This window comes from Moschus berezovskii, chromosome 21, assembly GCF_049115385.1.
Source record: "Moschus berezovskii isolate FMDL1 chromosome 21, NW_MosBer_1.0, whole genome shotgun sequence".
Classification (NCBI taxonomy): domain Eukaryota; kingdom Metazoa; phylum Chordata; class Mammalia; order Artiodactyla; family Moschidae; genus Moschus; species Moschus berezovskii.
The window spans coordinates 9,765,133-10,008,925 of NC_142480.1; the positions used below are offsets into that span (position 1 = coordinate 9,765,133).

General features: G+C 49.0%; 3 protein-coding genes and 1 non-coding gene across 9 annotated transcripts in view; 2 read left to right on the forward strand and 2 right to left on the reverse strand.

Moving 5' to 3' along the window:
• Positions 1-3,890, reverse strand: part of LOC148774488 (T-cell leukemia/lymphoma protein 1B-like) — a 5,163-nt gene extending 1,273 nt beyond the window's left edge. Inside the window, exon 1 of the mRNA XM_088829784.1 lies at positions 3,729-3,890. Within this exon, the coding sequence (XP_088685910.1) occupies positions 3,729-3,890 (162 nt within the window). The remainder of the gene's footprint in view (positions 1-3,728) is intronic.
• A 97,985-nt stretch (positions 3,891-101,875) lies between these two features.
• On the reverse strand, positions 101,876-111,940 carry GLRX5 (glutaredoxin 5). The gene is made up of 2 exons (XM_055418478.2): positions 111,570-111,940; positions 101,876-102,988 (listed from the first exon to the last, which is right to left on the reverse strand). The coding sequence occupies exons 1-2, from the start codon at positions 111,865-111,867 to the stop codon at positions 102,810-102,812; spliced, it is 477 nt and encodes a 158-aa protein (XP_055274453.2). The 5' UTR covers positions 111,868-111,940; the 3' UTR covers positions 101,876-102,809.
• A 1,168-nt stretch (positions 111,941-113,108) lies between these two features.
• LOC129550806 (small Cajal body-specific RNA 13) lies at positions 113,109-113,383 on the forward strand. Its single transcript, XR_008684935.1, has one exon.
• A 17,169-nt stretch (positions 113,384-130,552) lies between these two features.
• SYNE3 (spectrin repeat containing nuclear envelope family member 3) lies at positions 130,553-243,090 on the forward strand. Of its 6 annotated transcripts, none has more exons than XM_088829871.1 (19): positions 130,600-130,676; positions 163,658-163,844; positions 175,352-175,509; positions 182,273-182,445; positions 183,720-184,029; positions 191,547-191,708; positions 193,866-194,213; positions 197,012-197,148; positions 198,954-199,128; positions 204,074-204,256; positions 205,366-205,509; positions 206,372-206,506; positions 208,330-208,491; positions 208,649-208,821; positions 209,257-209,389; positions 211,473-211,634; positions 216,071-216,220; positions 217,473-217,511; positions 241,849-243,090. In XM_088829871.1, exons 2-19 carry the CDS (start codon positions 163,751-163,753, stop codon positions 241,909-241,911), a joined length of 2,901 nt encoding a protein of 966 aa, XP_088685997.1. In that variant the 5' UTR covers positions 130,600-130,676; positions 163,658-163,750; the 3' UTR covers positions 241,912-243,090. The 6 variants fall into 6 exon arrangements, with proteins under 6 accessions (XP_055274450.2, XP_088685997.1, XP_055274451.2 ...); XM_055418476.2 differs by lacking the exon at positions 241,849-243,090 and adding an exon at positions 232,150-237,376; XM_055418474.2 differs by lacking the exon at positions 241,849-243,090 and adding an exon at positions 222,350-223,246.
• The last annotated feature ends 703 nt before the right edge of the window (positions 243,091-243,793 follow it).

The following is a 243,793-nucleotide window of genomic DNA, read 5'->3' on the forward strand; positions in this document are numbered from 1 at the left end:
CCTGGATCCTCTGGCCCAGCTGGGGCGGGGGCACTGCACGCAGCAGAGGTGGAATGGTCATGCTTTTGGAGTCCCACACCCAGAGTCTTGGCACCATCAGTTGGGGGTTTTTCCTGGACCTGAGAGAACTAGTTCTTTCCAGGCCTCCTCTCTGGTACCACCCTCCCACAGACCTGCACCCCACCTTACCCCCGTGCCCCCTGAAAAGTTAGTTTCTGTTTCCAGCCCATTAGAAACGTTTAGGCCTACATAGAGGACACTCTTAGCTGTCTGTCTTGGCCACTTCCAGAGTTTTACAAATTCTCTTTTTAAAAACAAGATATCCATAGAGTTCAGGACCTGGGAGTGAAGGATTTTCCCAAAAAAATATTTTGCAGATTTGATCATGGCCATCATTACTTTTTGTGAACATCACACACACAACGAAAATTTGGTCAATGCAGGAAAGTATAGAAATATGTGGGAAAGTCATCAGTCAAATGTCACCAAAGCTCCATGTATGATGCAACTATTAATAAATGTAAAGGTTATTTTACAGAGTTTCCTATCAAAGTATTTGTCTTCTTTTCTTTGTGATGAACACTTCTCTGAGTTAAGAATCTAACCCTTTATCAGTCATACAATTTGCAAGTGATTTTCCTTAGTCTGTTGTCCTACGATTTTTATGGGATGGGTTTTGCAAGAGGGGTATTTTGAACTATGCAGCAAAATCTCTTTCTCTTTGGATTCTGGCTTTAGCTCAGGTGCCAGCCAAGCATGGACCCAATCTGGCCCACCACCTGCTTTTGTAAATAAAGCTTTATTGCAAATAAAAGTGTCTACCTTTGTGTGTTGCCTTTGGCTGTGTTTGTACTGTGAGGGCAGAGTTGAGTAGTTGCTCTGAAGTCTTTATTGTATGAAAGCTGAAAATTTTTACTATTAGACCCTGCCGGGAGCCAGCAAGGGAAATCCTACCTGTGGCAAAGGTCAATTGGGGAAGAGGCCTGACAGGCAAAGGCTAATCAGGACTCGAGGAACCCCCTGGACTTACTCGAGCGTCTACCCCAAAGAAAACTGGAGTCTGACTGCCTTACTATCTTACGCCTCTTACCAAGTCCTCTAATACTTACAGGGGCTTCCCCTCAACCACCTTTCTCTGAAAACATTAATTCAGAGCTGTAGTTTAAAAGTTCTCGTCGGCTTAATAGGAGTGTTCCAATCCAAGCCCCTCTGATAGCTTTCTAACTTGCCTGACAAGTTTGTCCGGGCTCTTACAACTACGAATGTGACTGTTTACAGCCTCCCAGCCATGCAAGGACAGAAAGCCTAATATTCTAAAATACAGGAATTTGTTGAAGAAGTTAAAATCATCAGAATAGTACTAAAAAAGATTTCATTGTTGAATCAATGCTTGCTGCAAAGTTTCCATATTTTCTATCTATTGTATCCTTGGAAATATATTAATCACATATAGAGAAAATAAGTAGTAGCCTTTGATTTAACCACATCAGATCTTAAGTTAATAAATTCTTTTCTTGTAGCTCACTATACCCTTGCCTTATAGGAATGTAACCCTGTCATGTGTCTTTGGAGAATAGCGCCTGACTTTAGGAAAATCACCTTGAAAGAATATAAGCGTTTTTCTAGCTGACTAACCTTTGTTAGGAGAGAGGGCCATAAACTGTTAGCAGGCCTCCTGGCCAGAAGATGATGTAAACCACCTAAAACTTTTGTATATCATGAGCCATACAAAAATAAGCCCTAATCCTGATAAGGGTCAAGATTGCTGACCCCGCGTGATTTTGACGTGACTCTATACCTCCCTTTCTCTATTTTTTATGTGCACAACTTAGGGTATAAAAGCAGCACTGGAAAATAAAGTTTTGGGCCTTGCTCACTGAAGCTCGGTCTCCCCGTGTCGTTTTTTCTCCTTTTCTCTATTCTCCTTTTTCTGGTTGAGATCCTTGAAGCGCTGGGCCCTCTGTGTTTACTTATCTGCCTGGGCTTCTAAGAACCACTCGAGGGGGTGCCCTGGTGGGGTGCCTCCAGTGATTCGAGAGGGCGCCTACGGCCTATGTAAACAGAGCAGACCCCGTGCTGGGGTTTTATTGGTTTCCTGTGTAAACCAAGGAATCATCAGCCCCTGTCTCTCTCTCTCTTTCTCTCGCTGAAGCCGACACTGTTCATCCCGAGGATACCCTGGGGCCATATCGAGGCAGGTCCCTGATAAGACCCTTCACAAAAAGTTTGCTGATCCTTGCGTTACATCATGCTCAGAAAGCCATTTCCCATCCTAAGACTGCATATGAAAACCCGGTCTACTATTAAGAAATAATCATTTTAAAAATTGAAAACAATGCTCACTCTCCAGTTCCCTTCCCCCGCTCAAGGGTAAATTATTTGAAGAATCCATTGTTTTCCCACTGAACACTTTTGTATGCTTTTTAAAAACGTACTAAACTATTTTGTCCAAAATTTTCTGCATGCTTTATTGGGTGGAGGTATGGGAAAGACTTTCAATGTTCTCTACCAAAAATTTTCTGGATAACCTATTTGAAGATTGTTAGGAAATGTGCTGTGGTTAGGACGTCCCTGATAGCTCAGTCAGTAAAGAATCTGCCTGCAATGCAGGAGACCTGGATTCGAACCCTGGGTTGGGAAGATCCCCTGGAGAAGGAAGTGGCAAACAATACTCCAGTATTGTTGCCGGGAAAATCCCAGGGACAGAGGAGCCTAGTAGGTTACAGTCCATGGGATCACACGAGTCAGACGCGACTTAGTGACTAAAATAACAGCAAATTGCTTATTTAACACCTGGCTAAATATTTGCCATGTTTATCGTTGTTCAGTTGCTAAGTCGTGTCCAACTCTTTGTGACCCCATGGACTGTAGCAAGCCAGGCTCCTCTAATCTCCACTATCTCCCAGAGTTTGCACAAATTCATGTCCACGGAGTCGGTGATGCTATCTAACCATCTCATCCTTTGCCACCACCTTCTCCTTTTGCCTTCAATCCTCACCAGTATCAGGGTATTACCCTGAAGAATTTATATTTCATCTCTGAAAGGTGGGCTGTAATCCCAGCCCCTAGTTTAGCAGTTTCCAATTTGATTACCCTTATCACCTGGGGAGCTTTTCAAACATCTTCTACTCCACCCAAGGCTCCTGAGTCAATTTCCAAGGTGGGGTTCTAGGACACACTGTCCCTCAGATGCCCTGCAAGCCGTTCAGCTGGTGACCTGTCACAGTGATTCACTTGTCTCGTGGTAGATTATTCCCATTTTGCAGTTTAGGAGTGTGAAGCCAAGGTAAATTTTACACTCATGGCCCACCCACTGCCTCTAGGTTGCAATGCTTTTGCTTGTGCTAGTCCTGTCTCCTTTCTGATCCTGGAAAACTCCTATGCATCCTGCAGGGCCCATCTGAATAGCCACCCTATCAATGAAGCCTTTTCAACATGCACTAGGGGCCAGACTAGGCCCTGAGCTCGCTGGCCCTCTCCTTCTCTCTCTCTCAGCCACCCCACGGAGGATCACATCACCTCTGTCAACAAGCTCTGTCTGTGCCACTCCAGGCAGGGGCTTCTGGGGCCAGGATCAGAACACTCAGGTCGAGTTTTCTGGCGCCAGCGAGAATTCCAGCCTCTCACCTCTATTCTGGGCCTTACTGCAGAATGTGCAGGCCCTGGTGAGCTGAAGTCGCGCGACACCACCGCCCTTCCACCGGCTCTCCTTCGGCCCCAGGACTCACTGTGCTCTCAGGGGCCCCGCGGCCCCGAGCTCGGTGGGAGGGATTGATCTGCAGAGCCACAGCCACCCAGATCCTCCCCTTCTCATCCTTGTAGACGCCAGGCCTCTGGAACCACAGGCAGCAAGGGGGCGATCCGACCGGCGGAGAAGCTTCGGCTTCCATCGCAGGGCTGAGCCTGGGGCGCGCCTCGAGGCACACGTGGAGACTGCCTGGTGCTCAGCCTCCTTAAGTAGATGGGCGTCCGCGTGGGGCGGGGCCAGCTGTCCTGGGGGCGGGGCCGCTGACCCTCCGCAGGGTCCGCAGGGCCCAGTGAGCCCCAGGTTTGAGGACAGGAGAGGAAGATAAGCGGCGGAGCCAGAAGGAGAGGAGCTGCCTGCCTCTGGGTTCCGCCACCTGGAGGGCTAAAGAGCCTGAGTCTCAGGAACTGGGCCCACCCGCCTAAAGGGGCAAGGATTGGAGTCAGGAGACGCAAGGGCCTGGACAGGTAAGAGACTCCCCAGGTACGGGGCCGGGCTTCCCAAGTGGCTCAGTGGTCAGGAATTCATCTGCCAATGCAGGAGATGCGAGAGACAAGGGTTTGATCCCCGGGTTGGGAAGATCCCTTGGAGAAGTGCTGGGAGCCAGGGAGGGAAATCCTACCCGTGGCAAAGGTCAATTGGGGAAGAGGCCTGACGGGCAAAGGCTAATCAGGACTCGAGGAACCCCCTGGACTTACCTGAGCATCTACCCCAAAGAAAACCGGAGTCTGACTGCTTTACTATCTTACGCCTCTTACCAAGTCCTCTAATACTTACGGGGGCTTCCCCCCAACCACCTTTCTCTGAAAACATTAATTCAGAGCTGTAGTTTAAAAGTTCTCCTCGGCTTAATAGGAGTGTTCCAATCCAAGCCCCTCTGATAGCTTTCTAACTTGCCTGACAAGTTTGTCCGGGCTCTTACAACTACGAATGTGACTGTTTATAGCCTCCCAGCCATGCAAGGACAGAAAGCCTAATATTCTAAAATACAGAAATCTGTTGAAGAAGTTAAAATCATTAGAATAGTACTAAAAAAGATTTCATTGTTGAATCAATGCTTGCTGCAAAGTTTCCTCTATCTATTGTATCCTTGGAAATATATTAATCACATATAGAGAATATAAGTAGTAGCCTTTGATTTAACCACATCAGATCTTAAGTTAATAAATTCCTTTCTTGTAGCTCACTACACCTGTGCCTTATAGGAATGTAACTTTGTTATGTGTCTAGCACCTGACTTTAGGAAAGTCACCTTAAAAGAATATAAGCCTTTTACTTGCTAACTAACCTATTGTTAGGAGAGAGGGCCATAAACTGTTAGCAGGCCCCCTGGCCAGAAGATGATGTAAACCACCTAAAACTTTTATCACAAGACACACAAAAATAAGCCCTGATCCTGATAAGGGTCAAGACTGCTGACCCGAACGTGATTTTGGCGAGACTCTATACCTCCCTTTCTCTGTTTCTTATGTGCACAACTTAGGGTATAAAAGCAACACTGGAAAATAAAGTTCTGGGCCTTGCTCACTGAAGCTTGGTCTCCCCGTGTCGTTCTTTCTCTTTTTCCGTCCTTTTCTCTATTCTCCTTTTTCTGGTTGAGATCCTTGGAGCGCTGGGCCCTCTGCGTTTACTTATCTGCCTGGGCTTCTAAGACCCACTCGAGGGGGTGCCCTGGTGGGGTACCTCCAATGATTCGAGAGGGCACCTGCGGCCTACGTAAACAGAGCAAACCCCGTGCTGGGGTTTTATTGGTTTCCAGCGTAAACCAAGGAATCATCAGCCCCTGTCTCTCTCTCTCTCTTTCTCTCTCTCTCTCGCTGACGCTGACGCCGTTCATCCCGAGGATACCCTGGGCCATATCGAGGCTGGTCCCCGATAGAGAAGGAAGTGGCAACTCACCCCATGGACAGAGGAGCCTGGTGGGCTACACGAATTCCACTTCTCAGCTGGAGACCGCCATCCCTACCTGACAGACGTGGAAACAGGCTTGAGAGGTTTAGTGGCAGACAGAGGAGGAAGATGAGCCCAGCTTTCCTGACTTTGACACCCATGCTGTTTGTCGCTTGCCTTGGCCAAGTCTTGCAGCTACGTGACAGAGGCAGAATGGGGGCTGGGGAGATTCAGAGTGGCTGCTGATGAAACGGTGGGGGGCTCCAGGTGGAGGCTCGGAACACCTCCCCATGGTGGGCCAGAGGTAAGGAGAGGAGGCTCCCGTGAGGAAAAAGAAAGAAAAATTTCTGATAGTGTAGCCGCTGAAAATGAACAGAGCTCTTCACTGATCACCCCTCTCCTGTCATGTGCCCCATCCCAGGTCCCTTGAACCTGCACGGAAGGAAGAGCACTGGCAGGTGATGAGAACGGAAATTTGGATCCTTGTCCTTCAGCTGACTTTTGTCCATATCATGTTTGAGGTCCGGCAATGTTTCCTGGCCAGGTGTCCGTCGTGGTGCCTGCAATTGGAAGGATTCACTGTCTGGGGTGGGTGTCACCAAAGTCTTGGCAAGCACTTGGATCTCTCCAGAACGGCTCCTGGCAGAGCCTGCGAGTGAAGTCAAGCCTGAGCTGGAGGAGTCCAGCAGAGGGCGCCCTTCACAAGCCTTAAGTCGGAGTGTCCTAGTGTTGGGGCAGTCAGCCTAGGGGGGTGATTCTAGACCACAAGAGGGCACTGAGCAGGACTTGGAAGGCTGGGTCTTGGTCACCAAGATCTCTGCATGTTTTGCTTGTCTCCTCCCACATACTGAGCCCAAACTGGCCAAGGAAGGCCGGACACTGGGAGCCTAGAAATAGGATAACATAGATGGGGCTGTTCAGCAGCATGAATAAAGTCTTGGAGAGGGGACATTTAGCATGTATTTGGAGATCAGAGAATAATGAGGATTAGTCAGTGCTGAGGAGGCAGGCTCATAAGATGCAGATAAGAATACGGTAGTGGTATGTGTGGGTAGGTGGATGCTGAGGCTGCCTTGTAAGAATAAAGTGCCAGTCCAGCCAGTTGATTTTTATCAAGTTGATGAGGAGCAGTGACAGTGTTTGGGAAAGGGAATGGCATAAGTAAACACGTGATCTATGTTTTGAACTAATGATAAAACAAAAAGATGACTCAGTCATCGGTGACTACCAGAAGTGGACTAAATGGAGATGGTTCAGGTAGGATTACAATCAAGAACATCCAGATTCCAGCTCTGCTTATTTCAAACTATCAACAGAATGAATTGGCAGGATGATAAAATCGACCCAGCCATGGAACTGAAGAAAAGTTTTGTCTGTCCCAAGTCACTGAAGATATATACTACTTTTTTTTTCTAAAGGCTTTATTATTTCACTTTTTATATTTAGATGTAATTTATTTTGTGTACAGTGTGAAGAAGAGATCTAGATTCTTTTTTCCATGTTTATATCAAATTAATACCATTTATTAAAATGACTATCCTTTCTCTCCCACACTGTATTATCACTTCTGTCATGAATCTGGAACATATATATATGTAGATATATAGGTCTGTTTCTGGACTTTCTTTTCTCTTCCGTTAGTCTTTTTTTTAATCCTTGTGTGGGTAACACATTGTTAATTACTATAGCTTTAAAACAAGTATTTATATCGTGGAGTATAAATCTTCTAGCTTTATTCTCCTTCTAGATTGCCTAACTATTGTGGTAGTTAATTTTATGTCAGCTTAAATGTTGTTTGGTGGTAAGAGTAATATTTAAATTGGTGAGCTCTGAGTTAAGCAGCTTGCTCTCCATAATGTGGGTAGGCCTCATCCAATCAGTTGAAGGCCTGAATAATAGGAAAAGACTGGCCTCCCCAGGCAAGAAGGAGTTCTCCAGCAGATTGCCTTTGGACCTTATCTACATAATTAAGTTCTTCCGACTATCTACATTGTGTACCTTCAGTTCTCCTGGGTCTTCAGCCTGCCAGCCCACACTGCAGATCGTGGACTTGTCGATCTCCACAGTAACTCAATTCTTTGTAATAAATCTCTTTCTGTATAGGGGCTTCCCTGGTGGCTCAAAATGGTAAAGAATCTGCCTGCAATGCAGGAGACCTGGGTTCAGGTATATATGCACACACACCGGCTCCTATTTCTCTGTGGAATCCTGACTAATTCAGATATTCTCTAACATTTGTGATTCTGTATGAATTTTGGAATTGGTCTATTAACTACCACCTCTTTTCTCCAGAAAGCCTGCTAGGATTCTGAATTGGATTGTGTTGTATCTGTATGTCTGTTTGAAGAGAATTATCATCTCTACCGTATTGTACATTACAATCTCAGAACTGGGTATGTCCCTCCCCCTCCACATCTTAGTTTGTCTTTAATTTTTCTGTTTTCATTAAATTTGTTCTTATCTGATTCTACTTTGCCTGCATGCTTAGTTGAAGAGGAAAATTTAAAAACTTGCACCTGGCTGGAAATAACCTCATGCTCCTTCTGCTTCTGCAACTCAGCTAGCTCCTTGCAAAGTCATGTAAGTTACATAGTTTCCCAAAACAGGAACTTGCAACAATTCTAGGAGCTGAAACTTACCTCACTCACCCTTGTCAATTACCCAGTCCCTGTTCAGTTCAGTTGAGTTCAGTTCTGCTTAACCATGTTTGTCTGCCTAGAGGTCACCATCTCCCCTGCTTTGTCCTAACACTGTTGGGAGTCTGCCAAACCCCTAGTTTAAACTAGCCTATTAACAGCTCTGCCCACTAAAGGCTGGTGTCATGAACTGTCAATAAAAATTCTTTTTTTAATGTAACCTCTTTGTTTGAGGTTCAGAGCTGTAAGTGTTAACTCTTCTGGGCCCGCAGGCATAATAAACCTGAGTTCTCTGACTCTCGGATTGTGGCGCTTGCTTTCTCGAGGGACCAACTTCTGCAACATAGTCACTCAGTCATGTCCCACTCCTTGATAACCTTCCAACTGTAGCCTGCCAGACTCCTCTGTCTGTGGGATTTTTCCATGCAAGAATACTGGAGTGGGTTACCATTTCTTCCTCCAGGGGATCTTCCCGACCCAGAGATTGAACCCAAGTCTAATGTGTCTCCTGCATTGCAGGCAGATTCTTTACCCACTGAACCAAGGGGGAAGCCCGATGCTACTTCAAGTAGTATTATTTTAAACGCTATTATATTCGTTTGATGTTGGTATAACAAAAAAGCAACTGATTTTAGTATCTTGTTGCTATATCCAAACATTCACTTCTGTTGGGGAGTTCTAAGCCATCGTACCTTCAGTGACTCCTCTCGTTCTCTCCCCTCCTGTGACCCCATTCTGCTGGCCCTTTTGAACTGTGTGCCATAACTTCTGTGCCCTGCTCCGCTTTATTTGAGGTTTAAAAAATATTCTTTCCTCTCTGAGCTTCAATTTTGGTGTCTCCTATTGGCTTATTTTACAATTCATTAGTCCTTCGTTTGCAGTGTCTAATCAGCTCTTTAAGCCAATAAGCTGATCTCTTAACTGCAAATACTATATTTTTCAGGTCTAGATTGTCCGTTTGATGCTTTTCGGTAGATTCGAGACTTCTCTGATGATCTCTACCTATTGAACCATTTTGTCCATCATTTTTTCTGTATCTGTATGCCTGCTTAGTTGCTCAGTCATGTCCCATTCTTTGCAAGCCCATGGACTGTACCACCAGTCTCCTCTGTCCATGAGATTTTCCAGGCGAGAATACTGGAACGGGTTACCATTTCTTCCTCCAGGGGATCTTCCTGACCCAGGGATCAAAACTGCATCTCCTGCACCAGAAGGCAGATTCCTTTCCCGCTCAGCCACCGGGGAAGCCCATGCTTAGATATGCTACTCAGTTATTTTAAAGGACTTTTCTTATAATTCTGGGTTATTGGTGGGTCTGCTCCTATTGTCTGCTTTTTCTCTTGGTTTTCGGTTACATGATATTTTTTTTTCCTTTGGGAGTCATTTTTAAAGGAATACCAAATTTTGGGTGTGAATCCCTGAAAAGTTCTAGATAGTCCTCCCCCAGAGAGAGTTAACTCCTTCCTCTGCTGGGCAGAGTGCGATATTGAACAGGGCAATCCTGGTAAGAACAGAATTGAGTCAAGGTCCAGAAACAGTTGCAGGGAGAATCAGTCTATCTCCCCCCAGTTCACCATTTTCCTGTGGTGTAGCTCTCAGTCAAGAGCCTGGCAGGGCTTTGTCTTCAGCACAAAGAGACAGCAGGAGATTCTTTTCTGCCTTTTGAGGCTTTGGCTTTGCTTTATAGCATCCTGCTCTGAGCTGCCTGTATTCATAAAAAAAAAAAAAAACCTTGGCAAGAAGGCACTGGTCTTGTGTTTGCAGTCCCTTAAGTCTCCACTTTGGTCCAAACGCGTGAGGTTCAGCCAGTGTCCTCGGGAAGAATACATCCACAGATGCCTGATGGGTGATGTCAGTTCGCTCCTCTCTCCAGCGCTGTCAGATTCTCCTCAGGAACTTCAACTCCTCGTGCGTCTTTGTCTTCTCAAGAGATTCCACAGAGACTTCCGTGGTGGTCTAGTGGTTAAAACTCTGCCTTGGAATGCAGGGAACGTGAGATCCACCTCTGGCCAAGGAGCTAAGATCCCAAATGCCACAAGCCAACTAAGTCAGATCACCACAGTTGCTGAGCCCACGTGCTCTAGAGCCCCTCAGTTTCAGAAGGGATATTGTGATCCAGAAGAGACAGATATTAGGGTTTGAGAGAACTTGGGCTTCCTCTTGAAATTTTTATTGATTGATTTGGCTGCTTCGAGTCTTATTATTAGGGTTTGGGAGAACTTGGACTTGTCTTGAGTTTTTTACTGAGTGATTTGGCTGCATCGTCTTCGTTGAGGCACGTGGGATCTTTGTTGCATCACGCGGGATCTTTCTTTGTGTCACGCAGGCTCTCTAGTTGTGGCACTCAGGCTACAGAGCACAAGGACTCAGTGGTTGGGGTCCTATGGGCTTAGTTGCCCTGAAGCACGTGGGATCTTAATTTCTGCACCTGGGATGGAGCCCACGTCTGCTGCCTTGCAAGGCAGATTCTTGCATTGGACCACCAGGCAAGTTCCCCCCTCTTGACTTTTGTATGACACGGCACCTAGGAACTTTGGCCTTTGCAAGGAGAGGTTCCCCAGTGGACTGTCCTTCCAGCCCATCACCTACCTGCCCATCTACCTCATAAGCATCTGTTTCTTAAATCTCCTCTTAGATATATTCTACCCCTGCCACAGGTGGGCCAATCCTCCCATGGCCCTCTCCCCCGCCCTTCTGAGTGTCCTTTTGGTCTGGACCCTTGTCCAGAACAGGATGCAGGCTTCAGCCACGGGGGTGCTGCCAAGTGGGCATTGGTGCTGCCCTGTCTTACAAGCCTGGTAAAGGGGGAAGGTGCAGTCAGTCTGATGGGCTCCAATCTGATGACCCAGGGTGAGACTGGCCTCTCTGATTGGAGTTTCCTCATCTGCAATGACCAGGAACTGCCAGTTTTTTTAGTAACAGATGAATGAAGTTGGCCCTTCTCCCAAGGGCAGACATTTCCCCCCAAAGGACAGGATGGTCTAAAGCCCAAGTGAGGAAACAAAGGGTGAGAACCCATCTCTTATTCGTCCCTGTGGTCCAGCATCAAGTGCAGTGCTGGGAGCACAGGAGGGACACAGCAAATACGTGTCGGAACGAAAAGTTCTTTAGTCAAATTGTTTCCTGGTTGAAAACAACCCCAGCCAAATCCTACACGAACCCAGAGGTGTGTTGGATTAGAGCTTGTACAGACACTTCCTGCCAAGGCCTCGTGGAAAATGCACTCAGAAATAAGTGTTCACAGCACAGCAGAGGCCCTGGGTATTGAGAGTTTGCAGTGAAAGAAGAGAGTCAGGATAAACAAAGCCCCGTGCAGCACAGATGGCCCCCGGGTCTCTGTAATTATCGTGTTTTATCCCAAGGTCCACTTTGTGACTGGCCTAGTTAGGTCAGCATCATTGCAGGTGGGTCATTCAAGCTGATTAGTGGATGCAGCCACCCCTGTGTGCCCAGGGCTTTTCCTGATTGTGGCTCGGCACTTCCAAGAGCATGCGCAGGGCTCTACCTACATCATCCCTCCGCAGCCCTTCCTTCTGGCTCTTTCGGCCTTGGTTTTAAATGGTTCTTCTTTTAATCCATCAGAGTGACCCAGAAGGCAGCAATTGGCTTGTAAGTGGGTCATTCCCTGAAGCCCGGTGGTGGCCTTGTTATGATGAAGAAATTGGGTCTTTGCAAAGAGCAAGCATCCAACCAAAGGCTGGGATGAAGGGAAGGGGTTACCATGTCCTGAGCTCCCCACGGACCCTGTGCTGTATGGTCTCTTCTCATTCTAGAGATGAGGAACCGAGGTTCAGAAAGCAACCATCACTTGGACAAGATTTCTAAGCTGGTGAGCAGAAGAGCTGGAGTCTGAACCCCAGGGGGCCTCATGCCAAAGTCCCCAGGTGTCTTTCATGACCATGGGAACATGGTAGGCACTCTGCAAACCCTGTTCATCGATCTACAGAAACAAAGCTGGCATTCACCAGCTGGGCTCATGTGTCCTGGGAACTTAGCAAACCTCTGAAGTTACATCACCAAATACTCATCACTCCTATCATTCAAGTAGGGCATCTAGGGCTCAGCTCCAAGCTTCTCGGTCTTAACAAAGAGCATCATCTTATTTAAACTTGGATCCTATAGACTCCAAGTTGTCTAGGAGACATTTTGGGGATGAAATGCACAAGGGTAATGGATGGAGTGCCAGATAGTTAAGGCCACGGTCATGGGTGTTTGAAGATCTCACGTCCCAGGGATGCCAGCCAATACCTGGCTTTCAGGAGAGAAAGAGATTAAGCCATCTCTCTCCCTCCCTTGTGTTCATACAAATATCATGAGGTCCCTTCCACCCCTTAAAGTTTCAAGCCACCTCACTGCCATGTTTCTGGGTTGAAGGTCAGCAAAGCAGACGGGTTAAAAACACCTTCTGGAGCCAAATTATCTGTTCAAATCCCAACTCCACTATTTACTAGTTGTGTGAACTACAGCAAGTCACTGGCCTGGCAAATGAGGGGAATGAGATACAGCCCGCTTGGTGGAGTTATGAGGATGAAATGGGCTCCTGTGTGCTGAATCCTGAGGGCAGTAAGAGCTTTAGGTATTGGCTATGAATTCGGGCACTGTGCTAGCTCTCCAATACTCCCTGTGAAGCCAGATTTCTCAGAAGAGGCTAGAGCCACCATTCTTCAAGCTTTACACCTCTCACAGAGCACCTGTCATGTTTATGCCAATCCTCTTCCCACCACGGCCCCAGCATCGCTCTCTTAAGGGTCCCAGTGGCCAGCCTCCTAATGGTCATGGGCAATGAGCAGACATTATCAGCCCACAGCATCCGGACATCTCTGCATCATTTCATGCCTCTGACGCTCCCAGCTTCTAACAGCCTGGCTTTCCCTTTGGTTCAACAGCTTGATACTGGTTCTTGTCACCTCTTGACATAAGAAGGTTTGAAATGGTAGGTAGAATTAAAACTAATGATCGTTCGTCTCCTCAAAGCCTTCCCCGTAAGCTTCTGACAATGGTGTGCATTCCACCACCACCGCCACCCCCACAACGTTCATCTTTCTCGCCAAAGAATATGAGTGTGTTGATGAAAGGGGAGCTGGCTAATTGAGGCTTCATCAAACAAACAGAGCAAAAAATGTGGTCACTTAATCATTGTCCATCTTCATTCCCTAAACTGGATTCCCTCGCATCCAGGAAATAGGTGACTGATGCAGGGAGAAGGAAATGGCAACCCACTCCAGTGTTCTTGCCTGGAGAATCCCAGGGAAGGGGGAGCCTGGTGGGCTTCCATCTATGGGGGTCACACAGAGTCGGACACGACTGAAGTGACTTAGCAGCAGCAGGGACCTGCTATAGGAGGTGGGTAGGCACAGGGATAAAGCAGAAGCAACAAGAAATTCTCCAAAGGACACTGATACATACAGTGCAACATGCAGCCAAGCCCACTTGCCAGGACCCACTGGGTCCGTGATCCATTGTCAGCCGTTTCCCAGCACCTAGAGCCATTCCTCCCCATGCAACTTCAGCCCTACATCAGCTCTGAGTCCAATTCTATCCTGAAGGGGAATATGAAAAGGAGGCCTAATCCAGTACCTCTGAGAATTCAGCGTGTCCAGGCTGTCTGCTGGCCATAGTGGTGTCAGAAACTAGGGTGTGTACCCTGCCCCACACCCAGTCCCTCCATCAGAGAAGATCTGCCTTAATATTAATATTGACAGTTCAGGGGGCACTTTCCACCCCCAGTCCTAGACACACACACACACACACACACACATACACCCTACACACACACACACACACACCCTACACACACACACACACACCCTACACACACACACACACATACACACACACCCTACACACACACACACACACACCCTACACACACACACACACACACACCTTCCACCCCTAGTCCTAGACACACACACACCCGTTTTGCCCTGGGCCCCACTGCCTGATAACAATCTCAGTGATGGAGGGATAAGATAACTATGCACTACATCTTGGTTGATAACTGAACTCTTATTGCTGATGGCCTCAGGCCTGCTTCAGAGAAGTTGTGAAGAAGCGAGTAAAGAGCACATGTTTTGGAAGAAGACACCCAGGCTTGGGTTTGCCTTCTGAAACTTGCTAGATTTAGGATGGCAAATGTGCTGCTTGACCTCTTGGAACCTCGTTTCCTCATTTTGCAAGGGTTAGCAATGACATGTGGACACCTGTGCGGTCATGTCTGGTCGTGCTTGTTCTTAATGAGTGGTGGTGTGGAAGCATAATATTAGAATCTCCCCTGCCCATGCTGCTTTGAGAAGGGCAGTAAATCAGAAACAGATATGTTCCTTTAGAAGAAGAAATAACTGTAGTACAAAGAAACTAGGAAGCCATCACTTGGATCTTTGCATATCCAGTGCAAGAAAAGTTGTCTTGGCTCTGAAATATCTGTGGGACATTCTGGGTTGCAAAGCTTGTTAGCTGAGCTATTTGGACTAAACTCCAAGGTCTCCGTTCAGATTGCATTTTACAACACTCGAATTTTCTTGTGGGTGTTCACTCTATTTTGAGTTTCCTGACACGAAAGGTCCAGGAATGTTAGTGATTTCTCCACTGTGTAGAGGGTATGTCTTTATCGCTTTTAAAAATGTAAATCATATGATATCCCTTATATGTGGAATACTAAAAAATGATACAAATGAACTTACAAAACAGAAAGACTCAGACATTGAAAACAAAGGGGAAAGGTGGGAGGAGGGATAAACTAGTAGGAGTTTGGGATTAACATATATACATTTCATTTAAGTAAAGTAGATAATCAACAAGGACCTATTGTATAGCACAGGGAACTCTACTCAATTCTCTGCAGAAAATGAATTGAAAAAGAATAGATATATGTATGCATACAATTGAATCACTTTGCTATATACACTTGAAACAAACACTGCATTGTAAATCAACTATGCATGCATGCTCAGTTGCTCAGTTATGTCTGACTCTTTGCTACCCCATGGACCAGAGCTCACCAGGCTCCTCTGTCCATAGAATTTTCCAGGCAAGAGTACTGCCGTTTCCTTCTCCAGGGGATCTTCCTGACCCAGGGATCGGATCCGTGTCTCTAGCATCTCCTATACTCAGGCAGATTCTTTACCGCTGCGCCACCTGCGAAGCTAAATCATGTTCTGCTGCTGCTGCTGCTGCTAAGTTGCTTCAGTCGTGTCTGACTCTCTGCGACCCCATAGACGGCAGCCCACCAGGCTCCCCCGTCCCTAAATCACATTCTACATGTATAAAATAAAAATGTTTTAAATGAAAATGAAAATATTCATCAGTACCCTGCACTCGGTGTGGACTGGAAGCTTTGTGAAGCATGTTTTACATTACGGCCCACAGCCTGTGAAACGTGCAAGTGTAGGAGACAACCGAGAGTGTGTCCATGAAATCACTTACGAAGTGAACACTCAGGAGTTTTTCTGTGTTGTCTTGTTTTTCAGGTCTTTCCTCTTGTGCCTCTTGCTGGGTCCTGCGTAACCCATCCCTGTGAATAAGTCGACAGAGCATCCCCCTGTGCGGATTCTCCCTGACTCACGGATTTGTAACCAGCTTTTATGGATACAAAGTGCTTTGGACTATCTCAGAACCTACCACACAACCCAGAACACAGTGGTACTGATTGTCATTGTTACTGTCCTTGTGGAATCCCTGGGTGCTGACTGTTCTCGGACAGCCGTAATCACCTGCTCAGGTGTCAACTTACCTCTTTGCTGGCCTCCTTCCCTCAGTCTTCTGTTGCCTGCCTTCCAGGAATTCATTCAACAAAGATTTATGGGCACCCTGCGTCATGCCATACACGGCCCCGGTACTGCAGGTTCAGGGCTGGACGAGACACACGCGCCTCTCCGCTCCATCACTGTCTGTCCCAGCGTGGGTAGCAGATGATACACTGACACAGTTATGGATGGTGGCAGGTGTTCTGGGGAAAATAAAGCACCGTCATGGTGGAGTGTGGTTGAGGGAGGGGCTCTATGTCTGACCACGTGGTCCAGGAAGCCCTCTCTGCAGAACTCCGTGAACCTGGGGGAGCGTCTTCCGGGAGTGTCTTCCAAGGAGGTGGGCAGTCAAGGTGAAGATGCCAAAGTGTCAGTCACTGAGTTGTGGCTGATTCTTTGAGACCCCATGGACTACTGCCCACCAGGCTCCTCTGTCCATGGGATTCTCCAGGCAAGAATACTGGAGCGGGTTGCCATTCCCTTTTCCAGGAGGATCTTCCTGACCCAGAGATTGAACTTGGGCGTCCTGCGTTGCAAGCAGATTCTTTACTGTCTTAGTCATCTCTGAGCCACAAGGAGATGCCAGGGGCAGGACGAGACTGAGATGTTTGAGGACCAGAAAGGCTGAATTTAGGACGGGAAGGGTGAGCTCAAATGAGATTAGGAGGTGGGATGGGTGGCAGGTTATACAAAGTCCCAGAGGCCAAGGTTCATTCCCAAGACCACGAGAAACCAAGGAGAAGAATGGGTCGGCTGCGGGTAGGGTTGGTCTGGAGAAGGAAATGGAGTACTCCAGTACTCTTGCCTGGAGAGTCCCTTGACAGAGGAGCCTGGTGGGCTACAGTCCATGGGGTTGCAGAGTTGGCCATGACTGGGCAACTGACACACACACACACACAAACGAAGGTCAGTCTGGCTGCCGTGTGGGGAATGGACTGTACAATTCAAGAGTAGGACCCAGAGACCACTTGGGAGGCGGTTGCAGGGCTCCCGGTGAGGGACACATGACCTTAGCTAGAAAGAGGGGCTGGATTCCGGTCACATTTTAGAGGCTGAAGTGATGAGATGGGCTGGTGGATTGCGGAGGACAGGTAGGGAAGCCAACCAACACGTGCTTGACCAGCCTTCCTGGCCTCCTCCCACACCACTGGGCTCAGTTTCCATCTGTGTTCTAGAAACTTCCAGGCTCCAATTCTCCCATTCCGGACAATTCAGAGCCCTCTCTCCCGTCTACTGCCCCTCAGAGCGCCAACTTCTCTTCTGAACGACTCCAAGAAGAAGGAGAAGGACGTGGGAAAGAGTACGTGCCTAGATTCTGTAACAGCGGCTGCTCCCGGCCCAGCGTGACCGTGCCTGGGAGGTAAATCCGTGGTCTCTCTGGGTAGTGCAGGAAACAATTACTCATGCAGATGAAAACCTTTTGTTCCTCTCCTTGACAGCTAGCAGCTCAAGGAGCCTTTACTATGTCACTCCTCAGCTGAGATAGAAGCTAATATTTTCCATCTGGAGTCTCTGGGATAATATAAGGCAGCTCCTGGTTTAATAATGAGCTTCCAATGTTTGTCTCCGCTGCAAGTTGCTAGGCGGAAGGGAGGAGGGAGGCTCAGAACAGCAAGAGAGATTCCAGAAAAGTACACCTGAGAACTGCAGGGGGAAAGGTATTTCAAAGTCAGAGGAAATCAAACACGGCACTAGTCTGGTTCGAGAGATGGCAGAGGGGCTCCCGGGAGACAGGATCAGCAGAGAGCCGCTGGGCAGGACAGGACCCAGAATGGGCAGCCAGGGTCCTGAGTTCCAGGTTTTGACCTCGTAAATCCGTGGGTTCATTTGCTTATTCAGCAAGTGTTTATTGAAGTTCAAGTCCTGTGTAGATTCCGCATTAGGCACCAGATGATGGAGGTGGAGGGGAGGGATTGACAAATAAATAGAAAAATTCCAGTGCAGGATGATAAGCATTATGATTGAAGAGAGCAACACAGATTTGGGTGCTGATGGCCAGAGCCCAAAGGAAAGAGCATCTTAGTGGGGCCTTAGGGGACCAAGAATAAAGGGGGTGGAATTCCACGCAGAGGGAACACCGTGTCCTAAGGCAGGATGACAAGGCTCAGGAAATCGTTAGGATCACAGTGTAGCTGAAGTATGGGTTGAACAGTGTTGCTTTTGTTGTTTAGTCACGAAGTCATGTCCGACTCAAACCTTTGTGACCCCAAGGACTGTAAGCCCGCCAGGCTCCTCTGTTCATGAAATTCTCCAGGCAAGAATTCTGGAGTGGGTTGCCATCCCACGTACTCCAGGGGATCTTCCCAACCCAGGGATCAAACCTGTGTCTCCTGCATTGCCGGCAGTTCCTTTACCACTGAGCCACCAGGGAAGCCCTACCCTAATTCACAAGGGAAACCTCCCATCACCTGAGAGGTGGGCAAACCACCTAAGCCACCCCTCCAGCCTGATTCCTAGACACACCCCTGCCCTCACCCCATGTAAGGAACAAGCTCGCCCACTCCCCCCACCCAGAGAGTCAGAAAGCGAAACTTGTTTGTTCTCACTCCCTCCTGCTGTAGCAAGGGCCCCAACAAAGCCCTGCCTGAATTTGTCATCTGGCTTCTGATCTTGATGAGAGAGGCCAGGAGTCCTGGTTAGTAACAGTTACAGCCTACTTGGGAGAAACATTATAGGTGGGATAACATTAAGCTCCAGAAGCAGTCTATAAGATTCTTTGAACATAGAAAGTATTTCATTTAATCTTATATTCATATGTATTTTTATTTCATTTTATTTAAAAATTTTTAAAATTTTTAAAATAGATTCTTAGTTATGTTTAAAGACGTTCATTCAACTCTGTTCTCTGTGATTGTATGTCACAATTATCTTTTAGATTCTTATACATACTATGTCTCCACGTTTTTTAAAAAGATGTATCTGCTTGTATTAACAGGGAAAGTATTAAACAGTCAAGGTTTTATGACCTCAAAAGACTCTCCAAATGAGCGGGTCGAGTAGAGGAGTGTCCTGGGCTCCCAAAAGGATCTCTGGTGTCTGGAATGAGGTAGGAGGTTCTGGGTGAGCCCCAACAGGACGAGAGGCGGTGACTGGCCTTGACCGGTAACCCTGAGCACAATACCCAGTGGGTGCCTCTCCAGGGGGGCCCATGGGTTCCTGAGTGTGAGTGAGACCCTCACCCCAGACCCAGCTCAGGGTCCCCGGGCTGCAGACCACTCACCTCACAGGTCTCAGCTAATCACTCTCCCTTCCCTGCCCTCAGGTCTCATCCCAGAACCAGCAGGGCCGTGTTGACAAGGGAGCAGACAGCTGTACTCCTGCCTGTCAAAACAGGGCCTGGGGCCCACAGACAGCAATGGAAGTGGCTGGATCTGGAGCCAGGAGACTCCACTTAGGAGCTGGCTTAGCTTGGCCTGTACCCTTGACTTCTCAGTCTCCTTCTCTGTAAATCCGAAGACAGAGATCTGTCTCGATCACTGTGTATCCCCGGTGTGGAGCCAGCATCGATTATGAGCCTTGTCATAAATGAGACGCTGAGTGTGACTAACAATCAAGCTAATAATGCTATGCGCATGTTATTATAGATCGTGTAGTCATGTTACACCCTGTAATAATGTAATACGTTCCATTTATCCAGCGTTTCTTATATGCCAGACCCTAAACTAAATGTTTTCTATGCAATATCTCATTGTATCGTCATCAAACCCAAGGGGAAGTGGCATTGCCCACTCAGCAACTGAGAAAAGCAAGTCTACAACTGCCCGAGTAGACTGGCCTCAGCCCAGCCAAGCTGGACCTCCCAGCAGCCCATGGGGTTCTGCACCTGGAAGGTTCTGAGCAAATGCTTGAGATTAGCTGTGATCGCTGTTCCTCTCTGGGACTGCCGTGCACATGGGTTGGGCACGTGGTGGGTGTCTGGCTAGTCAGGGAATGAATTAATGATGCCGGGCAGACAGAGGGCCAGAGCATCACACCTTGAGTCTGGAGGTCTGCCCTGATTCCCAAGGACGTCGATCAAGCCACTCCCCTGTCTGGGCCTGAACCATGGAGATGTTCAATCGCTCAGTCGTGTCCAGCTCTCTTTCACCCCATGGACTGCAGCATGCTGGGCTTCCCTGTCCTTCACAGATAGAGAGGGGACAGAGGATAAAAGTCTTTGGAGAATTCTCAGAGCACTGATCAAAGATTAGGAGTGATTGATCAGAGAGAGAGTGGCTCGAGTACAGGCAGAACCAGACTGGATTCCTGTTCTGCCATTCTGCAGCTGTGTGACCTTAGGTGAATCACTCAGCCTCTCTGAGCCTCAGTCCTGTTCGGTTTCCTAGTGTGGACAACAGGAATGGCAGTAACGCCTCCCTCACAGGGTTGCTGTTAACAGTAACAATGGAGGTGAAGTGCCTCGGTTTGCTGTGCTGTGGTAAGAGGGGCGGGCAGGGTGTTAGCTCTGCTTTCCTATATCCTGTTGGCCCCGTGCCTGGGAGGCGATGCTCAGTGACGAACCTGAAAAGCTGGACTGGATCTACCCACCCCTATGGCCGACAGAGGTCCATCTAGTCAAAGCTTTGGTTTTTCCGTAGTCGTGTATGGATGTGAGAGTTGGACTATAAAGAAACCTGAGCACCAAAGAATTGATGCTTTTGAACTGTGGTGTTGGAGAAGACTCTTGAGAGTCCCTTGGGCTGCAAGGAGATCAAACCAGTCAATCCTAAAGGAAATCAGTCCTGAAAATTCATTGGAAGGACTGATGCTGAAGCTGAAGCACTAATCCGTTGGCCACCTGATGTGAAGAACTGACTCATTTGAAAAGACCCTGATGCTGGGAAAGATTGAAGGCAGGAGGAGAAGGGGATGACAGAGGATGAGATGGTTGGATGGCATCACCAAGTCTATGGGCATGAGTTTAAGCAAGCTCCAGGAGTTGGTGATGCACAGGGAAGCCTGGCATGCTGCAGTCCATGGGGTCGCAGAGAGTCAGTCACGGCTGAGCGACTAAACTGAATATATCACGTCAGCTGCGAGGCGCTCTTCCTGTGCCCACCCTAAAGGGTGGGTTAATTGGCTGAATGATGGCCCCCAAAGATGTCCATGTCTTAATCCCTGGGATCCAGGGATATGCTATTTTACATGTTAGGAGAGACTTTGCTGATGTAATTAAATGAGGGATCCCAAGATGGGAGATTATCCTGCATGGTCTGGGGGAGCCCAACACACTTGTTACTGACCAGGGTTCCTGGCATCCTTAGTCAATAGAAATTAATCAGGCCAGACAAGAAATTCAGGCAAGGGGCCCATACTGCCGCAGCAGCAGGGGGTGAGAACAAACAACAGGTTTCCTTGCTTGCCCACTCCCTGAAGAGGTTGTTGCTTGTATGGGATAAGAGGAGGGGTGTTTTTAGGGGGTCACACTGGAGGGGGCTTAGGTCATCTCCCCCTGCTTAGGTAGTGTTGAGTGCTGGGGGAATGCGGGGTACCCTGCTTTTGCTCCCAAACCCCTGCTTTTGCTCTGGGCTCTTCAAAAGTAGCAGCAGGAGTTTTTTTTGTTTTTTGGGTTTTTTTTGGTTTCTTTGTACCTTTTGTCCAGAATTTGCCCCTGTTGGGCTTGAATGCAGTTATTTTTAGTCCCATACAGTTTCTTTGTATTTTGTTGCTCAAGGAGAGGTGAGACTAGGAGCAGGCACTGCAGCAAAGGGTCCCAGGTCTCAGCCTGAGAGGGAGGTGCGAAGACTGCAATCAGAGAAGGAGACCTGATGATAGAACCAAGTGTTTGGAGTGTTGGAAGGAAGGGGCTATGACCCAAGGAAGTCAGCAGCCTCTCAAAGCTGGAGAAGGCAGGAAGGATTCTCCCTAAAGCCTCCAGAAGGGAAGACCTTGCTTACATCTTGATTTTAGCCCCATAAGACTCATTTTAGACTTCTGACTCCAAGAACTGTAAGTGAACAGATTTGTGGTTTTAAAGCACTAAATTTGTGGTGATTTGTTACAATGACAATAAGAAACTAACAGTATTAATTCAAAGATGGGGGACCATGCCCTGGGATGCAGCCAAGGGTGCTGCATGAGGTCCAAAGGGCAAGGCCTGATATGTCCCCCCATAGCTCCCCTGCCTGTGGCTCGTGTTGGTGCTAGCTGGTAATGGGGGGCCCTAATTAATGAACAATTGGACAGCATCAGACAGGGAAGAGAGAAGGAGATACTAACATTCCCATTTTACACATTGGGAAAACTGAGCCCCTAGAGTTGCATAAGACAGATAGTCGATGGCAGAGATGCACCTAGAACCAGGATTCCGAAATGCTGGTCCTTGATTGTCTCCATCATCCATCCTCCACCAGTCAACCTGAAGGATGAGTCAGTGCTACCCTGGAGAGTGGAGCAGAAAGAGAGGCAGGTACTTTATACGTAATGACTTAGATGCTCCCAACCCTACAGGACTTTTCATGATTCCCGTTTTACAGTGAGGACGCTGAAGCACAGAGAGGTTAAGTTCAGTTCAGTTCAGTCGCTCAGTCGTGTCCGACTCTCCGCGACCCCATGAAGCTTCCCAAAGACACTCGGCCAACAGGGCAGACTGCATCAATGACCTCAGTCAATGGCTTGCCTGAACCCACTCTTTACCTGTAACTCTGCAGTCCCCTTCCAATCCCACATACCCTGCTTTGGCCAAAGAGCTATGATGCAAACAGAGGCTTGAAAGCAAGTGTACAACTCTGCCCTCTTAATGATTGGGCTCACTAACCCTTGCAGCCCTGCCGTCACCACAGAAATATACTCCAGCTAACCAGTTGGAGGGATGGGAGAAGCATGTGCAAGGAGAGCCAGTTCATCCAATCAGACCATTCTAGACCAGCAAGCCAACCTCCACCCCACCCCCCTGCACCCAGTCAGCCTGCCAGCTGACCCTGGACACATGCAAAGCCCAGCCAAGGTCAGCCAAGCCTGACCCAGATTGGCAGAACCATACAACTGGCCTGAAGACTTGTGAGCCACAATAAATGGTAGTTGTTTTAGGCCACTACATTTTAGGGTCACTTGTTGCATAGCAATAGCTAACTGATACAACCAATAGGTACCAGAGTGGTGGATTTGGAAAACAGAGTAGTTCAGCTTGGGAGGAATTTTTAATACATATAGGAAAGAAGCATCAACTGAGCCAACAGTTTAAGAGGAGGGTAGGAGTGAGGGCTGGTGCTGTGGGGACCATTTTGCTACCATGAGAGAAGTCATACTAGGACGCAGCTGATGCTGGGAGGAGGGGAACCAGAGGATTGATGGTTTACATTTACCTACTTGTTCCCTCCTTTGGTGCTGGCGCATGGCACATAGCTGTGATAGCCATCTCACAGAGACCAAGAAAGGGAAAAGTGTGTTAGAGCGACATCAGCTCAGTGCTGGGACAACGAGACAGTGCCAGAAGCTTCTATTCAGTGATAAAAACAAGTCCTTGTTTCAGGCACAGATTTTCTGTTATCTGTAGCTTTAAGTTCTCCTGTCTGAAACACGATGGCTGCTTGCTCCTTGCAGCTCCCTGATTTCTGCAAGCCCAGGCCAGGCACCCAAAGGTTCATGGTCAGTCACCATACTAGATATCTCTGCCTAGTTGACTCCTGAATTTAGTCAAAACCTCGTGTGATGCTCAGCCCAAATGTGAGACAGACGTTCTGATTCAATTTTCTGTTTTGCTCAACTGAACTTTTATGAAAAACTCTAGATCTATTGTGTCTTTAGAAATACCCGACGTCGGGCTTCCCTGGTGGTCCAGTGGTTAAGAATCTGCCTTGCAATGTAGGGGACACAGGTTTGATCCCTGGTCTGGGAAGATCCCACATATCTTGGGACGACTAAGCTCGTGTGTCACAACTACTGAACCTGTCCTCTGGAACCCACAAGCCACAACTCCTGAGCCCACGTGCCGCAGCTACTGAAACCTGCGTGCCCTAGAGCCCATGCTCTGCAACAAGAGAAGCCGCCGCAATGAGAAACCCCTGCACCACAGCTACAGAGTAGCCAGCCCCCACTTGCCGCAACTAGAGAAAGCCCACGTGCAGCAATGAAGACCCAGCGCAACCAAAATAATTAATTTTAAAAAAACAATGTCTCTTCCCCAGAATAGCACAGACTAACAAGGAACTGGTACAGCTCCAAACTGCCATCCGTTGAAGATGCAAAGTCCAAAAAGAACGTGGTGAGGAAGTAAAACTACTGGCCAGAAAACCTGCCGCTGCCGCCCTCCTCTCTGCAGCTCCACACACACACTCCAGACCTCCCAAAGTGAACAGACAGAATGAAAATGGGCAGCCCAGATGCTGAAAGAGCTTTGAAGCAGGAGCCAAGGCTGCTCGGATGTCCCTTGACTGTGTGACCTTGGACATGGCAATCATCTCTCCGGATTTCAGGTTTTTTCTCTCTGTAAAGGGCCTTCTCACTAAACCCCCTCCCCACTCTGCTTTTCTGGGTCTAAGAGAGTCTTTCTTCTCCGTCTGCAGCTACAAACATGGTCAGGGGAGTCTGGCGGGGGTGGGAATGTGTTTATAGAGATTAAGCTGTCGTGAGTTTTAATTCCAGCTCTGGTGCCTAAATGCCAAGATGCTGTTGGATAAATCCTTCACCAGCCTCATTTTGGTCATTTATATCAGGAGAATAACAATACTTCTTTATTTTTATCATTAGAGCAAAGGCCTAGGAGATAGAGACACTTAGCGGACGTTCCATGGATGGTAAATATTCTGCTAGGTTATTATTTTGATGGTTGCTGTCTTTCCTGTTAAATGGCCTGAATGGCAGTCAGATGGGCATTTACCTAGAGGATGGGCAGGTGGAGCCTGCAAGCTCGTGAGACTGAAGTAACTAGAATGGAAACAGAAAATTAGATGCCCCATCTGCCATGACTCATTCTTGGCTGGGAATGATACAGACCTCGGTTGGGAGCATCATTAGAAACTTGGAAGAGACGTGGGATGATCGGCACGGGTCGCTGAGTGACCTCCCTACGCTGGCCTCCACCTTGTTATACAGAAAAGGAGAGTCAGCCTCACCAGGAGCCGAAGCTCTAAGATCATATACACCTGTAAGAGTCGAATCTCCCAGTCTACTTGCCGAGAGGGACAAAAAGCTTTCCAGTAACACTGAAGGGCTTGTTGTAATAACCCTGAGGCCTGGTGACTGATAACCAGAGATAGGAACATTGGCTGTCGAAAACCCACTTGTTAGAAAGTTGGTGGTAGGAAAAGACGTTTGTCCACTTTAAGTGGAAAATTGTATTTGTTGTAGGCAGTTGATTCTGTTCCACCTGCTTGGTGGTTATTAATTCACCAGGAGCCCCACGTTCAGCTCTAATCAACCCAGCCTGTGACAAAGGAGCCTGCGGAACACGGCAAAAGGCATTTTTCTTGGTATGAGTATTTGTTTTGCAAATAAGAATAAAGTGGCTTTAAACAAGTATAGAATAATGATTTGTTTCAACCTCAGTAAAGCCCCAGAGAAGCAGCAAACAGAAGTTTTCGAGTCTCGCGGCCGTGGCCACTGGGACCTCTCATAGCGGGACACGGAGGAAGTGCTAAGCCCTGAGGCGTCTCCTCTCTCCTTCTGACACCAGGGATGACTTTGACTGAGTGTGGATTTGTGCTGTGTCAACTTGGGTAAGGGCTTCCCAGGTGGTGCTAGTGGTAAAGGCCCTGCATGCCAATGCAGAAGACCATAAGAGACACGAGTTTGATCCCTGGGTTGGGAAAATCCCCTGGAGGAGGGCATGGCCACCCACTCCAGTATTCTTGCCAGGGAAATTCCATGGACAGAGGAGCCTGGCGGGCTATGGTCCATAAAGAATCAGACACAATTTAGCAGCCACCCACATGCACGCATAATTTAGCTAAGCTGCAAACACGTTTTCCAGAATTTCCTTTCCTGTGTAGTTCCAGGTTAGCATTGCCCCAAGAGACATTAATCGTGAGATTTGCAAGGTTGCTGTGTGGGCTGGTTGGGGCTGTAGCGGCCCCCACTAGTTGCTGCTGTACTGGCTCTAGGTGTGGGCTTGGAACAACTTGTCTGGGCAGCCTGACCCAATCGGTCAGTCCTCACGTGTACCAGCAGCTTCCACATGCCTTCCTTGGCCACTGGCTAGTGTCCAGCTGGCTTTTAGACTTAAAAATCTGGGACCGTAGCCACTGTCTTATTTATTGTCTGTGTTGGTTGCTCTTATCAATCATATAGTCATTTATTTACTTAACAAACATCGCGGCATCTACTCAGGAGGCACACAAACCCTGCTGTGAGATCTGGGGGTGAAAGAAGGCTAGGTCAGGTCCTTGGCCTTGCCCTCCAGTAGCCTGGTATCTGGCGGGTCATTCAGCACAGGGACAGCCGCTCCAGTATCAAACACAGGACAGAGTCAAGAGGGGCTGAGGCTTGCTGACTGAGGTTGTACTTTTACTCAGTGGTTCCAGCTTGGACCCCAGGGCTGAAGTGGGTGGCTGAATGATAGCCCAGAGATATCCATGATCTAGTCTCCAGGACCTGTGAGCCTAACCTTTGCCTCATGACAAAATGAACCCTGTAGATGTGATTAAGTTAGAGATCTTGGGATGGTAAGATGACCCTGGATTATCCGTTATTGCTCAGTCGCTTAGTTGTGTCCAACTCTTTGCTACCCCATGGACTGCAGCACACCAGGCTTCCCTGTCCTTCATCATCTCCCAGAGCTTGCTCAAGCTCATGTCCATTGAGTCGGTGATGCCATCCAACCATCTCACCCTCTGTTGTCCCCTTCTCCTCCTGCCTTCAGTCTTTCCCAGCATCAGGGTCCTTTCCGAGTCAGTTCTTCACATCAGGTGGCCAAAGTATTGGAGCTTCAGCTTCAGTATCAGTCCTTCCAAGGAATATTCAGGACTGATTTCCTTCAGGATTGACTGGTTTGATCACCTTGCAGTCCAAGGGACTCTCAAGAGTCTTCTTCAGCACCACAGTTCAAAAGCATCCAATCTTTGGTGCTCACCTTTCTTTATGGTATCCGGGTGGTTCTATACGCCATTGTAAGTGTCGTTATGAAACCGTGTCCAAGCCCCTATGTCCTCGTCTTTTGAAGTAAAATGCTGCTTTACGAGATAGTGATTGGGAAATGTGAAAATATAGAAACAAAGAATGGCTGTTGAGCTAAGGAACTGGCAACAATTTAGACTATAATTCTATTGCATTACAGAATCACCTAGCTTCCAGTTTCCTGAAAGATATTGATAAAGGCCCCACACACATTCCTAAGTTGTTTTAATAGGAAGCCAGCGCCACCCCCACCTCCAGATGAAAACTGCTGACCACAAGAACATAGACTCTAGCCTGGGTGAAACTAGAAGCCTGATGATGCCTGAAACTTCACCTTGATGCCAACCAATCCAAGAACTGTCCACAAGCTGATCACGCCCTGCTCCTTGAACACCATAAAACTCACTACCCACTCCGGGGTGGGTCACAGGGTCTTTCGGGCATTAACCCACTGTGGCTCCCTTTGCCTGGCAAAGCAATAAAGGCTCAGTTCAGTTCAGTTCAGTCGCTCAGTCGTGTCCGACTCTCCGCGACCCCATGAATCACAGCACGCCAGGCCTCCCTGTCCATCACCAACTCCCGGAGTTCACTCAAACTCACGTCCACAGAGTCGGTGATGCCATCCAGCCATCTCATTCTCCGTCGTCCCCTTCTCCTCCCGCCCTCAACCTTTCCCAGCATCAGAGTCTTTTCCAGTGAGTCAACTCGCCGCATGAGGTGGCCAAAGTATTGCAGTTTCAGCTTTAGCATCAGTCCCTCCAATGAACATCCAGGATTGATCTCCTTCAGAATGGACTGGTTGGATCTCCTTGCAGTATAAGGGACTCTCAAGAGTCTTCTCCAACACCACAGTTCAAAAGCATCAATTCTTCAGCGATCAGCTTTCTTCACAGTCCAACTCTCACATCCATACATGACCACGGGAAAAACCATTGCCTTGACTAGGCGGTCCTTGGTTGGCAAAGTAATGTCTCTGCTTTTTAATATACTATCAAGGTTGGTCATAACTTTCCTTCCAAGGAGTAAGCGTCTTTTAATTTCATGGCTGCAGTCAGCTTCTGCAGTGATTTTGGAGCCCAAAAAAATAAAGTCTGACACTGTTTCCACTGTTTTTCCATCTATTTCCCATGAAGTGATGGGACCAGATGCCATGATCTTAGTTTTCTGAATGTTGAGCTTCAAGCCAAACTTTTCACTCTCCTCTTTCACTTTCATCAAGAGGCTTTTGAGTTCCTCTTCACTTTCTGCCATAAGGGTAGTCATCTGCATATCTGAGGTTATTGATATTTCTCCCAGCAATCTTGATTCCAGCTTGTGCTTCTTCCAGCCCAGCGTTCCTCATGATGTACTCTGCATATAAGTTAAATAAGCAAGGTGACAATATACAACCTTGACGTACACCTTTTCCTATTTGGAACCAGTCTGTTGTTCCATGTCCAGTTCTAACTGTTGCTTCCTGACCTGCATACAGGTTTCTCAAGAGGCAGGTCTACTGTTTACTATTTCACCCAAAAACTGTCTCAGTGTTTCTATTCGGCACCAGTGAACAGGGGCCGAGTATCAGCAACATTTATAAGAAGGGGACCTGACTAGGGGAGATGGAAGCAGAGGGAGATTTGAAGATGTTGCGCTGCTGGCCTTGAAGATGGAGGAAGCCACCGTGAGCCACAGATCAGGACTCTGGAAGCTGCAAAGGGGAAAGAAATGGACTTTTCTCAAGAGCCTCCAGAGAGAACATGATCCTGCCTCAGTTTAAGGCCAGGGAAATCCATTTTCCACTTCTGACATCCGGACCAAAGAAAGTAAACGTGCATTGTTGAAGACACTGGTACCTGTAGTTTGTTACAGCAGCCATAGGAAACTCACAGCTGGTTGGGGAGCAGACTTTTTTCAAAATCTGTGGTGGGGAGCAGGCTCAGGCAAGGGACTTCCTTCCTCCTGCACATTTGCTGAAAGAGAACACTAGGCAAGACTTTGGCAGGAGTGTCCCTGGTGGTTCAGTGGGTAAGAATCCACCTGCCAATGCATGCGGTCTTCCCTGGTCTGGGAAGACTCCACATGCCGCAGAACAACTAAATTCACATTTTGCAACTCCTTAGGCCCGTGCCCCTAGAGCCCGTGCTCTGCCACAAGAGAAGCCACTGCAATGAGAAGCCTTTGCAGAGTAGCCTCCGCTTGCTGCAGCTAGAGAAAGCCCCCACACAGCAACAAAGACCCAGCACAATCAGAATAAATGAATAAACAATTTTAAAGACTTGACGTTTGCAAAAGGCGAGCCTTTAGATGTGGAAGAGTTAAATGACTTATTAAACACCCAGAGTCGAGGATTTTCTGCATTGAGTTAAAAATGTTGCCGCAAAACCTTTTAATGACGCAGAGAAATGGCGAGGATGTCATGTCAAATAAACAGAATGAAAGAGTTTTAGAAGTGTATGTAGCTTTACTGGGTTTAAAAACTAGAGGAGTGGGTGGCTGAAAGGACACAAGGAGAAACGTTTCAGGATGTCCCAGATGACTGTCTCCAGGTGGGGTCTCCCGCGATCGGTGTTTTTTCACAGGAGGACTTGGGGCTGTGTGACAGCTGCTGTCGAATGAGCGAGCAGCCAAGGGACGATTTGATCTGTCAGCAGATAAGGAGCTCCCAGGTAAACCCGAGGCCGCCCAGCTGCTCAGCGGACCTTCAAGGGTGGATGGAGGCGAGGAGCATGGAGGCAGATTGCAAGCTGTCAGACTGCAAACTGCCGTCTTGCTCTCCAACCTATATCTACCGTCATGTCTCCAGACTCCCTTTCTGTTCTGTAGGTCTCTGAGTTATTTGGAGACACATACCTGGGCAGCACCAGGCTCATGTTTGTGCGTGCTGTTTCTTATTCCGATGCTTTCCCTTCGTCACTGCACTGCCTGCGGGGCCCAGAGGCTTGGCCCATCTATTCCCATTTCCAGACCTTGCCTGGAGGTCTTCCGGCCGGGGCCCCAGGAGGAAGATGACTCTCACCTCCGAAAGAGCTGCTCCTCATTCTCCGGGTTGCTCAGGCGTGAAGAAACCCAGGACTGGAGGAAGACGGGGCATCGCCTGTGAACCCAGGTGCTGCTATGTCCGCCCTGTGAGGAGCTGGGCTGACTGCTGACGTGGATGCTGCTGCGGTGGTCAGACCCGGAGCTCGTCTGACGGGTGGAGAGGAGACAGGCCGGCTGGAGGCAGCAGGCTCAGAGCAAGCAGAAACGGAGGAGCTGGGCTCCTCCTGGCTCTGGGGTGATGGGAATCGAGCCGAGAAGGGCTTTCCATTCCATCAGACCTGAGGCTGGGCAGCTGGAGCAGTGGAGCTGTCTTTGGCACTGAAAATGAACAGTGTGGAAGGCTGGGGAAGAAGGAGGCTGTGAGTCTGCCCATCAGGTACCTGGGCAGAAGTAGACGCGTTCTATTTTTACCTAGAAGTGCCATGCTCCATTACACTCTTCTAAAGCTGATCTCATTTTAACAAGGCAAGGAAGCCTCGACCAGGGCAGCCCTGAGAGAAGAGCTCTGTTTGTAGGGTGTATGTATGTGTGTGCATGTATGTGCGTGTGAGTGTGTGCATTATGTGAGTGCACCTGTGTGCACGTGTGTGCATGTTTGCGCGTGTGCACGTGCATGGGTGAGTGTGCAGTTTATTGTGTGCATGTGTTTGTGTGTGCCTGCGTGTGCATGCATGCCTGTGTCCATGTGCATGAGTATGTGTGCACATGTGTGCATATGTGTGCATGCATGTGTGAGCACCCACCCACAGGGGCCTTTCAGAGGAACCAGGAAACGCTACCACAGCAGCTGCTAACGCCTGCAGCCTGGCTGGATCAGAGGTATTCTCCAGCCAGTGGTTTCTCACCCACACACAAAACAAGAACAGGATGCTCAAAACAAGAACAGGATGCTCAAAACTAGGGAATGAGGAAGAATTCCTGGATTGAGAACACACATACATGATAACCAGAATGAAATAGTCCTCAACCAGGAGCTGAGGAAAATAGAATGAAAAAACCCAGCATTAGAAAATAGGAGGAAAGAAGTAATTACGGGATCAAGCCAGTCCAACCTCTGGTTTGAATGTGTTCTAAAGAGAAAAGAAAACGAAAGCAAATATTTGTTTAACCAAATATCTTGGCATCTGCAGCCCAGTCAGGCTGACACATAAAATCAGCCATCACAGGGTCCGGAGAGAAAAGGAGAGTAGAAGCCGCTTCTGCCCTCAGAGTGATTTTCTCTGCTGCTCCCCTCTCACCGATTTTCATCTGGCTTGCCTCAAGAGCTTCTAGAATCTTCTCCTACACACGTCCTCACTCTGCTCTGTTATAAACATGGCTGCTGCCTGGTCAGCCTTGGTAAGTGGAGGACTGGTCACTTTGACTCCCTGATGAGACTTTTCAACTTGAATAATGACCAGATTCCTAGGCCCTGGGACCCCTTGTTTTTGGGCTTCTCCCCCAGGCTTTCTCTTGTACTCCTTTAAGTATCTGTACCCCATTCCGTGGGGCAAAGCAAGATAGGAAAATATTCATTCCCAAACCCTTTTGTGGTCTGGTTTCTCTGTGTACACTGTACTACCACTCTGCAAAAGCTTGAAAGAGTACGAACCATGAGCCAGTAGGTCACGAGAAATGGAAGGATTAACTGTTGGCCAGGATGCGTTCTTTAATACCCAGCAGGATGAGCCTGTTGAGCTGGTGAGAGATGACCAGGAAAACCAGGGGTCAGGGTAGAGGCTGATGGGCGAAGGCAAGTCCTCATAGCATCCTCAGCGTGCCGAGTGCAGGGCTCACTACGGCCCTGAATGGTACAGACTTACAGGCTACCTTTCCCACTAGACTGTGAGGGTCTGGGGACCTTTCACTAAATGTCTTTCATTTATGCTCCATCAGAAACCAGCCCAGAGTGAATATCTGCTAAATAAATGAATGAAGTTTGAATGATGTCTCCAGACTTCAGCTTTGGCACACCTGCCCTAATAATGCCTGCCTAACCTTTCCCTTCTGCTGCCAGTTTGTGGTGCCCATGTGGAGATGTCTGGTGCTCAGTTTGCAACATCTCTTCCATCCCAAGTCTGATTTTTTTTTTTTCCAGTTTTTATGGGTTATACTTTTTTTTCTCCTAAAAATTACATCTAGCTACATATAGAGATAAATGACGCTAGGCAAAAACCTGAGGTGACTATTAAGGTGCTCCCATTTTCTTCCTACTCATCATTAAGGTGATGTGAAGGAAGAAAGTCTTAAAATCTCAGCTTTTGTTCCAAGGTCAAGAGCATCGAGAGTCAATAAGAGGCTCTGACCAGCTCCCTCAGGTGGGATAAAGGAGCAGGAGTTTGCCTCTTTAGGCTGAGCTGGGCTCCTCGAAAGTTTTAAAACACATGTGAATCACACATGAACATTTCCATTTACTAGGATTAAAAACCACTCCCTGGAGGTGGGTAAAGGTGCGGATTTCCCTGGTTGGGTGTGTGGGTCCTGTGTGTGTCACGCGCTTTTCCCTTTATGGTTAATGTGGTGTGTGTGTGTGTGTGTGCCCCCATTGCTGGATGGTGTGTGTGTGTGTGTGTGTGCGCCCCATTGCTGGATGGTGTGTGTGTGTGTGTGTGTGTGTGTGTGCCATAGCAATCCACCTGGTAGTGTTCTCTGCATGTCCAGGTGACCAGTCAGCACGTGGAGAAAGCCTTGGGCTTGACCTAAGCTATGTGGCCTTGAAGACATGACTTCAGCCCTCTGAGATGTTTCTTCACCTGAAAAAAGAGATCTTCACACCTGCCTTGACAGGGTTGATGGGATGGTTCAGTGAATTCAACTGCTGGTGCTTGGACCAGGAAATTGGCCCTGTTATTATTATAGCTAACCAGGAAATGGACAGGCAACTTTCAAGTAAAGGCGTAGAGTGTAGCCAGTCTTTTCCTTTCCAAATGAGCAAGTAGGTTTGTCTTTCCCAGCAAGGCAACACTGGTTTCACAAGCTAATCAGAATATCCAGCAGAGAATCATGGGTAAATGAACACCAAACTAGAGAACTGAGTTATTACTCTTACCCACTAACCCCTTGTCCACGGGCAGATCTGGTTCAACCCAGTCTGAACATTAATGCCACAGCCTTCATGTTGATGCCTGAGTGTCCCAGTGACTCTGCAGACACCCAGCAGTTTTTACTGCTTGTCCCCACAACTATGGCTAATTCATCATTCATTGCCAGCCACTCATTCTTCTGCTTTCTTGCCCTGCATCTCATGACCCCTTGGCCATGGCAGGCCTCCCACCTGGGGACCCTCAGCAGTCAGTGCAGACAATGAAAGGAGGCTTTAGTTTGTAAAATGTCATGGTAGGTGTCTGTGGCAGCTTGGATTGCTGATATATTACTATGTTATGTTATGCTATGCTATGTTATGTTATTATATGTTATGTTATGTAAGATCACAGTCTGGTGACTTATAAACGAGACAAATTTACTTCTCACAGTCTTGGAGGCTGGAGATCAGAGATCAGGAGCCAATATGCTTGTGGTCCTGTGAGGGTCCTCTTCTGGATGTGAGTGGTTGTTTTTTTCTATGTCCTCATGCAATAGAAAGAAAGATAGAAAGCTCTCACGTGTCTTTTTATAAGGACACTAATTCCCTTCACGAGGGCCCCACCCTCATGACTTACTCACCTCCCAAAGGCCTTACACCATTGGCTTCGGGGTTAGTGTTTCAACCTTTTGAATGGGGGAGCACAGACATTCAGTTCACAATAAGATCTGCTCAGTAAATGTTGGAGGGCTTCCCTGGTGGTCCAGTGGTTAAGAATCCACCTGCCAGTGCAGGAGACATGGGTTCAATCCCTGGTCTGGGAAGACTGCACCTGCTGTGGAACACCTAAGCCCAGACATCACAATGGCTGAACCCGAGTGCTGCAACTAGTGAAGCCCATGTGCCTAGAGTCTGTGTTCCACAACGAGGAGCCTGCTCACCACAGCTGGAGAAAGCCTGCGTGCAGCAGCGCAGACCCAGCACAGCCAAAATTAATTAATTAATTACATTAACAAATTTTAATCATTTTTTTTTTAATGCTGGGCAAGAAACTAAGCCTGCTGGTGGTGAGCTCCAGGGCCCATCACCTTTGGAAGAGCCTGACAGTTCATCTCCCAAGAGGCCTCCCTGGTCAGGGTTTCACAGTCTGGAATCTAAGTCTTGATTGCTCCATAACTCGAATTTTCCAGTTCTCAATAGACTTGCGTTCAGATGGTCCATAGGAGTAAAGAGACCAGAAGGGCAGTTGGTGAATTTATTTAGACACCAGAATAGCCCCATCTAAAGGACCTCCTCTCCCCCTACAATCAGACCGCAAGGAAACCAACCAGAGGTAGCTTCGCTGGTAAAAGGCTGAGTCTGAGGACCAGGACTTGGACCGGACAGGTCTGCACGGCTGTGTCCTTACCACGTGCTACATGCCTCACGCAAGTCCATCAGACGCGAGCCTGGGGTCTGTCCACCACAGCCACCCGGTGCCCATTTCTTGTGTTCCTGAGGGGAGGGGGGCTCTCACCTGACCTGAGACAGGTCTCAAAACCCCACCCAGCCTGGAGGCTTCGTCAGAATCGCCTCCAGGAGGCGGACGCTCATCTTCTCAGCTCTTCAGGTCCTAATTTTCAGGGCTTGGTCCAAGCCGGCTACCCCCAGCCCACCCAAAAATAAATAAATTAATAATAGTAGTACAAATTAAAAATGAAAGAAAAATCCCTCAGGAATATCCAGATATGCTCAATCTGGTTTTGCTCTTCTGTTTGCAACTGACAAGAGGCCCAACCCACATGGTCACATACAAACATGAAAATACATCTATTTGCATAACTGAAAGCCCAGGGGTGGATTCAGCTTCAGGCCCAGCTCATTCAGGGCTCAATTCATGTTGCCAGGACTCAGGTTCTTTCCTTGCATCACTCTGCCTTCACTGTGTCAGCTGCTTTCTCTGGTTTCCTTCTCAGAAGCTCTGCTTTCATGATGGCAAGGTGGCTGCTGCAGTCACATCACCTCTTGTTCATAAAGGGAGGGGGGACAACACAAGTCTGGGACGGGTGCCCGTTGGCTCTGCAGGCAGAACTGGGCCTCTTGCTCACCCCTGAGCCCATCACTGCATCAGAGGGGGAACTAATGCCTACTTCGCCAGGCCTGGGTCACATGCACCCAGGAATAGGGTGAAGTCTCTCCCACTAGAACTGAGTTGTGGGATCCTTCAAAGAGATTCAGGGCTTTAACTGAGAATAGGGTACATGGAAGCTGAAGGGCTCCAAACCACAAATGCACACTATCTGTATGCACTTCTGTGTTTTTCCACACTCCATTCCCCACATCTGGGTGCCTACCCGCCATCCCAACCCCATCCTTCTCTTACACTCCTACTCATACTTCAAAACCCAGATCCTGCCTCCAGTCCACAGCCTTCCCCATCACCAATATCCACACGTGCCCCTCCTCTGCACTCTGAAACCATGTTCCTTCCATAATGCTCACAGGGCATCCAGCACAGGCTGTCTGGTCAAGGTCATTGTTCTTTGGGATGTGTGAATTTTCTCTCTAACACAGTTCCCAGGGCTGGGGATAATAAACTTTTTGGGTAAATGAACAGATAGTAAATATATGGGGCTTTGTGGGTCATGCAGTCTCTATAGCAACTACTCAACTCTGCCATTAAGAGCACAAAAGCAACTAGGGATGAGATGTAAATGAACAGGCATGGATGTGTTTCAATAAAACTTTATTTAGAAGAATAGGCAGAGGGCCGAATTACCTGGGGGCTGTAGTTAGTTGATCCTTGCTCTAGAGCCTTAAGGACTAGACCTTGCCTTATTTGTTTTTGAATTTCCCACTTGGTCAGCACCGTGCTTGGTATATAATGATCAACAGCCATTGAGGAGGATTGGACAATGCTGTGATTCTATGATTTTGCTTTCTTTCTCTTAAAAGAAAAAAAACAAAGAACTGTGAGGAGTAACTACACTCAAAAAGGAGTGTTTGTTCCTGATCCACATGGAGAATGAGATTCAGCGTGCCCTAGGAAATTCTCTTCTGCAGTTCAGAAGTCGTGAACACCCGAGCAGTTGCTAGAAATGACTCCTCCCCCTGGCGCACCAATCATAAACAAACACCGATGCATGTATGAATGTGCATGTGTTTTGTGGGTGCGTGTGTACATGTGAACGCCTGTGTATGGTGTACATGTCTATGCATGTGTACCCGCATTGCAAAAGCCAGCCCTCTAATCTGGCTGAGTCCACGTGTTCCCTGCAGCTGCTGCCAAGGCCATCCGTCTTGTGCGTTTCTGCTGAATCTCCCTGGGCAAGAGGGCCTGAGCCTGGCCAGTCTGTATCTCTATGCTGGGCGTCTCTCTGCCTTCTGTCTGCATGGCCACACGCTAAAGAAATCACTGAGAAAAACTGTCCTTAGCAGGATCTTGCCCTGTTTGTCCTAAAATGTCACCTTGTCTTGAGTTGGAAATGGTGGGAGGGAGCAGTGGATAGAGAACAGGGTTGGTCCCCAGAAACTCCTTTTGTGTCAGTGGAGGGGCCAGAAAGCACCCAGGCTCTGTCCCTTAGTAACGGTGGGATTGTGAACAATACGAGTTGCTTCCCTGAGTCTTAATCACACGTCCGAAAGTTGGGAATAACACCCGAATCTCAGGACTGTTGTGAGCATGGAAGACGATGCATATGGATTTCCTGGGACCCAATGGGCTCTCAGAAATGGTAGCCAGCATTAATATTAGTAATACTGTTTATTATTCAGCATTAATAGCAGTAATGCCATTCACTATTTTTATACGTTATCTAAAATGCTTCATGCTTTTCAGTCTTGTCCATGTGGTCATGTTCTCCTGGAGTCCTTCCACCTGGCCCCAACCCAGGGCCCGCTAGTTTCCTTGCCAAAGGGACAAAGCCTTCCCTAACTGTCCTTCATAAACACTAACTCTTTCACACAATCTGCTTGAATCTCTGAGTCATACTGAGGGGGCAGCCTCCTCCTCTTCTGAGAAACCTTGTGATTCATCCTGGTTTCAGATTCCTGCTCTGCCCCTTGCTAGCTGGATACCTAAGATGAGACTTAGCCTCTCCGAACCTCTGATGCCTCATCTGCAAAGTGCTGAACACTTAACTCTACGGAATCACTGTTGAGTTAACATGATTATGCGCAGTACCTTGGAGATGCCAAAAATAAAGACTCATGTTCCGATCTTGTGGGCATCTGTTACACATACTATATGAATTTGGTTTTCACAACTAATACTAATCCTTCTCCGAACCAATGCTTTTTTCCTTTCTAAGAAGCCACCAACAGCACAGAGGACGAATTTCCATTTTCAACTCCCAGGGGCTTGTACAGCTGTCTATACCTTCATGGTTCCATGCTGCTTTCTTCCCTATCCTGTTCGCATTGCCATCATGGCTGCTCAGGTCAGAAGCTCCATCAGAGCAGGGATTAGATTTTTGCCACAGTTGCTTAGACTGTCCTGCAAGTGTTCATTGAGAGACTATGGTTTTTAGATCTGAATGCAAAAACTAGGATCAAGGTCTTCTTTACCTGAATTGGAGTGGAACTTTGCACTTAATTAAAAAAAAAAAAACCCAGGCTCACAAGCCATTAGGAAGACATGAGCAAATGTTCATCCCCCTTTAGCATCCTTGGCTGAGGAGAAATGGGTCACAAGTGTCCCCTGCAGAGAAGGGTGGCGGGTGTCATCCTCGCGGATGCCCAGAGAAGCCCATCTCTCTTCCACTGATCACTGCTTTCAGTGATACAGAAATGTTCACTGGGCACCCAGTGTCTGCAAGGGTCTTTTCTACATGTTGATGAGACCCCAGGGATTGCAGGTGAGGTGGACAAGTCAACAGACAATGTGGCATTTGTTTGGGGGCATCTGGCTACCCCAGGGCCTGCCCTTCTGTGAGGCTGGCTCTTCTCAAGAGTGACCTGAACATGCTCTCCTAATACCGACTATGCTTCTTCAAAGACCACTTTGTACCTAAATCCAAACACATCCCATAAGAAAGTGACATCAGCCTGGTCTACATTTTGTGCCAAGTGGCCTCCATGAATTTAAAGGAAGGTCTGAACCAAGAGGAAGTCTCACTAGAGACTGGAAGATCTTTGGGGGGCCAAGGTCCCCAGATGGATTCTACTCAGGTCGGCTGGCACCTGTTGGTTTTCTTTCGCATCCAGGCTTGGCCTTTGTACTGAGCAAGTCTTATACAAGAGCCTGAGACTCTGGTGCTGAAAGGGCAGCTCCATCAGCATTCCCAGAGCTGAAAACAGAACGAAGCTAGAAAACTGTGTGTGTCCCAGGCAAACGGGAAGAGATAGAGAGGATCTGGGGCAGCAGGAACTTAGGCATCGTGAGACCCCTGACCCTGCCTCAACATGGGAGGTTTCCACACATTGTTCTGTGAGTCCTGGGGTCTATTTGCCTACCAGTTAGTACCAGGAATCTCAGCTCCATAAAGGCAGCTCTGACACCCACAAAATACCCACATAGTATTTTGCTTTTCACACATACTATAACAGCTCTTTTTAATCAGCATTGTTTTGTTCTCTAAAAAGCCTCTGGATGGCACAGAAAAATTAAAGATCTTCCCAGAGAATGTGGCTTATAAAAGTACTAAAAAAACCCACCAAGGAATGGCTGAAGCCACAAGTGTGTGTGCTCAGAAGCTCAGTCCTGTCCCACTCTTTGCAGCCCCATGGGCTGTAGCCCACCAAGGTCTCAAAAACTGTGGCTGCCATTGCTGATGGGGTCTCTCAAAGCAGGTGCTGTCCACATTCATCTTTCAGATGGAGATGCTGAGTCCCATTCTGCAAGGTTGAGGAGTCAAGGTAACAGTGCATGGTGATGGGGAACCCTTCACCAGCTGCTCCATTCCTGGGGAACCTCTTGCCCCTGGGAGGAGAGTCCAGCTAGGTGACCTTGGATCAGTTACCTACCCGGCTGTGACCTTGAATGTTACACTGGGGTGTGACGGCTGGATCTGAAGATAACGAGGAGCTGGAGAATTTCAGCAGCGGATGATAATCAGGTTTGCATTGTTTAAAGTTCTCTCCAGGGGCTTTCTGCAGAGCAAAAAAGACCACATCAATGGAAAGAACTCTTGCTTTTGGAGTCAAACAGACGTTGGTCTCTTCTCAGCGAGATGACCTTGACCATGTCCTTCAAATTAAGTATCTTAAAATGCAGATCTGATTCAGCAGGTCTGCAGCAGGGCCTGGTCTTTTGCATCTCTCACAAATGTTGCATTTCCTCCCTGGCGAAGCTCCTGCAACAAGACTCACTTCCTGGGCACCTGCAGGTCACGGATGGATGACGCCCTGTCTTCTCGGGGCCACAGACCAGGCTGAGCCAAGAGGGTTGAGTACCTCCGAGCCTCAGTTTCCTCCTCTGTAAATGGGTGTCTGGTGGCCTCTGCAGCTCAGTCAGTGCTCAGCCCTCCCTGGGCCCAGCTCGCTGCCTCCCCATCATCGCCTCATCCCAGGATGATGAACGGCTATTCTAGGCTCAGCGTGGCTGCTTCATTTCCGCTCCTCCCTCCCCCCTCGTTCATAATTGGTGTACTCTGGAAGCTTGCTTGGCACTGGGCTTGCCTTTCAAATGCCCTAGAATTCTTCTTTTGGCTTCTTTCTCTTTTCTATTTAAATTTAAAATCTACAGTGCTTGCCCGGGGCTCCTACCATCTCAGTGCCATTAGGAGATTAAAATTTTGTAGCACCTGCTTCTCTGCTGCTCCAGGGTCCCCCTTTCCACATCAAGGGAAGCATAAGACCCACGCCACCTGCCACCTAGTGACCACATCCTCCTTCCAAGATGGGGAATGACCCATAGGAATGGGTATTCTCATGATCGGGGCTTATGTTTGCAATGTTGGAGAAGGGAATGGCAACACACTCCAGTATTCTTGCCTAGGAAATCCCATGGACAGGAGTCTGGCAGGCTATATGTAGTCCATGGGGTCGAAAAGTGTCAGACACAACTTAGCGACTAAACAGCAATAACATGTTTGCAGTGCAACATACCTGGTTGGCTTCCCAGCCCTGCAGGGGTGCCTGGCAGAATTCCAGTGAGATATGGTGGGTGGAAGGCTCTGTGCAAGGCGAGGAGCCTGGAAGTGTTGAGATCTGGGAGCTAGTCCTGGCTCTGCAACTCAGTCTCCCTCCCTCCGTGATCCTAGGTGAGGTGGGGTCCTCCCAGGCCATCTCTAAGAAAGATGTGGGACTAAACATTCTCGAGAGCCCTTCCGGCCCCCGCATCCTCCATGGTCTACTGTTTATAAGTGATGGGATACAGTTTCCTGACTATCCATCCAGGGCTCTTGCCATCTACGTGTATATGGCATCATATGTCCATCCAGGAAACACAAATCATATACATGACAAACACGGAGGAACCTCCTTCCATCTTGGAAAAGAACAGACTCACTCAACCCACACTTTTCCCCAGAGGGGGCCCCATTTCTTTGTTCCTCTTGATTGCAAAACTCCTTGACAGGGTTCTTGGAATGATTCTAAAACACAACTGTCAATTCTTGACACTCCTCCCATGGAGAAGGTTTATGTCCCTCCCCTGTGAAATCGGGTGGACTTCTGTGAGTATTTTGACCAAGTGAGCAAAGGTGACATGTTACGTGTCCCCAGGGCGGCCACGCTGTGAGGAAGCCCGAGTTAGGGCTCCACGCCAGGGTCCGTCCACCACTCTGTGACCATCACGGTGCCAAGAGTCCATTTTCAGTCTTCTTCCCACCTGATCTGTCCACAGCATCTGACCCCACTGGTCACCCCAACCTCGAAGCACTTTAAGCATCAGACCCACACTCTCCTGCTTGTTCTTATCCCTTCTGAGTGGCTTCCTCCCCGTCTCCATTGCTCATTTCTTCCTCGTTTCCCTTCCTGCTCACATCAGAGTGCCCTGAGACACAGGCTTTGAGCTTTCTCCATCCACACTGGCATCTCTGGCAATATCATCAGGCTCAAGGCTTTTACTGCCATCACTGCGCTCAGTACTCCACCCTGGACCCTCCTCTTGACTCTGGACACTTAAATCCACCCTCGACCCCACGTCTCCACTGGAACGTCTAACGGGCATCACGTCTACCCTGAGCTTCTGCTCGACCCTGCACCGGACCAGCTCTGCTCACATCTTCCCAATCATAGCTGTTCAAGATAAAGAACCAGGAGTCAGCCTGAATGCCTCTCCTTCCATTACACCCCACCCAAGTTCACCACCAAGTTTTAGGAGCTCTGCCTTCAGAGTAGACCCAGAGCCCACCTCCTCCTCAACTCTCTCTCTACCGCCAGCCAACCTCTGCCACCTGGATGTGGCTGTGGGCTCACCTATTAACTGTTCTCCCCAGGTTTGAGTCTGTCCCCCTTCCATTTAATCTCTTCCCAAAAGCCAGAGTGAACCTTCTAAAACCAAAGTCATATCCTGCCATTTCTCCGCTCAAAACTCATGGCCTCCCATCTCACTCAGAATTCAGACTAAAAGCCAAAATCGTTGCAATGGCCTGTAGGGACCTACGTGATCCACTCCCACCCTTCCCGGTCTTAACTCAATTGCCCTACTTTTTCCTCTGCCCCCTCTGCTTGATCCACTATGGCTTCCAGGCAAACCCTCACACTCGGCAGCGTGTTTCCACCTCAGGGCCTTTGCACCTGCTGCCTCCTCAGCCTGGGACTCTCTTCCCCTCGACAGCTGCACTGATCTTGCTGTCTCCTCCCTCACTCGCTCACCTCTTCTATAATGCTTGCCCTGACCACCCTTATTGAAAATATACCTGTGTCCTGCACAGCACCACTGGGCCCTCCCTTGTTCCTGTTTATTTATCTCTCTCTCTAACACTTACCAGGTTCTGGCATCCTTAACGCTTAATTTGCTTGCTGTTTGCCTCCCTCCATACAGTTTAAGTTCCATGGTGACAGGATTCTAGATTTTGTTCATTGCTGTTTCCCCAGCACCTAGAATAGTGTCCAGCACATAGAAAGTGAAAGTGAAAATGAAAGTAGCTCAGTCGTGTCCGACTCTTTGTGACCCCATGGACTATACAGTCCCTGGAATTCTCCAGGCCAGAATACAGGAGTGGGTAGCCGTTCCCTTCTCCAGGGGATCTTCCCAACCCAGAAGGCACTCAATAAATGTTTGAATGAATGAATTATTTGATTGTGCCTCCAAACTGCAACCAGGAGGCTGACATGCCCAACACATATCCTCACCCCCGCCTGTCTATAATACAATGCTTGCGCACTCCCCCATCATCCTGAGGATAAAACTCAACCTCTTTGCATCTATTTTCAGAAATGTGTGAAATTATCACTTTGTATAGCAGGGAAAATTGTGACCCAGGGAGATGGTTCACGTCACTCTGACCCTCAGTTTCCTCACCTGCAAAACGGGGTTAATATTCCTGCCTGGTGGAATTCACTTGAAGTGCAAATAACCAGTAGAAGCACTGGGCCTTGAAAGTGATGTTCTCAATAGGCAGTTCATTTTATTACTGATGGTCACCCTCATAGTTGGTTGGCCCCAGGGCGAGCCCCTGCAAGAGGTATTATTATCATATAAATGAGAGAAGTGGCCCCAAATTGCCCTCTCAAGGCAGGGAGGAGGGGAGCAGGGACCAGTCCCCTCGCTGCCCCTCCAGGCCCTCCCTGCAGACTCTGAGCAGTGACTCCTCGCACTTCTCTCCCTTCCACCCTCAGGACACACCCTTGGCAGCGCTGCATCAAGCACTCACAGGCTTATGTGTTCATTTCTTTTTCTTTTAAAAAAAATTTTAAGTGGACCATTTTTAAAGTCTTTATTGAATTTGTTACAATATTGCTTCTGTTTTAGATTATTTCTTTTTGGCCAGAGGCATGTGGGATCTTATCTCCCCAACCAGGGATAAACCCGTACCCCCAACCCTGAAAGGCAATGACGTCTCAACCACTGGACTGCCAGGGAAATCTCTGTTATCTTTTTCTAATTCAAAGTCAAAGACATCCTCTGAGCATCTAGTAAGTACCAGACCCTGGGCCAGGTAGAAGCTTCATGTTCATAATCCTTGATGGCATCTACAGCTCTGTTTTTGGCACCAGTGGACCACATGTCTGATTCGTCAATGCTGGGATTTCAAGCCTGCAGGAACCTAGGGAAGCAAACACTCTCGTCATCTCCATTTTACAAACTGCTCTTCAGAAGCTGAACAGTCATTCCACAGCATCGTCTAATGTCCAGTTCATGTCCAAGTTTTCGCAAATGAAAGACCAAGAAGATTGATTGAAACTTCCACTTCATTTCAGCCAAGATAATCTGTCAGCATTTCATTTCCAGTGTTGTCCCCAAAACTTCGCCATTCATTGAATCAATACGCTGATGTCTTTTTTTCCTTCTGTCCCCTCTGCAATGTAGTGGGGGACACAAACAGGAAATGGGTGAGCCAGCAACCAGACATGGCCTCAGTGATGGAGGTCGACCTCGGGTGCTTCAGGAGCATGGAGGAGAGAGACCCAGTGCAGTCCAGGGTAGGCAAGGAAGGATATGAAGGGAACAGAGAGATGAGCTAGAGCCTAAAGGATGAGAAGAAATGCTACAGAAGAGAGGCCAGGCGGAGGAACTCCCTGGTGGTCCAGTGGTTAAGAATTCGCCTATCATTGAGGAGGACACAGGTTCGATCCCTGATCCGGGAAGATCACACACGCCAGTGCACGGCAACTACTGAGCCCGCGCTCCAAAATGAGAGCGTAGCCCCTCCTCGCCACAGCTAGAGAAAACCCGTGCACAGCAAGAGACCCAGTGCAGCCAAAAGTTAATCAACTGATTCATTTAAAAGGGGGCAGAGGGGCATCCCAGGCAAGAGGATCAGCAGCGATAAGTATGAGCAGCGATAAGCAGATGGGACACATCAGTGAGATATGTAGAGAAACTCAAGCCGCTTAGTGTTGCTGAAGCCTGACGTGCAAGGCAGGGAGGAGTGAGAAATAGGGCTGCAGAGGTAGGAAAGAGACAGCACCCTCCCTACACACGCGCGCACACACACACACAGAACTTAGTCTGCTGATAATTTAAGATGCCAGGAGCCACGCCCTCTTGTCCTGTGCCATTTCTTCCCAAGCCTTCCCCTGCCGATCCTAGCATGCCCTGCACCTCTCCCCCCTGCTTCACAAAGCTGCCGCTGTCACCCCCAGCCCCACACCCTACACATGCCCCCACCTGGGCCCTCCAGAGCTGAATGGGTCTCCAGCATCCCGCTCAGTGCCTCCCACTGAACATCTCCAGCCGTAGAAGATCAAAGTAGTCAGAAGTCAGAGCATCTCCTGGCCTTGGGTGAGGGTGGATGTGGAATATACAACCCGGAGGCTCAGGGAGAAGCCACAGCTTTGGGTGGAGAGCAGAGCAACTCATACCAGGAGAGAACGGGGACCCCAAGGACACAAGAAGGGACATCTCTGTGCCCACTCTGATCCCCTCGCCTGGCAGCTGAGTGGTCCTTAGACTTGGTCTGCTTCAGAACAACTTTTGTGCTCACTGGCTGGTATAATGAAAGGAATAGACTCTCCACGAGGACCCTGTTTCTACATTTTTCTGTATCTTCATTCAATCATTATATATATATCTTTTTTTTTTTTTTTTTACTGAGCATGTACAATGGATTAAACTCTGTTCCAGGTGATGGCAATGGCAAGCCACTCCAGTACTCTTGCCTAGAAAATCCCACGGATGGAGGAGCCTGGTGGGCTGCAGTCCGCTGTGTCGCTAAGGGTCGGACATGACTGAGCGACTTCACTTTCACACATTGAAGAAGGAAATGGCAACCCACTCCAGTGTTCTTGCCTGGAGAATCCCAGGGACGGGGGAGCCTGGTGGGCTTCCGTCTATGGGGCCACACAGAATCGGACACGACTGAAGTGACTTAGCAGCAACCAGGTGCTGGAGACACAGTAGTGAACAAAACAGACAACCTCTTGGCTTCATGGAGATGCATTCTCGTAGGATAAGCACACAAGCAACACAGACAGAGATAAAATACCCAGTGTGTCAGATGGTGACAGGTGATATGAAGACAAAGAAAGGGCAGGAAGGCAGTGGCTGCACTTGCAGACCAGTGCTCAGGGAGGCCTCACTAAGAAGGGTTTGCTGGAGCAAAGACCTACAGGAGCAGAGGGAGCTAGCCACGCAGACACAGAGGGGAAAGCATTCCAGGCAGAGGGAGCCACACGTGCAAAGGCCCTGAGGCAGTAGTCTCTTGACTAGTTGGAGGAATATCAGGAGGCTGGCCTGGGCAGGGAGGAGGAGGGCAGGAGGAGACGGTGTAGGGGTGGGGATGGGGCCAAGGCCTTGTGGGTCATAGAGCACTCTAGCCTTTTCTCTGACTTTCACTGGAAGTGGCTGGAAGCTCTTGAGAAGAGCTGGGATGTGGTCCGGCTTGAATTTAAGAAGCTCACTGGCTGCCGTGTGAGGTGTGGAAGGCCAGGGTCAAGAGGGATGCTGAGAATCCACTGGGGCTCTTGGAATAATCCAGGTGAGGTGGGGGTGGCTTGGCCCCAGGTGGGAGCTGTGGTGGAGTGAGGAGGGGTCAGACTCACAAATGAGCATGTATGGCTTGTATAGGTCTTCTCCCAGGGCAGCCCAGGGATGGGCTGAGAACAGGACCTCTGGAGTCCAGCCGCCCTGGGTTTGAATCCTGGTCCCTCTTGACAAGCTGCTTATCTTTGGAGGAGTTGACTTCATCCTCCTGAGATCCCTTGTTTCCTTACTGGAAAGATGCTAAGGACTGAACTGTGTCCCCAAACTCGTGTGTTGCAGCCCTGACCCCAGTGTGACTGCATTTGGCAACAGGGCCTATAACAAGGTGATAACATAATGGTTAAGTGAGGTCCCGGGGTGGGGCTCTAATCCGATGGGACTGATATCCTTAGAAGAGGAGGAAGAGACGCCAGAGATCTCCCTCCTTCTCCACGCTCACAGAGAAGACGGGCCGGGGAGGACACAGTGAGAAGGAGCCATCCCGAGCCGGGAGACGAGGCATCACCAGACACCAAACCTGAGGTCATCCGACCTTGGACTTGCAGCTCCAAAGCTGTGAAAAGATACATTTCTGTTGTTTAGGCCATCCATCTGTGTTGTTCTGTTATGACCGCCCGAGCAGACTGAAGCACCGGGGTCACCCCGCCTCTGCCCCTTCCCCCCAGGGCTGATGCTGAGCTTCAAGATGCCCGTCAGCCCTGGAGCACAGTCTCAGGAAGAGCTCAGTAACAGACTGTGGTTCTTCTTCATTTTCCATATTGTTTTACCAAGATGCACAGGTACAGAGACTGTGACAGCTGTTTCCACTGCAGTATCCTGAAAAGCCCCTTCTCATCTTTCTCATTAGCAAAATTATTTATTTGGCTATGACGGGTCTTGGTTGTGGCATGCAGGATCTTTAGTTGCAGCATGTGGGATCTAGTTCCCTTACCAGGGATCAAACCCAGGGCCCCTGTATTGGGAGCACGAAGCCTTAGCCACTGGACCACCAGGGAAGTCCCTCATTTTTCAAATTAAAAAAAAAAAAGTTGATGTAGTTGAATACTCTCAAGGCTATGCTGCATTTGATCCCATTCATCTATTCAATTTCTTTCCTTCACACACACCAGAAAGTCACAGGGCAACAAGACCAGAAATCAGGGAATGTTTTTTTTTGGTGGTGGGGGAAGTGGGGAGCTCCTATCTGCTTCAAATCAAACCTGAGGCTCTTTTGGGAACTCAGGACACCCTGACCCTGCCATTTTGATCCAGTGTCTGTGTTGGCTTTTGGTTGTGACCTAAGAGGTGGCATGTCTCACGTTTATCCAAAGGAGCTTCGGAGGGAAAATTCTAGGAATCATGACTTTATAGGTCAAGATTATTTGGCCATGAATTCCACTGAGCTAATTCAAGCCCATTAACAATTTTCCATGTGGTATGGACTGTGTCCAATTTTCCCCATTTTCCATCAGTAGTATTAGGAAGTGTTTCTGTAGGAATCCGCCTGTGCTTAGAGTGGTTGCATCACACGGCTGCAGGGAGCGTGGATGCAAATCGGCCCCAGGACAGGTACAAGCATGGCCGCAGGGCCCTAGATGGCTTGCCTCTGTGGTTGTGCAACAAACCTTAGATCTTGGTCACCTGTCTGGCCCCTCATGGCTTCTGCTGACTTGGATTTCTTCAGGAGACAGTTTTTTTCCCAAGTTCAGCTGGGACCTTGCTGCACAGTGAAGTCAAAGCAGTAGGATCATGACATCCTTGGGGTCCAAAATGGTAGGGTTGAAACAGCAAGGTTGTGCCCCCAACCCGCCTTCCACTTCTGGCACCTTAAGCTCCCTTGCATCTTGTGGCTCCCCCATATCCTTGACTTTCCTGTGACCCCACTCCATAAAAGATGCTTCACCCCCATCACAGACCTCTGCCCACATCCTCCTGATTTCCACCTCAACCTGACTTCCTGGGCGCTGTCGACAACATCACAACAGCTTCCTCATCACCCCCACCCCCAAGATGGAAAGGAAGGGGGCCTTCTCCCAGCAACAGCCCACCTTGTCCTGGCTTCCCTTCTCTTTCCCTCGCCTCTAGGGGTTCCATCAAGCACTCACAATGCGGAGGCTAGCTCACGTGCCCCACACACAGGGAGGGCACTGGGGGCAGGCTCTGCCCTGGGGACTCTACCAGCTCCCCCGGCTCTAGGCTGCCACAGTGAGTCCAGCACCAGCAACCCACCGCCTTCACCTCGACCTTATGCTACGCCCTTGCGTCTCCCTGGCCCTGCCTCAGTCTGAGCCCCACAAGGCTGCCAGAGGAGATCTTTATAAACCCAAATCCTACCCAGCTCTCCCCCTGATGACCCCAGGAGAGAAAGGCCACCTCCTTGCTCTGTCTGCCAGCTCCTTCACCATCTGGCCCCACTCACCGCCCCACCGGCCCCTGGCCCCTCTCCTGCACACTACGCTCCAGACTTTGCAGAGCACTTGCCCACATTCACCCTTCCCTGCTTCTTCAGGCGCCACACCTTGACACAGGCTAGCCCCACACCTGTGTCCCTTCTCCGCTTTGCTTTTCCAAACCAGGCACACGGGTACCTCTGCCACTGTGGGATCACTGCGCATCCCCATCCCTCCTCGCCTCCTGTAGCAGGTGCCCACATCCTCCTCCTGGACCAGATACTCAGCCCCCGGCAGCTGGGAGTATTGGATGCTGATGGTTCGGGGCTGGGTCCACTCCCCAGTGGCAGCCTGACCAAGGTCAATGTGGGCAGTGGGATCGACATCAGAGAGTGAGGGAGGGGGTTCAAAGGCCCAGCCCCTTGCCCTGACTCAGGACCGCTCCTCCTCTCTCTGGCCCCTCCTGCTTCCCTCCCACCCCCAACATACCTCCCACCTGCAACCTCCCATAGCAAGGAACCACCTATGCTATCCCCCTCCCCAAGGCAGAGGTGGGCTTTGTGCTAACACTGACCCTTGGATCTAATCTCCCCACCAGACCACCATCTTCTAGCCGTGTTTATTCCTTCAGCCTACGACACTTACCAAGGAACCCAGACTCGTGTGTCCTTCTGTGTCCTTCATTCACGCGTTATTCATCCCTCAAGTCTTTAATGAGCCTGCACTGCACGGTAAGTGTCAGAAATGCACAAACAGACACGGGGCGTCTCTACCTGTTCCTCACTGCTGCTATAACGGCTATCACCAACTGATTGGTTTACAATAGCACAAACCCTTTAGCTCTGAGGCTAGAAGTCCAACACGAGTCTCCAGGGCTTAAGATCATGGTGTCTGCAGGGCTGCACCCCTCCCAGAGGGCCTACTCCTTGCTTGCCAGGATGTCTCGCATCATGTCTAGCGTCTGCCCACCTGCCCGGCTCACCACCCCTTTCTCTGCCTTCTGAGCCAGCGGCTGAAGGCTGCGTCCTCGCAGGCCATGACTCTGCCCTGCTTCTGCTTTCACGTCTCCTTCTCCGTTTCTGGTTGTTCAGTGGCTCAGTCGAGTCCCACTCTGTGACCCCATGGACCGCAGCACGCCAGGCTCCCCTGTCCTTCACCATCTCCCAGAGTTTACTGAAACTCATGTCTATTGAGTCAGTGATGCCATCCAACACCTCATCCTCTGTTGCCCCCTTCTCCTCCTGCCCTCAATCTTTCCCAGCATCCAGGTCTTTTCCAATGAGTCGGCTCTTCACATCAAGTATTCTTAGTTTCTTGATTACTCTGACTCTAACTCTGCCCCTCTTCCACTTTTAAGACATTTTTAATTACATTGGGACCACCCAAATAATCCAGGATATTCCATTTAAAACTAAACTGATTAGCAGCCTTAATTTCATTTTCAATTTTAATTCCCCTTTGCCCTGTAACCTAGCATATTCACAGACTGTGAGGATTAAGACATGGACATTTGGGGTGAGCAGTGTATGGCTTTGATGACCCTACCTTCCTTGCTTAGCCAGGAGCCTGGGACACAGTAGATATTCAATAATATTTGTTGACTTGAAAAAAAATGCACAGTGTGAAAGTTAAGAGTTAAGTTTGTGGGGGGTGTGTGTGCAAAATGAGGACTACAGTCCAGGAAACAGCACCTCAGATAGCTCTGAAGAACTGTTTCAAAGAGGCGGGGAGGTGGGTGGGGAGGAGATCAATGTATATGTGATTTTGGTGAAGGGGGAATTCACGCAATCAAGCACATATTTTCCCAGAAGGTTTCTGCTAGTCTCATGAAACTTTCTGCTCTTCACAAGAAACAGTCATCACCACGCAGGATTTCAGTGCTTTTCTAGATATGAGGAGATACAAGAATTGGGCTCATAAAAACAGCTTCTGAAAATATCTAAAGATTGTCTTGCCAGTTTCCCCCCCGAGCATAGCGTACCTCATTTCTGTTCTCCACCCTGAACTCCCTTCAGGTGGTGTTGAAGGTCAGCAGCTGCAGCAGCACAGGACTTAATCCTGGTAGAGACAGATGGCCAGTGCCCATGGCAAGTGTCAATTTGACAACGTTAAATGAAAGGGAGTATGCAGGGAAGCCCCTGATCTTTCTGTCCCAAGAATTGCTACCTTCTGTCCTCTTCCAGTTCCATCCTTGTGTTTCACCCTCTCCCCTGGCCCTTCTCATGGTGTCCCTGACTCCTCTGTCCGGCCTCAGTCCAAGGAAATCCTTTTCACTTTTTCTCAACAGTGAATCCAACACAGCTGCCTTGTCTTCTGTCCTTTCTCTTCCCTGGCTTCATTAGCTGGAGTAGACTCTTGAGAGTCCCTTGGACAGCAAGGAGATCAAACCAGTCCATCCTAAAGAAAATCAACCCTGAATGTTCATCGGAAGGACTGATGCTGAAGCTGAAGCTCCAGCAGTTTGGCCACCGGATGTGAAGAGCTGACTTATTGGAAAAGACCCTGATGCTGGGAAAGACTGAGGGCAGGAGGAGAAGCAGGCGGCAGAGGATGAGACGGTTAGATGGCATCACCAACTCAATGGACACGAATTTGAGCAAACTCTGGGAGATGGTGAAGGACAGAGGAGCCTGGTGTGCTGCAGTCCACGGGGCTGCAAAGAGTCAGACACGACTGAGTGACTCAACAGCAGCAACAGCAGCGCCCCTCCCCCACTGCGTGGAGCTTTCTGTTCCAAACGGCGCTGGCATCTTCTGCCCCCAGTCCTCAGGTCCTCTGCCATCCAAGCCCTCTTTTCCTGGGTCTGCCTCTGTCTTCTCATCTTGGCCCTTCCCCTGAGGCCTGAATGGCACCCGTATCTGGCCACACACTGTACATTTTCAATAAGCAATCACCCTTATTGGCAGTGCTACATATTTAAAAAGCACTTAAGATGGCATATTTATTTTTTCATGCAGACAAATCTATGCACACACCCTCATTCCCCTTCTGACATATCTCTCTGAAATTTACAGTCACCTTTTTTTGGAAGAAGGAATTATTTTTTCATAATGACATTCAATATTCTAAACATTTCCACTCCCGGTAATGTATTAACATCTTAAGTTGTCAAGCCTCAAAGGAAAACAAAAAATCATTTTAATCACCTTGAGAAGCTGTGTCTGGGGAGTTATCGATGAGAACTCCCACATAACAAAGCTCCACAGCCGATGTTTCTTCTTCACCTATTAAAATGTACTTTCATGCCCCTCCACACCTCTGAGAGTTTACACACAGCTGTGTGTGTGACACACTGGCCTTATTGCTTGGAAGGTGAATGGTCTACATGGTTATCTGTGGTTCTTTCTTTAACTAGTTAATTTTTGGTTTCGCTGTGTCTTCATTGCTATGTGCGGGCTATCATCATTGTGGTACACAGGCTCTAGAGTGCTGGCTCAGTGGTCATGGCACACGGGCTCACTTGTTCCGAGGCATGCGGAATCTTCCCAGACCAGGATCGGACCCAGATCTCCTGCACTGGTTGGCAGATTCTTTATCACGGAGCCATTAGGGAAACCCTGAGCTCCACCTTTTGAAGGCAGAAGCATCAAAGAATGTGTGGACTCTTTTCACACTGAAAGTAAAAGTCGCTCAGTCGTGTCCGACTCTTTGTGACCCCATGGACTACACAGTCCATGGAATTCTCCAGGCCAGAATACTGGAGTGGGAAGCCTTTTTCTTTTCCAGGAGATCTTCCCAAGCCAGGGATTGAACCCAGATCTCCAGCATTGCAGGTGGATTCTTTACCAGCACAAGCCAGGGATTGAACCCAGATCTCCAGCATTGCAGGCGGATTCTTTACCAGCTGAACCACAAGGGAAGCCCCAAATCTAAAATCACACCAGTTTCAGAAGTAGGCTTGAAATTTTTGAACCCTCCAGTCACTGACTCCAAATTCTACTGTCTTTCCATTTCACAGAATTGCAGGGCTGGTCCTAAGAGCCAGATACCCTGGTCTTGCCACATTGCCAGTGGTACTGAACCCAGGTTCCCAGGGGGAGGTCATGGAGAGCTAAGAGTGATTTTCAATGCTTTAAAATTCCCGAAGGAACACTGCACACCCTGCCAAATGAAGCTCCATTAGCTCTTGCATGAAATGACATCAACCCAGTTTGCTTACACTATGAGCAGAAACTCTGGCTGAAAGTTATGAATATCTTTTAATAAAACATGGAAGACCTGATGCTATTAGATCAGCTCCGTCTGACAGACAACCTCTTTTCAAAATGTGGCCTCTGAGGGCAGAAACAAATGGCATCTTGTGGGGGGGATAGAGCTTGAGGATGGTCGCTCTGCATCAGCCTTCTTATTTCACCAAAGCGGATACTGAGGTTCAGAGAGTGCAGGGGCCTCACCCGGTCACCCTGAGAGTTAAATAAAGCCAGGATTGGACCAGAGCATCTTCAGTCCTGAGTCAGTGCCCACAGCCCTCAAGGGGAAGGTTTTCCTTCAATAGAGAGAGACAAGCAGGAAAGTGACCAAAGAATTTTCCACTCATCCCCCGGGGCAGCTTTTCGGCCATCGTTCAGGTGGGATGCTGATAAGAAGAGGCCGCTGATGTGTTTCCATGGGAATCAATGGGAGGGAGGTGGCGCTGAGTCTTAAGTGGGAGATCCGGGTCTGCTTTCCAAACAGATCCTGGAATAATAGCCCCACAGGCAAGACCTGACCCTGGCTGTGAGTTTCTTCTCTACCTTGGACAGTTCCTGCAAGAGGAGGATACAGGTGAAATGAGGCTTTGGGTTCCTAGAATAATTCCCAGGACCTACCCTGTGCCTGCCCCCAGCCAGGCTCAGACCTGTGTGTAAAGACCCAGCAAGAATCGCATCTCTGTAGACACTGGGGACCTTCCCTCCCTTTCCTCACTCAAACCTCCTCTCCATCTCAGCACAAGACCCATCATTCACCCAGCTGCTGGAGCCCAAAGCCCAGGCCCGCCCTCTTTCTCATCCCACACAGCTAACTAAACTCTGCTGAATATTATTGTATAAACTGGGTGTGCCAATCGCTCAGTCGTGTCCAACTCTTGAGACCCCCATGGACTGTAGCCCTCCAGACTCCCCTGTCCATGGGATTTTCCAGGCAAGAATACCGAAGTGGGTTGCCATTTCCTCCTCCAGGGCGTCTTCCCAACCCTGGAATAAAAATCTGCATCTCCTGAATTGGCAGGTGAATTCTTTACCACTGAACTGAACTGAACTGAAGCCACCTGGGAAGTCCCAGTATCTAAATAAGGTCTAAATAAGGTCTAAAGTATAGTGAATAGTGATGTATCGGTGTTGGTTCTTAGTTCTGACAAAGGTACTGTGTTAATGTAAAATGTTAACAGTAGGGGAATCTGGGTAAAGAGTATATGGACTCTGTACTTTCTTTGCAACTTCCCTGTAAACGTAAAATTATTCTGAACTTAACGGTTTATTTTAAAATTTAAGAATGAATGTTTAAGCAAAATGTAGTGTGTATATATGAGAGAGAGAGAAATATTCTCCGGCTTTATAAAGGAAGGAAATTCTAATGTATGCTGCAACGTGGATGGAACTGGAGGAATTACGCTAAGTGGAATGAGTCAGTCGCGCAAAGGTAAATGTTATTCATAGGGACAGAAAGGAGCACTGTGATTTCCAGGGGCTGAGGGGAGGAGGGGACGGCAGGTCAGCGTTTATTGGGTACAGAGCTTCTGTTTGAAAAGCTGAGAAAGTTCTGAGGGCAGATGGTGGTGGCGATGGGGGCACAGCAGTGTGAGTGTGTATAAGGCCACTGACCTGGACATTTAAAAACAGGTAAGTGGTACATTTTATGGTGTTTGTAGTTTACCATGACTTTTTAGAAGTTTAAGAAAGACATTGGGAAGCTGCATTCTTGAGGAAGGCCAGAGAACAGGGTTTATAGGCTTCACAGCCAAGACTGACCCCCAGACTGCCTCGTGCTACCTAGACCAGAGCCGCCAACGCTGCCGGACACAGACGCCACCACCAGGGCTGGACCCTGGACCCGGCCTGGGCTGACCCGACCCGGAACCCAAAGGGCTCCAGCTACTGCCTCCCTGACCAGGATGCCCTTGCTTGTTCACAGGCTTCTGGCTCAAAACAGCAGAAACCTGGTCCTGTGCCCCTGGCCTGGATGCCAAGCATGCCCGAAAGTCAAGTATGTGTCATTTGCCTCAGCTTCTATTACGGGATGTGGTTCTAGCTCAGTGAGCGTAAGACCTTCCAAGTATCCTGGTAGTGTGGCCCTTCCTTCCATCCACCTCACCTCCTTCCTAGTTCAGGCCAGCACTGTGTCTCGGTCCAGGGACCCTAACATCCTCCGAGGTGGTGTCCGTCTCCAGAGTTGCTCCCTTCCCGTCTGACCTCCCCAGCAGCCGCGTGTTCATCTCTTTCTTCCTTACACTCGCATCTGGGTATCACCAAGGCCAGCTCTGTCTCCCTGATCTCCCTTGCCACATCCCCCTTTGCACCTCTGCTTTCAGAACCCTTGTGCAGGCTCCCACACCTGCCCCCAGCCCTGACCACTCTTAGCCTCCCACCACGATGCTTCAGGCACACAAAGCAGACCAAGGTGCTCTCCTGGTCAGACCCACCTGTCACTGACCCGTCTGTGTCTTCACCATAAAACACTAGGGCCTTCGCCCCGCACCTGGGCATCCTTCACCAGCAGCCTCCCCTGTCATCATCGGAAGAGCATATCCCAGCTCTCGGCATGATGTCCTTTCCTGCCCCTACATGGAGCTATGCCACACATTCTAAATGGAACACACTTCCATCCTTTTCGGCCAAGCAAAAGACTCAGCTCACATGTAACTTTTACCTTGAAGCTGTCCTTTGCCTCCAAGACCAGGCTGGAGCCCACTGTGTCCCTGGACACAAACCCTGCCCGTCCATGCCCCTGCCCGCCTCCAGCACAGCACTTAACCCCTCTGAACCAAAAACTAATGGCATTGCAACCCCTTACCAACCTCGGTGCTCCTTCAAGTCTGGGATGGTGTGTTGCTCACTGCTACATCCTCAGCTTCTTGCACAGCAAACAGCAGACACTCAATAAACACTCACGGCGTGCATGAGACTAATGGACTTTGGGACCCTAAGGAGCGCAGCCCCAATCTCTGGGAACCAGTCATGGGGTACCAGACCTGGCCCTTTAAGATGGAGCGGGCTTCACTCTGGGGTGATGCCAGCTCACTTGTGGCTTCCTGGCCACAAGGGATCTTCTCTCAAAGCCAATAGGAGGAGGCCGACCTCTGGCCTCTCTCCAGAACTGCCCGTCTGACTGAGCTCAGGCCCGTACAGCTCAGAACCAGACTCCTACTGACTGAGTGGTAGCCCTGTGCTGCTCAGACTACCAGGCATGTCTGCTCACACTGACAGCTTCCCCTGAGCTGCCAGCCCAGGGGAGCTCTGCTAAGCTCAGCAGGCCCGCTGTGGCCTACATACATTTTAGCCTAGGTAAGGCCCAGTTTCCAACCACAGAAATTGCCTGGCTGTCAGCTGGCCCTGTCTTCCATCACATACCTCTCTGCTTCTATCACTGCCCTCCTTCTCCTCCTTGCTTGCCCTTCCCTTGAACTCCCTGCCGCCTTTCTCTCCTCTTCTTCCTCTCCTTCATCCACAGACGTTTCCAGGAGCACCATCAGCCTGTCCACCAGGAAGAAAATGGAGACAGCAGTAAATCCTGCCACTGTATCAGACACCTGATGCAGAGTGTCTCACCGCCTCCTGCCCACAACCTTTGACACTGAAATGGTGACACTCGGTTCACAGAGGAGAAACCCTGCTCAGACAGGTTTGATCACTTATCCAACCTTGTCCATTAAGTCACTGGCCAGAATTCAATCCTTATTCCAAAAGATACACCCTTTCCCCTGTGCAATCTGGTTTTTCTACTCCACTAGGTTCTTCAAGAGGAGGACGGCCTCATCCTTCTGACCCTGAGAAACCTTCAGCACCGCAGGCAGGGAGAGCTCCCCGCCCTCCAGAAGATTCAGACATGCGTGCTCTGTGACGACTGGCGGGATGGAGAGAGGCGGGAGGTGGGAGGCGGATGTTCAGGATCGGGGCCACATGTACGTCTATGGCCGATTCATACTGATGTATGGCAAAAGCCATCACAGTATTGTGAAGCAATGATCTTCCAGTGAAAATAAATTAATTTTAAAAAATGGGGAAAACCCAGAGGAGGGGACATTCACTTCTGCTCGGAGGGACAGTTGCACTGTGTCTTCAAGAACACAGAGGGCTTGGGCTTTGGGGAAGAAAGTTCAAGTGCAGGGAAGGCAGGAAGGATGGGGTGAGCCACACAAACATGCCGCTCTTCCCAGGACTCTGTGAAGCCCGTGCGTCACTGGGACGTGATGCCTCTCCTCACAGACGAAACAGAAATACTGGACAATGATAAATATAGCACCAGTAATGACGCTGACTTTTTTGGAACCACCTGGAAAGTGAAATATTGCTGACACTCCACTGGTGACATTATTCAGATTGATCTATTCTCTCACAGGGGGAGGTAGGGAGGCAAATGAACCCATCAGTTCAGGAGGAAGGAAAGAAAGGTCACCTTTGGTACCAAGACATTTTCCCAAGTCGCGGAACATAGCAATGCCTAAACCCCATCTTTGTATCTTTAAATAACTTTACAGCCCAGGGCTCTTTGCCTGCATTGAAGGTCGTTTAAAGAAACAAATGGTCATTGTAACTGTAACTACAGTTTAAAAAATAATTTCACCCAAGTTGGAGGACCCGCAGAAACCTCTCTGGCCTACAATGAAGGGCCTCCACCCAGGGTCCCACCTCTGGGAGGAACTGAATCTTCTGGAGGGCAGGGAGCTCTCCCTGCCTGTGGTCCTGAATGTTCTTCGGGGTCAGAAGGATGAGGCTGCCCTCCTCTCGAAGAAGAACCTAGCGGAGTAGAAAATCCAGACGGCACAGGGGAAAGGGTGCATCTTTTGGAATAAGTCCCCCAACTCCTGGAAGTTTAGCTTTGTTTCTAAGTTTTTCTTCTTCTTCTTCTTTTTTTAATTTATTTTATTGGAGGCAAATTACCTTACATTAATATATTGGTTGGTTTTGCCATACATTGACACGAATCCGCCCCGGGTGTACATGTGTTCCCTTTCTTGAACCCCCCTCCCACTTCCCTCTTCCCCATATCCTCCCTCCAGGTCATCCCCGTGCACCAGCCCCAAGCATCCTGTATCATGCGTCGAACCTGGACTGGTGATTCATTTCACAAATGATAATATACATGCTACAATGCTGTTCTCCCCAATCATCCCACCTTCACCCTCTCCCACAGAGTCCCAAAGACTGTTCTATACATCTGTGTCTCTTTTGCTGTCTCGTATACAGGGTTAAGGTTACCATCTTTCTAAATTCCATATATGCGCGTTAGTATACTGTATTGATGTTTTTCTTTCTGGTTTACTTCATTCTGTATAATAGGCTCCAGTTTCATCCACCTCATTAAAACTGATTCAAATGCATTCTTTTTAATGGCTGAGTAATACTCCATTGTGTAAATGTACCACAGCTTTCTTATCCATTCGTCTGCAAATGGACATCTCGGTTGCTTCCATGTCCTGGCTATTATAAACAGTGCTGCAATGAACATTGGAGTACATGTGTCTCTTTCAGTTCTGGTTTCCTCGGTGTGTATGCCCAGGAGTGTGACTGCTGGATCATAAGGCAGCTCTATCTCCAGTTTTTTGAGGAATCTCCACACTGTTCTCCATAGTGGCTGTACTAGTTTGCATTCCCACCAACAGTGTAAGAGGGTTCCCTTTTCTCCACACCCTCTCCAGCATTTATTGCATGTAGACTTTTGGATAGCAGCCATTCTGACTGGTGTGAAATGGTATCTCATTGTGGTTTTGATTTGCATTTCTCTGATTATGAGGGATGTTGAGCATTTATTCATATGTTTGTTAGCCATCTTTATGTCTTCTTTGGAGAAATGTCTGTTTAGTTCTTTGGCCCATTTTTTGATTGGGTCACTTAGTTTTCTGGAATTGAGCTGCAGGAGCTGCTTGTATATTTTGGAGATTAAGCCTTTATCAGTTGCTTCATTTGCTATTATTTTCTCCCATTCTGAAGGCTGTCTTTTCACCTTGCTTATAGTTTCCTTTGCTGTGCAGAAGCTCTTGATTTTAATTAGGTCCCATTTGTTTATTTTTGCTTTTATTTCCAGTATTCTGGAAGGTGGGTCTTGGAGGATCCTGCTGTGATTTATGTCGGAGAGTGTTTTGCCTACGTTCTCCTCTAGGAATTTTATAGAATCTGGTCTTACATTTAGCTCTCTAATCCATTTTGAGTTTATTTTGGTGTGTGGTATTAGGAAGTGTTCTAGTTTCATTCTTTTACAAGTGGCTGACCAGTTTTCTCAGCACCACTTGTTAAAGAGACTGTCTTTTCTCCATTTTATATTCTTGCCTCCTTTGTCGAAGATAAGGTGTCCATAGGTGCGTGGATTTATCTCTGGGCTTTCTATTTTGTTCCATTGATCTATATTTCTGTCTTTATGCCAGTACCATACTGTCTTGATGACTGTGGCTTTGTAGTAGAGCCTGAAGTCTGACAGGTTAATTCCTCCGGTTCCATTCTTTTTCTTCAAGATTGCTTTGGCTATTCGAGGTTTTTTGTATTTCCATACAAATTGTGAGATTATTTGTTCTAGTTCTGTGAAAAATATCGTTGGTAGCTTGATAGGGATTGCATTGAATGTATAAATTACTTTGGGTAGTATACTCATTTTCACAATATTTATTCTTCCAATCCACGAACACGGTATATTTCTCCATCTATTAGTGTCCTCTTTGATTACTTTCACTAGTATTTTATAATTTTCTATGTACAAGTCTTTTGTTTCCTTAGGTAGATATATTCCTAAGTATTTAATTGTTTTCGTTGCAACAGTGAATGGAATAGTTTCCTTAATTTCTCTTTCTATTTTCTCATTACTAGTGTATAGGAACGCAAGGGATTTCTGTGTGTTGATTTTATATCCTGCAACTTTACTGTATTCATTGATTAGCTCTAGTAGTTTTCTGGTAGAGTCTTTAGGATTTTCTGTGTAGAGGATCATGTCATCAGCGAATAGTGAAAGTTTTACTTCTTCTTTTCCAATTTGTATTCCTTTTATGTCTTTTTCTGCTCTGATTGCTGTAGCCAAAACTTCCAGAACTATATTGAATAGTAGTGGTGAGAGTGGGCACCCTTGTCTTGTTCCTGACTTTAGGGGAAATGCTTTCAGTTTTTCACTGTCGAGGATAATGTTTGCTGTGGGTTTGTCATATATAGCTTTTATTATGTTGAGATATGTCCCTTCTATTCCCACTTTCTGGAGGGTTTTTATCATAAATGGATGTTGTATTTTGTCAAAGGCTTTCTCTGCATCTATTGAGATAATCATATGATTTTTATTTTTCAGTTTGTTAATGTGGTGTATTACGTTGATTGATTTGCGGATATTGAAGAATCCTTGCATTCCTGGGATAAAGCCCACTTGGTCATGATGTATGATCTTCTTAATGTGTTGTTGGATTCTGATTGCTAGAATTTTGTTAAGGATTTTTGCATCTATGTTCATCAGTGATATTGGCCTGTAGTTTTCTTTTTTTGTGGTATCTTTACTAGGTTTTGGGATTAGGGTGATGGTGGCCTCATAAAATGAGTTTGGAAGTTTCCCTTCCTCAGCAATTTTCTGGAAGAGTTTGAGTAGAATAGGTGTTAGCTCTTCTCTAAATTTTTGGTAGAATTCAGCTGTGAAGCTGTCTGGACCTGGGCTTTTGTTTGCTGGAAGATTTCTGATTACTTCCTCTAGTTCCATGCTTTTGATGGTTCTGCTCAGATTTTCTATTTCTTCCTGGTTCAGTTTTGGCAAGGTGTACTTTTCTAGGAATTTGTCCATTTCTTCCAAGTTATTCATTTTATTGCCATATAATTGCTGATAGTATTCTCTAATAATCCTTCGTATTTCTGTGTTGTTGGTTGTGATCTCTCCATTTTCATTTCTAATTTTATTGGTTTGGTTCTTCTCCCTTTGTTTCTTGGTGAGTCTGGCTAGTGGTTTGTCAATTTTATTTACCTTCTCAAAGAACCAGCTTTTGGCTTTGTTGATTTTTGCTATGGTCTCTTTTGTTTCTTTTGCATTTATCTCTGCCCTAATTTTTATGATTTCTTTCTTTTTACTAACCCTGGGGTTCTTAATTACTTCCTTTTCTAGTTTCTTTAGATGTAGAGTTAGGTTATTTAGTTGACTTTTTTCTTGTTTCTTGAGGTGTACCTGTATTGCTATGAACTTCCCCCTTAGCACTGCTTTTACAGTGTTCCAGAGGTTTTGGGTTGTTGTGTTTTCATTTTCATTCATTTCTATGCATATTTTGATGTCTCTTTTGATTTCTTCTATGATTTGTTCATTATTCAGCAGCGTGTTGTTCAGCCTCCATATGTTGGCATTTTTAATAGTTTTTCTCCTGTAATTGAGATCTAATCTTACTGCATTGTGGTCAGAAAAGATGCTTGGAATGATTTCAATTTTTTTGAATTTACGAAGGCTAGATTTATGGCCCAGGATGTGATCTATCCTGGAAAAGGTTCTGTGTGCGCTTGAGAAAAAGGTGAAATTCATTGTTTTGGGGTGAAATGTCCTATAGAGATCTATTAGGTCTAACTGGTCTATTGTATCATTTAAAGTTTGTGTTTCCTTGTTAATTTTCTGTTTAGTTGATCTATCCATAGATGTAAGTGGGGTATTAAAGTCTCCCACTATTATTGTGTTATTGTTAATTTCCCCTTTCATACTTGTTAGTAATTGTCTTACATATTGCGGTGCTCCTATGTTGGGTGCATAAATATTTATAATTGTTATATCTTCATCTTGGATTGATCCTTTGATCATTATGTAGTTTTCTTTGTCTCTTTTCACAGCCTTTGTTTTAAAGTCTATTTTATCTGATATGAGTATTGCTACTCCTGCTTTCTTTTGGTCTCTATTTGCGTGGAATATCTTTTTCCAGCCCTTCACTTTCAGTCTGTATGTGTCCCTCGTTTTGAGGTGGGTCTCTTGTAGACAACATATATGGGGGTCTTGTTTTTGTATCCATTCAGCCAGCCTTTGTCTTTTGGTTGGGGCATTCAACCCATTTAAGTTTAAGGTGATTATTGATAAGTATGATCCCGTTGCCATTTTCTTTATTGTTTTGGGTTCGAGTTTATATACCCTTTCTATGTTTCCTGTCTAGAGAAGATCCTTTAGTATTTGTTGGAGAGCTGGTTTGGTGATGCTGAATTCGCTCAGCTTTTGCTTGTCTGTAAAGCTTTTGATTTCTCCTTCATATTTGAATGAGATCCTTGCTGGGTATAGTAATCTGGGCTGTCGGTTACTTTCTTTCATCACTTTAAGTATGTCTTGCCATTCCCTCCTGGCCTGAAGAGTTTCTGCTGAAAGATCAGCTGTTATCCTTATGGGGATCCCCTTGTGTGTTATTTGTTGTTTTTCCCTTGCTGCTTTTAATATTTGTTCTTTGTGTTTGATCTTTGTTAATTTGATTAATATATGCCTTGGAGTATTTCGCCTTGGGTTTATCCTGTTAGGGACTCTCTGTGTTTCTTGGACTTGGGTGATTATTTCCTTCCCCATTTTAGGGAAATTTTCAACTATTATCTCCTCAAGTATTCTCTCATGGTCTTTCTTTTTGTCTTCTTCTTCTGGGACTCCTATGATTTGAATGTTGGGGCATTTAATATTTTCCCGTATGTCTCTAATATTGTCCTCATTTCTTTTAATTCTTTTTTCTTTTTCCGTCTGTTTCATTTATTTCTACAATTCTATCTTCTAGCTCACTTATCCTGTCTTCTGCCTCCGTTATTCTACTGTTTGTTCCCTCCAGAGTGTTTCTGATCTCATCTATTGCATTATTCATTGTATATTGACTCTTTTTTATTTCCTCTAATTCCTTATTAAACATTTCTTGCATCTTCTCAATCCTTTTCTCCAGTTTATTTATCTGTAACTCCATTTTGCTTTCCAGATTTTGAATCATTTTCACAATTAGAATTCCAAATTCTTTATCGGGTAGGTTCCCAATATCTTCCTCTTTTGTTTGTGTTGGTGGGCATTTATCCTGTTCCTTTACTTGCTGGATATTTCTCTGCCTCTTCATCTTGCTTATGTGTTTGGGGTGGCCTTTCCATCTTCTGGCAGTTTGTGGAGTTCTCTTTATTATGTAGTTACCTCATTGTGTGTGGGGTTGGATGGGTGACTTGTCAAGGTTCCCTGGTTAGGGAAGCTTGTGTCGATGTTCTGGTGGGTGGAGCTGGATTTCTTCTCTCTGTAGTGCAATGAAGTGTCCAGTAATGAGTTTGAGATGTCAGTGGGTTTGGGGTGGCTTTGGGCAGCCTGCATATTGAAGCTCAGTGCTATTCTCCTGTGTTGCTGGATAGTTTGCGTAGTATGTCTTTCACTGAAACTTGTTGACCCTTGGGTGGTGCCTGGTTTCAGTGTATGTATGGAGGCATTTGATGAGTACCTATCAATTAATGTTCTCTGGAACAGGAGCTCTCTGGTGTTCTCAGGATTTGGACTTAAGCCTCTGCCTCTGGTTTTCAGTCTTATTCTTGCAGGAGGCTCAAGGCTTCTCCCTCTGTTACTTCCAAGGCAGTTCCTTCTGTTGAAAAAGCTCTTTTGTTTTCTGGTCTCTTCAGTATCTAATTCCCGTCCTGACACCAGGATGAGGTGGTGGACACTTTTTATTTTTTTTTCCCGGCTCACCTGTTCAGTCCTGCTGTGGGGAGGGAGGAACAGCTAACAAATATCCCTGGCGTCTGTGGGGAGTGCTCGCAGTGTCTCGGCTACACTGGGAATGCTCGCGCTCGAGGCATGTGTGCTTTCCCTGTTTATGCTGCTTAGGCTCTGGGTTGCTCTGCCGGGAGCTGTCCGCGGCCGGCACTGAGTCGCATGCACTTCCCAGGTCTGAGAGGCTCAGGTTCAGGTCCTCGGGTACTCCACAAAGGCGCAGACTTGGCTGGGCCTGCGTTTTGTGCCTTCCCTGGTCCGAGCAGCTCAGGTGACCAGGCGTTTGGCGAGCGCGGTCACTGCGACTTATTGCCTTCCCGGTCCCTGCCGCTCGGTTTTCTGGGAGTACAACTGGTGCACTTTCTCAGGCGGATTTCGACCAGCCAGAACCCAAGAAGTCCTGGCCAGCAAGGAAGCCTGCCTGCAGCTTGGCCTGGGAAGCCTCTCTGGGGCCGTGGCTGCCCCCGCCCCGGCGCTGGCCGCCCTCCCCGCCGTCGGCGGGGGCTGGGGGCTGGGCCGCCCGCTGCCGGCTCGCTGCGCTCAGTGCCCGGTTCTGTGGGCGGGGCTGGCGGAGTCCTGGCTTGGGTCTTTTTGCAGGCTTTTCCTAGCCTTTTCGCCTATTAGCTGCAGCTTCTGCTTCGCTATCTTAAGTTCGCGCCCTCAGTTTGCCCTGGGGCGTTCAAGCCCGGAGGGGCGCGGGCGTCTGCACCGCTTCTCCGCTGAAAGTTTCCTCTGGGCACTTAGTCTGTGAGTTTTAATTATTTATGTCTTTTGTCTCCCAGTTATGCGGCCCTCTGTGGTTCCACTCGCCAGAGTTTCCAGGTGTTTGGAAACTTCTCTTTTTTTTTAAGCCTCCCTTCCTGGGACGGAGATCCATCCCTCCCTCTTTTTTGTCTCTCTTGTTATCTTTTATACTATTTCCTACCTCCTTTCGACGACTATGGGCTGCTTTTCTGGGTGCCTGATGTCCTCTGCCAGTATTCAGAAGATGTTTTGTGGGATTTACTCAGCGTTCAAATGTTCTTTTGCTGATTTTGTGGGGGAGAAAGTGGTCGCCCCGTCCTATTCCTCTGCCATCTTCCCGTGCTCCCCCTAAGTTTTTCTTTTTACCAAACTTCACTCTTTGTGGGAATTCTCACAATAAGCGAAAAGGCAGAGTGAGACCTCAAGTCACATGCTAATTACCCCTTGATAATTTAATGAACTCTTCTTGACTCCATACGTTTTCATGTGTCAGAAAACAAAAGTTATCTCCCAACAATGGATTTCTCTTGGAGCTTTAGCTGCTGGCACTGAAAATCAAATCAGTATCTTCTCAAAGAGCCTATAGCAGAGGGGCCCGGTAACTCCAGAGTCCTCCTTCTTTACAATAATAACAATTGCAAAAAAAAGTAAAATAACTAATACTACTATAAATCTTACAATGCAGTCAGCCCAGCAGACTACCACATTGAAATCACCTGGGGTGGGGGGATGTAAAGGGTCTGAGCCCCACTCTCAGAAATTCCAGGTGACTTGCAATTGCAGCCAAGTTTGAGAACCACTGTATTCACTCAACTATAAAAAACTTAACCTCTTATAATAATGACGGAAGTTCCCTTTGCACAGGAGTACTGTGTACAGCTGCAGTGTGACCCTGTCATGTTCTCTAGAATTCTCTTGCTTTTTCTATGATCCATCTGATGTTGGCAATTTGATCTCTAGTTCCTCTGCCTTTTCTAAATCCAGCTTGAACATCTGGAAGTTCTCAGTTCACAACTGTTGAAGCTTTGCTTGGAAAATTTTCAGCATTACTTTGCTAGCTTATGAGATGAGTGCAACTGTGTCGTGGTTTGAACTTTCTTTGGTGTTGCCTTTCTTTGGGATTGGAATGAAAACTGACCTTTTCCAGTCCTGTGGCCACTGCTGCATTTTCCAAATTTGCTGGTATATTGAGTACAGCACTCTCACAGCATCATCTTTTAGGATTTGAAATAACTTGGCTGGAATTCCATCACCTCCACTAGCTTTGCTTGTAGTGATGTTTCCTAAGGCCCACCTGACTTCACATCCAGGACATCTGGCTCTAGGTAAGTGATCATACCATCGTGGTTATCTGGGTCATGAAGATATTTTCTGCATAGTTCTTCTGTGTATTCTTGCCACCTCTTCTTAATATCTTCTGCCTCCATTAGGTCCATACTGTTTCTGTCCTTTATCGTGCATATCTTTGCATGAAATGTTCTCTTGGTATCTCTAATTCTCTTGAAGAATGCTAAAGCCTTTGACTGTGTGGATTACAACAAGCTGTGGAAAATTCTTCAAGAGATGGGAATGCCAGACCACCTTACCTGCTTCCTGAGAAGCCTGTATGCAGGTCAAGAAGCAACAATTAGAACCAGACTTGGAACAATGGACTGGTTCCAAATCAGGAAAGGAGTACATCAAGGCTGTATATTGTCACCTTGCTTATTTAACTTATATGCAGAGTACATCATGTGAAATGCCAGGCTGGATAAAGCACAAGCTGGAATCAAGATTGCAGGGAGAAATATCAATAAACTAAGATATGCAGATGACACCAACCTTATGGCAGAAAATGAAGAGGAACTAAAGAGCTTCTTGATGAAAGTGAAAGAAGAGAGTGAAAAATCTGTCTTAAAACTCAACATTCAAAAACCTAAAATCAAGGCATTCGGTCCCATCACTTCATGGCAAATACATGGGCAAACAATGGAAACAGTGACAGACTCTTTTCTTGGGCTCCAAAATCACTGCAGATGGTGACTGCAGCCATGAAATTAAAAGACGCTTACTCCTTTGAAGAAAAGCTATGACCAACCTAGACAGCATATTAAAAAGCAGAGACATTCCTTTGATGTCAAATGTCAGCCTAGTCAAAGCTATGATTTTTCCAGTAGTCATGTGTGGATGTGAGAGTTGGACCATAAAGAAAGCTGAGTACCCAAGAATTGATGCTTTTGAACTGTGGTGTTGGAGAAGACTCTTGAGAGTCCCTTGGACTGCAAGGAGATCAAACCAGTTAATCCTAGAGGAGATCAACCCTGAATATTCATTGGAAGGACTGATGCTGAATCTGAAACTCCAATACTTTGGTCACCTGATGTGAAGAACTGACTCATTGGAAAAGACCCTGATGCTGGGAAAGATTGAGGGCAGGAGAAGGGGGTGACAGAGGATGAGATGGTTGGATGGCATCACCAACTCAATGGACATGAGTTTGAGCAAGCTCCGGGAGTTGGTGATGGACAGGGAAGCCTGGCGTGCTGCAGTCCACGGGGTCGCAAAGAATCGGACATGACTGAGTGACTGAACTGAACTGAAACTGACCCTGGCATTAGTACAGGCCTCCTGCCCCTCAAAATCCTGTTAAAACCTCCCAAAGCCCCGTTCCACTTTATGGGAAGGTCCATCCGCTCCCCGCTCCCCAGGACTTCAGAGGGTTCCAGTGATTCCTGCCTGAAGGGTCACCTCCCTCATCCTCTTCGTCTCCTTTACTCCCTGCGTCCTCCCTATCCGCTGTCGCAGTGTCTCCAAAAGTGACTGCAACTTGCTGTTGTTTTGGTGTCTAGGGGCACTGACCATGGGCCCCTTCACTGGCCATGGCCCTTTCCTCACTTCCTCTTCCTCCCACTAACTTCCTGAGCAACACAGAATCCTTTCCCCACCTGGCTTACTCACGTACAGCCTTGGAAACCCACATCTTTCTGCACCACAGTTGGCTTATCTGTGTCCCTGCTACACTAAGGCCGTTCTCCCCTATGAGGAACATCCAGGCTGACTCCGAGGAACGCAAAAATTTATCAGCGTTGCACATAAAGAAGCAATCTAAGTGCTTGGCAACAAGATGATACAGGAACTAACGGATATCATTAATCTCGTTTTCAGGTAAGGAAACTTCAGCTTGGAAAGTCTAAGACACTTGCCCAAAGTCACATGGCTTGTTCCATTCAGCCCTAACCATCTAGGCTAAACAACTGACCACACACACCACATCGGGAGGCACACAGGGTCCACCCTCGGGCTGTCCTGGCTTCCACTCTTTGGCCAACCAGCTCACATGCCGTCTCTGTCAACCCACGATCCATTGCCCCTGTTTCTCCAGGTTCTGTAAGTGTGTGACCCTCACAGCATCCTCCTGGAATAGGACCACTGGCTCACCCTCTGCCTGCCCTCAGTCAAGACTTCCCTTTGGATTCCCGCTACCCGAGCTCCCATTAGCAGCACGTTGAAGTAAGGATGCTCTGGCCACCAGCCTCAGTTCCATAAGACTGTCATTGGGCAAATCAGACTCGAGAGGAGATTATCATTCGCATAACAATCACTTATGGAGCACCCGCTCTATGCCGTGTGGGGAGTGAGGCTTCCAGGACAAGCAAGTCAAACACCAACTCTGCAGTCATGGAGGGAGAAGCTGAGAATTATTTAAGATGAAACAGCCAGGTTCTAGCTCAACTTATTAGCTATGGGACTTCTCTGTGCCTCGGTTTCCTCATCTATAAAATGGGGATAATGATAATACTCACCTTGTAGGGTTGTTGTGAGGAGTAAATATACATGAAGTGCGTAGGCACTGCCTGGCACTGATGAACCTGCTGGGGAAGAGTGCGCATCATTATTCTGCAGCTCACAGCCCCTCAGGGAAAACAAACCTGAACAAGTCACTGTGCTACCGTGGTTCCCAGTCATGGCTGCATCTTAGCGTCCTTTGGGGAACTGTAACAAACGCAGATTACCCTGCCCCTCCTGGAACGTACTCACTCAGACTCTTCAGGGATGGGATCCAGGCATCTCTAGCTGTGAAAAGATTAGTGAGTGATTCTGATCAGGCTGGTCTGAATGTGAGCCACTATTCAAAGCACAGATATTCCTGCCTGCAGAGCCGAGAAGAGAGGACAGGAGGTCTCACCCAGCTCAGCAGAGCTAGACCCTCAGATGCTGGCAGCATGTCAGAGATGAGCAAGAAGTCAGGGACCTCCCCGCACCCTGCAGCTCTAGCTCTCCAGCACCCTATCAGAGGTAACCCACACCACCCACCGTGGACGCGTAGGGTCTGGGTGGATGGGGTTTGTCTCTATAAGGAAAGGGTCAACAGAGGGGCAAAGCCACCCCCACATGAAAGCCACACGAAAAATCCGCAGCCACAGAGAAATGTCACACTGCAAGGAAATCTCAGGGGCAGGGAATTGTTCTGAAAATTACTGTATCCATTAAGCAGAAGGAGACTGTTAGGAATCATTTTTGGGGGGTCTCAGAAGAAGATGCAGCCTCTCTTGAACAGGGTCAAGGAGCCTCAGGTGAGGCTGAGACCTTAGGAGAGAAGGCTGAGATAAAGAGATGGGCTGAGACAATGAAAGCCAGCAAAAAAAACAAACAAGGATGCAGTGCAAAGATGAAATCTGCATCTGAGGTGCTAAAGACAGAACTGACCAAGCTGAAAAGCAGATTGAAGAGGCTGGAGTGGGCTGAGTATGAGCTCAAAATTCATGTCTACTCAGAACCGCTGGAGGGGCCTTATTTGGAAATGGGATTTTTGAAGAAGCATTTAATTAAGATGAAGTTATACCAAATTAGAGCAGAGCTTAAATTCAATGATTGGTGAAGAGGAGAGAAGGGGATTCAAAGAGACACACACAGAGGAAGAAGGCCATGTAACCGTGGGGAAGAAAATTACAGTGATGTAGCTACAAGCCAAAGAACACCAAGCATTGCCAAGAGCCGCCAGAAGCTGGGAAAAGGCAAAGAAGAATTCCTCCCCAGAGCCTGCAGAGGGAGCATGGCCCTGCTCATACTTTGATTTGGGGTTTCTGGCTTCCTGAGTGAACAAGACAATAAATTGCTATTGCTTTAAGTCACTTGGTTGTGGCTTAAAGTGGGAGTTTGCTAAAGCAGCTGTAAGAAACTAATACAGATTTCTAGGTCACCCTTCCAACGGAAAAAGAAAAGGAAAATGGAGTGAAAGTGTTAAGAAAGTAACAGTTATAGAGGAAAGAGAGAAAAGATCTAAACGATTGGGCAGTCTGGGCAAGCATCCACGCCCCCAGTGGGTTTACCTAGAGGTGAAGAAAAGAGCTAAAAAACAAGCGATCCAACAAGAGAAGCCCCCACCATGAGAAGCCCACCCACTGCGAGAAGCCCACCCACCACAACTGGAGAGTAGCCCCCACCCACCACAACTAGAGAAAGCCCACTCATGGCAGTGAAGGCCCAGCACAGCCCAAAGTAAGGAAGTAATAAATAAATAAAACCAAGTCCTCCATCTGGCCTTTTGTGTCTTATGATAAGGGATTTTTATAGTAAATAAGATTTAAAAAGAAAACGAGCAGCAGAATATTAACGCTAGTAAAATGTCTTATCGAAAAGAAAACCAGCATAAATGGTGCAGGAGCACTTTAATAGAGGAAAATTCCGGACCTCAGAAATAATGCCTTCATATCACGATGCCAGGTCAGCAGATTGATGAGGTTTGGCCAGGTATCCAGTTACAAAGATGGCGCCCCTTGGCTACATGCTTGCCACAGTCTTCCTTCTGTTCTGTGCTCCAGTGGTAATAAATTACCTCAAGTCTTTCAAAAATGCTCTTTGATGCTTTTCATTTATCTTCACCTCCTTTCCTGAAACTAGAATTCCCCTCCCAAACTCCTTTCTGTTCTCCCCAACCCTGCTTACCCTCTTGTCATTTTTGGAGGGTCTTCTCACACTCTGCAGTCCTGAAATTAAAAGACGCCTTTTCCGTGGAAGGAAAGGTACGACAAGACTACACAGTGTATTAAAAGGCAGAGACATCACTTTGCCGACAAAGTTCTGTATAGTCAAAGCTGTGGTTTTTCCAGTAGTCACATACGGGTGTGAGAGTTGTACCATAAAGAAAGCTGAGTACCCCAAAATTGATGCTTTAGAATTGTGATGCTGGAGAAGACTCTTGAGAGCCCCTTGAACTGCAAGGAGATCAAACCAGTCAATCCTAGAGGAAATCAACCCTGAATATTCATTGGAAAGACTGATGCTGAAGCTGAAATTCCAATATGTTGGCCACAGTGTGAAGAGCCAGCTCATTAGAATAGACCCTGATGCTGGGAAACATTGAGGGCAGGAGGAGAAGGGGTGACAGAGGATGAGATGGGTGAGTGGCATCACCGATTCAATGGACATGAGTTTGAGCAAACTCTGGGAGATGGTGAACGACAGGGAAGTCTGGCGTGCTGTAGTCCATGGGGTCGCAGAGAGTCGGACAAGATTTAGCAACTGAACAACAGTAGCAGCTTACACTCCAGGTCACAGTCAGGTTTCTTTGTCCCCATGAAGCTTTGGCCTGGGCTGCCTGCTTCCCCTTCTTGTGCCCACTACACCCTGGATGCACCTGAAGATCCCATTTCTCACACACTATTGTAATTCACATCGCTCCATCTCTGCTTCACCTTCCAAACTGAGAATTTCCTCCTAAAGGCAGGACTCCAACCTTCTCTGTCCTTTAACCTTAAGCTTCCTGCGCTGTGCTCAGTGCTGTCTCGTCCTTGAGAAATAAGTAAGCACAGTGCCTAGGGACAGCTAAATTTTCAAGAGCTGAAAAAAAAAAAAAAAGTGAGACCTGAAAAAAATGATGGCTCCAAATTTAGAGGGGGGGAGTGCAGAATACAGTTAAGATTTTTCTGTTAGCCATGATATTTAATCAATTTCAGTAATTGTTCCATTTGATTTGCATAAAATGTCATTATAATGGGGAAAATATGTAGAGTAGGTTTTTTCTCTTTGCAAGAATCCCTCATATGCACAATAGCTGCTGAGAGATCATAGACGATCCTGCAGAATGACTCATACCCAATAATTTAAAAAGTAAAGCCAAGGCTTTAAAAGCCTTTCAAAACTTCTTAAGTAAAAGCAAAATTTTACATATGATAGATGTACTTTAATATATTTGATTTGAAGAGAGATGAGGAATCCTTAAAGCCAGGGTGTCTGAGATCTGTAATCTGATGGTGCAGACACATAACTGATTTTTAATAAATCGGTGTGGAGTGAATAAATGAACACAACCCTCAAAACAAATGGTTGCCTGTGGGGTGCCATCCTTGCAAGGAGGGTGTGCACCTATACTGGTGGGCTGTGGAAGGTCAAGTGCCAAGATATATCATGTGTACACTAAGCACCAGGAGGGAACCTTGTTTCCTATTCTCTGTTTCCCCCTATTGAGGGACATCAATTAGGGTAGCACTCTTGGCCTCCTGTCACGCTTTCACTTACATATGAATTCTGATTGGGAGGACAGGAGGTGAGCATGTCCAACTCAACCTCTCCTTCCTCCCTCCCTCTCCTCAGGGACCCAGGTTCCGACAGGAAGTACATGTTTTGAGCTGCCCTTTCCTGGCTGTTAGGTTTACAGGGGCAGGCCCCACTCAGGGATGCTAATGGTGGTCTAGCTGTGCTGATGAGAGTGGGTGGGACTTTCCGATAAAGCATTCAACGTCTCCCTTGTTTTCAAAGCCACCTCACACATAGCGAGTATGACTTCCTTCCTGTTCTTGGAAGGATTCGTTGTGGGTGAAACTGCCCCTCAGACACTGACCTCGGCCATGGGATTTGCTTTGGCCAGTGGAATACTGGTGAAAGTGCCACTTCCACGCCGAGATTTCACGAGGCATCACATGTGTCCTCTGGTCCCAGCTCTCTGCCAATTGCCACGAGAAGAGTACGCTCACCGATCCTCTGGTCTTAGAATCAGAGAAACACAGAGCAGAGATGAATCCTTTCTGTAACCTGAAGCAGAGCTTCCCTAGTAGATGCAGACCCATGAGTTTAGAAAAATAAATGTTTGTTTGTTTGTTTTTGTCATAAGCCATGGAGTTTTGGAGGGTTATTTGTCATGTGGCAAAAAGCTAACTATTACATCCTCCAACCTAATACATAGAGGTGTTATTTTGTTCTCCATCTTCTTAACTCAGACTGGGAAAGGGAGGTGTCATTTGATAAGCCCCTCAAACCAGAACAGTATTCAGCCTTGCAGTGGAAAAGCCTGTGCATAGGAGCCTTTTAGGATGAGAAGGTCCCCAAGCTGTTTGTACACACCCTTAGGGGACTGTATGGTTTGTGATGAAGAGCTCGTGCAGTGGGTAGAAATAAACAGATCAGGAACACAATGCTGTTTTCAAAAAGGAGATGGGAGAGGAAATATAAACCCTCCTGTTTCCTTGTTGGGCCATTTGGAATAACTGATCAGAAGCAGGGCTATTGTGGGTGTGTTTGAAGGTTCTGACTTCCTAGAATTTTTATTTTTCCCCAGGGATTGTCTTTCACCATTGCTTCCCTGCCTAGGCAGAGCTGCACGGCAATGACCCTTTTGTTCATCTGTTTTCCCTCCTATGCTGGGAACTCCTAGAAGGTATGAACCGTGTGTCTTATTCACCTTCATATTTCTAGAACCTACCCCAGTGGATGAACATCCAGTTGGATGCATGAGTACTTGGAGAGCTCCCTGACTCTGGCAGGGCAAGCGGGGTGCACGTTTCAGGTCTTGTAAGTGATGCTTCCCTCTGCATTAGCTTTCCCAGGCTGTCACCATCAAATGAGGGCTGATAGAAGTCCGGATTCCCAGCTCCTTCATCTGTTCAGCCCTGCAGGAGGTTCCCAGCTAAACAGATCAAGTTGAGCTCCTGGGGACCATTTCCATGGTTCCCTAAAAGGATGAGGCACGGCGATCTAAAATGAATTATTCTTCACAGTAGACACCCTGTTGGCAGCCACTAAAGCAGCGTTTCCAAGGACATGGTGTGCATTTTTCAGGGACGGAAGAAGCATCGGGCAAGTGAGCACAGATTTGGAACTTTTACCTGCATCTCCACTAGCCCTGTGGCTTTGGAAAAGGAACTTCATCTCTTTGAGCTTCGATTTTCTCATCCTTACACTGACCATCATGCCACTTGCCTCAGAGTCCTTAAATCATATATAATAGGTGCAAAATGTCCAGCCTATAATAGGCACTCACGACAATTGGAGGCTTTTAAAAAATGTTTTGGCAACAGCTGGACTTTTTGCTGAATGGGCTTTTTATAACCGTTGGCCCAGAAGACTCAGAAGGTAATTCTATTTTTTTCAGTACATCTTAGATCTGCCTCCTCTGAAGGGACGTAAAGCAGAGAAATGCTGATTTGTGACTATCTCTAGGAACTTATGGAGAAGGAAATGGCAACCCACTCCAGTGTTCTTGCCTGGAGAATCCCAGGGACAGAGGAGCCTAGTGGGCTGCCGTCTATGGGGTCGCACAGAGTCGGACATGACTGAAGCGACTTAGCAGCAGCAGCAAGGAACTTAGGGAGCAAGACACATCTTTCAATAGTATATATGAAAGCTTCGCAAACTGGAAATTAAAGAGATGGCTTTGAACCTGAGTCTCACCTGGTATGTGACCTCTGTCTTTCCGATCTTCCTGGCCATTACTGTCCTTCCCAGGTGACCTGGGCTCTGATCTCTGCTCCTTCCCTCAATAACCACCTCTCTAGCCTGGAAGCTCATGCTTTTCTCCATCACAAATAACAGTATGTGCCCCTCACCCCTGCATATTCATACTGTGTCCTGTCTTCAAGGTGGTGCAGATTCCACCTCCTCCAGGAAGTCTTCCCTGAAGCCCCAGTGCATTGTCTCTTCTGGGCATGCTGCAGTACCTAGACCTTTAGAGTAAGACAGCCAGCGTTTGCAACCTGGATCCACCTTTCATCAGCGGTGTGACCTTAGGAAAATAGCCCGACTTCTCTAGACAGCCATTTTATTGTGTAAAACCTACACAATACACCTAAAAACCTAATTTGTAGGGTTGTTGTGAAAGTATATACGAAGATCCCTTACATTATAGTCAGGGTCTGCAGAGAACTCTCAATAAATATTGTTTCCTTCCATTGGCCTATATCACTGTTTTCTCAAAGGCTGTAACCTCGGGTCTTTTCCCACAAGTCCTTAGCTGGTCATCCATTCATTTAGAATTACTCATTGCTCACATGCTATTTGTCAGGCACCATCCTAGCATTTGGGTCCACGTATGAAAAAAGGAGTCAAAGATCCCTATTGTCAGGGGAGTTAACTTCTAGTCAGGGAGACAAAATAAACAATAAACATAATGAATCAGTACATTATTTTGTCTGTTAGAGGTGATGGGGAGAAATGAGTAGGGAAAGGGGGACCAGCAGTGTTGGGGGAGACCAGGTTGCAGCATCAAACAAGTGGTTGGAGAAACCTCGTGGAGAAGGTGAGGTTCAAGTGCAAACTCAAAAGCGATGAGCAGATTGCACCCATTTGTTGAATGAATGAAGAGAGCCACCTTTCTTTCTCTCTTTTATTGGCTGTGTTTGGAGTTCGTGGTGGCAGGCAGGCTTGGTTGCCCCATGGCATGTGGGATCTTAGTTCTCTGACCAGGATCAACTTCGCATCCCTTACATTGGAAGGTGGATTCTCACCAGACCACCAGGTAAGTCCCAAGAACCACATTTATTCCTAAGGGAAAATGGCTCAAAATCAAGAGCTTGGATTTTTAAAGGATTTCTACTAAGCCCAGATCTTATCTAACTAATAGAGGAAAGGAGAAGTCTCAGAATATTAGTCCTAAAAGCCACACACCTCTTTTTAAAGAGTGACATCCTGCTGGGCTGGGGAGGGCAGGGGCACAGGCCTGAGTCAGCAGGGAAAGTTTAAATTGACTTCCTTTTGTAAATGATATTTACAAATCTCATCTGACAGGCGGAATCTGTTTGTATAGTGAGTAATTCCTCCAGTGAATTCTAAAATGAGTCTGAGGCCTCTGAGCAGAGCTATGGGGGGTGCACACTGGAAGACTCTAGAGCTATAGGTGCATCTGAGAACCCAGCTGGAATTTTTAAGTTTATTTTCCTTTAGATCCTTCTGGACAGCCGTGAATAAGGCTTTAAGCGTATGATGGCTTCATCCTGTAGCCTGCCCAGTAGCCACCTATGAATCTGCAGAGCCACTGACACCGTAGAAAACTCTTGCAGATAAACCTTCATGTGATCTTCCCCCAGGAGCCCCAAGAGGTCACAGTCAAGGCTCAGAGAGGGCATGCAATTCCCCCTAAGTCACATAGCCACTGCCATCACAGCTCAGCCTCAGACTCAGGTCATCTGATGTCCACCTCAAGGCTCTTCTTGGCTCTCATCCACCTTGAGCTGGAGGACCCCAGTCCAAGGAGGGAGATGAGAAGAGGACCCACTACGCTTATTCTGCCTCTGAGCCCTCGCTTCCTACAGTTCTGGGGAGTGAGCATCCATGCTGTCACAGAACACTACCATCTTGCTCAGCTCCAGAGTGCTATTGGATGAGTGTCCACTGGTTTCCCATGGCAGCAGGTCCGCTTCAGGTGCCAGGTGCACCTGACCCGAGGCTGTTAAGGCAAAGAGGCGAAGGGAGGGCCTTGGGTGGTAAATTTCACTGGGCAAAATTTCCCAGCAGCAAAAGGGACGCTTCCTAACCAGCTCAGCTCACAGATCTTCAGGTATTCCAACATCTCTTTTTTCCCAGGTCCAGAATGACTGAGGAAATAGGGGACAATATTAAAGCAGTTTTTGGACTTGATCTTACTCCTATCTTTTTAATTTGTTTTTTTATTGTAGAATAGATAATTTGCAAAGTTGTGCGTATATATATATATATATATAGATAGATATTGTCTTTTGGAAAACATATTATTTTTCAGATTCAGTTATATCAGTTCAGTTTAGTCGCTCAGTTGTGTCCGACTCTTTGCTGTGAACTACAGCACGCCAGGCCTCCGTGTCCATCACCAACTCCTGGAGTTCACTCAAACTCATGTCCATCGAGTCGGTGATGCCATCCAGCCATCTCACTCTCTGTCGTCCCCATCTCTTCCCGCCCCCAATCCCTCCCAGCATCAGAGTCTTTTCCAGTGAGTCAACTCGTCGCATGAGGTGGCCAAAGGATTGGAGTTTCAGTTTTAGCATCAGTCCTTCCAATGAACACCCAGGATTGATCTCCTTTAGGATGGACTGGTTGGATCTCCTTGCAGTCCAAGGGACTCTCAAGAGTCTTCTCCAGCACCACAGTTCAAAAGCATCAGTTCTTCGGGGCTCAGCTTTCTTTATAGTCCAACTCTCACATCCAATATATCCTTTTGCAGACTCTCTTCCATTGTAGTTCATGACAAGACACTGAGTATAGCCCCTGTGCTGCGTCGCAAGTCCTTGTCTATCTTTTCCGTGTGGTCATGTGCATAGTCTTGTGCCCCCTCATTCCTTCACTCACTCACTCACGCATTCCAAACTTCTGCTGAATGCCTGCTGTGCACCAAAAAGTCTCTTGATCTTGGAGATCCAGAGATCAGTAGGTCTTGTCCTTCTCTCACCCGTGGCCATGTGTGAGGTGCTAGATGGGGGGCTGACACTGAGAATTACAGAAGCCAGAGGACAGGTATCTATTGTGTCTGACGTGGAGGTAGGTAGTCAGAGAAGGCTTCCTGGAGGAGGTGGAACCTGAGCTGAGCCTGAAGATATAGAGTAAGAGGTGAAAAGGTCAGGGTTCAGGGCAAGCGCATGCCATCAGAGGGTCTGAGCAAAAGTTCATAGTCCAGAAAATGTGACAAGAGTCAGGGAGCATGGTATCTGTATTATTGAAGTATAAGGTTTGGAGTCAGCTCACTGACTCAATGGTCATGAATATGAGCAAGCTTTGGGAGAGAGTGAAGGACAGGGAATCCCGGTGTGCTGCCGTCAGTGGGGCTGAAAAAGAGTTGGACATAACTTAGTGACAGGGCTTCCCTTGTGGCTCAGATGGTAAAGCGTCTGCCCACAATGCAGGAGACCTGGGTTCAATCCCTGGGTTGGGACGATCCCCTGGAGAAGGAAATGGCAAGCCACTCCAGTACTCTTGCCTGGAAAATGCCATGGATGGAGGAGCCTGGCAAGCTACAGCCCATGGGGTCACAAATAGTTGGACTTGACTGAGCGACTTCACTTTCTACTGACTGAACTTCACACTGATGGAGCCAAGCAATGAAGACCAAGAAATAAAGGCAGAGAGAGACGGAGCTTTGGGAACCAGACTGATGGAGCTTGGATTTGATCTCCAAGAGAGCAGAGAGAGCCATGAAGAGGGTCAAGCAGGAAGTGGTGGGGCCAGATGTGCCTGTGGGGAAGAGCAGTCCAGCATTTACAGAAAGGACAGGAAAGCAGGAGGCATGCAGAGAGCCTCCAGAAAATTCTACTCCCTCCCAAATCAGCCTCACACGCATTCTGGTGGTTTCCTTTCCAGCCGATGAGCCCCGGTGCCCTGGGCAGAAACCACCCTAGGGTTCCCGGCTGCAGAAACGGTATAGAATCTCCAGCCCATCGGCTCTCTGCTGCCCTCTACTGTTTGCAGAAGGCAACAGCGCTCTGTTACCGGACCTTGAAGGTTTGCTCTTCATCTCTTACATCCGAGCCCAGGAGCTACAGACTTTTCCTGGAAAAGATGAGAGAGTAAAATATTTAGGATTTGCAGAGCATACAGTCTGTAGCAAATACTCAACTCTGCTGCTGTCGCACAAAGGCAGTTATAGACAAGATAGAAACAAATGACATTTAATTTAGGGACATTAAAATTTGAATTGCACATAATTTTCACAATTATGCGAAGTCACAAAATCTTCTTCTTTAAACTTTTAAAAAATGTAGAAAATTTTTATAGCAAATAAATAAACCCAATTTAAAAGTGAACAAAGGACTTGCGAAGACATGTCTTCAGAGATGACATACAAATAGCCAATAAGCATACAAAGAGATGCTCAATATCACTAATAATTAGGGAAATGAACTTCAAAAAGGGCTTCCCTGGTGGCTCAGATGGTAAAAAATTTGCCTGCAATGCAGGAAACTGGGATTCAATACCTGGATAAGGAAGATCCATTAGAGAAGGGAATGGCAACCCACTGCAGTATTCTTGCCTGAAGAATCCCATGGACAGAGGAGCCTGGCGGGCTACAGTCCATGGGGTCGCGAAGAGTTGAACATGACTTGAATTAATAACTCTTTCACTTTTCCTTTGAACAACAAAACCACAGGATACCACCTCATACCCTTAATATAGTTACTATCAAAAAGTCTGAAAATAACAAGTGTTGATGGGAAGAGAAGAACGTGGAGAAATTGGAACCCTTGAACACTGTGGTGGATTGTAAAATGCTGCGGGCAGTACAAAAGAACAGTATGAAGTGTCCTCAAATGGTTAAAAATAGACCTACCATATGATGCACTTTGGGGATAATTTGTTACACAGCAGCAACAAATAGAGGCATGCAAACAAGAGCATGGCATGACTCCTGTATTGAAACACCATCAAGGAAGTGAAGTTAGTCCAACAGTATTTTTATTCATAATGAACTCATTTTGAGTCCTGGACGTCCTCATCAGGGTGTTTTGTGATGTATTCTAGAACCGCCCTGGGATCAGAATCAAGTTACTGGGTCTACAGTTGGAAAAACATACATCTTTTTTCTTTTCTGAAAAGTGGTGCACTGTCCCCAGTCTACAGAGTCCTTTTTTATCAAGTGTGTTTCAGTAGGAGCAGCATTGTCTGCATGTTCCTTCAGGTCCCAGGATAATATTCATTTAGGACAAAAGACTCAAATTTTGGAAAATCTGCCGTGTGTTCTTCTATAACCTCCACCCCCAGCTTCTTTCTAGATGCCGCTCAAGGCCCTTCAGCAGATCTTCATTCTCCTGGTCTTGGTTCTAGTCACTCAGAGTATCAGGTGAGAAATGAGAACATTTGGGGGTTTCAATCTGGGTTACTCACTCACTGGAACCAGGTCCAAGTAAACGTCCCAACCTCCCACCCATTCCATCCCCCTCCACACACACACACACACACACACACACACAAACACACACACACGGTTATTATACAGGCCAAAGAAGGTGACACATGTAAACAGCTTTATGCAAGACTGATGAAAGTAGTGGCTGTAGATAACATTATTCTTAGAGACTGTATTTGCTTGCTTGTCACATATCTAGACTTGTCTAGGAAATCATCTAAGACAGCGGCCCCCAACCTTTTTTTCATCAGGGACTGCTTTTGTGGAAGAAAATCTTTCCATGGACTGGAGTTGGGAGGCGGCAGCAGGGAGGGACAGGCTTGGGATGACTCAAGCGTGTTACACTTACTGTGTGCTTTATTTCCATTATTATTACATCAGCTCCACCTCAGATCATCAGGTATTAGATCTCAGAGGTTGGGGACCCCTCACCTAAGAGGAAATCACTAAATTTGAGCAGTTGGGAAACCTTTAGGGACCGCTGAAAAGGAAGGGAGCAGGAGGTGGCATGTATTAAACATTCCGTGCCTAGCATCTTACTAGCATCACTTCACTCACTCTGAACACAAACAGACACTAGGGCCTCACCATACAAGTGGAAAGAAAGAAGCAGGAATCACACAGTTACTAAGAGGCAGCATCCAAGCTCAGGCTGGTCCCACACACTCATGGGCTTGTTTCTTGAGCTTATTCTGTCAGGAGTGCAGCCTTAGACAGTCCTTTGTCTCAGAGCTCTCGTTCCTTCCACTGCAATGGGCAGGGCCTCCCACCCCGGAATCTCCTTCTGGCCTGACCAGCTCTACTGACCAGCTGCAGCCACACTGCCCAGTCCTACAGATGAGCAGGGAGTCCCCACTGTGGCCACAGCAGGGACTTAATGAAGCGGAGAGGCAGCAGGCTATAAAAATGTCGTTAGGCAGCCCTCCAGCCATGGGGTTAACCATGGAAGTATTGAAAGGGCGCAGAGGGGGTGATTATCAGCTGATAATTACTGCAGAGACGAAGGGTCTTCCTGGAAAGCTGGCAGAAAGCAAGGAGCAGTCATTCGAGGCTACCCTGCCCCCCTACAAGGGGTACCGGAGATACAGGAATTATTCCCGTAACTTTGATTTTCAAAAGGATCAGAAGAGACACCTCACCAATAACCAATAAATATGAGAGAAGTGCAGCCCCTGGAATTGTCAAAGAAACCCAAATTGAGCCACAATGATGGGCCCTTTTTCATATATCAGGTTGGCAAATGCCCTTCAAAATGATAATATCCAGTACTGGTGAGGATGTAGTAAAATGAACAGTCTACATATTATGTATCTTATAGATCTTATATCCAGGCGGATAGAAGTGAACACAATCTTTTCTTTTCTAATTTATTTTATTGAAGCAATATACTCTTTTTGATATTCTTTTCCATTATGGTTTATCACAAGATATTGACTATAGTTCCCTGTGCTATACAGCAGGACCTTGTAATTTATCATCCTACATGTAATAGTTTGTATCTGCTAACCCTAAACTCCCATTCTGTCTCTCTCCCACCTCTCCTCCCCATTAGCAATCACAAGTTGGCTCTCTTTGTCTGGACACAGCCTTTCTGAAAGCCATTTGGTAGGATGTACTAAATACTTTGGCCACCTCATGCGAAGAGTTGACTCATTGGAAAAGACTTTGATGCTGGGAGGGATTGGAGGCAGGAGGAGAAAGGGATGACAGAGAATGAGATGGCTGGATGGCATCACCGACTCGATGGCATGAGTTTGAGTGAACTCCGGGAGTTGGTGATGGACAGGGAGGCCTGGTGTGCTGTGATTCATGGGGTCTCAAAGAGTTGGACACGACTGAGTGACTGAACTGAACTGGACTAAGTACTTTGAAGCCCCTGGCGATCAGCCCTTAGGATATAATCAGGGGTGTGGTCAGCTTGTGCTGTGAACACAGAATCCCCAAACGCAATGGCTTACATTTGGCCTTTAGCTCACGATTTGAGGGGATAAGATGGTTGGATGGCATCATGACGGGATGGACATGAGTTGGAGCAAGCTCCGGGAGTTGGTGATGGACAGGCGATCCTGATGTGCTGCAGTCCGTGGGGTCGCAAAGAGTCGGACACGACTGAGCCACTGAACTGCACTGACCGTGGGGGACCGACTGAGCTGTTCTCGTGGTTTGCAGCTTTCTCACACATCTTCAGTCAGCTGGAGGGTCAGCTGGTGACCGGGTGGCCTAGGAAGGTGTGGGGTGGGGGCAGGAGAAGGCGACTCCCAGACCTCCACAGGTAGCTGATCTCCCCATGGCCGGGCTGCTGTTCCCCAGGGTCCCTCACCATGGCCACCCTGAGGGCGCCCTGCCTGGGGGCTGCTCCCCTCCAGCGAGTCTCCAAGGCATAGATACTACTTTGGCCCACATCCCTGGGAGACACAGGATTCCTTTGACAGCTGACTTCAGCCTGGCATGTTCTTTATTTTATTTTATTTATGTATTTATTCTGGCTGCGTTGGTTCTTCGTTGCTGTGTGTGGGCTTTCTCTAGTTGTGGCGAGCGGGGGCTACTCTCTAGTTGGGGTGCATGGGCTTCTCATTGCTGTGAGCATAGGCTCTGAAGTTGGGGCTCGGTCATTGTGGCACATGGGCTTAGTTGCCCCATGGCATGTGAAATCTTACCGGACCAGGAATCAAACCCATGTCCCCCACATCGCAGGCAGATTCTTAACCACTGGACCACCAGGAAGACCTCTGGCATGTTCTTAAGGTGATCTCAGTGGTCATCACAGCTAACACTTTCCAAGTCACATTTTCACATGTCCCATTGACATACCCAAAACCTCTGCAGAAGAAGCACGGATGCCAGCAGGGGAGATTATTGTAACCTTTTCTATAGGTGTCTACCATGTCTTTTAGAGGTGTGTTTGCAAGGGTGTTTATTCCATTGTTCACTTACTCAATCAACATATACTTGAATGCCCACCAGGGGGGCCAGCTCAAGATGCTGAGCAATTAGTTGTGACCAAGTTGGCAAACCCTGCATTCTCGTGGAAACTATATTCTAGTAGAGAAAGGCAAGTGTGCAAATAAGCAAAGGAAAAGAAAGTGAAAGTTGCTTGGTCGTGTCGAACCCTTTGCAACTCCGTGGACTATATTGTCCATGGAATTCTCTAGGCCAGGATATTGGAGTGGGTAGTCTTTCCCTTCTCCAGGGGATCTTCCCAACCCAGGGATCGAACCCAGGTCTCCAGCACTGCAGGTGGATTCTTTACCAGCTGAGCCACTGGGGAAGCCCAAGAACACTGGAATGGGTAGCCTATCCCTTCTCCAGGGGATCTTCCCAACCCAGGAATTAAACTAGGGTCTCCTGCATTGCAGGCAGATTATTTACCAACTGAGTTATGAGGGAAGCTAAAAAGAAAAATATCAGGGCAATTTAATTATCATCACACAGAGAATGCAGAGAATCAAACTGTGGTCATGTGACAGAGAAATAACGGGAAGGTGCAGATACAGGAGTATTCAAGGAGGAACAGAGCTGGCAAAGATCTGGAGGCAGGAAAGAGCTCTGGACAGGATGGAAGAAGAGAAAGAAAACCAGAGCCCTTCTGGGAGGTAGGTGGTGGGGAAAGTGGATGATGAGGGCACAGACGTGGCCAGTCTTAGACCACAAAGGGTCCAGACACCAGGCACTGGAGGCTAAAATGGGTTCTATGTGGAGTGGGAAGCTACTTGAAAGTTTTAAATGAGGCAGAAGGGAGAGCATCATGTGATCTAATTTATGTGTTTAGACGATCATTCTGGGCTTCCCTAGCAGCTCAGAGGGTAAAGAATCTGTCTCCCAGGTTTGATCCCTGGGTTGGAAAGTTCCCCTGGAGAAGGAAATGACAACCCATGCTAGTATTCTTGCCTGGAGAATCCCATGAACAGAGGAGCCTGGTGGGCTACAGTCCACAGGGTCGCAAAGAGTCAGACACGACCGAGCCACTAACACACACATGATCATTCTGGATGCTGGGTACAGATGAGAGAGACTGTAGATGGACAAGGGTGACAACAGGCAGAGCTGTTGGGAGCCCGGGAAAGAAACTCAGCCAGAGATCGTACTGGCTTGGAATGTGGGGCTGGAGGAGATTGAGAGGAACTGGTTGCTTGGGAAAAGCTTTTGAAGGTAAAGCCTCTTGGACCTGCTGAGAGCTTGGATATGAGAGGTGAGTTTGTGAAGAAGAACTTGCAGACATTGGCTTTGGGTACTGGCTGGTTGGTGGTGGTGGCCAAGGGAAGGATGGAAGAGGAGCTGGTCTGCGGGTGATGATAGGAATCCAGGCTCTGTGTGGGACTTGTGAAATCCAGAGCATCCTTGGACTTGCAGCTGTCATTTTCACGTGGCATGAAATGTGATGGCATGTGTAAATTTCACAAGAGAGATCAGGTAGGACATGGAAGCTGAGGGACTCTTGGCAGGTAAAGGGGATATAACACCATGGGAATAGATGGGCTCGCCAGGGAGGGTGTCGGAAAGAGAAGGGATCCAGGACCGAGTCCACTGGACGTCAAGCAGAGAAGAAGCTTAGAATGAAAGGAGCCAACAAAGAAGATGGGGAAGCTAGGATAACATGGAACCTGCAAGAAGGGAGAATTTCAAGGACAGAGAAGGGGCAATTGACTGTGAGACACGAAAAAGACTGAAGATAGAGAAATGATTCTTGGGTTTGGTGATGAGAGGTCACTGCTGCCCTTGTCTAGAGCAGAGACTCGGGGGCTAGTGGTCCCTGGAGATGGATAGAAGTGGCTGAAGGCGGAGAGTCGTGTAGAGAGACAGAGGCTCAGGCCACTTTAAAGCTCTGGCATGAGCCCAACTCTGTCCCGAAGCATGAGACAGGAAAGAGCTTGGTCAGGACACAGGAGCTCACTCAGCTGATTAAAGGAGACTCGCGGGAACACAGCAAAGCTTAGATCTGTTCCGTGTGGTTCCAGAAGGCTGAGTTGAGACTGAAGGGCAGGGGGAGATTTCTTCTAAGGCAGATTCCGACTCAGATCCGGGGAGAACTCTCTAACAGCCAGAGCTGTTCACAAGGGAAGTAGACTGCTTGACAGAGCAGAATAGGCTGACTCCATCTCAGCCTCCAGTGCCTGGCGTCTGGACCCTTTGTGGTCCGGGACTGGCTCATCTCTGAGACTCCCAGTCCTCCAGCAGATCTGGCAAAAAGTGGTTCCACAAACCTTTTTTGTTTTGGAGAGAAAAGATCTGCACCTGTCAGCAAGGGCTCTGGGGCATCCAGTGGTCCTTGTGCTGAGGGAACCCCAGCCTCCCGCTCGTCAGCATCCTCGTCAGCACGGTCCTATTCCAGGGAGCACATGCAGGGTTACCTCTGACTCTCTGCAATCTCATCACACTATGATCAACTCAGTGATGGACTCAAACTTTTAGGTGCCAAGGTCAAGACCATGGGAAGGCAAGGAGTTTGGGATGGACATGCACACCCTGCTATATTTTAAATGGATAATCAACAAGAACCTACAGTAGAGCACATGGAACTCCGCTCAATGTTACATCACAGCCTGGATGGGAGACGGTTTGGGGGGAGAATGGATCCATGTATATGTATGGCTGAGTCCCTTCTCTGTTCACCTGAAACTCTCATAATATTGTTAATCGGCTATACCCCAATACAAAATAAAAAGTTTAAAGTTTGAAAAAAAGCATGGCCTGGAAAATGACACAACTGGGGGCTGCTGTGAGCGTTAAGTGAGAAAGACACTCATCCTCGTGTTGTGTGTGGTCCCTGGATACACCATCTCCAGACCTCTCCATATTAATCACATCTGCTTTCCCTGCGCGTTCTGACATATAGACACCCCACGGTGTAATGGGATGTTCAGAGGAAAGCGGTCTTCAAAAGAATTTTTACAGCAAGATATAAATCCCACCGTTTTAACACTTTGAAATGGCATTTGCATTCTGGAGGGAAGGCTGGACTTTGCCTTGGGCAGGCTGTCCTGGCTCCAGGAAGAAAGCCACCCCCTGGGCCTCCAGGCTTGAATTCAGGAGCTGTACTCACTATTCTTGATTGAGCCTGAAGGAAAACGGCCCAGATGCAGCTGCTTCCAACCAAAAGATGGCTTTCTGGTTAGCTTCTTTTAAAAATGGCAACCCACTCCAGTATTCTTGCCTGGAAAATCTCCTGGACAAAGGAGCCTGGTGGGCTACTGTTCACGGTCACAAAGAATCGGACACGACTTAGCGATTAGACAACAATGTACATCCCTATTACTTATCTTATAAGTATTTATCTTATAACTGGGAGTGTGTGTTCTTCCCTGGTGACCCAGATGGTAAAGAATCTGCCTGCAATGCAAGAGACCCAGTTTCCATCCCTGGGTCAGGAAGGTCCCCTGGAGAAGAGAACAGCTACCCACTCCAATATTCTTTTCTGGAGAATTCCATGGACAGTGGAGCCTGGTGGGCTACAATTCCTGGGGTTGCAAAGAGTACACATTGGGAGTGTGTACATTTTGACTTGTTTAGTCGCTCAGTCGTGTCTGACTCTTTGCAACCCCATGGACTGCAGCACTCCAGGTTTTCCTGTCCCACAATCTCCTAGAATTTGCTCAAATTCATGTCCATTGAATCAGTGATCCCATCCAACCAACTCATCCTCTGTCATCCCCTTCTCCTCCTGCCTTCAATATTTCCCAGCATCAGGGTCTTTTCCAAAGAGTCGGTTCTTGACATCAGGTGATCAAAGTATTGGAATTTCAGCTTCAGCATCATTCCTTCCAATGAATATTCAGGGCTCATTTCCTTTAGGATAGACTGGTTTGATATCCTTGCAGTCCAAGGGACTGTCAAGAGTATTTTCCAACACCACAGTTTGAAAGCATCAATTTTTTGGCACTCAGCCTTCATTACGATCCAACTCTCACATCCCTACATGACTACTGAAAAAAACCAGAGCTTTGACCATACGAACCTTTGTCAGCAAAGTGATGTCTCTTTAAAACACTGTCTAGATTTGTCATAGCTTTTCTTCCATTTTGACTGCCTTCATCCAGTTCCCCCTGCTTCCTCCGACTTCTGATAACCGCCAGTGTGATCTCTTTTCCTATTGCTTTGTTTTTTTGGTTTTGAAGCATGATTGACCTACAAGACTGCATTAGTTCCTGGTACAAGACATAGTGATTAAATATTTCTATAAGTTTTAAAATAATCATCATGATGTCTAGATACAAAGATATTGCATAGATATTGATTACACTCCTCACACTGTACATTTCATACTCATGACTCATTTATTTTGCAACTGGAATTTTGTACCTCTTAATCTCCCTCACCTATTTCTATTTTTAATATGTTTCTTTGTACTTTGAAAATATATCAGAGGAAGGAGGTGCAGGGTGAAAAGGAATACAGATTACAGGTGATTTTATGCAGCAATAATACTTCAATCTGGAGTTTAATACATCATATTAGCAGCTTCTTCCCACTCACTAAAACAAAAACATCAACAACCATGAACTGAAATTACTAATCATGAGTTTATTGTTTTGTTGTGGTGTTTTGCTGATTGCAGTCATGAAATTAAAAGACGCTTGCTCCTTGGAAGGAAAGTTATGACCAACCTTGATAGTATATTAAAAAGCAGAGACATTACTTTGCCAACCAAGGTCCGTCTAGTCAAGGCAATGGTTTTTCCCGTGGTCATGTATGGATGTGAGAGTTGGACTGTGAAGAAGGCTGATTGCCGAAGAATCAATGCTTTTGAACTGTGGTGCTGGAGAAGACTCTTGAGAGTCCCTTATACTGCAAGGAGATCCAACCAGTCCATTCTAGAGGAGATCAATCCTGGATGTTCATTGGAGGGACTGATGCTAAAGCTGAAACTGCAATCCTTTGGCCACCTCATGCGACGAGTTGACTCACTGGAAAAGACTCTGATGCTGGGAAAGGTTGGGGGCGGGAGGAGAAGGGGACAACGGAGAATGAGATGGCTGGATGGCATCACCAACTCTGTGGACATGAGTTTGAGTGAACTCCGGGAGTTGGTGATGGACAGGGAGGCCTGGCGTGCTGTGATTCATGGGGTCGTGGAGAATCGGACACGACTGAGCGACTGAACTGAACTGAACTGAACTGTGGTGTTTTGGAGGGGCAGGGGGCATTGCTTCTTTAAATTGAAGTTGAATTACAATGCAATAATTTCAGGGGTACAGCAAAGTGATTCAGTTATATGTACATGTGGCTATCCTCTTTCAGATTCTTCTCCTTTATAGGTTATTACAGAATACTGTGTATAGTTCTCTGTGCTATAGAGTAGGTCCTTGCTGGTTATCTGTTTTACATATGGTCATGTGTTTATGTTAATCCCCAAATCCTAGTTTAGTCTTCCCTCTCCTTTCCACTTTGGTAACCATACATTTGCTTTCTATATCTGTCCCTTATCTATCTATTTCTTTCCTACCCCTAAATCCCCCTGGCAACGCCCTATTTGTACCTATTGCTCTGTTTCTGTTTTTTTATGTTTGTTAATTTTTCTTTTTAGATTTCCCATATAAGTGAAATCAAACAGTATTTGTCTTTCTTTGTTGTACTTGTTTCATTTAGCATAATACCTTCTAAGTCTATCCATGTTGTCACTAAATGGCAAGATTCTACTCTTTTTATGACTGACTAATATTCCATGGCGTATATATACCATATCTTCTTTATTCATTTATCTTTTGATGGGTACTTACGTTCCTTCTATATTTTGACTATTGTTAAAAAAAAAAATTCTGGGACTTCCCTCGTGGTCCAGTAGTTAAGAATCTTCCTGCCAGTGCAGGGGACATAGGTTCAATCCCTGGTCCCAGAAGATCCCACATGCCTTGGAGGAATTAAGCTCATGAGTGTGTTGAAATCTTAATGCTCAGAGATGGTACTATTTGGAGGTGGGGAATTTGGGAGGTGCCTAAGCGAATGGGATTCGTGCCTTATAAAAGAAGCCCCAGAGAGCTCCCTCCCCTCTCCCACCATGTGAGGGCACAGCGAGAACAATCCGGCTGTGAGCCAGGAAGAGGGCCTTCCCCAGAGCATGACCGTGCTGGGGCCTTGATCTTGCAGTTCCCAACCTCCATGGCTGTAAGAAATAAGTTTATGTTGTTTATAAGCCACGGAGTCTATGGTACTTTGCTACAGCAGCCCAAGTAGACTAAAACAAGCTTCTTCTGGTGCAGGTCCTCAAGTACACGGCCTCACAATCTGGAGACCTGAAAATTATGGATGATCATGTTCATCCACATCATTAGGACTAACTCGAATGTGTTCCTTTTTATGGCTGGGTAATATTCCATTGTATCTATGTACCACGATTTCTGTATCTGTCAGTGGACATCTAGGTTGCTTCCATGTCCTAGCTATTGTAAAAGGTGCTGCAACAAACCTAAAGCCTGTTATAAAGAGTGAAGTAAGTCAGAAAGAGAAAGACAAATATTATTTATTAACGCACGTGTGTGGAATCTAGAGAGAGGGTTCTGATGAACCTGTTTACAGGGCAACTGGAGATGCAGACAGAGAGAACAGACTCATGGACACAGTGAGGGAAGGACAGAGTGGGACAAATGGAGAGAATGGCGTGCAAACGTACATTACTGTACGTAAAATAGACAGCCAGTGGGAATTCGCTGTGTGACACAGGGAGCTCAACCCAGTGCTCTGAGGCAATCTAGAAGGGTGGGATGGGATGGGAGATGGGAGGAGGGTTCAGGAGGGAGACTTATGTATGCCTGTGGTTGATTCATGCTGATGTATGGCAAAGGCCAACACAATGTTGTAAAGCAATTATCTTCCAGTTAAGAAGAAAAGAGACGGTTATGTCACCCTTCATTTTCCCACTCCCAACATACAATGACCATCAAAGGGTAAATGCAGTAATACTCCCAATCAGGGATGGTGGGGCAATAACAAGTCAGAAGAATGGAAAGTGCCTAGGAGTCCCTGGTCCCTCGCAATTCTGAAATGCAACTGGGTCCAGATCACTGGTTCCTTGACTAAAGCACAGCCCTGCTCCCTGAGCGTGGTTCTCCGTGGCTCTGGGTTCTTGGTTCTGCTCATGTCACCCTTCCTTTCCCATAAGAAACGGCCCATGTGCATACTCAACTCACTTTCTCAGTCTGCCTCCCACCTATACCATGTTCAGACCCAAAAAATGACTTGTCATTCCCAGCTGACTCTGTCCCTTCAGTCTAAGCTGACACCCTTCCTCTAAAATTCACATGGGTTTCCTATTATAAAATTACAAAAGACCCATTTCTTTCTAAGATATATCCTTTTACATTTTGGGCTGCCTGTGAGGTTGCTGTGCGACTATATCCTTTAGATTCTTTTTTGAAAAAGGGCCCTGCTGTCTAGCAGAAATGGTATAAAAGTGCTCCCTGAGACTGTTAGAGTCCTCTTGTCCAACAGCGAATGTCTGCAAAGCACATCCTGATACAAATCTTCCTGATACCTTAAGGTCTCGTAGGTGTACTCTGGACTTCATTTTACCTTGACAGGTCATACTTTACTGGCAGTCCCTGGGTTTGATCTTTGCCATGAGGCCATTTCTTACTTTGAAAGCATCTTGTCATTTGGAAAGATTGCCCTGAGTTCTCTACATTTCCTCAAAATTCTGTGAAAACCAAACAGCTCCTTTTTCTTTTAGCTCATCCATCTACATCCATATTGTATATGCAGGTAAAAGGAGCCAGTTGGCACTTTTAACATTCCACTTAGAGACCTCCTTAGCCAGATACACAAGTTCATTAGGTACAGTTTTTATGCTCCACGTTGACACAGCCAACCATCTCATTAATTGTCCTGCCAGTATATAAATCACATCCCTTTTCTTCCAATCGCCAATAAAAATTGCTTTCCTTCAAACCTTCATTGACAGTCTCTTTGAAATCCTTCCAAGTCTCATCTGCCAAGCAGTCCCAGATAGATCAGCATCTCATTTCCCAGGACTAATGTCTTCTCGGCTTATCTGTTACTGTGTAAGAAACCGATGCAGAACTTAACGGCTCAGAATAACAATTTATTACCGCTTATCTTTCTATGGATTGGCTGGGCTCACTTGGGATGTCTCATAGAGGTATAGTCGGATGGCAGCTGGGCTGTCAATTATGTAGCTGATCCATGAACCTTGGGCTTCTCACAGTATAATGGCTGGATTCTAAGAAGGAATGTCCCAAGAACAAGAATCTCCAAAAATCCAGGAGGAAGATCCAAGACTACACATGATCCAACCTTGACCATCACTTCCACTGTATTCTTCGATCTCCAGAACAAAGCAGTCACAAGCTAGCCCACATTCAATCAGATGGAGAAATACACCCCATCTCCTAATGGGATACTGTCATGTGGGAAGAAGGGAACTGATGGTGGCCATCTCTGGAGGTGATTTACTACATCAGGGAGGGGCAGGCAGTGTGTTTGAGAGCAGTTGACTAGTACCCTCAATCTCACTTCCCTGTCATCAGAGCACTTATTAATATTACCATTTCTAATTAGGTATAGTGTCCCTCAATAGAATATAGTCTGTGTGAAGGCAGGGGTCATGTCTGTTTCTATGCATCATTGTGTTTTCATACTCAGCACAATGGCTTGTCCTTCTTGAGTGCTCAGTATGTACAGTGTTTGTGTAATAAATTAATGAACAGGGTATAGAACTGCCAACTTCTCCATGGGAGTTTTGGGGAGAACTATAAAGGCCCCATTTCCACTGAAGCATATAGGTGTCTGTCCTTGGATGAAGAGTAGCAGAATTCTCATTCATTCAGGATGCTTATTAACCATCAGCTTATTATAGATGAGTAATTTTCAAAGCACCTTCCATAATGCTGGAAATTAGCATTTCTTGGCTTCAAATGTGTGTGGTGGGGTGGGGAGGGAGGGAAGTGTCAGGGTGGTCAGTGGGTAAAGCAGAAACCTGGGTGCCCTCAGTGCTAACGAGTGTGAGTTGATGGGAATGGGCCTCCAAAGCTGTGTTGAAACCAGCTCCAGGTGGTTTTGATGCTCAGGAAAGTGTGAAAACTTCTTCAGGAGATGATATTGACGTTTGGAGGTGGGCAAGATGGACCAGGCAGAGAGGAGAGGGACAAAGGGCCAAGGGGAGACCACCAGGGAAAAAGCCCCCCAGTATAGCAGTGAACAAGACAGGCCTGTCTCTGCCCCCAGTGGGCCTCTATTCTCGCAAGGAGCAGGGTGGTAAGCGAAGAATTCCAAGGCTGTTGATTGCACTGACCTAGAACACAGGAGATGGCATGGGAAGGGGGCGGGACACTGCCAGCGATTCTGATGCCAGACGCAACACAGAACACAGCTTGTCCTGAAGGTGGCAGAGAAGCCCCAAAGGTTTTTGGAGACCCACAAATAACTCAAACTGCTTTCTTAAAGGCCCATCCATGGCCCAAGAGCAGAATACTCTGCCTGGCCCCGTGGTGATGCCAGCCACTCAGCATCTCACTGAAGAAAAGGAGAACAAAATTATTGTTGTCTTTTGGTTGCTAAGTTGTGTCCGACTCTTTGAAACCCCACGGACTGCAGGCTTCTCTGTCCTCCATTATCTCCCAGAGTTTGCTCAAGTTCACGTACACTGAGGTTGGCCATCTCCAAACGCCTGGCATTTCTCCTTTCCCCCACTCCTCTGTCTCGTATACAAGTCCTGTCTTTGCTTTTGCTACATGGAAATCAATCTAGCGTTAGTTTGCCTTGTACAGAAGCAAAGTAATGTGCTTGTCATTACCTGTGTCTGATTTATTCTTTGACAAGAGACACTATGATTATCTCCATTTTACAGATGAGAAAACAGGCTCAGAGGGCTGAAGAGGCTTCTCTGATGTAAGTGGGAGCCGGGGTCCTGATCCCAGTCTTCTATCTCCAAATTCCCTTCTCCCCATCCTCTCCTCTGGACAGCTCTCAGCCTGGGAAGAGCACAAAAACCCAATTCTGGCTGTTTAAGGAGGCATTTCCAGGGGCAAGAAAGGGACCTGAGATCCACTAGGCGTTTCTGATAGGACTGGATGCCAATATGATTTTATTGGGTGCTAAAATACACCTCCTTGAACCCCTTTAGAGCCAGGGAAGGACGCAAGATTCCCTTCACTGGGGGGAAATGTGAGGGAGAAAGGGCTCTACCTGGGGACATATATGTCTGCCTAATTTAATTTTTTCATGGAGGATTATTCAGGGAAGATCAGAGTATGTCTCAGCGTGGCTAAGCCCAAGCCCTGTAATAGGAAGGGAGCCAGGCAGAGGCCACCGCGAGTGGAGGGGCTCAGTCCTGGGGAAACAGCACCATCTGCTGGATCTCCGTAGTGTGACCTACCTGTGACAACAAAAAACGTTCAGAAAAGAGCATCTCAGACACATACAATGCTAATGTTTTAGTGTTTGGAGTTAAATTTGAGGTTATGCAGGGGTTTTACCCACTTAGCATTTAAAGCTTAAAATATGTGTTAAGCATCTAATAAAATAAGATGAACACAGGTTGCATTTGGCAAGGGGTAGCCTACAATCCCCGGAGAAGGTGATGGCAGCCCACTCCAGTACTCTTGCCTAGAAAATCCCATGGACGGAGAAGCCTGGTAGGCTGCAGTCCATGGGGTCGCTAAGAGTCGGACACGGCTGAGAGACTTCACTTTCACTTTTCACTTTCATGCATTGGCGCAGGAAATGGCACCCTACTCCAGTGTTCTTGCCTGGAGAATCCCAGGGACAGGGGAGCCTGATGGGCTTCCATCTATGGGGTCACACAGAGTCGGACACGACTGAAGCAACTTAGCAGCAGCCTACCGTCACACACACATATATGTACGTTCATAGAGACCTATGCACATACAGGCATACACACAGGCCTGTGTACCTACAGACACAAGCTTGTTTTAGGTGTTGACAAGCATCCTGAATAAGACAAAGGGGGAAAGACACTTTTCCCACTCATTATGTTGCTTGCTGTTTAGTTGCTAAGTCGTGTCCATCTCTTTTGCATTCCCATGGACTGTAGCCTATCAGGCTCCTCTGTCCATGGGATTCTCCAGGCAAGAATACTGGAGTGGGTTGCCATTTCCTCCTCCAGGGGATCTTTCCGATCCAGGGATCGAACCCGCGTCTCCTGCAGTGCAGGCAGATTCTTTACTGTTGAGCCACTGGGGAAGCCCACTCTTTCCATTCAGTTCAGTTCAGTTCAGTCGCTCAGTCGTGTCCGACTCTCCGCGACCCCATGAATCACAGCACGCCAGGCCTCCCTGTCCATCACCAACTCCCGGAGTACACTCAAACTCATGTCCACAGAGTCAGTGATGCCATCCAGCCATCTCATTCTCTGTCGTCCCCTTCTCCTCCCGCCCCCAACCTTTCCCAGCATCAGAGTCTTTTCCAGTGAATCAACTCGTCGCATGAGGTGGCCAAAGTATTGCAGTTTCAGCTTTAGCATCAGTCCCTCCAATGAACATCCAGGATTGATCTCCTTTAGAATGGACTGGTTGGATCTCCTTGCAGTATAAGGGACTCTCAAGAGTCTTCTCCAGCACCACAGTTCAAAAGCATTGATTCTTCGGCGATCAGCCTTCTTCACAGTCCAACTCTCACATCCATACATGACCACGGGAAAAACCATTGCCTTGACTAGACGGACCTTGGTTGGCAAAGTAATGTCTCTGCTTTTTAATATACTATCAAGGTTGGTCATAACTTTCCTTCCAAGGAGCAAGCATCTTTTAATTTGGGTTTAAATCACTATGTTCTATCTGGGGAAGCCACAACAGCCTGAAATGACCTCCTGGGAGCTATTTTGGCCAAAGCACTTAAACCAGATGCAATCTACAGTCCCAGCTGGAATGCTAAATGTCATTATAAACAAGTCTTTGAGCATCACTTTAAAAAGCAAAGTGAAAGTGAAAATGTTAGTTGTGCCCGACTCTTTGTGACCCATGGACTACAACCCTCCAGGCTCCTCTGTCCATGAAATTCTCCAGGCAAGAATACTGGAGTGGGTAGCCATTCCCTTCTCCAGAGGATCTTCCCAACCCACGGATTGAATTTGGGTCTTCTGCATTGCAGACAGGTTCTTTATCATCTGGGCCACCAGTTCAGTTCAGTTCAGTTCAGTCGCTCAGTCGTGTCCAACTTTTTGCAACCCCATGAATCGCAGCATGCCAGGCCTCCCTGTCCATCACCAACTCCTGGAGTTTACCCAAACTCATGTCCATCAAGTCGGTAATGCCATCCAGCCATCTCGTCCTCTGTCGTCCCCTTCTCCTGCCCCCAATCCCTCCCAGCATCAGGGTCTTTTACAATGAGCCAACTCTTCGCATGAGGTGGCCGAAGTGTTGGAGTTTCAGCTTTAGCATCAGTCCTTCCAACGAACACCCAGGACTGATCTCCTTTAGGATGGACTGGTTGGATCTTCTTGCAGTCCAAGGGATTCTCAAGGGTCTTCTCCAGCACCACAGTTCAAAAGCATCAATTCTTCAGTGCTCAGCTTTCTTCACAGTTCAACTCTCACATCCATACATGACCACTGGAAGAACCATAGCCTTGACTAGATGGATCTTTGTTGGCAAAGTAATGTATCTGCTTTTTAATATGCTATCTAGGTTGGTCATAACTTTCCTTCCAAGGAGTAAACCACCAGAGGAGCCCTTAAAAAGCAAACCATTAGAAAAAATAAAAGCAAACCAGTAGGTAATTACATGAGTTTGAGCAAATTCTGGGAGATGGTGAAGGACAGGGAAGCCTGGCATGCTGCAATCCATGGGGTTGCAGAGTCTGACGTGACTGAGTGACTGAACAACAACAAGGTAGTTACATCATCGAGACCGTGGTTAAAACCTACAGGGAGGAGCGGAATATCAAGTGTCCTGCATGCTTAAGGTAAAATTTCCGCAGAACAGGTCACGCATGGATTCAAATGGCGCCATTTCAGACAACTTAAATAAAAATCAAAGACATGGGCTCCAAGGACTTTCTCATTCTATGGCCTTCCCACCAGCATCTTCTCCCCAGGTCCAGAGTTTGTTAGAATGTGGAATTTGAATCTGTGTTTTAATAGGATCCCTTGGTGGTTCGTATTCACAGTAAAGTTTGAGAAACCCTGCGCTGGAAAACTTGTTACAGACCTCAAGTTCTCTAGACATGACAAGAGACATTGGTGTTGAAACTGCTGATAGAACATTTTAATAGTTGTTTCATAAACTGTGGGAAGGAAGCAGTACTCCTAAATACATATGTTATAATATGTATGTGGCTTTCCCAGGTGGCTCAGTGGGTAAAGAATCTGTCTACAAGGCAGGGGATGCAGGTTTGATCCCTGGGTCGGAAAGATTCCCTGGAGAAGGGCATGGTAACCTGCTCCAGTATTCGCAAAGCGTCAGACACAACTGAGGCGGCTGAAAACGCAGGCACGTAGTACATATGCGTCCCTAACTTAATAGAATCCTGGGCTTGTATTCCAGTTCTTTCACTTCTTTTAACTGTGTGACCCTGGCCAAGTCACTGAACTTCTCACTGTGCCCCAGTGTTCTCACTGGCACAATTTAAAATTCATGTTAAAAATAAGTAAATAAAATTAATGTTAAAGCATATTTAAGATAGTGCGTTAAATATATCTGACTGTAACATCTATACTTATACAAGTTTTTTTCATGTACTTGTATTTTTTATTGAAGTATAGTGGATTTACAATGCTGTGCTCATTTCAGGTGTATAACAGTGATTCAATTATATATATATATATATATATATATATCTGTTTTTCAGATTATTTTCCCTTATAGTTTATTAAAAAATACTGAGTAGAGCTTCCTTTTCTATACAGTGAATCCTTGTTGGTTGCCTATTTTATGTATGTATGTGAGTACTAAGTCACTTCAGCTGTGTCCAACTCTTTGTGACTTCATGGACTGCAGCCTGCCAGGCTCCTCTGCCCGTGGAATTTTCCAGGCAAGAATACGGGAGAGGGTTGCCATGCCCTCCTCCAGGGGAATCTTCCAACCTAGGGATTGGATCTCATGTCTCCTGCATTGACAGGCAGGTTCTTTACCACTAGCGCCATCTGGGAAGCCATTTTTACACTAATACCAAACTCCTGATATATCACTACCCTCCCCCCCCACCGCCTTCCTCTGTTGATCAACTCTGTTAACCTCAGTAAACACTTGTACAGCTGATCAAAGGAACAGATGAAAACGCAAGTGACATGGGAAGGCGTGGAAGAGGAGCAGCTCACCCAAAGTCCTTCTACAAAGCAATGCCCCACCCCCGCCCCTTGGCAGTACCCTTTATTATGTGTGCCTAACAACCGGTGTACCTCCTGGCACAGAGGTCAGAGGTCCTTTCCGGGGACACTGGCCCCAGAAGGAGGCTAGAACCAGGGCAGGAAACCCCAGTTCGGAGACTGGCTCCAGGTGGCGGAAAAGGGGGCTTAGCACTGCTTCAGTCTTGGCTCAGACCTTGAAAAGTGCAGGGACCCGGAAGTGGGCTTTTGGGGGTGGGGAAAATAAGGGATCTAAGCTAGAAAGACAGGCTCTGCACAGAACAAGTCCAGGTGCATGGGCTGTAGCCTGTGGGCCAGTCTCTCTACCCCTGTAGGCACTCTGGAATCATTAAAACAATCCTTGTGTAATGTTTAGTCTGGAGCCAGCTGTGCTAGAGGGCGTCCTGGCCGCAGGGCCAGGGGCCATGAGGTCAGCCTGGCAATGATGGGTTTGTAAGAAGTGAATGAGAGGTGGACACAGGGAAGAATAGGGGCTCTAGCCCCGGCCATCTGGAGATGCTGGCCCTGTGCCAGGGCATCCCCAAGACCCATCAAAAGGAATCACAGGACTCGGAAGCCCTATTCGATGATTTATTACAGTGAAAGGGTACAGACTTTTATTAAAGTGAAGATAAAAGGTGCAGAGGGCAGAGTCTGGGAGAGATGGATTCCCAGCTGCCCCTCCCTAGTGGACCCTCTCGGACAGCAGTTCATTCTCCCACACCCACGTGATATGTGCCAAGTAATGCCCACTGGGGATGCTAACTCAGGCTGTGGTGTCTAGGGTCTTTATTGGATGCCAGTCAAGGAGCTGCTTACTACCCAGCTACTCAGTCCCTAGCACCCAGGGGTCAAACTAATCTAGGGTACCCAGGGCCAGGGGCAGCCCTGGTGGGGTCTGAGAAGCTTGGGTTGTTAGTGATGATCCTGATCACACAGAGCCTGACCACATGATCTAGGAGATCCTGTGTGAGTCACAGACAAGCCCCGCCTGGTAGGAAGCTGTTGCCTAAACCTGGAATCCCAGTGGCCTGCTAAATGCTGACATGCAGGGGGCAGTGAGGGCCACAAACAGGAACAGGGGCACAGAGTACAGACCAGCCCCTGAGCCTCCCCTTCTCCACTGAGCTCCCAGGGCGCCCGAGTGTGGACATGGAGCGCCAAGTTCAATGTCTGTCCACGGCTGCTCCCCTATCCTTTGGGCAGGGGTCCATCCGCCATCCAGCCACTGTTGTGATGGCACTGTCCTCACCCCATTGGGGGTGGGGCACAGACTGGGCTAGAAGCTCACAGAAAACCTTGGCTACTGGGGCAGGGAGTTCCTGGGTCCTGAGTATCCATGGGATGGTCTCAGGGAGGGAGAGAGCAGGAGCTTCAGGTGGGCACAGCCCCTCGGCCCCATTGACTTAGTGTCCTGCAGGAAGGGAGCTCCTGGAGAAAGTCAGAGCAGGCCAAGAGAAGGGGTCCTGGAAGCAGCGTCTAAGGGGGGGGCTGCCTGCAGCTGAGCAGAGCCTCTGGCCAGAAGGAATATCGCCTACGCATGGACACATGTGAGTGTGTGTGTGTGTGTGTGTGTTTGTGTGTACACACAGGTGCAGTGCAACCCATCAGGGCCTGCCACACACGCAAAGACAAAGTACAGCTCTTGCTGTTCCCTCACTGTTGAGCACAACCCAAGTCCCCACGGGACCCCCAGCCATTCAGATGGGCCACCTCCACCACCTGTGCACCGGCACCGCCAGGGGCTGGCCTCGATGGGACTTGGGTGCAGCAAAGATGACCTAGCGAGAAGGGCTGGTTGGCGCTGGCTGACTGCCACCAAGATCGTTGTCATCCAAGATTCAGCACATGCACTGCCTCCTATTGACCCAGGAGACCCCCTGCTCTGCGCCTCCCTGGCCCCCGGGCAGATTCCACTCTCCCCGCAGAGTTTCCTGGTGCTCAACCAGGACGCTCACCAGACCCACAGGCGTCGCATCTTAGTCAGACGTGTACCCCTGTCAACATCCATCCATCCAAGCAGTAAGCCTCTATGGTGTGTCAGGTGGGAGTCTAAGCACTGGGGACACAGCAGGGAACAAGGCAGAGATGCTGGCCCTCATGACACGCCCCGTGCTGCGGTGGAGGGAGCACTCGAAGGCTGATTCAATGCCACAATGTGAAAGCAACTGCCAAGACACCAACAAGGACCTGCTGCAGAGCGCACTGAATTCTGCCCAGTGTCACGTGGCAGCCTGGATGGGGGGGGGTTTGGGGGAGAACGGATACGTGTATTGACACATGTATGGCTGAGTCTCTGCAGGGTTCACCGGAAACTATCACAACCATCACAACTGCTAATCAGCTATGTGCTCAGATGCTCAGTAGTGTCCGATGCTGCAGCCCCTTGGGTTGTAGCCCGCCAGGTTCCTCTACCCATGGGATTTTCCAGGCAAGAGGACTGGAGTGAGGTGCCATTTCCTACTCCAGGGGATCTTCCTGTCCCAGGGATGGAACCCTTGTCCCTTGCGTCTCCTGCACTGGCAGCCATATTCTTCACCACTAGAGCCACCTGGGAAGCCCATTAAGCGACTCTGCTACTGCTAAGTCACTTCAGTCGTGTCCGACTCTGTGCGACCCCATAGACGGCAGCCCACCAGGCTCTGCCATCCCTGGGATTCTCCAGGCAAGAACACTGGAGTGGCTTGCCATTTCCTTCTCCAGTGAATGAAAGTGAAAAGTGAAAGTGAAGTCGCTCAGTCGTGTCCGACTCTTCGCCACCCCATGGACTGCAGCCCACCAGGCTCCTCCGTCCATGGGATTTTCCAGGCAAGAGCACTGGAGTGGGGCGCCATTGACTTCTCCGCAGTAGTTGCGGCATGTGGGCTTAACTGCCCTGCGGCATGTAGAATCTTGCCAGACCAGGGATCGGACCTGTGTCCCCTGCACTGGCAGGCAGATTCTCAACCCTGGACCCCCAGGGAAGTCCAAGACCTAACGCTTCTTTTGTGACTCATCTGGAAAGAACAGAGAAAAAATTATTTGCTTATTTTTTACATGTTTTTCTGAGCATGACATATGCTACTTCTATGAGATCCTTGAGTGAAGACAAGCAAAAGGGCAATTACAGCCTGGTGTGATGAAAAAGAAGGGGTTGTGGGGGTAAAACAGGGGGTGTGGAAAGGCTGGCAGGGATGGCAATCTGGGAGAGTGAGAAGGCCAGTGAAGCGTGTGTGGAAGCCCGGTCTGACTGCAGTCGGGAAAAGCTCTTTGAAGCAAGGTGCACTTCTTAGTTAACCAGTCGTGTCTGACTCCTTGCGACCCCATGGACTGCAGTCGCCAGGCTCCTCTGTCCATGGGATTCTCCAGGGATGAATACTGGAGTGGGTTGCCATGCCCTCCTCCAGGGGATCTTCCCAACCCAGGGATCAAACCCAGGTCTCCCATATTGCAGGCAGATTTCTTTACCAGCTGAGCTCCCAGGGAAGCCCTTAGACTTGGACCGCATCTGCCCCCAGCTCAACTGGATGGCGCACGCGGCTTTACCACCTGCATGATGCTGCTCTCAGGAAACAGGGCAGGATGCGATGCCCAAGTCCACCTCACCCCCACTGTGGGTGGCTTGAAACCAGCTCTTTTCTTTTTCACCGTTCCTTCCCTCTCCCTCAAATTAGCTGTAGTGTGAGACTTCCCTGCTGGTCCAGTGGCTAAGACTCTGCACTTACAATGCAGGGGGCAAGTTCAATGCCTGATGGGGGAACTACATACGGCACAGCTACACATACCCCCGGCCCCGCCAAAATATATAGCTATCATTGAGTTCTTATGGATGACAAGAAAGGAATTTTGGATTCCGCCAATTCTCTAGTGGCTTATGAAATCTATTTTTTTTTAAAGCTATCAAATCTACTTCGGTTTCTGTGACCATCCACCAATACCTATTTTTGCCTGCTAGTGATTCTCAGAAACAAACCTGGACATTTCCTTGCCTCTGGTTTAAATTTACTCCAACTTAACTCTGCCAACACAAAGGTCGATCCTCTGAACCCTTGGGGCAATCTCTCCCATTGCAAATACCAAGGGACCCAACCTCTCAAGATAGAATTTTTCTCTTTAACAAATTTACAAGAATTCCTTCTCAAGCTAGCTAGTGGGACTTTAATAATTACAGGAAAGCATGAGGACCCATATTCTACCCAATTCTATAGGGCCAATAACAAGAAATCTTAGATGTCTTAAAACTTACCTTCTGTTCTAAAATATCTCCCAAACCTCAACTCATACAAATGTTTAATCTTCTAAAATATTTACCTCTATTTCCAACAGTCTAGTAACACAGTACTTTGAAGTTGTGACAAGAATCCAATAAATCAAATCAAATGATAACAGTCGATGTCCTGCAGTGGAAAGCTGTGAAGCAGACCTTGCATAGTTAAAACAGATGATGTGTGACATTGCTGTTTGTACAAGGGATTCCGGTGTCACTGTTCTAATTATCACAGCAAATTCTAATTATGCAGATCATTAAAATTATTCAGACTGACATCAGATACCATCTTCAATTTCCCACTTGGGAAAGAAGTGTCAAGCATAGAGAAAGTATTAATGAACTGCTGGAAAGAACATTTCCATTCCTTGTAGAGCTCAGTGATTCCTTAAACTTTTAAGCTCTCTGGTGACTGATATGATCTCACTGTGATTCATAAGCCTCTGAGTCAAATTATTTACTTGGTGGCTCTCTCCCAGTGCTGATATTCTAGGGAGGTTTCCTACACTGATGTTTCCCTGCAAATGGTTCTCATCATTTCATTGTTTAGATGAACCCTAAGGGGATAAAGGCAGGTTTAGGGAAAAAGCCAAAAGGAGCAAAATTGTGGAAAAGCACCCATGTGAAGGCGAGGGTCAGTTTTGCACACTCACGTGTGTGCCCCACAGCCTGGTTCTCATCCAGGAATGGTAAAAGGGTGATTTGCTAATGGTATTCTTTCCAAAGGACAAGGTCACAGGCTTGGCTCAGCCATGGCATGGCAGCGGCACAGGGCTTCCTTCCAGTGCCCTCATTTTCATTTGTAAAACAACATGTTTCCAACGAATGAGCTCCAACCTCCTCTAAGGCTCTAAGGGTCTGGGTAAGCTCTTAGCGTAGAGCGGACACAAAAGGAATTGATGGGATGCAGAGTATACAACACGTGTAACATGAAACCTTTTGTGACAATAATCCGCTTTTCTTTTCCCTGAAGCCCTGAGTTCTGTAATTTACCAAGGCCAGTCCTCTCATCTAATAGGACAGCCCCCAATGACCTGCAGGGGGGCTACAGTTCCTCTTTCCTTTCTCCACAGGCTCTTGGTGGGGGTAGGGGTGGCGGTGTGGGAAGGATGGAGCCAGGAGCTGAGACCTGCAGGACCACTGGGCAGGTCAATCCTTACCCGACTAAGTCCATCCGTTTTCAGAGCTTTTGCAAGAGGCATTCATGTAGACGCAGTGATCAACACAGAACAAGCCTCCCGAACGGCTCTGGGGAAATAAGCCATCCTCTTTCTTTGTTATTCCTTTTGCTCTTTTCAATTAAAAAAAAAAAAAAAGCAGCTTCTTCCTACCTCTGCCACTGTGCACGTCTGAAGAGATGCTTTCTTTAAGCCCTTGGAGATGAATGAAGGCTTCTGGGTCCCCAAGGTTTAAGAGTGGGCTTTCTTCCCATGAATCACTGTAAAGCTTACCTCCAGCTCCACTTTCAGCCCAGGTGGAGAAGAAACACAGTCTTGTTAAAAGATACCACACACTGGAAGATCTCAACTATGATTCCAATTATGTTCTTTTTTTATAAAGGCCCTATTTTTAAGGAATGAAAGGTTCACAAGATCCCATGCTTTGGAGGGAGTTAATGGCCACTCCTTATTGAAGTGCAGCACAGCTGGCCAAGCACAGGTCTTTGGAGATGGGCAAGCGGGGTGCCCCCCCCCGTCTCTCCCCGCCAGTCCAGCCCGCCCAGGACTCCAACTGGATCATCAACGCCTCTTAGCATTCACAACACTTACTTCCCCTCAAGAAATTAGAGCACAGCTTGATGGCAATTTTCATGGAAATTTTAATAGAAGAGTATGAGAATCACTCTTAATTCCTAAAATCCAAAGGTCAGAGTTACTAAAAGTCCTTCTAGACTGAATGTCCGTGTCCCCTCAAAATTCCTATGCTGACATATAACCTAACTCTCAAAGGGATGGTGTTAGGAGGTGGGGCCTTTGGAATGTGATCAGGTAGTGAGGGTGGACCCCTCATAAATGGGATTAGTGCCCTTACAAAATGGGCCCCAAAAGTGGGAACACAGTTGTCTGTGAAGCAGCAGGGGCCCTCACCACAGAGCGTATCTGCTACAGACTTGATCTTGGACTTCTGCCTTCCACAACTGTGAGAAATCTACATCCACTGTTTATAAGCCATTCAGTCTACAGCACTTTGTTAGAGCAGCCGGAACAGATGAACGCACAGCCTTACTGTTGTTCGGAATAACACTCACATGCAGTATCCCTGGGCTGGCAGTTTATTAAAAAGAAAAACTAAACAAAACCCGGTTATCTTATTTTCTTCCTTGTCCATCAGTTTTCTTAACAGAACAAGTTACGAGAAACTGGGGAGAGAGGGGTGTTGTTATATTATCTCTGCAGACTGACGAATTTGCAGAGGACCCGTGAAGAATAACAATGATTCAAAAGCTCCCAGGTTTACTCCTGAATCAGGCAAAGAGCAAAGGACAACACAAGAAGGAATTTTGTTTACAACAATCTCGTAATGCGACATTGATTATGACAATACAGTGGTTACGATTATGTTCACGACAGGATCTTCCTTGCCCGAACACCAGACACGCTAAAATCACTTGGCTGCTTACAAACTGGAGGAACCAGTGCAAGCAGTCATCTGAACAGTGGGAACCTGAATGGGTAAGGCTTCTCTGGTGGTGAGACTCTTGACACCAGTGGCTCCTCGCCTGGGGCCACCTTCCCTCACTTCGAGTCCTGGTCTTTCGTTTCATCTAAGAGGGCGGAGCGGATCCCCAGCTTTTTCAGTTCTTCCACCAGGTCCCCATTCTGGTGCATCTGCAGGAGAATGTCACAGCCCCCCACGAACTCGCCGTTAAGGTACACTTGCGGGATGGTGGGCCAGTTGGAGTAGTCTTTAATGCCTACGGGGAAAGAACATGGAAGGGTCACTGGAATGAGCAAAGATGAACCTGCACGACGACACATCCCCTGTTCTGAGCAGAACACCCCGTGTTTCTCCCTTGCCTCCCATCCCTGGGGCCAGCGTAAGCGTTAGAGTCCAGGAACCGCTGTTTAAACCTTGACTCTTTGGGACTTCCCTGATGGTCCGGTGGCTAAGACTCTGAGCTCCCAAGGCAGAGGGCCAGGGTTCAAGGGCCACATGCTGCAACTAAGACCCAGCACAGCCAAATAAATAAATAACAAAACAAAAAACCCTGACTCTTCCAATTGTAAACTGAGAGGCCTCCATCCTCTGTTTCTACCTTCATCCCATGAAGTTTTTATGAGAGTCAGGTAAGGAAAACTCTCATAAATGACTTGACTCACGACTGACCCTGGATAATGGCAGAGTACTTGATTAGTTAATGCAAGTTACACAAGATTCACAAGGTGATATTCCCCATGCTTGTGCCAGCCACGTTTGCAGCAAAATAAAAAAGAGAAATGTCACAACTTCAATTCCAAATGGACAAATGAACGTGGGCCCATCACAGTACAGTGACTCACTGGCCGATTGGGCAGCCCCCGCCTAATGTTCTTCACGCCTGTCTTGGCTGGTGAAGTAAGATGCTGCATCAGTGGTTTTTATCTTTAATGATTCTCTTACCTGAGCAAAAATCCCTCTCCTGTGTCTACAGACTATGGCTCTGGTCCTATTCCACCCCTCAGATGGGACAGCTGAGCCGGTTCAGCCCAGAACTCATAGGGACTGAGGAAAATGAAGGGAGGGCCCAGGACTCACAAAGGCCCGTGTACTGGGCCAGGCACAGGGCCACAGGCTGAGGGAGACCCACTCCCCACACTAAGAGACAAAGACAGTGGCTCCAAGGACACACCGAGATGACGCACCTCCTGGGACAGGGCAGCCATCTGATGATTCTGTTCAGAGCGGGGCCACGAGGGCGATGGTTATGAAAGAACTGTGGTTTCAATCTTAAGACATTAAAAAAAACCCAAAAAATCCTTTTCTGAATTCCTCATCTTTTACTTTCTTTTTGACTCAGAGCCTGAGATTGAAGTGTACTTTTTTAAACACACAAATAAATGAAACAGAAAAGTCAACAGATTCTTCAAGCCAAAGATCGTATTATGCAAATTTTAGAAATTGGTCAAGTGGTGGTTTTTATGCAAAAAAATGATACAAAACCTTCTGCGTGATGCCCCATCATTATTATCAGATGCGTTTGACCAAATAAGATGGCCAATATGAGTTATTTTACAAAGAATTGTGCCAAGATACCCTGTGTTTTTCTCTTTTAAGTCACTGCCTCCTAAAAAAAAAAAAAACCCAGCAACTTTGCTCGCCAGGACAGCCCTAGAAGGTAGCCTCTGGAGAGTTTTATCTTTCTTCTGCAGACAGACTTCAAGGATGAAGAAATGGTTACAACATTATAGGCTCTGAAAAGTTCACTTCGAAGCTACTCTGGGTTTCTGTTTTTAAAAAAAAAAGTCAGCTGGAGGTTTGGAGATTATCAATAAAGGGCAAATTCCACGAACCATCAGAATGTCTTTATACTGGAATACTCTGAAGAATTCAGGTTTTTCATTGGTCTGATGTTTGGTATTACATAAATAATTACTTAGCATATAAGTTGTATGTTTTGGATTTTTTTTTTAAACTCTATCCTCAAACACAAAGAGACTATCAGAATTTACTTATGTTTCCAATAAGTCACCTTTTTTACTTTATGATGGGGAGGATTAAGAAGCGTTTAATATGAACTTTTTACCTCTTCGAAACTTTCTTAAAACATCTTTTACATTTATGTATACAAACCATTTATCTGCACGACACTATGGGTTTCCCCGCCCCCAATTAATAATATGTGCATTAAGCTCTCCATGGCAATAAACATCTACTGATTCTTGTGGTGAATGCCTGTAATTTGTGTGTGTGTGTGTGCTGTGCCTAGCAGCATGCAGGATCTGTTTCCCAACCAGGAATCGAACCCAGGCTTCCTGCGTTGGGAGTGTAGTCTTAAATCACTGGACCATCAAGGAAATCCCAGTGCCTACAGTTTTTGAAACATGCCAAAGGTGAAAAAAATCTGCCATCTGAAGGCCACCCCAAACCACATGTTTAATCCTAAAAAGTATGCTGTTTTAAAAAACCTTTGTTGAGTAAAAGAATGATCTGCTTTCATCAGTTGTTTGTATGCTCAGCCAAAGCATCAGGCTCGTCTCAGTCACTGAATATTATGTTGCTGCAGACCACGCATCCCAACTACACGGAAGGAAGGGGGTCCATTCTTACCACCAAAACTGCCAAAACAAGTGGGTTTTTTGGACCACTCTGAATATCCAACACAGTCACAATCAAGGGAGACGGATTCCTTGCAAACCCCGTGGCTGTCCTGATCACTTACACTTCAAGAGCCGAGAAGAACCCACCTCAGAGCACAGGATGGCACTGTGCCAGTACCCAGGGTGCCCACAGTGCTGACAGTTCATCATAATTAAACTTACCTGCTTCTTTCATTTTCAGATTATCAACTGTTGTGGGTGGCTGACATCAAAGCAAAGCTCTGACATCTTTCCTAAAATCTATGCCATTTTCCATGTTTTAAAAAGTCTGATTACAAATTTAAATATTACAGGAAAACCCAACTGCTTCCTAGAGAGTGAACGAGAAACTCCCAAAAACAGAAGACTACGAATCATAAACTGGAAACAAAAATTCTATCAAGTCACAATTCAGTATGGCTAATTTTTCTCACCCTTTAAATTTTCGGTGACTACAACCTAAGTGTGACTATCTGTGTAGTTCTTGCATCTATCGCTTGGAATAACTCAGAATCAGAAAGCAATTCTTGAAAAATTAGAAAATCATAGCCAGGAAATGGACCTTAATGATAACCATACTCTACAGATGATAAAATGTGATTCTGTCTGTGACGGAAAATGTTGAATGCAAAGTTACATAACAGGTAAAACCAGAACTGCGACTTAGGAGTCTCTTACAAAATCAATTCTACATACACCCACTGCTCCACCAAAAATTTTAATATTCCAAAGTATCAAGTCAGAGCGGAGAAAACGTTCTAGAAAATTCCCTTCCAGAACTTTCAAAAGGTGCTTCTAAAATTCTTGACATTTCAGAACACTGGACGTCATTCCTGCTTTGGACAATCAACCATAAGAGCACTGTGATTACAATTTTCTTTCTTCCCGGTAGATTTTCAGGACATGAGCTTCAGAGTCTGATGCAGGCTAATTCCAACACTGCCAATCAGGAGACTCTACTCCTTGGCAAGGTTACATCACCTCCTCTGGAGTCACATAGTTCTCCATATTCCCTAACTTAAGAGTATGTTAGGACTGCTTGAGATAATGTGAGCTAAAAGCATCGAAAATAGCAGAGCTTCAAGAGAGGAAAAGTAAATCACAGTGCCAAGAAGGAACCTGAGAAGGAACTGGCAACCCGCTCCAGTAGTCCTGCCTGGGAAATTCCACGGACAGAGGAGTCTGGTGGGCTATCGTCCATGGGGTCACAAAGAGTCGGACATGACTGAACTGGCACACAAAAGGGAACAAGGCTTTGGTTCAGGGGTCAGCCTGGCTGGCTGGCTTGTAAATACAGCCTCAGATAAATCGCATCTCTTAGCCTCAGTTTCCTTTTCTGGAAAATGGGAATAACTCTGCCTCACAGATTATGAAGATTAAATAAGTTAAAATTGGTGAAGTGAATTAAGCTCCCACGGTGCCAGGTGCACTGCGGCTACCCTCTCCAGCCAATACCCTCTACCCACTCACAGTGATGCTCTCCCGACAATACATGCAGCGGGGCAAACAGAGGGGAAGAATGCAGGAAAAACACCAGTGAAGTACGCCATGCAGTAATAAAAACACCATCTACTGAGCTACGGGTTCCCGAGTTTCATACTTTTACATTTTTCACACATCTAATCTCATTTCATCTTTACAGAGGTATGTATAACTATCCTTATTCTACAGATAAAAAAAATAAGGGCTCTTAGGTTAAATAACTTAACCAATGTCACAGAGCTAGCATATGGTGGAGCCGGAATTTGCGTCCCGGTGTCTGGGAGTCCAAAGGCCAGGTTCTTGACCACCAGAGGTGGCCTCTGGCCGGGGGCTGGCATCGGTTACTCCTGCCCACCTGTGAGCCCCACCTGCGTAACACACAGATCTGCAACCCATGGGACTGCTTCACATTGTGAACATTTATAGACACACATGGCATTAGGTCACAATTACCTTTTTGCAACTGGTTGTTGTTTAGTCACTAAGTCATGTCTGACTCTTTTTCGACCCCATGGACCATAGCCTGCCAGGCTCCTCTGTCCATGAGATTTCCCAGGCAAGAATACTGGTGCAGGTTGCCATTTCCTTCTCCAAGGATTGAACCCGAGTCTCCTGCATTGGCAGGTGGATTCTTTACCACTGAGCCCCCTTTTTAGCAAAACACTGTCTTTTCTGACTGCGGTACACTGTAACAGCAGAGCTGAACAGGGGCCAGCAGAGACCACTGGGCCCCAAAGCCTCAAGTACTTACACTCTGGCTCTTCACAAAGGAAGCCTGCTGGTCCCTGCTCTAGACTAAATACCTGGGGGTGAAACAGCTGGGTCTTCAGGTCAGTTCACCTTCAACCTGCCTGGGCACTGAGAGTTTCTCCTCCAGAGGGTGGGCACACGTTATCTCCCTGTCTGCAGCATACAACCCGCCCTGCGTAGACACACACGCACACTCCTGATCTGACTTCTTGCTTTGCTACGGCCTTAAAGCCCTGGACGCCGGCGAGGCTGAGCGTATGTTCGAATGCTTAAGAACCACTCGACAAAGGGTGATGGTTATTCATTCAACAGACACTGCTCTCTAAGTGAAGAATAAAAGAGTAATCTGAACAGGCAGAAATTCCAGTGTCCGTAATGTTTTCACGAGCATGGAACAGAGTTTATGATAAAATGATAAAGAAAAGAAGCAGTTTTCATCGAGACACTCACTGAAAGCTTGCTTTGCGTAAGCAACACACACAGTGCCCCGGGAGTCACAAAAGACACTTTCCCCGCTCTCAGGAGGGCAGAACGCTATATATAATGTGTGATCTCAACTCTCCTAAAAAACAAAACAAAGATAAAACTGTTAGAAGCTAGATCCAAATGTTAATAATAATGGTTTATGGTTTCTACCAGAATCACAGAGGATTTTCATTTGCTTTCGGTTTTCATCATTGTCTTCCAAGTTTCTCCCATGAGCATGTGTTTCTTTTGCAACGGAAAGTAAAGATTAGTCTTTGTTAAGACCAGGAGTAGGATATGGTGACATCTACCCACTGGGACCCTGTCCCTGCGGGTTCTACTGCGGTTGTCTTCGATGTGTGCTCCAGGTTTTAAAAAAGGAAAAAAAAAAACAACCTTGAGGAAAGACAAAGTGCAAAGCTGCCTCACAGTCACCCTGGGCCTGACACCTCTGGGCACCACGTTCCACGGACCCAGCACCCAGAACTAGGAGACAGTGTCTGAGGGTCCTCCTCCCGCTTGGGCTCTTTGTAAACCTCAGCCTCATCTGGCACAAGAAAGCAGGAAAGGCCAGTTTTGCAGGAGTCCCTCTCCTGTTGTGGTTTTCATTCTGTCTGCCCTCCAGGGAAAGACTGAAGGCAGGAGGAGAAGGGGACGACAGAGGATGTGATGTTTGGATGGTGTCACCAACTCGAAGGATATGAGTTTGAGCAAGCTCCGGGAGTTGGTGATGGATACGGAAGCCTGGCGGAGAAGGCAATGGCAAGCCACTCCAGTACTATTGCCTAGAAAATCCCATGGATGGAGGAGCCCGGTAGGCTGCAGTCCGTGGGGTCGCTAAGCACGACTGAGCGACTTCACTTTCACTTTTCACTTTCACACATTGGAGAAGGAAATGGCAACCCACTCCAGTGTTCTTGCCTGGAGAATCCCAGGGACGGGGGAGCCTGGTGGGCTTCTGTCATGGGGTCACACAGAGTCGGACACGACTGAAGTGACTTAGCAGCAGCAGCAGGGAAGCCTGGAGTGCTGCAGTCCATGGGGTCGCAAAAAAGTCAGACACTACTGAGCAGCTGAACTGAACTCTCCTGTTACTAGAAGTAATCTTGGGTCTGGGAAAGGCACACAGACATATCCTTGGTTGGCAAAAGCAAGCATCAGACAGCCGGTCAGTCTCTCACGGCAAACTCAAAGCTGTGGCAAGCAAAAAGATGGGGTCTTCAAGTCTCAAAGCCTCACCCAGGCTAAAACTAATCCCCACTGTGAAAACCTGCTCACACTGCCCTGCCCTACGTCTGTAGGTTCAGACTTACACTAATGCTTACTTTTCTAGGCAACAAAAGACATGTATTATGTTCAATATACATGTAACACATTTACTAACTAAAATAACGGTCTGATGAAGGTCAACAGTCAAGAAACTCAGGGGTTAAATTCCTGTTGCTGTTGTTTGAACACTTGAGAAGACTGACAGTCAGGCACAGAAGTGCTCTTAGCAAAGTCATTCTCACTCCTGCTCTTTCAGTTCACTGGCCAGACTGCAGTATGGCCTACCTCTGGTTATATTTAAAAACATTTTTTTCTTAATTGAAGTATAGTTGATGCATAATGTTTCAGGTATACAGGCAAAGGGATTCAGTTATACCATCCGCTGGTTATATTAAACAGGAGAACCGAAAGTCACAAACTGGAGGCTCTCAAAACTTTAGGCGAAGCAAGATACCAACAACACAACTTTTCACTAAGGGCCATAGTGGCGAGGCAAGGTCCCAGCTGAGGCTGCAGTTATTCCTATCTTATCTTAGAAGCAGAGACACCCTGCTGCTGGATGAAGGCTGTAGCTCACCCTGGATGTGAAAAAAGCCAGCCACTTGGTAGCATTCCAGTAGACCAGGAAGGCAAAATTATCATGGGCGTAATACATGGCAGTATTACTTTTTTTTATTTCTAGCCGCTCTGTTGTGTCTGACTCTTTGGTATCCCATACCTTCTGGTTATGCTAACCTGCCTTCACTCCTCATTTCCACCCACCAAACCCAAGAGTTCTACAGGGATTAGATAACATGGGGGAAAATACTTTTCAAGCCATAAAGTGCTAATAATAAAACAGCTACCATTTAGTGGGTGCCTTCCCTGAGCCAGGTGAGATGACAGGCACTTTCTACAAGTTTTCCTTTCTCTTTGTTCCTCACAAAAACTTTGGCACACGTGGTTTCATTATCCTCATATCATTGAAAAGGAAAATGCAGTTTTGTGACTTGCTTCAGGCTGCAGAATGCATTGGCCACCGGATTCTAACCTGCAGCCTTTCCCTGACACCAGCCTGTCTCGTCCATGGTGGAATGACTAAGATGGACAACTTCAAATGCAGAACAGCAAAACACTGAACTCGGCATGGAGACTACCTCAGAACTTGGTGCCTTAAAACTCTCTCTAGGTCTCTGTCACTAAACACCCTCAGGAAGACTCAGGGAGAACTCAGTCACTGAAAAGTCTAACTGGAATGCCACCCTTCAGCGGGTACAGGGACAGTCCCCCCCATTTCTCTGCCAACCCCATCCACTCCAGCCAAAGGGCAGGTCTAGTTTTCCAGGCAAGAATACTGGAATGGGTTGCCATTCCCTTCTCCAGTCCTCCTACTCAACTCACAGGAAACAGAAGAATACAGGTAAGGTTCACAGCAGGAGACTCAACAGCAAAGATGCTAATTAACTGTCAGGGCCCTCCTCCCTCCTGAGCCAGTGACAGATCACAGACTCTGCAGCGTCTGCCCCAGAACCTGACTGGCTCCTGGAGCTGCCAGCTTGAGTTAGTAGGGCTCAGCAGTCATTCCTCATCCCTCTCCCCACAAACCTCTCTAAGATACACATTCCCCACAAATCTCCCCCATCCTTGAGTATCTGAACGTAAATTTTCATGTCTTTTTCTCCCACAGCAGCAGACGTCAGCTAAGTTCACTCCAGAAGCTGAGTCAAGCCCCTGCTTGTAAGCCCTGGCCACCCCCATCCCCCAGCCTTGAGGCACGACAGGCCAATCTCTGAACCCCCGAGCCTCAGAAAAGGGCAACCTCGGCCCTCCCCGCACCATCAACAGCACCTGCCCCTAATCCACGGGACAGGCCACTCCCTCAAATTGTCCCCAAGTGCCAACTTCTTAGGGCCTCTTCCTGTATCCCTTTGCCCCACTTCCCCACTCCTGCAGAGCCGGGAGTCGGGCTGCTGACCATGTTCCTTGGACTCAGCCGAAGAGAACTCGCCCCGAAACGCCTATTGCAGCTCGGAGTAAGGATCGGAGAACCGCTAGGACTTAACCCCGCTGCACAGGCTGGCCCAGAGCCCCAGATCTTCAAAACCCAGTTCCAACTCGATCGTGCCCGCACCCTAGATGCTCTAATGCGGCGTGGAAACCCGTACCCTAACCCCCTCCCCTGGAGCCCCCGGACGGACCTGCCCGGCAGACCCTCGGCCCCGCAGAGCGGCCAAGGGAGGTCGCCCCCCAGCCCCGCCCGCAGCCGGCCCTGACCTTGCCGGAGCTGGGGGTCGTCCAGCACGTTGTAGGCCGCGTAGTCGCGGACGCCGTGCAGCCGCAGGATCTGCACCACGGCGTTGCTGAAGCCGCACCGGGGCTGCTCCGGCGTCCCCTTGAGGAAGACCACCACCTTGTCCTTCTTCACCAACGCGTCCAGGTGCTCTGACGAGCCGCTGCCGCCCGAGCCTGCCGCCCGCACGCCCGGGCCCCGGAGGCCGCCGCCTGCGCCGCGCCCCCACCGGAGCAGAGCCGTCGCCGCTGCCGCCGCCGCCCGGCCCAGGGACCCGCTCATCCCGGCACGCTGGCCGCAGCCCTCGACCTCTGGCGACCTGGGCTAGCCAGCCGGAGCCTTCCCGGGGCCCGGCCCGCGGCGGCTCGGCCCGCCCCCCGGAGGCCCTCATTGGACCGGCTCCGAATAGCTCTCCGTCATTGGAGAGCGCTGGCCCGCAATTACTTGATTCTACCAATCAGATTGCTCGTCCCGCCCCGACAGCTTGAAGGCGGTCCTTACGTCTGAGCCACCACCCACCCCCTCACCATTGGCCGTCGGCAACCGCTTCGTCAGTTGATTGGAGGAAGTGGATGTCCATCGGGGTCACGACGTTCCGCCATAAGGAGAAGCGAAACTGGAAAGACGACTTCCCTCCGAAGGGTAGACGGGCCTGCTGGGATACTGCGGGAGGACTGGGCCAGGCGCTGGGCGGGGTTTTCGCAGCTCCTCGGAACGCCGGGAAGGGGTCATGTCCAGATGAGGGTTCCGGTTCCGGTGCAGACGGCGGCAGCGGCGTTGCCACGGCAGCGCGTTTGGCCGGTACCTGGGTGATGAACTCGCGTTGTTGGAGGGGCTGGAGCTGGCCTCGGTCCTGCGTTGTCCGCTTAGGTGAGCTTCCGGAGCTTCCGTGAGGCCGCGGCGGGATCGGGGACCGCGCGGGCCTCTGGCGGCCGGGCCCGGCTGGGGTTACGAGGTCGGGGCGCGCGGGGCCTGAGTCCCGGCCCTCCTGCTGTCCCGCTGCCCACGTGGGAGACCCAGACCCCCTCTCGCCTCTGCACCTCGATTATTTCACTGAAATAGCTTTTGACTTTTAAAGTTCACGAGGCGCTCTCGTCTGTGTGGTCGGGGCTTCGCTGACTTTTCCAGCCTATTTAAGCCCCAGGAAAGGTGTGTTGAATGGGAAACCCTTTAAATGAAAGGAATTGGTTCGTTCGAGAAACGTTTTCCGAGCAGCTCCCTGCGTGCAAGGCACGGCGCCGGAGCGAGACGTGCAGTGAGACTTGTGCCCAAAGGTTGACAAATAAAGAGGCGGGCACAAAGCAATGTGGGGGTACAGGGGAGGGAAAGGAAACCTCCCGAGGCCCCCCGCTTTCTCCATTCTTCATTGAGCATGTCACACCTTGTCGTGCATCACTAGCTTGTTTGTTGCCTTCCCTCCCCCCCGACTTCAGTCCCCGCTGCGTTTTCAGTACGTAAAACGGGTGCTCCCTTTGGTGACAAGAGTGACCCCCGAAGAGCGGGGCTCCGTGAAATCGCCACGTGATCTGTAGTCTCGGCGTCGCACTGGGTTGATGGTACCCTGGAGCATCCCAGACTTGCAGAGAAAGCATCCTCCAGAGGAAGCTGAGGCATGACTGCTCAAGGGCCGGCAGTGCCATGTGCAATTTTCCTCTGATAGTTCCCAGTGCTGTTGCCACGGCGATAATGGCTGTGCCATGCCATTGTCTATCAACCGACAGGAAGAGAAACTTTGGCAGTCAGATATTGTTTAACAGATGAAGTGGTTTCTGTTGGACACTTAAGTACTGCTACAAATTACCTTTTTTTTTTTAACCCTAAGTATTTTAAAAGTTGTGGCTGGAGGTGACCTCGTTCTGCATTCAAGGTTAAAAAATCTGAAAATTAGAATATGTGCTCTCAGCAAGAGTATCTTCTAAATAATCATTCAGCATGAAACTTGAGCCCCATAAGCTGAAAATTAAACTCAAGACTTTCCTGAGAAATGCTCCCCAGTGATATTTTTATTTAATCCCCCTTCGATGTTATTGATGTTTAGTACTTTACTAATGTGGGACCCATGCTTGATCAACTTCTTAAAGAATCCTTTTTTCTCCCCCAGAGTCACTGATTCCAGGTAAATCAGAGGAACAGACATCATAAACCGAAATAATGCAGGAAGTGATGTGATGCGGAAGTTTAACTGTTCCAGAAGTCCAGCATCTGTGGCTCCCCAACTTTAGGAACTGTATCATTTGCAAGGTCACCGAACTTTTACTCATATTGGATTGGCCAGAAAGTTCATTCGGTTTTCCTGTAAGCTGAGAAAACCCGCACGAACTTTTTGGCCAACCCAATACTTAGAGTAAGTTGGGTTTTTTTTTAAAATAAATATCGACAGTTTTTTCCAGAAAACCTAAATTGTTCATTGCCTACTCTAAGCTGCCTGATTGCTTGTGTTCAGTGGAATAGGGAGAGGAATTTGCAAACCGATTATGTGAGGGTCCGAAATGTAAAGCTGGGTCATGGACAGTAGCCTGTTGTTTACCTGGTGTGTAATGTCGGCTTTGCCAGGACAATCGGCAGACGTGAAGTTGAGAATATAGCTGTCATTAAAGACTAAGAATAATCCTTGAGCAGGAAGAATATGAACCCTATGCTTTCCAAACTTACAATAGAGTTGCTGGTTACAGTCAAGTATGGTGAGACCGTCCGTGAAAGGCAAGGATATGGAAAAGCAAGCGGGGCTTCTTTCAAAGAGCTAAGTGGGATGGCTTTGATAGGATGATGAAGGGAAAGAGATCATGTATATAGACCAAAGAAATTGAAGCAATACACCTAAATGTAAGTTTTTAATAAAGTAACCTAAAATATAAAATGTTGTATGTGTTGAATATATTCCTTTCTGCCTTTGACTTAAAACCACTCATCAGGTGTTGGCACCAAACATTAGTGATTTAAAGAATCAAAGAAAATAGTATTCAAAATATTTCCTCCAAAGCAGCAGCCTCTTGTATATAACTTGGCCTCTGAATGATCAACTTTCTCACTAGAGACTCTGTAGTGAACCTATGACAAAAATACACTTAAACAGTTGTAAGGAATCTGCGTTTGTATGCAAGTGCATTTGGGTGTTCTGAACAGGGACGTCACCCTCTTTATCAGTTTGTGATCTCTCCCTTGTGGACGTTAACAGGGAGGCGGGGGTGGGAAGTACAGGAAACTTAGGAGAATCCTAGGACTTGGGTCACAAAGTGTAATTTGACCCCAAACTAAATAATCCTACTATGTAAACATGCTGACTCAGGCATCCTAAAAACGTTTTCCTTCCTCCTGTGCTTATTCATAGATAAGGCTTTACTATATTTAGTAAAACTTCTCCTTTCTACCCACTCCGAAAGCAAATGCACCGGTTGAACCCATAGTTAAAACCTTACAAATTTGACATCGTTTCTTCCTATATATCAGCCCTAAACAAAAAGGATTATCCAGCCTAAAGATGAAACTTTGTTTGAACACTGGGCAAGTCAGTGTTTTCATACCCTAACTTCAGTCCTGAGGTTCATGCTGCACTCTGACAGGGTGTGGTTATTTTGTATAGGACACGTGACCCAGAAACATCCAGTAGGTCCGAGCTGGCCAGAGCAGTCTGTAAGTGTCATTTTAAGAGAAAAGTGGCTGCTTGTGTTGCAGGATTGGTGGGGCCCCCAGACATTCCTGAACTAGAATAGCATTCGAGACCCAGATTTCCGTAGACCTGAGCTGGAACTCGAGCCCTTTCTCCGTGATGACCTTAGCTATTGAGTCGTTTTAGAGCATCTCTGCGGAGAAGGCAATGGCAAGCCACTCCAGTACTATTGCCTGGAAAATCCCATGGATGGAGGAGCCTGGTAGGCTGCAGTCCGTGGGGTCGCTAAGGGTCAGACACGACTGAGCGACTTCACTTTCACTTTTCACTTTCACACATTGGAGAAGGAAATGGCAACCCACTCCAGTGTTCTTGCCTGGAGAATCCCAGGGACGGGGGAGCCTGGTGGGCTTCTGTCATGGGGTCACACAGAGTCGGACACGACTGAAGTGACTTAGCAGCAGCAGCAGCAGCAGAGCATCTCTGAAATCCTGGAATTAACTTGATTCCCTAAAAATAATGTGTAAGAAAATGTGCAGCAGTGCCCAGCCTCCTGACAGGAGTTTTGCTCACTCGTAACTGAACTGAACTGAACTGAAAGGCAAAGATAAAAATGCCTTTGCAACCTTTACTACCTCTATCTGACAAGACAGCTGGGTTTATAAATACTTCTCTGGCCGTGGGAGTGGCCTCGGTTTTGCTAATCGCAGTTTCTCATATCATGTGGGCTCAGCTTAGAGGCAAGAAAGGAGGCTTTGTTCAGGGCCCCACTGCTCTGCTGCAGAGGTCCTGCTCTCCTCATCTGGGTAAAATGAAGAAAAATGCTGTAAATTGAGTTAGTTCAGTCTAAAGGAAACTGGGAGATTCAAGTGAAAATGGATCCTTGAAGAAGCTTCTATGAAAGCCTGAGTGTCACAGCAGAACCTGATTCTGTTCTGGGATTTGGGATGTAGAGTGTGGGGTCTGGCTTTCAGTTCTGAGCATCTCGTACGAGCTTATCGAGATTGTCCCTGGAATTTCCCGCCCCTCACATCGTCCCCCTTCCTTGATTTGTGAAAAATATGTTTATGACATTTGCAAAGTTCAATTCAGTTGCTCAGTTGTGTCTGACTCCTTGCGACCCCATGTACTGTCCATCACCAACTCCCAAAGTTTACTCAAACTCATGTCCATTGAGTCGGTGATGCCATCCAACCATCTTATCCTCTGTCATCCCCTTCTCACGCCTTCAGTCTTTCCCAGCATCAAGGTCTTTTCAAATGAATCAGTTGTTCACATCAGGTGGCCAAAGTATTGGAGTTTCAGCTTCATCATCAGTCCTTACAATGAATATTCAGGACCGATCGATGGACTAGTTGGATCTCCTTGTAGTCCAAGGGACTCTCAAGAGTCTTCTCCAACACCACAGTTCAAAAGCATCAATTCTTCGGCGCTCAGCTTTCTTTATAGTCCAACTCTCACATCCATACGTGACTACTGGGAAAACCATAGCCTTGACTAGATGGACCTTTGTCGGCAAAGTAATGTCTCTGCTTTTTAATAGGCTGCCTAGGTTGGTCATGACTTTCCTTCCAAGGAGTAAGCGTCTTAATTTCATGGCTGCAGTGATTTTGGAGCCCCCCAAAATAAAGTGTGTCACTGTTTTCCCATCTATTTGCCGTAAAGTGAAGGGACTGGATGCCGTGATCTTAGTTTTCTGAATGTTGGGCTTTGTTGTTGTTTCATTTTTAGTTCATGTTTTATTTTAATCGAATCTAGTTATGCGCATAGATTAAAGGACAAGTAGGTTTTATCGGCTTTTTCATTAGGTGATAACTTTCACCTCTTAGTCACTTTTCCTGGGTGCTTACCCCTGTATAAAGAACTTGTCGGCTTAGCTACTTTCTTAACTTTTAATGTTCACGTGTCTGCTGCCCTCCCACCAGGAAAGGTGAGGGTTTGACTTCCTCCTCATGTGGCATCTCCTCCCACTACTGGCTCACTCAGCCGTCTCATGACTGGCTAGATCAGTATTTCATGCTGTTGTTCAGTTGCCCAGTCGGGTCCAACCCTTTGTGATCCCTTGGACTGCAGCACTCTGGGCCTCCAACAAGATCGTTATTAGCCCCAGAGAAAACACACCGATTGTGCAAGGGGAAATCGTGGCCTACTACATGGCCCTACATGACAGCAGCATTTATCTAGTCATAATAACATGAACGCGAGTAAAAGAGCTGGCTTAAAACTGAATGTCTGAGCTTTAAGCCAACGTTTCCACTCTCACTTTCATCAAGAGGCTCTTTAGTTCTTCTTCGCTTTCTGCCACAAGGTGGGGTCTTGATATAAGGACTGGAGAGTTTTAGTGAATTTCTTTGCATTCTGTTCCTCTGCTATTAGACATTTACCCCAAAATGCTGTTGTGCGTGCGCAGCACGACAAACAGGTTTTGTGTCAGGAGTTCCTCGCCTTAGACCCAGGATGACTGTTCTCGGGCGTTCGGGCTCCTAACTTCTCTTCTCACTCCTTGTTAGTGACATCCTTTTGACAAGCGTGAGCACTTCGGGTTCCAAAGTTTGTTTTGTTTTACCTTCACAAGCATTTAAAAATTTTTTTTAAATTCAGAATTGTAGCAAATTCAGTAAGTCTGACAGAAAATTAAATACTCCTGAATTATCTCCAGGATATGAGTATGTATTGGACACACATGTGATTTTTATGCTTTTTGAAACTAAAATGACAATTTCAGCACAAAACTCTGATTAAAAAAATAACCCATAGTTTTTCACTTCTGAAAGTTATGTTCCCTTTTATCCCCATGCTCCTCTCTCAGTGAGGACTGAACTCCCTGGCTACACATAGGCCTTTAAAATCAGACATCTGCTGGACTTTTTTCTATTGAGAACCTTATTTCATTTCGAGGGAAAGAACCCAAATGATATCTCCTATAAGGTCATATTAAAAATTAAAAGTTAATCATAAAGCATGCTAAGACTTGAGTCAAGGTGATAAAAGAATTCTGCTTAGCTGTTTAGTGAAACATTTTTAATGTTTTGTGTTATGTTTCTTTCTTTACCAACAGGTAGATTCCATAACTCAAACTGTTGCTACATTCCAGAGACTTCTGAGAAGGTGCCTAGACCACAGAATTTCAACAGCAAGGACCCAGGCCTGTTGTGTGTCATGTGTTAGGATGATTTATCTGTTGGCAGGAGTCTGTGTCTCCCTCTGATAATCTCTGAGCTCACAGCCAGACGAACACTGAGAAAATTTTATTGTTTTCCTTTGAATGATGACTAAGATGTATTACCAAGGCCATTCGTACTCTTTATGTTGAGTCAGAATTTCACTTCATACTTCAACCTTTGGGCCTTAATAATTCCATGCTTCACAATTAAATCTTGCTCTCCTGGGAATCCATAGTGCTAGCCTCCTTCACCAGAGTAGCTCGCAAAGGATCCTTGTTTCTCGGAGTAGGAGAGTGGGTTGGAAGTGGGATGACATTAACTGTTTATTTTCCTTTTGCAGGAAAAATAATGAGGATTTTAAATAATATTTTTTTCTACTCTTCTGGCCAGAAAAATTAGCTACTTGCGAATTCTAAGCTTGACAGTTTTTGAAAGTGTAACCTACTGAGATAGAATTAATTTGATAACAAATTTCTGTGAGCCAGAGTTTTGGAACTTTAATAAAAAGACTGTATTATTAACCAGTTACACTCTGTAGAAAAATAATATAATAAGGGGGGAGTATTTGCATAGGCTGCACTTAAAAAATTGGGTCACCGAGATAATTTTGTATTAAAGCTTTGAGGAGAGCTTCCCTGGTGGCTCAGTGATAAAGAACCTGCCTGCCAATGCAGGAGACAGGGGCACCATCCCTCATCTGGGAAGATCCCACAAGGCTCAGAGCAGCTAAAGCCTTGCACCACCAACTACTGAAGCCTGAGCACCCTAGAGCCCGTGCCCCAAGACAAGAGAAGCCACCGCAAAGAGAAGCCCAAGCACCCCAACTGGAGAGTAGCGCCCCCGCCTCCACAACTAGAGAAAAGCACCAGAAACACCAAAAACCCAGCAGAGCCAAAAAGTCAATAAAAACTGTTAAAAAAAAAAAAAAGCCCTGAGGAGAAGGTGACGTATTTCCAAGCCTTCTTCCCTCTCCAGACATCCAGATCTGCACTTGCTGTAACCCAGCCTGTATATCAGGCCAGTGGGGGAGCTGTTGCCTGTTCATCTCTTCCTACTGCGCAGCTGCGGCTCGGGGGGTTCACCCGTACTGCAGGGGTCAGGGCCAGTACTGTCCTCCTCCTTGAAGGGATTTTTGCTTGTTGAAAAATAACTCATCAACTTTCAAAACCATTCTATTCTTTGAGCAACTTGGAGCATTTCATAATGAGTCTCGGCCTTACCCTGCAAGGCAGGTAGGGGGCACTAGTCTATCTTCCTTAGGAAGCAGGGCAGCAAAAGCCAGTTAAGTGCTGTCCCTGTCAGGGCACAGGAGTATGGGAGCTGCCAGATTCTGGGAAGAGGCTGTTGGTTTCCTTCCAAGAACTGTGTTTATTTTAGGGAACAGTTTACTTGCTTAGTTTTCTAATATTACAGCCACAATTGATTAGAAGTAAATTTAAAAGGTTAACACTAAACGCAGGAAGAACCCATGACAGGAGATTTTAAAAACTGAGAAGCAGATATGTGGGGATTTTTTCTCTTTTTGGACAGCTGCATTCTGGGAGCATTGGGTAAGCGGAGGTTCATGGTTCTCACGTGTCACAATTCCTTGAGTGTTAGAGCCCCTGGGTAGTAATTCCAAGTCACCCAGTCAAGAAAATGGTATTCCATGTGCTTTGGTTAAGAAGTCAAGGAAACATAGTGTATGTTAGATTGCCAACAAAAAGTATGCAGACTCATGGTCTAAGTTGCTCAGTCGTGTCCGAATCTTTGCGACCCCATGGACTGTAGCCCACCAGGCTCCTCCATCCGTGGGATTTTTCCAGGCAAGGGTACTGGAGTGGGTTGCCATTTCCTTCTCCAGGGTATCTTGCTGACCCAGGGATCGAACCCGGGTCTCCTGCATTGCAGGCAGATGCTTTACCATTTGAGCCACCAGGGAAGACATGGCCTAAGTCGGTTATGTTAAAAAATAAATTTCAGAGGCATACTTTCTTCGCTCATTAATGCCAGGAAAACAGTGTTATTCTATTCCTGTTATATATCTCATATTAGTCCAGGATGGGCACCTTAAAATTACCTAATGTGTTAAATTAGGTGGTGAGGTATTGAGTTATATTGGCATAAAGTTGGATTTTTCTAAACTGCAAATCACACGCTGGGCTTAAGAGCTCAGCTAGCCAGCCATCCATAAAGCAGTTCCACAAACGCTGGATACACCATTAGAGGCATCAAAGGACAGAACCACTTCGCTGTCCTACCACCCAGCCCTATTTCTCTACTTCTGGAGACCACAGCCCTTCAGGGGTTTTGTATGTATCACAGTTTAATTTTATGCCCCTCCCACCCCAACAGACCTTCAGCTTCTAGTCCAGTGGAACTCTTTCCCACCCTGGTCCTCCTATGTGCACAGTGCATACTTCTTGAATGGAGAACCTGGGACATGGTAAACAACACGGGACAGCATCTCAGACCCCAAATCACATGAGACAGTACTGACCGCAGATGCCGTAGGAGGGAACCATTCAACCGCAGAGCTCGGGTAAGTAGCAGAATGGAGTAGGACACGCCCACTCCCCGGGACCTCAGCCTTACAGCAAGGTTGTCTCTGAGTGCAGGCAGGGGTGGGGCTGCCCGGCCCAGCACAGCAGGGCCTCAGAGAAAGTTAGAGGGGATGGTGTTTGAACTGCCTGTTGACCAAGGGTAGAAAGCTGCTGTTTAAAAGGGAAGGACATCCCAGGGAGAGGAAACGGCGAGGCAAAGGCCCAGGCGGGTGCCAGGGTGCTTCTCTAGTAGGGGTGCCGGCGAGTGAGTGTAGCTGGGGCTTAGGATTTTGTCCTTGGGATGAGAGAAGGTCGCAGCAAGGATGTCCGCTGCAGAGTTCTTGAGCAATGAGCCTGGTAGGAATGTTGATGAACTGGAGGTGGCCCAGACTGACCGAGGGAGTCTGGTCAGGAGACCATTGGAAGCTGGAGCGGTTCCTGGGCTCTGCTTGTGTGCCGTGAGTGAAGGTCACCCGTGCAAGCCACATTCCACACTTTGAAGGCTGGGTTGATGTCATCTGGTGACTGGCTGGATGTGGGGAGGGGGCTGGGAAGAAGAGGCGGGACTCAGGCTTACCCCCAGTTTCTACCTTAGCCCTGGAGCGCCTCCTGGCTAGGGAATACGAGGAACACAGGAAGGATTGGAGGAGTGAGACACAAATTACTTGCAGACATTCTGAGTCTGAGGAATCTGAGGGGCATCTCTCTAAGTCGTTAGGCTATATCTGAAATATCGGGGGGTATTACTCAGATGATTGCCCCGGAAGGTCTGTACCTGATAATCAAAGACATTTGGGGACTTCCCTGGTGGTCCAGTGACTACGAGACTCCACGCTCCCGATGCAGGGGGTCCAGGTTCAATCCCTGGGGAGCTAGATCTTACACACTGCAGCTGAGAGTTCACACTCTGCAACTAAAGAGTCTTGCATGCCACAACAAAGATCAGGATCTTGAGTGCTGCAACTAGGGCTCAGCGCAGGCAAAATGAGATATTAAAAAGAAAAAGATTTGGACAGAGCAAGAAAATGGGAAAAGCCAGCGACGCAAGCTGGGAGATGGATGCTGTTAGGGAAGGATAGCCTGAAGACTAGAAAAGAGGCCAGAGGCAAAACAAGCTTCCTTCCAGGAGAGAGGCCCCATGGGGCAGTCAGAAGTGACAAGAGAGGCCAGGTAAGAACCCAAGTGTCCCCTGGGTTTGGCAATGGAGGTAAGCGTGGCTGTGCGCTGAGCCATGGGGGGTGGGGGGTGGGGAGGGCTTGTGTTCCCTGACCTTGGGCAGCTCCCGAACCTCTGAGTCTCTGGAACACGAAGGAGCCGGGCCAGTGAATTTCTAGAGTCTTCTGGCTGCTATTTGTGTCTCTGCACCTGTGTGTCAGGCCTTCTTTGAGACTGTAAAGTGAGCAGACAGGGTCTCGGCCTTTGCCCAGATTCACCAGTGACACATATTTCAGCTTGGCTGATGAGACAGCCTTGATTGCTGCAGCCGGTGAACTAATGCCACTGGCGCTGCGCCAGCAGGACCTGCAAACACCCAAGGACACAGGCTGTGCGCTGCTCTCTCTCCCGCCCGTTTACGGGGGCTGCTTCTGTCCGCTGAGTCCAGCTTTTATAGAGCCAGGAGGTGCATTTGGCGACCCTTGCTGTTTTTCCCTGCAGACCATCTCGACAGCATTAAAAAAAATTGAGTATTAAAGTTCTTTTAAGATTGTAGGCCGGGTGCTGGGCCTCACGCAGAGCAAGAACTTGAGGTGGTCGGTTTGAAAAGCGTTTGTTCGGCGTGTGTCTGGGACCAGTTCACATCAGGATTCTAACATATGATGGAAAGAGGCTTCTGTGGTGAAATGACCCTCGCGGCTGGGAAAGTCCTCAAGAGCAACAGGTTTCTTACAGGCGTGTGGACATGTTTGACCCAAGCCTCTGTCAGTCCAGGAGAAGGGCCAGTTGTGCCCCAGATGTGGACTTCCCCCAGTGGAGCCCAGCCCGCTTGCGTGGTGCTGATGGGGGAGGGGCGCAAATGCACAAATGCCTGGCTGCCCTGAGTCAGGTGCAGGCTCCCCCCCGCCGCCACCACCCCCGCTTCCTGGGCATGCTGCCTGTTACATTGCACCTCTAATATTATCACATGTTCAGGACAGCCAAGCCTGCCCAAAGCAAGGAGGGAACACTGCAGCAGAATTCAAAACCCTGTCTCCAGGGAGCGAAAACAAGAAAAGTTCTCTCTTCCTCCTTAGTGGAGATTCTTCCTTACCCACAGCCTCTTCCTGAGTCGGTCTCAGTCGTGAGCTCTGATTGGCAAGGCTAGTCATGGGAGGATTGCGTTTCCCATGATAGCACACACTTGCACAGAACCTCAAGTTTGTAACACATTCCCATGGCCCTTATTCTCAGCAATCCTGAGGACAGCTCCTACAGGGGAGTTGGGACATGAAGCGTTTTCTAGATGTGGAGACAGGGGAGGGGAACTGGCCCACCCTGGACCAGCCAGCCAGGGGATGCTGAGCCCCAGAGGCACCGCGACAGGAGATTTCCTTCCATGAGCTTGCCCCTCTGCCACGCCTCCCCCTCCCCAGGGCTCCTTCTCCCTCCCTCCCCCGACCACCCCTGGGTTGGCAACACTGACATTCTCAAGGCTGCATTTAGGTTTCAAAACAAAACTGAACAAAGAAACCAGGTTCCTAGGGCTGTGCTGCCATCTTTTAGGCCAAAACAATGAAGCTGGAAGGCTGAGCAGCAGTCAAGTCTGTTTACAAAGAGTAATCACACATCCCACCTGTTCAGCAACCAAGGAAATAGCTGAGCGTGGCTGCGACTTCCCTGGTACAGAGCAGTTCGGAGAACACAAAACCACAGTCATTATCAGAAATGATCTCAGCCAGCCCTGCGAGTTTCCCGGTACGTACGAAGCTGAAGCTCTGATGTTTTTCTCACTGCAGGTAAGCAATGTGACTGGAGGGTTTGGCCCTGCTGTTTGCACACTGACACACACACACACACACACACACAGCAGACCTCCAGGCTGGTTCTCTCCCTCTTGTAGCACGTGAACTGTGCACAGGGTTTCTCTTCTGTTACAGAGACTGGTGCTATTCTTTACAAAGTAATTTCTCATCAATAACGTGGACCCAGAAGGAACTCATCACATTAATGGGGCCAGAGCTGTAACATTTGGGGTTCAGTGTGGCTCTGGGTAAAAATATAACCTAAGAAACAGATTGGAATTCAATCATGACCAGAAAATGGCCCTCCACCATTGCTACCAGGCAGACAGTAGGGGCAGTGGTTATCCATGAGTCATGAGCTGAACCATAAGAGTGGTTATTCAGAACAGTACCTGGGGTGTAGTCCAGGGCAGCCTCATGATAGATGTGTTCCCTCATTTGTAAAATTAGATAATAATAGCTGCCTTGATGAGGACTAAATAGTTAATATTAAGTATAAAGATTTAGGACAGTGCTTGGCACGTAGTAATCCCTTAATAAATGCTAAATATTGTTACTGTCCTCCATCATTCAAGATGTAACTCACATCTCACCTTATCCACAACGCTCTGGCCCAAACACACGAGCCTTCACTCTTCCCTCCCGTTTCTGGATTCTTCTAAGAGTCAGTTCTGAACCCTGCCATCTAGCTTCTGATCATGTGCAGTGCTGTCTTGTTATTTCAATGTGACTTCAATGTTTTGGTTTTAATGTTGCTTCCACGATAGGTTGCAAATTCCTAAGGTTAGGAACCATGCAGTTTGCTTTTGTTGAATTTCCGCAACTCACAGCCTGGTCCTGGGCAATTACCAGACACTTCAACATCTCTGGAGTGTGTTCATCGCTGTAAATAAGTGGGACAAACATCGGTGGTGTGGCACTGTGTACTGGCACCGTACCAGTTAACACTTAAAAGTGTGAAGACTTACACTGACGTGAAAAGCTGTACTAAATGTTCATAGCTGCTTTATTCAAAATAGCCTCAAACTAGAGGCCACCTTGATGCCCTTCAACGGGTAAATGGTTAGATGAGCTGTGGTCCGTTTATACTATGGAATAAGACTCAGCAATAAAGAGATGTGGATTCTTAATACAGCAACAACCTGGATGAACCTCCAGTGAATTACACTGAGTGAAAATAGCCAGTCCCCAAAGAGGGCACACTTTGTGATTCCATTTGTATAGCATCCCTGAAATGGCAGAACTGTAGAAATGAGGACAGGTTAATGGTTGCCAGGGGTGAAAGAGGGGTGAGTGCAGGAGGCAGGAGCAGCGTGAATGATCCTTGTGGTCATGGAGATGCTCTGCGACTTGATGTCAGGGTCAGCATCCTAGTTGTGAGATTGTATTAGCTAGTTTGGAAGGTGTTGCCATTGCAGGAAACTCGGTAAAAGGTGTGGAGGACTTTCTCTGTATAATCTGTTACAACTGCATAATCCACAATTACCTCAGGTAATTGTAAAAAAAATAAAACCACTTAAGGTGTTCCTTAAGCAAAAGCAGGGAGAGTAGATTGGCTTGCCTACTGATGAGAGAAATATGGCCAGGCTCTTTCAGAAGGATTTTATTTTGTTAAGAATAAAGTTTGTCAATTTTACCTTAACATGTTTGCTTCTGTAATTACTTATGCTTTAGTGTAAGATAATAGTAGTGTTTAATAGCCATGCTCTTGGCATTATTATCCAGTACAATCAAGATGCATATTTGGGGACTTCCCTGGTGGTCCAGTGGTTGAGAATCCACTTGCACTGCAGGACATGTGGGTTTGACCTCTGGGCGGGGAACATACCACATGCTGGGGAGCAGCTGAGTCCACACGCTGCAACTGCTGAGCGCCAAGCCCCAGAGTCCGCTTGCCACAACTCGAGAATCTGTGTGCCGCAACCAAAGATCCCTCATGCCGCCACTAAGACCCAACACAGCCAAATAAATAAATCAATTAAATTTGAAAAGAAAAAAAAAAGATTCACATCATTTTTTAAATTGGGAGGAGTAACTTAGAGATGATCTTTTCCAGTTCTCCCATTTCACAGAGTCGGAGACTCAGAAATGACCCAAAGTTACACAGCTACCGAGCAGCATTTACAAGGGCTAGAACTCAGTCATCCCAGAATCCAGTCCTTGCTTCCGACATACACTGTATTTCACTTTTATAAAAGCACCACAATTCGAGCATCTGGAAGGAATTACTTCAGTATCTGAGCTTACCCGGTTATGGGGTAGCAGCTGCCTATGGGAAGGCAGACTACGTGGAGAGATGAACAAACTGGGCTGGTGGATCTGCTCACCGTACCAGCACACGGTAGGGCCAGAGGGGGAAAAGACAGACTCACACTTGGAGGAGCGGCAAAGGAGGAAACAAAGAAGCAGCTGCGAGTGGAGCCAGGATGAGAACCAGCTTTCCATGCCCAGATGGGCACATCTCTGGTGAGGGGCCCCAGCAATGGCTACCCCAGTGCAAGCTTTCCATCTGTGCTTAGCCAGCAGCTCTAATGTGAGTCATCACTGAGGCGGAGGGGTGGAAAGGGATGGATCCCCCAGCCTAGAGCTGAAACGAGGTGGAAGTGAAAGATGAACGGCGCTCAGTGGTGTCCGACTTTTTGAGACCTCATGACCTATACAGTCCACGGAATTCTCCAGACCAAAGGGAACATAAATTTCCAGAACACCAGTTACCATGCTTGGGACTGTATAGGTAGGGTCTGTCCTTCCTGTCCTCTTGCTTCAGTTTACCCACTCACACACAAGGGTTTGGATTAGCTAGAAGGCTCATTCCAGCTTTTGTTGTACTCTTTCTGTAGAGACTGACCACACAAACAGCTAAGAATCACATGAAATAAGACTTGCACAGGATCGCTGTTGCAGTTAGCGAGCGGAGACCAATGTGAAACAAACCTGAATAACTTCTCCAGGCTTTTGAAATTGGCCCCTGCTTCTGGGTGCACAGTGGTGGAGATGCTGGCCACAGGGAAGAGACACGGCGGAAGAACAGTCAATATTTCACTCCTTGGGAGACCTTTTGGACGTTGCATAAATAACCCCCACCGCCAAATGAGTCAGAATTTCCAGAAGGCATCATTTTAGGGCCTCCATGTGGTTCCCTCTCTGGGCCACTTCTAAAAGGCAGGCCTAGGGTGGGGCTTCCTGTACTCAACTCCAGAGACGGCACAGGGGCTCTCCCGTCGACTTTGCCAGAATTTTCTTTCCAGATAAGCTTCACTCTTTTCTGTAGCAGTGAGTAATGCTGAAAAGACAAACGAGTTGAAGTTTTTATATTCTTCCTACTTGCAAACTCCCCCGTTCTCCCACGTTGCTTACTCAACATTTTCCCCTTCATATGCACTGTTTGGAGTGGCCTAAGTTTGCCAGAGAATGAACAAAAAGGAGGGTCCCATTTTTATGTCAAGCTTAAAGAAAGCAACAGGAGAAAAGTACAAAACCCTGTAAAGCAAAAGCTAATAATGATGATAAACCTAGTAACATCTGCATGGTATTTTGCAGTTTATAAAATATTTTAATCTCATATGTTCTTGCCTATGAAATATTATTGCTATCCCCATTGAACAGATGGGAAAATAAGGTGCTACAAGGTTACTTGCTAAGGTTCCCTCAGTCAAGCAGCAGAACTGGGCCTGGGATTTGGGTTTCTCAGCTTTGGCTGGTGCTCTGTAGTGAGAGGGACAGTCTGTCTCTATATCACACTACCCTGTTCAGGCAACAGCCCCTTGGACACAGAATCCCTGCCCTGTTACCTCCTTCTGGGTGACCGTCCTTGACTCCTCCTTCTCCATATTCCCAGGGACTAGAAGGTTGTCGTGCTCAGCAAATGTCTGATGAAAGACTGAATAGGGAATTCCCTGGCAGTCCAGTGATGAAGGTTCTGCACTTCCACTGCTGGCGGCCCGGGTTCAATCCCTTTCAGGAACTAAGATCCCACAAGCTATGTGGCTCAGAATACAAACAAACAAACAAAAAGACTGAATAGCTGTCTGCCAGGAACCATCCTGAGCCTACGGCCCCCAGAACAGTTCACGTGAGCTGGGTGCTCACAATACCAGGCACAAAACCATTCAAGAGAGCTTGCTATTATTAGACCCATTTAACAGAAAAGGAAACCAAGGTTGAGTAATGAGCTGAAAGTTGCAAACTTGGGCAGTTTGGCACCAGAGCCTGGGCTTTTGGCTCCCTAGTGCAGCAAACCATCTCTCAGCCTCAACCTTTCAGGAGCATTGTCAGAGCTGTCTTCATCCTCCTGGTGCAAATCACCTGACCTCTTTCCATCAGGAGAGAACTCATTATACTTTTCGTAACTTACTGAGAGGATCCTCGCAGAGATTTAACGAGGAGATACATTGGGAAAAGCAAAGCACATTATCCAGATACCCAGGATTGTAATAAATGTTGAACACCGTCTGTACCTTCAGCTAGACTGCTGTAACCCCAAAGCCTGTGGTAGCACCCCAAGGAGTCACGGTGATAATAGGAAACACAATCGGACATCGAGAACAATCAAAGGGCAAGGATGAAAGAGGCCCTTTGTATGTATCTCCTCTGACCCTGTGAATAATTACAACCTAGTAAATGGGTTCTGAGTAGGAGGTGTGGCTGACACTCGGGCATTTAACTCAGGCTAGTTAACCCAGCCTTAACTCTTGAGCTTTGGCATTTGGAAAACAATTTGCCTTGCCCTCCATTTGGAAAACACACACACTCACACACTGGTCTTGCTTTACAATTTAATCGGTTTATTCAACAAACATTGATAGAGAGCCTACCAGCCTCACTAAGGAACCAAAAGAGGAAAAGACCCTCTGGGAAGCCTTAGATTTGGGACAGTTACCCTCACTTCATGGCAAATAGATGGGAATACAATGAAAACAGTGACAGACTTTATTTTCTTGGGCTCCAAAATCACTGCAGATGGTGACTACAGCCATGAAATTAAAAGACGCTTGCTCCTTGGAAGAAAAGCTATGACCAACCTAGACAACATATTAAAAAGCAGAGACATCACTTTGACTACAAAGGTCCGTATAAAGGTCCGTATAGTCAAAGCTATGGTTTTTCCAGTAGTCATGTACGGATGTGAGAGCTGGACAATAAAAAAGGCTGAGCGCCAAAGAACTGATGCCTTTGAACTGTGGTGCTGGAGAAGACTCTTGAGAGTTCCTTGGACAGCAAGGAGATCCAACCAGTCAATCCTAAAGGAAGAGTGAGTTAAGTCGCTCAGTTGTGTCTGACTCTTTGCGACCCTGTGGACTGTAGCCCACCAGGCTTCTCCGTCCATGGGATTTTCCAAGCAAGAATATTGGGGTGGGTTGCCATTTCCTTCTCCAGGGGATCTTCCTGACCCAAGGCTCGAACTGGGGTCTCCCACATTTCAGGCAGACTCAGCCACCAGGGAAGCCCTAATCCTAGAGGAAATCAACCCTGAATATTCATTGGAAGGACTGATGCTGAAGCTGAAGCTCCAATACTGTGGCCATCTGATTTGAAGAGCTGACTCATTGGAAAAGACCATGTTGCTGGGAAACATTGAAGGTGGGAGAAGGGGACGATAGAGGATGGCATCACCAACTCAGTGGACATGAGTTTGAGCAAGCTCCCAGAGATAGCGAAGGACAGGGAAGCCTGGCCTGCTGCAGTCCATGGGGTCGCAAAGGGTCCGAGACGACTGAGGGACTAAGCAACAACCACCTAACTCTTCATCTGCAGAATGGGCGCAGCCACACCTAAATTGTGGAGACTCGAGTCCACGTGGTACAAGCGTTCTGCAAGTTGTATCCTTCGTGAGTAGCTTTCATCCCCATTCAAAGGAAACGGAACCCATCGTGCAAACCTCTAATTACTACTCTGACAAAGATCAGCGCTGGCGGGGAGGACGGTCCAATGGCCTGCAAGTGCTGGGAGCACAAAGGCAAAGGCAGATTAAGATTTAGAGGTTAATGAGTTGGGAGTCCCCGGATCTGGGATTTGCAGAAGCGTCGGAGGAAGTGTCCGTTGCGGGGCGGGGCGCAGGGGGAGACTGAGGAGAGGCACATTCTTGGACCTGGGGTTTGTGGGAAGTTGATCATGGGTGGGATTCACATTCCTGGTGACTCAGCCCCATCGCGTCCCCTCGGTATCCTGGGGTTCTCCCACCCGAGCCTGGGGCGCGAACATCCCTGGCTTGGAGGCTCCGGGACGGTGGAGTGGGAGGGGCCGGATGGGGCGCCCCCACCGTCAGGCTGGCTGATAGGTGTCACTTCCTCCTTGGATTTCGCGCCTCCGGGAGGGGGGTGTCCCAGCCTTTGCCCCCACCTCGGCTCAGAGAGGACAAGACCCACCAGGCCCCTAACCCCCTCCCTAAGGCTAGGCGCACAGAGGAATTCGGCAGATCAACTTTACCCGCGGGGAGAGGCGGCTCCGCACCGTCTCTAAGGATGAGACCCAGGCGGAGGCAGGAGGGTGGCCGGGACTCAGGGCGGCTCCCGAGGGGGAGAGGGCAGCCCTGGGCGCGGGACCAGGGGTGAGAGTGGGGGGTCCCCACGACAGCGCTCTCTTCCCCCGCGCCCCCGGGGAAGGGGGTCTGCGAGGGCGCCCGCCGAGCTGAGGCCGGGCCCCGGGGCCCTCTGCCGAGCGCGCGCCCGCCCAGCCGCCTCGGCGGGGCCCTGGGGGCGGCTCGCGTGGCGGGTCCGGAGGGGACTGGGCGGGGCGGGGGCGAGTGTCCGGGCCCCGCCCCGGCCCCGCCCCGCTCCGGAGCCGCCCGGGACGCAGGGAGGAGGCGGGTGGCTCGGCCCGGACTGCCCGCGGCGCCGCGCTCCTGCAAGCTCCCGTCCGGGTAAGTGGCGCGGGGCCGGGGGACCAGAACAGGGACCCGAGGGTCGGATCCAGCCCTGGCGACGTCCCCGAACCCCACGCCAGGAATCGTGATCGCTGAAAGTCAAGGGGACCTGGAGAGGCGCGCCGGGGCGCGGGGGCGGGGGCCCTGGTGTGACAGCTGCCGGCGGGCGCGTATTTTTAGTTCAAACCCAACCGTTCCCTGCCGCCTGCGAAATCCCGGGACGTTTTCGCTCCCCGACCCTCCCCGAAGAAGCGCCCGTAAGCCCCTGGCAGCGCGTCCCCGCAGGGTCGGGCGCCGCCTCCAGGCTTCATTCTGCCTCGGCTTGGGGCAAGCGGACCTGTCACTGCGCCGCGTGTCCCCGACCTGGGCTGTGAACGCCGGCAGGAACACCCGCTCCCGGCCACCGCGAGCTCGCTCCGTAGTGCCTGCCTGAGAGATCCCCAAACCCACGGTGGGAAGGGGAAGTCGCACTCGCAGGCAGGACCGGTTTCATTCAGAATCCCGGGGATTGTGCAGCCTTGGCAAGCTTCTCCGCCTCTCTGAACCTCATCCCAGTATCTCTAAAGGCGGGGAGAGTGAGACCAGAAATCTCTTGTGGGGCCTGAAGGAGCCCAGATGGGTGCCTATTCCTCTTAAGAATCTTCAGGTCTTGATTCCGAACAGCGGGCCTGGTGGATATGGCCCTTTGGCCAACCCATTAGTAATGAGAGCCCCGCACAGCCCGCTGACCTCCGCTCCAAAATTCTAAGGCGGGGATTACAACTCGGGTGGGGTGATCATGAATGTCATTGTTTTACCACTTTGGCCCTGAAGCGTTGGCCCAGGACTGCCCTGGGACCCTCTCCCAGGTTCCTCCTGGCCCTACTGATGGGCCTTTTACAGCCAAGGGCTGCCAACTGGGGAGCCTGACATGCCCAGAGGGGCATGCCACCTTTCTTGGAATGAGGAAAATAGGAGACAGTGGGGAAAAGTGACTGTCCTTCTAGAAAAGGGGCATGTCACAAAATCGCTGCTTTTCTGAGCCTGGCGGCACAGCCTCCTTCAAACCTTAAGAGGAGAGGAAATGGGTCCAGAGAGAGCGAGTGATTTGCCCAGAGCCACACAGCCAAGAGCAGAGCTTAACTCTGCAAGGGTCCAGCCTCACCTCCTGCACAACTCGGGGGACAGCCAACGGCTGGCTATCAGTGATCAGGAGCTGGGAGGCAAAGCAGGGAGGTGCACCGTGCAAACAGGCGGTTTTGCTCTGTTTCCTGGAACTGTGCCCCCCGCGGGTCTCTCTGACACGTGTAGCTCTGTGCATTCCTCAGGCAGGACCACGCTAAGGCAGACGGCCACAGCTGTGCCAAGCCTGCTGGCCCCCGGGCATCATTTGCAGCCAGAGAGGCCCCTTGGAGGGCAGCTGGAGCGGGTGTGGGCCTGGAAGGCTTATTTCTGGAACTCATTCCTGTCTCGCTGGGGGTCCTGAGGAGAGGCCCCGAGGAGTTGCTGGTGGCTCAGAGGGGAAGTGGTGAGAATCTGGGCTCAGGTTTCTGCCTGGGGGTGCAGGCTGGCCTCTAGCCCCTGTAGGCATCCTTCAGGGGAAGTTTGAGTTCCTTCCGTCTCCATGGGAACAAACCTCTAGCCCGGGTGCTTTGCATGTTCTGCCACAGCTGGGGACTTGTCCTTGTCTGGGTGGCCTCCAGATACAGAAACCTGGAGTGGGGGCTTCTGGGGGATCGTAACTTGGCTGCAGGGTGACCTCCATTCTGGGGAGGCCAGACGGGGCAGGCCAGCATCACCTCCAAAGCGTCCTGGAGCCCCTGGGAGCCCCGCGGGCAGAAGGGCCTCCCGTGTGGCTCAGATGTTAGAAATGGGGGTGGACGTGTCAGACTGGCTGGCCCAGCCCTGTGTTAACCTTTCCCCAGCTGTGTGACCGTGGAAACGTCACTTCACCTTTCAGAGCTTCAGTTTCCTTTGTCGAGAGATGGGATGACCTGCTGAGAGAATGAAACAGGACTTGCCTTCAGGAGCATTCTCTGGGGTGTCAGACTCAGCCCCTGGGAGCAGGTGTCACAGTTCAGGGTGACAGCGGGGGTCTGGTTGGGACACCTGAGCATCCTCCCCCCTCAGTTCTGCCCTCTTCCCCTTTGCCTTGATGTCCTCACGTCTGTCAAATGGCTGGTGGCCTTGGATCATCTCCCTCCAAGCTCTTCCAGCCATGAAAGCTGGTCTTTGACCCAGGCAGAGAGATTAGAGAGGGGCCAGCCAGGGGCTCCAGGGGACTCCCGGCTCAGGAAGCATTTCCTGTCTCTCACCTGCTAGGATTCTGACTGCAGGCCAGGCTGCCACCCCTGGCCCAGGTACAGATGAGGACAGAGATTCTTCCGAGGCCAGGAGTGGTAGAGTCAGGATTTGAACTCAGGGCAGCCTCTTTTCTTTTCTTTTTCTTTCTTTTTTTAATTGAAGTATACTTGGTTTACAATGTTGTGTTAATTTCTGCTGCACAGCAAAGTGATTCAGTTATGCATATATATTCTTTTCCATTATGGTTTATCATGAAAGTGAAGTGGAAATGTTAGTTGCTCAGTCGTGTTCGACTCTGCTCCAGAGACTTCCACTCCATCCCTTCCCAGGCCCCTCCCTTTGGCCACCACAAGACTTGAACTCAGGGCTTGATGCTCTTCACTCCAGCCACACAGCCTGTCTCAGGACAATCTTACAGGTTAATTATCGGGAGAACAGTACTGATGGGGCAGGTTCCAGTTGCCATTAGGGCTTTGGCATTTGCTGAAAGAAGCGGATTCCAAACCATTTTTTTTTTCCCCTATAACATCTAAAAGTAGCCCAGCTGGATCACTGAGAGAAGAACCTGGGGGGAGCCACTGGAAGTTAGGGAAGTATGTAGCCACCCTCCCCACCTCTGCCCATCCCCCAAGGAATCTTTGCTTCAAGACTTCGGGATGAATTCCCTTGCAGTGAGCAGCTAGGAAGTTCATGGGGGACAGTCCTGGCAGCGGAAGCCTTGATTTTGTCATCTCTACAACAGAGTTAAGAGGTCCCAACACCTCCCTGTGGGATTGCTGGGAGGGTGAGTGAGACAATTGGGGACAATGCTCAGCAGAATGCCCAGGACGGTTGGAACACGCCAGAAAGAGGCATTATCCTGGTTTTTATTAATGCTAATCCTCCTAATGTCATTGTAACAATGTAGTGTGGCCTGCACCTCTCGCTTGGATTTCTGGGCTGCAGATTTGGCAAAGGGAATCCTAGCGTCCCCAAAATACTTTGAAAGACTTGGGGGAAAGGCAGAGAGCCGCTTAGGAAATTAGGAAGGTCAAAACACAAGCACGCTAACGAAAGTTGTTTAGTGAAATATATGCATGAGATGTGAAATGATGCAAAGAATCAAGAAAGTGATTACCTCGAGTAAAAGTCAAGTGTCACCTTGGGTTGGGGGAGAGGAGATTGGGATTGAGAGGGTGGGTGGGAGGGGGTGGTTACTAGGGAATTCACTTTGTAATTGCTTGTGAGTACAGGAATATTTCATGCACACCTATCTATAGAGATAGTGTTTCACGAATTTAAGCAGGTTAGGAAAAAAAGGCAAGGGAGTGATAATGCAAGCAATCTTTGGTAGGAAGAGAGGGTACAGGATCAGTCGGCTCCCTTCTCAGTGGGATTTCCTATTTCTGTGGGCTTGTGGGCCTTTTAAAAATATTTTTGGGGCTTCCCTGGAGGTCCAGTAGTTAAAACTCCACACTTCCACTGCAGGGGATATGGGTTTGATCCCTGGTTAGGGACAAAGATCCTGCATGCTGTATGCTGCTACTGCTAAGTCACTTCAGTCGTGTCCGACTCTGTGTGACCCCATAGACGGAAGCCCACCAGGCTCCCCCGTCCCTGAGATTCTCCAGGCAAGAACACTGGAGTGGGTTGCCATTTCCTTCTCCAACATGCTGTATAGCCATGAGTAAATTTTTAAAAATTTATGCTTCATCACTTACAAAATAAGAAAAACATTATATACATATACAATGTGTAAAATATATATGTATATAATATATATATACATTACATACATGTACAATGTATACTATATATATATTTACACATATATATATACAATGTGTACTATATATGTATCTGATATACATTATATACATATACAAGGGATTCTCTGGTTGCTCATCTGGTAAAGAATCTGCCTACAATGCAGGAGACCTCGGTTCTATCCCTGGGTTGGGAAGATCTCCTGGAGAAGGGAATGGCTATCCACTCCAGTATTCTCGCCTGGAGAATTCAATGGACTGTATCGTCAATGGGGTGGCAAAGAGTCGGACGTGACTGAGCGACTTTCACTTTCATATACCAAATCATACATACAAATAAAATTAGAAGATAATATGAAGCATTTTTCACAAAGCTATCTTAGAAAATCACTCTTCCCCGATTCAAATGTTATTGTGGCTGGATTTTAAAAAAATAAAACCGACACAAATCCTGTTGTAGAGCAAACACATGATTTCTCATTGAGGAGCAGGAACCTCCCTCTTCTGAAGTCATAACAAGAATGACCCTTAATGCTCTACATCTCAGATGATCAACAGGAATTTTTACAGCCCTGGCATCACGAATTGCGCTTCTGAGTCAGAAAATCCTGACTTGTTTAGCCTGGCGGAACCTCAGGTGCCCCGGACCCATCTGCTGGTCTCACGGCCGAGGGATGCAAGGCACATAGTTAGAGAAGACAGTTTGCTGCCACACCTGTGTGACTCTTACGAGGACACCACCCACCACACCTGTGCGACTACGGCAAGGTCACTGCCTCCTCCTCCAGGCAGGGAAACCAGGAGTGGTGTATCTGAGATTAAATTGGTACGATCGTTTCAATTTTAAAAAGTCTGAAGAGAGCTACAACATGCTATGACCACGGCACTTCCAGGGCTTAGGTGGACAGGAACATCATCAGAGGAGATTTACAAGCAGTGCCTTTCCTCCTGGAAGCCCTCTTAGGGCTCCCCTTATTCCTCCTGCTCTTTGCAGGACGTGCTTGATATATAAGTTACCAAAGCAATTCTGTGCCATGGATGTGGTGATTCCCGTTTTTCAGATGGGGACATGTTCAGAGATGCTAACTGTCTTGCCTCAGATCACAGAGCAGGTGTGTGATGGAGCAAGAGTTTCACCCCAAGGGAGAACTAATGTGACTATCAAGAGACTTTTTAAAAAATGTGCTGTGTATGAGCACGTCTTTCACTCCTCAGAAGCCAGAGCCCCCCATGGCCCAGCCTGGTGGACCCAGATCCAGGGAGGCTCTGAATGCTGAAGGCGCTAACCACCAGGATCCCTGCTCTTCAGCTAAACTTGTTCTCTTTGTGACAGGGCAGCGGTGCGCTGAGAGTGGGGGAAACCATCCCATCTTGGGACCTAGTGATTCCTGGCCACCTTCTCTCTGCCCAAATCAAAGATGTTCTTCTGTGTGCAGAGGTGTCTGTCCTGACCAACGGGACTCAAAGGGTGGGTGTCCCAGGATTGAAGTTTTAGGGGTTGGCTTTCCCTGGAGGGAGCCCTTGTGCCTGGACACATATGTTCACCTGGGCAATGGGGACCTGGGGCCAGATCCCAGCCCTGCTCTGTGTCCCGGGTCAGCTGGAGCTGGCCAGAGGGGCTGGTGATACCTCCTTGTAGGGCAGGGCTTTTGTGAGGACCCGACGAAAGAACTTGACACAAGGAAGGTAGCCTAGAGACTAGGAAACAAACCCTTACTGCATGAGCCTGGAGAGCTTGAGTGTGCAATGTTCAAGAAATATTTAGCAGCAGTAACTGCACTGGAGAATAAAAAATGCCAGAACCAGGTAGAACCTGAGAGATAATCTTATAGGAGCCCATTGTTTCACCTTTGAAGAAAGTGAGTTGCCACCGAGTCTCCAGCAATGACTGGCCCAAGTGTCCTACATGCATCAGGGCCCATCTGGGACCTGAGACGGTGTCTTCTGGCCCCTGGACCCATACCCTTTCCCTACAACCAGCCACCTTCCCTCAAAGTCTGCTTGTTGTAACACAGTTCAGGATGGTTGCACACTGAAGATGGGGAGGCTAATCTTCTGGGTTAGGTCCACCTGGAACTGGTGGGCGGGGGTGGGTGGAGGTGGGTGGGGGCCCTGCCTCTGGTTGAACTAAGTCAGGAGTTTAATGTGAGACCTGGAAAGGTCTGCACGCCTCGCTAGTGACATTTGCTGAAATAATGCAGCAGGACTGACTCACTGCGGGGGGGGTGTGTGTGTGTGGGGGGGGGGAGCCTCTTTCCTTGTTATTACAAAGAGCTGGCCTGTCTGTGATGATGCGAAGAGCATGCCATTCACAGACCCACTTGACCTTCACCTGAGCCAGTCTCTGTTTCCTGCTCTTTAACCTTAAAATGGGAAGTTGGAATTAGAAGATCTCTAAGATGCCTTGACCCTGGAGTGGGACGTGGCAACCCACTGCGGTATTCTTGCCTGGAAAATCCCATGGACAGAGAAGCCTGGCGGCCTGCAGTCTGGGGTCACAAAGAGTCATACACGACTGAGCAGAGTGTCTTCAAGTTTGGCTGTTTCTTCTCATCCAGGAACCACAGCCTCGCGGTAGGTGTTTGGGGACCTTCAGCCTGGTGGCTACAGTCTGCCCCCTTTCTCCCACCAGGAGAGGCCAGGTCACTTAATCAGGTGATTCCCTGCTTATCTGCTTCCAATGAGCCTCTTGACCTAAGGATTAAGTCCCAGGCCTCCAGCCTACGGGCTGACATTTCATGCTTTCTACCCCTGGGCCACCTCCAGGTCCCAGGAGGTCCCATACCTATCCTCATCTTTCCCACCTCCAGACCTATGCTATAGCAGTTACCTCTGCCCAGCTGTACACCTGGCTAGACCTCACCTCCTCCGATAAGCCATCCTTGACCATTCAGACAGGTTCTGTTTTCATGGTCTCATTACACTGTGCACGTGATAGATAATTTTCAGTTTTCATGTCTGATTCCCAACTAGCTTAGGACCTCCTTGAAGGCAGGGTCACAGGATTATTTATGCTCACATCCCAGTCAGAGAGAGAGAGAGCATATTGTTATTTAGTGAAAAGTCTTTATACCACAAAATAAGATCTTACAAACTTGAGGGGAGCGGATGCTCATAGCACCCCTGAATGAAGTGGGCGGGGCACATCAGAGTAATTCCCGGGACACAGAGGAGAAAGGTGGTTCCCGAGACGTGACCTGAGGCTGGGGACAGAAGGTGTCTCCCACCAGCTCCCTTTGTGGCCCTCCTCAAGGCACCATCTGCTTGATCGTTGTTGTTCAGTTGCCAAGTTGTATCCAACTCTTGGCGACCCCACGGACGGCAGCACGCCAGGCCTCCCTGCCCATCGCCGACTCCCGGAGCTTGCTCAAACTCATGTCCCTTGAGTCGGTGATGCCATCCAACCATCTCATCCCCTTGTCGTCCCCTTCTTCTCTTCCTGCCATCTCCTTGGAGAACAGTCCACTGGCCTGGCCTCTCTGGGGACTGGCCTTAGAACTCTGGGCACATCCCTCGGCTTCTCTGGGGCACAGACCTGCTGTTCATTGTCTCTGCCCAGCACGCCCAGCATTGCCCACTGGGTCTCCCTTCATGCTGCTCTCTCTGTCTAAAGAGGGCCTCCCCCGACCTTTCAGGGAGGCTGCTCCTTCTTTTCATGGAAGTCTCACCTCACAGCCACACCTCCCAGGAGACTGTCCTGCCCACCCAGTAAGCCTACCCAGTCCCCAGCCCCCACACCACTCGGCCCTGTCTCCCTGTCTCATTGTCTCTCTAGCACTTATCACTGCCTGAACTTATCTAAGTTATTTACTTACCATGGAGCTTGCCTTCTATTGCATCTAGCTGAGAACACCATGGGGTGAATTTTTTCTGTCCTGAGCGCAGTCTGGTCGTAGTAGCAGCCCAACACACCTTTACAGAATGGAAGAATGAATGGATCGATGAATGAATGAAGGTCTAAGCTGATGGAGTGGACAGGGTGCCCTGTAAGCTGCCTCGCCTGGTTGTCTGTCAGTTGGCATCTGGTGAGCTCTTACCAAGGGCTTGCCAGGTGGCACTAGTGGTAAAGAACCCGCCTGCTAATGCAAGAGACATAAGAGATGCAGGTTCGATTCCTGGGACAGGAAGATCTGCTGGAGAAAGTCATGGCAACCCACTCCAGTATTCTTGCCTGGAGACTCCCATGGACAGAGGAGCATGGAGGGCTACAGTCCATGGGGGTGCTAAGAGTCAGACAGGACTGAAGCGACTCACCACGCACGCAGCCCTTCCCGAAGACTCTGCATTTTCTCTGTTTTCTCAACAATTTCATGACGTGTGCTCTGATAGGACCATTTCCAAGGAGGTTGACTCACCTGTCCTCAGCTAGCTGACAGTGGAGTTAGGAACTGAACTCAGATGATCTGATCCCAGGGTCCAGGCAGCAGCCTACATTGGCCTTTCCGGTCTGGGAGTGCGTGCTGGGCAGGACGCGGTGAGTCAGACCCAGAGCTCAGGCCTTCTTACCAGGCTTCTAGTTCTTTCTCTGCGATTCCCAAAGGCTTATACATTGCCAGGCCGTTCCTCAAAGGAAACCCAACCTGAGTGGCCAGCGTCATAAGGGCCCAGGAATGCCACGGGTTCCCCAAAGGTGGGGCACGCCTTGGAGCACCCTGCCCTGCCCACACCCTTTTCCAGCCTGGACCCAAGAGCTGTCGAGAACTTGGTGACCACAAGCCAGCGGTTGTTGTAGGTTGGATGTGAGCCAGTTTGGGGTTGCCGGGTTAAATTCCTTTCCTCGGAACCAGGCAGCCATTGAGCCTGGTTTGCGTAACTTGCCTTTTTATCTGTTTGTTGATTTCAAACTCAGCTTTGCTCACAAGTAATTTTAGGACATGGATTTCTGAAGAAGTCCATTCTGTGGTGTCTCATCTCCACTTCCTTCTGGATATAACCACCTGAAGGCCATGTCTTTGCTTGGCAACATGCTCCCTTGAGGAGGGGAGTGAGGGATCCCCGGAAGTTCCTCTACTTGTCCGCTGTTGGAAGCAGCTCCTGGCTGGAGCTGGCTTTGCTTCAGGAGCCATAGAAGCACATGTTTGTGGCTGAGATCTGGGCCCTTCGGCCTGGAAACCGCTCTCCTCGGGCAGCCGCGTCCCTTCAGTTCTCCTGAGTGAGATGAACACGTCCTTGGCCTGGGTGGGAGGAGTCTGGCTGGGGAGGTGGGTGCCTTAGACTGCCCCATTCCTGGGGCCATGGCTCAGAAAGCGCAAAGCTCAGGGAGCTGGGAGGGGACCCATAGTGAACCCTTTAATTTTGTCCTTTTGGGCCTCAGTTCCCTTCTTGGTTAGGCTTCCCTGGCTCAGATGGTAAAGAATCTGCCTGCCAATTCAGGAGACGTGGGTTCAATCCTTGGGTTGAGAAGATCCCCTGGAGAAAAGAATGGCTACCCACTCCAGTATTCTTGTCTGGAAAGTCCCATGGACAGAGGAGCCTGGTGGGCTACAGTCCATGGGGTCACCAAGAGTCAAGACACGACTGGGCGACTAACACTCCCTTCTCCGTAAAGTGGGGGCATGCGTGCCACACTCCTAACTGCGCTTGGTATGTGTGAGCCTGTTTCATGAGCTGCAAAGGGATCCTTAATCAATGGTTTAGCCCACAGAGCAAGGTGTCACCTGCCTTCCTATGCAATGGAGAGTTCTACTTTACCTGAGTTTTCCTCTGTTCCTTGCCCTGGGGTGTGGGGCCAACAGCCTGGAATGGTGGGATGAGACAGACCTGGGCAGGGATCCTGGCCCTGCCACCTGCAGTGTGGTCTTGGCCAGTCACAGAAGTCCCGTGGGCCTGGCTAATTCGATGGTCCCAGGGGGCTGGGCATACCCTCCCTGCAGAGCTGCTGTGAGGGCCTGATGAGGTCACAGCTGGATGAGGCATTCCCAGCTCCACGTTGGTGCTTAGTCCTGGTTCCAGTCATTTCCTTCTCCAGCCTCTCTGAGCACTCCCTGTTCCCCCAAGGTACTCCCTCGCTGGGAGGTGACTTTGGTGACTCTGTGGGTCACTTGGAAGTGAGCGCGGCACTTGCACCTGCCTTCACCCTCGCACTGCGGCTCGTTGGATCTGGCGCAGCTGCTGGTGAGTCAACCCAGGGCTCAGGTGTTCTTGACCGAAGCCCATCCATGGGTGCGTGAGCAGCTGGAGTGGACCCAGCCAAGGCTGTCCACTTCGGAGGACTCTTGGGGTGTACGGGGTGCAGACAGCATTCCTCAGTCTTTCATTTTCCCTCCCAAGGTCCCAGCCATTCCTAACAGCCAATGCAATCTTGTTCTTTCATAGAATCAACTATGGAGAAAAAGTCAATGTCACCACTGCAGGTCCGTTTGTCCTACTCCCAGCCCGACCTCGGGGTCCTTCTCAATACAGCACAGGGGCTCAAACTAGGTCAGAGCACTGAGTTTGGATGTGGGAGGCAGGGACTACCTGTAATTGACAGGATGCAAGTTCAGAGCACAGGTGGCGTGATTCCCTTTTCCATCTTCCTTTTGACCTTTTCTTTTAATCTTTCTGATTATCCGATGTTCTTATGATCACCTGGATGCCACTTTAGGCTAATGGGTGACTCTCTGGACTTGGGGTTCCTGATCTGTATTTTGTAAAAACTTCCCATGTGGTACTGTTGCACCGGAATGCACTGGAAGTTGGGAAGCACTGGATTTTGTACGGAGACCATCTTGGTGTGGAGCTGGTCTGGCCTGACACCTGTCTGACACTTGTCCATCTCTCTCCATGCCCTGACTACCAGATAGTTATATAAACAGTGTTTATATTCATTGCATTTATTTCTTTTGATGTTCTATACATGGCAATTGATTGTCACCCTGGCTTTCTATTTAAGGTAAAAATAAAAGGTCCCCTCTTAAAATAATTTTTGTTTCAATGGGTTAAATGTTTTACAAATGAATGGGAAAAATAATAGTGAAGGCATCCCCAGATGTGGCCCAAATCATGGATGTGATGTATAAATGGCCAAAATGTGTGAAAACATGGAACTAAGTGACTTCCAAGAGCCCCTCAAGGCCTGACATCCTGATGGACCCAAGGGGCGCTCACCATAGCTGCCTAAAAAGATGGACAGATGACCTGGGAGTTTTCCTACCGGGGAGTGGAGTGGAGGGTGACAGTGTACAGCAACAGGGTCCCACTGTCTTCCTTTACTCAGTGGCCACCCCCAGACAGATCACCGAGTGCTCTGTTGCAGTGTGTGTGTCCATCACTACCTCCCTCAATCCTGGAGGAAACCTGGGGAACTCCCTGTTCAGCACTCCAAAGAAGGTAGTGCTAAGTCGTGTCCAACTCTTGCGGTCCCATGAACTGTAGCCTGCCAGGCTCCTCTGTCCATGAGATTCTCCAGCCAAGAACACTGGAGTGGGTTGCCCTTTCCTTCTCCAGGGGAGCTTCCCAACCCAGGAATTGAAACCAGGTCTAGCACTCCACCAGGGCTGTTTTCCGGAAGACCTTGCTACACAAACCTGGTGAGTGCAGACTTACCATGATTTTGTTGCTGAACTCAGGTTCAGCTGCTCATTGCTGAAGAATCCAGTACTCAGAGACAAGTATTGTATGAAAGGAAAGATGCTTTTTCAAGAAAGCCGGCAATCCTGGGGATAAGGTGGACTCATGTTCCAAAGAACTGACTTCCCCTTGTCGACCATGGGCAGAAACTTCTAAAGGGGGGTTTCAGAGGTAACATGAGGTGGGGGCTACATGCAGAACAGCACAGTCGGCTCTGACAATCATCTTGAAAGTGGTCATGCGATGGTCTGATCAGCATTATCTTGACTGATTTAAGTACAGTTAATTTTCAGATCCAGGGTCAGTTCCCCTTTTCTTTCTTCTCTCTCTCTCTTTTTTTTTTTTCTTGTGGCATGCTGCACGGCTTGTGGAAACTTAGTTGCCCAACTAGGGATGGAACCCACATCATTGGCAGTGAAAGTGTGGAGTCCTAACCACTGGACAACTAGGGAATTCCCAGTTTGTTCCCATTTTCTTGAGGTTGGTACTGGGAATCGTGGAAGATAGATCAACTTCTGTCATGGTTATCGTCTGGTCATCATGGAAGTAGCTTCTTCCACCTGGTGGGTGTTTCAGTATCTCAAGGCTAAAACCTTTCAAAAAAGCTCAAAAGCTTTAGCCTCTCTGAGCCTCAGTAGTTTCATCTGTAGAGAGGCAATAGTAGCGAGAACGACCACATCAAGGAAATAAGTGTTACAAGACTTGGCTCACTCCTGGCACAGAGCACACCCTTCAGAAAGGTTAGCCTTAGCTATTTCCTCTCACTTCCATGGAGTTCAAGAGTTCAGGTAGCCGGGGACCCTTTATTCCTTTATCAGCAGCCCTGCACAGTAGGTTTTATTTGGCACTTTATGGAGGAGGAAGCCGAGGGTTAGTTACTTAATTAGTTTGTCAGCAATATCAGGTCTAGCGTGAAGAGGGGAGGAAACTGATGGGAGAACTCCCGGGCTGGCTGGGGAAACTTGGGCAGGTGGCTTAGCCCAGAGAAGTTACAGAGCCTGTCCAGGGATGAGAGCTAATCATAGACGGTAGAGCTAGAAGATGGCGTCTTGAAAGATCTAGCTTTTTCTGTTCGACGCCCCTGCAGGGGACCAGAGCAGAGAGTAAATCTAGTCTCTTGAGGGTCTTGTTGGAGGTGGTCAATTTAATCATCTTTTCCTTTAGAGTTGGACTCTTGCAACTCCTCCACACTGTGCCTCAGATTCTTGGGGAGACCAGCCTCATTTGGGGGGCCTCACGGCCCTCCAGCTGCTTGGGGAGGCGCCTGGTGGAGGGGATCTGTGAATATCTGAGGGGGTATTTTGTTGCTCTGCATGGAGCTCTTGTTTAGAAGCCCCAGCCTGGAAACAGGCATCTGTGCAAGACTTTTTAAGTTTTTCCGAGTCCCCTTGGGAGAGAACATCTGTGGTGTGTGTCTCTGCAGAGCTAGACACACACCTAGAAGCTAGAACCTTCTAGAAGGTTCTAGAAGGCTGGATGAAGACTGGAATCATCAGGGTCTTGGGAAGTAAATACCAGAGGTGGGTTCCTGACCAGTTTTATGCCTTCTGTTTTCTCTTCTGTAAAATGATGATGGAAAAGACAGTATTAGCCGCCTGTTGCTTGAGCTCAGCACGTGTGTTGGGCGCCTACAGTGGGTCTCTGAGTGCACAAAGGAAGGCTAGGGAGGAAGCCTGACCTTGGATCGGGGCGGCTTCTGGAGATAAAAGCTCAGACAAGGGAAACAGTGACAGGATCCTGGAGCCTGCAGCCCCTGGGGGAGGTGGGCTGATCAGAGAAGGGAGGACACGCAGGCACTGGACTCACCCATCACTGTGCCCTCTGTTCCCTCTCGGTTACCTGGAGAAAAGCTGCCCTTGACACAGGCTGCCGGAAACCCAGCCCCGACCTGTGTGTGGCTGAGAGGTTGGGAGGGGGAGGGGTATCAGGAGTGTGGGGGGAGGGGTGTTGGGCAGGGACACAAAGGTGGAAGTGTGACCAGCTGTTCCCAGTTTGCCCAAGACTGAGGGGTCCCCGGGGACCCAGGACTTTAGGGGCTAAAGCCGGGGAAGCCCTGGGCAAACCAGGATGGGTGGGGCCCCCGGGTTAGTCAGAGTCCTGCCATCCCGACTGCAGCTCTGGGCAGCCCGGGTCATGATGGGCAGTGAGCGCCTGTGCATAAAAGACGAGGACTCTGCTGTCCCCGGGTCTGTGAGCACGTGGAGGCAGGAACCGCCTGTCCTCCGGCGGTCCCTGCCTGTCCCCGCGCACAGAGCGGCTAGTAAACGCCGTGGGGACGGAGGACTGGGAGCTGAGGGCCTCTGCCTTCATTTCCTCCATGCTGGGGACAAAGCACTCAGCTGTGGACTTCCGCGGTAGTCCAGTGGTTAAGAATCTGCTCGCCAAGGCAGGGACACAGGTTCGATCCTGAGGACACAGGTTCGATCCACGACTACTGAGCCTGTGCTCCAGAGCCTGGGAGCCGCCACTGCTGAGCCCACGTCCCACAACTACTGAAGCCTGTGTGCCCTAGAGCCGCAACAAGGAGGCCACCACAGGGAGAAGGCCGTGCACCGCGAGAGCGGAGCCCCTGCTTGCCAAAGCTAGAAAAGGCCTGCTCTTAGCAACGAAGACTTAGCACAGCCAAAAAAAAAAAATTACTCGGAAGCCAGTTCATGCTTTGCTACTTTGCATGTGCTGTTCCCTGTCTTGCATGCCCTTCCCACCCTCGGCAGTGTCACCATGCTGTGTCCCCTCTGAGCAGAACCTTGGCCCCCTAATTTCTCTGTTCGTGCATCTTTCCCTCCAACACGTGGTGAGTTCCCCAGGGGAAGATCCTAGCTTCCTGTTTTCTCTGCTGCACCGCTTGGCACCTGTAAACGTTTCTTGAACAAATGAATGGCGCTGAATACACAGAGCAGAGATTCATTCATTTGCTCACCGCCTCCTTGCTGAGGGCCTACCACACACCAGATACTATCCTAGGCAGAGGGATGGGAGAGTGGACACCACTGGATATTTTGCTCTGATGGAACTTACATTCTAGAAGGTTCTAGAATCATCAACCTTCAACCAGCAAGCAATAAGTAAACAGACCCCATCAGGAGGTCATCTGCTGTGAAGAAGTTGCAAAGGAGAAGCGGCATCACCCAGCCCTGACCAGCTGCTGGCAGGCTAGAGGCCGCAGGTCCGTGGAGGGGAAGTGGTTCAGGCCCAGCATGTGTGGCTTGCCTCCCGTGGATGCAGAAAGGACGCACCTTCCCCTGGGTGGTGGCAGCCCTACTGTTGAGTGTGGTCAACTCAGTAGGGTGGCATTTGCCTTTCCTGCAAAGCTGGTAGGCCATCAGTTCCAGCAAGAAAATCCACTACAGGGGACTTCCCTGTTGGTCCAATGGTTAAGAATCCACCTAGCAGTGCAGGGGATGTGGGTTTGATTCCTGGTCGGGGAACCAAGGTACCAGTTACTGTGGAGCAACTAAGCCCGAGAGTCCATGCGCTGCAACAAAAAATCCCACGTGATGTGACGAAGATCCCGACTGCTGCTACTAAGACCCGCTGCAACCAAAGAAATAAACGTCAAAAAGGAAAAAAGGAAAAAAATCCACCAAAGCCAGCATTGTGCAAGAGGAAGGAAACGTGGTTTAGAAGGCCACGTGGTGTTTCTGTGCCTGGTGGGGGAAGCCCCGTGTGCCTGCCCTGGGCCCTCGCGGTGGGAATGCAAAGAGCCAGGCTCACATGCTGACCGCCCCGCTCCCCCGCTGGGTGGGTGACCTTGCTGGGCAGTGGGCGGAGGGCCGGGGGCTCTGCTAAGGGATTGTCAGAGAGCCCAGCTTCCTCCGGGGAGAGGGATCAAGCCCCCTCCCATCAGGGAGATAAGGAGGGAGATAAATCTGGCACTGCACACCGCAGTAGGGTATTGTCTGCTGGGACTGACTGGGGGCTCAGCCCTAGACACAGGCCTATCGAGCGGGAGGAGTGGAGTCCAGGAGGGCCTAGTGCCCCTTCCCCGGGAGACACGCTGGTCCAGAGCCCCCTGTGGCTTCTCCCTGGGTGCTGAAGTCCAAGGGGGCACCTCTGCCTCTACAAGGATGTGGCTAACCCCGCAGGTGACCCCCTCATGGTGCCCTCCCCCCAGAGAGCGAGGAACAAGCGAGTCCCCCAGGCTGAGGCCCTTGGCTTCACAGAAACACATCGTGAACCTGGCGTCTGAAGCTCTGGCAGGAACCGGCTTGTGCTAATTATCATCTGCACAGCCTGCTAACGACTGACCTTGGACTCCAGGGAGGCGAAGCCTCCTGGAGGAAGGTCTCAGGGCGCTCTGACGTGTCCAGACACGAGGCAGGGGTTCATGGTGCAGAGGATGGGCTCTTCTGGACTCTTCAGCGGACACCACCTTGCAGCTCCGGCAGAAGGGAGACAGTTTTACACTCCCGGGCTCTGCTGAAGGACTGCTGGGGAGAACAAGGCAGCAGGATTGCCTTCTGTGTGACCTTGGGCAGGTCATGTAAGCACTCGGGACCTTGATTTCTTTATGTAAAGAAGACCGTCATTCTTACTTAACAGGAGTCGGGAGACCTCCATGAGCTGTGTGCAGACACCTGACACAGGGCCTGACACCTGGTAGATGCTCAGCAGTGTTAGTTATCAGTCTGTTACCCTCTGAAAAAAATCCTGGAGGGCTTCCTGGAGGTAGTGATGCCAGAGCTGATGCCGGCAGGCAAAGAAGAGCACTGAGGGGAGAAGCCACATGGTGTATACAAGGAGCCCCGGGGAGCTCTGGCTCAGAAAGAGGAGGTGGGAGGCGGTGGGAGGTGAGGCTGCAGAGATGGATGGAGAAGGACCACAACTTTCCCAGGATGCGTTGTGGACTTTCTCAGGTGTGGGCTGTGGAGCCCTGGAGGGATTAACTTAGAAAGGCCTTTGACTCTGAACCTTAGATGCCAAAAAGAGAGGACTGTGGGCCTTCTACCTCCTCAAGGCTGGCCAGGAAGAAGCATGCTGGTGCCTGAGCCCGTACAGGGCTATGGATCTCCCCTGGGTTCAGCCAGTGCTGCTCCAAGAACTCACTTGCTCTGAAAACTCCATTTGGAACAAACCCAGTTTCCTGATGGCTCAGACAGTAAAGAATCTGCCTGCGATGCAGAAGACCTGGGCTCAATCCCGGGTTTGGGAAGATTCCCTGGAAGAGGGCATGGCAACCCACTCCAGTATTCTTGCCTGGAGCATTCCATGGACAGAGGAGCCTGGTGGGCTACAGTCCATGGGGTCACAGAATTGGACATGCCTGAGCAACTAACACTAATTAACTATTACCAACTGCCTTCCTTCGGCTGTCCTTCTCACAACTGGGGTGCTATTTATGCTTAAAAAATTTTTTTTAAGTTTTTTTTTTTTGATGTGGACCATTTTTAAAGTCCCTGTTAAGTTTGTTACAACATTACTTCTGTTTTATGTTTTGTTTTTTTGGCCACAAGGCATCTGGGATCTCAGCTCCTGACCAGGGATTAAACCCACACCCTCTGCCTTGGAAGGCAGTCTGAACCGCTGAACTGCCAGGGGAATTCCTGTGGGGTACGATTTATTAAATGAAAGTGGAGGTCGAGTTGCTCTGTATCCTTTTGTAAATAAAACCTGAAAACCATAGGAGGGGTTTTCCTTAGTTGGGAAGTACAGCATGCCTCGTTCCTGGGGATGCTAGAAACCAGGGTCAGCACAGTCTGGCCTGTGTGAGTCCTGCGGATCTGAGAGGTGGTGCTTTATATGGAGGGTCTACTGTGCACCAGGCTCAGTGCCAGGCCTTTGCAAGCTTGTTGGTGCCATTGGTACCCTCACTTTACAAACAAGGAAATAGAGGAACAAAGAGGATAATAAACTTGCCTGGGGTCACACTGCTAGTAGGTAGAGAAGCTAGTTTCACTCCCATACTGGCCACACTTCACAGACCAACTTTTCTGTGCAGTTTAATATGAAAGCTGGACTTCCCCATTTTAACTTATTTTTAAAAGTCTAATGGAACTGTGAAATCTCTTAATTTGTTGTTATTGATAGCTTGTACCCAGCTTTAAAGTTCTTTTAATTTTCTTAAAAATGGCTACTACAGCCTTAAAGAAATTGACATGTAAAAAATGTACCTGTGATTCCAGCGCTCTAAGAGAACTTTTTGCTTTTTTTCCGTGTTCCTTTCAATCTTTATCTTTTTTTTTTTGACACAGTTTTTGTATAATTTGCACAACAAGGGTTGGCAAACTGCAGCCCATTGTCCAAATGCTACATGATTTTGTCAACAAGTTTTTATTGGAACACTGCGACGCACATTATTTACATACTGTCTATGGCTGTTTTCACACTACAGCTGCAAATTTGAATAATTGTGACGAGACCATCTGGCTCTTCAAAGCCTAAACTATTTACTGTCTCACCCACTCCAGAAGAAGTTTGCAAGCCCTGGTCCGGAGGGCAAAGAGTTTTAATTGGAGTATAGTTGACTTGCAGTGTTGTGTTAGTTTCTCTCGTCCAGCGAGGCGGTTCAGTTATGCGTGCAGAAACGTGTGCTCAGGTGCTCAGTCGTGTTTGACTCTCTTGACTCCACGGACTGTCGCCCACCGGGCTCAGACTTTGTCCATGGGATTTCCGAGGCACAAATACTGGAGTGGGTTGCCATTTCTTTCTCCAATGTATATACCTATGTATATATAAGTATATACATGCGTTTCAATATTCTTTGCCATTGTATCAATAGTTTATTACAAGATGCTGATTATAGTTCTGTGCCATACAGTAGCACCTTGTTACTTATCTGTTTTATATATAGTAGTTTGTATTGTTAATGCCAGACTCCTAATTTATCCCTCACCTCTGTTTCCCTTTTGGTTTGTTTTTTTACCCTAAGTTTGTTTTTTTTAGATCTGTCAGTCTATTTCTGTTTTGTAAGTAAGTTCATTTGTGTCGTATTTTAGAACCCACATATAAGTGATATCACCTGGAATTTGTTGTCTGCCTTAGTGTGATAATCCCTCGGTCCATCCATGTTGAACCGACAGTTATTTTGTTGTTTCTTCTGGATGAGTAGTATTCCACTGCGTCTGTGGGTGTGTGTTTGCTACATTTTCTTTATTCATTCTCCTGTTGATGGACATCTAGATTGCTTCCATGTCTTGGCCACTGTAAACAGTTGCAGCGTGATCTTTTTTCTCTTCAGACTCGGCCGTAGTATTCATATCACATTTCTCAGTGTGCATGGCCCAGAAAATTCCATGGGATGCATGTCACCAAATTCCCTTAACCATTTTCTTTTTGCTGGACAGTTAAATGACATCTTTTCCCCCCTCAATTTGCAGATTTGTATTTATCTAAAACACTTTAAATAATGCCTACTGCTTATCATCACTGTTTATCAATATAACTCAATCAGACCAATGATAAGAAGTTCAGGCTATTATTACTCCCATTTCACAGATGGGAAAGTGAAGTCAGAAGAGTCAAATCTGCCTCATTTTTCAGCAGCAGAGTTGGGTCTGAATCTGCTCGACCGGTTGACTCTGAGTCTATGCTCCTAGCAGCTGTTAGGAAGAGTCCTGGGAGAGGCAGGCCTTGGTGACTGACTGTGTGGGGGTGGAGGGGGATGTCCAGCCCAGTGACTCACCAGGAGTGAGCCCCACCCTGCCCAGCCCAGCCCAGCCGGACCACCCCACATCACTCAGATCTGCTTAGTCCCTGCTCTTCCTTATTACAGGCCATGCAGCTACCGCCTCGTGACCACAAACTTTGTTTCTTAGTGGAAAACAGCCGCCAAATGAGCACGCCAGGCCAGAAAACTTTTTTCTGTGAACAGCCCCCAAAAGAAGGCCAGCTGCTGACATTGAAGAAAAAAATGATGTCTTCTGGTCAGAAAAATGCCATTTGGGAGGGATAATACAAGAATAGATGAGGCTCTCCTTTGTGGCCAAAGGAGTACTAATCTTGCTCAAACGTTAAATCGGTGATAAATTGGCAAATGTTCTAGTTGAACTGAGAGAAACAACCAGAATGGGACGTAACTGTCCAGCAAAATGGCAATGGTTAAGGAAAATTTGTGACATCCTCCCCAGGGAATATTCTGGGTCATTTACAAGGAGAAAGGTTAATAATTAACACCAGGGCCTGGGTGTAGCCCTCGTCAGGGAACTTTGGGAAGCTGATGGGACCTGTAGATCTTGCCAGGAGAACAAACATAAACACAAAATGCTGTGTGAAATTTTAGGGGCCCAAAGCGCCTACATAACCCAACTCAGGGGTTCCACCTGTTGTTCGGGGTGCATGCTTAGTCACTCGGTTATGTTCGACCCTTTGTGAGCCCATGGACTGTGGCCTGGAAGGCTCCTCTGTCCATGGGATTTTCCCAACAAGAATTCTGGAGTGGGTTGCCATTTCCTCCTCCAGGGGATCTTCCCGACCCAGGAATCAAACCCATGTCTCTTGCATCTCCTGCATTGCAGGAGGAGTCTTTACCACTGAGCCACTGGGGAAACCCGGGGTTGTTGGGAGAGGCAGGTTAAAACCTCTGATCCACAGAGACGTTTTGAAAAGTGAATTTAGTGAGTGCTACTCACAGGATGTTTGGGAAGTGAGCTGGTGGATTTCAGAGGGGCTCAGGCTGAGAAATGCTGTGTTGCAGAGATTGGGGGGGAGGTGGGGGTAGGAGGGAGACCTCGTGTGTCTAGAACACTCTGAACGCTGTGTCCACCTTCCAGGCAGAGCTATCAGGTCACCCAAGGGTGCAGGATCTGGTCGGTTCTATTCACCGCTCTGATCTTTAGCACCAACCACAGGATCTGGTGTAAAGCAGGTGTTGAAACCAGATTTGTCATTAAATGAATCGAGCATCTCCCGAGCTCTGGAGCAGAGAGGAGTCGGCCGGGTGTGGTTCTGGGTGAGATGAGATGGTCGCCTCCCTCTGCCTGCTCACTCGGGTCCTTTGAGGGCACAGCCTTCATCATCACCCATGGGTGGATGGAGTGAGAGACACAAAGGGGGACAAACCAGAGAGATCTTGGATTTTCCTGGAAGCCCAGGCCAGGCCCCTGCAGCCATTGGTGTCCCTCTGATCTGATGCGTTACGAGCCTACACTGAGAGACCTTGCATCACGAGGCCCATCGAAGCCCCTGCAAGCCAGGCGTAGCTCTTGGTGTGCTCAGGTGTGCTCAGAAGGCCCAGCCTGGGCTCGGCGCCTTGTCGGTCTGACCCCCTGGGGTTCACCCCCACCCCCTGCCCCTGCACCAGTCGCGTGTGGGATGGGCCATCCTGTTCTGACTCAAAGAGGAACCCCCACTTCTTGCCTTCCTGACTCACTTCCTCCTTTTGCGGGTCACTTTACAGCATGGCATAGCCGCCGGGCCCTGCAGGCCTGGGCTCGCTCCCGCCTCAGTAGCTGTCTGGCCTGAGCCAGAGAGCCGGCCCCTCTGAGCCTCAGTTTCCCCATCTGTGAGGTCGCACGTTCGCCCCTTCCTTGGGGGTTGGTGGGTAATTGACACCATGTCTGCCCAGCGCCTGGCACTCAACAGGTAGCCTTAAACATGGGAACTCTGGGTGACATCTTCCGCAATGCACAGGGGCTTCCTTTGTCATTCAAAGGTCAAGACTCGTGAGGACCCAAGTGCAATCGTAGGGTCACGGATGACCCGGGGTGGGGACAGGGCAGGAGCAGGCAGAACACTGGTTACCTACCAAACAGCACTGGCTGTGGTGAGCGACTGGGGGCTTTGCTGGGAGGGGCCCGTGGGGACCGGTGTCGGGGACAGACACCCTGGGGAGGGACAGCTGCCCCCCCACCGCTCATCAGATGTTTGCACTTGCAGTCAGCTGCTAGTAGGAAAAGATCCTTGGACTTGAACTCTGGTTTCTTTGTCGAGGAGCAGGTTTCCAATAAAAACAATGCCTGGGGGTAAACGGCACTTCACAGGGTATTTCCTAGCAGGTGAGTAAAGGTGCCAGGTTGCTAGGAGCCTTTTCAGTGCAAAATTGTGTCCAGATAATTGGTCAAAGGCTGCCCTCTGTTGCTTGTGAGTCTGTCACTGACCAGAGCCTGCCCCTCCCTTGCTCGCAGACCCTCACCAGCTCCCTAGCGCCCGCAGTGAAGTTGGTGCACCCCTTTGAATCCTGAGCTGTTCAGGCTCCCCCCACCTGCCTCTCTGACACAGCGTCCTTTTTTCTTTTTAAAAAACATTACATTTCTGTCTTTTTTATTTTATTTTTTTAAGGTTGGCTTTATTTATTTTAAATTTACTTCGTTATTTTTGTTTGGGTTGGGTTTTCATTGCTGCATAGTCTTTTTCTATTTGTGGCATATGGGCTTAACTACTCCTCAGCATGTGGAATCTTCCGGGATCAGGGCTCGAACCTGTGTTCCCTGCATTGGCAGTTGGATTCTTTTTTTTTTTTTTTTATGGATTTCACCATTTTTTAAAATTTATTATTTTATTAAAGGATAATTGCTTTACAGAATTTTGTTGTTTTCTGTAGCAGGCAGATTCTTAACCTCTTGACCACAAGGGAAGTCATGATTGTTTCTTTAAGAAATCATTTTATTGATATATATTTCAAAATATACAATTTAAATGGGTACATTTGAAGTGCACAATTTGATGCCTGTTAGTATATTCACAAATCTGTACAAACATCACTACAACCATCTTTAGAATATTTTTATTACCTCCCCGCAAAAACCTATATAATCCCCCGTATGCTCATGCCTCCACCTGCCCAACTCCAGCCCTAGGCTGGACTCATTTTCTTTCTGTCTCTATAGACCGGCCTGTTCCACACGTTTCATATAAGTGAAAGTATACAGTGTGTGGTCCTGTGTGATCAGCTTCTTTGATGCAGCATCATATTTTCAAGGTTCCTGCATGCTGTAGCCCCATCACTACACTATTCCTTTTTTATTGCTGAGTAATATTCCTTGGCATGAATATAACACATTTATCCACTTGTAAGTTGATGGACATATGAGATGTTTCTACTTTTTTGGTTCTTATGAACATTTGTGTACAAGTTTTTGGGTGGACATATATTTTCATTTCTCTTGGGAGTATACCTAGGAGAGGAATTGCTGGATCATAGGCTAACTCCATGTTTAATCATATGAGGAGCTACCAGACTGTTTTTTCCCGAGTGGCTATACTTTTTATATTCTCACCAGCAGTTGTGTTCCACTTTTAGCATCTTCACCGATACTTTGTTATTGTCTTTTTGATTATAGCCATTGTTACCGGGGTGAATGGTATCTTCTTTTGGTTTGAATTTGCATTTCCCTGATGGCTAATGATATTGAGCATCTTTTGATGTGCTTATTGACTATCTGTATGTACATCTTCTTTGAAGAAATGTCTATTCAGATTTTTCCGCCCAGCTGATAATTGGTTTTTGTCTTTCTAGCATATGATTTGCAAAAATTTTCTTCCTTTCTGTGGGTTGTCATTTCACTTTCTCGATGGTGTCCTTTGAAACACAAAAGTTTTTAATTTTGATAACGTCCAGGTTGTCTATTTTTTTCTTTTGTTGTTTGTACTTTTAGTTCACATCTATGAAATCATTGCCTAATCCAAGGTCATGAACGTTTATGCCTATGTTTCCTTCTGTGAGTTTTATAGTTGCAGCTGTTACAATGTGGCCTTTGATCTGTTTTGAGTTAATTTTTGTATATAGTGTGAGGTAGTGATCCAGGTTCATTCTTTTGCATGAGGATATCCATTTGTCCCAGCACCATTCATTAAAAAGACTATTCTTATCGGGGTCCAGCCCCGATATGACCCATGGTATCCTCGGGATGAACGGCGTCGGCGTCAGAGAGAGAGAGAGAGAGAGAGACAGGGCTGATGATTCCTTGGTTTACGCTGGAAACCAATAAAACCCCAGCACGGGGCTTGCTCTGTTTACGTAGGCCGCAGGCGCCCTCTCGAATCACTTGAGGCACCCCACCAGGGCACCCCCTCAGTGGGTCTTATTTTATTGCCCAGGGCAGTAAGTAACTCAGAGGGCCCAGCGCTCCCAAAGGCTCAACCAGAAAAAAGGAGAATAGAGTACCAAGGATGGTATACAGAGCAAAGAACGACACGTTGAGACCAAACTTGTGAGCAAGCCCAGAACTTTATTGTCCGTGTTGCCTTTTAAATAACCTAAGTTGTGCACTGAAACAGAGAAAGGGAGGTATTGAGTCTTCGCCAAAACGTGTGGGTCACAGTCTTCCCCTTTTCAGGATCAGGTCTTTATTTGTGTGTCCTGTGATAAAGTTTTTGGGGTTTACATCTCTTTTGGCCAGGGGGCCTGCTAACAGTTTATGGCCCTCTCTCCTAACAATAGGTTAGTTAGCAAAAAAACTTTTCATTTTCCTTTCCCAAGTTGGGTAGACAATAACAAAGTTACATTCTATAAGGCACCTTTGGCTGCAGAAAGGAATTTTTAACAACTGATTGGTTAAACAAAGATTAATTTTTAAAAAACAATAGATGGTGCAGCAAGCGTTCAACAAGCTTTTCTAGTCTATTCTATGATTTTAACTTTTAACAATTCCTGTTTTCAGAATATTACTTTCTGTTCACTGGGAGGCTATGAACATCACACTCTAGTGTAAGAGCCCGGACAAACTGGTCATGCAAGTTTATGGGGGTTGGATTTCCTTCAAGCCGAGGAGAACTTTTAAACTGCAGCTCTGTTAATGTTTTCAGAGAAAGGTTTGGGAAACCCCTGTAAGTTTAAACTTGGGAAGAGGCGTGATGCATAGCAGTGATCCAGTTTTCTTTGGGTGATGCTCAGGAATCCAGGGTTTCCCGATGATTAGCCTTTGCCCGTCAGGCCTCTCCCAGTTGATTTCCAAGGGAGGAGGGGGATATTCTTTCGCCACTGAATTGTTTGGGCACACTTGTCGAAAACGAATTGTCTGTAAATGTGAGAGTTGATTGTTTCTTATCTGTGGGTTATTTTGAAGAAATGTAATGTTTTCCTTCAGAGGCCCAGGATGTTTTTATACCAAGATGCGTCTTGGCCATAACTCTGCCACTGAGCTACGGCAAGATCTTGGGTGGGTCTCTCTCCTTCTCTAAGCCTCAGTCTCCCCATCTGTAAAATGGCACAGCTAGATAAGAGGATTCCCAAGAAGTGGTCCAGTTATTTCATGGTGAAATGCAGGGAGGTTTCCGCAGTACTTTTCATTGGCTCCTGGAGGTGTCTGTCGCTAGGCCTCTTGGAGCAGTTTCAGGAACTCCCTATCCTGGTCTGACTTCATGGGAGCCAACCTTGCTTTTTCCAAGTAAGTTAGTGTCAGGCTCACTTAGTAGGCATCATTGTTATCCTTCTCCCTGCTGTCTGTGCCCCGGCTCTGGGTATACAGAGCAGGTGGGACACGGCCTCCGCCCTTGAGAGCAGCAGCCTAATGGAAAGACAAACATCAACAAGAATCGTGGAGGCAAGCTGGGTGTGCTGGTTGGCGCTGTGTATCAAGGGCTGCAGGTGAAAGGAGGGGCAGGGGCGGATGGCGAAACTTGGTTTAGCGGATTGGGCCGCAGGCCTGGCCCAGGTGTGAATGCTTGCTCTACGCGGTATCTGAGAACAGTTGGGTGAGCTGTATAGAATATGTCACAGCCCTTTCATCCATCCAGCAGCAGCTGTTTCTTACCATCATCTAATGAGTCCTAAGGCCCTGACCAGGTGACCACTGACCACTTGTCTCCATGCAAGACACTGTGGTTAAAGGGAAGGCTCTGGGAGGGCATGAGTAGACTGGGAGTTTGGGATGAACATGGATACACTGCTTTAAAAAAACAACAACAACAAAACGAACAAGGGCCTACTGTTTAGCACAGAGAACTCTGCTCAATATTCTCTAATAATCTAATTGGGAAAAGAATCTGAAAAAGAATAGATATATGCATATGTATAACTGAATCACTTTGCTGTTTACCTGAAACTAACGCAACATTGTTAATCAACTGTATTCCAGTATAAAATAGAAATTTTTTAAAGAAAGGTGGTGCAGAGAGGTTCTGAAGCCAAGCTGCTCAAGTTTCAATCCCACTCTGGGATGCTTTGGGGAAAGCATTTAACATCTCTGTGCTTGCAAGCAGATTCTTTACTGAGTCACAAGGGAAGCCCAAGAATACTGGAGTGGGTAGCCTATCCCTTCTCTAGAGCATCTTCCCGACCCAGGAATCAAACTGGGGTCTCCTGCTTTGCAGGCGGATTCGTTACCAACTGAGCTGTCAGGGAAGCCCTTATCTACAATCAGTTCGGTTCAGTTACTCAGTTGTGTCCGACTCTTAGTGACCCCATGGACCACAAGCACACCAGGCTTCCCTGTCCATCACCAACTCTCAGAGCTTGCTCAAACTCATGTCCATCGAGTCGGTGATGCCATCCCACCATGTTATCCTCTGTCTTCCCCTTCTTCTGCTGCCTTCAATCTTTCCCAGCATCAGGGTCTTTTCCAATGAGTCAGTTCTTTGCATCAGGTGGCCAAATACTGGAGTTTTCAAAGTATTGGACCTTATCTACACTATGGGGCCTATAATAGTACCTTCCTGGTAGGCTATTTCTTTCTAAAACATTGCATGTTTTAGAACATGGCCTGACACAAAGAGGCAGCTCTTATTAAGGTCTCTGGTTATTACGGGTTGGGACTGTAGCTTGGAGCTTGGAACAGTGTAGCATTGACTCCAATATGCTAGACCTACTTCACAATTGGTTATTATAGCCCCTGGCTATTATGTGCTATAACATGGTAACTTGGTACAATTAGCCTGCAGGTTGCCTGAGGATCGTTATCATAGTTCTGTGCATTTGAATAAAGCAGGGCTTCTTGGCAGCATATATTTCTCCTTTCTAACTGCTATTGTGTTAAAAAAAAAAGTCTGGAGGTGAATTGGATGTGTTCAAAACAACTTTTCAGTTTCAAGCTCCCACATCTCTGATGGCATGCAAGTCAGTTCTTGCTCTTGCTTGACCAACAGGGAGGCTGGAGTTTGGGAGCTTTGGGGGTTGGTGGAGCCTGCGCTGGACCCAGGGCTCCCTAATCCCATCCTGGAGCTCTCTCTGTCCTCAGCCGTGGCCTGAAGGAAGGCTCTGATTAGGGGGTTAGCAGTCTGTGCTGATGTCCACCCTCGCCCCATCCCTGCCTTTCTCCAGTCTTCCTGAACCTGAAGCATGTGTGTATCAAGAACCAAATAAGGCTAGAGAGATGCTCCTTCTGGCTCCACACTTCTTCCTTCTAATAAAAAAGAACAGAACTAGCAGTTATCAATTGCCTACTAAGTGCCAATGGTGGTAAATATTAGTCTTGATATTTTCCAGATTTATGTATCTGCTCATGTATACTTGTGAGCACTGACTCCGTGTGAGTGTCCATCTCAAGTACTCTGATCAAGACAGCAGTGATCAAGATGATCAGGGGCCAGGACCCCGACACAGTTCACATTCAAATGAGAACAGCAGCCTGAGAGTTCCATGGAAGTTGTTGTTTTCCATCCCCGATGCTAAGAGCCCCCATGGCAGCCACATGAGTTTTTGAGCAGACACCCAGGTTCCTTTCAAACCAGGGACCCACAGAAGCATGGAATTAGGGGCCCATGGAACCGCTTTTGGGATGATCTGAGGGCCGCGTGCACATGTGAAGGAGTCTATTTGTTTATCTGTTTTCCCACACTCTTGGCTGTTGGTTTAGGAGTCTGCTGGCAGCGCCCTTGAAATTGGAGCAGGTTCTTGTTGGCTGGTGTCTCCCCATCACTCAGCTCCTTACTCCTTCAGCCTCCATCCAGCGGGCCCAGCGCTGAGCACACCAGTAGTCTTAAAGGAGGAGGTGCCTGGGAAGCACTGACTGGAGCTTAGGAAGTTGTCCTGAAGCAGGGATCCTCAACCCCTAGGCCATGGACCCGTACTGCTCCATAGCCTGTTAGGAACCTGGTAGCACAGCAGGAAGTGAGTGGCAAGCTTCACCTCTGTTTCAGGTTGCTCCCCAATCACTCTCAGCACCGCCTGAGCGCCACCTCCTGTCAGATCAGAGGTATTAGGTTCTCACACGAGCTCAAACCCTACTGTGAACTATGAGTGCAAGGAATCTAGGTTGAGAAGCTCCTTATAAGAATTATCCCCAAACCACCCCTCACCCAGGTCCATGGAAAAACTCTCTTCCACGAGAGCGATTCCTAGCACTAAAAAGGTTGGGAACCGCTGTCCTAAAGAACAAACGCAAAAGGCAATCAGATGGTTCGCCGTTTGGGACTGCAAATTAAAACCACAGTGAGATACCATCACAGCTGGTCAAAAGGGCTAAGATGAAAAAGACTGACCATTGAGGGCTCTGTGGGAACGAGAACTCTCACACACTGCTGGTGGGAGTGAAGAGTGGTATGGACGGTTTGACAAATAGTGTGACAGTTCCTTAAAAACGTACACATGTACCTGCCCAAACCCGAATCCAGGTATTTTTGCAACAGAAATGAAACAGTATGTCTATACACATGTGTTCAGAGCAGCTTTATTTGTAAGAACAAAAACAGTCGGGTCGGCTAGTCTCTGCATGCTGTGGAATATTAATTAGCAATGGAAAGGAATGGGCCACTGATACAAGGCAACAGCATGGATGAATCTCAAAGTAATTGTGCTGAGTTGAAGAAGCTGGAACCACACCCCTGCCCCCCTCACTACATTTTATATATATACAACTTCATTTATGTAAAGATCTCCAAACAATGCAAGCTAGCATCTAGTGACAGTAAGCACATCAGTGATTGGGTGGAACAAGGTGTGGGCAGGAGGGAGGGGTGATTAGATGGGATCAGAAAATTTTTGTGGTGATGGGTGTTTGTTATCTTTGATTGGGGTGGTGGTTTTAAAGGTATATAGTACTCTTGCCTGGAAAATCCCATGGACGGAGGAGCCTGGTAGGCTGCAGTCCATGGGGTCGCTAAGAGTCGGACACGGCTGAGCGACTTCACTTTCCCTTTTCACTTTCATGCATTGGAGAAGGAAATGGCAACCCACTCCAGTGTTCTTGCCTGGACAATCCCAGGGACGGGGGAGCCTGGTGGGCCACCGTCTCTGGGGTCGCACAGAGTCAGACACGACTGAAGTGACTTAGCAGCAGCAGCAGCATGTTAAAACTAAAAGGTATATATGTTAAAAAGTTGGCTTAAAACTGAACATTCAAAAAACTAAGATCATGGTATCTGGTCCCATCACTTCATGGCAAATAGGTGGGAAAACAATGGAAGCAGTGACAGACTTTATTTTCTTGAGCTTCAAAGTCCCTGCAGATGGTGACTGCAGCCATGAAATTAAAACATACTTGCTCCTTGGAAGAAAAGATATGACCTACCTAGACATGTTAAAAAGCAGAGACATTACTTTGCCAACAAAGGTCCATTTAGTCAAAGCTATGGTTTTTCCAGTAGTCATGTATGGATGTGAGAGTTGGACCATAAAGAAAGCTGAGTACTAAAGAATTGATGCTTTTGAACTGTGGTGTTGGAGAAGACTCTTGAGAGTCCCTTGGACTGCAAGGAGATCCAACCAGTCCATCCTAAAGGAGATCAGTCCTGGGTGTTCATTGGAAAGATTGATGTTGAAGCTGAAACTCCAATACTTTGGCCACCTGATGCGAAGAACTGACTCATTTGGAAAGACCCTGATGCTGGGAAAGATTGAAGGCGGGAGGAGAAGGGGACAACAGAAGATGAGATAGTTGGACTCTGAGTGACTGAACTGATGTTAAAACTATCAAATTGTACAGTTGAAATGTGTTTGTTGTTGCTGAGTTGCTCAGCTGTGTCCAACTCTTTGCTCCCCCTATGGATTGCAGCACCTCAGGCTTCCCTGTCCATCACCATCTCCTGGAGCTTGCTCAAACCCATGTCATCCAAACTCATTGGTGATGCCATCCAATCATCTCATTCTCTGTTGTCCCCTTCTCCTGCCTTCAGTCTCTCCCAGCATCAGGGTCTTTTCAAAAGAGATGAGTTTATTGTTCATCAGTTTTACTCCCAGTTATTTTTAAACTGTTAAAAATAAAGGTCACCCCATCTGCAATTCATCAGTAGGATGAACCCAACCCTGCCCTCCTTCAGAGAACTTGTTTGTGTCAATAGTTATGAACAGAAAGGGCTTCCCTGGTGGCTCAGGCAGTAAAGAGTCTTCCGGTAATGCAGGAGACCCAGGTTCAATCCCTGGGTCAGGAAGATCCCCTGAAGAAGGGAATGGCAACCTACTTAAAGTATTCTTGCCTAGAGAATCCCATGGACAGAGGAGTCTAGCAGGCTAGGTTCATGAGGTCCCAAAGAGTTAGACACGACTGAGCTACTAACACTTTCACTTTATGAACAGTAAAGCATGAACAGTGAGGTCAAACTTCTGGGTCCTGTCCTGGATCCACGGCTTGCCTCCCTAAACCCCGGTTTTCTCACTGTGAGATGGAACTGATCATATTACCTACCTCCTGGGGTTGTTGGGAGGGGAACATGGGAGAATTTAGAGTGTTTAGTAAACAGATTGTAATTGACAACATGCATAGCATCCTGCGGGGACCCAACGGAAGAGGGTGGGAGCTGTTACTTTGCAGGGGAAGGAGGCTGGAAAGGTTTCTCCATTTTACTTGTTGTAAACTGAATCTTGAAAGAACAGTCAGCTAGAAGGAGGTTTGTGTTGGGGTAGGGGAGGGGGAGCCTGGTGGGCTTCCGTCTATGGGGTCACATAGGGTCAGACACGACTTAAGTGACTTAGCAGCAGCAGCAGCAGCACCCTGAGGTTCACCAGGCAGAACTAAGCTGGGGAGACAGCACAAAGACTCGAAGCTTCTAGAAGCTTCAGTAGTTGTGCTGCAGCTGGCGCTTAGAGACCAGGAGCATCCTGGTGAGTTAGGGCTGTAAGTTAGGTGGGAGCCTCACCCCTTGAGGGTCCCCGAGGAATGCTGGCTTCATCCTCCAGGGCAGGGTTTCTCAGACTGGGATATGAGGAAGTTTTCTCAAGTGAAGAGGAACTCAAAAGCCTCTTGATGAAAGTGAAAGAAGGGGAGTGAAAAGGTTGGCTTGAAGCTCAACATTCAGAAAACAAAGATCATGGCATCTGGTCCCATCACTTCATGGGAAATAGATGGGGAAACTGGAAACAGTGTCAGACTTTATTTTTTTGGGCTCCAAAATCACTGCAGATGCTGATTGCAGCCATGAAATTAAAAGACGCTTACTCCTTGGAAGGAAAGTTATGACCAACCTTGATAGTATATTAAAAAGCAGAGACATTACTTTGCCAACCAAGGTCCGTCTAGTCAAGGCTATGCTTTTTCCCGTGGTCATGTATGGATGTGAGAGTTGGACTGTGAAGAAAGCTGATCACCAAAGAATTGATGCTTTTGAACTGTGGTGTTGGAGAAGACTCTTGAGAGTCCCTTGGACTGCAAGGAGATCCAACCAGTCCATTCTAAAGGGGGATCAATCCTGGGTATTCATTGGAAGGACTGATGCTAAAGCTGAAACTCCAATACTTTGGCCACCTCATGCGATGAGTTGACTCACTGGAAAAGACTCTGATGCTAGGAAAGGGGGCGACAGAGAATAAGATGGCTGGATGGCATCACCGGCTCTATGGACATGAGTTTGAGTGAACTCCGGGAGTTTGTGATGGACAGGGAGGCCTGGTGTGCTGTGATTCATGGGGTCGCGGAGAGTTGGACACGACTGAGCGACTGAACTGAACTGAGGAATTTTGAATTTTTTATCTAATAAAAGACAAACAAAAATAAAAAATTCTGTATTTTCATGCAATGCTTTTGAATTGAGAGACATTTTCACCTGTAGAAAGTACTCATTTCTGAAGCCTTTCTTGATAAGAGTTGTTCTGAAAGAATATTATTGTGCAGCCATGATTTTTCTTTAAAATTTTTTTCACAACTATGTATTTTTTAATTGAAGTATAGTTGATTTACCCAATGTTGCGTTAGTTTCTACTATACAACAAAACGATTCAGTTATATCAGTTCAGTCTCTCAGTCATGACCAACTCTTTGCCACCCCATGGACTGCAGCACGCCAGACTTCCCTATCCATCACCAACTCCCGGAGCTTGCTCAAACTCATGTCCATTGAGTCAATGATGCCACCCAACCATCTCATCCTCTGACGTCCCCTTCTCCTCCTGCCCTCAATCTTTCCCAGCATCAGGGTCTTTTCCAATGAGTCAGTTCTTCGCATCAGGTGGCCAGAGTATTAGAGTCTTAGCTTCAGCATCAGTCCTTCCAATGAATATTCAGGACTGATTTCCTTTAGGATTGACTGGTTTGATCTCCTTACAGTCCAAGGGACTCTCGAGAGTCTTCTTCAACACCACAGTTCAAAGGCATCAGCTGTATACTTTTCAGTTATATACATTTTTGATATTCTTTTTCGTTACGGTGTATCTCAGGATGTAGAACCTAGCTTCCTGTGCTACACAGTAAGGCCTTGTTGTTCATCCAATCTATGTATAATAGTTTGCATCTGCTAACTCCCTCCCCAACCCCACCCTCTTCCTTGGCAACTGTAACTCCCTGTCTGTGAGTCTGTTTTTGTTTTGTAATAGCTTCATTTGTGTCATTTTTTAGATTCCACATATAACAGATATCATATGGTATTTGTCTTTCTCTGACTTACTTCACTTAGTACGATCATCTCTAGGTCCATGTTGCTGCCAATGGCATTATTTCATTCTCTTTTATGACTGAGTAATATCCTGTGGCATATGTAGATTTTGATATAATATGTATATACCACATCTTCTCTACCCACCTCCATTTATCTGCCAAAGGGCTTTTAGGTCTGTTGACGTGTTATTCAGGTTTGAGGGCCACAGGAAGTGTGTGTGGGCATTGTGGTTGAACCCGCTCCCTTGGGCTGCTCAGGAAGGTAGGGCAAGTCTGGGGGGTTCAGGGGTGACTGTTAGAATCACCCCTCCTGGGGGAAAGTTCCTACCTGAGGAGAAGATATGAGGTGCTTGGGGCTTGGCATGGGCTCTTGATTCCCAGGGCCAATAAGAGAGAGGCCTGGGGGTGGCAGCAGAGTGGGGTTGGAGGTCTTAAGCATCTGTCACTGCCATGCTGTCACGGAGAACACTGCCCTGGGCCAGTGGGGAAGGAGGGGAGAAGGGAGGCGCAGGGACAAGGGGCAACATCGCATCCTGGAAGCTCTCCACCTGCTTGGCCAGGTCTTCTGCAGGCAGGGGGCCTTGGAGGCTGGGGCAATACCTGGGATGCGCCTTGCTATGGGCCAGATGGAGCCCTCTCTCTAGGCCCTTGGAGAGTCCATCTACAGGGTACTCGGGAGTGCAGCTGGCGTTTTCACTGCTGAGACCTGGGGTTGGGCCACGACCCACGGTGTGGCCAAAACTGACTCACCAAAACTGACCCAAAGCTCCTGTTTCCAAACCAGAGTCCGACCGGGCAGCGTTGATTGGCCTGCCCATCCTCATACCTGCGGTCTGCGACACTCAGGGTCCTTGCCAGGCCCAGACTAAGTCTCCTGATGCCCTGCCCATCGCCACTCTGTGACCCGCACCTGATACGGACAGTCCCTGCCTCCCCGTCCTCTGGTCACCCTGCCACGCTGCCAGCAGCAGGTAGGATGCGCCCTAGGATCCCCGCAGGGAGCCCTCCGGTTCGCACCCTCTGATTGGCTGCCCCGCCTGCAGCTTGAGCCAATCACACCTGGCCTGAGGATCCGAAGCTCCACCCCTCGGAGCCGCTGGTTCGCCCAGGGACGCTTTTCCTCTCTGGGCAGTCCAGCCTTCTGTCCCTTATTCTCTCATGCTTGCCCTGCGCATTCTCTTCCCTCCCGGAGGTTCATATTTGACCATGCGTTGCCAGGTCAGCAGGCCAGCATTTCTGGGGTAGAAATCCTAGGCCCTCCACACTGTGCCTTTTAATGGAGTGCTTGGGTTTTGTTAATTTCAGTGATTGGAAACACTGTTTTATAGTCAGCTGCCTGGGAAAGGAGGCGGGCCAGAGAGCAGTGGTACCAAACACCGTTTATCAGTGATGACAGAGCACTTGTCTTGAAAGCCGTCCCCTTTGTGGGGACTCTTGACCTCTCCCCTTTGTGGCTAGAATTGTAAAGTGGACCCCACAACCCTATTCCTAAATGGCGTTTCTTGTATGAACATTTACAACGCCCTGGACGAGGATGGGTTGTGGAGCCCTGCAGTCTGTGTGGCTTTGATCCATCCAGTCCCCAATCTCCCCAAGCCGGTGGTTACCTCTGATGGGATAAAGCCCAGTAATTGTTCCCAACTCTAAATTCAGCTACCTTGGAGGCTGGTTGTAAGCTTCAATAAGCTGATGTGAGAATTCCTGGTCCAGGGACCCATTAAGATGTTGTGGAGAGTTCTGGCCCCTGATATTTTTTAATTTCTGGCTGCACTGGGTCTTTGTTGCTGCGTGGGCTTTTCTCTGGTTGTGGCGTGTGGACTTCTTATTGTGGTGGCTTCTTTTACTTCAGAGCACAGGCTCTAGACGCCCAGGTTCAATAGTTGTGGTTGACGGGCTTCGTTGCCCTCAGGCATGTGTAATCTTCCCCCACCAGGGATTGAACCCATGACCCCCGCATTGGCAGGGAGATTCCTAACCAATGGGCCACCAGGGAAGTCCCTCCAGCCCCTGCTTTTTACATGCTTGATCTCAGAATCAGCTTCCACGAATGCCAGGTGAGAGAGAAGGGCCGAGGACCACCCTGCTGCTCTGAACGGTGCTCTGAGCCCTGGCCTCTCTGCAACGTTGTCTGACAATACGTAAACAAAAAAGAGGTCCCAGAATCCACTTGGAAGAGGCTCGGGGATTAAAGCCAGCTGCCCGCTCGCTTCCTGAAGTTCCATCTGCGAATGTGAGAGCTGTGGGAGCGAGTAAGGGTGGAAACTGTGTGTGGCAGGGCGGGAATGAGTCACGGGAAAGGCGAGCGTGTCACAGGAAAGGGAGTCAGCCCCGTCCCAGGGCTCTGGGTCAGTCTGCGCTGGGGCCCCTGGCCAGACTGGCAGAGCAGGCATACCGGGCTCTGACTGCTTCTAGGTTCTGCTGTTGGAGCTGGGGTTTACTCGGGTCTGGATGCTGAAGTTTCTGGGTTCTAGAGCTGAATGCCAGGGGGCAGCTGGATTGGCAGAGGACCAGAGTGACGGCACCACAGGACTGGGGCTGCCCGGCAGTTCAGGCCTCAGTCTGTGATCTCCAGGTCTAGATTCTTAAGCTGAGGGGCCCAGATTTCCACACTGCAGTCTCCTTCCTGGAGCTCAGATACTCGTAGAAGATGACCTCAGAGGTTCTGGGGGGTACAGGCAGGGGCATGGAAGCTAGATGGCACCATGGTATTTAAGAACATAGGCTCTGGACTCAGCCATTCTGGGTTCCAGTCCTGCCCTCAATATTTAACACCCATCTGGCTTTGGGCATTGTTCTTAGTATCACTGATCCTCAGGCTCAGATGGTAAAGAATCTGCCTGCAATGCAGGTGACCTGGGTTTGATCCCTGGATTGCAGAAGGAAGTGGCAACCCACTCCAGTATTCTTACCTGGAAAATATTAATACCATGGACAGAGGAGCCTTGTGGGCTACAGTCCATGGGGTCACAAGGAATCAGCCACAACTGAGCAAGTAACACTTTCCTTATAAAGTTGGGATAAGTGTCTCACTGGTCTTTGCAGGATAAATGAATAACTGTCAGCCCTTTATCATAGACGCAGGCACGTACAGAATGCAACCTGTGGGCTGTTACAATTATTATTGTTAATCTAGGATCCACCACTTTCTGGCAGGCTGTTTGCTTTACTGAGTCCCAGTTTCCAGCTTTGTAAAATGGTACTAATAATGTCAGCCAAATAATAGTCAACAGTAGTTAACTCTGGGAACCTGACTTTGCCCCTCTCTTTGGGTGGAGGGGTCTGGTGTCATGCTCTAGGAGTATTCACTACGGGGATTTGGCTAGGTCTTAGGCAGGGTTCTTAGAGTGTCTGGATCACTAAATGGCACACGAGTTCCCTTTTGTCTCCTGGTAGCTTCTCAGCTCCTTTACCTGCATGTCGCCAGGTCCCTCTGGTTTGCAGCTGGACTCAGAATGGATTCACCTTGCCTAGTTGGACCCTGCTCAATCAGAGCCACCATCCTTCCCGGGACAGTTCTCCCAGCTGCCCTGGCATGCAGTGGAGTTGGACTTGGTTTTAGAAGCAGGATGGTTTAGTGAGATGAGATGAGCATGGGCTTTAGAATCCAACAGAACAAGGTTCAAATCTCAGTGCTGCCCCGATGGACCTGTGCCTGGACTATTCGCTCTAGCCTCGGTGTTCTTATCTAGGATTGTGACCACTGAGTGCCTGGTCCTGAGGAGGTGCCCGACAACTACCCCCAGATCCTAAGAGAAAGGTGCTGTGGACGGGGAGGAGGGGAAGGAGCCCTTCCCAGTGTTCAGTCGCTAAGTCTTGTCTGACTCTTTGTGACCCCCTGGACTGCAGCACGCCAGGACTGCTTGTCCTTCACTGTCTCCAGAGTTTGCTCAAACTCATGTCCGTTGAGTTGGTGATGCCATCCAACCATCTCATCCTGTCGTCCCCTTCTCCTCCTGCCTTCAATCTTTCCCAGCATCAGGGTCTTTTGCAATGAGTCGACTCTTTGCCTCAGATGGCCAAAGTATTGGAGTTTCAGGTTTAGCATCAGTCCTTCCAAAGAATATTCAGTATTGATTTCCTTTAAGATGGACTGGTTTGATCTCCTTGCTGTCAAGTGACTCTCAAGTCTTCTCCAGCACCACAGTTGAAAAGCATCAACTCTTTGGTGCTCAGTCTTCTTTATGGTCCAGCTCTCATATCTGTACATGACTACTGGAAAAACTGTAGCTTTGACTATATAGCTCTTCCCAGGTTCCCCCACTAATCAGCCAAAGCTCTCAGTCCCAGAGGAGGCCCTGCTGCTCAATCTCTGCTGCCTCCTGCATGACCTACCCAGGAGGACCGAACGAATGACTTGTAGACAAGTGCTTAGCACGACGTAGGCCTTTCATCATTACAGAAATGGCACCACCCTTCTCTTCCCGGGTGGGCTTTTTAATTTTCAAGTCCGCATCACGTTTTCCAGCACCCTCTACCCGCCACACACTTTTTTAGCATTTCTGCCTCCTCATTCACCTCGAGCCTCTCCTGGGACTCTTAACTAATCTCTCCCCTTTGACATGATGGCCCAGGCCTGGAGCTCAGATTCTGGTATCGTCTTGGCCTCCTCTGAAGGACAGCCTTAGAGTCCATTCCTGGGAGAGCTGTGTCCTTCGCCACATGTGGGGGTCTTGTCCACCTCCTGTGAATGCATTGATCTCACAAGCTGGTGCCTTTGACCCGGGATCCATCTAGGCACATGCTGTGCCTTGAGTCTGCTCCTCTGCTCCATCATCTGCCCTGCCCTGCCTTGTCTGTCATCAAGGAAGAAAGATCGTTTCTCTTCCAGCTGTCGTTTGTGATAACCATACGGGATGCTGAAAACCAAGGCTGCTTCCTTTCCAAGTGTCTCCTCTGGCAGACCAGCGCCAGTCTGAACCAGAAGGGGCCTGCATCCTGTCTCTTGTTGCTCAGGGACAGCCCAGAGGCATACCCGGAGCCCTACTCCCTTGCTCCCTTGCAGCCACACCCCAGGGCGGGTACTGCATCCCAAGAAGGGACTTGGAAATGGAAACAGCTTTTTAAAGAATCCCTGAGTATATATTTTTTTTTTTTTGCAGAAAGTTTGAAAAATGCATAGCTCCTCTGTATTTTTTTAAAATCCTATGTCCATTCAACCAATCCAAGAAGGACAAACTCACGGGAGATGAGAATTCTCCCCTTGCTCCCAGAGGCCTTCCCACATCATCGTCAACCTCCTGCAGCTGCTTGACTCTGCACCTTGACTCTGACTGACCCCATCCACCCCCGCCTGAGTGTGCCTCCACCGACCCCATTGGCAAGGGCTTTCATTCCGCACCTACCCTGGCAAAGGTGACTCACCTGAACCTCAGAATCAGTCTTGTCACCCCCACCTGGTGTGTGCTGGCTCCCGATTGCCCCCAGGGGCCAGCCTGGATGTGGCTCTGATCTGGCTCTTGCCCCCCACCCTTCCTTCCTTCAGCACCTCCCCCTGATTCTCATGCTTCAGCCTCCCCATCCCACAGTGTGTCCAGAGTCTTCCCAGCATCCCAGAGTGCAGTGCCTCCCACTCAGCCTGCACTCCCCTCCTCTCAAAGCTCGCTTTGGTCCCCTCACTGGACACAGAACCCTCTGGGCTAGAGCCCCACCTGGTTCATCCAAATCCTCGGGACCCAGCGGCTGTGGAGATGCACAGAGGCATTCGTCCGTGCCCACTCCCCTGCCTCTTACCCTACACCCAGCCTTGGATGGTGTGAGAGCCGCTGTCTGGATGCAGCTTCCCAAGGAAGGAATGCCCTGCACCTGACTCAGAGGAATTGGGGGTTAAAAAGAACTGCTTCCGAGGATGGAGTGTGTTCCAGACGCTGGGTGGGAGGTTTTCTCATTCATCATATCTAGGTGTTATTCTCATGCTATGGTCTGAATATTTATGTCTCTCCCAACCCCTCACTGGAATCCTAACCCTCAGTGCGATGGTATTAGGAGTTAGGGCATCTGGGAGATGATTAGAACGTGAGGGTGGAGCCCTCATGGATGGGATTAGTGCCCTTTTAAAGAGTCCCTACAGGGCTCCCTAACCATGCTCCCACGTGAAGATACGATAAGTCTGTGACCAGAAAGAGGACCCTCCCGACCAAGCTGGAACCCTGATCTCTGGCTTCTAGCCTCCAGAACTGTGAAACGTACATTTCTGCTGTTTATAAGTCACCCAGTCTGTGATAGCTTATTATAGCAGCCTAAACAGACTCAGACACTCCATTTCTGAGTGAGGAGGTGGGGACTCAGAGAAGTTAAGTGACTGGCCAGAGGTCAAACAGCTCCCGAAGAGTGGGGCCAAAACCATCAGGACCAGTGATGGGTCCTTCTGGCCTCAAACGTCTGTCCAATCCCAGGACACGTGCCTGTGGGTGGCTTAACCAGCTAACTGTGCCTGCTGGCTGCTGTGGCTCCTGCAGCTGCTGGTTGTAGCCTTGGAGCATCTAGAACTGTGGTTGGCAAACTAGCCCATGGGCCATATTTGGCTGATGGGCTGTTTTGGTGTGGTGAAGTGAAATGGGCTTCTTTTTTTTTTGGCTGCGCTGAGTCTTCACTGTGGTACGTGGGCTTCAGGAGTTGCAGTGTGTGGGCTTAGTTGCCCCATGGCATGTGGGATCTTAGTTCCCCGACCAGGGATCGAACCCATATCCCCTGCATTGGGAGGTGGATTCTTAACCACTGGACCGCCAGGGAAGTTCCAAGAGTCTTACATTTTTTAGGAGCTGTAAAATCAAAGAAGAATATGTAGCAGAGACTGTATGTGGCCTTCAGAGTCCAAAGATATTTACTACTTGATCCTTTACGAAAGAAGCATGCCCCCCTCGCCCTGATATTATAAAAGGTGGACTTGCATGGGTGCTAAGTCACTTCAGTCTTATCTGACTCTTTGCAACCCTTGGACTGTAGTCCACCAGGCTCCTCTGTCTATGGGATTCTCTAGGCAAGAATACAGGAGTGGGTTGCCACGCCCTCCTCCAGGGCATCTTCCTGACCCAGGGACCAAACCTGTGTCTCCTACATTGCAGGTGGATTCTTTACCGCTGAACCACCAGGGAAGCCCAATATAAAAGGTCTCTAGGACCATCTCCTTCAGAGTTTACATGTAGCCCTGGGAGTTTAAGGCAGGCCTTGCAGTTTATCTCGGCCTGCCTTAGAGGGATTAATGCTGGAAGGGGTTGCTGGCTGAGGAGGGGCTCCGTGGTTGGAGAGGGGAGCCAGGGTCCAGACCATGCTGACAGTCTAAGAGTGGAGGCTGGTCCCTAGACCCAGCTCAGAGCTGGACTTAGCATGCTCATGGAGACCTTAGTAACATGGACCCTTCCACCCCACAACCTCAGAGACCGTTTGTTCAGTACTCACAGTGTGCAGATGGGGACACTGAGGCCCAGAGCCAGACGAACGTGCTCAGGGTCAGTGTGCAGACTGCAAGCCCAGGGCTCTGTCTCCTGCCTTCCCCGTCACATTTTGGAAGCCTTCTCACCCTGCTCAGCCCGGGGGCTATGGGCCATTTCCTTGGCTTACTTATTCCTTCAGTCGACATTAATGAAGGGCTGGTAACTCGGTTCTCTAGCACTGGGGTGTGGAGGTGGAAAGGCAGCAAGGGGGGAGGTGGCCTGCCCAGAAAGTGTAGTTGGTGATCACGGATGCTCTGAGGTCCCATGCCAGGGAAAGGGACGGCTTTGGGGAGGGGGCTTGCTTCTAGCAGAGGGAGCAGAGGTCACGGCCTTGGTCTTGGCTGTGTCAGAGAGGAGTGGAGAACCGCAGGTTTGCCCTGGGGTTGCTGTGAGGCGATACAGTAGGGGAAACAAGGCTGGAAACAAGGTCAGGGGTCAGGGCTTGGGGGTCGGTCGGAAGACCACGCCACACCGTATCTCATATCTCGTAAACAGGGCACGGGTCAGCTGGCTTGGTGTTTCAGGAAACCCCCTCTGGTTCCCACCAGGAGGGATGGGGGAGTGGCCAGAAGCTTATTGGAGTCCATTGAGGTCTCAGAGGGAAGTCCATGACCTTCCTGGTGAGGGAGGTCTTCTTGGTCCATGAACCAGTTGTGAGTGGGTTTTTCTGGAGCTGCACATTTGCTTTTCAAGTTTAAAATTTTATTTTTAATTTATTAAAAAAAATAATTTCGGGGCTTCCCTGTGTTCCAGTGGCTAAGACTCCATGCCCCCAAAGCATGGGGCCCAGGTTCGTTTCCTGGTCAGGGAACTAGATCCCACAAGCCGCAACTAAGACCTGGCAGAGCCAAATAAATAATAAAAAAGTAATATTTTGATTAGCTATTTTTGGTCACTCTGGGTCTTCGTTGCTTTGCTCTGGCTTTCTCTAGTTGCTCCGAGAGGGGGCTTCTCTTCGTGGCGATGGGAAGGCTTCTCTTGTTGCAGCTCGCGGGCGCTAGGCACGTGGGCTTCAGTAGCTGTGGTTCACGGGCTTAGTTGCTCCGAGACACGTGGAATCTAACCAGACCAGGGTTTGAACCCGTGGCCCCTGCATTGACAGGCAGATTCTTATCCACTGTGCCACCAGGGAAGTCCAACCTTAAACTTTCAAATTTCCGTAAGGAAGCAGGCTGTCCTTTCTGTCGGCCATGAGAAGGCTTAGAGCAGGATTCTTACCCAAGTCCATGGACTGATAGAAGGCAAGAGATTGAATTGCTGCTGACCTCTGACTGAGGCAGTTTCTTCAATTGCATAGGAGGCCAAGCCAAAACCAAACCCACTCTGCTAATAGCCTGGATATAAGTTTCTCACATATATTTTTATGTTGCATTGAGGTCATTGTAGGTATCTCGAAATGTAGTTTATGCCCATCACTATTTCAAAAGCCTGGTAGTTATTAGGCCCATTGTTACTAGATCTTGTGATTTACTGTGTTGATAAGATTGTGTGTGTGTGATGAATTTGATTTTTAGTATTTTATAATAATTATTTTTTCTTTATGAATTTTTTTATTTATTTGTTTATTATTTTGGCTGCACTACTCAGCTTGAGGGATCTTAGTTCCCCAACCAGGGACTGAACCCAGGCCCTCAACACTGAAAGTGTGGCGTTCTAACCACTGGACTGCTAGGAAATTCTTGATTTTTAGTATTTTGTTGACTACATTTTAATATGATTGGTTTCCTTGTAATTCTAGCTTTTAGTCTCAGCATTTAAAGCCTTTATTATGAGAGGGGGTGTGCAGTAACAGTCCATCCCTCTCCCCTCAAATCCTCAACCTGGTTGCAGCCCTTACACATGTTCAGATATAGCTTTTCTTCTGGAAACTTCCTGGGGCAGGGATGGTGCCCACTTATTTGCTCCTGAGGTTGTAGCATCAAGCCTAGCTAGGAGCATGTGCTTAATTCCTGTCTGTTTCATTGACCTGGAATGAAGTGGTTTGGCAGAACCGGCCAACAGACCCTGGTCTGTTGAACTCTGCCTGCAACTTCACCAAGCTTACCATTAGTGGTCCCCCATCCGAGGTTAGAAGCCCACCTCTGAGACTGATTCGTGGGTCTGGGGCCCCTCTGCTCCCCGCCCCACCCTGCTGGACCCCTACTGTTCTATGCGAGGTGTTTCCGGGTCTCCAAACCACCACGCCTCCCTGGCCTTAGGCATTTCCAACTGGAAGAAGGAGTCTCCAGAACCACAATGCCTTTTGGTGCTTAGAGTTTCCCGGTGCCTTGTCATCTGAAACTCCTGGAGCCTGCTTCTGCTCCTCCCATTCATCGCTTTGTAAACACATAAAAGCTGAGCTTTTGGAAGCCAGTCAAGTCACACATCAGACAAGAGATTAAAGCCACAATGAACCAATTTAAACGCCTGCACATTCTAATGTGCTTTTCAAAGGAAGCTTTCAGAGGCAGGGGGTGGCTGCAGGGAACATATTAAGTTGTTAGAAAAACATCAAAACAGCTCTGAAGGAGAAACAACAGGTTGGGAGCCTGAACTCTGGGGGCCCAGGTCCCAGAGGGAAGCCCACCCTGGGTCCCCCACTGCCTTCCCCTTGTCCAGCGTGCATCTTGCCATCTGATGGCAGAGCTCCCAGTGCAGGGCCGGGGTGGGGCAGGATGCCCAGATTCCCAGTTAACCCCTGTTGAACAACCGACTGATGATTGAGACACAACAAACAACTCAGCCAATGTTAGTTAAGGGATTTCTTTTTCTTCATTTTAATGATTGCCCTGTCTGGAAAATTCACAAAGTGCCTGAGAAGAAAAATAAGGAAACAGGAAAACTTCCAACTATGATTCCACCAACCAGACAATGGTCCTTAACCACATGGCCTCCACAAACAGCATGCCGGGAGCAAAGAGGCCTGAGGTCACGTGGGATGTGGCTTCTGCCACTTGCCCACACCCTTTTCTCCAGTTCATCATGTGGACATTGTTTTCTGTCTGTTTGTTTGAGCTGCTCTGTGAGGCTTTGGGGATCTTAGTTCCCTGACCAGGGATCGATATCCTGTGCCCCTGCGGTGGAAGTGTGGTGTCCTAACTACTGGACCACCAGAGAATGGGCTTTGTAATGATGAGACTTACCAACCTTTTCTAGGCATACTTTTTTGTGGTTTTGGTCTTTTTGTTTGTTGTTATTTTTTAGCCACACCATGCAGCATGTGGGATTTTAGTTCTAGAACCAAGGATCAAACCCATGCTCCCTGCAGTGGAAACAAGGACCGCAAGGGAAGTCCCTTTGTTTTTATTAGCTTTAGAGCCAGGGCTCAGTCGTGCCTGACTCTTTGCAACCCCATGGACTATAGCCTGACAGGCACCTCTGTCCATGGGATAACCCAGGCAAGGATACTGGAGTGGGTTGCCATTTCCTCCTCTCGGGGATCTTCCTGACCCAGGGATTGAACCCACATCTCCTGTGTCTCCTGCATTGGGAGGCGAGTTCCTTACCATTAGTGCCACCTGGGAAGCCCTTTGAGCCAGGGTTGCTAAAGATAAATTTGGTTGCATTTTTTTATGTTATCATTAGAGCCTAAGCACTCTCCATCACAAATTCGTTTCAAGCTTACTTTTTGTTGGCTGCATAATATTCTGAAGTACAAGTATCTGATACTTCCCTTAATTATGCCTATTGCTGGGCATCTGGGTTGTTTCTAGTTTTGTCTAGCCATTTTAACAATTACTGTGGTTGGAGTGGGGTGCATGACAGTTTATATCAAGGCACCAACATTGATGGAGGCTTTACTCTGTGCAAGGCATTGTGGGAAAGTGGAGGATAAGCTCGACACAATCCTTTCACCTAAGATGCAGATATAAATAACTAATCCGAAGTGGGTTATAGTTGCCATAAACAGACAACTAGAACTGAAACACAGAAGAGCTTTTCCTGGGCTTAATGGGACTTTAAGAAAATTATAGGAGAAAAATCTGAAACCTTGTATCCACAGCTAGAAGGTAAGAGAGGAAGGGGCAGGACGGCAAAGGGATTGGTTTAGCCGGGAAGGCCTCTGCTTGGGGGCGGGTGTCCCCGAGGGAAATGGGTCTCAGCTCAAAGGCAAAGTCAGTTGGTTGTCAGTGGCTGCCAGGTGTAGGTGGTGCATGCTGTTTCGTGCTCAGTCGACTGAGCCTGAGTCGTGTCTGACTATTTGTGATCCCATGGACTGTAGCCTGCCAGGCTTCTCTGTCCATGGGATTTTCCAAGGAAGAATATGGAGTGGGTTGCCATGCCCTCCTCCAGGGGATTTTCCCGACCCAGCGATTGAACATTCATCTCCTGTGTCTCCTGCATTGGCAGGCAGATTTCTTTACCACTGAGCCCCTGGGGAAGCCCCAGGTGGTATGTAGGTCAGTGGAAGCGCTTAGCCAGTATCTGCCTGGGACACAGGTTGGTGGAGCAGTAGAAGTAACAAGACACCAGGCTGGCATGGTGTCCCCAGCCTGAGATGTTAACTCCAGGTGAGGTTTAGGGGCTGGCGTCAGCCTGACCAATGCCAAAAAATTGTGTTTTTTCGGTCTGAGGGTTTTGCTTCATTCCAATCAAGATTCAGTATCTGTCACAGACATCCAGCCTGTGTGTGTTTTAGGATCGGCTTTGGAAGGGGTTTCAAACCAAAGAGAAGAGAGTGGCTCCTGAGTCCCATGGTAGCATCAGAGGGGCGCAGGGAAGCTAGGACAAAGAGTCTTTGCCAACCCACCACCCTGGGCCCGCTGTCCCTGCGCAGCCCCCCGGAGAGGCCAGACCTGTTTTTCCTTCTGGGACCATTTCCAGTCCTGTGGCTCTTTGACGAACACAGTTGCCTCTGGCTCTGTCACCAGAGTCAAGCATCAGAGCATCAGGAAGGGGTTGGGGGTCTGGGCCCACCCCCAGGGTCAGCCTCTCTTATCCTCGCCCACCGCCCATCAGCCAGCCGGGGCCCCTTTGCAGCACCGCCTTCCGCCCTGCCTCCCGGTGCCCCCACCCTGCCCCCAAGCACTCTCACCTGTTTGTCTGATCTGACGTGGTCCTGTCTTCAGCCCCTGCAGGTGCCATGACTCAGCAGCCCCAGGAGGGCTTCGACAGGAGCGTGGAGGACGCCCGCCAGTGGATGAGGGCTGTGCAGGAGCGGCTGCAGATCAGTGACAATACCCAGGGGCCCCGCACGGCGCTGGAGGCCCGGCTGCGGGAGACTGAGGTATGCGGAGGCCGTGGCCTCCATAACCCTGCGGCCTTGGCCTTGTCCCTCAGGTTACTCCCCAGCTGTTGCATGGCAGAAGTGGACAGACCAGTGTTTCTCAAGCTCTGATGTCTTGGAGTCTCTGGGTTAAGTGCAGGTTAAACTCAGCCAGGAGGTGGACGTGACCTTTCTGACATGCTCCTGCCGCGGGTCCTAGGATCGCGCTTTCATTGTAAGGATCTAGAGGCCACTCTCTGGCTCGCCCGTCCTGCCAGGAGGTCCCATGCAGCCAGGTGGTCTCTGCCCCCAGCTGGCCCTGGCCCTGCTTCCCACCCCATCTTTGCTTCCCTGTGCCTGAGGTCCCTGCCTCGGCTCTTCTAGGGCTGGAGTCCGGCTCTACCCACCACCCGGCACAAGGCAGAGATTTGGCAGGTCACGGTTGAAGGGAGGGGGCAAGCTTGGTGGGGAGAGGAGTTGGCAGCCAAAGTCCCTTCCCTGGTCATTCTTGGCCTTTGTCATCGTTATCATTGTCACCTCCTCTGCCAGGTCACTGGGAGAAGGGCAGTGACATTCATTCAGCTGCTATTAAGTGTTGAAGCCTGTGCTATCAGCTTTCATCTTTAGTTTCCCAGAAGCCCTGAGATTGTGATGTAGTGTCCCCACTTTTCAATAATGAAATGGATCCCTAGACACAGTAATGGGCAAGAATGAAAGGAAATGATCTTGTCAGAGCTTGAACCCAGGGCTGAGTTCAGAGCATCACTGGCCATCTCCATGTAGGAGCCTGGACCAGTGGAAGGGATGCGGCACACCCTATGCTCGGGTTTATGGCCTAAATACACGTAATCTAGCAGCCATACAAGTATGGAAGAGGTACGTTCCTAACATGTGTTCATGATACTATTCTCCTCCTCTACAATCTTCCATGGCTCCCCATTGCCCACCAGAGAAAAGCCAGCTTCACCTGACATCAAAAGTCCTCCACCATCTATCTACACGACCCTATTCTTTAGCCTTGGCTTCCCCTGCCAGCCCACCTCCTGGGCACACATCCTCTCCTGTTGGCAAGAAGCCTAGATTCCCTGTCACCAAGCCTTTGTTCATGCTGTTGCCTCTACTTACAATGCCCTTCATTTGGGTCTGAGTGTGCAGTGTGAAATGAAACGCCTGCCACCTTGTCCACGAGTCTTTTCTGATCCTCTCCCCCAGCCCCAGTCCCAGCTCCTAATGTTCCCTGTCTGTGAACAGCCCTGCACAGCACTTGCTGTCTTAGCACACCTTCCCTTTGCACCTTGCATTGTTTTGGGGCAGCTCATTATCCCGTGGTGGTGGGTCAGGCTTAGTTCAGTTCAGTTCAGTTCAGTCGCTCAGTCGTGTCTGACTCTTTGCGACCCCATGAATCACAGCACACCAGGCCTCCCTGTCCATCAACAACTCCTGGAGTTACCCAAACTCATGTCCATCGAGTCGGTGATGCCAACCAGCCAGGCTTACTTAGGTGAAAGCAAAGGTGATCCTTAAGGAAGGGCTGTTGGCAAGGGCAAGGTGAACGGGCCCCGGAAGCCGCAGGAGCACTTCCATCAGGTGAAACCCTGAGCGTTGGGCCAGGAGCCTAGGTGGAGGGAGCCACATCCTGGGTGCCCCACCCCTGTGCTCCCCCATGGGGCTCGGACACACTCGTTTTCTATGAGCTTTGATGTTTCAACATCAATTTTGCAGTAAGAAAACATTTCACTCCTGCCTTCTGGTGAAAAGGAGCAGCAGTACCTTCTCCACCTGCAGTCCGTGGGACCTCGCCCTGGGGCCTGGGGTCTCCTGTGCCTTCCCTCCACCCGCTCAGCCATGCGCGTCCCCGGTGCCTATTTGCTAGAGTGACCGGATGCGAGTTTCAGTCCAGCTCTGAAGCTTAGTAGCTGTGTGGCCGGGAGTAGGTCCCATGCCCTCCTGTGTGCTGAGGGTTGGGGGGTGCCCTCCTGTGTGCTGAGGGTTGGGGGGTGCCCTCCTGTGTGCTGAAGGCTGTGGGGTGCTCTCCTATGTTCTCAGGGTTGTGGGGTGCCCTCCTATGTGTGGAGGGGCTGCGGAAGTCTCCCAGTCCCTCCTGGAGGTGGGCATCTTCTGTGGAGAGACTGGAGAGTGGCTGCTCCTGGGACAAGCTGGTGGCCCCCAGGCTAGCATGTCAGGAGAGGCCTCGGGGGACAAGTGACGTCACTGCTGAAGCTTGAATGAGAAGCAGTGAGCCAGGTTGGGGGATGCAGGGGGAGGGAATGGAGGAGTCTGGGGGAGGGGGAGAGCTTGGGGTCTGGGGTGGGCAGGTCTGGGATTGAATTCCCGCTGTGGCAACAGCACCCGGGGAGAGTTTCTGTTGCTCCCTGGGCTTCAGCTTAGCTCCCGGGGAAAGTGCTAGTTGTCGCCTTGCAGCGGGGAAGAAGGACCGAGGCCAATAACTTCCTGGCACACTTGGCAAAGGGCAGGGCACGCTGGCAGAGCCGGCCCAGCGCAGAGGAGTGCTCCTCGTGGTTTCAGCGCAGGGACACCGTCCGTGGACCCTCCCAGTCCTCGCCCCGTACCTCTGGGGGCTGGTCTTCTAGGTCACAGCATCTTGTCTTTTCACCCTCTGGTTCCCAGCCTCCTTGCCCTGCACTTGGGGCCTCAGCCGGGCTGCTTCCTAACCGGTTTCCAGGCCCCTTAACGGTCAGAGAGCTGCCACATCTCCTAGGACTTGGCTTCCAGAAGTCTGATGCCCTGAATGTGCCGTGTGTTTCCAGCTTTGCTGGGGCCCCCATCTCACGTGTCTGCACAGCACTGAGGCTCGGTGACTGCTACCTTCTCATGAAGCTTCTTGCATTGCCCACATCCCTCCTTGGAGCTCCAGTTTTGTAGCCTCTTATGGCTCTTTTATAGTCATCTGTGTACTTGTCTACAGACCCCACCACAGCCCGCAAGCATCGGGCCATGTTTGTTTCATCCTGGATTCTAGAACCCAGCACAGTACTCAGTATAGTACCCATCATAGTACTCAGCATAGAACTTAGCATAGTACCCACCATAGTACTCAGGAGAGTGCTCATCATAGTACTCAGCATAGCAGCCAGCACAGTACTCAGCATTAGTACCCAGGGGAGTGCCCATCCGGCCTTGACTGCATTGAGGGAAAACCCTCACTACATTCCCCCAGCTTTCCTGACCTGCTTCTCTCACTGAGCTTTTCCCTCCACCTAACCCCACCTAACTGTTGCCTTCACCTGGCTGCTTTGAATTAGAATTGCTTTGTGGTTGCAGTTCTGTGACCCCTTCCCAGCTGGCTCGAGTCTCTTGCCAAGCTCTCTGGGACTCTGTCCTTGCTGGGGACGGGCTGTCAAAGAACCCCACACCGGCCAAAGAGCAGAATCACTGGACAGAGAGGAGGTGGAATCTGCTTCTCAAAGGTTGTTTGTCAGCTCAGCCCCAGCCTCTGGTCCCCTGGCCCCAGGCCCACAGCAGGCATGCCTCTGGCTGATATCCTGGTTTGGGGACAGAGATTTCTGCATCAGGCCGGGTGGGGCTTGTGAGCTGCCAGCCTTTGTGACCAGCTCCACTGTCTTTGGCAGGAGGCAACAGGCAACCCCCCCTGCAAAGGGCAGTGAATCTTGAGGTCTCCCACGTCCGCCTGATCCAGCCTGTACCTCCCTGGCCAGGAATTGGAGGGCAAAGGTCCAGAGGCCTGGAGCGGATCACACGGTCAGGACACTGGACTTTGAGGGAGGGGCCCTTGACCTCACGGGGCCTTTCCGGGCTTGGCTGGTTCCTTCTGAGCGTGGCAGAGATTGAACTTCGCTTCTTCCCCAAGCTGCTGGCTCTCTTCATTCACAGAGCTGGGTTCTGACTGAGCTTAAATTGGGCAGCAGCTATAGAGGGAGCCTCACAAAGTACTGCAGAGAATGGTTCTGCAAAGCCGAAGTGTCTGCGGGTCCCCAGTACCCCTGCTGGTAAAACTGGAATCACTGCGGTGCCCATCTTGCCAGCTTGGGAGTGGGTATGCGGTCTCTTCCAGAGCTCTGGGTGTCAGATTCCATTTTAAAAAATTATGTATTTATTTATTTTTGGCCGTGCCAGGTCTTCATTGCTGTGTGTGGTCTTTCTCTAGACGTGGTGAGCACGTCACTGCTTGGTCTTCTCATTGTGGTGGCTTCTCTTGTGGCAGAGCATGGGTCTAGAGTGTGCAGGACTTGGTAATTGCAGCCCATGGGCTCATGCCCCCCAGCAGAGAAACGTCAGATTCTTAATTATTATTATTTCTAATCAAAATAAATCTCACTGGATCACAAGATATTCATCCTCTGCCACCCTGTGGGACCCCTGCTCCTGAGTGGTATGAAATGTTCTGTGCAGGGGTTGGGTGATGGTCTTACTTAGTCCAGAACATTCCATGGTGGCCCTGGATCCTCAGTAGCCACCAGTCACTGTGGTGTCTTTTTCTTCCCCTTTGCTGTTTGCTGCTAAGTGGGACTTGGGGGTCCCTGTTGGGTGTTTGCTGCCTCCATTACCTTCTGGAGTCCTGCAAATCCTGCTGCTCAGCCTGGCTCCTAAACCCAAACATAAACTCTTTCCTTCTCTTGAGGAATCTCTGCATTCTTCACCCTGACGATCCCAACCCCACCCCACTCAGAGCACACAGACACAGTCCTTGGAAGGAGCTTGTTTAATCTCACTCTTTGCTAATACGTGTAGGCGAGGAAGCCCTCTATACTCTCATCATCATCATCGTTAATCACTCTCATATGAAAGTTGCTCAGTTGTGTCCGACTCTTGGCGACCCCGTGGACTGAACAGTCCATGGAATTCTCTAGGCCAGAATACTGGAGTGGGTAGCCTTTCCCTTCTCCAGCAGATCTTCCCAACCCAGGGATCGAACCAGGATCTCCTGCATCGCAAGAGGATTCTTTGCCAACTGAGTTTATCAGGGAAGTCTCATATGAAGTAACAAAAAGGATTGGGATCATTGCCCATTTGCACATGTTGGGGGACGGTCTGCATAGTTCAGTTCAGCCGCCCAGTCATGTCTGACTTTTTGAGACTCCATGGACTGCAGCATGCTAGGCTTGCCTGTCCTCCACCATCTCCCGGAGCTTGCTCAAACCCATGTCCATCGAGTCGGTGATGCCATCCAACCATCTCATCCTCTGTCGTCCCCTGCTCCTCCCACCTTCAATCTTTCCCAGCATCAGGGTCTTTTCTAATGAATCAGATCTTCGCATCAGGTGGCCAAAGGACTGGAGCTTCAGCTTCAACATCAGTCCTTCCAGTGAACATTCAGGGTTGATTTCCTTTAGAATTGACTGGTTTGATCTCTTTGCTGTCCAAGAGACTCTCAAGAGTCTTCCCATAATTGCTCGACAGTCCATAAAGTATACTCACATATCAATGATCTAATTAATAGTATTTTTAAAAAATTAATTTTATAACCCTATGAAGTGGACAAAGCAGGGATTGTTATCACCATCTCAGAGTGATTGAGTGACCTGCCTGGGGCCTCACGGCCATCAGTGGGGCAGCATGGCACAGGGCAGGAGGCCTTCCCCAACCCCACCCACAGAGAGGGCTTGGATGGGCCAGCCCACTAGGACATCAGTCTGAGAAATCCAACTGCCAGCCTCAGGGAGACAGGCTGGGGAGCAGCTGGAGCTTGAGGTAAATGCTGCACTGTCAGTAAATACAATCAAAATGTAGGTAAAAGGTAGTAGGTATCCCTCGGGTTACCATAACCCTAGGTAGCGTAACCATTATCTTACCCCATTTCACAGCCCTGGATAATTTATGTACCAAAGGTCACATAGGTAGCCGTAGAATTGGTTGTATTTTGACTACAAAGGCCAAGCTTTATTTGCCAAAGAGCTGGAATAATAACAATTAGTAATGACAATAGCTGATGCTGATCAGAGTTGTACTATTTGCTAGACATTGTATGTCAGCCTCAGTCCTCCAAAAAAGCCAAGGCCAAGATGACATTAAATGTACAAGAAGTTTAAGAGGGAATCATCTGTGAGAGAAAGTGAGGCGGGAATCCAGGAGGTTGGGAGGGATCAGGTCAGTCCAATGCAGGTCTGATCCTGAGTCTAGGAGGACAGGAGCTTCTGAGACTGCCCTGCGAGTCTAAGGGAGTTTGGTAAGGCCATGGGGCACATCCTGAACCCATCTGAGGAGCCCAGGGTCCCCTAGGCACAGGCCTGCCCTCACGTTCCTATTTGTGGTCACTGGTGGCAGCAGCTGAGGGATTGAGGCCTTGGTGCCAGCTATAAAGTCAGAGATAATTCTCAAGTCTCAACAGGGGACCCTGGCCAAGCCTGGGCCAGGCTTGAGAATCTGAGAATTCATGAGAATCTGAGAGCAGATTCTCATGGCCCCGCATCCTGGGACATGCAGTTTGGGTGCATTTTCTCAGTGAAGTCTGAAAAAAAAGATTCTGAGAGCTGAGTACAACTATACTCCCACTTTACAGAGACAAGAAAAGCAAGTTCAGGGAGACAGTGACACTTGTCTGGGTTTACACAGCTGGAAACAGGCCAGCCTTGGAAGGGAGAGAGCTCCTATCATCGGACAGCTCTGACCAGTTCTGTGCTAACTAATCTCCATCACTGCTTGCTCCCACCCCAGGCCCCTCAGCAGGGGAGAAGGGGCAGGGGCTGTGATTCGAACCCCAACTCCTCTGGTCTCCATGTCCTGCCTTTTTCCCGTCATGCCACCGTCTTCCCAAGGCTCTGGCTGTTGTCGTGTTGTCTAACTACTGGCTTTGTGTCCATGACAGAAAATATGCCAGCTGGAGCCAGAGGGCCGCGTAAAGGTGGATGTGGTGCTGCAGGCGGCCGAAGCCCTTCTGGCATGCTGCCACGAGGACCAGAAGACCGAGATCCTGGCTCGGCTGAGAGACATCAAGGCCCAGTGGGAGGAGACGGTCACCTACATGACTCACTGTCACAGGTAGGGCGTCCGGGGATCCTGCCAGACCTTCATCTGCAGGCCTGCTGCTGCCCCGCCATGCCCACCACTGTGCTGGCCTGGGGCTGCCTGCCCGAGCGACAGCTCTCAGGTCCAGGGATGGCTGGGAACAGGATGCTCTCTTGGGATGTCAGCCAGCCTTCCTGCCTCTTTCTAATTATAATCGAGCTTAATGATAATGATAGATAGTGGGAGCCCATCACATTTTGCCCACAATTAGTTCTTCGGGGGCTTGCCTCGTGTGCACCCTCCAGCAGAAGGGGCCGAACGGCCCTGGGGGAAGAAGCCTTGTTGCCTTGTTAGCACTTCAGTCCAGATTTTCTCTTTGTACCAGGGAGCCTGGTGGGGGTGGGCTCTGACCTGAGATTGCTTTTTGCTCTGCTGGTTACTTGCTATGTGGCCTTGGGAAAGCGACTTGACTTCTCTGAGCCTCACGTGTCTCCTCTGGACAATGGATATCATTAAGTGTTTCTTAAAGAAAGTTAGGAGGATGGCGGGAGATACAAATGTCAAGAGCCAGGCACAGCCCTCGGCATACAGGAGGTCTTTGATGAGCAGAAACTACGAGTATCCTCTCCATCTTAATACAATCAGAATGAGTGGATTGGCAGGACTTCCGTGCTTTCTGCTTTTCAAACTCTTTCGTTGGAATTCCAGACAAAGTGGCTGGATGTTGGCTGCACCGATAGGCCATCTCCAAGTTACAGATGGGAAACTGAGGCGGCTGCAGAGGTAGGGTGAGGCAGAGTTCATGACATTCCTGGGAGCCACACACAGGCCCCCAGCCCTCTGTCCCCACTGAGCAGTGACGAGCCCACAGATTCTATTTCCTCTGTGAATGATGGTATACACACACTCCCCATGGCAAACTTCTTGGGACAGCTAGTGGGCACCCATGCAGTAAGAGACAGGGTGGCTGTGTGCGGAGTCCAAACACCAGAGAGAGGTGGCTGGGGGACTCCGTGCATCAGTAATGGGAGTTTCGGGCTAGGATTTGGGGTTCTGGTGGCCAAGGGCATCAGCAGACTGGGGGTTCTCAGAGCAGGTCTGGAATCTGAGCTTCCCCGATGGTCAGCCCCATGGGGCTTACTTGCCAGACAGGAGGATCTTGTCTAGTAGGACTGGGGTGAGGCCTGAGAGGCTGTCCTTGTGCCCCCCCCCCACACCCTCCTGTGCCGGGGAGCGGGCAGTGGTACGGACTCCCCGCCCTGAGCCAGGTGGGGGATGCTCACCGCGCCCGTGGCCTCTGCCTGCAGCCGGATCGAGTGGGTGTGGCTGCACTGGAGCGAGTACCTGCTGGCCCGGGATGAATTCTACCGCTGGTTCCAGAAGATGACGGTGGCGCTCGCGCCCCCCGTGGAGCTGCAGCCCAGCCTGAAGGAGAAGCAGTGGCAGCTGAGCCACGCCCAGGTGCTGCTGCACAACGCGGACAGCCAGGCGGTGCTCCTGGACCGGCTGCTGGAGGAGGCGGCCTCCCTGTTCAACAGGATCGGGGACCCCAGCGTGGACGAAGATGCCCAGCAGCGGATGAAGGCTGAGTATGACGCAGTGAAGGCCAAAGCCCAGGTGGGTGAGGGTGATGGGCTGTCTTCACCCATCCATCCGTTTATCCCATCTACCCATCCAGCCACTCATTTGCTCTCTGAACATGTACCCATCCACCTATCCATCATCCACTATCAACCCACCACCTCCCATCCATCCATCTCCCTACCTCTCCTATCCATGTTTATCCACTTACCGCCTGTCTCCCCACTAAACTCCCAAAGCTCCCTTTCACTGTTTCCCTCACTCACCACTGCATCCACTTACCTGCCCAACCTTCCATCCACCCAGCCTCTTTTTTATCCATCAGTTTACAGTCTCGTCCATCTACCTCCCCACCAGCCTAACCAGATCTCCTATTCCTCTCTGCTGCTGCCAAGTCACTTCAGTCGTGTCCGACTCTGTGCCACCCCATAGACGGCAGCCCACCAGGCTCCCCCATCCCTGGGATTCTCCAGGCAAGAACACTGGAGTGGGTTGCCATTTCCTTCTCCAATGCATGAAAGTGAAAAGTGAGAGTGAAGTCGCTCAGTCGTGTCTGACTCTTAGCGACCCCATGGACTGCAGCCCACCAGGCTCCTCCGTCCATGGGATTCTTTCCCGGCAAGAGCACCCGGAGTGGGACGCCATCACCTTCTCCGCCTATTCCGCTCTACAACCACTTAGTCAGTCACCCACCCGTCTAGTCATTCACCTGCTCATCAACCCGCCCGTGTGCTCCGCACTCACTCACGGGCTCGTCCGTCTCTCCAGCACCCACTGTCCACCCTTCACCCCCGTGCCTACTGTCTACTTGCCGCCTGTCTCTTCACCCACCCACTCGAGCATTCTGCAGCTACCTACCCATCAGTCTTCCACCTACCCGTCCACCCAGCCCTCCACCATCCATCTGCCCACTGGCACATGGTCTACCGTCCGTTGGCCAGTGTTGCTCCTGCTTCACACACATGTGGGTACTTAGTGTGTGGGTGTTGACTGACGGACGGATGGACCCTGAGCTTCACTTCCGCCTGACTCTCCTCTCCTCTTCCACTTTAGTCCTTCTTCTTTGCTCTCTCTTGCCCTTCCCGCAATCCTTCTGTTCACTCTTTGTCCCTATCTTTCATCTCATTTTTTTAAATTAATTTATTCATTTTAATTGGAGGCTAATTACTTTACCATATTGTAGTGGTTTTCCGTACATTGAGATGAATCAGCCGTGGATGTACATGTGTCCCCCATTCTGAACCCCCCCATCCCATCCCTCAGGGTTGTCCCAGCACACCGGCTTTAAGTGCCCTGTTTCATGCATCGAACTTGCACTGGTTTCACCTCATTCTAGACTTGGTTTAAACTGTCCATTGAGTTATTATGTTCAATTTTGTTTCAAGAAATTCTGTTTGGTTTTGTATTACGTCTGTTCTTTTTTCCATTGTCCATTTTCCTTTAAACTTTGCACTCCACCCAGATAAGGACGCTATCCGTAGGCATTCTAAGCATGCATATTTTACAGTCATCAGGCTGCTCAGGTAGCTGAAGTTCCAGGCCCATTGCTTCTGTCTGTCTGGTCTCCTAACATGGTAGATTGTTTCTGTGGGGGCTTTGTAATTCTGAGCCGTGAGCTCACCCTATTTGAACCCTATCTGCAGAACCCCGTGGCTGGGCCTGGCACTCAGAGAACTTGTGTTTGCTCCAGTCAGGGTGCTATGGGAATTTACCTTCAGGATTTCTGTTTTCATGTCACTAAATTGTCTTGGGGGTTCCTAAATCAAGTGGGTTCTCTGCACTTGAAGCCCCAGCCAAAATGGTGCAGAGGCTCCTGGCTGCACTCTGAAAGGCGAGTGTTTCTTCATTTGTTTTCTTAGACAGAGCCCAGGCTGAAAGATGTGTGCGTCTTTCCTGGGTTGTGCTGGTGGGAAGGTTTTTTCTCTAGTTCACCCTTTGACAGAGGGGGAGCCCCTTGAGGCTTCTGCCTTTGTGCAGTGGTCTCCACCCTCCGGGACCCAGAGTCTTATCTCTTCCTGCAACCTGAGCAGCCCGGGAGATGTCAAGCACACTTGTGAGTTTAGGAACCTGTTTTCTGTAGCACCTTTGCATCTGGTCCACGGGAAATCACTTACCTTGGCATGTGTAGTGTGTGTGTGTGGTTCTGCATTTAAAATATGCCTGTTACGTTTTATCCAGCATTTCTGGCTGGCTGTGGTAGAAGGGTATTCAGGCTTCTAGTCTCCCATGTTGCTGGAGCTGGAAGTCTCCTGGGTCCTTCAAGTTATGGGAGATGGTTCTATAATAAGCAGAGTCTAGGAATCCGCGAACAGGAATAGGATGCTAGCCTCTAAAGCTTGGGGAGGGACCTGGGTTCCAGGCAGGCTCTGCTGCTTCCCAGCTGTGTGGGCCCAGGGCCGCTCACCCTGAAAGAGTGTGCACGTGACTTCTTTGAAGACTGGAGAACATTTTCCCAGCATAAAGGATGACGTCTGCTCTCAGTATCTATGGTAGAAAATAGCCACAACAGTGGTGTCTGCCACACAGCAGGTGCTGGGAGCCACTCACTGAATGAGAACCCCACCGCTGCAGCTTGGAGGCTTGGAGGACAGGCATGGGGGTGGAGCTTGTCTCTAGGAAATGTTACCAGTTGGCCCTCCCTCAGCGCATCCAAGTGACTGGAACCGGCTCAACAGCAATCCTCTCTCCAGGTCTGCCCCGCGGGCCCAAGCAGGGGAGATGCCTGCGCATGGCCTCCTTGCTGTGACTTTACAGGAAACAGGTTCTTGTGCCAATTGACAGAGAGCTACTCATGCAGGAAGCTGAAAGTGGCTTTGTGTGTGTGTGTGTGCTTGTGTGTGTACTCGTGTGTGTGGAAGGGACTTAACTTGGGGCACCCATGAGCACCAATTCTGAAAAATGATCACCTCAGAGGTTCTCGTCGTCCCTCCAGGGGACTCTCCCCTCCATCGGATCCAAAAAAAAAAAAAAAGAAAATCATAGAAATCACAGCTCTTATTGGCGACCGCTTCCTTTTCTAAGTCCCTTCATGTCTTTGACCTCACTTGATCCTCCCTGTCTTCTTATGTGGTAAATAGAGAAGGTGTGTGTGACTGGGACCCCTTTTTTTAACTAAAAAAATAATCCACAGATAAACAGCAAGGTCCTACTGTATAACGCAGGGAACTATATTCAATATCCTGTGATAAACCGTAATGGAAAAGAACATGAAAGAGAATGTATATATCTGTATAACTGAATCACTTTGCTGTAGAGCAGAAATGAACACAAAATTGTAAATCAACTATACTTTCATTAAAAAATATTTTTTTAATAATTTAAGGGTCAGATACCACTGGCCCCTTAGAAAGAACTAGAAGTCCTGGTGACTTCCTGTGTGGGCTCCTCCTTTGGTGGAGCCCCAGGTCCTAGATGAACCGCTGCACCTGTGCCCGTCAGAGGAGAGTGGAGGGGGCAGCCGGGACTCTTGTGGGTCAGGCTCAGAAAGCAGAAGCAGTGGTACATGGGAGGTTTCGAGTTCCTGGATGAGGGAGCAGGTTTTTTTCCCAAGGGTTTTCCCGAGGCAGAGCCCAGCTGGCAGCCTCCTGGGCTAGGAGTGTGGGGGCTCTGCCTTGTAAGGATGGGGTTGGGGTGGGGCAGGGGGAGCTGCCACCCTGGCTGAAGCCCTTGGAGTTGCCAGATGAGCTAATGAATTCTGACCTTGATGTGTAAACTGGGGGGTGGGAGGAGGCGTTGCAGGATGATTGGACCCCATGAAAGAAAGCAGTTCGGTTTGGACTTTTGGGCTGTTGGCTGAAGCTCACAGATGCTTGATTTTCTCTTTCTGGATGTCAGAAGTTTGGGAACTCTCTTGTAACTCATGGAAACCCAGGTAGCTCTTGGAAGGGCCTGGGATGGGGGTGGCGAACGTGGAGCTGTTTCTTGCCTGTCCCAGAGCAGGCTGCAGAAGGTTGAAAGGTGCTGGGTGGGGAGGGGCCAGGGCTGGCCTCTATAGAGCCTCTGAGGTTATATTCAAGCTGTTGTGTGACTGTGCACTTTGCTGGAAAGAACAGCCATGGTTTCCATTGGATTCTGAATGGTGCCGTGACCTTCAGAAGACAGACGCTACAGAGAGGGGCAAACTTTTTGCAACACCCTTACAAGGTTCCTTATAAATAGGGAGCAGCCTTCCCACATTCCCTGACATCAGCCTCCCAGGCATACCCCATACCGGGCCTTCCAGCCCCAGACAAATGGAGGACACTCTGGCTCCATCCTATGCAGGGTGGGGGACGTTGCATGTCCAGTAGCCCTGAGGTTCTTGGTGACCTGGATGCCTCCTAGTCACCTGCTCTCTGTACATTTGATGAAGGCCTTGCCTTGTGTTAAAGGCAGATGAGAAAGCCACCCTGAGGAGGCAACTGAAATCCTCCTACCCCAGTGACGAGAGCCACACTGGGATCCCTAGAGGTCCAGGCCTATTCTCAGGGTGGGCAGGATCCCTGGAATACTGTCTTAGCCTTCTTGGGCCAGACACAAAAGAACAGCATTGATAGGGCAGCTTTAAAAGCAGGAATTTCTTTCTCACAGTTCTGGAGACTGGGAGGTTGAAACTCAAGGTGTCAGCAGATTTGGTTCCCACTGAGGAGTCTCTTCTTGACTTGCAGACATATGCTTTCTTGCTGTGTCCTCACACAGTGGAGAGGGAGGTGTCTGCAAGCCCTCTGATATCTGTTCTTATAGAGGCACTAATCCCATCACGAGGGCCCCACCCTCATGACCTTCTATGATCCCGATTACTTCCCAAAGGCCCCATCTCAAGATATCCTCGCTTTGAGGATTAGGGCTTCAACAGGTGAATTTGGGGATGGTGCATCTCAGTCCATAAGAAATACTGTATGTATTGCTTTTATTTATTTATTTACTTCTGGCCACCCTGGGTCTTCATTGCTGCTCATGGGCTTTCTCTAGGTGCGTGGGCTTCTCTCATTGCCAAGCATGGGCTCAGGGCACACAGGCTTCAGTAGTTGTGGCACATGGGCTTAGTTGACCCGCTGCATGTCTGGAAGCTTCCCAGACCAGTGATCAAACCTGTGTCCCCTGCATTGGCAGGCAGATTCTTAACCACTGGACCACCAGGGAAGTCCTAATGTTTGTATTAACATCTCAGCTTTCACCAAGGAGAGTTCTTTCCATCATTTTTTCTGCTAGTTAACAGGCCACTATCTTTGCCTCTAAAAATCCAGTTTTGACTTCTGATATGTTAATTAGCAAGGCCTCTGGTGTCGGTAGGGACAGGATCACAGAAGCGTGGTAGGGGCCACTCTGGACTGGGGCCTTTGAGACCGCCCTGTGGCGTGGGGCAGATTCTTGACCAGGACAAAGGGCTGAGCCCGGGAATGAGCAATGGCACAGTCAGCCCAAAGCAACTGAAAGTCAGGAATAGACAGAACAGGCTGGTTGCCAGTAGGTGGGGCCTGCTTGTTTACTTCGCCCGGTGGTTTTCGGTCCAGTGACTCTGTTTTCTGAGGGCCAGGCAAATAGTAGCATCCGCCTCCTCCCTGCCTCCCGGGGCAGGGGCTGTGTTTGTTTGGCATCTCAGCCAGGAATCAGGGCCCTTCCTGCAGCTCTTAGCACAGGCATGATTCCACACTGCCCTTGTTAATTGGTTGGGTTTTGACATTCCTGACGACTCTGCCCGCACAGATGGGTTAATTGTTGGGTCTAATGAGAGGAGGTGGAGTGGCCTCTCATTCGTCAGGCACGTTCCTCCGACGTGGCCCTCCAGGCCGCGGCTGAATTGTGTTCTGTGATCTTGTTCTGCCTGGCACGGAATGTGACTGGATGCCTGCCCTACTCGGCTGCGTTCCTCGCTGAGCGCCTGCTCACCATCACAGAGGCTTTTGTTTACTCTGGATTTCCCCGAGCGCCAGCACCTCGTCCTTCACACACGCAGAGCCGCCAGCCGGCACTTTTCTTGGAGAGTTGGCTTCAGTACAACATTTATCACCATCAGCGTCAACCAGGGGCCCAGCCTTTATTCTCTGCTTAGTATTCTTGACCCACTTTGTTTTATAAATGAACCTTCCCGTGGAGGAAGGGAGCTGGGAAGGATGCTGGTGGATGCAAATAACCCTGGGAGGAGGAGGAGCCAGCAAGGGAAACATGAAGGAACCTGTCAGTGTGCCTCGGTCCACTTTCAGAATTCAAGCAGCCCCATGTTTCCCATCTGTCAAGCACTAATGTTGAAGTTCTGAGCCTCACTCCCATAAGAGAATTTTCAGCTCTGTACTGAAAGACTTGATCTTGTACCTTGATTTCCCCATCCCTGAAATGGGGATGTTATTTCTCACTTGCTGTGGTAGTTGCAAAGGTTTAAATGGGGCTTCCCAGGTGACGTTTAGTGGTAAGGAACTCGCCTGCCAATGCAGGAGATGCAAGACGGGTTCCATCCCTTAGTCAGGAAGATCCCCTGGAGTAGGAAATGGCTACCCACTCCAGCATTCTTGCCTGGAAAAATTCCATGGGCAGAGGAGCCTGATGGGCTAGAGTCCATGGGGCTGAAAAGAGTCGTGTATGACTGAGCACACACACAGCCATGCTTAAATAGCTAGAGACTATCTTAATAAAACATATTTTTAAAAATGGTTTAAATGAATCAGTATTTCCAGATTTGGTGAGGAGCTTCTCCATGGGAGGAGAAGGCACATACAGATAGCCAGGGAGGTTATTCAAATCCACATGTCTATCTACCCTTCCCAGTTGAGAATTGTTGACTTAGCATCGTAGAAGGTCAGGACCTTTCCTGAACTCGGCCTGGCCCCATGGCTGAGAGCTGAGGTCAGCAAACTATGGCCCGTGGGCTCAAGCCAGCCTAATGCCTGATATTTTTATGACCTGTAAACCAAAAAGAGTTTTTATATTTTTTCAATGATTGGGGGAAAAGTAAAACAGAATATTTCATGACATTGTGAAAATAGTAGGAAGTTCAAACTTTAGTGTTCATGATTCGTTTGACTGGAACACAACCCTTCTTTATGGATTTGCCTGTGACTGCTTGTGTCCTCCAAAGTAACTAGCACATAAAGGGTTGAGAAGTTGCAACAGAAACCATGTGGCAGGCAAACCCCAGGGTATCTACCATCTGCCAGAAAGAAAGAGTCTGCCACCGTCTGGGCCTGCACAGTGATTTTGGAGTCTGAAACTTGCTGTGGTGATCATGTACACAGAGTTCTTAGGCCAGCGCTGGTGCCTTGGTAAGTACTCGGATGGTAGTGGTATGTAGTTGCTGGTCAGTCACTCGGTCGTGTCCGACTCTTTGCAACCCCACGGACTGCAGCACGCCAGGCTTCCTTGTCCTTCACGGTCTCCCAGAGTTTGCTCAGATTCACGTCCCTTGAGTCGGTGATGCCATCCAACCATCTCATCTTCTGTCACCCGCCTCCTCCTCTTGCTGTCAATCATTCCTAGCAGCAGGGTCTTTTCCAGTGAGTCGGCTCTTCACATGTCAGGCCTGGGAAGCCAGGGACAGCCTGGGCTGGGGACCCTCATGACCCTCTCCTCCCCTCCCACAGGACAGAGTGGACCTGCTGGCGCAGGTGACCCGGGAGCATGAGCGTTTCCAGGCGAGCGTGGACGAGTTCCAGCTGTGGCTGAAGGCGGTGGTGGAGCGGGTACATGGCTGCATGGGGCGTAAGTGCCGGCTGAGCACCCAGGACCGTCTCTCGGCGCTGCAGGTGACCCCCGCGAGTCTCCGCTGGAGGAGGGAGGGACGCTCAGGGCTGGTGCGTCTCTGTTAGGGTTTATTTACTAGGATGGGGCCAGGAGGGCGGGGAGCCCAGGAGGTACAACCGTCCCCACATACAGGCCCCGAATGAGGATAAGCATGGGATCTGGCGTAGAATGTATCTGGGGCCTCAGCTGCTTTATGGAAATCTGTGAGCCAGTAGGGTGTTTAGATACCAAGACCGTGACAGCATGGTCTCAGAGGGGGACATCTGGCCATGGAGACATCTTTGGCTGTCACAGCTGGGGGCAGGAGTGCCCCTGGCATCTGGTGGATGGAGGCCAGAGATGCTGCTAAACATCCTACAATGCACTGGACAGCCCCCGACAGTAAAGCATTCTCTGACTTCACATGTCAGTATGTGAGCATAAGGAACCCTGGTGTAGGCATGGAAATTGCAGTGGGGAGAAGCTGGGTCCACTCTGGCCTACCTGACTTCCACGACCTCAAATGTGCTCTGACTCCCACTGTAAAGTGAGTGGGGAGATTCTCTTCAATAATGCCAGGACCACTTTATAATTTTTGCCACAGTTCTACAGCATCTGTACCGTTTATTTGGTTTTCTCCAGGCAAGAATCCTGGAGTGGGTTGCCATTTCCTACTCCAGAGGATCTTCCCAATCTAGTCATCAAACCCATGTCTCTCATGTCTCCTGAAATGGCAGGCAGGTTCTTTACCACTCTGCCTCCTGGGAAGCACGTACAAAGGCCTATTTGTCAGTGAACGAAGTGCTGTTATTCATGACAACATAGAAGAATCTAAAAACATTATACTGAGTGAAAGAAGACAGTTTCAAAAGTTAACTTATTCTATGATTCAAATAGATGCACTTCTAGAATCTTCTGGCATGATAGACATGCTCTGTATTTTGATAACAATGTGAACTTCATGGGCATGTATATTTCTCAAAACTCTTTGAACAGTAACTCAGGAGCTGCATAGATTTCCTCAACTTCCAGTGTGGCTACGTTCAGATAAGCCCATCATTAGTTGAAAATACTGTAAGCTGAAAATGCATTTAATATACCTAACCTACAAAAAGCATCATAGCTTAGCCCAGCCTACCTTAAGTGTGCTTAGAATATTTCCATTCGCCCAAAACCTTCTAACAATAAGCCTGTTTTATGATTGTGTTGAATATCTCAAGTAATTTGTTGAATAGTATAGTGAAAGTGAAAAATAGATTGGTTTATACTCATTGCCACTGCCCCGCATCACGAGAGAGCATCGTGCCACTTATCGTTAGCGTGGGAAAGGATCAAAATTCAAAGTGAGATTCCTGCTGAATGCACATTACTCTCACGCCATCGTAAAGCCAAAAAATCGTTTAAGTCGAACCATTTTAAGTCAGAGACTGCCTGTAATTTACTCTATGTAAATTGCGCTTCAATAAAAGGTGAAAAGATTTTGAAGGTATTTTCAAGTAAACTAGACTTAAAAATGTTTATTTAGGAAGTTTTATAAAAGTGTTTATATTTTTAAAGTTAAAAGTTGATGAACATTTATTTTAAATGAAAGGTTATATCATTGTTATGAATGAAATACCAATTCTCATTCATAATTAGTAGATAACTATACAAATATATGTAATGATGCCAGATTGGGTCATTAGGTTCTATTTAGGTCTGTACTTTTGCCAGCTGAAGGCTCCAAGCCTGAGGCTGCCTCTGTCTTTGTTAAAAATGAAGATTAGGGACTTCATTGCAGGTCCATTGGTTAAAGACTCCACACTCCCAAGGCAGGAGGCATGGGTTCCATCCCTGGTCGGTGAACGAAGATCCTGCATGCTGCAGTCAAAAATAAATACGTAAAAATTTAAAATAAAATAGAAAGGAAGATTAACAAATGTCAGAGAGTGTTGAAAACAGAGAAGTACCCAACAGAGACTTTCCCTTTGACTTAATCAAATAGCTTGTAAATGACATGGGAAGGAAATTACATCCTTAATGTTATAAAGGCAGACAGTCCACCCCTTGGAAAGGTGCCCAGGCTCCAGCCCAGCAATAGGAATTAGCACTTGGCATGATGTTCCCAGGGGCCTTGGGAAACGCAGCAAATATTTTCCTTTTCCCTTCATGTTTTTTTCCTCATCCTCTACCCACTTTAGGGCATTGCCAATGATTTTCCTAAGGGTGAGGAGTCCTTGAAGAGGCTGGAGGAGCAGGCCGTGGGGGTCACCCAAAACACCTCTCCTCTGGGTGCAGAGAAGATCACCAGAGACCTGGAGGAGATGCGGGACGTTCTGGAGAAGCTGCGTGGGCTCTGGGAGGAGGAGGAGGAAAGGTTGCAGGACCTGGTCAAGTCCAAGGGAGCCTGCAAGCAGCAGAGGGGGCAGTTGGAGGCGGAACTGGCAGAGTTCAGGAAGGACCTTCAGAGGCTGGCGGAGGAGGGCCTGGGGACCACGGCCAAGGCAGCGACCGAGGATGAGCTGGTGGCCCGCTGGAGACTCTACTCGGTAAGCAGAGTTTGGTGACGCCACAGGACGATCCAGGTGCTGTGTGTGCCTCAAGGCATCCCCACTTGGAGCTCCTCCATGTAGTGGAAGGATCATGCTAAGTCTCAAGCACACTTGCTCTGGTTTTCTTGATTTTTGATCATCTAAGTTCTGAGTGTAGTAGGCAAATTGAGTGCTTGTACCCATTTTCATTCTCCAAACTGAGACCTAGAGATAATTTTTTTCCCCTCAACATCCCCAAGATGACATGGTAAATTGGTGGGTAAATAAGAGATGTATTGGCTCCAAGTTTGCCATTTCCGTGCCTGATAGTAAGATATAGGGGGACATTTTCTGAGCACAGAGCAGGAATTGTGACATCAAGGGAAGGTTCTCAGTGCAGGGAAGATGAGGTGCAGACACCGCTGGAGCTCTGAAGAGGCCAAGCAGACGATGCCTGTCCTGGGGAGGGTGGAGCGGGTTCCCACCCAGACACGACATCCAGTCGGAGCACCCTCCCCCTGTGCACACCCACCCTTGTGCACACTCACAAGAGGTTTGGCTTGAGAATGGAGAAATGTTTCAAATAAGGATTGACACTACTCCTTTCTTTCCTTATTACATCAGCAGGCTAGCTCGTCAGTTCCATTAGGAGAAATACCTAAAAGGAAAGCCCTCAGGCCTTACCTCCACTCCACACTGTTCTGTTTTTTTCTCTTCCTTCTAGTGTTGCTCATATGCAGAAATATTTGTGTGTGGATAGAAACAAAGTGCACACACACATTTTAGCATCACTGAGCCTTGCAGGAGACCAGATTCACCTCAAGGGTCACCTTGGCACCACGGTGGGAATTGCATCCTCTGTGGGACTGTCGTCCTCCGCACAGGGCAGGGGTGGTGTGGTGCGGCGGTGAAGGGCGAGGACTTGTGGATCAGACTGCCTGGATTCAAATCTTGGCTCCTCTCCTTGCCAACTCGCTGACTTTGGGAGAATTGCTTTAATCTCAGTTAAACGTGACCTGGATGTGATGATAACAGGACCTGCCTCCCACATTCCTCAAAAATGTGTGAAGACAAAAAGTGCTCAGAACAGCAGAGAATCAGCACTCAGGGAGTGTACCACTTTTACTAGGAGCTCTAGGTGAGGGACAAGGTCAAAGGGTGCAAACTCTGGCAGGTGGTGGGGGGAGAATAAGTTCTGGAAAGCCCTGGCAGCACTCCGCTGTCCTGACAGTCACCTGCCTGTGCAAGTCGCTCAGTCGTGTCTGACTGTGACCTCATGGACCAAAGCCTGCCAGGCTCCTCTGTCCATGGAATTCTCCAGGCCAGAATATTGGAATGCGTAGCTGTTTCCTTCTTCAAAGGATCTTCCCAACCCAGGGATCGAACCCAGCAGGCGGATTTTTTACCAGCTGAGCTACCAGGGGAGCCCTGTGCCCGGCTATGATTCAGGAGGCCTTTCCCAAAGCAGGAGGCTGAACACATTCCTACAGGAGCTGTCTGTCCCTCCCGATTCAGGTGTCAGTTACGACCAAGATATGACTAACTGGAAATCAGTGAAAGGGAATTTCAGAACTTAGTAGAGGACTTTTCTTCTTAACCTAGCACTTACATAGTAAGAAACACTCCTGCTGTGTACTTGGTGCCTGACAAATGGGGGTGGCTCCCTGTTACCATGGCAGCTGGGAAGTGGGTCCTCAGGCCAGCCGGGGTCCTGCCAGAGCCCATTCGCTTTCCACTTCCCCACCCAGCCTCCTGCTGAGTGTGAACCCTGCAAGAGTCAAGGTCAAGGTGAAACTCATCACTTCCTGGGACAGCAGGAAAAGGCTGCATCTAAACACGATTGGGGCTTACCAGGTGGTGCTAGTGGTAAAGAACTTGTCTGCCAGTGCTGGAGAGACACAGATATTTGGGTTCAATCCCTGGGTCAAGACGATCCCCTGGAGGAGGACATGGCAACCCACTCCAGTATTCTTGCCTGGAGAATCCCATGGACAGGGGAGCCTAGCAGGCTACAGTCCATAGCGTCACGGAATCCGACACGACTAAAGCAACTTAGTATGCATGCGCTCAAATGGTCGAGTGGCGTGGTTCGGAGTTGCTGGGTGGAAATATCCTGTTGACTTGCCAACAAAAATAACTGCATCTGCAAATCACCTTTTTTTTTTTTTAAATTATTTGTAGTTGTGGCATGTGGGATCTTCAGTTTTCATTGTGACATGAGGATCTTTTTCTATTTTAATTTCAGCATGTGGGATCTAGTTCCCTGACCAGGGATTAAACCCAGGCTCCCGTTCATTGGGAGCGTGGAGTCTTAGCCACTGGACCACCAGGGAAGTCTCACAAAGCATCTTTAGATCACTGTTTCCTTTAGATCAGGTGGGAAGTTTCAGGGGGGCCAGCTTCGACATCAGGTCCACCGTTTTCCAGCTCTGCAGCTGTGAGAAAACTCTCTTAGCCAGAGTTTCCTTGTGTGTAAAGTGGAGTTGCAGAGGACTAACCCCCAGGATCATGGCGAGACTTGAGTTGAAGGGGACCCCAGAGCACTAAGCATGTTGTCCCAGTTCCCTAGGTATTAGTTATCTGTGTGATTTGGTGCCAGTCCACGGCCACGCGGTGAGGTAGGTGATGATAAAGAGAAAAACCAGCTTGTCAGGAGTCAATGTTATTCGGGGGTCACGCAGGGGCTGAGCTCTCGGGGCCCCCGTCACTGCCCTGGGGGACTGTGTTCCCCAGGCTGGCCCACCCCCACGGGCCACGTTCAGCCCTGTGCTGTCTCAGAACCTCACCCGCCCCCTTGGTGTCATCTGTTGCTGCAGGCGACGCGGGCGGCGCTGGCTGTGGAGGAGCCGCGGGTGGACCGGCTGCAGGCCCAGCTGAAGGAGCTCATCGCCTCCCCCCAGGACCCGCAGCCACTCTCGGACAGTGTGGTCGCTGCCATCCAGGAGTACCAGAGGTACCGGGCGGGCCGTGAGCGGGCCTGGACCCCACGCTCAGGGGCCTCTGCCCATCTGGCACCAGCTGCAGGGGGCTTGTGCCCTCTCGCTGCCTGATAAGCAGTAATTCTTGCTCCTCTCAATGACTGGCCGTTATAGGGTCTCCCTGAGCTCAGACACTGGCCCCTTTCTGTAATGTTTTGCATTCTGCTTCCAGAAAGAGACCTGGACTTTGCTCTTTCCTGTGCTAAGTGGCCTGTTCACTCATTTCCATTAAGTCTCCTCATGCCGCTTTGCACCTATGTCATGGTCCAAGGGGAGGGCTTTCCGTACTCCCACCTGCTGGCGGGGCTGACGGAGGCGCCTGGGCCCACCTTCAGGCCAGCTTCTCCCTCCCCTCAGCCCATGGGCTTGGGCACAGTCAGGGCTCAAGGCTCTTAGCTCCGCAAACACCAGCGGATCAAAGAGCCACCCTGTGTGGAGCCGGGCCCGGTTTAAACATGGAACCGGTGCCCGTTTTTACCGCGTGAGGCTCAGAGGGGTTTGGAACACAGCCCAACCATCCGCTTCTCTTTTGCTGTTGTTTTAGTCGCTCAGCCGTGTCTGACTCTTTGCGACCCCATGAACTGTAGCCCGCCAGGCTCCTCTGTCCGTGGGATTTCCCAGACAGGAATACTGAAGTAGGTTGCCACTTCCTTCTGCAGGGGGTCTTCCCCACCCAGGGATTGAACTTGCATTGGCAGGTGGGGTTTTGTTTTTGTCTTGTTTTTTCTTAGCACTGAGCCACCTGGGAAGCACACCAGTCTCTGCAGCATCTCTCATTCCCCTGTCTGATACAGAAGGTTCCTCGAAAAGGAACTCAGGGGCTCCCCCCTGCTGGGTGTCTCTCACCCCACAGTGTTAACAGGCCCCCCTTCTGTATATTCAGAGCTGGGACCTGGTTCCCCCCAGGGTGCTAGTGGGCAGTGGGACAGGGTGGCTGAGGTCTCCCTCTCCGCTGTGCTTGCTGAGATGGCAGGTGCTGGCTATCTGTGACCGGGCGCTAGACATTCTATATATACATATGTATGTACATACGGGCTTTCCGGGTGGTGCTGGTGGGAAAGAATCCACCTGCAATGCCGGAGATACAGGTTCGATCCCTGGGTCAGAAAGATCCCCTGGAGGAGGGTACTGCAACCCACTTCAGTTTTCTTGCCTGGAGACTCCCATGGACGGAGGAGCCTGGTGAGGTATAGTCCATAGGGTTATAAAGAGTCAGACAAGACTAAAGCAGCTTAGCGCGGCATGGCACATGTAGTTGGTGTATAGTGTTTTGTTAGTTTCAGGTGTCCAGCTAAGTGATTCAGTTATACACATATATCTGTTCTTTTTCAGATTCTTTTCGTTGTAGACTATTATAAGTTACTGAACATAGTTCCCTGTGCCACACCATAGGCATTATATTTGAAAACTTATCTGTAGGAATTTTTTGGGCCTAGTGTAATGGCATCTTACTCAATAAGGGATTTTGTTTTCTTTTGTGACGTGTTGGGGGCAGGCAGTCTGAGTCTGAGGTCTCCACAATTCCTCTTCGAGGCTTGTTTCTTTCCCTGGTCTGGAAGCTGGGCTGCAGGTCTGTTGGAGGACTGGCTTACCTCCAGTGCACTTGGATCTGGAAAGCCTAGGCCTCAGGGTCCCCTGGACACCCCTGCAGCCTATGGAATAGGGGAGAGCCTGCCCCGGGAGCAGCACACGCCAGGTGCTCTGGGGGTCCGGGGGGAGGCCCTGCCCCTGGGCTGACCCACTCTGTCCTCTCTCGGTGTCCCATCTCCTGCGCTCACAGAATGAAGGCCAAGAGCAGCAGATTGCGCAATGCAGCAGCCACGGAGCTGTGGCAGCGTTTCCAGAGGCACCCCCAGGACCTGCAGCTGTGGAGGGAGCTGGCCCAGAGACTCCTGGATGTCACCGCCAGCCTGCCAGACCCGCCCTCCATCCACACCTTCCTGCCGCAGATCGAGGTAAGCCTGGTTCTGTCGGGAGGGACGGTGGGTGCCCCTGGGGGAGACCACCAGCCAAGCATGGCATTTCAGCCACCCCCGCAGGGAAGGACATATCTCTTGGTCCTCCGGGTATCTGGGTAGAGCTCCTTGTAGCAGCCTGGCAAGTCCCAAGTGCACACTTGTAATTATCAGGGACAAAAGTCACCCTCAGTTCTTGGAGAGAAGATGAAGCCTGGTGCCATGTGTGGCCCCAGAACTCTGCCGTGACCTGCCCCTGCCCATTCTCTTCCCAACCCTGCCGCAGACCGTCCTCTGCTGGAAGTCTGAGGATGTCAGGCCGTTACCTTTACTGTGTACCAATTGGGATGCATGTGACAAGTGGCAGAAAGCCTGACAGTGTTGACTGAAAACACAGAGACTTTCTGGTGGTTCCAGAACTGGCTTGATAGCTCAATGGTATCTTCCAGAACCCAGGCTCTTTCCAGCCCTAAAGTGCATCTCCCTTCATGGTCCCGGGGTGGCTGCCGGCATTGCCCGTGTGCGTCCTGACTGGTGTATTGGGCTCATGGTATATGGCTGAATGTCCTCATGTTTTTGGGTGACACATCTGAGCTTTTTCTCAGCCTCCTTTAAAATGGTTCAATAGTATGGCTCAATAAATCACTTTAAATGGATGCAGAATATTCCATTTAGGGGCATGCCCTTATTTATTTTTTAAGTAGCCACAATTAGATCGTTGAGCTTGTTTGCAATTTTCATTGTCCTAATGAATGTACATTGAATATGCATGTACACTGATTTTTATTTCCGTTGCTGCCATTCTCCTCATTTTACTGATGAGGGATCCGGGCCAGGGAGAAGTGAGAGAGCGTGTTCAAGGTCTGGCTGCTCAAGAGAAGCAGAGCTGGGGCCAGAATGGTGGGTTAGAGAGTCTTGGCTAACATTCTCAGCCCTGTTTTCACTTTGGCTTCTGGAAACAGCTTTGCGAAACAAGCAGAACGATTCTTATCATTTGACTGTTGAGGAGCCACTTGTTTGAGGTTAACGCAACCGTTAAGTGGCAGGGCTGGCTTTGACCCAGGCCTGTCTGACTTTCCCTGCTGTGTCAGGACATTGCCTCCTGTCCTTCCCATGGGGGCAGAAAGCAACCTGGGACCTTCTTGAGGCAGGAGAGAGGTCCTGTCGTTCTAGAGGGGGACCCAGGACTCCCAGGGCAGGACTTTCACTGAGCAGTGGGTTGGAACATGTGGGGCCAGGACTTTGGTTTACTCACCTTTGGAGTCTGTTTGCTGGTTGGGAGTGTGTCTTTCATCATTCCCACTGGCCCGCCTGGGCAGAAGGGATGCCACAGGTCAGGGCTCAAGCTGCCAGCCCACTCCTTTTTGGTCACACCATGCAGCATATGGGATCCTAGTTCCCCAGCCAGGAACTGAACCCATACCCTCGGCACTCGGAGTGCAGAGTCTCAACCACCGGACTGCTAGGGAAATCCCAGCCCTCTCTTTTCTCGACTCAGCTTCTGCGTCTAGCCTCAGAGCAGCTTGTAGATTGAAAGTGAAAGTGTTAGTTGCTCCATCGTGTCTGACTCTTTGAGACCCCATGGACTGTAGCCCTCCCAACTCCTCTGTCCATGGAATTCTCTGGGCAAGAGTACTGGAGTGGGTAGCCATTCCCTTCTTCAGGGGATCTTCCCAATTCAGGGATGGAACCCAGGTCTCCTGCCTTGCAGGTATATTCTTTTCCATCTGAGCCACCAGGGAAGCCCTGTGGATCAGCAAAGCTCCAGCCAAAACCTGGGCATGGCTGGTGTGTTAGTTCCCTAAGGATGCTGTAACAAAGCACTAAAAAGTGGTGCTTTTATAAAAAAGAGAAAACAATAGAACTTCATTCTCGTGAAGTTCTGAAAGCTGGAAGTCCAAAGTTGACGTGTCAAGAGGATCTTGCTGTCCCCAATGGTTCTAGGGGAGACCCCCTCCCTTGCTTCTTCTAGCTTCCTCCCTGGCAGTTGCTGGCATTCATTGCCTTGTAGGTCCACCACTCTGATCTCCGCCTGTCATCATGTGCCCGTCATCCCCCTAAAGATCTCCACCACCTCTTCCCTCTGTGCGTGCATCTGGCTCTAAGTCTTCCCTTTCTGTAAGGACACCAATCAGCGACATCATTTTAACTTGATTGCCTCTGGAAAGCCCCTGTCTCCGAAGAAGGCTGCATTCTAAGGTAGTGGAGTTGAGACTTGTCCATACCTTTTTTCCCCCACCATTTCTCCTTTGAAGGTCACAATTCAACCCAGAACAGCTGGTTAGATAATAATGGATGAGAAGATCTATCTTTTCTTGTGAGTTCAGTGAGGGTCCTGCACTGTGTTAAATGCTTTTTAGGCATTTAAGCCTCGTGACAGCCCCACGAGCTGGGATGTGCCTATTGGTTATTTACCGATGAGGAAACTGAGGCTTGGAATTACCCAGGTTCTCCCAGCCAGTGGTGGTGGTGGTGGTTTGGGACCCCAGGGACTGTAGCCTGCCAGGCTTCTCTGTCCATGGGATTTCCTAGGCCAGAATACTGGAGTGGGTTGCCATTTCCTTCTCCCCTCCCAGTCAGCGTGCAATCCAAACTCATGACTGCAACTCCCCATCCTGAATTCTTCACCCTTGTGATATTGTGTCTGAGTCTGGCAAAAAGGGAATGAAGGTGGCCCCCTACCTCAAGAGGCTTGGCCTCTGTGTGGCTGATCACCAACTATACACGTCAGCAGCAGATCACCTACCTGGGCTGCAGTCTTACTTCTTCCTCTCCCAGCCCCATGCCCAGCTCATTATCTCTGTAAGATCATCAGATATCAAGTGGAAGGACTCTGGCCAGCTGAAGACAAAACCCCTGGCCTCCAGGCTCCTGAGCCCTCGGTGAGAGAAGCAAGACATGTTTACCTCCAAGAGCTGGTTGATCAACAGGACCCTGAAGTTGGGCAAAGGGCTTCGGGGCAGGAAGAGTGAGTGTCAGCTGGGAATGTGACCAGAGCAGACTTCCTGGAGGAGGTGGGACCTGGGCTGTGCAGAGTTCAGGCTACCCGCATGGGAGCTGGCTGCCCATTACACAAGGCTGTGGAGTTGCCTGTTGGTCCTCTCTCTGCCCCATGAACTCCTGCACATCACGACCCCACTGAGATGCCACCTCCTCTGGGAGGGCTTCCTGAGTTCCCTCTGATCATGCTCCCCTAGGCCCTTTTGTTGTTGTTCAGTTGCTAAACCGTGTCCGACTCTTTGCGACCCCACGGGCTACAGCACGCCAGGCTTCCCTGTCCTTCCTTTGCTCAAACTTATGTCCATTGTCTCAGTGATGCCATCCAACCATCTCACCCTCTGTCGTCCTCTTCTCCTGCCCTCAATCTTTCTCAGCATCAGGGTCTTTTCCAGTGAGTCAGCTCTTCACATCAGGTGGCTAAAGCATTGGAGCTTCAACTTCAGGATCAATTCTTCCAATGAATAATCAGGGTTGATTTCCTTTAAGATTGACCAGTTTGATCTCCTTGCTGTCCAAGGGACTCTCAAGAGTTTTCTCCAATACCGCAATTTGACAGCATCAATTCTTTGGTGCTCAGCCTTCTTTATGGTCCAGCTCTCACATCTGTACATGACTACTGGAAAAACAATCAGTTCAGTTCAGTTCAGTCGCTCAGTCGTGTCCGACTCTTTGCGACCCCATGAATCACAGCACGCCAGGCCTCCCTGTCCATCACCAACTCCTGGAGTTCACTCAAACTCATGTCCATGAGTCGGTGATGCCATCCAGCCACCTCATTCTCCGTCGTCCCTGTCTCCTCCTACCCCCCATCGCTCCCAGCATCAGAGTCTTTTCCAGTGAGTCAACTCGTCGCATGAGGTGGCCAAAGTATTGGAGTTTCAGAAAAACCATAACTTTGACTATATGGACTTCTGTTGGCAAAGTGATGTCTCTGCTTTTTAATATGCTGTCCAGGTTTGTAATAGCTTTTCTTCCAAGGAGCAAATGTCTTTCAAGTTCGTGGTTGCAATCACCATCCACAGTGATTTTGGAGCCCAAGAGAAAATCTATCACTGCTTCCACTTTTTCCCCTTCCATTTGCCATGAAGTGATGGGACCGGATGCCATGATTTTAGTTTTTTGAACACTTTAGTTTTAAGTCAGGGGTTTTCACTCTCCTCTTTCACTTTCATCAAGAAGCTCTTTAGTTTGTTCTCACTTTCTGCCATTAGAGTGGTATCATCTGTATATCTGAGGTGGTTGACATTTGTCCTGGAAATCTTGATTCCAGCTTGTGATCCATCCAGCCCAGGATTTCGCATGATGTACTCTGCATATAAGTTAAATAAACAGGGTGACAGTCTACAGCTTTGACATACTCCTTTCCCAGTTTTGAACCAGCCGTTTGTTCCATGTAAGGTTCTGTTTGTTGCTTCTCGATCCACATTCAGGTTTCTCAGGAGACAGGTGAGGTGGTCTGGTATGCAAAGTGTCCCGCACGCCAACTTGGGGATGGCCCTCTGTTGGTGGTGGTGGAGGATCACTGAGTAGAGGATCAGACTGGTTCAGTTTGGGTTTGGCTGCAATGTGTAGAGTCGATCTGGGGGGCAACTGGGAGGCAACAGATGGTCAGGAGCTGCAGGGGTCCACATGAGCAAGGCTGAGAGTGCACCACGGTCAGTGGGAGCCAGTGGAGCGGAGACAGATTTCTGACACTCATGGGAGGCAGCCTTCTTGCTCGGGATTTGGTAACAAGATGGATGTGGGGGGTGAGAAGGGAATCAGACTGACCCTGACATTCAGGGCCTCCCGCCACCTTCCCACCCACCTGTTTCTCCTTGCATTCACAGCTCCCTCGGCCACCAGCACAGAGGCCCAGCCTCCCGGGCAGGTGCAGCCGGATCAGGTGCTTTCCTGCCCCAGCCTCATCCTGCTCTGCCATTCATGGAAACCTTGTCTCCCCCAGGCGGCCCTCATGGAGAGCTCCCGCCTGAAGGAGCAGCTGACGGTGCTGCAGCTGAAGAAAGACCTGCTGGGCAGCATCTTCGGCCAGGAGAGAGCCGCAGCCCTGCTGGAGCAGGTGGCGACTTCCGTGAGGGACAGAGACTTGCTGCACAACCGCCTTCTGCAGAGGAAGAGCAAACTGCAGGTGAGCCCCGTCTTGGCCCTCAGCTCAGCCCTCCTGCAGGCACAGCCCTGTGTCCTGACCCCAGCCCTGCCACTCGCCACCGCGTGGCCCTGGGCATATCTTTTGTTCCACACAACCTCAGAGCCCTCTGGATCATCTGGGTAGGATTATGGTGGGATCCTTCTCATCTGTCTGCCTCCTGCCTCTGCCCCCAAATCCCATTCTCTACTCATCAAATCAAACTGCCTTCTGCAGAGAGCTGGGGGGCAGTTAGATGGCAAGATGCAGAGAAAAACACTTGTAAACTTTAAAGCAGCAGAGAGCTGGAAGCTGTTGTTGTTCAGTGGCTCAGTCGTGTCTGACTCTTTGCAACCCCATGGACTGCAGCATGGCAGGCTTCCCTGTCCTGCACTATCTCCCAGAGTTTGCTCAAACTGACGTTCACTGAGTTGGTGATGCCATCCAACCATCTCATCCTCTGCCCCCTTCTCCTCCTGCCCTCAATCTTTCCCAGCATCGGGGTCTTTTCCAGTGAGTCGTCTCTTTGCATCAGGGGGCCCTAAAGTATTGGACAGTTTCTCCTTTTAGGTCACAATTATTTGCTAAGCATCTGAGAATGATGACAGTGACAAAGCGATATCTCTAGGACACTGATCAGAGGCCAGGCACCTGCAAAAAGCCCCACACCCCTGGTCTGATTTATTCACCGGAGCAGACATTTAGCATACATTTTGGGGTCTGCAAGGCCTGTGATATCTGTTGCAGCTTCTGAACTCTGCTGGTGTAGCAAGAAATCAACTGTAAATGAATGGACATGACTGCATGTCAATACAACTTTATTTACAAGCACTGGCCTCTGGTGGGACTTGGGGTACATGGTAGGAGATGCAGTTTGCCAGTACCTATTCTAGAAGCAAAACAGTTGTTAGGTGAGGACACAATGATCCTCACAGAGGGGCATCCGATCCCCTCAAGAACTCCAGGAAGCCTTCCTGGAAGGGGTGGTTCCTGAGTGAGTAGGAGCCGGATAGGAGACTGGAGAAAAAGCAGCCTGTCTGTGAGTGTCAGTTTGTGCCACAGGGAGACCGAGGGGAAGGCTGAGTTGTGTGCTGCCTGTTGTGTCTTTGCAGAGCTTACTTGCTCAGCACAAAGATTTCGGGGTGACTTTCGAGCCTTTGCAGAAAAAGCTCTCAGACCTCCAAATCCGGGTCCAAGCTGAGAATGGGCTTCGGCGGGACCTTCCTGAGAAACAGGCCCAGCTTCTGAGGTTGCAGGTAAGAGGTCTGTCTGGTCCAAGTCACCTCCACTCAGATGTTCAGCTGTGCTGGAAGCAGCCCCCTTAGAGTAATAGTGGCCAGCCAAGCAGCAGTCAGCCCAAGCCAGAGACTGTGATTCCTCCCTGGCCCCTGAGATCTGACCTTTCATCTTAGCTGAGTTTCTGCTCGTATGCCTGATGATTCCTGGCCTTTAGAACCTCCAAATGGCTGATACTTGAGCCCAACAAAATGATAAGTTTTTTGCTTACTCCGTGGTTCTAAAGACTAACATGAATATTTGCTTCTAAAGTTGCTTTGCTAAGTGTTCCTAATGAGGCCAGAGGCCTTCAGCTAAATACATGATTTGAGGATTAAGAATAAATATTTTAAAACACGTGGACTGTAGGTAGGCTGATCATGAATCATTGTTGGCTGGGTGATGAGCTTGCTGGTTTTTTAAATGCACATGAAACAACAGTTATCTTTTTAAAACCCAGGCACAGCTCATACATAATGGGAGTGTTCTTTGAAAGGTATTAAAAATGATGCATTTGGGGGCTTTAAAACTAAAGCTAAGATGCGATTCTCCATAAGAAGAGATGGTCATCAAGTAGGAGTCCAGACTCGAGTCTGTTCCCCAGCTACGCCTTCTTGTCTTCAGCAGTTTATTTTCATGGTGTCGCAGAATATTTTCATCTCATTTTAAAAATTCTCACCAGTCCTAAGAGTGGGCCCATCAGACAGCCATATGGTGTGGCCGATGGAGCTGGGGAGTCCCGCCATTCCTGAACCCTCGCAGTCTTTTGCCTTCAGGGTCCACCCTGATCAGCATCCATGAGAAGGAGAAAGGATGCTCCACTCATTCTTTTCTCTCCTTCAGGGTCTGCAGGAGGAGGGGATGGACCTGGGGTCTCAGGTGGAGGCCATGAGGCCCCTCTTCCAGGGGAACCCTAACCACCAGCACAAAATGGACCAGCTTTCCGCCGACCACCAGGCCCTGCAGAGGTCTCTGGAGGTAAGGGGCCAGCAGAGGGTCTGTGTTAGCAGAGACGAGGTCCCTGGAATCTGTCCGACCCTCCTGAGGACTTTCTCCGTCTTTTCTTCCGTCGTTCCTTCCAGCCCTTCTTTTTCTTTCTCCCTTCCTCGTTCATTCATGATTGAGCGCCTCCTGTATGCCAGGCAGGATTTTGGGTCCTGAGGATGGAGGCGCCATGAGCAGGAGAGTGAGGCCCCTGCCTTCCTGGGGTTTAAGTGCCGACGGGTAGATGGACAACGAGTCAGCAACTGGTTAAACATACGATTCCACAGGTCAAACATACGTGTCCACAAGTGAAACATACAATGCCGCCCATGCCAGGAGACGAGAGCACGGAGCAGGCCGCACACACCCAGGAGCCCCCATCGTGTTTGCCGTGTTCATGCCAGGCTGCAGGTTGGGTCCCGGTGGCTGTGAGCTCTGTCTGCGGCGCCCTCTGGTGGCCCCCCAGATCCTTCTCGTGTCTGTGCTGTACTGATGTCCCTTTAATGGTGGGACTGCGAGGTGGTGTGGGTAATGGGATGGCTCCTTCACAACTGTCCTGAGGACAAGTTGAAATGCCTGTGCCAGCCCTACCCTGATGACACTGATTCAAGTGAGGTCCTGGGTCTGCATTTGTAACAAGAGCCCCAGGTGTGCAAAGCCAGCTCTCAGGCAGCCACAGCTCAGGAAAGCGTCTAGTTTAAGGCAGGGTGTCTCACCCTTCCAGACCCTGTGTGCCCTATTTTAATAACAAATATTTCTGACATCCTCTTTGCAATCCTGAAATTCATAGATAGTACAAATTACCCACACGATTTACAAATTTAATATAATGCTTTTTCTATCATCAAAAAGAAATAAAAGCAAACAAATTATAAGAAAATAATATGTTAATAATAACCTATAATGGAAAAAGACTGAAAAAAATGTATATATACAGACATCTATATAGATTATACATATTTATATTGATAGAAATTTAATGAAATCACATTGCTGTACACCTGAAACATTGTAAGTCAATTATTGTTGTTGTTCAGTTACTCAGTTGTATTCGACTCTTTGCGATCCCATGGACTGCAGCATGCCAGGCTACCCTGTCCTCCATTATCTCCCGGAGTTTGCTCAAACTCATGTCTGTTAAGTCAATGATGCCATCCAACCATCTCATCCTCTGTCGCCCCCTTCTCCTCCTACCCTCAGTCTTTCCCAGCATCGGGGTCTTTTCCAACGAGTCAGCTCTTCACATCAGGTGTCCAAAGTACTGGAGCTTCAGCTTCAACATCAGTCCTCCCAGTGAATAGTCAGGTTGATTTTCTATTCAACTAGACGTCGATGAAAAAATAAAATAATGCTTTTCAATAAAGTGTTCTAGATGGCCAAAGACATAGGAGGCGATCAGAATATACCCACTCTGCTCAGCTGCAAAGTAAAGTTTGCGCCTGTTGGGTTACATGCAGGGGTGAAACGGTCGTGCCACACGGATGCCTGTGTTCAGCACCAACTGACAGTCTTCCCAAGTGGTTGTGCCAGTTTATACCCCGCACTGGTGGTGGATGAGAGCACCCGTCACCCACACCCTCACCCAGACTTGGTACTTCCCATAAAAGCAGAACAGACTTAGAGGCACTTTAAACCAGACTTGGTCTTTCCCGGGTCAGTTCCTTGCACTGTGCAGAAGAGAAGATCAACCTCTTGTGTCCCTCACTGGGTGGGGAGCCCTGGGGGCCATCTCACCCCGGGGCTCCTGCAGGGCTGAGGGTCCTGCAGGGTGGGGTAGCCGAGGGTTTCAGCCTGGTTCCCCCGGGGCTGTTCCACAGGACCTCCTGGAGGGACGCCAGCAGAGCCTGCGGGAACATTGCACCTTCAACCATGAGCTGCTGAAGCTGCGGCAGTGGATCTCTGTGATCACACAGAAGCTGGAGGCCCACCGTGGGGACACGGGCCCATGGGATGCCCAGTCCCGGGAGGCTGAGGTTGAGGTAAGATGAATCTCCCCACAGAGATGATTATTCTCTCCCCTGCATCCCAAAGGCAGGTTCGGGGGCAGAGGGTGGTGAATGGTGCTCTCATACCAGCGAGCAGACACCCTGACACCCAAGGACTTAATGCATGTGTGTATTTATGTGTGTCCTTTAGAGGCTGCTGGCTGAATTCCCGGAGAAGGAAGCCCAGCTGCCCATGATGGAAGCGCTCGGCCAGCGGGTCATGGAGGCGTCTTCTCTGGAGGGGGCTGCTGTGGTCCAGGGGGAGCTGGAGGAGCTGACAGAGTCATGGAGGGCCTTGAGGCAGCTGGAGGAGAGCCTGTTGAGGTGAGAGGGCCTCCTGGGTTGGAGCCTGGTCTCGGACAACCCTCCTTCCCAGCAGGGAGAGCTCAGCCGTGTTCCTAGAACAGATGGCTGGGGTTCTGCTGTGTGCCAGGCGTGGTGCCAGGTGCCTCCGGGCATCCCCAGGCTATTCTAAGTAGAGGCAGCAAGAGCAGGGAAGTGTCCCAGCTTAGCCTCCAGCCCCTGCTGGCTGGGGCCTCACCTGCATCGGTAGACATATGCCCCTTGCTGACGGTAACATGAGTCTCGAGCAGGGAACTGGAAATGCAGGTGCCCTGGGGAGCTTCTGACCAACCTGAAGGACAGGCCCAGACTTGTGAGGACCGGAAGTCACCTCCCTCCCCAGTTCTGTTACTTCTCCCGTGATCTGGGACGTCCCCATTTCATCATTACATTGACTGGGCTGATTTGACTTCTCAGCCTCATCAAAACCCGGCAGCTGCAGAGGACGACAGAAGTGGATTCAGGGAAGAAAATGATTTTCACCAACAACATCCCAAAGACCGGGTTTCTCATCCTCCCCACAGATCTCACTTCCCGGCATCGCCGTCAGGTAAGTCCATCTCATGGGTTTTTGAGGAGGGCCCAGATCCGAGTCAGCTGATGGTGGGAAGGTGTCACCAGCAAAGGCCCCTCCCCACCTGGGGCCACGTGCTCAACTCAGGACTGGGCCCTGTCCTGTCTCAGGTGAACCTGCCCAGTGGTGACACCAGAGTGCCCTGTGCCACTGGGCAGAGGGACTCTGGGACCCCAGACCCAGGGTCTGCACTGAGGAAGGTCCTGGGCATCTCTAGGGCAGGCAGGCCCTCACCCTCAGAAAATCCGACTGCTTCCCTTGCAGGGAAGAGAGTGTCAGGGTGTGAAGCTTCCTAGCAGCGCTAGACTGCAAACTAAAATTTCACAAGATAGGTATTTTTGGTGCCCTCGTGGCTCAGATGGTAAACAATATGCCTGCAGTGCAGAAGACCCGAGTTTGATCCCTAGGTTGGAAAGACTCCCTAGAGAAGGGAATGGTAACCCACTCTAATATTCTTGCCTGGAGAATCCCATGGACTAGAGGAGCCTGGCGGGCTCCAGTCCATGGGGTTGCAAAGAATTGGACCCAACTGGATGATTAACACACAACACACACAAACTACATTGTGTAAAAAGAACTAACCTCACTATATCATATCATCCCTCCCTCTCCTTGACAGGCTTTAAAAAAACAGAACCACAATGAGAGGAAATTCATCCTTGTTCTTCAGAGACAGCACACTCATTCATTCTTCCATTCCTTCTTTCGCATCCCCATCCAGAAAGCTCTTACTGAGTCTGTGTTCTGAGAACTGTGCTTGGAGCTGGGACACAGCTGTAAATAAAAGAGATACTTTCAACCCTCAGAGAACGTAGCATCCAGCACAGAGCTTTTCAGATTGTCATGTGCATCCAGATTGTACCAAAATACAGATTCTGATTCAGTAGGTCTGCATTTCTACAAGCTCCCAGGAGATGCTAAGCCCGCTAGGCCTTGGAGCACATTTTGAGAAGCAGGGAAGCAGGACCCGCAAAGCAATAGAATAAGGGTTTACAGAACATGTGGTTCATGGAAGCAGAAGACCCAGAGGCCACGGCAGCCTGCTGCAGAGTGAAGGACCTGTGGTAGCGAAGCCCTCCCCGGAGAGATGAAAATGAGATGTCCGGGGCTCCTCACAGCTGAGTGGGAGTCAAGGAGAGGCAGAACGGAGTATGTTCCATGCAGAGGAGACTGTGCATGCACGACCCGAGGGAGACAGCAGTAGTGCAGGGTGATGTCTGTGGGCTGCGGCTCAGACGATGAGGGGGCCTCATGAGCTGCAGAGCCAGGCAGGGCCAGAATCTGAGGCTCTCTGGCCTCTGAGTGTGAGAAGCCACTCAGCTGTGTAAGTGATGGCATGGCTGAGTGGACTTTTCATTTTATTTATTTATTATTTTTATTTTTGTTTATTTTTTAATCATTGGCTTCATTGGGTCTTTGTTGCAGTGCATGGACTCTTCATCGCCATGCACGGGCTTTTTCTAGTTGTGGCAAGCGGGGGCAACTCTTCGCTGCAGGGCACGGGTTTCACACTGAGGCAGCTTCTCTTGTTACAGAGCACAGGCTCCAGGGCATGTGGGCTTCAGTAGTTGTAGCTTGCGGGCTCTAGAGCAGAGGCTCTAGTAGTTGTGGCTCATGGCTTAGTTGCCCCGTGGCATATGGGATCTTAGTTCCCAGACTAGCGATAGAACCTGGGTCCCCTGAATCGACAAGTGGATTCTTAACCACTGGACCACCAGGGAAGTCCCTGGACTTGCATCTTAGACAGATCACTCTGGCCACCTAACTTAAAGAGGGACAGAAGTGTAGAAGGTGATCACATTGTAGACATCCTGATAAGGGATGATGCTGGTAGCCTTCAGGAGACCAAAGAGGTGGCAGTGAGGAATGTTCTTGGTCCCTAATCATGTCTACATTGAGTAGAGATGCTTTCCCCATCCCCTCGCCCCCTAGGTGCCTCTTGTCTCCCTCTGGGCATCCTCATCCCCCACCCTCTGCTTGGATGGAATTCCCAGGACACATGGCCAGTGGGCTGTTTTCAAAAACTCTGATGCTTTGACCATGCTGTGCCTTCCTGCAGGCAGGTCTGCTCCAGGAGGAAGGAGGAAGCCATGAGGATTACTCCCAGTCCTTGAGGAACTTTGAGGACTGGTTGCAGGAGGAAAATTCCAAGCTGGTTAGAATCATCGCCATGAAAACTGCCACCGCTGAGGACTTGAGGACCAGAACAACAAAGCTACAGGTTTGTGCCCAAGGAACAGCCCATTTTTTCCAGAGGACTTGCCCCCCAAAGATGTGTTTGCTGCCAGAGAGTTCTCAAAAAAAAAGAAAATGAGCACATACCTAGCTTATGAGCTGTTATGGCTTATGTGTAAATAATAGTTTTTTATGATATATTCATTTATTTATGGCTGTGCGTGGGCCTTCTCCATTTGCAGCGAGTGAGGGCTACTCTCGTTGCTGTGCACAGGCTTCTCATTGCTGTGGTCTCTCTTGTGAAACATGGGCCCTAGGTGTGCGGGCTCAGTAGTTGTGGCTCATGGGCTTAGTTGCTCTGCACCATGTGGGATCTTCCCAGACCAGGGATCGAACCTGTGTCCCCTGCATTGGCAGGTGGTTTCTTATCCACCGTACCACCAGGGAAGTCCTAAATAATAGTTTTTAAGTTTTTTTTGCTTCCAGTATTATAGGAGAACCATCCATCCATTCTTTCAAGCCTCCTGCTATATTGCCCAACTTGGAAAATATCACCACTAACCACGACTCTTCTAATCAGTTAACTCTTGCTATGGAACAAGCCATTCCAACAGTTTGTAGCTTAAAAGATCAGCTGTTTGTTTAACTCATGATTCTGAAGATTGGCAGTTTACTCTGAGGTCTGTTGGGCAATGCTTTTGATCTTGGCTGGGCTCCCTGATTTATAGACCAGCAGGGTGGCTGTCCTTCTGGAGGTTGGTGGGCTATTCTAGGTGAGCAAGGGATGGACCACACATCTCTTATCCTCCTATGGGATAGCCTGGACTTCCCAGAGCAGGGGCAGGTCTGAGAGAGCGAGTGGGAACTTGCAGGCCCTTTCAGGCCAAGGCTGGGAACTGGCAATCACTTCTCCTTCACTCTGTTGGACAAAGAAAGTCGCAGTGCCAGCTCAGATTCAAGGGGAGAGAAGACAGATTTCACTTCTTGATGGGAGGTATTGCAAGACTACATTGCCAAGGGCATGGATATGGCAAGGGGGTGGAAAGATAGTCCTTCTACCACAGATCTCTCTCCTCCACTCCCACATGAATTAGTCACCAGGTTCTTCTTGATTCCACCTCTTGGGTATTCACTGTTTCTGTCTCCCCTCACTACCGCTGTCTTCATCTGGACGTTTATCATTGTTGACCGTGACCTTGACAGTAGCCTCCAAGTGGGCCTCCCTCCTTCTGTTTGGGTTCCCATCTCAGTAATGACTCCTATTGTAGCCAGAGTGGCCCTTCAGAACCCTAAATATGACCTTGTCCCAGGAATGAAAGCTTTTCAGGATCGAGTTCCACTTCCCGAATTTATCACCCACAGCCTTTCTCAATCAGACCTCAGTCTACCTCTCTTTTTCCTAATTTCTTCTGAAACTTACCTTGATACCTTAGGGTTCAGATTTGTGTTTATTTTTCTTGCTTGAGAGTCATCTGGATTCTTGAATCTGTGGCCTGGGGTCTTTCTGGAAAATTCTGCAACATTATCTCTAAAAATACGGCCTCTGCCTTGTTCCCTGTTTCCTCACCTTCTAAGATGCTTTTAAACATACGCTGTTTCTTCTCACTAAGTGTTTCACCGTCTCCTGTGTATTTTTTCATCCTTTTGCTTTGTATATTACTTTCTGAGTACTTTTTTCTGACTCGCCTTCCACTTTACTAATTCTCTCTTTAGTTTTATCTCATTTGCTATTTCGTGTGTTTATTAAGTTCTTAGCTTTTACTATTTCACTTATTGTTCCTAGAAATTCTCCTTGGTGCTTTTAAAAATCTGCTCTGCCACTTTTCACAGCTTTTGGGTCGTTGCTGAAAATTTTCAGTTTGTCTTTTAATTCTTTCAACGCAGTAAACACCGTTGTTTTAGCGAGTGTGTCTGATAATTTCAGTATCTCAAGTCAAGACTGTTTCTGTTGTGTATTGTCTCTGCCTCTTCCTCATTAATTCATGGATTTTGTTTACATTTGGCCGCACTGGGTCTTCGTTGCCGTGCATGGGCTTTCTCTAGTTACCGTGAGCAGAGGCTACTCTAAGCTGTGGTGTGAGGGCTTCTCACTGAGGTGGCTTCTCTTGTTGCAGAACAAGGCTCTAAGCACATGGGCCTCAGCAGGTGCAACATGTGGGTTCAGTAGGTGAACCACACGGGCCCTAGAGCTCAGGTTCGGTAGTTGGGTCATATGGGCTTAGTTGCTCCAAGGCATGTGGGATCTTCCGGGACCAGGGAACCTACTTCCCCTGCACTGGCAGGCACATTCTTAACCACTGGCCCTCTGGGGAAGTCCCGGTTTCCGCCTCTTCTTGGAGTCATATCTGTGTGTGACTGCTTCGATTGTGTGCTGGGTAGTGTGTTTGACAAATAGGTGCGAGAATAATTTCAGATTAAGAATAATCTTTCCTTCAAAGAGGATTTTGTTTGCAACAGCCAGGCCAGTGGGGGCTTTTATCAATCTAGAACCACTGAATCCAATTTCAAAACTTGAAGCTCCCTGGACTCCTGAGATGACTTGGCACTGGCCTGCAAATCCAAATAAGGTGTGGGTTTACTTCCTATTCACCTTTCGGGGCCTCTGCTAAAGGCAGCAGTTTCTCAGAGTCTCCACTTCTGTAGGGCGCAGACGTTGACCTCTGTCTGCTGAATCCTGCAGGGCTGCCAGAAGCATAGATCTATTTCACCACTATTTTTTCCAGGTTAGCAAATATCCTAAGTGCGAGAGGAGGTCTGAACCCTGGGCTTACTGCTCTGCATCTAGCCTTTCGCGTGTTTTGCCTCACTCTTTTTGTTGTTAACTCTTTGATGCTTTCAGTTCAGTTCAGTTCAGTTGCTCAGTTGTGTTGGACTCTTTGCAACCTCATGGACTGCTGCACGCCAGGCCTTCCCGTCCACTGATGCCTTAAGAATGTTTTTGATGTTTTGTCCTCAGTGGGAGCTTTGGTCCCAACTACCTGGCCCTCCCTGTCTACTTCCTACCTGATATTCAGCCACTCCTCTCATCCCCTGCTTCCACCACCCAGCCCCAGACCTATCAGAGATGAATTGCGGTTCCCCGGGTTACGCGTCTTTGTTCTTGTAGAGTCCCCACTCTCGAGGGCTCTGAGAAGCTAAGCTGTGTGCCTGTATCATGCAGCTGGTGGGATGGGACAGGTTCTGGATCCCAAGCCAGAATTTAAACTCAGGCTCTTGGACTTAGGACCCAGATCGTATCCTTACATGGCACTCCTTCCCAGGAGTCCTGAGGATAAAAGATGCCATCCTGGGGGAACAGAGTACTGTATTCTGATAGAAAAATCTGCCCAGTCCCAACCTCACTCTGCCAGGAGTAAAAATGCCAATAGAAAGAAATATTCAACAGCAGTAGCTTTTTATTTAAAAAAAAATTAAATTTTATATTGGAGTATAGCTGGTTAACAATGTTGTGATAGTTTCAGGTGAACAGCGAAGAGACTCGGCCATACATACACATATATCCATTCTCCCCGAAACTCCCCTCCCATTCAGTCTGCCACATCACACTGAGCAGAGTTCCATGTGCTGTACAGTAGGTCCTTGCTGGTTATCCATTTTAAATCTAGCAGTGTGTGTATGTCCATCCCAGACTCCCTAATTATCCCTTCCCCTCATCCTTTCCACTAGCAACTAGTTTGTTCTGTGAGTGTCTCTCTGTTTTGTAAGTTCGTTTGTATCGTTTCTTTTTAGATCCCACACATAAGGGAAGCCGTATGATATTTCTCCTTCCTGTCTGATTCACTTCACTCAGTCTGTCAGTCTCTGTGTCCATCCATGTCGTTACAAATGACATTATTTCGTAATTGTTAATGACTGAGTAATATTACACTGTATGTATGTACCACGTCTTCTTTATGAATTCCTCTGTTGATGAACAATGGTAGCTTTTATAATGATGATAACTCTTATGTCAAGCCCTCTGGAGAACTTGGTTCTAGAATGCCAGAGGGCTTCCCTGCTGGCTCAGTGGGTAAAGAATCTGCCTGCAATGGGGGAGATTTGGGTTTGATTCCTGGGTTGGGAAGATACCCTGGAGAAGGGAACAGCTACCCACTTCAGTATTCTGGCCTGGAGAATTCGATGGACAGAGGAGCCGGGCGGGCTACAGTCCATGGAGTCACAGAGTCGGACGTGACTGAGTGACTTTCACTTTCCCTAGTCATACATAGTATAAATCTATGTCATGTTTATAATAGAATGCCAGAGCTAGAAGTGACCATGGAGGTCAGCACGGCAGCTCCTCTTTCAGGCAGAAGTCCATTCTGCAACGTTGCAGAGAGCAATTCCTGGCCTTGCTTCCATGTATTTGCACAATGAGATTCTCTCTTTATGTGTTCTGTTGGCTGCCCCCGCAAATGGAATTTGATTGGCTCCTCCTTACCAACCAGGTGGGGCCTCCTCAGCCATTTGGAAGGTGCACGTGACCCTGTCTTTTCTCTCTAGAAGCTGGAGGCTCGAATACCGGAAGGGCAGCATCTCTTCGAAAACCTCCTTCGTCTCAGGCCAGCCAGCGGGTCTTCAGACGAGCTAGAGGATCTGCGCTACCGGTGGATGCTCTACAAGTCCAAGCTCAAGGACTCCAGCCAGCTGCTGGTAGGTGCTAAGGATGCACAGGTCCCAGGCCCTGGGGAGACATAGCTCAATCTGCATCCATTCCACCCCATACCTCGACAGACCTGACCAAGGGGATCACTCAGGGAGAGGTGATGGAGACTCATGGCTCCTAGGCACTTGACGTGCAATTTGTCATTTGGCCATTCTGCCACCTGGTGAGGCTGAGTTCCGAGAACGACAGCTTTGCTCTACCAACCTGAAACCTCTGTGTGCATCATCCTAGTTCAGTGCTCACAGCAGCCGTCCGCCAGAGTAATTGCATCTCCAATTTACAGAAGCGGGGATGAGACTATAAGGAGTTAAAAACTCACCCGAGTCACCCGGATAGCCAGGGACAGAGCCATCATCAAACACACCTTGATGGAGGCACGATACAGGGAATACTGGAGTGGGGGCTAGGACCCCTGCGATCTAGGCCGCTTCCTCCACTAACCTGCTTGTGACACTGAGGAAGCACCTCCCCCTGGGGGACCCCATGCACGCTGTCCCTACAGTCATGTCCGACTCTTTGCAACCCCATGGACTGTAGCCTGCCAGGCTCCTCTGTCCATGGGATTCTCCAGGCAAGGATACTGGAGTGGGTTGCCGTGCCCACCTCCAGGAGGTCTTCCTGACCCGGGGATTGAACCCACGTCTCTTATGTCTCCTGCATTGGCAGGTGGGTTCTTTACCACTAGTGCCACCTGGGAAGCCCCCTAGGGGCCCACCGTCTCACACAAAACAATAACAGCTAGACAATAGCTTTTATTAAATGCTGTATCCTCATTACAGCCCTATAAAGGAGGTACTGTTATTATCCCCTGAGAACTGATAGGAAAACTGAGGCATGGAGGTTAGTCCAAGGAAAGGGTGGCTGGGATGGCCACCGAGGGCCCTTTAGGCCCACAGACCCCGGCCTCCAAGCTTTGGGGCTCCAGCTCTGCCAGCCCTGAAAGCAGCTGCGTTGGCCACTAGGTGTCAGCCCAGCCCCAGCCAGGTCCCTGCGCCCATGGCCTTGGCCCAGGCCTTCCCAGACAGGATCCCACCTGGGCCCCAAGTGCGTTAAAAAGCTCATTAAATTGAATCACCTGCTGGTTCAGCCTGTCCAGATGACCAGAAGTTTTAAAGAAACACTCCCCTGACAAAATGAATATTCCATTACAGGCTCTGCTGGGATTTAAGTTTCACTCACTTAACTTTTTTTTTTTTTTTTTTTCCTTTCCCCTTTTCCTCTCCTTCCCTAAAATAACAGACGCAGAGTCCTCCAGGGGAGCCGACTGGATTCCGAAAGGTACGGTGTCTGCCGTCTGCTGCACACGGCTAGAGGGCAGGGCATCTGGAGGGCTGGTGGGCCTGGGATGCTGGGGCAGGACCCCTGGGCTTTCTGGAAGGTTCCATGAGAAATGCTCCTGGGGACTCGGCTCTGCGCTGCCCTGTGCTGGCCCTGGGGGTCCTTGTTCTGCAGGACGCACAGCGTGTACTCAGCTGAGACAGGACACAGTTTCTGTGAGCAAGGACACAGTGATTATGCTGTGACAACAGGCGTAAATCGGGACAGTCCAGGGAGACCTGGACCACGCCAGGCTGTTGGACCTCGCGGCCACCTGGGTAGTAGACGAGCATCTGGGGTTCATGGGGGCTTAAAGAGGAAGGGGGGCTGTGCCAGTCATGTTCGACCAGCCGGTGTCTCCCCTGCCAGCCTCTCAGAAGTGCTCAGAGCCTCTCCCTGGGGGCTTGCTGGCCAGAGCCATGGCAGTAAGAGCCGTACTTACAGGAATAATGAGGAATAATGACTGTTACTGTAAATGCTATGTGTTGACCATCCACTCTGTGCGAGGAACTGTGCCAGATCGTGCCTAGGGCGTTTCACGTCACCGTCCCCCAGACATCCAACAGGCGTCATTACCACCATGCTAGGCATGCACGAAGCACGGCATGACAAGACTGCAGTGACATGTTTGGAGCCGTCTCTGCCTCGGACTCTAAGCCCACCCTTGCCCTTCCACACGCTGCCGTGGAGAAGGCATCCCTGGGCCTGGAGGCTCTCCCCATTTGTGGAACGGGCCAGTGTACATTGGCGTCCCTGGTGCCACCTTTTCTGAGAGCAGGCTTGCTTTGGAGGAGTTCCAGTTTGAATTGTGTTTGAGTGCTTTTGGATGCACTGTGTCTTGGTTGCTGTGTGCGGCCTTTCTCCAGTCGCAGCAGGCGGGGGCTGCTCTCGAGTTGTGGTGCGTGGGCTTCTAATTGCAGTGGTGTCTCTAGTTCTGAATAGACTCTAGGCACCTGGGCTTCAGGAGTCACAGTGCATAGGCTCCGTAGTTGGGGTTCATGGGCTTAGCTGCTCTGCAGCACATGGGATCTTCCTGGACGAGGAATGGAACCCATGTCCCCTGCACTGGCAGGCTGATTCTTATCCCCTAGACCACCAGGGAAGTCCTCTGAGTCCTAGCTTGTCCTGCCGAGCACTGGCTCCTGATGACATAATCCTCTGGCGTGCTCTGCTCCCAAGAGCCCCGGGGCCTCGAGATCTCTCGGGCCATGGAGTCTGTGTCCTCAGGGGCTCTGCCCCGCCCCCCAGACGTCTTGGTCTCCAGCTGGTGTTCATGTCTCCATCTGCAGGGTAGTGTGTGTCCCCAGGACTGGACGGGGCAGTCACCAGACCAATGCTGTGCTTTGGGCCTGGCGTCCCCCAGTTTTGTGGCCTTGGGCAAGTTGCTTTGACTCTGGGGACTTTCTTTCCCCATCTGTAAAATGGAACTATCAACACTGACTTTATTGACTTCATAAACGAATTTTGAAGATCGTGTGAACTGTTGTTCTTTCTTGAGAGAAGAGCCTGAAGCCCCAGTTTCCCCTAATTTAGAAGAGCAAAGGGCTTCTCGCGAAGTAGGGGAGTGCATCAGGAAGGCTTGGTCACCACACAGCCCAGCCTGTGACTCCTGGTGGCACCTGAGGGCCCAGGACCAGGTGTCCAGGCTGCCTCCAGCTCCTGCCCTTTAAGTCCCTCTCTGGTTGGGAGCCCCCGTCTAAGTAGCTCCCAGGCCAGAGTTCAGGGGGAGTCGTTCCTGGGTCCCCTGGTTTTTGAGAGGGCGGTTGCTTGGCTGGCGGACACCAGCCCTCCAGGGCAGGGCTCCTGTCCCTGGCAGCCTGTCACCAGGTTCATATGGAGTGTTCACAGCTCTGTGTTCATCGGCTGTGTCCTCAGTCACTGATTCACTTCACAGGTGTTTACTGAGCTCTGACTTTGCACCAAGCACTGATGCAAGTACCTGGCACAGATTACCAGAACAAAGGCCTGCCAGGGTAGGCTGTGCATGCCAGCAGGATGGGCGGGGTGGAGAGGGGAATGGGAGAAAGGCTCTCCCCACAGCTGGTCTTGCCCAGCACAATAGCACGTTTCTGGCCAGGGAATGTCCAAGTATAGCAGTGGCTTGCGGTCTTTACAGCTACAGGTGTGTTTGTTTTTTTTAATAATTTTATTTATTTACTTTTGGCTGTGCTAGGTCTTCACTGCTGTGCAGACTACTCTCTAGTTGCTGTCTGCAGGCTTCTTATTGCAGGGGCTTTTCTTGTTGCAAAGGACAGACTCGGGCACACGGGCTTCAGTAGTTGTGACTCGTGGGCTCTAGAGCTCAGGCTCAGGAGTTGTGGTACATGGGCTTAGTTGCCCAGTGTCACATGGGATCTTCCCCGATCAGAAATCGAACCTGTGTATCCTGTGTTGGCAGGTGGATTCTTTTATCACTGGACCACCAGGAAAGCCGCAGATGCAAGGTTGACCTTATCTATGGCCGGCAGATTTGGACTCTGTTTCGTGGGATATGCAAAGCAGGCAGGCTCTAAATGGCCCCCAAATCTACTTATTCAGCTACATTTAAAATCAAACGGATGTGTGAAAGTTTGGTGCTGGCTGACTTTGAGCTATTGGGTCTCAGCTCCCTGTGAAGAAGCAAGCAACCCCAGAGGCCAATATTCAGAGGCCATCTGGGGCCCCTTTATATCACAGCTTGTTTAAGCACAGATTTCTGGGTTCCACCCCCAGAGTTTCTGATGCGTTAGGTCTGGGGTGCCCTGAGGATCTGCGTTTCCAGCAAGGTCCCGTGTGATGCTGTTGCTGCTCTCCTGGGGACCAGACTTGGAGAACCGTTGCTTTATGCTCTCGATTTGCATCCAGGATCCACCATTAGTGTGTGTTACCCTTCGCAAGGCTCTTAACCATGGTTTTCCAATGAATGAAATGCGGGGCCTCAGAACTAAGAGTTCTTATAAACCAGCAGTTTCTGAATTGCTTTGTAAATGAGGACCTGGATGCTAGCAGACAATGTCCTGCTTCTCTTTCAGACAGAAGATGGCTAATGCCACTTCTGGGAGTGGAGATGGGGGTGGGGGTGGAATCCTCCCCTTGGTGCTGTTCTCACGTCTGCCGGGTGGGGTGTGCATACGCGTGTGTGAGGGTATGCACACATGTGCAGGTGTGCCCAGACGCATGCAGGTCTGACAGGTAGAAACTAGATGCTGCCTTCTGGGCTTGTAATCTTGCCAACTTGAAAACATTTCGTATATTATTTTTAGTCCAAAGGGAAGGGGGAAAAAAACCCTGCTCCAAAGCTAATTATTTATGAGCCGTCGGCCCTCCACGCTGTTTTTTTTCTCTCCGCGCCCCAAGCCACTGAAAGCTCCAGCTACGTCAGTGGCTTCAGCCTGCTTGTTTATATAAACAGAATAATTAAGATTTATTAAACTTGCAGCTGCCTACGCACTTGCCAGCTCTGTGCCACCGGATATGTCTGCCTGCAGCTTTCAGACACATGAAAGGTCAATTGCTTTTTGAGTTGCGATTGGGCTGTGAGTCAACTGAATTCCTGCCTTGGTGCAGGGGAGCGGTCCTACCTGAGTCAGCCTTCAAGTTGAGGAGCGGATTCGCCAATGTTTGCGTTTACCAGGGTGAATTAGGCAGGTCACAGGCCCCTCTGCAGGTGTGGAGAGCAGATGCCACCATGCATCCCGTGCTGTGGGCTCTGGGAGGTGGGTCCAGATGGGGAGAAACTGGAAATTCACGTCTTATTCACTTGCCCACATTTCACAGGTATTAAGACTCATAGTTTTTCACGTGTTCACATCTTTGGAGTTGCCATTGTTAGTCGTTTAGTTGTGTCTGACTCTGCGACCCCATGGACTGTAGCCCGCCAGACTCCTCTGTCCATGGGATTCTCCGGGCAATAATACTGGAGTGGGTTGCCATGCCCTTCTCCAGGGGATCTTCCTGACCCAGGGATCGAACTGGGTCTTCCACATTGCAGGTGGGTTCTTTACCATCTGAGCCACCAGGGAAGCCTTTCCTATCATGGTCCAATAAGGACTGGAATTTGCTTCCCTCTGCTACCCAGAACACTCTCCACCTAAGGTTTCTTTAAATTAAAATCTCTTCTTGAGGGTTGGATTTTGGAGGTTTTTGTTGGCTGTGCCATGCAGCAGCATGTGAGATCTCAGTTCCCCAACCAGAGATGGAACCCACACCCCGTGCACTGGCAACGGGGAGTCTTAACCACTGGACCACCAGGGACGTCCCCGGGTTGTGTTTTGTTTTGTTTTCCTTTGGACCACACCGACTGTGCCAATTTAGACGACCCAGCTCTGGGAGCTCCGGCCTCCCGTTCAAGTTCTCAGGGCAGAATTTTGTTTCCCGCCCTCTCCGGGTGCCATTTCCTTGTTTCCTGTTTCAGTGTGGGGGAGATTAGCCCTCGGTTTCCCTGGCCCTGAAGGTGCAGCCCTGCGGTGCCCCCGCCTTATGTGGGGTCTCCAATCAGATGCTCCATCTTTGCTGTTGGGTTTTTTCTTCCTTCAGTTCAGTTCAGTCGCTCAGTTGTGTCCGACTCTTTGCGACCCCATGAATCACAGCACGCTAGGCCTCCCTGTCCATCACCAACTCCTGGAGTTCACTTAGTGGTATATAAAATAATAGCGCTCCTCACAATGAGCCTGGTAGAGCAGATGGAATATTGTAATACCAAATCTAGGAAAGCAAGCACTAGTGAGTTTTCCATCTTAGGCAATTACTTTCTCTCACAGTAGCTGCAGTGTTTCTTCTTTTTTTTTTTCCTTTAAATATATTTATTTATGCTGGAGAAGACTCTTGAGAGCCCATGGACAGCAAGGAGATCAAACCAGTCAATCCTGAAGGAAATCAACCCTGAATATACATTGGAAGGACTAATGCTGAAGCTGAAGCTCCAATACTTTGGCCACCTGATGCGAAGAACTGACTCATTGGAAAAGACCCTGTTGCTGGGAAAGATTGAAGGCAGGAGGAGACGGGGACAACAGAGGATGAGATGGTTGGATGGCATCACTGACTCAATGGACATGAGTTTGAGCAAGCTCCGGGAGATAGTGAAGGACAGGGAAGCCTGGCGTGCTGCAGTCCCTGGGGTCACAAAGAGTCTGACACAACATAGTGACTGAACAACAACAATTTATTTATGTCTCTGTTGGGTGTCTTTTCATGCTGATCACCGAAATATTGATGCTTTTGAACTGTGGTGCTGGAGAAGACTCTCGAGAGTCCCTTGGACTGCAAGGAGATCCACCCAGTCCATTCTAAAGGAGATCAATCCCGGGTGTTCATTGGAAGGGCTGATGCTAAAGCTGAAACTCCAATACTTTGGCCACCTCATGCGAAGAGTTGACTCACTGGAAAAGACTCTGATGCTGGGAAAGGTTGGGGGGCAGGAGGAGACGGGAACAACAGAGAATGAGATGGCTGGATGGCATCACCGACTCTGGACGTGAGTTTGAGTGAACTTTGAGTTGCTGATAGACAGGGAGGCCTGGCGTGCTGTGATTCATGGGGTCGCAAAGAGTTGGTCACGACTGAGCGACTGAACTGACTGAACTGTTGGGTGTCGGTTGCAGTACACGGGCTTCTCTCTAGTTGAGGTGCTCAAGCTTAGTAGTTGGGGTGCACATGCTTATTAGTTGCCCCATGGCATGTGAGATCTTAGTTTCCTGACCAGGGGTTGAACCCAAATCCCCTGCATTGGAAGGTGGATTCTTAACCATTGGACCACCAGGGAAGTCCCTGTTATGATGTTTTAAAAATCATCATTATTGGGACTTCCCTGGTGGTCCAATGGCTAAGACTCTGCACTCCCAGTGCAAGGGGCCCAGGTTCAGTCCCTGGTCGGGGAACTAGATTCCCCATGCTGCAACTAAGATCTGGTGCAGTCAAATAAATTAAATTTTTTTTTTTAATCATCTTTGTTAACTAGAGTTACAGTTGACATTAGGGTGCACTTTTTGTGCTGCGTATCCTATGGGTTTTGACAAGTGCATAGTGACATCGCAAACCAGTGTCACCACCTTACCCTTCTCCCCAGCGCTTCCACTTTGTCCCTCTGCCCTCCCCCAAAGACCCTAGCAACCACTGATCTTCTTACTTCTTTCATTCAGCAATACGCATTTGAGTCTCCTCCGTGTCTTTTTGCGGCTAATACTTCGTTTCCTTTTACCACTGAAGAACATCCCTCTATGGGGGTGCACCGTTCACAGTCTTTTACAGCCTTTTCCCCTCAGTCCAGGATCCAGTCGAGGATCACACATCACATTCAGTCATCACACTTCTTTAGTTTCCTCTCCTGGGACCAGTCCTCGGTTTTTCTTGACCTTGACCTTGACCTTCTTTAGTACAGGCCAGATATTTTGTAGAATGTTCCTCAGGTTTTGGGTTTCTGGGGTGTTTCCTTGTAGTGAATTTCTGGAAAGAATATTCTAGAAGTGATGCTGTGTTCTTAGTGCATCTTATTGGGAGAGTGCGATTTTGATACAGCCCTCAGGACTGGAGATGCTGACTCGGATCACGTGACTAAGGTGGTAGCTGCAGGGATTTCTCACCTGTGAGCTGCTCTCATTTCTTTTGTAATTAATGAGCCCCTTCCAGATGTTCAAGCTCGTTTTAGAAAAAATAGAGGAACCAGAGATCAAATTGCTAACATTCACTGGATCATCAAAAAAGCAAGAGAGTTTCAGAAAAACATCTATTTGTGCTTTATTGACTATGCCAAGGCCTTTGACTGTGTGGATCACAATAAACTGTGGAAAATTCTGAAAAAGATGGGAATACCAGACCACCTGACCTGCCTCTTGAGAAACCTGTATGCAGGTCAGGAAGCAACAGTTAGAACTGCACATGGAACAACAGACTGGTTCCAAATAGGAAAAGGAGCGCATCAAGGCTGTATATTGTCATCCTGCCTATTTAACTTATATGCAGATTACATCATGAGAAACGCTGGGCTGGAGGAAGCACAAGCTGGAATCAAGATTGCTGGGAGAAATATCAATCACCTCAGATATGCAGATGACACCACCCTTATGGCAGAAAGTGAAGAGGAACTAAAGAACCTCTTGATGAAAGTGAAAGAGGAGAGTGAAAAAGTTGGTTTAAAGCTCAACATACAGAAAACTAAGATCACGGCATCCAGTCCTATCACTTCATGGCAAATAGATCTTCTGAGTGCCGAAGAATTGATGCTTTTGAACTGTGGTGCTGGAGAAGACTCTTGAGAGTCCCTTGGACTGCAAGGAGATCCAACCAGTCCATCCTAAAGGAGATCAGTCCTGGGTGTTCATTGGAAGGACTGATGTTGAAGCTGAAACTCCAGACTTTGTCCACCTGATGCGAAGAGCTGACTCATTGGAAAAGACCCTGATGCTGGGAAAGATTGAGGGCAGGAGGAGAAGGGGATGACAGAGGATGAGATGGTTGGATGGCATCACCGACTCAATGGACATGAGTTTGAGTGAACTCCGGGAGGTGGTGATGGACAGGGAGGCCTGGCGTGCTGCGTTTCATGGGGTCATGAAGAGTTGAACACGACTGAGCAACTGAACTGAACAGAACTGCTCAGCGACCCTGGAAATACAGCACCTCTTTCTTACACGGTCACATTCTCCAGCTTCCCCAGGGCCTCTTTCCCTCCCATGACTCACTCCTTCCCGCCAGCTTTGGTCCCCGACTCTAGGCCTCTCACACTCTCTGATCCATTTCTTGTCCAGGTCCCTCCTTCCAGCTTCAGTCCCAAGGCCCAAACCCGAAGGGCATCAACTTGGGAGACTGCTCGGACTCAGCGTGTCTGAAGCTGACCTCACTGTGTTCCCTGTGTCCAACCAAACCCCGGTCTCCGTATAAGCAAAGCATCCTGACCACACAGTCTTCCAATCTGGATGCCTCTGGATCACCCTGGACCATCACTGACCTTAGTTCTGTCCTGGACGCAGAAGAACCTGGCTTGTGCATGGATGTCAGATGAGGAAAGATGAGGGAAGGAAAGGCAGGGAAGGGAGCCTTGTGTCCATATATCTTCTGCTGAATGGGGCTCCATTTTCGCTTGAGTAATGACAAGAGCACCCCTCGCTCCAATTGTTTCATCCAGAGCTTCTTCTCATCGATTAACCAAATGGCCTCAAGGCCAGCTCAGGTGATCTCACTGCCATCTAGTCCAAAACCAAGCCATGCGTGCCTGCTCAGTTGCTCAGTCACGTCCGACCCTTTGGGACCCCACGGACTATAGCCTGCCAGGCTCCTTTGTCGATGTCCATGGGATTTTCCTAGGCAGGAATACTAGAGTGGGTTGCTGTTTCCACCTCCAGGGGATTGTCCTGACCCACCCAAATCTCCTGCCTCTCCTGCATTCTCAGGCAGATTCTATGTCACTGCCCCTCCTGGGACTCCCCAAAACCAAGCCACGGGGCTGGAATAACAGTTCTGTGGCCTGACCATCACATGCAGAGCTGCCCCGGGGAGGAAACAATGTTAACTCAGCCCCACCCAGCCACTGCCATTCTGTCCCTGGGTGGGAGCCCTCCGTAGCTTCTGAGCTCTCCTGGGAAGTGAGTTTGGGCTCTAACTCAGTGCTTCAGCACCGAGAACATAGTGAAGAAGATGTTCAAAGTGTGTGGGTGGAGCCCAGCCTGGGATCTGTGATGCCGTCAGACTTCCTGGAGCATCAGGGAGATGCCCCTTCTGGGTTCTAGAGGAAACCCAGGGAAGGGAAGTCAGCCAGCTTGTGGCTCCACATCAGTGAGAGGGACCTTGAGGGACTGAGCTCATTGCTAAGTGAGAGTTAGTGATGGCCACTGGTGGGGCCCATCTTGAATTGCCAGAGAAAAGCTGGCCCCTGCCCGTCACCTTGAGCTGTTGCCTCTGGTCTGGAGGCATCTTTGAGCTGGAGAACGAGGTCCAGTCAGCTCCCGGGGAAGACCCTGGAAGCCCCAGTGGCGATGTCACGTGACTTTCACACTCAGGGTCCCAGGTCAGGGTGAAACCAGCTTCAACGAGGCCCAGCCAGCTCCCGGGAAAGACCCTGGAAGCCCCAGAGGCGATGTCACGTGACTTTCACACTCAGGGCCCCAGGTCAGGGTGAAACCAGCTTCAACGAGGCCCAGGGGGACTTTGGTCGTTGTTGCTTCTATGTTAAGAATCCATTCATTCATGCATTTCTGTCCGTGCTGGATCTTTATTGCTTTGCGTGGGTTTTCTCTGGTTGCGGCAGGCGGGGGCTACTGTTGGTTGTGGTGCCTGGGCTTCTCGGTGCAGTGGCTTCTCTTGTGGAGCACAGGCTCTGGAGTGCGGGCTCAGCAGTCATGGTGCGTGGGCTTAGCTGCCCCGGAGCACGTTGGATCTTCCTCGATCAGGGATCAAACCCATGTTCCCTGCATTGGCAGGCAGGCGCCTAACTCACTAGACCACCAGGGAAGTCCTTGCTGCTGTTTCTTATGAGAAGTGCCATGTAGGGTGGTAGAAGGAGCTGTGCTGACGATTTGAGCCTGTCCCTGTGACCTTGGGCTGCTTATTTCCCATAGACTCGGTTTCTTCCTCTGAGAAATGGGCACAGGGTACCTCCAGAGCTGGGCAGCAGCTCAGGAAAGCCACGAGCATGGAGGTGACCTGAACGTGGGACTGGAGCATGCTTGGTGTTGTTCATTAACGTGTGGGGTCCAGATGTTCCGGGGGAGCCATCGGGATGGTGCGGACAGTTCACAGGGAGTGTGTGCCTGGTCACATCACCAAGGGAGGAGCAGACAATCAGATGGGAAAGAGCTTTATATTTCATCAATTGAGCAGGTGTTTACCAAACATTGCTGCGGATACACATTGAATCAAACTAGTGTAGACCCGGCCTCCCAGGAGTGAAGGGGAACATAGACTTTGAAATCAGTAACCCAAAGGAAAGGTGTTGGTCCATGAGAATATGTAAAGGGGTTTTTTTTGGTTTAGAGGCAGGGAAGTTCCCTCTGAGGAAGCGACTCACAAATTGAGATTAGAATAAACAGTAGGAATGAACTAGATGCATTGGAGAAAGGAAAGAAATGGGTCTTCCAGCGGAAAGTATAAGCTTTGCAAAGGCCCTGTGGTCAGGGGCTGTGAGGGCCTTTAAGGGGCCAAGAGGGGGGATTTAGGGAGAGCAGTGTTTTTCTCTCTGATGGGGCTGGGGAGGCTGATGGTATCTTGTCCTTGGAACCTGGGTGCAGGGGGAGCTTAGGGGGCTGTCGAAGCCACCCATCTGCCTTCGGTCCCATCAGTTGGAGGAGGAAAGGAATGAGTGTTTGCCGAGCACCAACTATGCATGTGAGCGGAGCCTGTGCTGCCTCATTTGTCCTCGTGATTCTGGTGGGGAGGTGCCAGGCTCCCTTTGCCTCAGTAGAAGAAAAATCTGAGGCTCAGAGAGGCTGAGTGACTTGTCCTAGGTCACACAGCTAGGAAGTGACAGGGCCAGGGTTAGAACCCAGGACTCCAAATCACTTCTTTCTGCCACATCCTTTTTCATCAATGGCAGAAGAGTCAATCACCCTTACTGTGATAAATTCATCCTGCCAGGACTCCTCAAAACTCTAGAGCCCCAGGTTCATGGGATATATTGAAGGACTCAAGCATTTAATCACCCTCTGTAATATGACCTGTTCCCTGCCCACCACCACATGCTGTCAACCCTCTACTTCCACACCCTAAGCGGTGGGGAACGTCCTGAGGAAGCCCTTTCTCTCTTTGTTTTGTTGTGGTTCAGTTGCTGAGTTGTGTCTGACTCTTTGTGACCCCCTGGATTGCAGCGTGCCAGGCTTCCCTATCCTTCACCGTTTCCTGGAGTTTGCTCAAATTCACATCCGTTGAATCAGAGATGTCATCCAGCCATCTTGTGCTCTGTCTTCAATCTTTCTCCTCCCGCCTTCAATCTTTCCCGTCATCAGGGTCTTTTCCAATGAGTTGGCTCATTGCATCAGGTGGCCAAAGTACTGGAGCTTCACCATCAGTCTTTCCAATGAGTATTCAGGGTTGATTTCCTTTATTTATTTTTGGCTGCATCAGGTCTTAGTTGCAGCCTGCAGGATCCTTTGTTGGAGCAGTGGCCTTCTCTCTAGTCGTGGCACGTGGGCTCCAGAGCATGCGGGCTCAGTCATTGTAGCACATGGGCTTGGTTGTGTGTGAGATCCTAGTTCCCTGACCAGGGATTGGACCACATCCCGCTGCATTAGAAGGAAGATTCTTAACCACTGGACCCCCAGGGAAGTTTCAGCCCCTTCTCTCTGTGGATAGTTATAGCTGCACAGAATACACATGGTACTTTCTATGGGGAAACTCAGGCACAGAGAAGCTCCCAGATCTGTGAAGAGCTGAGGTTGTCAATTTCTTTGTTGGCTTCCTAGAGAGTAGTTCGTGCCTATGTGTGTGTGTGTCTGTGTATGACTGTGTCTGTGTGTGCATGCACATATGTGTTTTCTAAGCATGTGACAATACTATTAAAATGTGCCTCCTATTTTAAAGGGGATTTTAGAATCCAGGCCCCTCAAACTGAAGATGTGAGGTCTCAGTGAACAGACACGTGGCAGGCAGCAGGAGTCCTTGAAAAAGACCACTCCTTGTCAACACTTGTAAATGCAGGAGAACTTTGGACCTTCAAAGACATTTGCCCCAGAGGATTGTGGCCAAGGCACAAATCCTCACATAAGCAAGATAGCAGCTCTGAGCATGGAGAGGCAAACAGAAACAGGACCCTTAGACACAGATCTCCACTGACTGCTAAGTCACTTCAGTCGTGTCTGACGCTTTGCGACCCCATGGACTGTAGCCCGCCAGGCTCCTCTCTGTCCACGGGATTCTCCAGGCAAGAATACTGGAGTGGGTTGCCATTTCCTTCTCCAGGGGATCTTCCCGACCCAGGGATTGAACCCTTGTCTCTTACATCTCCTGCATTGGCAGGCAGGTTCTTTACCACTAGCGCCACCTGGGAAGTCCACCTCCACTGGGGAGACCATTAATTACAGGCTTTCAACTGTAGTGTGAACCTAGGTTAGGGTGTACCTACGTCTCACCCTCTTTCGCTCTCCTGGGTGGGTCAGAGATTTGGAGTCGGGCAAGTCAGCATGAAATGTCAAGCAGTCAAGTTAGAGCACTCATAGACTAAGGCATCAGTAGGTGAGCCCCTTTGGGGGAGGATCAAGAGCACTTAGCAGCCAGGTCTGACCCCACCTGGCAGCTATGGGAAAGTCTGTCTCCACTGTGGACATCATTCAGCTGTTTAAATTACTTATTACACACACACATACATACACACTCTTGAAGTCACTGCTGAGATAAACCCAGCCAGGAGTGCTTCTCCATTGTGTGGGTTATAGAAAGTCTGTTTGTTTTTTTTTACAAAATCAGTGTCTGGGACCTTTGGTGAGTGAGAACACCCGAAGCTGGAGGCATAGGGTCAAGTGTTATCAACCTGGAGGAGATAGCTGGGCCAGGAGAGTGGGTGAGATCATTCAGACATGAGGGAGAGAGACAGAAGTGCTCAGGTCAGACCATCCCAGGACACCTGCGTATTTCCTATTACCATCCTGCCCACCACCACCACCGGCACCATCATCACTGCCGTCATCCTCACCAGTATCCCCATCACTATCCTCATCATCATTCTCATCAGCATCAGCACCATCAGTATCATCATGCTCGCCACACTGATATGTCAGCACACGTACCATCATCACCCTCACAGTCACTGTCGTCACCGTCATTATCGTCCTCCCCACCACGATCCACATCCCTATCCCCATCCCCACGGCCGTCACCAGCATCAGCCACCTCACCAGGATCAACATCCCCATTCCCACGGCCATCACCAGCATCACCCTCCCCACCAGGAGCAACACCCCATCCCCACGGCCGTCACCAGCATCAGCCACCTCGCCAGGATCAACATCCCCATCCCCATCCCCACGGCCGTCACCAGCATCACTCTCCCCACCACGATCAACGTCCCCATCCCCACGGCCGTCACCAGCATCAGCCACCTCACCAGGATCAACATCCCCATCCCCATGGCATCACCAGCATCACCCTCCCCACCATGATCAACATCCCCATCCCCACGGCAGTCATCAGTATCACCCACCTCACCAGGATCAACACCCCATCCCCACGGCCGTCACCAGCATCACCCTCCACATCACTTCACTTGGTACCCTGGAAAATGAGTCTTTGGTTCCTCACGGAGCTAGTAGTCATAAGATCATATATACTTTTTAATTGGTGTATAATTATACTTTGCTTTGAGTCCTCGCCAAAACCTGGAAAATAGAGGTAGGTGTTTTATCCCCATCTTGCAGAGAAGGAAACTGAGGCTCAGAGAAGTTATTGACTTGCCCAAAGGCACATAGTGATTGTGGGACAGTCTGCACTGGAGCCTAGATGGCCAAGCTCCCGAGAGCTGGGCCCCTGCCCTGCACCATGCTGTCCCTTGACGGTAGGGCCTCCACTTTATTGAGCGGCCAGCTCTTGGCCCTGCACTCCCATGAAACTGCAACTCAGCCAGTCCCTTGAGAATTTGGGAAATATCCTTTGGCTGCTTTCATGGATGTTGCCACAAAGAAGCCCGTTAGGTATTTGGACGTGTGAGGGTGTTGATGATGAAGAGGATGATGAGGATCAAGGAGAGGGAGGAAAAGAAGAAAGAGGGAGAGGAAAAGAAGATGAAGAAAGTGATGGCGGAGAACACAGCGATGAGCCTGCTGGCAGCGACGGTGATGGTGCTGGTGCTGGTCATGGCGATCGTAACGGTGATTACGGTGGTGATGGCCGTGACCATGACTTAGACAGTGGCAGTGATTTTTGTTTTCTTTTATTGTTATTTTTTCAAACACTTGTGTTAAGAGCTGACCGTTCCCCCCTTGAATGTGTCTTGTGTAACAGATGAGGGGACAGCCTCCTTTCACCAGCACCCTCTTTTTCCTGGGAAGAGGAGGGCTCTGCATTGGGGCACATGGTGAGCCCAGAGGGGCACTGGCTATCCGAGGCCAACTGGGGCCCTGCAGGGCTGCTGTATGGTCTTGCCTGGTCTTGAGGGATTCTGACATAGACGTCTTTAGTCATAACCCCGGAGGTGGTAGTTTCACCCCATTGGCCAAACACATACACCAAAGATGGTGACTATAGTAATGATGCATAATAATAACAGCAGCAGCTTTGAGTCCCTAGTATGTGCCAGGTTCGGTTTCATTGAATCCTCACTACAACTCTGTCAGGTAGGTACCATTATTCCTCCTATTTATAGAGGAGAAATCTGAAGTTTAGTGAGGTTGAATGACCTTCTTCAGATTCACACTCAGGATTCTTATAAACCAGGCAAAGATTTATGTGACAACAGACAAAGCCTGTAACTGTTTTATCCTCTTCCTCTCTTGCCTTGAGTGGTTTGAGAAAACTAGAAACCTTTGTTTCTGGGAGAACGGACATTAGCCCCACTTCACAGATGGGAAGACTGAGGCTGGCTGCAGTTGGAGAGTCAGCCCGGAGCCAGTCCCCTCCCCTCCCCTCCCGTGCCGAGCCCCGAGCCCCCAGCCCCGAGCCCCCAGCCCCGAGCCCGCTCACCTCTTCCACTTTGGTTTTGCAGACCGCGCGGTGGCGAGGGCTCGGCTCTCTCTGCCGGAAGGTGTGCTGCGTGGCGCTCCCCCTGCAGCTGCTGCTGCTGCTCTTCCTGCTGCTGCTCTTCCTGCTCCCGGTCGGGGAAGAGAGCCGCAGCTGCTTCCTGGCCAACAACTTCGCCCGCTCCTTCATGCTCATGCTCCGCTACGACGGCCCCCCGCCCACCTAGCCCCCTTCCCCCAACCCGGGGACGCTCTTCTCCAAACTTCCAGCAGCCCCAGCCTCCTCTGGAGGATGCTGGGGGGCCTGGAAACAGAGGCAGGCCAGAGCCCACTGGGCTGCATCCATGTAAATACTACATCGGTGTTCCCAGAACAAAATTACCTTTTTATACAGTGTTGGCTCAGTCTATCTATACTAAAGGTGTACTGCGTGTGACTTAGGGGATAATGCATAGCCATTTTTTATATGCTCTGTATGTAAATGCTCAGTATGTATCATTTCACATATGACCTCTCTTTGTCATTGGGAAAATTCCCAGCAGTGTTTCTGTCCGGCGGGATCTTGTAGCATTTTGGACTTTGGTCTGCAGTCAGCCCTGGAAAGCAGGGATAAGAACGTGTCGCTTGTAAGGCTATCTCCTATCCAGAAACCAAGCCCCACATCCAGATGTTCATGAAGAGGACTCTGAGCCGTCGACACAGAAGAGCAATGCTGGCCCTCACTCAGAGCCCAGTGACTCTTGGTCTAGACAGAACAGCCATGCTCATCTAGACTTCAGAGTGACCGCAGACTGGATGCTGTGGGTGAGAAGCAGGGAAAGGGTTGACTCCGGGCTGGTCCAGGAGCAGCAGTGAAAAATGGGAAGTGACAGTGAAATTAGTGAAGAGAAGAAGAACTCCAAAGAGCAGACCCAGAGCTAAGAAAAGCACAGCAGAAGGGGGACCTCAGGGAGCTCAAATAGCCTAGACCAGTGAGAAAGGTCCATGGTCTGAGTCTTCAGGGCATGGTTAGGTCATGCTGCCCATGTTCTCTGCTCTGCTCAGAGAGAAAACGAAGGAGAAGGAGCTTATTGTTGATTCCCACGCGGAAGGAAAAGCACACTGTGTGTAGCACCCAAGTGTCTGACAGTGCCAGAAAGATGTGTTATCTCCGTTGCGCCGAGGCTGAGTTTTTCACCATCTACAGCTCCAGCTGAAGGGACAGAGGGAAGCATCTGACCCACCAGGGACCAGAGATCGGGGGTCCAAGACAGAGAGGAGGGGTCATCCGCAGAGCTCAGCCAGTCTGGAGGGCTCTCTCCTCCTCCCAGCAGGGACTTTGGGGAGAGCTGGGCCCTCTGGGCCACGAATATCCCACACAGATGACCACAAGGACCCAGGGTCCAGATGCCCCAAACCAAGCCCTCTCTGCGAGCGCTTGGCCGTCGGGCCCATGAGCCACCTGGGCCTTGAGACTGGAAATATTGAATTGGCCAAAAAGTTCGTTTGGGTTGTCTGTAACATCTTATGGAAAAACCCGAATGAACTTTTGGGCCAACCCAATACATCCCTTCCTCCCCAGGGAATTCTGGAACGGTTCCTAAGTGTTTCATCACTGGATCCTATTTTCCCCAAATCAACACTAAAGTTTCCTTTTTAGAAAAATGCTTAGTGCCCACTTTTTATCAGGCCTTTGAAATCAGTGTTACAGACCCAGAAAGGTCTTTAAACAGAGGGGAAACTGAAGACCCTGGAGGGTCCAGACCCCCAGCCCTGTGCCCCCACCCCCACACTGCCCTCTGGGCTTTGCAAGCCCAGCCTGGTCAGGGTTCTCGGTGCAGTGACCCAGGCCTCCCTGTAACTGGGAAAAGCTGGACACTCACGGGGCAGGAAAACAGGGTTGCAGAGAGGAGACCTCCAGGCTGACGTAGAAAGCGAGCTTTCCTCCAGATATTTAGAGAGAGACCAAGCCACAAAGCGATTCTTCACGGGTGATGGCTTTCCTGGAAAATCTGGGGCTGCGTGAACCAAGACCTCGGGCCCAGGCAGCTGAGCCCAGATCCTCTCTGGGTTGTGTCAGTCCAGCCTGAGAAGGTCAGCGCTGTGGTGGGGCCTCCGAACATTTCCACACAGACGGAGGCCCAGAGGGGGGAAGTAATTTACCCAGAGCCACACAGCGGCGGCAGCCAAGGCCAGAGCCGATCCTGGTCACTGCTGCCTCTGGATGTTGCCTGGCTCACTGCCACGCCCCACCAAATCTGTAACTTCGAACAGGCTCGAGTGACATGAATTCAGTTGGGTCACGTGTCCTACGTGTCAGGGAGGGAGAATCTGTAATGTGTGGGCTGGCGGGGGGGGATGAACTTATATTTTTTAAACTTTGATACCATAGAGCTTGTTTGCATAACTTTTTTTTTAAAAGAGAATTGATATTTTCATTACTTTCATATAAAGACAGTTTGATATGACATAACCATCGTGTACTGGTGCTTCTCAAGTGTCATCTCTTTTGCTTAAATGTAGGTGCAGATAATTATGAATTTTATGATGTTCTAGCTTCCTGAGGACCAACCTCGAAGAGCTTTCATGTGCCTTTTGAGAAGGGTGTCGTGGTGGGATCTTTGGGGGTTTATTTTTCTCTGTCCCCCAGAGGATGAGAGGTGGTAAGATGTGTCAGGTTCACTGCCCAGCCCAGTGGTGTGTGTCTGTGGGTCTGAGTGTGCGCACACACGTGCAATGTGTGTAAGAGACAGACAGGGGGAGAGGAAGGGAGAGAGAGACGAGGAAGATGAAGAAGAAGGGGAGGGAGGGAAGGAAGACAGGAAGACAGGGGAGCCTGATCAAAGCTGCCGTCACCCTCCTTAGCTGTCTCTCGATCCCCTGATGCGGGACTCCCTGCCCCCAGGGTGGCCTTGTCCCGGGGTGCGGGTGGGGCGGGGAGAGGCCCCTGCCTGCCCTGTGAATCCGTGGCTTCCTTTGAGGGTCTGTTATATGTGTGTCCCACTCGGGACAGCACAGTGACCTCCAGCAAGCCTCTTGCATCCCTGGCCCATCAGGATTGAGCCCTGATTCCTTCTCTCACAGGAACTCAGCTACTGGAGTCAGGGCTCCTCGTGTTCCTCTCACTCCAATAGGATTGTCACCTGTCTGGGTCAGCAACAGAGGAGAGGGGATGAGGCTGTGAGCGGTGGGCACAGGTTCAGCATGAAATACATGGGCACCTACGCCCACGGCTGCATCCACAGCAAACATCAGACCACCAAGCCCTTCCCGTCCCCAGGGACTTCACAGGACTTCACAGCCCTTCTCAAAACCAGACCAGGCAGCTGCTGCCAGTCACTCACGTTTGTCATGTGAGAAAAACCTGTTTGACATCCTTGTACCTGATCCTAGTCCCCTCAGAAAACTCTCGATTCTGGCCTCCTTTTTAATTTTAAAATTAAGGTGTCCCCAGTCACTTCCCTTTAGTCTAGCCCCTAGGGGAGACAAACTAACCCCAGAAAGTAGGTAATGGGCTGAATTATCACACAGGACTTTTCAAAAAAGCAGATGGAGTAGGAAATGCTAAATTGCCAGTGTTTGTATTGACTGTCTTGGTCCAACTTTTTGCCCATTTTACAGATGAGAAAACTGAGGTCCTGACAGCTCCTGCTTACCCAGTGAATTCAGAGAATTCGTTCAAGAGGTGGACATAGATCTCTGCACCCACTGGGTGACAGAGTGACCCTACTCAGTGCTAAGCAAGGTGCAGCTGGAACTCAGCTTGTGACCTTTGCTGAGTCACCTGCCACCACCCAGCAGCCCCTGGTAAAGGAGAAATTAACCCTGGAACATCCCATCCCTACTTGCAATGTTAGATATTCTGGGAAGATGATGGTGGGCTTCTGTCTTGAGGCAGAATCTCTAGAGTCAGCCACAAATGTCAGAAACTCCTCTTCTACCAACTTGCACTTAAATCAGGGGATATTGCTCATCCCTAATCCTGAGAAGTCAAGAGCTGGGCAGCTGTTGGCATCATTTCCTCAGTTCAAGGATATCGGAAACAAGGTTTCTGAGGCTCTCTTTTCTTTTCCTTATTATTACCTCATGGCCCAAGATGCTTGCTCTACTTCCAGATTTTTCATCTGGATTCCAGTTGGAAGAAGGGGAACGAGCTGGCTAGAAAATTTTCAGGAGCTTTCCCAGAAGCCCCATCCAGACATTGCTGAACCATGTGACATGGTTCCTTGACATCTGCAAGGAGTCTGGAAACACATTCCCCCAACAAAACGGGCGTCTCTTAGCAAGAAGGAGGGGTTGAGTGGATTGGGGTATCACTTAGGTATCTCTGCCCTAGTCATCTTGACCCTCTGTGTCTTGGTTTCATACTCTGTCAGCAGAACTCAGGGGCATTCATCATTGAGGGGTGAGAATGACCTTACCAACACTGTCCCGACCTGCCTCCCCAGGTGATGGGGGTCCCTGAGTCCTTCGAGTCCCTCCCCCTTTGCGAGCTATCATAGCTTTTCCCTCCATACTCAGGACACTTCTAGACCCACTTTCTTGCAAATAAATCAAGTGCCCTTCTTGACCAGAGTGTGTGCAAAGGCAGTCCCCCTACCCCCCACCCCATCCTGTCTGTGTAGTCCCAGGGATAAGCTTTTTAACACTTTTGTGTTTGAATTCAGCCCAGGAAAATTATAGTTGCTTTAATTTCTTTTGGAACATGAGTTACTCCTGGGCACAGATCCTGAAAAGAGAAGCTTTCTGAGCTTTTCCAGGCACCCCCCCACCATTTTCCGGCTAAGCCCCCAAAAGAGAACATGGGAGGACACACAGTCCAGGTGGCTCCCAGCATCCACCTGACAGAGCCCATGGCGCCTCCAGCAGAGGGGCAGATTCAAAAGACTTAGAGCATCATTTCTCAGTTTCAATTATAAGAGAAAGGCCTCCTATTTGTCAAAGTGAGAAAAAGTAGAAATCATTTTTTTTAAGAAATTAAAAAGACAAAACTCACCATCTAAAAACATCTTCAGGCAGAGCACCCAGAGCCTTCGAGAACAGTCAGCCTATTCAGTGTCCTCCAGTGGCTGCCTTTTGCTTGTCATGGTAACGGAACAGCTGCTTACAGGTTGGTACCCAAGCACCTTGTCCAGACTGGGGCCAGGAATCCTACAGAGGGACCTCAGTTTTCCCAAAAGGCCCCAGGCTTCCTTTCAGGAAAGTTTACTTCTAAGCTCGGCAACCAGAGCTCAGGGAGGCAGCCCTTCTTCCTGTTCTGATGGAAATGAGAGGGAAGAAACAAACAGGGCCTGCAAGGGGACCCTGACTTCTTCCGAAAGCCCATGACATGAAATCCTGGTCTTGTTTTCAGCTGATGAAACCAGAGCACAGAGAGGGTTAGCAGCCTGCCCAACAGCAACCAGCTGGTGGGCGAGTGGGCAAGTTGGGGCTTGCGTCATGGATGATGGGCTCCAGGCTTCTCTTCGGCCTCAGCTGCTTTTCCTTCCTTGGCAGGCCCGGGTTGCTGCAGCTTTGGCAGCCGGTTAGCTAGTTGAAGGGCCTCCCAGGTGGCTCAACGATAATGAATCCATCCACCAATGCAGGAGACGCAGGTTCAATCCCTGGGATGGGAAGGTCCCCTGAGAAGATAATGGCGACCCACTCCAGTATTCTTGCCTGGGAATACCCATGGACAGAGGAGCCTGGTGGGCGGCAGTCCATGGGGTCGCAAAGAGTCAGACACAACTGAGCATGTGTTCACGGTGGCTAGTTGAGGGTAATGTCCCAGAGCATTACTTCTTTCTGATGCCCACTCCCCCAGGGAGCTGGCAACACCAGAGTGACATGCCGGGAGATGGAGGCAGGGTGCTTCCCTTTCCTGGAAAAATAGAAACAGACCACCTCTGCAGGGCAGCTGGAGGGCAGAGTTGGCTTTGGTCTGTGGTTGCCTGTAGGGCTGACTCCTTCTACTGGAGGGAAGGAAGAGGCGTTTTCTCTGCAAAAACAGCAGCCTTGCATGTTCTAGAAGTTTCATGAGTGAGAACGAAATGGACAGAGAAGTTTAGTGTGAACATGGTATGTGTGTGTACATGTGTGTGTGGGAGACGGGAATGGGTGTGTTCTACACACTCCTCTTCACCCAGAAGCACAGAGGCGCAGCCCTTGTTTCCTGCCCTGGGCTTGTAGACAACAGATCCACCAGCCTGTGGTCTCTGGGACCAGACCCTCTGGTCTCTGGGACCACGCTGGACCCAGGACGTATCCCTTGATTCCAGCATTTTATGCCTCTAAAGGGGAGCCACCGGCTGGCCTCCACACAAAGGGGAGGTCAGCTGACCCCTGAGGTCTCTGCCTTCTGAAAAACTCCCTGAGGCTGGTTTGGAAACATGCCTTCTCTTTTTATTGGGCTGGCACACCACCTGCTCGGGGAGGAGGCCTTCATTCACTGGGGCCTAGTTTGCCCATTTCTATCTTACTCTGTGTGTCTCTGTGTCTATTAGAAACTTGTGATGTTCAAAGAGGCTAAAAAAAAGCAACAGGAAATAATCATCGAACAGCTTGAGAATGCTGGCTTCTGTCCATTTTTCCGCGCTCAGCCACTATTTCTTAAGACATTTATGATCTCCATGTATGTGGGTGAGGGATGACTAGCTCTGCGTTCTCTTTTCAGTTATGTTTGATTTTGTAGGACTCCTCTGAGGAAGGATCAGCTTTGATTCTTCTCATTTGCTTATGTATACTCATTCCATGTTTTCTTCCAGGAAAGGTTTTAGGCGAGATTTGAGTGTATTCACGGTCATTGTAGGGGTAGAAATAACCTGTTTATTGAGCATACAATCTATTTTTAACCAGTAAATGGATTGGCTAATTTTTAAAAAAATGTATCCGGGATCCAAAGGAAGGAAGGAAGAAACCAGTGGCTGTTCATAGGATATGTTGAGCGCCTGAGATGACAGAAGCAGGAAAAATAGCAAGTTTCTAGTACGAGCTTTGGAGAGATCACTGTCCCCCACCCGCCCATTTCAAGTCCAGAAGACCAACCCTCTCATCCCAAAACACATGAGCCTGATAGATTTGTTAGTTTCTCTTGTCCCCCTCTCCCAGGGAACCAGAGGGTCCCACACCTCCCCAGAACCCCACCTTCCTGCAGTCTGTCTACCATCAGTCAAGTCCACAGAGGCAAAAATCAGGCCATCCTTGCCCTTGAAACGCGGTGACAGTAGCCTAGTACCGACTAGCTATTCATGTGGCTGGACTGGTCTGGTTAAGGCTGGGCGAGCCAGGTGAGGACACAGTGGGGTGTGTGTGTGTGTGTGTGTGTGTGTGTTCAGGGTGTGTGTGTGTGTAGATGCTGTGTGTGTGTGTGTGTGTGTGTAGATGCTGTGTCCGTGGGTTTTGTCGTCAAAAGAAAAATAACTTTTTTATCATTGTGTAAAATGTCCTACTATGTAAACAGTAGGCACGGGGACCGTATTCACTCCTGTCATACTATTTGTGCTGGTGAAACACGCATTTGTAACAAATTCAGCGTTCTGGGAAGGCAAGCAGAGGGGGAGCCCAGTGACTGCCTTGGAACATGTGTGTCTTATCTCGGTTCATATCAAGTCCAAAAGCAGCCGAGAGCCTCCCCTGCCTTCCCTGCTGGGGGCCGGAAGGGACTCCCGGGCCCTTGGAATTTCTCCTCTGTGTTCTGTTTCAAAGTCGCATGCAGCTTCTGTCCCCTTCCTGTGGTTCAAGCTGGAACCGTGCTCTCAGATGGCTCGACGTTTTGGAGGTTGTTTACGTTTCCTACAATGTACCTGCCTTATATTTGGAAATAAAAATCTCTATTTTGGTCTATGAAGCGTTGTGTGGTTTGCAGGTTTCTTTTTCTGAGATTAAGGGGTGTGTCTGAAAAGGTTATAAGGAGAAAGATGCCGTGCAGCCAAGGCTGACTGAGGGATGAACCCTGATTTCCGGGCAGAACGACGGCCTGGTTTATGCAGGGGTTGGGGTCAAGGCAATAGCATCTCTCAGTCCAGCGTGAGCATTGCATCAGCTGGGAAGCATCTTCTAAAGCTCTGCCTGCATCTCCCCAGACCTCCTGGGTCACAGGGCCAGGGGTGGGGACAGGCCAAGCAAATTTTAGAAATTCCAAAATGCATGCTTAGAAGAGAAATGGCCCCAAACAGATCCAGGCACAATGAGCTAACACAAGGTTTCTTCTAACACTGCTCCCAACCCCGTAGATCGGAGCCCCATTGTGACAGCTGGTTTAACAAACAGTTCTTAGGCTCCGAGATCTGGTTTCCTAACCCACAGCACATTGGAAGCTGCAGGCAGAGGACACATTTTTAGAATCAGGATAAGGGCAATCCTGAGCCCAGGTTCCAGGAAGAGTCTTAAGAAACCAGCAAGGAAAAGGTAGAACCAGGTTCTAGACTCTTCCTTAACCTAAGCGGCATCCAGACAGTGAATGAGAAAGACCTAGAACTTTCTAGATTCAGGACCAGGTTCCACAGCACATACCCTAGGGTTTGTTGAAATCACTCTCTGAGGTTCACCCTGATCTTAACATGCTTTACTTTAAATTTATTTTCTTCTTTTTAAAAAATGTTTACTGAAATATAGTTGCATTATAATGCTGTGTTAGTTTCAAGGGTACCACAGTGATTCTTTATATATATATATGTATGTATATATATATTCTTTTTTAGGTTCTTTTCCATATGATAGGTTATTATAAGACATTGGGGATAGCTCCCTGCACTCTACATCTGAGTTTTTGACTTGGTAGAGCAGCTCTGCAGACAAAGATCAAAGAATGGAATGTCTGTTCTGTTCGGAGGGGGTCCTTGGTGGCCACAGGTCACCCTTGTTGAACGGCGACTAGTGACAAAAGACAGGATGGCTTTTCACCGTCAGACTCCGACAAGCACAAGGTTTGTTTGCTACAAGGAACTTCGAACTGAAAGATGCGAATCCACCAGGCATCTCAGGACCCACCAGCTAAAGTCTCAGAGTAAGGCCATATACCTCTTTTTTCTCTTTTTTGGCTATGCTGAGCATTCGCAGCTGCACAGGCTACTCTCTGGTTGTGGTGCATGGGCTTCTCATCGCGTGGCTTCTCTTGCCACAGAGCCCTGGCTTCAGCAGTTGCAGCTTGTGGCCTCTAGAATGCAGGCTCAGTAGTTGTGGCACGTGGGCTTTGTTACCCTGAGGCATGTGGGATCTTCCTGGGCCAGGGATCGAACTCATGTCTCCTGCACTGGCAGGCAGATTCTTTACCACTGAGCCACCAGGGAAGCCCTGGCCACATACCCTTGAACAAACCCTTACAATCATGGGGCCAGATATATAGAAGCCCCTCTCTCTTAATCTCCTAATTCGTTCTCAAAAAAATAAAGCATATCCTTTGTCCCTTAGGTGAGTATAGAATTGATCATGGCGTTCATGATTTTAAGAAGCTTTGATTTGCATAATGGAATATTATGCTGGGCATCATATATGGTAATTAATCATGCTATACATGTTTATTTCTACAACAGCGGCTTCCAATCTTGGGTCAGAAGCTTCAGCGTTAAAACACTGATTCGGTGGGAAAACGAGATTCAGTCTCTTTTGTTTTAATTTCACACCTTTGGGGGAATCTAACCCACTGTGAAAGTTACATTAAACACACACATGGTTTCTAAACCTTTACAGAACTCTCTCTCCTACTCCTGGCTGGGTGATTAACTCATTTTTATGACTATGCTTTTTTTTTTTCTTTTTCCCACAACCAGGCATGCTATGGAAGTAATTATCTTACCTTTGTTTTCATCTGTGGCTTCCAAGCCCAGCCGTGACATGTTTAATTGGAGAGATTCATCATCTTTCATGGAAACCCCTTGGTGAGGACATTATTCACTACTTGGCCTTGGCCCCTTCTGTCACCGTCTCGCCAACCCTGGCTCCAACCGCTCCTGCCATGACCTTTCTCCACCCTGCTTCCCCCAATTACACATTGAGATGGGCCACTTGCTCAAAGCCTCCATCACTGGTATGGCCATTGCCCTTACTCATGCATCCTAGTACCTGCTTCCGGCTCCCGCGTGGTCTCCATCGTGGCTTCTGCTGCCAATTTCTAACAGGAGGGCTCCTCTCCCCATGGACATCAAGGGTAATTGTTCCAAATTGTCCTGTTGCATGGCCTCTCTCACTTGGAGGGTACATTTTTCCCATCCTTGAGCACGTGCAAATAATTGAGGCCCCTTTGCTTTGGAATAAGCTGACGAGATGACAAAAAGAAAAGTAAAATTTAAAAAAGGAAGCCAAGTGGAAGGTGGTAGCCTGGATTGAATCCTGGAATAGTCAGAGGACATTGGCTGCACACCTGATGAAATGCAAATGAAGTCTGTAGCCCTGTTAATAATACTGGGCCAGTGTTAGTGTCTTGGTTTTGAAAAATTTCCCATGTGACATAAGACGTGAGCTCAGATGAGATCAGATGAAGGATATATGGGAACTTTGTGCTCTTTTTGCAACTTTTCTAAAATTATTCCAAAATAAATGTTTTTAAAATATAGATTTTTATGGCCCTGGAAAAAAATATGAGCATACTTTTTTGCCCTTAATTTGAATACTTAAAATGGGGATGACTGTTCTCGGAGCAGTATTGGAGGCAACCTGATTTATGTTTGGCTCTTAGCAACTGCATCACAATCTCAATTGACCTTGAGAAATTTCTTCAATCCTCCTGAGTGATTCAAAGGAATGTGGTTGTGGGGATGAATGAGGCTATACTGAAGAGCTTGTACAGGGCTTGGCACAGAATAAACATTTGACATTCAGTTCAGTTCAGTTCAGTCGCTCAGTCGTGTCCGACTTTCCACGACCCCATGAATCATAGCACCCCAGGCCTCCCTATCTATCACCAACTCCCGGAGTTCACTCAAACTCATGTCCACAGAGTCGTTGATGCCATCCAACCATCTCATTCTCGGTCGTCCCCTTCTCCTCCCGCCCCCAACCTTTCCCAGCATCAGAGTCTTTTCCAGTGAGTCAACTCTTCGCATGAGGTGGCCAAAGTATTGCAGTTTCAGCTTTAGCATCAGTCCTTCCAATGAACACCCAGGATCGATCTCCCTTAGAATGGACTGGTTGGATCTCCTTGCGGTACAAGGGACTCTCAAGAGTCTTCTCCAACACCACAGTTCAAAAGCATCGATTCTTCGGCAATCAGCTTTCTTCACGTTTGGGAGCTCTTTATTCAACTCCCTTCCTGGCAGCTTCCTCAGTCATGCTAGGCGGGTTCAGAAGTGTCATGTTTTAGCCATCTGAACTTGGAGTTTCTAGGATACTTAGCTTCTAGGAAATTAGGGGTTTGGGGTGTCCCCTGTGGGCTTGCGAGTGTCCTAGAGATACTTGTTGGGGGAGATTCTGGGATCATGATTCAGTTGCAGACAATAGAATCCACTCTAACTTGTATGAGAAAGCAAGCGTTCATTATGAGATATTAGGCCAATGGGGTTCAAAGAGTCAGACAGGACTTGGAGAATGAACAATAACAAAATTAGGTGGTTTGAAAAATAGCTGGAAAAATTGAAGTAGTGGGCTGTAGTCTGAGAATCCAGAAATAGTGTTGGCCCTAGAACCTCTCTGCCTCTTCCATGAGGAAGAAAGAAGCGCTCATGATGATAAGAAGCTGTCAAACCAGGAAGCTACTGAGTGAAGTCTCATGGTCCCCAT

Coding starts and splice junctions, on each gene's coding strand:
- GLRX5 (XM_055418478.2), bottom strand. CDS start 111,867: ATGAGCGGGTCCCTGGGCCGGGCGGCGGCGGCAGCGGCGACGGCTCTG. Junction 102,989..111,569: donor CGACCCCCAGCTCCGGCAAG/GTCAGGGCCGGC, acceptor CTTTCCCCGTAG/GCATTAAAGACTACTCCAAC.
- SYNE3 (XM_055418474.2), top strand. CDS start 163,751: ATGCCCTGCCCATCGCCACTCTGTGACCCGCACCTGATACGGACAGTC. Junction 205,510..206,371: donor CCCAGCTTCTGAGGTTGCAG/GTAAGAGGTCTG, acceptor TCTCTCCTTCAG/GGTCTGCAGGAGGAGGGGAT. Junction 211,635..216,070: donor CCAGAACAACAAAGCTACAG/GTTTGTGCCCAA, acceptor TTTTCTCTCTAG/AAGCTGGAGGCTCGAATACC.